The sequence below is a fragment of the Passer montanus genome, unplaced genomic scaffold (assembly GCF_014805655.1).
Source record: "Passer montanus isolate IOZ18808 unplaced genomic scaffold, ASM1480565v1 scaffold51, whole genome shotgun sequence".
Taxonomy (NCBI): domain Eukaryota; kingdom Metazoa; phylum Chordata; class Aves; order Passeriformes; family Passeridae; genus Passer; species Passer montanus.
The window spans coordinates 4,602,425-4,890,782 of record NW_024370041.1 but is presented as its reverse complement, the minus strand read 5'-3'; the positions used below and the strand labels follow the sequence as shown (position 1 = coordinate 4,890,782).

General features: G+C 42.1%; 4 protein-coding genes across 9 annotated transcripts; 3 read left to right on the top strand and 1 right to left on the bottom strand.

Moving 5' to 3' along the window:
• The first annotated feature begins 30,861 nt into the window (after positions 1-30,861).
• MXD4 (MAX dimerization protein 4) lies at positions 30,862-69,558 on the top strand. 3 transcript variants are annotated; one of them, XM_039723825.1, is made up of 6 exons: positions 30,862-31,092; positions 31,612-31,780; positions 40,957-40,986; positions 62,562-62,676; positions 65,697-65,856; positions 66,742-69,558. In XM_039723825.1, the coding sequence occupies exons 1-6, from the start codon at positions 31,029-31,031 to the stop codon at positions 66,888-66,890; spliced, it is 687 nt and encodes a 228-aa protein (XP_039579759.1). In that variant the 5' UTR covers positions 30,862-31,028; the 3' UTR covers positions 66,891-69,558. The 3 variants fall into 3 exon arrangements, with proteins under 3 accessions (XP_039579759.1, XP_039579761.1, XP_039579760.1); XM_039723827.1 differs by having other exon boundaries at positions 30,872-31,092; positions 31,684-31,780; XM_039723826.1 differs by having other exon boundaries at positions 30,905-31,092; positions 31,681-31,780.
• A 7,748-nt stretch (positions 69,559-77,306) lies between these two features.
• Positions 77,307-86,199, top strand: HAUS3 (HAUS augmin like complex subunit 3). 4 transcript variants are annotated; one of them, XM_039723997.1, is made up of 7 exons: positions 77,307-77,419; positions 78,330-78,377; positions 78,508-78,558; positions 78,993-80,026; positions 81,056-81,492; positions 83,315-83,543; positions 84,854-86,199. In XM_039723997.1, exons 4-7 carry the CDS (start codon positions 79,112-79,114, stop codon positions 85,118-85,120), a joined length of 1,848 nt encoding a protein of 615 aa, XP_039579931.1. In that variant the 5' UTR covers positions 77,307-77,419; positions 78,330-78,377; positions 78,508-78,558; positions 78,993-79,111; the 3' UTR covers positions 85,121-86,199. The 4 variants fall into 4 exon arrangements, with proteins under 4 accessions (XP_039579931.1, XP_039579932.1, XP_039579930.1 ...); XM_039723998.1 differs by lacking the exon at positions 78,508-78,558; XM_039723996.1 differs by having other exon boundaries at positions 78,508-80,026.
• A 1,607-nt stretch (positions 86,200-87,806) lies between these two features.
• On the top strand, positions 87,807-175,317 carry POLN (DNA polymerase nu). Its single transcript, XM_039723955.1, has 24 exons — positions 87,807-87,879; positions 90,820-90,881; positions 94,037-94,525; positions 94,869-95,062; positions 97,032-97,144; positions 99,002-99,159; positions 101,704-101,772; positions 103,101-103,161; positions 103,372-103,436; positions 104,203-104,286; positions 104,695-104,784; positions 106,083-106,139; positions 107,035-107,088; positions 107,308-107,373; positions 122,253-122,310; positions 123,726-123,803; positions 124,226-124,340; positions 141,849-141,931; positions 146,093-146,224; positions 149,082-149,192; positions 152,916-152,994; positions 163,705-163,772; positions 172,274-172,335; positions 175,249-175,317. The coding sequence occupies exons 1-24, from the start codon at positions 87,822-87,824 to the stop codon at positions 175,315-175,317; spliced, it is 2,475 nt and encodes an 824-aa protein (XP_039579889.1). The 5' UTR covers positions 87,807-87,821.
• Positions 175,318-199,293: 23,976 nt separating this feature from the next.
• NAT8L (N-acetyltransferase 8 like) lies at positions 199,294-225,600 on the bottom strand. Its single transcript, XM_039723960.1, has 3 exons — positions 224,684-225,600; positions 223,339-223,503; positions 199,294-199,745 (listed from the first exon to the last, which is right to left on the bottom strand). Exons 1-3 carry the CDS (start codon positions 225,015-225,017, stop codon positions 199,378-199,380), a joined length of 867 nt encoding a protein of 288 aa, XP_039579894.1. The 5' UTR covers positions 225,018-225,600; the 3' UTR covers positions 199,294-199,377.
• Positions 225,601-288,358: the final 62,758 nt, after the last annotated feature.

Below are 288,358 nucleotides of genomic sequence, written 5' to 3'. Positions count from 1 at the left end.
GCCTCCTGCCCACCCTCCACCTCCAACACACATCTCTGTTTTCACCCCACCAGTTTTTGCCTCCTCCTGGTTTCTACCCCTTGACTAAGTGCCTTGACCCCAGGTGTGTGAAGTAAATGGATCAAGCTGGCTCTGCCTGGGGGCTTCACCAATTCTTATTCTGGCTTTAAAGCCTCCTAAAACTTCTATCACCCTTTAGTGTTCAGCACCCCACCCACAACAATTGTGGTTCACCTGACCACCTTGACCTCCTCCTCTAAGGGAATCACCACAGTCCCATGAGGCTTGGATGCAGTCTGACACCACCTTGCAGCTACACACACAGCAGGAGAACAGTCAGTATTTATTGGCAATACTGAGTTCAGGTCTGTTATGCATGGCACTGCCCCAAAGGGAAAAAATCAGATTTTGCACCTGCAGAGCTAAGAAAAGGGCTCATAGATTAGGTTCTTGTCCTCCTAAAGCACAGTCTGTGCAAGGGGGCTGCTCACACTGGCAACACTGTAGAATCAAAGCTGAACCTGGAAAACTATTCAGAAAGTTGATGGGTCTGTAACATAACCAATGGCAAAATGAAGGAGAGGAGCCTGAAAGGATTAAAGTATTTTTACATGGCTCAATCTCCAGAATCCCAGCTCTGGCAGTGGTGCCACTGCTGTTCTCCCGTCTCTCCTGCAGCCCAACCAAACTGTGATTCATTTTGCACTGAGCAAAAAAATCAAAAGCTGAGGCCCTTTGTTTTGCACATTTGCCACACAAACAATTTGCAAAGACCAGTGTGCACTTGCACACCCCCCATGGGCTCTGTTAGCACCTGAAACTGTCTCCTGACAGGATGCTCCAGGAGTAAGGAGGCATAATCCCCAAATGAAGTCATGCAAGGAAATGGTTATGTTTTTTTCCTTTTACATAAGGAGCTGCCACAGAGCTGCTGAGAAATAGATATCCAACAGCCAGCCGCAGGCAGTGTGAGATGACAGATACATGTTTAAATAATGTCTTTATTCCAGTTCAGCTGAAAAAATAATTATTGAATTTGGGTCTTAAGCCAAGAAGTACCTTTGTATCTGAGAGCTCATTGATTAAAACAACTTGTGCTTTCAGCTGGGTTCTAAGAGAGACATTACATTTCTCCTCACACAGAGTATTAAAATAATATCGGTATTTGGGAGGACAGAAGAATTTTGATAGTGACCTCAGTGTTTCTTTAGATTTGAAGAATTTCACCCAGCCTAGAGAAGCTTCTACTTTTAAACTCAGGGATTTCTGCTAGAACAGGAAGTCTCCCTTGCATTGTTACCCAGCAAAACGAGCTCTGGATTATATTTAGCTCCATTCATTCAGCACAATGAAAAGTCAGACTCCAGCCAATTTCCTTAAGCAAGTTTATTAATAAGCACTAGTTGTTTGGTGGCTGGTCATTTCTAGGTGGCTGGGGGACATGACATGCAGCAAAACCTGCAAACCCTCCCTCCCTGCTCTGAGCAAGGTTCCTAGTGGAGTAGACAACTTGAAGCACTTTATAACCTGTGGTACCTGTGCAAGCCTGGCAGCCTGAACATTGTCCAAGGTACACTAGGTACACCTTCCAGTCCTGCCCTGGTCACTCTGGCTTGGCTCATGCTTCACTGCTCCTTCATCAAGGGCAGTGGAGCAGCTTTGAAGCTTGAGCTAAATAACCTTTCAGGGGCTCCTGACTGCAGGCTTGAGGCAGCTGTGTGTGAGACCACCAACCACCAGGGCTGCAGCTGCTGAGCTGGAGGAAGCCAGGCTCACTGCAGGTACAGCAATCACAGCAAAGCTCCCAGACAGGGGAGCACATGCTGCAGCCACACACAAGTCAGGAGCTTGGGCCAGCCCATAAATCCAGGCTTCATCCACTGCTTTCTCTATATCTAAACACATATTGCTAAGGGTGTGTCCCTGCTGAGGGCTAGAAAACAAATTGAGGTGTTTTTAAACTTGACAAACTTCATGACCCTAAACTTTTAATCTGTATTGTTTGCTCTCACTTGGTCTCAAAGTATCTGTCCTGTGTTTGGGGTGGGCTGAGCTCAAATAATCTCCTGCCTGTGCTCAGTTTAGATGATGTGACTTGAAGTTCAGGCTTGCCCTAGAGGAGTGAGGTCCTTACCATCACCTCCATTTGCAGTCATCAAGGGAGAGGTTTGGAGCTGAGGGTCCCTGTAACACTTCCACTTGTGGGATATACTTCCCTTGAGGTCTCAAGCAAAATTCAGGCTATATGGTGCCTTGGCTTTGCTTGGTCAGGAAAAACTAGTTGATTTCTTCCTGCTGTGGCTGCTGGTGGAGGAATGGATGGAGGTGATCTCTGTGCTTCTGCAAAAGCAAAATACAGCAATCTGTGTCCATCTTCTCTAGGTCTAGAGCCATGGTAGGGTGCAAGGGATGAGAGGACCCAGGAAGCAGCATGTGTTAACCACAAACCATCGCTGTTGGGGGTCAAATATAGAGGTAGGAGCATTGCTGGTCTAACTTTTCCCTACAGACTGCAGATATCCATGTACAAGAAAACAATTTTCTGCTACTCTGGAGCTCAAATACCAGTCCTGGGAGGGTGGTGGCCAGCATGGTCATGGGTCCCTTTACTGAAACAGCTGAGCCAGTTGTTCCCTCAGTGCTCACCTTGCCTCTCTCAGTGCCCATCATGTCAGCAGTCATGGCACTGAGAATTCCCAAAGCTCAGCAGTTTGCACTTTTCTGCCTGCAAACTCTGGCATCACTGCAAAGCATGTGTTTCAAGCCAATCTGGAAGATTTCAGCCAAAAGGACTTAATTTTTCCTAAGGACAGTTGAGACTTTGTGCCATCAAAGCATAGCACCTTCAAAACAGGTACAAAGGAGGTAGGTAAGGCCACCTAAGCCAACTAAACCTATATTAGCAAGTTATAAAAGTAATAAAATGTTAAACCACAGAATTTCTTCAAATTCTAGCCATTTTTATGTGTATGGTTGGCAGTGCTCTGCTATTCCTGCCAAGCACTCAATTAGCACTTGAGTTAATAAGATGTTTTAATGGCTGTTAAATTAATCTCTGACATTAAACAGAAATCTCTGAAATTAAACTCTGACACTGCTTTCCAGTGTTTTCCAAAGGAAAGATATTCTTTCAAACCAGTTCCTATGTTATCGTTGCCACTAATTATTTGTGTTTATTCTCTTTACTGCGCTTATTTGATTTCATTTGAAATTAGATGCAGTGATAGGGGATGTGATTTGGTATTTTTCTCCAATGGGCTGAATAGATGAGGATTAGAGCTCCAGAGCTCTGAGAAAATGAGTCTTCATAAGCATTTGTTCAAATAGAAATCACAGAGCCTTTTTTAGGACAGGCACAGCCCCTTTGAATTGCTGTTCATCAGTGCTCTTGCAAGTTTGTTCACAGAAAGCTTTGCCAAAAAATTCAATTATTGCTAAGAGAGATGAAAACATGTACTAGCCCAGGAACACCTATAAAAATGTTTGGGTTGACCTGTGCCATGACTGCGTTTTTTTGGTGGTCTGACAGTCATTCAGGCACAAAAACACCCAATATTTTGGGGGTTAGCTTATCAGCCACTTAAAACAGCTAATGTACTATAAATAGAAGGGCAACATCAAGTAAAAGCAATAGGCAATATATCCCAAAAACCCAGAGGCTTAGAATTGTTTCATCCTGAAAAATTAAAAGAACAAAAGAAAACAATCTGTAGGCAGTTGACAGCTCTGCCCTGGCTGGAGCACTGAGAATGATGTTCTTCCAACCCAGCTGGGAGTGGGATTGGTGCATGGTTGGGTTTTGTGGGTCTCAGTTTGTGATATCTCCCTGGCTTCATTCAAACTGATGCTTCTGCTGTGAGTGGAATAGCCTAGGGCTGGAGCTGTGCTGAGAGAAATGAAAAGCTTTCATAAAATTATGTCATGTGCTGAATGTGCCAGCCTGTCGTGTAATAATAGCTAAAACTTTCTGTAATTAAAACAAGTAGCTAGTTATGGTGTCTGACTGTGATCAAAGCTCTTTTGTCTGCTTTGGCAGTTGGCACATGTGAAAGATTTTGGCTTACATGGAAAATACTGTTGTGGTTTTTCTCTCAGTTTTAAATGGCAAGACACAAACATCTTGGATTATCCCTGCACTGAAAGAAAACAGTAACGGGAAACACCAGAATGTGCATGACGTAAAATGTCTACGATTTCTGGCAGAAGCAGCTCCTGCACCCAGCCACGGTGCCTTCAGAATGCTTGACCCATTGCTGTGAATCAAATGGTCAAAAAATGTAATTTTATGTTTCTGCAGAGATGGGAGCAGAACTCTTGAGAACATTCCCAAATATCCTGCACTGCCTTTTAAAATAGGAGTTACTTTTGCATAACAAATATTTGTCTGAATTGTGACAAACCAGTTGCATCCCTTTCAAGGATTTTTTTTCATTATTTGATTGTAGTTGTTCTGAGATATTTTATGGATAAAAGGTATCTTTCAGTTCATGAGAGAAACCATCATTATTTTTCCATATTCATGTCTGCTATATGTATTATAAAAAAAATGATCTTGATGAGTAAATCAAGTAAACTGGTTTTGCTCTCAAATTCCTCTTCATCTTGGAAAAAAACCCCAACCAAACAACCAAAGTAATCCAGAATTCCTTGTGCATTTCTGAAAATATCTACTACTGCTTAGGAAGTCTCTGGGAGGATAAATATAAAGTAGTTTTACAAAAATCCAGATGTGAACTGATTGGTTGAAGAACATCAGCCAATAATAGACTGTTTTAGACATTATATTAAGGAACAAAACATCATTTGAGGGATGTGTCCAGCAGAGTATTTCTGAGCATCTGGATTTTTTCATCTCTTCTGAAGTGCTGAGGTAGGTTTGGTGAAGATTTCTTTCTCCCACATCATGTGTGTGATTGTGTCTTTTTTGTGTTTCCTGTAGTTTCAAATTATGTCCTGTGAACACAGTGGACCAAAGATTAATATTTCCTTAAATTCAGCTGTGTTTGATTGACAATTTGTGGATTGTCTTCTTATCTTGGTCATGGCTGAAAGAATTGGTTCTACCTTCAGGTGTCACTCTGCAAGCAAGTGTGCCTAAACCCTGCTGCTTCTGACCTGAGATTTTTCCACCTTTGGATAAATTAATGCTTTTCAGAGGTGACAGGAAATCGTCATTACTTCTTATTTGGGTATTTGGCCAATAAACTGATTTGCAGTAATCTTGTGCCACCTCTGCTTCAGCGGGCAGGACTTCACTGTGAAGGGCTCAGAGTCCACCTCTTGAGGCTGTGTGGTCCTTGGAGCAGCTCACACTCCATGGCTGGTGCTTTTGGACCAGACTGCAGAGCATGCAGGACCCACTACTGCCAAATCCTGCTGGCCTCTGTGAGGATCTCCAGCAGTTTGTATCTGCTGGAGGTGATGTCCTGTGTCAGACTGCACCTTCTCTGCTTGTAATCTTGGTTCCATGCAGTGCTGTCTACAGAATGACCCATTTTCATCTCCTCTTGGGCGTGTGACAATTGTTTTTCTGGTATATGAGAAGGAGATGCTTCACAAGCACAGAGAGCCACCCAGGATGCTCATGGGGGCATTTCAGCAGCACAAGAGCTGTGGTCAGTACAGAAACAAACCTTCAGCTCAAACATGCTGAACCACAGCACCATGCAGGCTGCAGGCAAAGGTGTCATTAACATATCCGGGGATGTTGCCTCCAGGTGACTGCAGACAGTATTACCATCATGTGCAATCACAGGCAATGTGCTGTGACATTCCCTCATCCCTGACTGGAAACTGTTGACCTGTGGAGCTTTCCTATTAGATTAATTTATCCACAGCTCACCTTCAGTGAATGCTTTTAATTGACAACCTGACTGATATACCTCTCATGGAAGATGAACACTGACATCTTGCAGACTGGTTTTGTTTTTCAACTGCAGACATTTAGAAAGAAAAACATTTACTGCAGATGTCAGTGCAGAAGATTGGAGCCTGCTGTCCTCAAAAAGTTCATGTCAAAGGCTATGGCTGGACCTGTTTCTGCTCCTGTCCTTGGTCTGATTGCCTGAATGTGGCCACCTTGGTCCTATTACCAGGATTTCTGTGCCTGTTTCTAAGAGCTCTGTGGAATGCCACCTCCCTTTGCTGCCTTTCCTGTGCAGAGCTCTGGATCCAGGCTTGTCCCCAGCTCTCATGCCAGCCAGCTCTCACTGTTAGGACATGCTTATTCCTTTCTGCAAAGGAACTTTTCACCAGGAGCAGGGTTGAACAAAAAAACATCTACCTGGCCCTGTGCACTTGACTTCTAGTTGGTGATCTCACATGCTAAGGGTAAAAGACTTTGGTCTCTGCTGTAGCTCAAGGTCCATGTGCAGCCTCAAATGGATAGAGCATTGGTATTTTTACATTCCTCCACCTGAGGTCTCATAAATGGTGATGGATATTATCCCTCTGTCTCTATTACAGGCAAGAAGGAAGGCTCCCTCACAAAAATTCCCATCATACTGGATTGTTTGTCTACTCGTTGTGTGAATGTGCATGTTGAATATTCACATATCTCTAACCTTGTTTACCATAACCAGCCTCTTTTTGCATACATCAGGCTTCTGTGGAGTTCTCTTGAGTCCTCAGGGATTCATTCCACTTAATGATAAAACAAAAGATCTGCATTGCTGCTATTGTAGCTTCAAGTGTTTCTCAATATTGTATTGTCTCACACCAGGACATGGTTAAGTAGGATGGGAACTGTATTTCAAAATGGGCATGAGAAAACTAGATGTAATTTGCATGGCTGCACAAGGTACAGGAATCCACTGTGTAGTCTGTCACTTTCTCAAGCTGAGAAACTCTAGAAGAGAAAAGTTCCCAGAAAACCAAAAGCTAAAACTATGCTGCTATTTTACACAATTTAAATTCTTATATAGAGTCAGGGTTATTCAGTTCTAGTGGGCAGGACTAGGGAGATGTCTCTTTTGTGATGGTAACTGGATTTTTTCAGATACTACTCTCTATATTCTTACTTTTCTTACTGGAGTGCGGCATGTATACTTTTTTCTGTTGGAGTTTGCCTGTGTATAAATGTAGAAATACATGACTACATACATATGTGTTTGTGTGTACGTACACACACAAGGTCTGGGGGACCTGTCTGTGTCTGCACAAATTCTATTTGAATTCCAATGACTTCTTATATTAACTTTAACTTTCAGGGCTGATTAATGACTGTTTCACAGCAGAGGAATTATATCAGCTTTAACTCAAGGCATCAAGGACCATCAACACTGTCCTTAGAGCTCTTGGGGTTTCACACAACATTTCTACTTCAAAAGAAAAGAACAGAAAGCTCCAAAACTGAAAGACATAAAGAGACAAGATCCTACTGCAGAAGACACAGACAGCACTCCAAAATTGAAAAAAAAACCTCTTTCCAGAGCCAGAAGATTGTCTGGAGATGGGTGGGCCAGAGCTATGTGCTGTTTCTTGAAGGACACTGACCCAAACATCAAAGGACTCAAGAAGCACTAAGGGCTCCCAGAAAGGGTAAGACATTCAGGTATTTATTGTCTTTCAGAGGTGTTTTTATTATTTTCTGGACTTTCAGAGTATAAAACAAAGGTGGTTTTAGGACACTGCTCTGCAAAACCTTTGTGTATATTGATCCACCCCATGAGTTCCCAGGAGAGTGAAAGTGGAGGAATCCTGATCTTGGAAAGGACATTGGCTCAGCTAGAGCTGCTGGTAACATCCACAGCCTGAGTTTAGATGGACCAACAGTAAAGGACCCAGAAAGCAAAGGATTGCTGAAACAAGTTTAAACAAAACCAGATATACAACATTAGAGGAATATATATTTAAATAAAAGCTTAATCTTTAAGCCTCTAGAGCATACTCCTCTGGCAGTCAGTGAACTGAATGCAATATAAAACCCCCAGGTAATACAAGAAACATGAACAATTCCTGCAGGGAGGGATCCTGAGGTGTTTTGCAAGTAAATGGATACAGAGAAGACTAATAATTATCAGTTTGCTGTGAACTGGGGTCTCATCCTCTGGAAATCCCTGTAGAGAAGAATGGAGTAGGATTCCCAGATGAACATGAAGTACTGCTGGTTTGATATTCCCTTCCTTCTGGGCATTAATAGTTTGGGAGTCTTCTACCAGCTTTTTCAGTAAATCCTTCCTCCACTACTCATGTAATTCAATCTCTCCTGCTCCTTAGCTGAGCATGGTCCTACTTGCCTGCAAAATCACCGAGTCCTCAGGGTGGCTCAGCAGGCATTAGTTATACTTCAGGGATTTCTCTTTTAAAAGTTTGGATCAAAATACATGTACTTTGCCCAGGTAATGGACAAATGATGGGTCAGTGGCACAAGTAGCTGTAATGAACGTGGCAGGTGCTGTGGTCTGTGCTAGCTCCTTTCAGAAAAAGCAGAGTAAGGAGGACTGGCCGTGTCCTTCCACCTCTGCCTTGCACAGCAGCTGCACTGTGGCATCTCTCCAGCTTCTGGCAAAACAACTCCCACCCGGACAATTGTGAATGTTTCATGTGGTTGGGGAGCACTGGAGAGACAGGCCAGAAATTCAGCCTGTTAAGCTAAACCCAACAAATAGGAAATTATCTGCATATAAATATAGTTTATGCTTTTCCACTTGAAAGGAAATCCCCTTATCAGCTCAGTCTCAGTTGAAAACAACTATGGATACTGTGGGCTGAGCCAAGAGCCCTTGCTGAGGGCCTTGGGTGGCCTGCCCTGGCAACTGAATCCATGGCTTTACAGCCCTTTGGGGAAGGAGTTTTCCCATACTTTGTAAAATCAGTTGCCAGAGAGAGCTGTTGAAGGGCAAAGTGGAGCATGGAAATAGCACATGGCTGTTCTGCTCAGCCTGATACTGGGAACTGATGCAAAAGGAGGGAAGGAGATGTGAAGTTCGAACAGATTTTTTTGGTTAAATGCCATTTTTTCCCCCTTTTAAGTAGACTGCTATCCTGCTGCCACTGAAATCAATGAAAATGTTGCTATTAAATTTCAAGAAAGTAAGAATCATTACAAACTTCCTTGTTGTCTGAATCTTCAAATCTTAGTCCTTCCTCTGTTCTTCCTTTCAATGTATTTTTTTTTGTTAAAATGCTCTTCAAGCTTATGAAATCCTGTACATTTGAATATATGTACAGGTGGGATAAAGCATTTTATTTATTTAAAAAACCCAAACTGAACAAATCCAAACTGAAGTTCTCTGCTGCAATAGTACAAAGCTGTCTTAAAAATGAAAACAAGCTAGCAACAAAACCTCTGAAACCATCCCAAGAAGTACAGGATGGCACGAAGCCCTGGTTCAGTGCTCAGAAATTCAGCAGAGCCACATACAGAAGTAATTCTCCATGTATTCATCAGGAACACAGCAACCCCTGAAAATTATCCTAAGTTACTGCCAGGGAATAAACATTTCTCCATGTTATCTGGTGGCCAGAAAAGTGGGGTTTTTACCCCAGAAGCGCAATGATGTGGCTGATAACAGATAATTTGGCAACACACACTAGTGGTCTCCATGTGTGTCTCATACATGGTGTGAAATGTAAATTTTCTCTGCAGCCAGCCTGATCCAAGGCATGGGAACAGCAAGTGGCACCTTTCACTGCTGGAGCTGTTCTGCCCTGCTGAACCACCTCCTCCCTGCAGGCTGCCCAGCAAAGGGCAGGACTCGCTCACAGAGTGCCCTGCAGCCCTGTCAGGGTGGTTTTTGTGAGCAGCTGTGGTGAGTCCCTCTCTTTTTCTGGCATGACTCCCACTCTTCATAGTGATCCCAAAGACCCTGCACTGGAGCAGTGCAGGAGAGAAGGAGCAGTGACCAAATGGGACTGGAAGGAAAAATGAGCTGACAGCACGTTCAGAATTCCTTTCAGCCTCTGGAGGAGTTATGAGCAGCAGCAATGGAGCCTTTCACAGAACAGGAGCTGGTTCCCAGCTTCCCAGGGAACTGCTTTGGGAGCCACGGCCCAGCAGCACCACCCACCTCAGGGAAGGATCTGCCTCCTGGTAAGAACAAGATTTGCACGGCATTCTCAGCATCCCTGGTCCTTTCAAATCCTCTGGTCTGGGAAAAGCGTTGCTCTCCCATCCTTATCCTGGCCCAACAATCAGAATTTGTTTTTCCCAGATGAAGCGGGGAGCATCCCACCGCATGAGCCCAAAGAAACAATTTTTATATATCTGTTTTCCACTGAAACAGCATCGTCTTCCTGATGGCGTGGGGTCAGTTAAAGTTCTCAAGCTGTGCTGTGGAGGCTTTCTCCACAAAAGCGGGGGTGTTAACCATGGTGGCATGGCACAGCTCCAGCTCCGCTCTCCCGCTGCTCTGGCAGCCGGGGCAGCGCACCCCGCGCTGTTTAAACAGCTGCCTCGGTTCATCTGGGACGTGGCTGCCCTTCAGTCCTGGGAGAAGAGCTCATCTTCTGGATAGTTTGCATAACAATTAACATTTGTCAGCTGAGATCTGCCTGGTGAAAGATCACTATTTACAAGTGGGCGGGTGAGTCTTTGGAGGCTGCAATACTTCTTGAACCACAAAAAACGAAGCTGAGAGTGGGGAGCCTGAAGGTGGGCTGATTTCACACGGCAGGTTTAAGGAAGAGTTCCTTTTGCATTCAGCTCAGAGGTAGAAAAGCAGAGGCTGCCATGAAAGGGGGGATTCTTCAGCTCTTACAGATTTCATTCAGTTGTTCCAATGAAATAAATACATCCGCCTTAAACAATTGAAAGAGGTATTTACTGCCTGTGGTTTAACAACTGTACTAAGTCAAAGGGACCAGTCAACTAGAGCCTTATAATTCTTTTCTAAAGAGAGGATGAGAGAAAAGAATGAGACGACAATGCAGTATTTATAATAAAGATGAAATGAGTGGAACTCAATGGCGCCAGCAACCCTGGAGCTCCTGCTGCTTGGGCTAATGCATTTTGCATTAGCACGTCTGGATATCTGGCACTGGAAGGTCCTGCACATGCTTTTACAAAATAGCAGCGTTCTTACAGCAGCAGCATTTCTTCCAAGCACCACCACTGACGGGTGCAGCTGGGATGGGCAGCCCCTGCAGCTGGGTGAATCAGCAGGAAGTTTTCAGGTGACTGAGACCTGTTTTCCACTTGCCTTCCTGCAGCCAGGTTGCTTTTTTACCTGCTCACTTTGCACGTTGCCAAGTGATTGCACCATGACTCCCTGATGGAGCACACACTTGAGTGGATGTAAGGGCAGCTGTCCCTGCCCGGGAGCTGGGGGCTCACAAAGGCAGAATTCCTGACTTCTCAGGTTATACTGGGGGCTACTGGGCACACAGACATCATGTTGAACATACAAAATTACATCTGTAAGTAGGTTTGCTCTGCATAGGCTAAATAAATAACATCTGTGTTACAAGAACCCCCATGTGATCTCTATCCCATACTACTCCATTACTCCATCAGCTAATCTTGTATTTGCCTTGGAAGCAATACAAAATCCTCAAAGGAATTAATAGCCAGCAACTGCAGATCACCAGAGCAATTTATTTTTCATTCTTTCCCCCAACAGACTTGGAGCGATACGTGTCTCTGTTCTTCCTGAAACCTGGATTTGAAAAGCTCTGTGTTGCCTCATCTTCTCATAACCTTGCAGAACAACAGCATTAACAGTAATGAGCAAAGCACAGCAGCACCTCAGGACAAACTCTGGGACAAATAGAAAGACCACCTGGGTGTAATGTTGTAAGAAGCAGATAGCAAATGGTACCTTCTTCTTATAACTAATACATTAGAAAGGATAAATTCAACACTTCAGGGTTTTCTTTAGGTTTTTGGCATATACAAATAATTTCTTGTTCTAAGAAATAAGTGTTACCAGAGTGTATTCAATAATACTTAAAATATGGACCTTGGCTGCTTGTTTTTCTTTCTGTCTAAGCCTCTCTTACATGAACTTACCTTTGCACAGAAGCAGCACAGAAATCTGTGGGGAAAAGAAAAATAGTGCTAGAGGCTGCCAAAAAGTGTGGGAACAAGTCAGTGATGAGTGAGAAAGGCAGAAGGAAATGCATTTATGAAGCTGTTGTCCTGATTTCTCTATGCTTGAATCCATCTAAGAACAGGACTTCTTCCAAAAATACAGCTACTCTCAGCCTTTGACCCCCAAGTACTGGAGCAGCAGGTCTGGGGTAGCAGCTATGAGCCCTGGAACCTTGATCCCAGCATGTGGTCATGGACAAATTACTTCTGCCTTAAATTTCCAGCAACACCTTTTGCTTTCAGTAGCACTTATTGGTGTTAAACTCTACAAAATCTGTTCTTACTATCTTGACCTCCTATATGGAAAATACACTTCAGAGAGCTATGGGATGCTGTTCAGTTGCCATATGACAATGCCCAGAACTTTTCTGGCAGTGGTAAGTCCAAGCCAGGCTGCTTTTCACTGCCAACCTGCTCACACACCATGGTGACTTCACCCAAACTGGAGGGTGAGAAGAAACCAACACTTACCTTTGTTTTAAGACAGCCCTGGTTAGAGTGTCTTGCAATGAGTTACTTAAACCAAGGCAGGCAGAGACTTTTGGAGAGGAGGATGGAAGCCCAACAGAAGCTGGAGCTGTGGAAGGTAATTAGGAAAAAGGCCTTTAAATACCACAGGTGGGCAATAGCTCAGCACCAGGAACAGAGATCCTGCTCTTGGTCTCCAGGGCAGGCAGAGGTCCCAGGCTGTGACTCCTCACAGTTAGGCTGGTCAGGATATGGCTTGGATCTGGAGGTGAGGTCTGGACTGAGGTTTTGACTTGTTGCTATTCAGACGAGTTCCAGGAGGCAAATGTCTTATGCTGAGTAACCTCCTCAGGTTTGGAGTCTGAATTGGTGTCCATGAGGAATGTGAAGTATTTAGCAGCTTGGTCATTAGCTGCTTCCAGGAGGATGTGCTGCTGGCCTCGCTCCACAAGGTCCCTGGGGATGGGCTGAGCTTTAACTTTGCAAAGTGTTTTAGAGAAACACTGGACACTCTGGGGCTGCAGAAAGCTCAGCTGGGGCAGAGTCCTGCACTTCCTCATACAGAAAAGCCAAAATGGAAATTGAAGCTAAAGGAAGAAGCTCCTGGAGCCACTTCTGGGTTCTCAGGAAGCAGGAAAGCCCCTCATGTTCCTGCCCTCACACATCCTCAGCACTACTTTCTAAAGGGATGCATTTCAACATTTTTGTCAGGCATCAGTGCTTTTTTTACCATATCCTGCATTGCTACATTTTTTCCTTCTTTCCAGTGTAACCACTGTCTCAGAGAGTTTGAGCTGCTGCTCAGCCAGGACTGGAGAAATGGCCACAGAGACATACAGTTTGTGACAGGTAATTCTGATTTATGCCACTTGGTGCTGTCACACAGGGCTTTGAAAACAACGTGTCCCAGTGCAGCCACATGTATTTTCCTGTCTGCTGCTCTGTGAAGCCTGGAACAGCTTAAGGCTTTGTATGTATCCTACTCTGCCTGGAGCAGAGTATCCTGCTAATGCTAAAAGGCATTTTGACAACCTGTATTCAGTATTCTCCTTCCTGCAGGGGATCTCAGCAGCAAAATTGTCAGAGTCACTGGTCCAGGCTGAGTTGATATGTCTACAGACTGTGCTGAGGGAGTTGCATTTTCCCACCTCTGGTTTACTGGGGGAGCTGGGGCAGCTGGTTTTCCTTTCAGGTGGTGCCTGGAGCAGAGGCAACTGAGCTGGGAGTGAAATGCCTAAGATGTCACTTGCTGTTCCCTCAGCTTGAAGAACAGTAACTTATTGCTTTAGTAAAGAACCAGTCCAAAATAATGCCCTGGCCTTGTGATGGGAGAGCAGGAATCCCAGTGGTATGATGGATCTGCACTGTCCCCAGAAATGGCCCATGTGGATCCAACCAGGGAATGGACATTGTGCAGGAAGAGAAGTCTCAGAAATGCAGCTCCCTGGGAGATTACAGAATCACCCAAGACAGCATGTTGAAGATAGCCTGGAAGAGCAAGAATGGTGGGAACTCCTCATGGCCAAGATCCTGGGAATGGGACAAAAAGAGGGGAAAGGATGGGTGCAAGATGACTCCTGCAAGGAGACCCAGAGCGAGGCTTCTGCATCCCCCTGCTTGCTGCACAACATGGCTGTGAGCAGCTGTACCCCAGGGGCAGGGGAGGGCCACGCTGACTGCAGGCACTGCTGTGCTCTTGGGGTGTTGCCCACTCCATGAAGTGGCTTTGGCAAGGCAGCAGATGCCATGTCCTCAGTCCTGAGTGCAGAGGCAGGGACTCTGCCCTCCCGAGCACGCTGCACATGATGGCATCCAACCAGCAGGGCACACATCCAGCTGTGGATGGGTGCCAGCTGTGAGGGCAGCCCCAGGAGGGGGACTCCCTGCTTTGGGGTAGGTCACCATGCTACCTGATTTGTCTGTTTCTGTGGTTTTGATAGTTTTGCACATATTTCCATTGTGCTGTGCTTTGCTTTTGCAGTCACGTGTCAAGAACAGTCAGGATACATAAAAACAGGAAAGATATTTAATCTTAGGGTCATGAGAATGACACTTGACTTAGCAGAGCTACTCATCCAGTTGCTTTTCTTCTAATATACTTGTTTTCTTTTTTTCAGTACTGACAGTGTTTCAAGCATCTGGATTTCAGCCACAGCTCCTGATATGAAGTTTTGGACAAGTGATGGGTCAAGGTACGTCTTGATGGGACTATGGTAAACTAACAAATTGTACCATCTCAGAAAAACTCAGGACTTGCTCTTGACATCTTTCCATCAATTTCTTCTTTTGTCTAGAAATACATCCTAGAGTCTCTTAGGCAAACTGGTGTGTTTTTGTTCATTGCACAATTTTCTTCAGCTAGTGAATAATAATTCCCCTATCGGATCAAATAATTAGAATAATGCAAATAGACCAAAATAACAGTTGCAAATTAAATTATGCCTAAGTACTTTACAATAAACAGATCAAGAAAAATACATTCATTTTAACACCTGAATTCTTTGTATAAGCAGAATCAAGAGGCAGAAGACCGCGAGGAATGTTAGAAGTTGCAATAACCCTAAATCCTGGGTCATGCAATTTGAGCTTTGCCATTGGAAAACTGTTGCATGTCGCACACACTGTGCTTTAAAAGTGGAAGTCCCCAAACCTGGGCTGAACTTTGGTGCCTCTCCTTTAGAAATGCTTTCACTATCATTTACAGGGGGGATCACCCTTGCACAGCTCTCCCCACTTTGGCAGCAGAACAAGCCAGCTTGCATTTGTCATGGACAGTGAGTGGCCCTGTCCCACCAAAATCCAAAAATGCCACTTGGCACCACATGGAGTTTTCCCAAAGTGGCATTGCAGGCAAGGAGCAGAACCCCCTTGTTTCAAACTCCTGCATTATCAGAAAACTTCTAGAGTTTCTCAGGCATTCACCACACCCCCACAATGTGTCCGGCTGAGTGAGAGCGCCTTGCGGCGGGATCGGGTTTTATCCGGCACCAGGTACGCTGATAACCCTCCCTAATCAGTCTCTGATCTCTGCTCGGTGAAAGCTCTGCCCGTGGTATTTCTGCTGAAGCTATTTTTAAATGACAGTGTGATATTTTGTTTTCTTTCTCTCATTTGTCAATGAAGAACTGGCTGTGCTGTGTGTTTGGTCTGACAAGAAACTTCCAGTTATTTTTCAGCCCGTTCCAGCTGGGATGGAGGCAGGGCTGGAGAAAGTTCTGTCTGCAGGCAGGGTGAGCCCTCCAGGGAGCAGTGACCCTGCAGCCCTCTGCCTGTCAGGGTCCTCTGGGTCCAGCTGTGGGAAAAAAGCCTTCTAGGTTTCTTCTGACTCTGGTCCTGATGCTGCTTTAGGCTGGTTTTCACAATTAGGGCTATTTTATGTTTAGCTGAGTTGCTACTTCCATTAATGTTGGGGTTTTGTTTGATTTGGTTTTGTTTTTTTCTGTCATGTTAATTGGACTAGGTTTTCAAAGAATTAAGTTTTAGCTGTAGGTTCTGAATGGCCTTAGAGCATGAGCACCTAAAAATTGAAAATCAAAACCTGTCATGTCCAAATGGTGTCAGTGCATGGACAATTCACATTTCATCTCATCAAATGGCCTTCCCAAATGGAGATGTAACAAGTTCCACCTCTTCATCCAAGCACGTGGACATCACTGCATGTTTCACAAAGGGCTGCATGTTTCACACATAATTTCTCTCAAAAATGTATTATAGATTGGCAATAGCAACTTTCCATCCCTGTTGGTTTCTTCTGGATGAAGGAAATATAAAATACCTGCTGGAATTTTGCTGATTCCCAAGCATCCTTCAGCACTGCTGGATGGCAGTTGTTCCACAGCTGTATACCAAGGTTTTCTAACCCATAAAATTCAGACACAAATAGCTCACAGAAGATGAAACCCTACTAAGAAATACTGGTTGTCTATGAGTGTGTGACTATCAGATAAAAACATGCCTAATTAAGTCCTAGAAAATTACATTCACTGGTTTTGAGTCCTCTGTTTATACCTGGGCCCAAGATTTCTGTTTAATCCCAGGGATTCATAAGGATTCATTCCATCATAACATGTTCAACACTGGTTCTCTACAGAGCTAATCCTACAGACTTCATCAAGATTACTGCTCAGGTAATTCATTCCAATCTAAGAAAAAGTGTTTTGACCCAGTTTAGACCAAGTTTTCGGAGGAGAGCCCGTCCCTGGGATCAGTCCTTGGAGCAGAACTACATCTTTACTAAAGGTTGCTGCCCTGATCCAGCAGATTCAGCAGTTGGGGCATGAGGGAGAATTCCATCCCTTCTTAATCTGAGCTATGCCAATTCCCACCAGTTACCAAAACTGGTTTTTACACTGCAGAGTCCAGTAGAACTGGACTGAAACCAGTATGCTTTTTTTTTTTCCCCCACTGAGAATCTAGCTGATACTCTGAAATCCTGAATTTTCTAGTTTGTAATACAAAAGCCATTGGGAAGACCAGATACAGCCTGACTGGTTAGATTTTAAAGATATGTTGGAACCTAATAATTTCTGCTGCTTTTAGTTAAGATCCCTGAGGCAATAATAACGGAAGCTGTAAAAATATGTCCCTTATTCATCGTGGCTTTACGTCAGAGGTTTACTGCTCTAATCATTAACTAGCCTGCTGCATTATCCATGAAAATTGCTTGGTAATATTTATGAAATGTGACCTTTGTTAATTCAATGTTACAAAGTGTTGGATTCATTCTGTTTGCAAGTGGAACAGATTTCCAAATCACTCTGCAATTAGTACAGTTTGATCTAACCAGCCTATCTCTGCATGGGGTAGGCTTCTACTGAAACAGCAGGATCACTGTCAGAAATGAAATGTGCTTTCCGTACGGCTGTGACACCTGCTTGCACTACATCATCTTTGGCAAAGGTAAGTGCTGAATGAATATTCACAATAAGGGAAAACAGTAACCAGACTTAGAAAGATTTTTGTTGTGAAAAATACCTCAGTTAACAAAAATAAAAATGTTCGTGGCCAAAAATGATTGCTATGTGTAATAGTGTAAGGGGAAATAAAAGGAAAATGGGACAATGTTAGGCTGAAATGGGCATGATTACCCATTCCATGATGGATACAGATAAAGGAATTGCAAGAAACAACAGGAAGATTCAGGACCTCATGGAGTCAAGAAGCTTTGCTGCATGATTCTCTAATCCATTCCCAAGGCCACCATTAGGCATGGACAGTAAGTCCTTCTCTACCTAAAAAGTCCACATTTCTGATCCTCCAATGCTACCATGAATTTCTGATTCTCACAGTCATACAGGACACCCTGCAATGCCTCAGCCTATGGGGTGTTTTGAAGGAACCAAATTTCACTGGAGCAACAAATGTGCCGGACAAGCACCACGCAGTGAAGCCATGTGGCACCACTCAGCAGCAGATCACCAGGAATGTGTAATATCTGCAGCATTAATGTCATATTCTTCCATTTCCCGAGCTCCACATGGTCAGTGTCCATTTTCAATACTTTCAATGCTTACTCCAACTGGGACTGTCTCATGTGACAACCACACTGGGAACAAACTGAGCATGTCCCTGTCTGCATTAGTCCCCCGAGCTTGTCCACTAGTGATGTGCAAAATTAGGGCTTGGTTTGATAAGCCAAGTTAAGCTCTGATGAAATCTCTATGCAGATGTGTAAAATATACCAGTCTGGCAGTGTGTTTTATTTTCCTCTAGCATGACAGCTGACTGTGCTTTCCTTTGCAGGAAATAAACATCCTTTTAGTTAAAGCAGGAGCTGGAGAGCCACAGAGACACCACCCTCATGTTCTCCTCTCAGTGTTGTGGAAACAGAAAGAGAGGTTGGGACAGGTTTGGGACAGGACAGGCAGCAGCTCCTCATCCAGGACAAGGTAGTACAGCTGCCCTGCAGACAGGCCAAAGCTTCTTAGGAGGAAGGTGCTCAGGTCCTCACAACAGTCCTGCCCTTCAAACTGGTGTTTTAACACATCTTTCCCTATATATGAACTGGTAACCATATTAACCTACAGGACCTGAGTAATTTGATGTCAAAGCAGCAGCACAGGCTGCAGAAAACGCCGCCCATGCCCTGCTGCAGTCAGTCCTCCAAGCCTGCACGCTGCCTGCAAGCCTGGCCAGCAGTGCTTGATGAACCTGCCCTCTTCCTTTGCCCTTGACAATGTGCCAGACAACAGAAGAGCTGCTAAGGAAACAAATGTTGCCTGTGAATGACATGGGTTTCTTGGCATCTGGCTGACAATTGTGGCACTCATGGCCAGAACTCACCAGAATCAGGGATTCCTGCTTCCTGTCACTCTGCTGTTTCCCAAGGAAAAAGAATACAGACATTGGAACAAGGAAATAGCAAGCGAGAAGCTAGAGACCTGTACAGGCTGTTATGATGTGGGAACTGGGGGAAAAGGGCTCTGTAAGTACTGGTACCACGGGCTGCAGCATTCCCTGCTAGCAGCAGTGGGCTCCAACAGGCTGCTCTCACCACCAGCCCACCTACCCTGCAGGTTCAGTTCTTTGGATGTCCTTCCCATTGCCCAAAATTGTTCCTGAATGTGGGAAAATTTGCAAAGGGTTAAATCATGTGGTCTGAAGCAACTGGCAAGAAGGAGAAGATTTGAGAGTGAACATGTGAAACCAGGGAAAAGCGGAACAAGCAGCTGCACTGATGGGATGAACTCAGCCTCTCCAGGTGTCCCAGGAACACAAACATGTGACAGCCAATGGACAGGCAGTGACTGTGGCACTCAGAAGTGAGGGGGCAACAGCACAGGCATAGCTGCTCTCTGGCTTCTTGCTGGGGCTCCATTGCATGCACTTAGTGCATTTGCATGTCCCCATGTTGGTGCAGAATGGATGAAGTCCTGGTTATCCCACAGCTCTGAGGCAGGCACAGATCCAAGGAAAGAGGGAGGCTGGGAGAGAAGAAGTGGTCTGGCCAAAAACACATCTAGAAATCCCCAGGGTCCTGCTGGAGAGCAGTGCTAGAGCCAGGTTCCTCCCCACTGAGCTGAGCAAGTTCCTCTCTGCAACAATCAACGCAATGTTTTCTCTTCTCAGAATCATGGATTGCTCCATCAGACAAAAGATTTTCCTCCTGCTGGGTCCTTCCTCAAAGATGGGGCTCTCTTTACCATCCACCGCTGTTCTGTTTCAGCAAAAACATGTGAGTGTTCTGTGAGCACACCCCTCATCTTCGTAATGTTTATGACATCCCAGTGTGAAATCCCCATTTGGTTTCAGGTCTCCACTTTGCCTGTTTTTTTCCAACCATGTCAGCATTTTTTGAGCTTCTGAAAGTTTAGGAGTTTCTACGTTTTTGCATAATTAGGAAATTGAAAGATGTGGTTTATCTACTTGTTTCCTGTGAAACACAAAGGGCCGAGAGATTGGGGGAGTGTGTGGGTTGGGGTGGGGTGTGTAGATAAGACTCCTAGAGAGTACAAAAGTGAGTGTGCAGTATGAGGAGAGATTTTCTGCTGAGCCCACTGGCATAAAGTGAGGACTGCAACCACATTTGTCTGTGGAAATTGACTTGTCTGTGCAAATGACTTCTGGGAAGTACCCCTCACTTCCAAGGTGGTGTGCTGCAGTTTGTTGTCACTGCAGCTCTCAGGCTGCAGAGCAGTGGCCATGGCAGTCCTCCTTTCTTGCCAAGGGACACTGCAGTGCTGGCCAAGCACCCTCTCCTCCAACGTGTCACCAACATCAGTGACATTTTCTGCCATGCAAATTCTTTCCCACTTTGCAGTGTTTGCCCCAGAGGGGTTTGTTGACTAGGAGGTGCTTTGAACAGCTTGCCAAGGAAGGAGCACGGCGTGTGAGGGATGGTCTGTCCATGAAGGCGTGGGCAGCACTGATGCAGAGTTTGGTGCTCCCCATCCAAGCTGCTCTTTCCCATCCTGTGTCAGCCCTGATGTGGGCTGGGACTGCTGGGCAGGGAGAGCAGGAGGAAGGCATGTTGTGATTCAGCAGTGCTCATTTTTACAACCAGCTTTCCATCTTCCAGAACAAGGCGAATTTCCTGTATGAAAATGTTTTCAGTTGAATATATCACAAAAAGTAATAATAGATATTTCAAGATGTAAACAGTAGCTCTTTTCCTCTAGGAAAAAAAAAAAAAGGCAATTACAGCCTTTGCATGTTGTGTAGCTGTTTACTAACATGTAACATAACTCTAGGGATCAAAAGTGGGGGAAATAAACTGGATTAAAGGCTTTTTTTTAACTGAAAGTATTCTCCATAAAACTCTTATGCTGAGAGGATGACTAATGTAACCAGTGTGTGTTTTGAAGCGTGTCATTAACACTTTTTATGCTTTCTGAACACACAAAGAGAAACCCCAGGAGAGAATTAATTTACAAATCTGATTAAGCATAGTGCCTAAGTGGCAAAAAGCATCATACAATAAATAGTAGACTCCACAGGTAAGCAAAGCTTTAAAAAATGAAACAAACATTCTCTACAAAGAGCCCAGATGTGTGCATTTTGGATAGTTTAATGTGTGTTCGATTAGATGTCAAAGGTACAGACAATGAAAACAGAGGTCACACTGAGGTAATAGCACTGACCTCTTTTTCCTTAAGCCATCATACTGCCTGCCTAGTGAAAAACATGTGTCTGAATTTGGGAAGCAAAGGCAAGGATGCAAACAGAAGAATGAGACCAAAGATTGTCTACCTGATGTCTAAAAAACATTTATGGATATCTTTTGTGTGGTTGTGTCAGCCTTTGCTCATGCACAGCTATAGTGTGGTTTGTGTCAGTGTTTCAGAACTGAGCAGTACTATTCCTCAGCAATCAGAGGTTACCTCTCTTCAGGGACTTTCTGAGTTCACAGGATTGGGATGCTAATTCAAATACCTTGTAGCTGTAGATCAGGGGTGTCTGCAAACTCCAGACAGATGGTTATTAGAAGTTAAAGCTTTAAGTCTCATCAGAGCACCTCTGATTATTGCACCTATCTTTTTAAATAGAAGAAAATACTACTAGTGATCTTCTCATCCCCTGGGTGACTGCCAATATATTTAGCACTGTTAAACAACCCTCAACCTTTCATTCAAAAACAGAGAGGTGACAGAGTGACTTGGTGTAAGTTAGACTTTCCCACATGAGGGAGTGAGTGGTGAAATGCACTGTCCCAATACTGCTGTATTGTTGGGTACAGGTCCTACCTTCCACCATCCTTAGCACACCTGAAAGAGTGAAAAAAGTAAAAATCCATCCCTGTGTACCCTGGTCTCAGTGGACAGGAGGACTATTTTGTGGTGAAAGCCCTGAACTGGATGTGAGATATACAAGTTATTACAGGTATCTCATTCCTCTAGTCATGAGATCAAGGGATTTTTTTTGTGTTTCTACTTCCCTCTGCATAGGGAATATTTATTCATAACAACTTTCTCATACCTTTATGTGTTTTCTCTGTGTTGACTGTAGGGTCTCCACATGAAGCAAAGCTCTCTTGGTGTGTGTAGATCATCTAGAGCAGTCTCCTGCAGATACCAAGAGACCAGCGACAATGAAGAAGAGGTGAAGAGCTGCCAGTGTCCTGAGAAGGCAGAAAAAGGAGAATCCATTAAGTAATACAGTGAAACTTCTTTTCTGTGGGCTGATAAACCACACATTCACTTACACAATGCAGACGCTGTCAGAGAAGCAGGAAGTCATGTCCCTGGTGTTGAGACTGTGCTGTAACTGCAGGGAGTCCAACACCTTGGATGGGGCTCAGGCAGAGAATCTGTGTCACACCAAAGGAGAGGAATGGAAACAGCGTGAAACCATCAGCAACAAAGGAAAGTGAACAAGAACAGGACAGAAGGGATCAGAGACATAGAGCCAAGAACAAGGTAAAAAAATAGACCTGTGGAAAGCTGGAAGGAAAATAAATAAACCAAACAAGTTAAATTCTCCATCCTGCCCCCCATTTTCTTCCATCTCACTAGCACCTTGTTACTGAAATTTTCTCTCAATGCTAGAATCAACACAAAGAACATGGCACTCTACATGACACTTGAAGGATAAACATCTGCCTGAGATTAAATCATAGAATCACAGAATATCCTGAGTTGAGAGGGGCCCACAAGGATCATCAAAGTCCAACTCCTGGGCCTGCACAGAACACTCCAAGAATCACACCATGGGCCTGAGAGAGTTGTCCAAATGCTTGTTGAGCTCTGTCAGGCTTGGTGCTGTGACCACTTTCTTAGGGAGCCTGTTCCAGTGCCCAACCACCCTCTGGATAAAGAACTTTTCCCTAATATCCAACCTAAACTTCCCCTGACAAAACTTCAGGCCGTTCTCTCAGGTCCTGTCACTATCACCACCAAAAAGAGATCAATGTCTGCCCCTCCTCTGCCCCTCATAAGGAATTTGTATCTGCACTGAGGTCTCCCCTCAGTTTCCTCCAGGCTGGACAGACCAAGTGCCCTCAGCCTCTCCTCATACAGTTTCCCCTTGAGGCCCTTCACCATCTTCGTTGCCCTCCTTTGGATGCTCTGTAGTAGCTTTATATCCTGCTTATATTGTGGCACCCAAAACTGCCCCCAGCCCTCGAGGTGAGGCTGCCCTAGAGCAGAGCAGAGCAGGACAATCCCCTCCCTGTCCCCAGTGGCAATGCTGGACCTGATTCCCCCAGGACACAGCTGGTCCTCCTGGCTGCCAGGGCACTGCTGGCTCATATGAATGTTTGCATTTTGCATATATCACATTTTACATTCACAGTGCTGTATGGGTCCTGTAAGGCTGGGCGTAACCACTCCATGCTACAGCACCTTAGATTCTGCTCCACAAACACACAGTGCAGTTTAAGTGGTGCTTTTTTTGGCATGCAATGTTGCTTTCAGCAAGTTGTGCCTTTTGTGCAGGCCATTTCTTTCCCCCTCCATGATGTCAAAGAAGTTTTTTGGGATTGTTGAACAAAGATCTTCCCTTTGCTGAGATTCAGTGCCCCATGCAATGCCTCAAATCCAACACTCAGCTTGAAGGTTTAGCTGGGAAATATTACAGGGAAGATGCACATAGGATCAGTAGCTCAGACCTATGCAGCCTTCCACCTATGATTGCTAAAGAAAGTGATCACTAGATCAGTCCTATCCACAAAGCTATAATTGAAGTCTGACAACATTTAGATACTTATTAGCATGACTGATTTCCCATTATCTAATTAATTGCAGATTTCACATTTTCATATTTCCTGCTTTGTCATGTGTCAAATAGAGCAAATGGCAAAGTGATGGCACTGAATTTGTCTTTGTCCTGCACCTGGCATTTTCCCCCAAATTGTGGCAGAACTCCAACCAGACACTGTCAACAGTGGCCCAGGAAGTCTCTGGGTGCTCCATCCCCTGCCTGGGGCTGGAGCCAAGCTGGAGGTGCCAAAGGCTCCCCAAGTATCCCAGCCCCATGCTCACTGTCCTCACCAACAGAACATTTTGCTGATACCCAACCTCCTTGTTGCAATTTAAATGCATTGCTTCTTCCTCTCTTGGTGCTGAAAGCCAATGATTTCCTGCTTGCAGTAGCTTTTTTTTTTGGTTGCATAAGGAAGGGAGCTTGTTACAGTCATTCCACTTAAATCTTCGCTCATATTCATACCAAGAAAAGAGTGGGAAATTGTCCTTGTTTTAGGTGGAATAAGAGACTTCAAGACAGTGTGAAATCAAGCCCATAATTTTTTATTCTAAGCCATACGGTATAGATACCGTTCCTACAGAGTGCTCATCTAACATTGTTTCATTTCTCCATAGGAGTAATTAGCTGGCAATGAGAAAAATCATTTGATTAGGCCCACAAATGATTAGAGGCTAGTGCATAGCCTATTGAAATAAAGGAGAAGATACAAATTGATTTCAACATGTTTTGGGTCATCCCCAATCTTCCAAAGCAAATAGAGAGATAAGACAGCATCTGCTGAGTATTCACCTGCCAAGTCTTTGTGCTGATCTCTAATTTTAGGTCCTGCAGGCAAGTGTCCAGGTTATTTACCACCTGGGTTGTTTTGATCTTCTCTCAAATGTGTGTATTGATGGACGAGCTCTCTTATCTCCACCACGACAATACTGGCCCAACTATACCAGCAGCATGAGGCCCAGGATCAATACTGATTCCTCCCTCAATCAGCTGAACAGCATTTTATTTGCCTAATTATTAATATCTGTTAAATGCCTGAACTGGAAAATCTTGACTAAGCAGTCTAAAATGATTGAGTTGGACATGCTATAGAAATGCAGGGTATTACCATTACTGTGCAATATGGGATGTGCCTGCAATCTTCCCATCACAGATTCACTTGGTTCCATCACAGCTGATACAAATGATAGGATCCTATGGCAGCAGATTTGCATCAGCCACATTAGGTATGATTTTTTCCCTACTGGGAACAGAACTCAACAATTTCCATATATAATTGCTGCAGCCCTATTAATATGTTACAGATATCTGTCCTCTGATAAAACCTGTTCTCCCATATAGGTATGCACGCACTTGGTTCCTGGAGAATGGGTTTATGGAAAGACATCTCAGAGCTCTAATTGCCTTCTCATTTCATTAACTGATTCACCCAGATTAAAACTCAGTAGATTTTGCATGTCCAAGCACCCAGGTGAGAAATCTCCATGCTTAAATTTGTAAATATAACTTTTTCTTTCTTGGTTCCTCCTCTGTAATGAATATACTATAAATTAATGACTGCTCACTATTTTTTTGGTCTCCATAGGATGCATGAACTCATTCTTCCATATCCGGATGGATTTTCACACCAAAAACCAATACAAATTCCTTGGGGCTTCTTCCTGTAACTCAGAAGTCACAACTGACAGATACACAGGATGCAGGTATCTTGGGTAAGAAAATGTTATTTTTTTACATTCAGAGGATAGATGTAATTGAGACTGTGTTACCACTGCCTGATTTTATTTATAAAGCTCACAGCTTCCTCCCTCCTTTAGTGAACATTCTAACATGTTTGCTAAAGGCAGGCTGGTTTCAGCTCCATTTGGTAGCACAAATGCACACCCCTGCTCTGTTTCTCTGTCTGTCCTGGACTGCAGCAGGGTGCTAAGCATCAAGGCAGCTTAGAAGATGATCACAGTGAGGTAGAACATTCTTTTACTTCTATATGATGTGCTTGTGTCAAAGTCACCCAACAAGAAAGCCTGATTTTATCAGCTAAAGGAGAAATGTTTAATTTGCCAGCCCATTCAAGCAGTGACCTCAGGCAGATGCCCATATCCCCCAAAAGCACTTGAACAAAGTGGGTCTGAGCCATGATTTCTTCAAAGCTTTTCTGTACTGCACTAGTCTCTATATTTTGTGGAAGCTTAATGCAATACAAGTGTACACAAGGCCCCTTGTGGAAGATTAATGCAATACAAAGCCTTTTTCCTACACCAAGGGAATGTAATAAGGCCATGACATCTCTGAGATTCAGATCTGAAATAACATAACAAATCCTTACTCTGCAGTATATCAATGCCATACAAGCCAGACTGGGCACTGGGACACCCAGCCACCCTCCCAACCCTTGTCCTGCCCTTGCTGAGTGGTACTGGCCAGGTTTTTTTCCCCATCTCATTTCTTTTTTGTCTTTTAAAATGAAAGCAGCAATACCACTGCCTCCTGAAAAGCACTTCCAGCGTGGCAGTGTCAGAGGGAATTTTTGGGATGACGCTATTTAAAATTGCCAGGCACGGTTTAGACAGAGCAGGACGATGGAGTAAAGCAGTGTCTCTCAAGCTTTTCAATCTATGCTTCACTTCAATCAGTTCAGAATAATTTCATGCCTGCTGGCAGGAATGGCTGCAGGGCCTGGCGTCAGGGCACTGCTCGGGGAGCGCTGGCTCCCCGAGAGAGGGGCTCTCCCTGCAGCCAAACTCTCAAGGACACCAACATACAAATGTTGTCTTTCATAATAACAGCAATTAACATGAAAAGAATGTTACAAGGGACTGGCATTCAGTTTGAAGTACTTTTTCTTTTTAGATTTGGCTTTCAAGCATGTGGGTACCACAGCAGTACATAAGCCTGTGCTAAATCCCAAGCAAAATCAGGAAAAATTCAATTGCTTTGGGAAAGCTGGTGGTTCAAACACTGCAGCAAACAACTGGTCAAGGCCAGGCAGCAAGGTGGACGAGTGAGCTTCACATAGAGAGCCCATCAAATGCATGGAAGCCACTCAGGTGCCCAGGAATCCACAGTATCCATACTATTTGTTGTTGTGATCCTTGGACCAAGCTCTTCTCCAAGCCAACGCCTGGGTGCAGCTGAAGGGGTATGACAGTAGAGGACCAACCCAGAAAGCTCATGGGGTGAGGTTGCACAGACATGACTCCTCACAGGACACAGTTCCTCAACACTGCAGCAGCAACTCATCAACCCTGACAGCCCACATATCTTCATGTCATGTAACCTCAGCTTCAGGGTGTGAAAGGAGCTCTCTGATGGGCTGCTCCCATCTTCAGGCACTTTGAACTTAGAGAAACCACCCCAAACTTAAAGTAAAGCACACATAAAATAAGGTGATGACTAAAAGCCACATGTGCACCAGTAGCAGTCTAGATACAGGGCCAAGCAGATGCTGTGGCACCTGCCATTTGAGATCTGCTTTACTTGGCAGAGTAAACAGAATCAGTGTCTCAAACTGGGCTGGGGCACTGACAAAGTTGTTACTTTTGAAACTTCCTCCAAAAGTTCCACCTTCAACTTTCAGGTGTTTTGGTTTCTGTGTCCAGGAAACAGTTCATTATCTGAATCACAGGTAAGATGAGGAATAAATGGAATTTGAGATACTGAGTCAGGGAGATGAAACTTGTCAGTGCCAGCCCTGAGGGCAGATCCCCTCCTATGTGGGCAGATGAGTTAGTCTTTGCTAATTACTTAAACCTTGCAACACCCAAGAAAACAGAGGGATGGAGTCCAAGGCACAGTGAAGGGCTTATCTCTGGACAGCGGGATATAATGTAGTATGGAATTTTAAAAGATTAAAGAAAGAAACATGCAGTAGAGACAATGAGCCAAATCTGAAAAGCAGGGTAGGTCTAATTATGTCTTTAAGGCCATATGTGGGAAATAGTGAATGAAGTTTCTTGAGTCATTGATCATCAGCTTCAGATCTCTGCCCTCACCACAGCTAGGGGCAGTCAACAGCTCTGATGTCACTGATCTTACATGCCAAGTCATGCCACAAGACAGATTTTGGAAAAGAAAGACATTGTGACACTTAAAATAGTAAATATTATCATTCCAATCACCAAGTGCAGGTGGCAAAGAAACTGCAAAACAGCTCAGCTTTTAGGGTGTGGCTGCTGATAGCTCTCCCTTCTGCTTCTAAATACAAACTTTTTCAAACTTCACCATGAAGTGACAGCTACCCCTTATCACTGAAGGCCAGCTGTTCCTTTCGCACTCAGCTGTTCCTGCTGCTTGCTCATAGAAATGGAAGAAAGCTATTTAGAGACCCAAATCTGCAAAGCCTCCCAGCACATGTCTATCTTAGAGCCTGTCCTTCAGTTCTTAAAGCAATTTGGTCGATCTTCTTTCACACCCATTTTACACCTCTGAACCCACGATGACACCACCAAAACTAGTCCTGGTTCCCTGCCACAAATAAAATCAGATCCAGAATGATTCCTTCTAGGTATTTTAAAAGCTTTTGTGGTGCCTCCTGAGAAGGGCTCAGTAGAGTTCACCCCCAGGATAAATATTTTTGATAAAACTTCTCAGCACTAACATGTTGTTGCTTTGTTGCTTCTTCAATGCAGCTCTGGGTAAATGCGTGTCAGTGATTGTCAGGCATGAGCCAGCCCTGTCCTTCCCAAATGTGTGTGCATTTACCCTGGATTTCATCAGCAGGGGCTCTGAGAGTGTGTGGGGTTACATACACACTTACAGCTCCAGCAGACTAATGCAGCTCATGACTCCTGAGGCTGAGAGCCACCGTGATCAGAGACCAGGTGCCTTTTGTGATGGCACTGGCCCCTTTTTGCACAACACTTTCTCCTGCACCTAGTCCAGCTGGCTTCTTCACTTACCAAAGCAGCAGGGAAGCGTGGAGGCACAAGGCCCTGGCAAGTGCCAATATCAATGTGAAATTGTGCTCCATCTCCTTAAAACAACTGTCTTCCATACTTGTGTCCACATTTGAAAGCAGAGAGAGCAGTGGTTTTCACCTCAGGAGTGGTCAGGGGTGCTGAGTTGGGTATGGGGACTGCAGGGTGAGGGTGGATTCAGCTCAGCACTCGGATCAGCCCGGGCTCCAAGGAGTGTCTGGTGAGGGCAGGGTGCTCAGCTCGGGCTGTGTACCCTCCTGAAGCACAGTCTTGTGCAGTGGTTGCTATACCCCTGTGTTTCCAGAGCTTTTTTCCAGGTAAAATGGTGTACTCACAGTGTGGAGGGGCAGAGCTTTTGGCATTCAGAGCCTCAGTAAATCCATACCTGAATCCTGGGCTTTCACACAAGCACCTCATACCTGGCACATTCATCTGCCTTTCTGATGTATGACTGATTGCACAGCACGTGTACAAAGCAGTTTAAGATAATTTACACTAACATACAAATATAGGTGTTCTGAAGGCCTGAGGTACTGCTGTGGATGCAGTGCAGGGCAATGATGCCTTAGCTGTGCATCTTTGCATCTTCCTCACTGAGTGCCCTACGCACGTGTCAGGCCAAGGGAGCTTTCTTTCCTGTGTGGACAAAGCAGACCTGTGCATGTGTGGTTTCATGCTGTTTCGTAACAGAAGGCAATGTCAAATTGTGTCTAAACCTACTTCCAGTTAACAGCAAAACTGCCACGAGGTTCAATGGCTTTACAGTAAAAACTGTACTGTCTCACCCACATGCAGCAGGATTTCAACAGTTCAAGCAGCAAGTGGAAAATGTTACAGCAATTTTTTTTTTACCTGTGCAATCTATGCACTAAATTCCCTTTTGCCTTGTAATTTACAGTCCTTCAGACTTTTCCTAAACATATACAAAATTCTCTTAAACTACAATCACAATGCTGCTTTCTTCACTGCCTTGTATTTTCTCTTATCCCTGGTGCCTGGACCAAATGGCAGTAAAATGTGATCTGTGTTTCAGCAATGTTCAAGAGCCACATTACACTTGTGCATCTGGGCCAACAAGACACAGAATAATACAAGCTCAGGTGTAATGTATATGTGGCTTTACCACAACGCTGTAGAAACAGTAAACCATAATCCTTGTTTTAATCTGAACTGCTATTATCCTCTTAAAAGGAAACTCTGGATGACATCTTTTGCCAAGGAATGAGCACACAGGGACAACACTGCATCCATCCTATATGCTGGGCAGCTCTTACCTAAACAGTTCAATTAAAACCAATGGGTATTTGTGTGCCCAAGTGCCGTCCCGCAGGATGACTGATTACAGCCTTCAGCACTTTTGGCCTGAAGATGTACCAACGTGTGATCACAGCACAGCTTAAAACATGCCTATTTTAAAACTACACTCGCTCGTGCTAAAACCAACCGGTTTTCGGCACCAGCTGTGCAGCAGCCACCCGAGATAAGGCGGCAGAGCCGGCAGAGCGGGCAGGGAAGGCGCAGAGGCGCTGCCGCCGGGAGCTGCTCCCCGCACGGCTCCCGCGTCCCCGCGGCCAGCGGCGCTCAGCGCCCGGCAAGGGCGGCGGCAGCTCCGGCCGCGCTCCTGACAGCTCCCCACCGTTTCTCTTTCGCAGCAGGTTAGGCCATTGTGCAGGGTTCAGTGATTCTCCCATTTTTACAGCGCTGCCGTCTCCCTCGCTCGCCTCAGCACCGCAAGGGGCCACGGATGCGCGTGCCGGGCACATTTGCACAGCCCCGCCGGCGTCCCGTTAGTATCGTCCTTTTCGTGCCCGTCCGTTTCCTGCCACACTGTCGCTGGCGGGCTCCGCCACCCCGCTGTCCCTGTTCCCCGTTCCCTTTTCCCGTTTTCCCTCACGCTTGCCCCGCGCGCGCCCGCCCGGCGCGTCCCACCCGCGCGTGCGAGGGGGCGGAGCCTCCTGCGGACCCGCCCTCCGCCTACCGCTTCCTCACGGCAACGCCACGCCCCCTCCCGCCCATTGGCTGCCCGCGCCTCTCTCCCCGCCTCCCGCCGCGCGGCACGCGCCTCCCGCCCCATTGGCCCCCTTCTCCGCCCTCATTTGCATGATGCCCCGCGCACCAATGGGAGGCTTCGGCCTTCTTAACATGCAAGGAAGCAGCCAATGAGCGGGCGAGGGGGCCGGGCCACCACGTGCTGTTGCTAAGCTTCGGCTTCTAAATTGTTACTACAGGGGCAGCCAATGAGCGCGGGCGGCGGGGATCTGTCAACATCCCCTGCCCGGCCGGGGGGGGGCCTCTGGCCGCCGATTGGCCCAGCCGCCTCCTTACGTCCCGCCCCACGGCCGTGCGCCGCTCGCCATTGGCTGCGCGGGCTGCCCGTCCGCTGTGTGTCAAATGTAGGTTGAGCGAGGTGCCTTAAAACCGGGGGCTCGGGAGTCCCCGCGCGTGAACTCGGCGCGGGGGGCTCGGGACGGGCAGCCATGGAATTGAACTCCCTGTTAATCCTCCTGGAAGCGGCCGAGTACTTGGAGCGAAGAGACCGAGGTACAGGGCGCAGGCGGGCAGTCGGTCAGGCACCCGCAGGCGCTCCCAGCCGCTCTCGGCCTTTGTTGTGCGGCGGCCGGGCCGGGGCAGCGGCCCCGAGCCCGCACCTGCCCGGGGGGGACCCGGGCTGCGCCAGCGGCACCGCGCTGGGGGAGCATCGCTGCTCGGATCTTGGCCTTTTTTTTAATATCTACCCCCCCAAGCAAAGCAGAAGGGGGTTGTTTGTGCCGCCCAGGATGGGGACGGTGCGTGTGGCAGGATCCCTCTCGCCGCTCCGTGTGTGGCAGTCGGTGATTGTATGGCAGCTCCCCTCCCCCAGCGCAGCGTGACAAGGGTTTGCATGATCCGCCTCGTTTTTAATGTGCACTCCAATAATCCTCCTAATTTCGACACTTCGGGGTTGTTTTTTCCCCCCCCTTTGGTTTACCGAGTTATGTTTTTTTTTGTCTCTCTTCTTTAAGAGATGCCAGAATAAAATCCCAACAAATCAACCGGAAAAAATTCTGTTCTTTACCCTAGCGTTCCTGCAAAGGAGGAAAAAATTGCATGGAAAAAATATATTGCCACTAATGCTGACTTTGTCCCTAGAAGCAGAACATGGCTATGCATCAGTGTTACCCTTCGATAGTGACTATTCCAGAAAGAAAACAAAGGCAGGCACCATGGCCAGAAAATCCCAGAATAACAGGTAATAGACGCACCGCTTTTTCAGAATGAATCGTCAGCTTTTCCAATGTGTCTAGCTTTTGTGCAGTGCATACATTTATGAAAAATAATAACTAATCCAGTGTCTCAGTTTTCCCCATCCCGGTAGTCGCCATTTTTCCCCTGGATGGGCTTGGCTCTGTTTTGATCTCTCATATAAACACTGCCACGCGTACACCATCTCCTTAGTACTCACTGCACTTCAGACCCATCCGCCCTCATCGCTCCTTCTGCTCCGCGCTCGCCGACAGCGCCTTTCGCTGCAGACCTAAACAGCATAATCGCCACCCAGATTTCTCTTTGCATGGCACCTAATTTCCCCCCCGGCGTTCATTTATTACCCGCGGGCGGCGAGCCGGCCGCCTCCCCCGTGGCAGCCCGAGCCGATGCCGGCTCCGCTGGCGGCGGCGCGGGGCTCCGGGCCGGGAGCGTGTGCGGGGCGGCGGGGGGGACACTCCGCCCGCGCTCGGCCTCTCCGCGGGGTCAGAAGGTGCCGGGGCGAGCTCGCCCTGCCCGCGGGCTGTGCTGCAGCGCCGGCCCGCCAGCCCTTCCGCCCGCGGCCGCTCGGGCCGGCCGGGCAGCTGCGGGCTCGGGGTTGTTTGTCCCGCCTGTCGCCCGTCGGCCGCCGCGGGTCCGTGGCTGCCCCGCAGCCGCTACCTGCGCTGCGATGGCACGGGCCGAGCGCGGCTGTGCGCAGGCTCCGCAGCTTTGTTTGCCGCTCGGGCAGCGGCTGTGTACGTGCGGGAGGCTGCCTGTCTTACGGGGAAGCTGCCCGCCCCGGCCCTGGGCTCTGCCTGCTCTGCTCTGCTCTTCCAGGGCTGCTCCGGACAGCACCGAGGACCGTGCCCTGCTGGGCCTGCAGCGATGCTCTGCACGGTCACGCTGGATGGTGGCTCCTGTAGAATAGCCTAAAATGAACTTGCTTTGCACGTGACTTGTTTTCCGAAGGAGCAGGGAGTCTCGGCGGGCCCGCTCCCGCTGCTCCAGCGGGCATCCTGCGGCCGGCTCGGCTGGTGCTGGGGAGGTGCCCGGCAGGCGGCCGGGAGCTGCTCGTGGGGCACCGGAGGTGCAAACCGAAATCAAAAGCTGATGAACTCCCTCCTTGAGCAAAGCCACGGGCTGCTGAGCGCCCTGGTGGTGCCTGCTGCGGCCGAGCAGTGTCTCCAAGATTACTGAGGGGAAGCAAATTGTGTCCCCATGCCCCTGCTCCGAGCAAGGCAACCATTTTGGGGGCTGTTAATTGCAGTACTCCTACTTTGGTTTTAGTTTTAGTTGAATTCTTTGTCTCATCGTGGAGCATGAGAAGACAGTCAGCTCATTTTAAAAGAGAAAGTCGTAAGGAGTGGGAGGAGTGTCTTGTGTCCTGAGACACTTTGCTCCTTGAGATTTTTAATTATTTTCATATAAAGTATGCTCACTGCCTTTAAAAAAATTCAAAACACATTTCATAAGTTTTCCAGCTGTAAATTGCCCCTTGAGTTGCACAGATTTCTTGTGTGTCTCCTGCATTCAAGAAATCTGTGTTACTTACAGAGCTATTATTCCATCGTTTCCGTTCTTAGGGCTCTTGTCATCCGCTGCAAAATAGTTATTTGTCTGAATTGTAAGCTGCTTTCAGGAGTTTTTAGGAGAGGATTTGTAATCTATCAAATACAGCAGAATTAAAAGATTTCTGGTTATAGATTTGCTAGTATTATTGAAGTTGAGGCACACACATCCACTTGCAGTTACCTTCCTGCAGATTTGTATTTATTTACCTGTTTAGCGCGTTGTTCTGATTCTCACTCCGTAGCAGTGGCAACCTTGAATAATGCCACCCTGCAATGTGTACATTTACCCACACTTTCTTTTCTTCTAGCTGCAGTGATGAGATGAGGGATGGGTCATCTGTGTGACAGGACAGGACAGTGCTTGTCAGGGAGTGGTTTCCAGCGCGGACACTGCGGGACAGTGGCTGGTGTGGTTCAGCACAGGTACCAGGCTTGCTGGCCTGTGTGGGAAGCAGAGGGACAGTGCTTTAATGCATCTCCCTGTTCCTTCAGGGACAGAGGGGCAGCAGCAGGGCCCTGTGGGTACCTCTGCATTGTCCTTACGGGCTTTATACCCATACCCAGCAATCGCTGCTCGTGTTTGCCTGCACGCTTAGGTTTGCGGGGGAGAAATTGCCCCCACATTTAATTATGCAGGGCAGAATATATGATGTACACCAGCATCACTGTTTTATTATTATTTGGAGCTTAGAGGCTATAGGGGCCAAGCCCCAGACTGGAGTGGATTTTTGGAAACACAGTTAATTCTTCCTAAGCGACTCAAAGATTAACAGAGGGAGACGACTGGCCAAAGTTCAGAGGATCTGGAGTGGTCGTGGGTGATGTGAACCACCGAGCAAAGTGTTAGCCCATATTGTTCCACTTTAACCATTTTCCAGACTCGTTGGGTTTGGAGCATTAGATGCAGGGAGGCATCTGATTGCGTACAGGGGATTGCATACATGTCTGAAATTCATGCCTTATTATTTCATTGTTTTTCTGGATTAAAAATACATACTTAAGGTTGGAGGAGTAGGAAAGGAGCAGCTAACTGCACATTTCAGATCTGCAGGGGCATTGTTGTTTCCATTATCTATTTTTGTATCCTGCTGCTTGCAGCATCTGATCAGATTAAAAAGTGAGACATGTATATATGTACATACATTGTGCTTTTTTCATGCCTTATGAGGTATACATATAGAAAACCATGAAAAAAAACCATCTCCTTATTCTTGGAAAATCAGAAAAGAGGGGAGGAGGAGAAAAACTGTCAGATGTGAGGAAGCCTGGCATGCTGTACTCCTCTTTGTTCTGTGTTTCCCCCCCGTGTGCCTGCCTGTGGGGGGAAGAGCATACCCAGTGTGGCACAGGTGTGCTGGCCCAGGGCAGGGATGGGTTCCAGCTGCCCTGGGCTTCACCAAGGGCACTGATGGACCCTCCTTGCTCTGCTGAGGTGCTGGTGGTGTTCATATAAGAAATGTAGGATGAGACCTCCATCCCTTGTGGATGGCTGGCGAGGCCCAGACCTGCAGGAGCAGGGGCAGGAGGCTGCCAGCCCTTCGGACAGGATGCTCGGGTCTGGGCTGAAAGCTTGCTGGCCTCTCACTGCAATTGAGTGAGAAGTAATTTTGGCAGGTTTCGATTCGTGCAGGGAAAAATACCAGCAGAATTGCATTTAATTAACCAAAATCTGTAAGCCTTCTGTCCACTGTAGGAATTTAGCAGTTTTGCTTTGTCCACTTCTAGCTTTGAATCAAAATTGAAAGTGGTTGTTAGCAGTTTGTTGATAAACAATATTCTCGGTGTTATTGGTAGGAATCAGGCACAGATTTTAGCCATTTCTGTTTCACTTGCACATTAAAATGTCTTGCTCTTACATGTTTTCTTCTCAGTTTCCTGTGATGTGCCCTTTCCCATGTCACACAAACCAGACTGCTTTGTTTTCTTTCTGGTTTTCTGTTCGTACCATATCCTCAGCTGAGATTCAGACTTGTTTCCCCCCGGTAATTTTGACCAAAATCCTCTGGCAAATGAAACTGGATTCTTGTTTTGCAAAGAGGACAGGAGATTAGAGAAAGCCACAATATTATCTTTTGGAGGGAGGTAAACCTAGGTCACATCTTGTTACAATAATACTTATCAGGTACTTGACTATAGTATAATAAATGTCTCCGCAGAGCAGTGGCTGTATGTAATTCCTAAAGCAGTGCCATGCAGTCTAATAATTCTTGTTAAGGTGTACTTAGAATTAAAAAGGCATAAAACAAAGAGCTGGATTTATTGCTGTTGTACCTTGGAAATGTTAATAGCAAATATTCAAAAGTCAGGCTTGGTTTTTGCTCCAAAGAAACAGATAGGTGACACGTGTGCCATGTGCCGAGGAGGAATGCGACACAAATCTGAAATTTGGTGACGTTTGCTCACAAGGCAAAGCACTCTTACAGAGGAACATGCAATCCTGCAGATAACTGGGCTTTCTTCTGCCCTGGCTGCAGTGACACTCACCAGGTGTTGGGTACCCTGAGCTGTGTGTGGGTTTGAGGTGTGAGTCTGCCCATGCACCAGGGAGCTCGGGCAGCTGCTTCGCCATGAAAGGGTCAGAAATAAGGTAAAATGAAAAGCCAAATCTTAGTGTTAGATGCCAGTCTACTGAGGTCACAGTTAAATTTACTTTCAGAGAAAGGAATTGAATGTCGGTGATGCAGTGTGTTTGGCCTGTTAATTTAGGAGCTGGTTTATTGAAGGAGAGGGAGCAAAATAAATGCCGGGTTATAAATATATCTTCTGTGTCTATTAATTAATTAATATTTTTGCTCATATGTTATATAAATAGTCATGTACTTCGTGCTGTGTTCTGGCAAAGGGTTATATGCAGAAAAAGATGAAAGCTGCATTTGGATTTTCAAATAAAAACAGAGCCTAATGTCCAAATTCCTCTGTTGATGTTGGCTCATGGTGAGGGTGAACCTGTGGCCCGCAGAGCGAGCCCCTTGCTCTCTGCAGATGTTTTTCTGTGCCCACACTAAGCAGCTTAGGGATTGGGGCCTGATTTTTGTTTTATTTTTCCTTAAATTTTTTTTTTTTTTTGTGAGAGGCCAAGAATAAAACACTGCAAAGCACACTGTGCAGACACAGCTCCTCTGAATTTTCACCTGGATTTCTGAATTCGATAGATCTTTCTCAGTTTGCCTTCCTGAAGCTAGGACAGCAATTGATACTGCCATATTTGCTTTCAAAATAATGCATTTTAGTCCCAATATAACAGACTTCACCAATGGACCTGTCCCTCTGAGGAACTGCAGTAGGTCTGCAATGTTTGGGAGCTGCACTGCTTGTGCAGTTGAGGAAAACAAATTGCCACCGTATTAGAAGCACGTTCAGACCTGGCCACTGCAAACATGTGGCAGCACCAACTTGAATGTGATCCCAGAGCCAGAACTCTGCATCAAGGCTGTGCCAGCGTGCCTGGTTCCCAGATCCCAGCTGAATCTGCAAAACCGGTTAAATTTTGCTATGAGGAGAATGCAAAATTAATTTTTAGTGGATTAATTTGGTACAGGCTGTTTCTTTGACAGGCTGTAAGCAATGTGTCCAGTTTGAAACAAATGGGAAAAAACCAACAACCAGAAGCAATGAATAATAGGCAGAATGTGTGCTTATGTTCAGGTTTATATGTGTTTCGTGGAGTGAACTGTAATATTTTCAAGTGCATTCCACAGCAGGTTTGGGAATTTCCTGGAAGTGAATTTGGATCCTTTCAATGAAAAGCTGCACAGCAGTCGTATTCACACAAGACTGCAGGTGTAAGCTTTGTGCTTTTACACACCTGCACTTCTGGGAGTGGGAACAGGGTGCAGACACTTAAGGTGTAGTACCTTGTAAAGCTTCCTGTTCTGTTTGTTCTTACTTTTTTGGCCTGGACAAAAGGTGAAGTGCTTGCAGTGTAGTTCCCATGGCTGCATGACCTGAGGTGGAGTTGTATGCTGCACGTGGGCTGTATCACAGCCTGGCAGTCCTGCCTGCACCAGAAAGCCCTGGCACTGGTAAGGTGCTGCCACTGTTTCAAGCACTCTGTAAACTGCCCTGCTTTGCTCCCTGTAGTGCTCTAAAGTGCATTGGCAACTGGAAATGTAGTGGTGAGTCACGGTCTAGACCTGCTCCCATTAGCACAGGGCAGCATTGCCATACATCCCTGCTTTTGCCAGGAGCTGCTGGCTTCCTGCTGAGCAGATGCCCCTCTGGTGGGATGGATGGATGGATGGATGGATGGGTGGATGGATGGATGGATGGATGGATGGATGGATGGATGGATGGAGGAGTAGGGAAGCTGTCTGAATACTGAAACAGGCTGTGCATCCCGCACACAGTGAAGTCTCAATCTAGCCTGCGTGTGACCAGATCCTGCTGGCTCACCCATAAACTGGCAGCAGTGGCAGTGGAGGGGCCCTTGCCTTTCTGTGTTAGTCTTGCCATCTCCGTTAGCACCTGTCCAAATTTCTTAGGTGTGTCTGCTGAATGTTGAACCAACCAAAAGCTGAAACCCAATACCTAGAATTCTCGTTTGAGGAAAGGAAGGTGATGGATGGGGATGGCTCTGGGGGTGTGCTGTGAGAAGTAGCACAGCGTCTTGCAGACCAGTGGCTGCATTTGCTTGGTTCCTCCTTGTTCTTTCAAATCTTCTTTTGACAATTTCTTCACATATAAAATTTATAGTCAGTGAACTGCTTGGCATTTGCTAAAGGGATATTAGAGCTGTCTCAGATCAACAGTGTAGTCTAAGCACCAGTGTCATTATCCCTTTCTTGTGAATCTCTGATTTTGCAGATTTTTTTGTTGTTAGCTTTTTCCCTTCATTTTTATCTGAACCTTTTTATCTTTTTTCCCCCTTCACTGCTACCCCCAACTTCCCCAAGCTTTTTCTGTAGATACAAACTCAGTGGAGTGAACCTTAGTTAAACACCAGAAGTCTTCCTTCTCTTGAAGCCATTTTTGAAAGCTCCACAAACCATTTGCCTGCAAACCACAGTCATATATCTGTCTCTCTCTTATGAATACATATATACATATATCTTATTAGTTGTGACCTACATCTTATCTTTACTAAAATAGTAAAAGACTCCATTTTGAAACATGGTACTGGGTTGTGTGGAGTCCAGTTCTTAGGGTTTTTCCCCTCACTTTAGGTTGCATAAACAGCAGGAGATGGATATTCTTGCAATATACTGTGCTGTAGACATTGAAGGAAATAAAAACCAGTATTTCAAGAGAGGTTCATCTCTTCTGAAAACAAGCCCAACCAAAGAAATCCCTGTCATGCTTTGTAATAGGGTATTTAACCTGCTCTGTAGATGCAGCAATTCTCAGGTAAATGGACTCTTGGGTTTGGTTCCTGCCTGGAGTCTGACAGCTGGGGCATTAGTTGGCCCCTGACAGCTCCAGAAGTGTGTGGCTGGTGCCCACGTTTGCACACTGCAGGCGTCGCTGAGGCTTTTGTGTCCCCAAGAGCTCTGCCAAGAGGCACATGGTCGCTGCTGCTGGCTTTGGCAGCTGGCACACCCACGGCTGTGTGCTCCAGAGCTGCCCTGGCAGGACATACCCCAGGAGGATGCCAGGGTCACCTTCCATGTGCCACAGGTGCCCTGTAGCTGTGCTGTGTGCAGGAACCCCAGCTGCTCACAGCATCCTCTCAGCCCAGCAGAATACGCTGAATTTCTTGGCCAAAGGTTCCCATTCTGTCCCTGTGTGTGCTCACCAGAGCTGTTGGGAGCTGGCAGCTCAGAATGGGCCAGTTGGAGTGATTGTGTTCATCTTTGTGTCTAATTGCCAGAAATGTCAAGGAGTTCTTGTCATAGAGGTGAATCCAGGCTGGCCTGTATTTCCTCTCTGGTTCCAAAGTTCCCTTTGACAGGCCTGTTGAGGGTGTTCGGGGGCAATGGTTCCCCACTGAACTTTTTTCCATGTGTTTTCTTTATAAACATGGGTGGATTTAGCATGGTCTTTGTCAATTTTTGTGAACATTGGTGTGGAGAAATGGCTGTAGAGAAAGTCTGATCTCTGTGTAGAGAGTAGGAGTAGAATACAAAAACAAAACCATCTTAAGATAGCCAAATGACCAAGCCCACCTTGCCCCATTAATGTAACACAGAAAATGTGTTTAACTCATGTAGTGTTGCTGCATTGGTCAGGAGCACTTAAATGGCATTGTAGAAATACACACATTACTTGATCATGGCTCACTTGATGCAACAAAAATACATAAAGAATTAATTGGCTTTTGAGAAAAAGATGGCAGGTAATGGTTGACATAGTTGATGTCTTGGTACCAACACTGAGATGCTTTCTGGTGAGAGTGGGTTAGCATCACAGTGCTGAACCTTGTATGCATTTCAGTTTTACCTGCAGAGGGGCAGTTCACTTGGTTCCTTGCAGGATCAGGAGCTGCCCTGGCCTGAGATCAGTTGGGTTTGTTCACTGGATGTTTCTTGTGTGAGCTTTGCTTTCTTTTTCCCTCCCTATGGCCGGAGTGACGTTCTGCCGTCGGTCCCACCCAGGAGCAGCTTCCAGCAGCTCGGTGTGTGCAGGGCGAGCAGGACAGCTCAGCACCAGGCAGCATTCGTGCAGGAGGGCTCCCTAATCCCCTGGGATGGCTCTGCTCCCTGGAGGGACTTGCCCTGCACCAAGACACCTTGCTCTGCACCCCGTGCCCAGCTGCAGGCTGGGGTTGCAGCAGGCTCCAGCAGAGCTGCTCTGACATAATCTGCCAGCCCTAAAAGCTGCCACCGCCTCTGCGTCTTTTGATCCCGACGTGCTGGGCATGTTTTCAGTGGGACAAAACTGAAAGTACGGAAAATTGCTGGTTCTGAAGAGGCAACAGTAACTTCATTTTAGGAATGTTTTTAATCTGAGCTGTGTAAATAAATAAAGTGAATATTTTTAGCTGAATCTCAGTTTAAAAAAAAAATCCTCCAAGAATTTAGGGCTGCCTTCTAATGGCAAAGAATCCGAGGCATCAGTTGGAGAAGAAAAAAAATCTTTAATCCAAGTAGATTGGAAAAGGATAAAATGCTGCTGTGGTCAGTACAGGGGCTATGATTTTTTTGAGTTTTATTTTCTCTTTGTAGACTGAGAAGAATTAAGAGGATTCCTCTTTTGTTGCGATTAAGATGTCAACAACAACAGCAGTGATTAGCTGCTGATTTTTCTTTCTGCTTTTCCATGGGCTTTGAAAACTGGCTTTTTGGGTGCTTTTTGCTCTTACCTGTTACAATTTAGATCTTCAAACATTTTCTGCCCCCTCATAATTTTTCTTCACCAATAAAAATCTTGTGGGCTGTTTTTATTACTAACCTGCTCAGTTTTTAATGTTCATTTCTGTCTCCAAATGTATAGAACACTAATAAATGCAAATATATTATAATTCCCCCCAAACCTACAGTTTACTCATGGAAATTAAGTTGATACCCTGAAGAATCTAAAAGTGAACCAATTTAAAAGAAAAGCTGTTTCATAATCCATGTTAAATACATATTTTAGAGAACTCTTTTGCAATTTATGCAGGTATTGGCTTTTAAATATTCTAAATCTTGGTTTATTTATCCTTTCTCTAATATTTCTTTTCTCTTTTTAATAGGTCATCACACAACGAACTAGAAAAACATAGGTAAGTCTTGGAAAAAAGCTAATTAAAAGATGTATGGCTGACCTTTGAATTACTGTGTTTATTGAAGAACATTTTGTTGAAATTGTTTTGATTCTCACTGAATAATTTATTAAGATGGTTTTGGTTTTTTTTTATCAACTAAAATCTAATAGTTATAGTATTATGTGGCTTTTTTTCCTCCGTTGTTTGGTATGCTCTTTTGGAAGCATCCCTAATAGTTAGCTTTGGACTGATTAATGCTTTAACTGGTTAACCGAATTGTTACTGACAAAGAATCTGTTTACAGCTAGAGGTGTTAAATGCTGTAAGTACAAAGTATTTTTGTGATTAAGGTGAATGATTTTCTGGAACAATGTGTCACACATGGTTATTTTACCTTTCTTTTAAAGTATGCCTAAAGTGCAGTTAATTTTCATATTGCATGTACGTACCTAGAGATCCGTTTTTCCCCTCCGTCTCTTTCCTTGTGGGCTCGTGTCCTGTCCGGGGAGCCGAGTGTGAGCTGGGAACGGGAGCGGGCAGCTCCTGAGCCCAGCCTGCCCGCCGGTGCAGCGCCGGGAAAAGCCGGGCTTGGCCAGGACAAGCTTAGAGCCTGCAGCCGCGCCTGGTGCGGAGCTGTGCTGTGCCCCGTGCTGGGGCAGTGTTCAGTGTGTGTGTGTGTGTATGTGTGTGTGTGTGTGTGTGTGTGTGTGCCCCGTTCTGAGGGCAGTGTTCGGTGTGTGTCTATGTGCCCCGTTCTCAGAGCAGTGTTCAGTGTGTGTGTGTGTATGTGCCCCGTTCTGAGGGCAGTGTTCAGTGGGTGTGTGTGTGTATGTGCCCCGTTCTGAGGGCAGTGTTCAGTGTGTGTGTGTATGTGCCCCGTTCTGAGGGCAGTGTTCAGTGTGTGTGTGTGTGTGTGCCCCGCTCTGAGGGCAGTGTTCGGTGTGTGTCTATGTGCCCCGTTCTCAGAGCAGTGTTCAGTGTGTGTGTGTATGTGTGCCCCGTTCTGGGGGCAGTGTTCAGTGTGTGTCTATGTGCCCCGTTCTGAGGGCAGTGTTCAGCGGGTGTGTATTTATTTTCCCCGTTCTGGGGGCAGTGTTCAGCGGGTGTGTATTTATTTTCCCCGTTCTGGGGGCAGTGTTCCGGGGGTGCAGTACCGTGTCGCAGTGTGCGGCGGTCCCCGGGCTGCAGGAGGGCTCCGGGAGCTGCCCTGAGGGAGCGCAGGCCGTGCGGGCTCTGCCTCTCGCTGCCCGCTGTGGCACCCTCGCTGCGGGGCCGCTGCCTCTCACTCACCCTGCAGGCAGCAGGATAAACGCCTGCTCCGGTGGTTTTTGTTCTTTTTTTTGTGTAGCTTGCGGTCTTTCGGTTTTCCCGCATCCAGAGAAAGTGAGGGGGGTGCGTGTGGATCTGATGTAAAGCTGTTTGCGTGCTCCTGAATTACGTGAAAGGTGGTTGATGGCACAGCAGGATACTCGTGGGGGGTTTTTGTGTGTTGTTCTGTGGCTGCAGTTATGTAGCAGCTAGACCATCACTTCCCTTGCATGCTTACATGCTTTCCTGTAGTTTAATTGTAATATGAGTAAACTACAGCTCTGCCTAATAGCCACGTGGTCATCCTAGAGATGAGAGGAACTGGGGAAGGCTCAAGCTCACAAACACAGGCCTGGCCAGTGGAATGCAGTGCACTGGCTAAGGCAGGGACATTGGCAGGGCAGAAGTTCTGCTGACAGAGTCTTCAGGAAAATAACTGCATCTAAAATTCTGTCCTTCGGTCACACTTTCTTAAAAGAAAAGAAAAAAAAAAATTGGTCCCAACTATGATTCTTTCTCATTCTCTTAATTCTGTCCTTCGGTCACACTTTCTTAAAAGAAAAGAAAAAAAAATTGGTCCCAATTATGATTCTTTCTCATTCTGTTCAATTTCTTCCTCTCCTCCTGCTTCATCATTAAGAATTTTCTTTTATCTGCATATTCCTTTTCTTTTTCCTTCAGTTATTTTCTTCTTTTTCCTTTTGCTCTGCCTTAACATGTTTAAGCAGCACAGTAAATGAGGCACAGCAGCATTTGCAGCAGATGCAGGGCCAGAAGGAGAATCTATTAATTGTTCAATCACTGATCTCACTTTCAGTTCTGTGTTGTATCTTTGTAGTAGATGGACCATATAGTACTTGCCTTGCTACCTTTTCTTCTTTGCCATCTCAAGGTCAAAATAGGTAAACTGCACAGTATGTCTTGTGATTACACAACTAATGTTTCTAACTGCTGCTGCTTGCTGTGCCTCCTGCAGTTAAACTACACTTGAAGCCAGATTTTTATTATTCCTGGTGAGAACCTGCAAATTAGTGCAAGATCCTTGTATGTGCAAATGGGTGTTCACAAAAGCAGATGAGGTGTGTACAGTTCTAGCTGCCTGATGTATTGGTGTGAAGGACTCCTGCAATTTCTATTTTCTTCTTTTTAACAACCCCCTCCTCCAGCACTGTGGGTGTATGAGCAGATAATACCAATCACAGTGTTTCTCCCTGTGTTTAACTAAAATTACATTAAGATCTATGAAGTGTCTTGCACGGTTTAATGGAAGATTCACACAGTGCTGTGTCCCTGTAGCAGCTGGTCCCTGCAGCAGAGCCTGCCTTCCCCCTCCGGTGCAGCCCTGCCCTGCCAGCTGGGAAGCACTGGGTGTTGATTTTGGAGGTGTCCCCTTTCCAGGGCCAGTGCTTTGACTCAGCACTGCCATGATGCTGCTCTGGCAGGGCTCACCCGCTTATCTCACAGGAGCCTGGCGAGGAGGAGGAGAGGAATGGCCGCGTGTCCTGATCCGTGCCCAGTCCCTCACGTGGTGTCTGAGGGCAGGGAAATGGCTTCCTCATTTACACAGCCCCGCAGGGTGGCCAGAGATGCTGGTAACTGGAAAGCCACAGGAGCCATTCATGTGCAGGGTGCTGTTTTGGGTTCTGCACATCAGAGGTTTTATCTCCAGTTTTGATGTCGGTGGGAACAGCAGTGGTTGACCTCTGTGTGTGCTGGCTTGGCCATTTGGCACTACCACTTTGTTTTGTGTTTTGTACTGCTGGGTCTCTTTTCTGTGTGCTCTTGAGGGGGTGCTCAGAGGAAGGCAAAAGCAGAAATGTAATTCCAAGAAAAAAAATTCATTATATGATAGAATTCAGATTACATTTATGGTAAAGTGTTTCTCAGCAATTCATACATGAAATTCCTTCTCTGCTTTAAGTCTCCCTAGAATATCCTGCTCAGAACTTTAGTGTGGGTTTGTTACAGGGAAACTGTAAGGACTCATCCCTCTAATGGCAGTCTTGTTTTGGTCCTGTGCATTTAAGGTGTGCATCTTGGAGCCATGAAACAGGAAATCCCTAAATAAAAAGCAGGAAGGCAAGAAATCTTCTATTCTAGGGACAGCTGAGGTCCTAGAAGATATTTTAATAATTACAGACAGGTTAGTCAGAGTGGCACTTGCATGTAACTAGTTCCTAGTGACAAATGTGTATATTCGTGTAGGTATTTTTTGTTGTTTTCAGCCAGACCATTAGGCTGTAGGCTTTCACAGAGCAATATAAATAGTAAGTAAATTAGTAATCATTACTTTTTGCAAGGAAATTTTTAAATCGACCTGACAGCTGTGTAGAGGAATTCAGCTTTCATAGTCTAAAAAAACACCCAAGAATTCATGAGAGACATAAGCTTCTTTCGAAGACACAGCATAATCTCATTTATTTGCATCAGTTTATACTAGTTCTACATTAGAAGGTAAAAGCCAAGGTGTATCCTCCTGAAGATTGTGCTGAGATCTCCACACTGCTCTGTGAAGGCAGAAGAACCTGCCCTGGGCTGTCACCTGTGGTCTTCTCCACAGCTTGTGCAAGGAAGAGACACCTCCTGTGAAAGCACATGGAGCCCTGACAGAGGATACTGGGATCAACCCATCAGACCTTCTTTGGTGCCATTCAGTCCTGCCTGGCCATGAGGAGCTCTGCTGCAGGAGGGGTTCAAGGTCTTGCCCTTTCCCTGGGAAAGTCTTTGGAAACAGCTCGTGGAACCTGATGATTTTAAAGAACAGCTTTTAAGAATTAGTGAGGAAATGAATAGATGTACCTCAAAATCAGCAAGCCATGTGCTGCTGTCCCCAGACTGGCACCATATGAGCTGAAGAAGTGCTGTGTGACCCTGGTGTGGCTTGATCTAGGTCCCAGGTCCACAAAAGCTGGTGAGCTGAGCCAGGTGGAGGTAAAAACCAGGCATTGCTGTTCCAGCTGAGACTGCTGCAGAGTTGGCCTGGATCAACTGAGTGAGACAGCCCTGGACTTTGAGAAGTACAAGAAGAGAGAATGGGGAATACATGAGACACAGTGATCTGCAAAACCTTAAAGATGGAAAAAACCCCAAACCTTTCTTTCTTCCCAAAGGAGCTTAATGTATGTGTTGTGTAGAGTGCTGACTGGGGGAGGCTGAAAGTGTTCCCTTGTGCACAGAAGTTAACACTCATGCAAGTTTTGTGCAGTCCTTAAAGCTAAAATCTTGCCAGAACAAAGTTTCTGTATTGCATCATCATGTGCATGAATGGGTATCTCTACAGAAATACAGTCTTTGATATATTATTAGATTATATTTGATGTATATATATATATTGCTTTGAGCAATATATATTTTGATGGGAGCATTATTATGTACAATGTTAGCTGATACAGAAAACAGAGCAGGTGCCTGTAAAGTTAAGTCCTGATAGGTGGTTTTCTCATAGAGGAATTGCACATTCAAGAGCACACTTACATTCATTGGTACAGCAGTTTCACCCACCAGAGCTGCTTGGTGTTTGAAGTTTATATAAGCTGAGAGAATGCCTAGATGGATGTCCTGAAATCTTCTCTGTGGCCCTTCATGTTAGTAAACTGTAGGGTTAATGAAAAGCATGTAATTGCCAGTTTGTGATACACTTGGAAGTTTTGAAACAGAACTGAAAGGTCATTGAAATAATAGCATACCAAAACAATGCTTAATGTTTGTTTTTATTATGGGCTGCCTTTTCAGAATCACAAATTGCCATTGTGGTTAGCAGTGCTGTGCAGCATAAAGCTGTAACTGCATTGATCCATCATGCCAGTGGTGCCACCACTAACTGAGGAAACCCCTGAACTGGTGCTGGAGGTAAAGCCCTTCCAGGGAAGGGTCACCCAGTGTCTCACTGCTCTGCTTCCATCAGGAATTTAACCCAGCCCTGGTTGCACATGGGTGCTCCTGGGTCCCGCTTCCTGCCAGCACAGCAGGAGGGGAGAAGCTTCCTCCTTTGGCCAGGTCACCTTCCTGAGCCAGCTCACTGTCACAGGCACACCCTGATGTGTCATGGGGAGAGGGTGGGATGGCTTCTTTGAGTGACAGTGTGAATTTACAGTGTTAATTTACAGTACAGAGCAGTTACAGTTCACTTCTCTGTCAGTTTAATGTTTTTCATAAGCATCCAGTTTTGGCTGCTGTTTCCTGGAAAGTGCTGTGCTGGATGGGTCTTGCTGACCTGGGAAAGATCTCATTGTTATAATGGGTCTATAAAAATTGCTGCCATTTCTAGGATCTGTCCAGACTGTACATAAACCATTCAGATAATGTGGCTGCTGTGTTAGTGGTGGGAACCACGTTGTCTTGCTAGTGGCATCTAACTTCTGTACTAGGTCTTTCTTCTGGTTTTCTTGTCAAGAAAATAACTTTCTTTTCACCATCTGGTTGGTTTGAAATGGTTTATTGCAATCCCAGTGAATTGCAATAAACATACATTTGCACTCCTTAAGCAAGGTGATGTCTTAGGAGTGTGAATTTGACTTGTGAGCTGAAAGCCCCCCTGGTTTGGGATCTGCTCCCCCTCCCCAGCTTCTCTGAGGGTTCCAGCTGTAGTGAGCAGGTGACTGGTGTTGCCTCAGCCAGTGCAAGGCTGAAACTCAGCTTACAGTCCCTCCAGGCATTGCCTCTTCCAGGCATTAAAAATCTCTGTAATAATTTTTTTTTTTTTTGCAGAGCTTGTTTAGCAAAGTCTATAAAGAACTGGACTTGCAGAACTGAGATTTAATCCTGTGCTTCTGCTGAAGTGATCCATGCCTTTGAGTCTGAGATCTGTGGAATTAAAAAAATTGGGAGGTTTAAAACTTTGTACTTAAATGCTGTTCTTTCCTCACTGTTGCCCCATCTCTGGGCAGTCAGCAACTGTCTGGAACTTTGGCTTGTCCTGCAGTACCTGCTGCCATTGCTGCAGTGGATACTTATGCACTGAACTGCTGTCTTTTCAGTGCACAGAGCAGCTCACCTGATGATGCACTCCCAACAAATGTGTCTTCCTACCTACACTGCTGATTTGGAAAGGAGGAGTGTATTGAGTAGACAAAGCTTGAAAATTAATCTGCTCAGGAACTTATATTACAGGTATCAGAGATGTCCATATACTCATGCTTTGGACAAAGCTGCTATTTTGCAAAGAAAGATGGGACTAAAATACAGTTTGGACTCAATTATTATGTCCTTTTTCCTGCTGAAGTCAGCTTTGGACTGTGGAGCATGAGTGGAGTCCTGGGTCTGGGCTCCAGAAAGCTCTGTGCTTCCTGGCCAGCCAAGCAGCCAGCAGGGAGCAGATGGGTGAGAAACCAAGTGCATGCATTTTTTTTCCACTTGAATTTGTTCATCCCTCTCTTCAAACATAAGTCCATTGTGTGTCAGCCTCTAATGGGCTTTGTAGAAGGTGGTTTATGTTTTCAGCATCTGCTAATTGACCTGGCTAGTTCTCATCCAGCATGGCAGAGAGAGTGGGCAGGACTTGTATAAAGTAGAGATGGATGGGCCAGATTTTCTGGTACTTTCAGGACAGGTAGGTGCTCACTCCCTGCATACAGGGGAAGAGAGGCCTGATGGTGATTGCTTCTCGATTGGAGGACAAAAAAATTAAGTTGAATTAGGTATTTTGAAAAAGAGGGTTTTTAAGCTTGCTTAGCTACATCTGGGCAAGTGAGCTGGAATTTGATTTTTGTTCTTTTAAAGGTATTTAGGCAGCTAATGGACTTCAAGAAGCTGGCCTCTGAAATGGGTCTTACATAATGCAATGGGAATCCTTGGCTGACTCCCAGCCAGTCAGGTCTGTGGAAGCCCACAGACCAATGTACAGAAGTGGTACCTGCTGTGGTTTGAAGAAGCAGCAGTGTGCCTGAAAGTCAGCAGTGCAGCTCCAGCTCTTTAAGGCAAGGTTGGCTCTGCACTCAGGCTTCACACCAGATCTGCAGGAGGCTGGCTTATTTTCTCCCAAGTATGTCACGAGCACTCCTGTCCCTGTGTCCCTGCTTGGAGCAGACAAAAAGGAATCAACCTCAGCTGGAGGAGGTGGGTGTGTTCTGTGAGTTGCTCCCTGCCTCCGTGCTGTATTGGCATCTGTAGCTCTATTTTTAGCACTCCTTTCCCTGGAGTGACTACCCCACTTGGGTGTTGGATGTACCATGGCCTGGTCCCAAATTGAAAATGTCTCTTTCTGAATGGAACGGTGTGTACTTCCCTGGTGTAGCTCGTGCTCCTTTTCCCTCGTGGTCTCTGTCAGCAGACACTTGTGCTTAGATTTACTGCACAGAATTCCTTTGCAGGTCAAGTAATTTTTAATCTGTGTTTTTTCCCCTTGGTACACTGGCAGACTGTGGGCCCAGCTCTGCCTCATGCCCAGGGAATTTCAGTAGGAGCTGTGTCTGCCTGCAGGCTGAAACCTGCATCACATCTGGGCAGCTGCAGAGGATGCAGAAAAGGTTCCAGAAACTGTGCTAAGCATGAGCATTTAGACAGCAGATCATAAATGTGAAAAAGCATAATGCTGTTCCTTCACAGAAGTTAAACTTGGGCCTTTTTGGGAAAAACTAAACCAAAACCAACTTCCCCCCATCCCCTTCCTTGTGCATGGGATCCAGTTGAAAACAGACTCCTCTTGTCCTAAAGAACTGTGCATTCCACAAGAATGGCAAGATAGTCCTTCTACCCACCCTTCCCTGGGTTTGGAAGGAGAGAGTTGTTTTGGGACTTTGATAGAGTGTTGTCTTTTGAGATGGAAATATGTATTCTGAGCTATGTACACATCCTTCTAGGTCAGAGCAGAGTGACAGGACTTGTCAAAGGATGTCAATTGGCTAATATTATTGTTTAATGGTAGTTTATGTTGCACAAGCCTTTTTCTACACAAATTAGTGTGACTAATTTAGTAGCGCGTGGAGATTGGCACAGGCAGCACAGCAGAGGTGTGGGCTTGGATGTATGTACATGAGGTCATGTTGCAATCTGACTTGAAAAACTAATAACTCTGGTTGCAGGCTACATGCCCTACATGAAGAAAGCCTTTATTCGGTTCTACCTTATTGCAACAAAGCAGATTTGTGTAACAGTCAAAGACTACATCTGAAGGTGGTAAAACGCCTGTAAAAGGCTGGAGTAGTGGTGGTGAGTCCTCTCCTCCCAGCTGCCTCCCTGGGATTGATGCCTAACAGATTTATCTGCTTTTCTTTCCTTGATGGTTCAATTTGGGTAACTAAATGAAGATACAAGGTGCTAAATAAGGGGCCTGCCTGGCATGTAATTGCTGCCAGGACTCAGCAGCTCCTATTGAAGTTAGGAATACCATCAGTGTTTGCAAATACCAGCTGCACAGACACTCTGTGTCTTACATAGCACATTAGCTGGTATTTACAAAACATAAAGGTAGCAAACCCTGTAATTCCCCAAGAAAGCTGACTTAATCCCGATTGGTAAGTGCTGTTGTGTTGACTGCTGCAGTGAACAACATGGGTGGAGCAAATAATTTCTGCTAGGGAAATTTGGGAGCTTGTTGTGTATGTTTGCTAGAAGCAGTTATTGGGTGTAGGTGCTAAGAGGTGTTTTAAATAGACTGTTGGGTGTCTTGGTTCCCACTGCCTGACTTTACATACTCACATGGCAAGTGAGTCCAAACTTCTGGCGCTTCCTTCCATTGCCATGTAACCTCAGGACACTGCACTTAAGAAATCTGAGCTGAGTTTTGCAGGGAAAAAAGAAGGAGGGACGGGGGGCACAGTTTTGAAAGATGTTCCGTACCTTATCATCCCCAGGTAGATCATTTTCAGATTCTGCTCAACTGCACCTTATCTGGCTCAGACACAACTAGTTTTGTACTGCAGTGGAAAGGGAAGTAGGTGGGAAATTAAATTATAAACAAGGCACTACTGGTGGTATGGCAAGTTATATCTGAACTTGGAGGCTGGACTGTCAGATATCTGCAAGTCTCCACTGTCCCTTGATGCCAGATTTTTTCTTTTTTTGTTTTTTGGGCAGAGGGGGTGGCAGCAGAAATAGGTGTTATTCAGCTTTTAATTCACCTGAAAGTAAAAGTACCCATTGCAGCCTTGGAAGTGACCATCTTTAATTACAGTCAGTGCATTTAATCCTGCCCCTAAATTTGTTTATACATACACCTCACTGTCTTCCATTCACCTCTAATTACAAGGTTTAAATGAGGGAGTTGGAGACATACAGCAAGACATTTGGGGACATGTATTCTTAATTACTTCAGTGTGATTTCTTTTCTTCTCTTCCTTTGTTGTTCTCACTTGGGGTCTGAACCAGCCTTCAGCTGGCTGGAACAGGCACCCTGCTGTTGTCCCAGGGCACCTCAGCTGTCTCACTGGAACACACCTCAAGTATCTGCACTTGTTGGTAAAAGCAACACCCACCACTTCCTTCCCCAATAAAGTCAATTCATTTGTGCATGCTCAAGCTGCCATCATTAGCTGCTCCCTCTAAGATGGCTACGAGGCTTTGGTAGGTGCATGTGCAGAGGAAGTAATAGCAGAAGCAAAAATGAAAGTAACACATAACACTAAATATCTCTTTCTGATAGTTTCCTGATCAGAGCTTAAAACTTCCTACCACTGTGAAGGAGCAAGTAATTGTTTAGGTGCTGAAGTGGAGACAGAGTTGCCTTAACTCTGATGGGTTTTAAAATTGCTGTCTTTCTTCCAATGCCTTGTGCACTGGGAGCGTGGAGTCCCTACAGCATTTGTCAGGCTGCTTAAACTGAATACTTGGTATTTGGATATCAAGGTACAATAGACAATAAAGCCTCAGTCACAGGTATCAGGTATTGCAAATATTAATGCTTCACACTCATTTAAGTTGATGCAGGAAAAGGCTGCTTAATCCTGGCTGTCTGCTATCCCTAGGCCTTGTGCTCAGTGTGTGACAGCAATGCATGTTTTTAATTTAGCTAAAATAATTCAACTTGACTTGTCTCTCCTTTAATTTGGCATCACACGGTGGTATTAAAAAAAAATAAATCTTGAACACATTTCTCCCCTCATTTGACATATGTACAAAATAACTAGGTCTATAGGGAGGTTTAAAATTAGGCAGAAAAAGCTCACTAGGCCCAGTAGTGTGCTCTCTTGGCTTAGTGCTGTGCTGCAGCTCAACTTCTCTAGGCTTATTTAAGCATTGTAGTCTCCCCCACACTTTTTTTTAAGATCCTTCCTGTTGGCAGCTGTCCTGAGACACGATGTTCTTGCTTAGCATTTTGATGTGGGGAAACAGTCTGATAATTAAAGCCGGTTTCAAGCCATGAGCTGATTTGTAAGCAGTGACTTGCTCTGGGGTGTCAGTCGATAAACGTGTAGCTCATGTGCACAGAGCTGAGCTGCACCTTGCTCCTGAAGCCCCACGTGAGAGGCACATGGAGTTCCCAGGAGCCACTTCTGGGGGAGACAGACTGCATCCTCTCCAGCCACCTGGTGGTGGATGGTTAATTTGTGAGAAATTATCACTATCATCCTGTTCCCCTCTGTGTGTAAACCCAGTGCAAACCTGTTGTTGTTACACAGCTTTTCCTTGTTTAGATGAATGTCATTTTCTTTAACCCACTCTGCAGTCCTTGACAAACTCCTTACAAGAGTACTGTGACAGGTGGTGAAAGCCAACACACCTGCAGGTCTGCAGACTCACACCATGGCTTTGGATGTGCTGCGCAAATTTGCTTTGTGGTGCTCCACTGCCAGCAAAAGCCAAAGTTTTACTGCTGCACATCTTAACCCACTGCTGGTTCCATGGGCAGTGTGTGAGTCCGTGTGAGCCTCCATGTCACATCAAGTGGGAATTACAACTGCTTGATCCTGTAATGGCATGATCTTGTGGCAGCACTTTCCTTATCTAATTGGGTCTGACACTATTCTGAAGTAGCAGACAAACTTGAGTCTCCCTGCAGTGTAATCTAAGAAACTTGAGTGCCAGTAAGACAGATGGGTTTGAGAGGTCTAATTTAGGAGGACTACTAAATTGCAGTGTGCACATTTTAATGTGCAAAACAAATGGGTGGCTGGCTGAACAAAGTATTAAATAAGTTTATTAAAAGCATGGCTGACTAGATTTTTTGACTCTGTTTTCAGTATGTACAATGGTATTTCCATCATTCATGTATTTCTCTACCAGGCACTGGATTAGGTAGGTACTGTGTGATGCTGAGCTCGTGGTACCAGGTGACACCTCCCTCACTATTGCTTAAAAGTGTTAGAGAGGTAAATGCTAAAGACAATCAGTAGATAACAGGGCTAAAAATAGAAGACACCTGAAAAAGAAGTTCCTTTTCTGTAGCTCTAAGAATTGCTCCTATTTGTCTGACATTGACTTTGAAGGTTTAAAATACAGAAAACTGTTCTTTATAGATGAGCACAACCTGAAGGCTGAAATGCTAAAATATAGGTTGGAATCTCCTTTTTTTCCCCTTTTTGCAGAAGAAAAGAAGTCCATACAAGGGCAAAAACATACTGCAATGAGTTTCAGCTGTTTGCATAATGTTTGATTTCTGTTGCCTCAGGTTCTTGCAAGGTCAGAGATTTATTGCCTATGGTCAAAGGATGTAGAATCTCATACATGTAAATTTATGATGGATACCATCCAGGAAAGACAAATGATATCCAGCTGCCATTACTTTTGCTTGTGATGCTTTTGAGAATCCCTGTATAGCTTGTAAATTCCTGTTGACATTTCCCATGAAGTACATCTCAGATTTCTGGGTGTTGCTGTTAGTTATTGCCGAGATCCAAGAACAATGAAGGGCTTTTAAACCTTTCATGGCTGCTCTTCAAATAAGAGCAGCTTAAGACAGTGGGATGGCTGAAGCTGTGAGGAAAAGCCTGCCTGCAGGGAGGAGTCTAGAAAAAACCAAGGAGAGGAGATGAGAGTGGTCAGATGATGGTCCCGCAGCTCTTAGTGCCGCAGAGGCTCAGGCTCTGGTTCCCCAGTGGGTCAGACAGGTACCAGTCAGAGCTGCTGGTGCTCCCTCTGCCCTGGAGTCCTTGCTGAGGTGGCCCTGCCTTGCCAAGTGCTGCTCTGAGCCCCTCCTGCGCCGCTCTGTGGGGACGTGGGCGCGCGTGCCCCGTCGTGTGACACGGCTCTGTCACACCTCGCGCACTCCTGACAGCTCATGCTCACTTTGCAGGCAGCAGAGCTCCAGTGGGAGAAGGCTGGGCAGCAGTACAGCACAGGCACTGTGCCACAGGGCTTTTGTTTCTTCTGGTGGCCCAAGTCAGGTGTGACTCTGGGGTGCTCATCAGTCTGTGTGCTGCTGCTGCTGGTGGGTTCCTGAAGGGACAGCACTGGGCAGTCTGGAGGCACCAGCTGCTGAGGCTCTGCTCAGGGCTCTGGTGCTGCTGTTGTCCACATTGCTTTGCAGGGTCATTCCAGCCCGAAGCAAGCCTTGGAAGCTGCTGTCGTAGCTGATGTCCCCAGCTTATAGCAGCACATGGGTAACCACAGCTCACCTTCTGGTGGGAACCAGAGCATAAAGTGCATCAAAGTCTCCTTGTGGAAATTTGGAGAGATGAGGAGATGTTGATGTAGCCCCATGCTTGTAACTTAGGACAGGCAACTGTCACTGCATTCAGCAAGGAGCTACTGAGGGATGGGTAATGGTGGGAGAGAAAAAGGAGGTGACATGGGCAGCAAAGTCTGCCAGGTAATTCCCTCTTTTAGGAGTCAGCAGGTTCCCTCTCACAGACCAGCTACTACCTGTTCCCAGTTTGCATCCCAGCTGGCTTTCTGTGCACTGCTGCCAAGAGGCTTAACTGGCCAAAAATGCATGCATTTGTGGCACTGCAGATGCTTCCATTAACTAATGTGTACTGAAAGATGCAGGAGTAAGTTCTGGTTCCATGTATGTGTTCTAAAACAAGTGGCATCTTTTGGAAGGTGAAAAAGTAAAGGTCAAGTGGAGCCTGGACTCAGCTAGTGGGCTGAAGTGGCACTAAGGGAAAGTAAATAAAATGCACTGTAACTGCTGGAGTGTGCATTTAGATATAGTGTAAAAGAACCAAAATATTTTTCAGAGTGATAAAATGTGCAAAACATGGAAATCACAGGCTGTGTTAACAGGCAGAACAGGTTTTCTTCTATTGCCTTAGCATTAGGAACTGACATTGCTGAGCAGTATTCGTGTGAAAACTTGCAGGTAAGTCCAGAGCAGCACTGACTCTCTGAAAGCTTGTGATGGTAAGGGGCACTTGCAGCAGTTGTTATCCCATGTTTGGACACTTCCAAGGTGGCTGCTTTCAATTCAACAGAGCAGATGCACACAAGTATTCAGCATGCTGGAAATGCATATTGAGGGTGAAACTCCCAGTTAATACCACAGTAAATAAAGAGGGTGGTTGCAGGGCTGTTGCATTTAATTCACTAACAATCACTGCAATTAGGCACTTGCTGCTCTTTCTCCCTTTCAGTTTCCATGTGGACTTTACTGCTGAATTTAGTTGCAGAGGCCCTATGAGGTGTTAGACACAGACTGAAAATGCCATGGATGAATCTCCACCAGTGGGCAAACTTCAGCACCTGTTTTTACCATGAAAAAGACCCTCAGCTTCCTGGTGTTTGGTTTATCTTTCCTTGGATAATAAAAAGCCAAGAGGTTTGCTGTAAGAGCAAGACTGCATTTTCTGGGTTTGACTCCAAGGCACTCAGCTGTGAGCAAGCTTTTCACACATCTTGGAGCAATCTGCACACTGGGTGCCTTGCTATGGTACAGTGCTTTAATACTAAGAGGTTTTCTTTCCTTTTCACTAAAGCATATTTGTTGTGTAGTCAAAATAGATTGTGCAGCTCGAGTGTGAGTTAGAGCATCCTGTAGAAAAATAGAAGTATTTGAGGTATCCTTTGAAGAGGAGAAAGTATTAAAAGTGTTTCTGAGTGAAATAAATCTGAAAGAAACAGGATTTTTTATTGCAGTGGAGGGTCGGGTCATTGTCTTCCATTATGTTTAATATTTTGCTGGAGATATGCTAAATACTGTCTGAATCATTAATAAATAGGTTTCTTTAGAACCATTTATCTGATTGAATTTCTGTGATTTCGTAAGCTGGAAGCTTATAAATAATCTCTTTAAATGCCTTTGTAAACAAATGTGTTTTAATTAGTACAGTCATCTTTGGTAGGTTACAAAAAGTCTTGTAGAGATGTAAATATGTAATTCCTGACACTTTAATAAAAGTGTTAGCTTAAAGAGGAGCAAGGCAAGTCTGCTTGAGTACCAGCTTCTAGTAAGCAGAGTTGGGTATATAATTACATGATTACCAACATTGCATATGTGGCCATGATATCCAGGACTACACAAAATAATATGAATATATTAAATTTTCATTAAAACAATTTGCAGCAAAATTCTGTTACCACTTTAGGGTGTGACTGTGCACAGAATAAAAAGAGCTGCAGCCCTTCAAAGATGTTGCCTTGTTGTGTCAAGCTCCAGTAAGAAGGGATTGAAGCTGGTATCAGGAGGCAGGCAGAGTTTCTCACCCTCGTTTTACCTTGGTGGCAGGTGAGCCCTGAAGTCACACTGGGGAAGTTTTTACTGCAACATTTCTGCATTTTTAAAAAACTTTGAAATAATGGTGTTTATGAGTAATGATGCTGTCAGTGTTCATCCTGACCCAGTGCATGTCACAAAGTATCCTGAGCTTCTCTTTGCTGATTCTGTCTAAAACTCGAGTGTTCCCTGTACGCAGGTATTTGCATTTCATAAATAAATCTGTGAAGAGTCTTCCTGTAAAAACACGACTGTCTTACAATTGCAGTTAGCTCACTTCTGTATTTTATGCTGAATTTCATGTGTCGCAGGGAGATAAAATCACCTTGCTTTAAGGAGGGAGCACAACCGTTAGTTCACTGCTGGAGTCTGTGACCCAGAGTTGTGGTCTTGGGCCAGACTGTTCTGGTTCATAGTGTGTCTGGATAACATTTGACTCCAGAAGTGAATTTTTGGTGCAGAGATTCTTCTCTGACGTTACCCTATGCACATTATTAAGCCAGATTACACAGTCCTTATGCAACAATGAAAAATTAGTAACTGCTCTATATTTAAACCTTTGTGTATTAACTTCATTGCACAGGATAGGTTTGAATGTGGAAAAAGAAGTGAAACATTAGAGAAAGAATCTGAAATGCTTAGGTAACTCTGTCCAGTTTGTAATAATGTATCTTCTAGTTTAATTTCAAATATCTTTCCATTCTTTGAAGTGGAGGTTTAGTTTTGTTATGTTTGTACTGAATTTGTCTTGTGATAGGGTCTAATGCTGTCTGATTTTTGGACCAAAATGATTACTGTACAGAAGTGACACATTTTTAATTTTTATATCTATTTCAAATCTATTGGTTATTCTCACTGGTGTGGCTTGTATGAGTTTGATCTATAGTGTCCTTTTATTTTCAGAAGAGCACCAAACAAATATATCCAGCAGTTGATTCGAGGGTATGCCAACTTCCTGTATAGAGAGCTGGTTTATTGGAGTAAATTGGAACATCTGAAACACAGACACAGGTTCAGTCACACAAGTGTTTTTAGCACTGAGGTGCCCTACAGGAAGCACAGTTAGGGCCTGCTTGTGAGGCCAGCATTGTTTCATGCCTGCTTCAGTGGTGCACTGTGGTGTGTGAGAGGTACGATGGGCTGTGCATGTGGAAGCAGCATCGTGTATAACCCTGCCAACTGCTGCAGCCAGCATGAAGGGAAAATCAGGGCATGCAGCGTGGGAATACAGACATTTAGTGGCTTTTTGGCCATTTCCTAACCTTCCAGATCCTTCCTCCATCAGCTGGAGATGCTGTGTATCTAAGATGCCAGTATGGCCAGGACAGGTCTTTTGCCAGACTGGGCAATCTGCTAGGAGCAGGTGTGGAGCAGACAGAACTGTTCTGGGATTCCCACAGGATGACAGACTGCTGATAGAGTTGCTCCTTCCTTTCCACAGCCAGCTGTGGGTGAGCAGAGAATGGGTACATGTGAGAGTCATTCTTGTGCCCCGCGGGGGCAGTGGAGTGAGACCTGGAGGATGTGCAAGGTGAACACTTGTCATCAATTTGACTTCTCTGGAGTGAGCTTTATGCTCTTGCTCACAATTGTTCAGAAATAGATGAGCATGGCCCTTCTGACACTTTCAGCAAGTGACCTCTGGCAGTCAGGAACACGATGCCAGCAGTGGGAACTGTTTATCTTTGGATGCAGCTTCCAGGAAATGCCCACCCTGTGCTACCTACCATGAGCACGTGGAGGGCTGTTGGAAGTTTGTGTGCAGGGAGTGCCCAGCTGGGGTGGCAGGATGGACAGGCACACATTTCACAGGAACTCAGTAATGTCACCCTGCATCATGAGTGTCTGTGGCCATTTAATGTCACCAGGGCCTGGCTGAGGCATGCCATGGCAAGGACTGAGCAGCTCCTTTGGGATATGCACCTTGCCTTTGCAGCTGGCTTTGTGCAGCTCAGTGGCCTCTAAATAAAGCCTGTAGATTTATACTTGAATGGTTTAGGAAACACACCTTTGCTGCTGTCAGAAAACTGTGCAACTGCTGCTTGAGCAGCTCTCTGCTGTCTGGCTGGCTGCAGGCCATTTCTCTCTGCTGTGCTGGACCTGACAAAGCCCTGGAGAGCCCCTGTGGAAAGGCTGCAGTGGATCAGGCCACTCCACAAACCTACCAGCAGTCTGCCAACCAGAGTGGCACAAGTTTAAGCCACACAGCTGGGCATGTGTTGCTGGTACATGAATGGGAACAATCTTGTGAGTCAAATGCTAAGGGGTTAGCAAACCCAAGGCAATCTTGGGTTTACATGTTCATGGACATGGATGTGTGTCTGTGAATGTTTATGGCTCTGTCTGGGTAAATCTTTAAGAACCTCCAAGGATTGCCTTTCTGGGCAACCTATTCTGGTTGCTCACCACTGTCCCAATAAAAAATTTGTTTCCCAATGTCCACCCTGAACCTCTGAATCCACTGCCATTGCCTTTGGTTGTATTATTTAGCCCTACAGAGAAGTATTTTGTTCCCATTGCAACCGCCTGTCAAGTAGTTGTAGGAATTTCTTGGAGTTGTTGCAGTTTCCTTGGAATGAAGATTATCCAGGGTGAACAATGGACTTTCTTGTTTCTTTATTTTTTTTCTGCATCTTAGTATTCCATTTCTTGGTGTGCTGCTTGGATTTCCCTCTGGGATTTCGTATATGCAGCAAAGCTTATTGGCTATTATTTAATAGACTCATTTAACACAATTATGAAATTGATTAGGGTCAAAGATCTTAATATACCTTTGTATGGCAACCCTTTCTTTGAGAAGTGATGAACCTGCCTTTTCACAGCCAAACACTTGAGCAAACTGGAGTGTCCAAGGACTAGAGTCAGTGAGTGGTCTTCCTGTGATGGTCTTCTGGTGGATGTCCTTGTTCTATAGGAAAAGCATTAATATCACCTTTTTGCTGCTTTTCCCTCCATGCTGTGGGCTCCAGGGTTCATTGTGCCATGGGCTCTGGAAGCCCTGCCTCTACTGCCCATCATGGCTTACGTGGATTCAAAACCAGTTTAAGGCAGTTCCTGCTGGTAGCCTTTGGGTCAGATGGCAGCAGGTGGCTTTGTCCTCTGTGTGAATGTGAGGAACCACCAGACAGCTGCTAGACATGGCCCCTGCCCTGGAATGCTGACCAGCCTGGGCTTATCAAGCATTAGAAAGCTGTAAAGCAGACTGAGAGGACCCTGCTGTGAACCTGCTTAGGGAGAAACACTGGGGTCTTGAACATCTGAAAGCCCTTTATCATCTGGCACAAAGGACAGGGTGATAAATCAGACACCCATGCACCTCTCCATATGTGGGGCTGCACCCAAAACAGAGAGCTGCAGGCTTGATTTGGATTTTGGGTGGCATTTTTTAGATCCCTGCCTTCCCAGATGAAATCAGTATCAGTGATGAGGGGGATATTTCTGTGCATCCCCCTGAGATGAGGAAATTGCCCTTTTCTGTCAGCTCTGGTGTCCAGGCCTGATACCACACTGGGGTTGGAAGCTGGAGCAGAGCATAATTAGCCAACTTCAACCATGTTTCATGCACAGAGACTGTTACCCTGTTGCTCTGACAGGCTGCTTTTTTTTTTCCCCTTTTTGTTATTTTTTTAGGTGGAATTTAAGGCGTGAGCTGCAAAACACAAAGCAGCTCTGGCTGTGATTACCTCTGTGAGTGCCTTTCCCTCCTCCTGTGGTCACAGGCAGCCGAGGAAAAGCAAAAGCTGTCAGGTCCCTGCAGAAAAAGAGAGAAATTAGTGCTGGCAGAGTCTGTACAAGACAACTTATCTGCTGTGAAGTTTGAGTCCCTTGTTCCTGCTGGTGTGATCTGTTAACGTAACATGCCTGAAATGTTTTCTTACATTCTTACAGTTTTTTCTAAGACATGCAAGATGAAAAATGTGGGGATATTTACTCCAGTACTAGAGGAGTTGTGGTGGGCTGGTCTTCTTTTTGTGCATTCACAATCTATGATATTGATTATAATATACAAATTAGTCACATAAATATGTCTGCATTTATGTAAAGATCTATGTAAAGCTTATGCTTTAAAATCTGTAATGGATTCATAGGTGTTGAGTAATTAGATGAAACAAAAACTCCTTTTAAGAAAAAAAAAAAAAGTGAAGTTAGAGGAGGTCTTTCAGCAAGTTTATTACATTTACTGCTGAGGTGTTGAGTAATTAGATGAAACAAAAACTCCTTTTAAGAAAAAAAAAAGTGAAGTTAGAGGAGGTTTTTCAGCAAGTTTATTACATTTACTGCTATCAATATCAGCTGGTAGTACTGAAAAAGCCTTAAAGCAGTTTTGTTCATATTCAGCCCTTTTAATTCTTCTCACTGGTCACTTGAAAATACTCTTCTTAGATGCAGTCCCATGTTCTTTATGGCACTTCTGTAAAGTCCTGCCCTACTGGGCTGGCAGGTAACATAAAAGAGTTTGTGCTTTAAAAAGGCACACAGCCATGCCCCTGATATTTCTGTGAACTCCCCAGTTGATGGCAAGGAAGTGCACTAAAGCCTTGCTTTCTTCTCCCTGTGGTAAGCAGACTTTCCTTAAATAGCAAGAGGTGGATAAGTTTAGTATGTAGTCTGGTTTCATTAGTGTTTTCCAGAATTAATACTAAATAAATCTCAATCAACAGTTCTGTATATTCCTTATCAGACTTCTAATGGCTCCAAGTATATTGCTCATTGCATTTCTAGGTGTTTACCTCTCTATTTACTGTTTAATACCATCTTTCTCCTCTCCCTTCCTATATGCTCCTTCATCTTCACTCCCCACTTTCTTGTCATCAGTCCAAGTACAGTTGCATCCAGGTTGGGCTGAGTGAAACAGACTCATGTAGGTATGTTAGAGGCCGTCTAGAAAACAAGAAGATTATTTGAATTTAGTCCCTGACACAAGGTTTTGTATTTAAAATGCAACTCCCCCAGGTAGTTGTTAGAGATTGCAGATGCAGAAATAAAAATTTGCTTTGTTAAGATTTTCTGTATAAATATCAGTAGTCCCTAATTTGGGTATTTCACTATTTTAAAGATTAATATCCCAGTTTAAGGTAGCAGCCTGGTGATCTGACTGGGCTATTTTTGTGAATACTTTGGTCAGCTTTGTTGGTACTGTTTAAATAAAAGCATTTAGATGCTTAAGTTTAGAACCTTGTACTTAAAATCAAACCCCAGACCTAAACAAGAAGTCTGTCATCAATCACATTTTTTACCAAAAATCCTTTTTCCCTAAGTGTCTTGAAGAAAAAAATTAAAAGTTTATGGAAATGCTTTGTGGTTTCTTAGCTAGTACACTGCTGATTTATAGGCAGACAGAACTAAATGTGTGAGTATGTAGTCATTACTGTTCTGTATTAGTTCTGTTTTGCTTTGGGTTTTTTCACCATTAATTCTCAGGTTGTTTCCACATTGCACTAGTCATTCCAATTACAAATGCTTAATTTGTCATTTGGTGCATATTAAAGCCTGCTGAAGAGTGTTTGTGCCCCAGAGTGTTTGTCCATTTCACACACTGATGCAGGACTGTGGTTCTGAGCTCATTGTTCAAAAGAAAGTTCCTTCTTGACCAGAAGTGTTGAGTTCCCTGCAGTGTTTGTTTCCTTCATGCAGCATCGAGCAAATTTGAAAAAGATGATTATTCACCTCACACTTGGGATCTGCTTCAGTTCCTCTCATGGCTGTGAGGGCAGTGTCAGCTCCAGGTCATGGCTTTGCTCAGCCTGTCACAGGCTGGCAGAAAGGAGGATAGCAGTTACTCATGGAAGCACTTCCACATCCATTTCTCATTGCAGAACCGTGTGGATTCCTCTTCAAGGGCTGTGAATTAAAACCAGGAGAGATTTTCTTCAGGATGTAACTGCAGAAACACACTCCCATGCAGTTCTTTGGTTGGCCACTGCCTTGTTTTGGATAGGTCAAGCAACTCTTTCATGGACTGTTGTATTGCCAGCTGCTTTCTAGTTGGAAAACATTTGCAGAAATAGTTCTTTCTTCCTCATCGTTTTACTGATAGATATGGCAGTAGTACAGGAGAGGTTGTTGAAAGCAGCAATAGTGATACTTGCAAAGGAATAACAGAGAAAGCAGGAGCCTGTTGTTGAGGAATATGGCTGGAAATGTTTCTTCTTGTGTTTATAATAAACACAGTGCAGTGTGAGGAAGAATGTCTCCTTCTGGGAGGACTGTGGGTCAGTAGAAGGGAGGAGAAGGGCATCAGGACCTCCCTGTGGAGGAAACCATGGCTGGAAACAGCTCTGAGCTGTGAAGAGCTGCCTGGATGCCCTTGGCTTGCATAGCTGGAGTGTCTCCTATTGCAGCAGGCAGGGATAGGAATGGGGAGAGGGGGATCAGGGTCTGCAGCTCTGTCTGTGCCTGCAGAAATCACTGCTTTGGAGCAAAATCCCAGGTTTTTGGCCTTACCCTGCCACAGGTTGAGTGTGCAGCCTTGCCTGGATGTCTCAGATGTCTGAGCATACTCCCTTTTGGCTAAGATGGGACTGAGCAGGCTGAGCAAACTGCTCTGACATACAGGTATGAGCCTCCTGTCTGCGTGTGCCAAGCAGCGGTACTGCATTTCAAGTGACCTTTCGGTCTGAAACTTTGCCAAAGGGAGGGGAAAGGAAGCCACGGTTGACTCGAGTTCTGCACAGAGATCCTGCAAACAGATGGTGTTTGCATATAGGAGATTCTGTTCGGGTGCAACTCCACTACAACTCTTGGTTTTTAATGATTGCAGGCGGGCTAAACTCCGGCTATATTTGGAACAGCTAAAACAGCTTGTGCCTCTCGGGCCGGACAGCACCAGACACACCACTCTAAGTCTGTTGAAAAGAGCTAAGATGCATATCAAGGTAAAAACACTCATCCATGTTTTTATTTCTTTCAAGGGAGAATCTTCCAGAATGTGTATCCATAGAGAGAAAACAAATTTTCGCACAAAATCCATATCCATATGTCCAGTCTTCTGGATTTGTTGGCCTTTATTACTTGCAGGGATTTCAGTCACAGTGTCAAAGTTTAGTGTTTTGCAGTTTAGCATCTCAGATATATAAAACAGTGGTTTTGTGATTTCTTAGTTGCTAACTAGTGTATTTAATGATTTACGCTATAATTTTAAAAATCTGTAAAAGCTGTTCTTTGATTAATATATTTCTTTTTAAGAAACTAGCAAAGTAGCATTGTACTGCATTTGCTAAAATGTAAGAAGCCAGATCCATTAATGATGAAAAAAAGGAATAAAAAATATCATATCAGCCTTACCCCATCAACATTTTGTTGACCAGGTTTTCGTTTAAATGAAACAAAAAATTAATTTCAATCTCCTGTTAGTTGCTGCTCCCCTTGTTACAAGTTTAAAATGAAAAACAGCCTTAAATCTTACCTATGATCCAGCAGCAGTGCAGGTTCTACATTTGCACAGGTAATTCAAAGGAAATTATTCCTCAGGCCTTCTCTCTCCAAAGACACCTTCACTCCCATTTTCACTGTCATTGTTTTCAGGGAACAGGGTTATATGCAGAAATAAGACAAAGAGGTATTCAAATGTAGAAGTTAAAGAACAGGTTTCTGCTGCTGTGTCCAGGACTGTAATTACTCATCTGGCATTTTTTCAGTGTTACAGAGAAACAGGTCAAGAAAAGTGTCAGGCAAAATTGAACACTGCCAGTAATCTTGGAATATTTTGGAGAACATCCTGCTGATGCACAGCTTTAAGATTCACTGCTGTTACAGAAGTGGGTGTAATTCATATGAAAAAATAAAGATTAATTTAAGCAAAACCATTCTTATTAACAAGTTTACAGAGCTACTTTTTCAGCACTTCTAAGCACATTTACTCCAGCTGGGCAACCCCTGTTTTTACCATTGGAGATTTTGGCCTCTTGTTTATAATTCAGGCTAACATGCATGAAAGGCACTGCATGTGGTTTTTGTCTTGGGCTGCCCCCCTATGATGGGCTTATGCATACAAATTGAAAAAGTGTTTTTACAAGTGGCGAGTGTGAGAGATTAGCCCTGTAGTTACCATTTCAGCTGCTGATAAAAAAAGCTGGGAACAGATTCTTTCCAAATCTGCCTTGCACAGCACCAAGTACTCATCTTCTGAAAACCGAAGTTTAACTTTCTTTTTAAGATTTTAACTGAACCTGCCCAAACTGGGTTAGCATTTAATTGCTGCCCTTTGCCAGGTCAGCTCCCTCCCCTGCCCTGCCAGAGCTTGCCCGTGCCTGGCTGGCATTTGGAACACAACCATTAGTTCTCAACTTTTCACACACACACACACCCCCCCCCCCCCCCCCCCCCCCCATATATTGAGATCTGCTCTGAAAGACTGGATGGTTTTGAGTCTCCTGGATATGAATCACTGAGTTCTTTCCTAAAATAGTTGTTAGAGTTCGGGATTGCAGCCAGGAAAATACAGGAAAAGGAAGTCTGATCAATTGGGCACATTTGGTTTGTTGTGTACATGGATGTACCAGCCCCTTTTCCTATTCTAACATTGTGTATCCACCTATGATGATTATCTGCAGAGTGTATTGCCTGGGAGGGGGCTTAAAATGTGGCGGAAGAAGGTGGATTTCATTGAGTCAGGAAACTGCCCCATTCAGGGGTGTCAATTATTTTTTCAAACACTTTTATTTCAGGCTTGCATGGGAACAGCAAGATCTCTGAAAGGTTTTTGCTTATTTTGCTGTGCACTGTCCCAGCCTGCTCTCCTCAGAAAACCAAGCCTAGGTTCATTCAGACAGCAGGGAGGAGACTTCAGCAGCTGCATTCACTCCCTGCACATCTCCTAAATCTCAGTGATCATGTAAACACAGCTCACAGAGAAATCTGCTCACTCTTACGAGTGCTTTTACTGCTACAACCTGTAATTTACTGCATCAGATAGATAATTTTTTATAATAAAAGGTGTTTAGATTTGTGTATCCTTCATGCTTTTAATCCCATCATACTCTTACAAATTTTTCCCTAACTATGCAGTCAGTTTTTTTAAATGGCTAGCAGTGATTTGGAGAAGGGCTCAGTTCAAATACAAAAAGGCACTTTATTCCTGTTACTGTATTTGGACCAACAGTGCAGCACATTTCACTGGGTGTGAAGCATTCTTTTTATTTGCAAAATTAATACCTGCTTTTATTCTGTCAGAGGGGAGATTTTAGGTAGATAGGTGAAGGATCCTTTCACAGGCTCTTTGCTGAGAAATTCTGAATTAATACCATTGACTTTGTAGATGATATCACAGAATTATTATACTTGCTCTGGAGAAGTACAAGGAAAAAAAAGAGAATAAAGAGGGTTGTTAGTAAATTGCTCCTTCTATATATAATTAATGCTGCTTATTGTTAATGAAGCTTTTTAAATGCTAAAATTTTCCATGGCCTGCAGTAGGAGGGATAACATTCAGAGGCTGATGATGGTTCCTTTATGGTGATAGGTGAAGTAAGAGGCTCATGTAAAGATGCATTATGTTCTCACTGAAACCTGAGCTGTGCTCGAGTTACCAAAGATGATGCTGGTTTCGCCTGAGAAAATGATTTAAATATTCTCCACAACCAAGGCAACAATAATTTGTTCTTAGCCAATGAACGTCTGCTAGTGGCAAGAGAGTCTCAGAGGGTTTTTTTAAATTATAATTTTTTTTCCCCTGTAACCATATATCTTACATTGAAACAAATTCAACCTGCTAAAATTGTACTGACCTCTACAGAATGCTAACTAAAAAAATTGAAATTTTAAATTTAATTTGAACTTTATATTAATTAATTAAAATTCTTAAATTGCTTTCAAATTGCTGTTTACAACAAAACCTTAAGTTACTTATGCTTTATGGGTACAAACTGTCAGCTGACCGTGTTTCTCTCCCTTTAAGAAATTGGAAGAACAGGACCGAAAAGCTCTAAATATTAAAGAACAATTACAGCGGGAGCACCGCTACCTCAAGCGCAGATTGGAGCAGCTATCCGTGCAGGGCATGGAGAGAATCCGCACTGACAGCATGGGATCAACAATATCCACTGACTCTGAACAAGGTAACCGAGCCACAGGGGAGTGGGGAAACCAGGAAATGCCATTTGGAACTGAAACCAAGCTTTCAACAAAACCCAGACAAAATTATAACATAATGCCATTTGAATATTAAAAAAATAAGGCATCTTTTTCACATTCTTTGAAAAATGTTTTTTTTTTCCTAATCAGTTTTGAAGCTGTTAATATTATGTGTGGTTTTAAAGCTGTTTATCCTGCATTTGTTTTTGCCAGTTTTTTTAACAATTACCATTTGATGTTTTGAATTTTTAGTTAAATTATTGGTAAGGCTGGCATAACGTTTTCTCATGGAAAAGCAAATCTTATTTGGCTTAATTCATTTGCATGAGTAAATTATTTCCACATTATTTATTGTGAAATTTTAAAACATTTTCTGTGCAACGATCACCAAGGGTTCTCTGCATTTGGTTCTCATTTAAGACAGCTTGTCAAGCTGGCTGTTGCCATTTCTTATTTTCCCATTTGGAGGATTTTCTGGGCAGAACAGTCGGGGCCCTGGGGGGTTGAGTGGTCGGTCTTGGGGCACTTACCTGGGGACAGGTGGTCCCACCATGGGCAGCCAACACCTGCATGGTTGGAATTGCCATGGACAGTGCTGCAGTACAACAACCTCTGAGGGGCAGCTTGTTTCTAAATCAGTGTCTCTGGGCAGGTTGGAGCAGTTCTGAGAAAGCATTTGTTATTATTGTCATGCAGTATATTTATGTGGCTGAGGAACGAAGGGATTTTAATTCTCAGGTGGACAAGACAATCCTTTCCTCAGGAATTACTGTGCCAGTTCTTATTTTTTTTTAATTATTGCAACTGAAGTGTGACACTGGCCCAGTTGCTAGAACTTTCTGAAAATGTGCCTTTTGTGTTTTCTTTAGAAGTAGACATTGAAGGAATGGAGTTTACTCCAGGTGAAATGGACAGTGTTGGAAGTGCCAGTGATGCTGAAGACCACTACAGTTTGCAGAGCGGTTCCAGTGACGGAGGGTACACACATTCCCGCAGACTGAATGCCAGGCTCTCATAGTGCCTGAGCGACCCGCTCGACTCAGGACCATCTGACTGAAGCACTTATATATGAATATTCCAGAGGTGTCAACTGCCACTCTTCCGGGAAACCCCAGCCACAATGCTCTGACATGGAGGTTTCTTACCCACGGTTCCCTGCACTCTAACCACAATATTAGATATTGTAAATCATGGGTTTGCTGCAGAGAACTGTGGTTAGGTACAGTTGTGACTTAAAGCTAGCTTGATGTAGCCATCCTGCAAATTAAAGGAAATAAATTATGTCGTTCCATTCAAGAAGTATTAAATTCAAACTGTTGGAAGCATGGTGTAAGGGAGTTTGACAGTTTATTTTGATTTTGCAGAAACCATTTTCAAACATGGAAGAATAAATGAAATCTACAATGTGTTAGTGATTCAGAGATACAAAAACCTAAAACTACTTTTTGTGGTATTTTTTCCTGAAAAAAACCCCAAACCCAAAACATTTTGAATGCTGTATAGTGGGCTCCATAGAGTAAATTCTTTCAGCAGTTGTTTTTTGGGTGAAGCAGGCAGATAAATCTTCAAATCTCAAATGGTCTTTAGAAAAGGTCATATTTACAAGTCACTACTGTACTTCAAAATGGGGGAAAAGCCAGCTCTAATAATGACTTCATGTGGGATGATTTCAACTTTCTTTTGCTTTTTGTATTCAATATCCAACCAGCAGCAAATCATTCTATCCATGTTAACGGGAGCAGTAGAAAGCATCATGGCAGTTTTAACCTGTTACCGTGGAATGGATGACATTTGAAGCATTTCAGTGGTTTTATGGGTTGTTGTTTCCATTTCTTTCTCTGAAGAATACAGAACTCAAGTGATCCAGTTTGTGATAGTTAATCTTTCCTTGCAAGGAAATGAAATCTCTGTTTGCTTGTATTTTTTTTTCTTCTCTTCTATTTACACATGTCAATACATTTTTATGGAAGGCATGGCTTAAAATTACAGTATTCAGCTAGAAGATAATTAATTTTTTTTCTTTTGCACACTATAATTGCATTTTCTATTCTTAAAAAAGTGCAAAAAAATTAAAATGTATGCTGTAAAACAGCAAAGTTTATTTAGTACTCATCAAGCTGTTCAGAACATATTTACCCAAATTGTAGCAATACTATGAAGATGTATTTTAATACAACTTCTGCTTAGTGAAGTCATTAGAGCTTGGCTTGCCGGGTAAGAAAAAAATGGACCAGTCTTTGCATTATCTGTTTAAAGAAGGTCTTTTAAAAAAATAAAAAAAGAAGAAAAAAAAAGAAAAAAAATTGAAAAAAAAAAAAAGAAAAAAGCTATAAACACTTTTAGGGAAGTGATTTTAGCAAGTGTAGTCTATATTTCCTGTAAGAGATTTTGTATTATATTTTCCTAAATGTTCTCATTTACTTGTATAAGGAGGGGAATGGTACAGACCCAGACCAGAGTCTCAGGGACTCTTCACCTTTGTCATATTGTGCCTTGGTGACCATTTATGTATGCCTCTCCTTCTCATTGTTTAAAGGACAACTAAGCTTTGTTTCAAGACCCTCTGTTCAAATGGTCAGTTGTCCACCTTCTTACGGATGAAGCAGAGAGGTGTATTTATATCTTCACCCTCTCACAACTGATTCAGTGTGGCTTTAAGTAAAATCATGAAATTAGGTTTCGGTGCGAGGGTTAATTGTCTTTGTATGAGCCCTCCCTTGGATTCTTCAGCACCCAAATCTATTTTTTGTTAGCTTATAAAGTCAGGGTCTCTGTGAGACCAGCGCTCAGTGGCTTGGGAAACACAAATGTACTGTGTAAGGCTATGGGATGTCCAAGTGTGGTGCCATTTTTAGCATTCAGATACAAGACCTCATGACAGACTGACCATAATGATCAAAAGCAAAGGTTCAGTTGTTCTTTCAACATCTGACATACGTGTCCTCCCTTTGGCTCTTACAACACGGAGTAGAAATATGAATACATTTTGTGGCAGCTTACAGATCCTTGTTTGCACTCTCGCTTACTGCTTGGAACTTGCCAACAAGGAAACGTATACATTTAATTTACATAACCTAATGGATGGCCACCCCTACTTTGGCTCTGGGGAGGGGCCTAAGGTTATCAACTCTGGCAGCTGAATAAGAAAACAATTAACCTTTTCTGTGATGCAGGTTTTGGTATTACATTCTGTACACCTTGCATATTACTAAAATCCTCATTGTTGGGGAAAGCACACAGCAATATACTCATTGTGTGTAGCTGACAAGCAGCAGAAATTACTAGCTCCTTTGGTGCATATGTAACTAATTTCCAAATCATGGAAAAAAAAATAAGAGTTTACTTTAACACACGACTGTTAACAGGAAAAAAAAACAAAAAAAAGAGGCTAGTATATTGTTGCTGTTCATTTATTATATAATGAACACATTCATGGATTGTAAAGTGTTTCCTTTCATGACAAGCAGCTCTTGCACAGAACCTCCTAATGAAAAGAGATTTGAAACTTACAGAAGGAAAAACAAGACTTTAAATTGAACATTATTGTACCTTAGGTCAACCTGAAATTTTCCTTTTAAAGATGAATGTGCTAACTTAATGAGTTCTTCCACGCTGGGTATCCATGGCTTTGTAGATCTTATATTTTCAATAAAAATTACTCGAATAATCTTGAGTGGAAATAAAAAGGGTTTATTTGTTTTTACTTTTTCAGTTGTTACAGCTGGGAGCTATTAACGCTGGTAAAGGAAAATGACACCATACTGCCTGTGTCATTCTCCCTGGAGCACAGCCCAATTTAAGGTGGAATTTTCAGGCACAGCCCCTGGACAGCAGCAGCCCCGTTAGAGGCGATGGCACAGCAGTTCCTAGGGTCAGGTTTGGGTGCTGGCCTGTCCCCCAGCAGAGCTGCAGTCACTGGGGACAGTCAGGGCTCTGATGTTCTTTCAGGTTCTGCTGCTGAGCAGCCAGCGCAGCACTGCCTGTGGCCACAGCATCTTGGGATGCAAACAGTGTTATTTTTATTCTTTTTTCTCACCTGGACACTTGTGTGTGTGCACGAGTGTACCTGTGCCCACATGGGACTGCAAAAAGCAAACTGTTTGCTGCAAGATTAAATCCTGCCACCACCTTGGCAGCTCTGCCGTGTTGTGACCACACTTCAAGCAGGCGAGGAGGTGCTGCTGCTCAGTTCATCCATTTCCTCTGCAGTTAGCACACTGCAAAAGCAGTAGGGACAAGATTACAGGGCTGCTAGGTCTTTTTCTCTGTGGAAGGGGCTCTGGAGAGATGAAGTCATCGCAGAGTTCTTTTTCTGGAGACGCAGAGGTTTGGCCTGTTTCCTGGGGGAGAAGAAAGGAAGGGCTTTCCCTTGCAGCACGCAGGTGTCGGAGGATGCACGCCTCTGCATTGCTCCTGGATTGGTGCTTCCTCCAGCTCCTGCCTGCACTCTGGCATCACCAGAGGGAGGCACAAAAAAACCCAAAAAACCCAGCCTAAAATTGTTTCTTCTTTCTGCGTGTTCTCCGCTGCAATTCAGAGGATGAATCCTTCGCATCCTTCCTCTCTCTGCCCAGCTTGTGCCCTGCCAGGCCCATTGCAGCTGATTTATTTATCTGCTGCAAAGAGCAGGTTTGGCAGTAGAAGCTCTGCAACACGTTATTAACCAGAGACTGGATCCTGTATTGTCTTCTGCTAAGAACAAACTTGGTTCAGAGTGAGTTTTAGCAGGTTAAAACAGAAATAAAAAAGCCTCCCAGAAATCCATGAGAAGGACAGTTTTCCATGTGCTGTTTATAGATGAGTTTCAATCCTAATTTATTAGTATAAGATTTAGAGTTGAAAAAAACAACGTAAAATATAACACATCTAACTTGATCTAATTTACAGACTTCAGTGGTGTTATATTTTTGACATGGATGAGTATGGGTTCAACTATACCACGTGCTTATAGAAGTAGAAAAATAGTTACCTGTTGATCTACAAATAAGTTACAGTGACAAATACCAGTGTTCTGAGCATCTGACTACACTTTGCATGACCCATTTCAGTGGGTGAATTTAAAATGCCAAAAGAGGTGAACGGGGCAACAGAAAGAGGTGAAGTCACAAGTGTGGGCTCTGCCTGCAAACCTGCTCTGGGTGGGTACTTCTGCTTTTCCTGGAGGTACTTAGAGCAGTCTCTCCTCCTGGACAAGTGATTATTTCACCATTTTGCTAACTTTTTGGCAGACTGGTAATTAGTGGTGAAATTTTTCATCCTTGCAGATCAGCCATGTGGAAAGAAACACATTTTTGAAAAGAACCACATCATCACAGCTCTTAATTAAGTAAGATTAATTTTATATATTTAATTTTATGATGCTGCTGATACAGGAATGTCTTCAAATTACTCTTTCATAAATCTGTTAAATTTGTTTTTAAATGGTAGAGGGCATCGGTTGTGTGTGGTATGAGCCAGTAACAGTGCTGATATTTAATCCATTAACTTACACTTTCTAAAATTGATGGAAGAATAATTGAGACCCTTTAGGAACCTGTTAAGGAAGAGTTGTACTCCCTACAAATACTAATGGGGCAAACACATCAGAAATTAATTTTGCCAGCAATGAAATGAGCCAATTTGCTTAAGTGACTGTCTAAATGCACTGTTGTTAATTGGTAGCTGTAAAGAAAACATCCAGGTGTGTTCCGTAGCTACCCAGAATTCAAATGCAGGGGGTATATGAAACAGAAAAGACCATTTGGTCACCTTGGCTGTTCTCTCTGCTTGAAGTATTGTAAATAAGCCCAGGAAAGGATTCCTGGGGAGCATGGCCAGCCAGAGGCTTGCCTCTTGGCAAAGCAGAGTGAAGGTGCCAAGTTCAGAATTCCTTTCTTTCATTTTGCACGAGAGGCATAAACTGTGGTTACACAGGATTTGTGGCATTGGAAGGGTCTGTGCAGGATGGGTGTTTCAGATGAAATTTTGGTGCAGGTGAAGCACTGACTGAGAGCCTTCTGCTGCTTACTGGTAAAATTGTTACCTAAAGGTGTTAGTGAGTGGGTTCTGTGCCAGAGCCTCTGGGTCCCAGAGCCAAAGGAATGGTTCATAGTCTGTGAGATGCATTTTACTGTATTATACAGATCCATTTGTACACACGTACATGGCGCTTGCTACGTTCTGTAGCATTGTGTTGTATCATTATCTCGTCATAATATAAATACAAATTTTTATACCTTTTTGTTGTGTTACTCAGGTTTTTCTTAAACTTTCATCGCTTGTTTTTTGTGCATAGTGTTTCTTCTCTTCACAGTTCTTTACATATTGCAAATCTTTACATGTCAGCTTATTTCATGTCAGCTATTTCATAAGGACCTCACTGTGTTTTAGCAATTCAAATTAATAGCATGGTATGAAGGTTGGGGTGCTGCTTAGAGTTCTTTTACACACACTGGCCCATTGAAACCCCAACAGTCATTAATCTTATTTGTCTCTAACCATGGGTGCTGTATAAATTTCCACTATTACATTTCTGAAGACAAACTAACCTGTTTGCAAAGTGCAAATTGAAATGCATTAGTGTCTGTTCTAAGTAATTATACTTGAAATAATTTCAGCTCAGTACAAGACAGGGAAAAAAAAGCATTAAAAGACAGCCTACAAGTTCTGCATGTTTATTTTGTCAAATATGAAAGTCACATCACAAGTGATGTGCAGCCAGACAAAAACAATCATTTTAGCTGATGAGAGATGAGAGGAAGGAGGGAGCTTAAATCCTTCTGTAAATTACATTGTTTTCTCTCAGCTGCAGTGTGTGACATCCCCTAGTTTGTGTTTCAGTTTGTCATGCATGTTGGTTCTAAATACAGTGGTACCTTAAAAACACAGAAATAGTAGTTTCACATTGAAATCATGACCAGTAGCTAGTTGACACATTCATATTTTACTTGAATAAGCTGAACTGCTGTATCAGTAAGATATTCAGGTGCATAGCATAGTAAACTAATTTTTCTATCACAGTTTTCCTTGAAATTAACTTTATCACAAAATAAACATAAAATACAATATAGCACTTAATCACTTTTTAAAATTAATCTCCAACAGAAAAAAAAAATAACTATAATAAGATTTTAGCAGTGCTGTACTTCATGACAGCACCAGTTTTCTCAGCACAAGAATTGCACTGGGTAAAAAAATTGTTATAGATGTGGTAGCACCATTTTTGTAAATCCTGTACAGTTTATGATCTGTACAGCTCTGTTTATGACATTTGTCATATCATACCATTTGTTTAAAAGAAAAATAAATTTCCTCATTTTGCTAATGATGGATGTTTCAAATTCAATACTAAACATCCAGAAGCCTGCCTTGCCTATCAGGATGAAAATTGGGGTTTTCAATCAAAACAGGGTCAGGAGAGCAAATGAACAATTTTCTAGGAAAAAGAACATATCCCTTTGTGCATTATATGTTTAAAGACATTAGGAGTAGCCCGAATGTGTAGGAGCTTCTTGTATATTTACAGTACTGAATCCAACAAAGCTGAAGGAAACTAATCACTCTGACCTGCTTTTCTGGGAATACAAGGTCTCAGAATGAAATCTACCATTCCTCTGGAGAGAAGATCCATGCACTTGGCAAAGAAAGCAAGCTTGTGCCAAATTCTTGTCTTCTGACTTTGTTATAATAAAAGTTCACATGGCACTTTAAAAGTTGTGCTTAATCCAGAATACAATTTTGCTTAAAGCAATTAATTACATTTTAGGACAGGGTGTTTCCAAAGAATAATTGTTGTTCCAACAATCTGCAGCAGGGACCTTTGCAATCCTGCTGCTGAGAGCAGATGTGCAGCATGATTCAAAAGCAAAAAGCTGTACAGTTACAGTTCACCAGCTAAAAGCCTATTTCCTTGCCTCCTCTGCGCTGATTTTTTTTTCCCCCAAAACCAAACCATAACCTAAACAAAACCCTAAAGCAATAACAAGCAAAGGGCGTAGAGTTTTTCATCTGACAGATGTATCCCAGTGGGAGGATTCAGAGGGGGCAGCTGCAGTGCCTGTGTGGTGGCACTGCACTCCCTGGCTGTTTGTCACAGCCTCAGACAACAGCTAACCCAGAGCTCCTCTCTGAGGTGTCAGCCACAATGATGTCATATTTTGCAGTGGAACAAACAGAACACGGTATGGATGGAATACTGCAGAGCTTGCAGACATCCTTCCAGAAATGTTTATGCTTTAATCTGCTGGAATTCACCATAAAATGGCTTGTAAAGGCAATATGCTATCTAAGCAGCCTCTCCAGTTCTAGGAAACAGATGCAAAACAACTGCTCCTAGAATGGAAAAAAAGGGTAAGGTAAGCCTTAATTATGTTTTGACTGAACACAACCAAAAAAAAAAAAATGAATCAGAGGAAAACAATCTTGACCCAAAAGGAGCTGCAAAAGCAAATGCTGAAGCACATGGGTCTGAGGTTGGGTGGGGAAAGGGGCTGTTAGAAATTTTGATGATATGTTTGTAGAAGGCTGTTGTTTAATCTCTGCCCTAAGAGCTGATCAATGGTCTAACAGATGAAAATTTGTTTCTCTTCAGAGGCTTGTTCTTTGAAAATGAAAATTTTAAGTTCACAGTGTTCTGACCTAAAATATTTCAATTCTAGCCTGAATTCCTGTGCCAGCGGGGATTATGAGATCATGCTGTCTGTCAACTCCTCTTTCATCCATCTGTTCCTCTCCTCCTTTTCTTGATAACTTCTGAACTTTCTGGCTAATTTTCACCAAATTTGACAAAGCAGAGATAGAATGGAGCCTGCAATTAATAATTCATGATGAAAACTTCCACAGAAATTCCATGTCTGGGTAGAATAAAAATAAATTATTTCCTGCACTGAACATGGCCAAATTGAGTTCTTCCCAGTTTTCAAGAGGTGGCCACTGGCCAGCACGGACGTAGCTCCAAACCTGCTACAGAAAGAGGTGAACAGATGGGACATGGGCTTTGGGAAAGGCCACAAAGGAGCTGGGACATCATAGCTCTGTGAGTCTGGAAAGAGGGAGAGGAAGCAGTCACACAGGGAACTGAAGGCACGAGTCACAGCAACCCAGGCAGACAATTTGATAGACAAAAGACAGGCAAACTTTTATCAGATGTATTTGTGGACTTCATTGCCAGAGCTGCCTTTGGACAGCAGAATTTTAGGAATTTTTCTAGGTGTTTAAAATTTGCTTTTATGCAGGCATTTTTTTACATGGGTTACACAGATATTTATTTAAAAAAAACCCCAAACCACAACACTGTGAAGCACAAGTCTGCACAATACCGCTGTAGGAGAAGTTCATTTTGGTGCAAGTAACTGAACTGAAACAGCAGGGCATTATGAAATAAGCTGGTGAATGCTTTTGTTCCTTCCTTGTTGGACAGACACAATGCACTCTATCTGCAAGATGATTTGAAAACTTCAGCCAGCCCAAATTGCAGCTGCAGATCAGACTGTAATCTGATGGGGAGGAATTCAACACTTCAGTTCTTTTTGCCCATGAGAACTCACTGCCAGGTCAGGGTTTAGCCTAAAAATGTCTTGCACAGGCCACATTACACCAGAAACCAATATTCTGCACTTTGCAAGTGATACAGGTGCTGATTTTGATTAAAAAAAAAGCCTAATGTGAGCTTGCCTTAGCTGTGCTAAGGTGCAAGGTTGCTCATTTCCCTGTGTTGGTTCACTTCAACAATTGCATTAAGTGAGATTAGAGAAGCTGCACATTTAGGACAAGTAGTGGGAGGGCTCAACCACCCACATACGGACTGGGTCAGTGCTTCATCAGGGTGAAATGTAGAGATAACATTTCTGGATACAATAAATTATTTATTTTTAGAATAACTGGCCCTGTGAACCACAACAAAAAGAAATACCATTCTGAATTTAGTCTTCAGCAGAGCAGAGGATCTAATTCAAGATCCTCTATTAGTGGGTGAGCTGCTCAATAGTAGCAACCACAGTATAATTAAACTTAACACTAAGATGAATGCAAGACAAATAAAGCAAACAGATACTCAATTTTAAGAAAATGACTTATGCAAAAATGGGGGAAAATGCCAAAAAAAACCCCTAAATGAGCAGTTCCAAACCAAGAAGCCTGCAAACATCCATAAGGCTTAAAAATACAGTTCTAGAAGCCAAGGTAAAATGTCTAACATAAACAGAAAAACATGGCATAAACCTCCCCCCACCTTGTATGACTCACTGGGAAATTTAAGGAGGCTATTGCAAGGCACATGGGGAAGCCCAGGAAAATGTGGCATGCGAAATGTAAGGAGGAAGTGGAGATGGCTAAACTCGAGGAGTGGCTGATAAAGGATGCTCAGAGTGTCAGTGCCAAGTTTGCAAGGTGCTCGTTTGAGAACCAGCCTTTGCAATGCAGAGGTGCCGCAGTCTGTGGCGAGAGCTTTCTGGTACCTTCAGGGGCAGCAGCAAGAAAACAGGGAGCATTTTAAGGGAAGGCACTGGAAATGAGGATTCCATGGGAAACCTTGGCACACCCATGTCCTGAGGGCTCTGTGCAGCCTGGTCTCTGCACCCTGAGCAAGGCACAGCGATGCTGTGAAAGGCTCAGAGGAAGATGTTGGGAGCAATGAGGGAATGGAGCACTGGAACAATGCACGGAATGGAGCACTGGCTCTACAGAGGCCAAATTTTGGGACTCCAAAATTCTCCAAACTGGAGAGGACAAAGCTGAAGGAAAATGCTCTGGGGGGTTTGTAAATTGCCATGAATACCACGGGTAAGGTACATGCAGAGGTGGCAGTGACCAAATCCTGGAACGCTAGTACCAGGAATCATTTGAGGGGTTTTAGAGAGAACTACAAAACAATTAGGAAAGTGACTTTTCAAGCAGCACTTAATAAACTTCTGGGATGTTGCCTTGTGAAGTTATGTGTCAGCATGCTCAAAAAGGCACCAAGCAGATCCAGGGCCATAAAGCCCATGAATTACCGAAAGGACTAAGCGGGGTGAAAACCAGCGACACTGGGCACGGACGGTGAAGTGCCCGCCGCCAGCCATGTCTGGGCTTCAAGGAAGCTGAAGGGCACAGCGGTCAAAGCTGGACGGCATCAATTGCGCTCAGGTCTGCCCCATCCTCCCCTTCTGGTGTGCGGGGCACAGGAAAGGGCGAGCAGTCAGCGGGGAGCTGAAGGGACAGAGCGGAGCGGGGCTGAGGGACCGGACCAAGCGATCCCGCCCGGCCGGGAGCCCTGAGGGGAAGGGCGGCCCGGCCGCGGGAGCCCCGCCCACGTGACGTCACCGGCCGCGCGCGAGGCGGACCGCTGCGCGCGTGCGCGGGAGGCCCCCGAGGGCGGAGCGGGCGCGCGCGCAAGCGCGGTGGGGGGAGCGGGGCGGGAAAGGCGCGCGCGCGGCGGGCGGTTCGAGCTGCGCGCGCTCCCCTCAGCCCTCCCCGAGCCTTCCCGCTCCTTCCCCTCAGCCCTCCCTGGGGCTCCCTTCAGCCTTCCCGCCGTTTCCCGCCTCGCTCCCCTCCCCTCGAGCCGCCGCTGCGGCGGAGCAGAGCTCTGGGGTGAGTATGGGGCGGTGCTGCGGGCTCGGGGCTCGCTCCCGGCGGGACGGGATCAGCCACCGCGGCCCCGCTCCCCTCAGACCTCTCGTCCCGGCCGGGGTCCCTCTGTGGCTGGCGGCCGCGGCTGCCCCAGGGCGGGACGTGGCCCCTGAGGGTCCCGCTTGCGCGGCGGGGCCGGGCATGGCGGGGGCTCCCTCAGGGCTCCAGAGCTGTTCTTGGTGGTGTTTGATGGCAGTGGCAGTGCCGTGGTGGCCCGGCGTGTGTACATACACAGGGCTGTGTATGGGCCCATTATATCAGCAAGGTTCGAAGAGACCTTTAGAGAGCATCCAGTCCAGCCCTGCTGCAGGGTCACATGGAGCAGGGTACCCGGGAATGCGTCCACGTTGTTTTGGAAGGTCTCCAGAGATGGAGATTTCACGACTTCGCCGGGCAGCATGTTCCAGTGCCCTGCCACCCTCAACGTAAAGGTGGAACTCATGTTAAAGTCAAACTTCTTGTGTTCTACTTTATGGCCATTACTCCTTGTCAGTGGGAACCACTGAAAAGAGTGTGGCCCCATCCTCTTGGCGCTTATATTTATGTATTTTGAGGACAGCCCTTTTAAGCACGGAGGGCAGAGGAAGCTCGGAGCGGTGACACGAAGCTCGTGCAATATTCTGTGTCACCTGCAGTCTCTGAGCTAAGTCAGGACACACGGGGAGCTTTAGGGAAATGGCTTTACTTGGTTCAGTGCTCCAGGCAGGCAGAGTGGGGCTCTCAGGCGAAATGTATGTTTTCGAAACAAAATATTAAGTAATATTAAACAAAAAAAAAAAGTCCCTTAGTGTTACCAGAGTATTGCAGACAAGGCTTCCTGACTGTTGATAACTTATCCTATATCCTTTGCTGTCTGTTACGCACACTTCAGGATCCCAAGGCTGCTAGGAAACAGAAAAGCAGCAAACTCCATTTTCATGTAAGTTGTGACCGTTTTCACAAGAGTATTTTTACACTGCTTTTAATTTTAATTTTTTATAATTGATCAAAAATCTGCAGTTTTATGCTGAGGTATTTATATGTTAAAGTATTTCTCGTTCCATTTTCAGAGGAAACTTTAAAACAAAAGTTTAGAAGACAAGATTCTGCTTGCTGTTGAGGTAAAAAAACCCTTATGGCCAAGATCTTGAAATGCAGTGTAACATCACTGTAGTTTTGTTTTTAGAACAAACTGAAAACCCTGATCATTTTGGAAGATTTAAAATAATTGTGGGTGGTTTTTTAATGAATATGCAGAAAATCATGTAAATAAAATTACTTTTGCAGGCCAATGAATTGCACAATATTAACACCTGTTGCTTTTAAATTAATGGTACTATCCTGTTTCCATAATAAGTTTATATGACTTAAGGAAAAACATAGGTGCTTACAATGATCTGGGACGTAATTGATACAAAAATATGTCCTGATTTGATCAACAAAATATACTGAGATATCTGAAATTGGTTTCAAGTCTTTGAATAGCCACATTAATCCATAACAGGGTTTTGGTTGTTTTTGTTTTGTGATCTGACACTTCCTTTTTCCTGCACAGACTCTTTTTATTAAAATACTGGATATTAATTTTTAAATGGCCAAAAAATTAAAGCTGGAATAATACCCCAGACTTTTTCATGTGTTTGGATCTTTTCTGCTTACAAATATATTTTCATCATGAGCTATGGAAAGGATTTTGTGGAAACTCTTAAAAGAATTGGATATCCAGAGGCTGATGAGCTTAATGGAGAAGATTTTGACTGGATGTTTGAGTCTTCAGCAGACAAATCATTTTTGGAGTGGTTTTGTGGAAACATAAATGGGCAGTGCATGGTATCTGAAGAAGAACTGCAAGATTTTGATAATCTTCCCCACCGTGGTAAGGCTGTTTTGGAAGGAAATGCACTGGATGAAGTCCTTAAAACCTTGGAGCCTGTGGCTTCAACAAACAGCAGCCAAGAGGAGGACAGGGAAGAAGTGAAGAAATTAGAGGATGAACTTCAAACTCTTCAGAACTTCAAAAACCTTCAAATTCATCGGCATAACAAACTTCAGCTCTTGGTGACTACAAACAGCCACTTGTTACAGGCATTCCAAAGCAGAGAGGAAGAAGCACGGAAGGATTGGAAAGAAGGACTGGAAGTGTTTACTGCAGCAAATAATAAGCTTGACAATGAACTGCAGTCTCTTATAGCTGCAGTGAAGGAATTTGCCTCTTTTTTCACTGATTCAGATTCAGAACAAGGGTCAGATGCACATTCATTGTTTTTTTCCCGAATTCCTTTGGACAGATATTTGTCTGTGGAAGAACACAACACTGCAGCACTTACATCACACTTAAAAAAGCTTTTGTATGAAGGTATTTCTAAATGTGCTGAAAATTCACATGAAGGCAGCTTTCAGCTTGAAGATTTAATCAAGCAAGTCCCTTTTGATGAGGCTAAGGAAGTCTGTGAAGAGAAGCAAGAGATAGCCAGGCTGCAGGCAGCGTACATTTGTGGTCAGAACCAGCTAATTCAGCTGCAGGCTGAAGAGGAGGGCATAAATTCAGCTATCAAGTGTGCAGAGAGCCTGCTGCAGGCCTTGGACAAGGTAAGGTAAAAGGGTGATGCAAGGTACTGGAGTTTTAGACAGACAAGTTCCACAGGATCTAGTGAAAGGAATTGCTGAGTTACTGTTATTTCAGTCGTTTTTATGTAGTGGAGTTTCACTTTTATGAAGTTTTAGTCTTGCTTGCAAAACTGCTCTTGTGAAATATTTTCAGTTTCCACAGTTAGAAGTTCTTCAGTATGGTAGAGTACCTTTAATTCTACTTTCCAGCATTACTGCCTTTAAAATCTTAGATTTTATAGTACCTTTCTAGTTCAGTTTAACTTTGAATTTTCAAATTAGAACTGGCTCTTTGTACAGTAAACGGAATCTTAGCTTTGGTTGCAATTCTGTGGTATCAGAGAGCCAATATGATAAATGTTTATATTGCATAGCATAAGCTTAAAAAGTTTTAGTTCACTCACTCTGGCAAGTCAAGTATTTGTACCAAATAAATGAATCTGGTGGTTGAAGCCCCAGAAGTCTTTCAACAAGTGAGTGTCAGGTAGATGTGGTTAGTGGAATTTGTGAAGGAATCATGATGAAAGGAAAGGTATTTGCTTATGCCAGACGTGGAATAACTTGAGGCATCATGTCAGTCTGTATGTTTTCATTTATGGATGACTAGTATATAGGACTTGATTGATTAGGGTAATTTGAAAAAGATTGATTCTGCCAGCAGTGTTGATATCTGACTAAACACAAAAAATTATGTTTTCTTGTGAGATTTCAGTTAGGCATGCTTGAAATTGGTGCTAGGTAAGATGCAGCTCTTTTATTTTTAACCCAATAAACTGTTTTGTGACCCTGTGATACAAATAAATTACCTTTTACTGGAATGTATTTATTATCTACTTTTCACCTGTATTTGCATTAATTTGTAAAATTCTGTAAAACTACTTGCGGAGTTTTCATTTAATTTTGTAGCTAAATGTAACATAAATACATGAATCTTATATGAACTGAAGAAATGTTTGGGATGTGGCTTGGCAGGAACTATGAAAAAATTCACAAATATTTTGTTTTATGCAGGGTATTGGACAACAGGAAAACATTGATGCTCAAATATCTAGTTTAAGTGCTGAAATTTCAGCAATTAAACAAGACATAGCTCAGATAAATAATGAAGAGCTGCTTCCCCTTCTTAAGAAGAAAGCACAACTTCTGACTGCACCAGTGGTGAAAGAATACTTAGGTCACCAAATTGCTCGGCAGCACTGGTATGCTGCAATTCAAGATAAAATAGGCAGGCATTTGATAAGACAGAAAACATCATTTGAATTTATTCAGCTGGGCTGTGAAATGGAGATGAAGAAACACCAGGAGTTCGGCTGCCAGCTTGAGAATTTGGTGGAGTCTCTGAAACAAAGCACTGATGAGCTGCAGCAGAGACTACAGGTGATGGCTGAACAAACTGAGCAGGCAAAGCCAAGGAGCACTATTGGTCCAGAGGATGGTTTAGCTTGCAGGTAAGTATTGTAGTCACTCTTGGACTTTCTTTGAAGTAATACTGGGGAGATGAAGGCTCAGGCAAGGTAAGCCTTGCCTGCTGCCAAGTTCTTACTTACTTGCTGTAGTTAATTAGAATTTTGAATTTTCAAGAGCTGAAGCTTTCAGGATGTGAAACTTGTTTCTTCCGTGTCCTTTGAAATTCTTTTCAGGTTTGCCTGAGGAAAAACTGTTCAATTATCAATCTTTTTAATATTGCTGAAGCATTCCTAATTAATATCCATAACCTGAAGAATATTTAAACCCAAGCCTGTCTTATCTAGCACCTCCTGATACTCTAGAGGTATAGATGTTGGCAGCAGCGATTTCCCAGGCTGTGTGCACGGCCTCAGCTGAGCCCCCAAAACCCCCCGTGTGGTGGGAGAGAGGAATGACTCCTTCGGACTCTGTCATGGGTTCAGCTCATTTTTACTGCTTGATTTGCCGTCTGGTTTGAGTGTCCTGGCACCCATGTAGGAGGCTGGTTTTTCACCATCGAAATAATTAGGTCTCCTTAAAGTTCAGGTGATACAGTTAAGGATGTGTGCTGTGCTGCTCTTCAAAACTCAACCTTCTGATGAGATAAATTGTATAATTATAGGTGTGTTACTGTCAGACTTTTCCTGCTTCTTTAGAATGGTGCTTTAAATGAGTTTGATTTTTTAATAATTGGTAAGTGATAGCTGAGTATGGTTAGGCACGGTGAATAACTGGAAGAATTAGGAAGCATTAATTTTACTCCTATTGTGTGTTTGTATCAGCTTGTCACATTTTTGTTCAGGTTTATTATAAAGTCTCCAAATCACTGAATGTTTCTGGCTACTTTTTTTTTTTTAGGCAATTTGAAAGAATTAAAACCTTGTAGGGTTTGTAAACAGAAGACACTTGAAAGGCATTCAGTTACTTCTGAAATATAGCTCCTTCTCCTAATAAAGCCAGTCTGATTTTTTATTAGGGATCAGCTCCTGGAGATTTTGTTATGCAGAGGAGGTAGAACACTTGGACTATGTAACCTTGTCTGTATCTTACTGGGCCATTCCTGATGCAGTGTAAGGGCACAGTTTGCTGTAGTGTGTATTGCTGTCTTTTGCATGACTTGGAACTAATTGGAGAATTTCTTAGTGGTCTCTTCGTAGAGAGATAGAAAACAGGAAATACTTGAGTAAGCTTGAAAATGTTACAAAGATTGTTCTTATTTCTCATTGGCTGTTGAAGTCTGCTTTCATTCAGCACTAAAAAATCCATCTGTATCTTACTGGGCCATTCCTGATGCAGTGTAAGGGCACAGTTTGCTGTAGTGTGTATTGCTGTCTTTTGCATGACTTGGAACTAATTGGAGAATTTCTTAGTGGTCTCTTCGTAGAGAGATAGAAAACAGGAAATACTTGAGTAAGCTTGAAAATGTTACAAAGATTGTTCTTATTTCTCATTGGCTGTTGAAGTCTGCTTTCATTCAGCACTTTTAAAAAATCCATTTTATTTTGCAGCTCTTGAAGTGTCAGGGAATAGTTGGCAAAAGCACACTGTCAACTTCTATTTGCATTCATTGTGTACTTACTGTTACTTTAATATTTCATTGCTGCTAATTTGATATTGAAATATTTTGGATTCCTATTAACCACTACTGTATATAGATGGAATCCTGAAATCAGTGGGACATATAGCAGTGTTGTAAAAGTGCCCTCAGCAGAACTTACCTTACTCATCCTCTGACTTCTCAACACAGACATGTTCTCTTAACTAATGATGATAGAGTGCTTAGGAAAGTTAAAACATCTGTGTGTCTAACTTTGCTTGTCACAGGCTGTATCAGCTCCTGGAAGGAGGAAGTAAAAAACAACAATTGTTTAAAACATACAAAAACCTGGAGCAGATGGCTCAGAAGTTGAAGCAGGACTGTGCTGCAGTGGAAGATCAGCTGGCAGCATCTGCCCAGGAGCAGTCTCTCCTGGTGTCCAGGCTGGAAGGGGATGTGGACGCCCTTCGTGCTGCTCTCTATTGTGGAACAAATCGGATCCAGCTCCGCAGTCCAGTGAGCCCTTCATGATTTTTTTTCAAATTCCTGCATTGTGTGCCATGTTCTTTTACTGATAAAAGTATAGTGTGAAGGCTCTAGACATGCAAACCGTCCCCACTAATTAGCAACAAATTTATTAACGTGATGATGACGGATGCTGAACATTTACATTGTTCTTGGCTAATGCTGGATTTTGTAAATGTTGGCAGCTGATAATTTTTTTGGTTTTGAGCAAACTTGAATTTAACTGAATTTCTTTCAAAGGCATGTGCAGTCCTGTATTCCTGTAAGCTTGTGGTGTGGGAGATCCTTTGTCTGGGTAGGGTGTCACTGGAAAACTCATTTAAGTTGCTCTTCTTTAAATATGGGCTTTCTCCCCTGTTACCTCTAAGACCCCAGTAGTACAGTTTGGCCCCTTAAAAGCCTGGCCATGGGTGGATCATTTGTACAAAATAAAAATACCAGAATTTTGAAGGACAGTTGTAGTAGGACAATCCTGCTACATAGCTCTCAGGTATTTCTTTTAAATGGGAACAGGGTTTGTTAAATGCATCTTGTTATGGTTTTTAAATCATTGTAGATACCTCAAAAATGCATCAAGGGAAATTTTGTGTTACGTAATACTTCCTTGGTTAATTACATAAAAATATATTTAACATTCATCTGTCAGATGAATTTACAGCATATAGAACAGTTTTTAAAAATGAGACTGTAATTGGAACAGTAGGTATTTAGGGATTGCATTTTTTAAATCAAGTACCTTCCTATTGATTTAAGTTACTTCTTAAAATATGACATCTTTTCTACTGCTACTGTTTCTCAAGAAAAGTAATTCCTTTAATAAGGGAATAATGTGCAAGTAAATGATTAGTCTGCTTATACTGAACTATCACAAGAATGCCAGCTGGGAAAACTGTAGCTGGTATTTAATTATTTAATTGTAAAATTGACTTGGCTTTTTGTTGTGCTTTTTTTCTGCTTGTTTGTTCCCTTTTAAGGTTTGACTAGCAATGAAGACTTGTAATTGATGGAATATGTAATTCATTCATATCTCTAGGTCAGGTTCAGATTCTTATGGTCTTAACTCATCTGGTCAATGAGTATATGAAATTACATTGGCATAATACAGGATGAGTTCTGTTACATGGAGCTCAAAAATTACATACATTGAATGGAATCCCTTATTGTCTTTGTTTGGTTTTTTGTGATTACTTTTTGATTACAAACAAATGGCTTCCCAAAGCAAAAAACCTTTCATATTTCTAGTTCAGCTAATATATTAACAATAGAAAAATAATAATTTTTTGTCTTTTATTTTTTGTTAGGAACTTACTGAGCAGTTTCACCAACTGGAAGTGGATTTAGGTGTACTAAATAATCTCCTTAAGGATCTGGTTGCTGATCTGAAGTCGAAGAGAAGCTTTTTAGAGTCCAATAGGCTGCTTCAGATGGAAAGACAATTGTATGTGTATTTTTTCAAAGATGAAGAGCAGTTGAAAGAGATGGTGGAGAAGCTTGAACAGCAGTCTCAGGCTAAAGCCAGTGGTCTGGAAGACAAGAATTGCACAACCAGTGGAGTTCTTAATGTCTAAACAGCAATGCACTCTTAAGAAAATGTTAATGTAAACTGTCTATGAGTTTATGGAGTAATAAGCATTAGCTTGTCAAGGCTGACACTTAGCTGTCACTGCAGTGAATCTTATCTGCCACTGTTACCAGCTGAGATTGTGTGCTGCTTTATGGCTTCTTCTGCCTGCTGAATTCAATCTCAGTTTTGTCAGAACTCTTGGATATGAAGTAATTGTTGGTTATTTGAGAGATGATGTTCAGGCTGCTCTTCTGCTGGCCCGTGTGTTCATTGCTGCTGCACACAGCATGGCTTCAATAGGAACGTGTCACACCCTTCAGTTAAGTCTTTTTGCATGCTAAGAACTTTTTGAACTGCAAAATAAATGTGGAGAAGGTATTCCAGATTTTGGAACAAGGATGTAATGTACTCATAGTGAAGAGGAGAGATCTCAAAGGCAGCAGATACTCCATGATTGTTTCCCTTAAAGTTCTTCCAAGAAGACTTGATTTTGTTAGAAATGTGTTGGAATATGTACCAGAATCTGTTTTAACTACCAAGACCATCTGTTTTAAGACCATTCCTCTATCTCTTAATTTAACTTAGGGCCTATCTTCTCCACTGAAACCAGTCTATACTTATTGTGGCTTGTCAATGAACAAGAATTTTAAATATCTTTTGTACTTCTGAATTTTCCTTATAATTTGTAATGATAGGCATTTCAATTCAGAGTGCTGATGCTTTCATACTTGTGCTTTCATGTGCATTGTTAGCCCATTTATCAAATTTTTATATAGCTTCCTAATACACCAATGGAACCAAATGGGCTTTTATAGTATGATAACTTCCAGTCTTTTCTATTTTGATGGAATCAGCTGTGCTTGCTTTCAAGCACTGTACATATTGATGAAGGTTAGTATATTCTTTTAAATTCAGTAACAGTAGTCTTAAAACTATTTTGATGGCACACTTTTAACTTCTATGTGATTTTTTTAACTTATTTCAAAATGTGTAATTTTTTTTTTAGCATACTGGTTGGGTGTCTTTATGTCTGGATTTCATGCTGCTTAACTCTGTATTTTGTGTATCTTATTAAATACCAAACTCTTATCAATCCAGTTCAGTGTGGTTAATATTTGTGGCGAATCTGTTCTTTTTTCCAGGCCTGTTCTCAGGCACGGTGTCTTCTTTGTATTTAGTCTGATGGGTTCTCATTTTGATCTGCCCCTGGGGCTGTGGCTGCTGCTTCCCAGCCTGAGAAGTCAGGGAGCACTTTTTTACCCTGAGTAGGAAAGAAGTGTTGCGCTTAGGCATAGAAGTTAGGAGTTGAGTGCAGGGAAGGATTGTGCTTCTGACTCCTGGAATGTCAGGGAAAAGAAAGCCATTCCACCTCTCACCCTTTCCTTCACATGCTTGCTAATTGGAACTAGATGGATATAGCCAGTGCTAATGCAGAGTGATGGGTGTTCCTCTGAATTAGATGCAAATATTTGCACTTTTAGGTATTAAAAGTTGCAATGTACCTGTGGTCTTGAGCCAAGAAAAATATTTCTGTGTAGGCAGAGGAACTTTTTTTTTTGCTGATGGTTAAATTTGACAGTCTGCTCATGCACTGGATCTGGTGGGAGATGACCAGAGTAACAGCACTCCAGCTACCCACTTGTATGGGAATAATTGAGCCAACAGCAGGTTTTGGTAGAGTGATTGGTTTGCACAGCTTGGATCCTTGAAGTATTTTTTAAAATGTTGGATATTTCTCTCGTGTTTGTGTCAAGTTTTACATGTTCTGGTCTAACTGTTAAACAACAACAAGTTATCAGTGTGGACCCTGTTCCTTGTGATTCTCCAGAGTGTGTGATACCTAGGGATTCTCCCAAGCATTTTGTAGGTATTACAGAAGATGGACAGGTCAGCTGGAAAACCAGCTCCTTTTCAGAGAAAGAACATTTACAACAACAGTAGCTGGGGTCAAAGCTTGTAGAGTCTATAAATATTGCTGCCCAGTTTCTTAAATTGACAAGCTATAGTAGCTATTTTAAAGTTACCAATATATAGCTATATATATTTGATATATATTTAATATATATTTGAATGCATCAATTATACAAAATTTAAGAAAGTAGAGGTCTTTTATGATAATTATTTTCTGAAACAGCATCTAACTAATGGCTGTATATTGTGATAGTATTGCTTGTTTCTTTAATCCTGTGTTGCCTTAATTTTGGCAATTACTTGAAAGTTTATTATGTCTTCCCTGATAAAATCCAAGCACTAGTAACAGTAACTGTATGTACATGTTAGATGCAGACTAGTTTAAAGATGCTGGGAGGGGGAAAATAATCTGAGCCATACATACTTCTTGTTTTATTTGTCAAATTTTGTTTTCTTTTAGTACAAGTTATCTGCACTTAGGACTGCTGGTTTTTTAATTGGTGTATTAAAACTCTATTTCAAAGAAGTTTGTTTTTATAAATTATTACATCTTTATTTCCAATACAGTACTGATAGGCATGTCTGGGAGCAAATGTAATTTTCCATTGAGAATGAATGGCTAAACACGTTCACTATATGTTGTCTTTAATTTCAACAGCATATAAGTGAGGATTACTCATGGCCCTGATTAATTCATAATTTGTGTTCTGTGTTTAGGTTTAACCTTAGAAATGGAGTGGTACATAGGAAGAGAGATTTCTAAAGTGCCTTTATCTAATATTGCTCAGAGGATTATGACAGCTTTGCAGTCTATTCCTGTAGAAGCTCAGACTAACAGAGAAAATAACCAGAGTGAGTAAAACGTAGCCTGTTTGTGTTTTTCTCTTGAAAAATTGAAACACAATATCAAACTTCTAGTCTCTGTTTTTAAGTAGAGGAAAAAGAAAAGGTGAGACTTCAGGTTTCCAGGTTTAGAAAAGGAATTAAACTGTTACTGTGACATTTACTGGGACTTTTCCAATTCAATAATGTTATGTGAGTGCAAGGAATGGTACCAACAATTTAATTTTTTCTCTTTCTGTTCCTGCTGTGTGATACAGAATTATATGGGAATTTCAAACTGTTCCTTAAGTACTACAGTGTTGTAAATTAGATGCATACATTAACTTGACTCTGGATCAGATATTTAAAGATCACTGGAGGTACTAGCAACTTAACAGGAAACCTGTGAGCTCTCCAGACTCATGTCTGTTCTTAAAACACATACTCATTAGCAGTGTGCTCCTTGTGAAATTCTAGGAGGAAGAGTGAACAGAAGTCCCAGTGAAAGACCAAATTAGGTGATCTTACAAGTGCCTCAGCAGATCTAGAACATTGTGGACACTGGGGAGGTGCAGGTTTTATTCTCAGTTCTGTGCAAGTCACAGTCAGTCAAACTGTGGCTCTGGAAAGAAGGAGGAAGTTAAGAGTTTTGCTTAATTTCAGTTGTCTGTTTTCTCCTGAAAACTAGATGCTGGAATATTATCTGATCAATGGGTTTTAAATCTAACATTTATTCCTGTGTACAGCGTGGTTTTTGCAGCCACTGTTGTATATTAATAATGGTTCAGGCTCCTCTTTCAGTAGAGTATTCAGTAGGATCAGTGGAGCCTGGTGGTGTAGCAGTGACAAAGGTTCATCTGTATCAGTATCACTGTGTAAATCAGTGATACACGTTTAAAGAAATGTGGGATGAGTTAATTTTAAAATGTTACATTGTATATGGTACATCTGGGACCAAAACCCAGATGATTTTAAAGAGAATTCTGTTTCTTTTTAGCCTCACTTTGATATTTTACTTCTCTTGCTACTTTGTCATTGCCTGTACATATATATACACATATAGCTTTAGTGTGTGAAAAGAAGGAGAACTTTACCTCTCTTAAAAAACCAAAACCAACTGCAAACCTCTGATGTTAGTTGGTCTGTTTCAGACTGCATTGAACTGTATTTTATAGATAGATTTTTAAATTTTTAATTCTACTTAATGGAAAAATGTTTTGTCTTTAGAAGGTAAATATTGGGCTCAAATAGAACAAATATCTGCAGTGTTGACCTAGTTGGTGAAATTCTGTGGTTATCCTGGCAGTGGAGCTCCAATCTTTCCATCAAGTCTTGAGGAGCTGGAAGGCAGGGATGGGTTTCTGCTGCCATCTGGTGATACTTTGTCATAATTCAGAAACTGGAAGTTTCAGATCTCTTCAATTCCTGTCATACTGATTGTTGTGTGCTGGAGGAGAGAATAATTCTCATCACCTTCTCTTGGGATTGGATTTGTCAAGGAAAAGTGTCCAGCTGTAAAACAATTAAAACCACTGAATGTAAACTCAGATACTCTCATTATTAATTTATTTTCTCATTGTTGCAGAAAGTGTTGAGAAAACAAAGTAAAATGTTTAACACTACAAACTGGCTGTTCTAACGGCTTAGGTTAGAAGTTTGAGCTGGATCAGTGTCTGATTCTACACTTAGACCAGCATGCATAAATAAGCTTATCTTATGTAGACAAAGGTCTTGATTTGCCCAGACAAGTGTTTTTAAGAGCAGTTCTAGTAAATTGAAATAGGTTACCTTATGCTTTGTTTGATGTTGGTCAACACCATTATTGTTTCAGAAAGTATCTTGCTGCTGGTAATGCAAATTCATAGCTGACAGCAGCAGTTTAGTGTTGTACTCAGTGTGGGGGGAGAAAACACAGACTCTGCCTGTGAGGTGCCTTTTGGCTGGGCAATAAGGTAATTGAGACATAAAGGAATCCTAATTGCAAGCTCTGGAGAGACCTGCACTTGAGGGGAGTTCTCTTTTTCCCTGTTCCTCTTTGCCCACTGAGATAATTACTGCTAACCTGTTACCCCTGGCTCCTTCATTCCAGCCTTCACTTGCTTCTCTTCTTCTTGGGACTTGTGGATAGTGTTAAGACAGAAAAGAAACGTGTCCTGATGGTTTCACTTGCCATGGTGTGAATCTGAGGTGAATTTGCAAAGCCTCTTGGAGCTGCAGCATCTGTGCTTTCAGAGCCTGGGCTAAAGGTCTCTGCAGTTCAGTGGGGGCCCAGCTGTGCTGTGCTCTGTCAGACCCAGCACTGGTGGCTGGGCTGCTTCTCGTGGGACTGTCACCTTATCTTCCTGTCAGTTTGTCAGGTCTGAAATCTCCTTGGTCTCTCTTACCTGGTTCTTACCTGCCTATTCTGTTGCAAGATGAACAATATAAAAAAATTATCCCCTGCAGGTGAAACACGGTCATGCTAAACTCAAATACAAATAATGCTTTATAGAACAAAGGTTTTATGGAATAGTGCTGCCAAATTCCAAGAAAACAGTTAAGCTCTGTAAAGTTTCTAGAGTTTGTATTTTTCTTTTTTTTTTCCTTCATGCTCATACCCCCAGCTTTACTATGAACAAAATGAGTTGTGTTTCCTTGAAAGAGGGAAATTGACATAATTAGAGAATTATAGTAATGCTTCCTCTGAATACCATGGAAAAGGTTTTTCTGCTTTGTAGTGAATTTTAGGTAGTTTTTTTCTTAGTGGTGACAGAACAGTCTTTTGCACATGCATATTTTGGAACCTGCAGGGCCCTTTTAAGCATGAATACTAACTTGGTACTAACTTGATAAATGGTTTTCAAGGGAAATTTTTTTACAATTCTTTCAGGTTTGGTAAAAGTCTCAGTGATATAACCCTGTATGAAACCTAAGTTTTATGGGCTGCTTGCAGATTAATTTGTATTGTAAATTGTTTATTCTTTTTTAAAGGTACAGAGAAGACAAAGGAAAATAAACTACATGATAAGGATGCACATCTGAGAAATGAAAAGGCAAGCATTTTGTAAGATTGAAAACCACTAAAAGCAGTCTTTTTGTAGCAGGTTTGAAGTTACAGATTGGTTCTTTCATGGCAAGCTTTATCATGATACATTTTATGCAGGTAACTTCCTCTGCCTTATTTTACACTTGGCCTATATTTACTTGTAAGAGCTGGGCCCAACTTCAGTTCCCTTTCTAGGAAGTTGATCTTCTATGACAGATTGATCAGAAATGAGGTTGCCACCATCAGTCACCAGAGTTTAGAAGTGTTCTCAGGCTCCTGTTACTGAACAATCATAAAGTGAACTGATTTGTATGAAAAATTACTTTGTACTAGGGAGCCTAATTTTGAGTTTAATAATTTCTCTGAATTTGGTGTGGTGTGCATGTGAGTGAGAGCCAGTGCAAGGGTGGGAACAGGTAATTGTGGCAGCCCCAGCTCAGGCTTTGCTTGTAAAATCCATTGAGTTGATTGGTGAGTTGCAGATGCTGCAACTAATCCCAGCTGTAAATTTCACAGCCTTCCTTACTCTGACTCTGGTGCATGTTGCACCCTTCAATTCCATTCAGGTTGCTCAGGATGCAGAGAACTGATGCCTTGTGTGGCATGAGAGAGTTCCCTACAAATTACCCTGGCTCACAGGCACTCATGTAGCTGTGGGTGCACATGGATAGGAGTGGAACCCCTTTTTGTAGTCATGACACTCTAATTTTGACTCACTGCATCTAATGAGATCTTCCTACATTGACATAAATTCTGAAATTACATCCTGGGAGTCATTTTTTCTACTTGCAGCCATGTCATTATTTCTAATAGAAGGTCAGTTCTTCACGGAAGCTGCTGTTTCTCTCTGTGGTTAATTGTAATTCCAGCTGTATTATTCTGATTTAATAATTAAATTCCTTTGTTCGTATTTTTTGAACCTTTAAAGGTTCAAAAGAATTGCTTATTCCTGGTTCTATAATTACTCGAGTGTACTAATTTAAATTCTGCTGTGTTAAATGATAAAACTATTTGCATTTTGTCTGGAGAATGCACTTGAGTGAATTAGTTGTCTTTCTATGGCTCTTAAACATTTGGCCCTTCTGTGTTAGGATTTTTCCCCTTCTGGTAACTTTATAGTGCTCACCTTTGATTAGCATTGCAAAAGCCCAATTCATTTGTCTTCATGTAGAACAGCCACTATTCATTTTGGTAGTAGCAGAAGCTGAATTAGCTTCCTTTGCCTGTTTACTTAGAACCTTGTAATTGTGCTTTTGTGTAGAGTTGATCCTGTGAAGTATGATCTAAAACTGTTTCAAGCCTTTTTCATCACTTGACTCTATAGTTCTAAAGTTTGGGAATATGGGAAGTGGTTTGAGGAATATTGTAAAACCATAAAAAAGCCCCAAACTTACTGGCTTTGTCATTGTGGTTTGCTCAGTCAATACACATGGGATGGAGGTGGACAGTAGCCTTTGATCAGTGAAAAATGTCATCCTGGGGACTGGAGGGGGCCCTGCAGGACCTGGTGGTTCTGTTGAAGGGAGGAGGTCTCAGTTTTTGCAGTGGTAATGACAGCAGATGATCTGAATGAGACTGGGCTAGAAGAGACCAAAATACAGTAATTGTGAGAGACTTCAGCCACTTTCCAGTGGAGTTGATGAATATTAAGCTTATGCATGATGCTCCAACTGAAAATTAGGACACAGCTGCTTTGTGGAACAGTTAGAGAACTCATGAGAAAAATTTTTTGATTCTGTGTGAGATCAGGTCCAAAGTCTTCCCTGCTGACAGGTGCTCTTACAGAGACTATAATCTTTTGGAAGCATTGAAAAATAGGTAAGACAGTAATGCTTAATTTTCAAAAAGAAAACTATATAAAATTTAAGAAGCTTTTAAAAGAAGTTATATGGAATTGCTCTCCAAACCCAGAAAATTTGTAGGTAGTATAGGGATTTATTCAAAGCAGAATATTGATGATTTGAAATGAATACTAAATTGTGTCTGGGAAAAGTAGTATGGCTAAGAGACAATACAAAGCAGACTACTAAAAAATTTCATCATGCAAAAATGTGAACTTAGCAGAATTTGTATTATTCTATACTTACCTCATTTGACTAAGTTAAATGAACTATACAATGGTGTAGTTTAAAATAACTTTGAGGGAAAGCTTGTAATGCATCACTAATAGATATTTGTTTCAAATGCCTCAGGAGCAGAAAGCTTGCCAGCTTCTCTAAGGCCTAATGGTGACTGAGGCACAAAAAGTATTGAGGGAAGATGCAAATCTGTCTATCTGTAAATAGTTAAACACACATTTACCTTGGGGAATCTTGGAAGGGTCACTGGTTGCTTATAGTCATTGTTCATGAAATCAAGGCAGAGAATCTATTTCAGCTGAGCAGTTTGTAGAAGAAACTAGTAAAATAAATAGTAATAAAGCACTAGGGCCAGTAGCATAGCAAGGAAATCTCTGAAGAACGTGAGGGTGGAGGAATTCAAGCACTCCGATGCAGCATCTTGCTTAATGCTGTTCAGTAGCATGCTGCTGTAGAGGGACCCAGGGACTGTCTGGAGTAGGAAAAACTGTTCTGGGTGTAGTGGATTAAACAGAATAGAATGTAACATTTATTCATACAGCTCATAATACTTCAATGCAACTTTTTAATATATTTTTTATGTCTTGCAATCCTGTAAGTTGCTTGAAGGGATCCAGTTGATTCACATACTCGAGATTCCAAAGCAGTCATTAAAGTCTCTTGCCAAAAGTCTATAACAAATGAAGCTGTCATGAAAAGAGCTCTGAATGTTGAAGCTAAAGATGAAGGGTCTCTTCCCTCAGACAATATTATTCAGACAATAACACCCTTGTCACTGTGGAAGAGAGGTTACTGGACTAGATGCCTCTTACAGTTGTTAATTTGCCATTTTGGACTAATATTAAGTTAAAAAAGAAGTGGTTGTGGATGCAAATGCTATATGTCAACAAAATCTCTACTGATACATATTTGAATTTTGGTTTATGTAATGTGGTTTCCCTAAACTGGCTCTGTTTTGTTAATATCAACAGTTTTTAATAGAATTTTGCTTTCTTGAAAGCTTATCTAAACTAACTTAGTGGAATTTTTAGTTTCTCCTTATAAGTCAAATAGTTGGTTTGCTAAAAATTTCTGATTTTCTCAGGAGGATTGTGATTTCAGAATTGCCACATTAAAAACAACTGTCAGCCCTGAAAAAAAAACTGCTGGTCAGATAGTCAGGACAGTGCATATGGATAAAATACTTGGCTGTCAAGATACCAAAATACTGAGCTGTTACCAGGATTCAGGCTTCCCAGAATGGCAATATCAAGAAAGGAGTCTTTCAGTAGAAGAAAAAGCCCTGAAGGATGGGGAAAACAAAATAGTTATTCCTCTTAAAAGAAGGCAAAATGTGTCTACATCTTGTTCAGAGAAAACAAGAAGATTGCATTTAAATACCTGCATGTTCCTACCTGAAGGAAGACACAGCTGTACTCCTGGACAAATAAAGTCTTCTGGAAAGTTTCCTTGTGATATCAGCAGTTTAGGATGTGAAGAAAAAAGGAAACTCCTTGCAACTATAGAACAGGCAGCAGCTTTTATCACTACTATGATATTTCAAGATGGTTCTTCACAGCTCAACTCGGAGCAGGTTAGTGAAGGATGGGTTTTGTTTAGAGTTACTTCTGTAGAGTCATTTGAATGTGAATGTGACTGATAATCACAAACCTATGTTCATTGGCAACACTTTTGTGTATGACATACCAAAATGTACAGTTAGATTATATTTCATTTTCAACAACCAAGTAAAACTTAGAGAAAATGAAACCACTAGGATTTTTGTTTCAAGGCTGAAACACTTGCTCCTTTACTGTGTCAATGCAGTAACTGTAGTGTGCATAACAGGTTTCATATTGTAAAATACTTGGGAATTTTTCTTTATAGGATTGCAAAAAATCTGTCAGAGGAAACATTATTGTAATTATGCTTAACAGGACTCTACCTCCTCAGTAAAAGGAGTTGTTGTGCTGGTGAAGAATCAGACTGATCAGCCTTGTCCTCCAGGTCACACTTCAACTGGCTATACTTGGAATGCTGCAAATGAAAATGATAAATTAATTTATTTAAAAACTGAACAGTCATCTCTCTGGGATCAGGAACAAGAACAAGCTCGCAAGAAATTTTCTTGGTGAGAGCATGTAGGAAAAAACACTCTTTTGCTTTACATATGCTTTCAGCAATAATGATGTTGGTTACTTAGCACTAATCTCCTTACATGTCAGGCTTGTTGAAAATCATTTTGGCTGTGTTAGTTCTGTATCAAGTCTGGGCTAATAAAAACCAAATAAGAACAGACTTTTCCTTTGGGCTCAGCATATCACTGGCTGCAGCCCTTTCAGAATTAGGTTGGGATTCTGGTAGGAGCTGTTTAATTCACCTGCAAATCCTTTATGAGCTGTTAAAGCTGGACAGAACCAAAGAATATGTTTTGTCCAGGTTTATCTTTCTTGTATTTATCTTCCATTTCCTGAACTGCATTTCTTAACGAGTACATTTTGGATGGACCTTACTGCATGGGCATTGCTATATGGACATTATTATAAACACCCTTTCTGAGCTTTGTTAATACTTTAAATCTTTTTAGCACAGGTTTCTTTAAATGGCTTTTAACATTCCAGATGAAGTTTTACTAATATTCAGTAATGATACAATATAATTTTGGAAGTAAAGGCTTTATGTATCTGCTTAATACTTAGTCCAATTTTTATTAAAATTTAGTATATGTTTTAAACTTCCAGTTATTATAACCAAAGTCCATTTTTATTCCTATTAACTTGAAAACCATATCCCAAAAAGGGAGAAATGAGAACTGAATCTGATCCCTAGATGTAATATTATAGCATGTTAAAACTCCATCAGAATATTTTATGACTTTCAGTAATTGCTGTCTTATTGTAAACTACTGAATTTGGATTATTAAATTACAAAACATTAATTTCAAGATGTGGGACTTGGTTCTTAGTTGCATCTCTTCCACTGTTTGAAATTGTGGCTTGAAACAAGTCATTGCTTGTCCAGCTGTAATATTGGGGTTACATGACAAGTACTTTAATAACATGTTGTTAGCTTGAATGTAGGTTGTTGTGAACTGAGAATAACATATCAGTAAAGCATATACATATGAACAGTAAAAATTTGGTAAGTTGATTAAGAGTATTAGCATTGAGATGAAACATATGGGTAATTACTTAATGTAAGAATAGTGCAATTGTTTAAGAATGGATCTATAATGCATACAGCAATACCTTGTGACCTATGTGATTTCTAATGTGTCCAAATCCTTGGAGTTGTGGTCTCATACCATTAAAAATGCTTTTTAAAAACTATTACTTTTCTATATTGCCCAAAATATAACTTACTAAAAAAATGATACATGTAGTTGGTAAATCTATATACTAATATATATGTAGTTGTTTCAATACCTTGTGACCTATGTGATTTCTAATGTGTCCAAATCCTTGGAGTTGTGGTCTCATACCATTAAAAATGCTTTTTAAAAACTATTACTTTTCTATATTGCCCAAAATATAACTTACTAAAAAAAATGACACATAGTTGGTAAATCTATATACTAATCTGTATGTTATTGTTCATATCTATTTAAAATATCCTGAATGAGGGAATTATAGACATTTTCAAGAGGTGTGGAAATACATGACAAATATGAAGCATTTTGGATTTAAACAGCATAGGGCAGTTATGGCAATTTAGATTGTCTAGTGACTTTAAAATCAGTGTTTTATACTGCTACATCAGTTTAGCCTCTATGATCTTATTTGGGTATATTGGAGTATTACAGGGGTACCAGTTACTGTTTTGGATTAAGGTTGCATTTCAGGAGTTAAACAAGAATTTGTTTTCTTTATGTATATGTGATAAACCATATCTGCCAGGATGTTTTAATTTCTTCTAGAACATAGCTTTGAGGATTACTGAATTGAGAATTTAATATTCAAATGCAGTATTCTGTTCTTATAGGAATAAGGAAATGTCTTGGGTTAACTGTTTAGTATTAGGTGCTAATTAAAAGAACAAAGTAAATAGATTGACTAAATCTCAGAGCAGTATATGTGTGTTAATGAGCTGCTTCTGTGCAGGCAAGTGTTGTTTCAAATGCTGCAGTGCAAAGTTCCAATAATTTGCTTCAATGCAAAAGATTTCCTGAGGACTCTACTTCAAATTTATGGTAATGAAATCAGCTGGAAACAAGGCAAGTATTGAACCTATGATCTCATCCTGTAATCTCTGTGCTGTTGGTGTTTCTGTTCAAATCACTGAGTGTAGAAATAACTAAAGTAGTGGCTAAGTAATATAGTGAAAAACAGAGTTTAGTATCATACAAAAGAACATCTTTCTTGGAGGAGGTTGTGACCAGAGTCTTGGCATGTCAAGATAATGTATTCTTCTCAGAGTAGGAATTAAATCATTGACTTAAGGATAGCTTCCAGTGGAAACAAAAGCTCTCAACACAATCCTGACTGTAGCTGAAAAGGTCAAACTATTTCATGTTTCACATTTCCTATGAAAAAAATTCCTCTGCTAAAAGGAAGGGCTAAAATAAATCCCAGAGATGCTCATAGTTGTCAGAATTAGGAATCACTTGAATGGGCCCATGTTGTTTTGATAGAAACAAGTAAGATTCTTCTCTCTGGATTTAAAAGCAATTGCTAGCAACAAGCATAAGATGTAAATATAATGTCTTTTTTGTTTTGGGTTTTTTGGGTTTTTGGTTTGTTTTTTTTTTTTATTTCGTTCCATATATCAAATTGTTGAGGTGTTAGGGCATGGGTTGGACTAGATGATCTTTAAGGTCTCTTCCAACCTAGTCATTCTGTGAAATGGCTGCTGAGTGAGTTACAAAAGTACACGTGACCTTTCAGGAAGGGCTGTCTCTATGGAGAATCATCAGCTTGTGTTCAGCATCTGAAAAGTTTCAGTAAATCACAGTGAGGATCTGTACAAACACCAGCACTGGGAATGGGAAAAGTGGGAAAAGAAATGCCATAATGGGACTGGCAATAGTGACAGTTTAGAACTTGTACACACAGGAAGTACTTGATAGTACCTGATCCATGGGATTTGAATCTGAAGCTTCTAGTAACCAAAACATTTCTTGTTTACGCTTTTAAACTTGGAAATGTGATGCTTCCTCACACATTATTTCTGCTAGGAAAAAAAACAAACAAACAAAGCTCCAACAGAGCAAACAAAATCTCTAAAATTCTCTTTAGAGTAGTCCTGTAGCTGTAGCTTGCATTATGGACATTAAAATTTGCTTCCAGGTAACTGAGTCTACAAGGTTGTGTAGCAGGGAGTTCTCTATAAATGTAGGTCATGGTTTGAATTTACTTAGGGGTTACTGAAGAGGATACTTAGGTTTATCTTTGAATATATCACAAAGCAGTCTAGTTATTAGTTCCTCCTGTTCTTTGTAGAACTGCAGGACACAGGTTGAGATTTTAGTTCAAAGGAAAGTGAAACAGCACTGGGCTTGGCCCATCCTATCCATCTATGTAACATGAGGCTGCAGTGTAAGCACATATGATGCTAAAGGACATAAGGTTCTGAGTTTTGGCAACAATACATTGTGCACCCATATGTGAATTCATATATACATTCACAATCTTGGTCTGATTGCCAGGAAGTAAATCTCTCCCTGGTCCCCAATAGCAATATTGTGGATATCAGTCAAATGAACAACAACAATAAGAAAGCTGTACCAGAAGGAGTCTCTCATAAAAAATACTTGAAGTTTTTCAGTTCTAAGAAAGGAAGGTTTTTGCAATAAATCTAAGGAGCCAAAAGTTTACCTATATTTGGAAACTTGAAAAAATTCCACCCCAACCTCACAAAACAACACTCTTCAAAAATGTGCAATACTACACTTCCTCCTGTGTAGTCATGGTACTGACCATGTGTTACAGCTGTGACTTCAATGTTTAATATTTTTGTAAAGTAAATACTTGCCCTTTTATGATGTCCATGTGCAGGAAAGATGGGCAAAACTTTAGAGCTGTTTTTCAGTATAGGAGGTAATTTAAGTATTTTGAATAACTTGTTTTTGTAGTTGCCAATAGTGTCGTGCTAGATCCAAGGATTGCAGCATGGCTGATAAACCCCAGTGACACAGTTCCTTCCTTTGAGTGTTTAATACAGAAGTATTTTGAAAAGCCTTTTTCAAAGGGAGCAGAAAATACAGATACAGGCACTTTGAGAAACATATCTGTAAGTAGTTTGTTTTCAATTGTTTGGGTTAAAAAGGGAAGGAAATGATAATAGAATTGCTTGCGCTTAGAAAATATTGCAAAAGAAGATAGTGGATAGATTTTATGATGGAAAAAATTATTCTCTTAATGTGACATGTTGGAAATGGAAAGCAAGGGGAGAAGGGGAGGTTTTACTGCATCTACCAGGATGAGAGCTCATTCTCGAGGAACAGCTGTAAAATTTTCCTTTAAAACTGTAAAGTTCAGTAACAACAGGAATTAATATAGAGTCTTATATTTTTTCTCTTCACCTTCCTGAAAAATTATTTCCAACTCTCCCTTCCAAAATATCTAATGCTGTGTTTGTTCTCCAGTTCCTGTGCACTTGTAGCCTGTATTTAGTTGATTGTTATTAACAATTTTGCTAAATTTCACAGCTGGTACACACCACATCATAGGCTGAGAAACAGTAGGAATCAAATGTGAACCTCAAACATTTGTATGAAAAACCTGTGAATTTTAATTCTCAGTGTGAGAGAATGCATGATGAACGTTTTTTCCCTGTGCTATGGAAAGTTCTTCCTGTATTGTGTCAAATGCCCTCTGTATTTCTATTGAAATGTATTTCCTGACTGTTATAAAATATTTGCATCTGTTTTGGGCTGTGGGGATCTACTGTGGACACATTAGCTTTCAGAGATTTTTTGAAGGATAAGATGATGTAGAACAACCTAAATAATGTGTTTTTTTCTGCCATTCACTTTTCAGAGGCCTTGCTCATTCAGACCAAATATTGTACCATGATTGTAGGACTTGTAGGATCCAAATCCACAGATGTCAAGTGGGCTTGGAGCATAGACAGGGGTTGGTTGTACTGGCACTTACCCATCAATGTAGACATTTCTGGCCAAACCAGAAGCAGTTTACTTGAAAGCATTGGCTGTAAACTGCAGTTGTTCAGAAGCTACTTCATTAATTATTAGTGTAGCAATAGACAAGCAAACAGACAGAAGTTAAGTATGGTTCTTTTATGTGTGATGGCCTTGCTGTGAGTCAGCATCCTTAATCTTGTCTCTTCCCTTAGCCTGACTCAGTCTTTTGTTCCTCAGATATCACATCTGTTGTTAGTTATTTTTCAATTTTGTTATCCTGATTCCCAGCTCTGAGTTAAATATTGACATTTTATTTCCTTCCTGTCCTGCTTCAGGTCTAGTTTGTTTCCTTACCACAGCCATCTCCAGTATCTTTATGCCTAATTGAGTGACTTGTTCACTCAATTCCTGGTTAATGTCTCCTTCTAACATCCTGTGACTATTCTCCCCCATTCCTTATTCCTGAATTTGTCACCTGCCCTCTCACACTTCCTTTTTGGCTTTTCTCTTTGCTTAGTGAGTCCCAGTTCTTCCTGTGTCTCCTGGTTCTTTGCCAGCTTTATCTCTTCAATCTTCTTGCTGTTTTTACTGGTAGATTCCTAACAGTTGTCTATACTGCCAGAGGGATCTGTGGTAAGTGATAAATCATCTTGTGCCTCACTACTTCGGTGAAGCTCCCTGTCTTGTGCTAGTCTTGTCCACCCACCACAGTACTTGGAATGACTGCTGGTTTATTCTGTAGCCCACAGCTCACCCACACACCTCTAGCACAAGGATGTGCTGCTTGTCTGTATGTTTGGTGCTGTGCCAGAGTGGTCATGGTCCACACTCCCTGGAACATTTGCTGGAACAGGTGCTGAACATTATGCTGGTCTTGTCATCACTGCATTTACTGATGAGGCATTTTGGTGTCAGTTGAAGCCTGTCACTGGGCTCTCTCCCACCTCCAGGAAGGGATCAAGCAAGCTGTCTGTATTTCACAGACAGCTCGTTTGTTCCAGAACAAGCTGGTATGGACAAGGTTTCTTGGAGACAGGTTGGTGACTTTTCATTGCAGTATGGACTAGACTGTTTTAGAACAAGGATCATCACCAGTGGATCTGCATATTTCAGCTTTGAAGAGAGCCCTCTGCATCTTACCTTCCAGGCCTGCTGTTTCTCAGACTTCATTAAGTTTATTTTTAATGGTCATGTTAGTGGAGCTAACAGTCTTTCTCACTATTTGCATACATTTCAAATGGTATTCCAGCCAATTGAAGGAGGTGACCTGGTGTTGTGTGGAACACCTCAGGAACAGAAGGGAAAGAAATGAACAGTTCTGTCACAAAAGTGGCAGTACTTATATGAGAAAAAGAATGCAAGGAATTTTTCCTCATTTTACAAGTAGTAAGGGAACTCTGACTTCAGTGTCAAAGGCAGTCTATTGATACTATATTTCTCTGTACTTGATACAAAATGTAAATACAGGAACAGGCAAAATCTGGAATGTTCTTAATTAGTGCAATGTTCATGGTCTAGTGCTACGATTGTGGTTTGACAGAGATCTAACAGTGTTTCTAAAATGTTAACAGAAGGTATACAGAAAAGCACATTTTTACACTTTATACCTTTTAAAAAGATTTATTGCTAAAAAGATTTAGAGTATTGTTAGCAATAAAGTTATTGATTTATTTTTGATTTATTTTTATCAGTATCAAAACTTAGGTGTGAACTTGGAGAAGCTTTATAACGTAATGATGGACCTTGCTAATGGCTTAAAGGTAAGACAAAAAGAATTTGCTCAGGAATAACTATGTAAGTATTGAATTAAAGAGAGTTAATGATGTATTTCTCATTCAAATTAGAATAATAGAATGCTTCAGTCCTCAGTGGTTTACATTGGCAGTCAACATTTAAAATGAATTGCCCATCAAATTTGCCATTTTTTCTATAAGGAGATGGTGTCAAGGTTAATCTTTAGGAGAAACTTTTCCTCTGCTACATTTAACTAAATGAAGATTCTGAGAGCAGGAAAAGTTCAGAATATTGACTTTTCTTTTAGTATTTTAAATCTATATATTACTGTTTAAAAAGTGTTAAAATAGGTAGAACATGTAGCTATTTTTTCTAGGTATTCCTTGCTTATGAAAACTCTCAGCATATCTTTTGTTCTAGGTTGTGTTAACCAAGCACTGGCCACATGCTGGGACAGGCAGCCCAGAGAGGTGGTGGCTGGCCCAGGCTTGTCAGTGTTTGACACAATTGGACTGTGCCCTTATCATATACTTTAAATTTTAGTCAGCCCTGAATTGACCAGGCAATGTGACTAGACAGTCATTGCAGGTCCCTTCCAAGTGAACTATTTTATTATATTTTACCCCTCATTGCAGTTCAGAATGCATCTCAACAAATCTGTTGGGGTGTTTGTGTTTTCTGCCTGTGGTCATATACCTGGGAAAGGGCCAGAATTTAGGGATACACCCAGGTTCTGGTAGAGGTTTCCCAGGGAATATCTTTGAAGTTGCTGGTAGCAGGTTAGGGCTTAGACCATGAGGTGATGGAGCCGTGCTAATGTGGATATCAGCAGTGTGGTGAACAATCTGTGAAGGGAGGAAGCAGGGAAACACCAAAATCACAGAAATACTGAGATTGAACCCACAGGAATTTTTACATAAGTCAGGTTGCTTCAGTGGTTAGAAAAACACAAGACTTTCTGTTCTCTATAAGTAATTTGGGGACATGACCCTTTCAATTCTTATTTTCTCCCTAATGAAAAAAAGTTATGAATTATGAATGGTTGCTTAATTGTTCAAGTGAACAAAGGTAAAAGGATAACTGTGTCCTATTATAATGAAGCTTGCTTTAAAAACAAACTGTTTAGAAAAAAGATGTATGTATATTTCTCTATTAGCATTCTTGTACAAAATAGTTACTATTGCAAAATTCCTATTCCCCACAAAGAGAAGTGACAGCATTTAGAAACTATAATTTACACTAAGTAGTATTTCATGCCACAAACACGTGTTGTCTTGTAAAAAGGGAATATAAAGAAAGTGAAATACTGCTCACTAGGAAATACTGAAGAATGTATTTATAACTTACTTTACAGGCTCAAGGTTTGTGGAACTTATTTTGCACATTAGAGCTTCCACTTATCAAAATTCTGGCAGGTATGAAAAGTTCAGTTCAAAATATGAATCGTCACTATTTTCACACAGCTGCTGACTGTGCTCGAGTGGAATGTAGTTCCTCTGAATGTGAAATGCTATCTTAGCCTCATAACAGCTGTGTGAGTTTGAGTTTCCATTTTACACTCTAAGAAAAATGTAAGATTGAAATAGTGAATTATAAATGTTCTTAACCTAAAATTGTATTTACAGTGATGGAAACACACAAAATATATGTGAACAAACAAGAACTGAAAAAAACATCAGAGATTCTAGGGGTAAATTTTGTATATTTTTCCTTAAAAATTATATAGCATAATCTTTGCTTTTACTGAGGATAACTGATTAAAAAGAGAAGGAACTTTTGTCACATTTTATGTAATAGTGTGGTGGTTTTAGTATATTGTTATAAATAATTATATTTACATTTTAGGATACTTCCCTATTAATTTACACAAGTAAAAGACACATTTGAGTCATCAGCCTTGCCCCAGAACTGAAATTGCATTGCAAAAGGCACAAGTCCTTTTGGGTGATGTGTTGTAGAGTAAAAATGGTAATGACTCTTTCTGAACCTTCAGTTTTCAGTACCCATCTTCCTGAGGAGTGACAGACTTCTCACCCTCTGTTAACAATACACTCTTTAAATGAGTGTTCTTTGATAAAAATAGCTACAAGAGAATCCCATTTTGTAACAAAATTTGACTAGATAATCATACTGGTCTGACAGATTACTAATTTATCAGAATAATTTGCATAGCTGTGTTTCTCGCAGATCTCTATAGGCTTCAGTAACCTGAATTCTTTAACCACAAATGTTGGTACCTCTTCCTACAATAAATCCCCTTCCCAGCTCATAAAGCAATATAAATTAAGGAGTATATAAGCAATCTACTCAACCAAATGTTGATAGCTAGAAATGATTACACAATATCAAGTACTCCATTTTAAATAAAGGTCCAATATTCTCATTAACCTTGGAAGCAGCAGATATTGAAGAAAATAATAGTGCAAGCAGGATAATTTTGATGTTCTAATTTATAGCTGCGGCTCAAAGAGCTTGAACAGGAGGCTCATGAGGCTGCTGGAGAACGATTCCTTTTGACCAGCAGTTGTCAGCTCCGAGAGGTATCACTTGTTCTACTATTTCTGCTCAGGGTGTATGTTCTATAGATTTATGGATACAGGAGAACTGTAAAGCACACATATCCTTATCACTTCTCACTTATTCTTTATTAATTATTTTCTGGTTTTAATGAAGGACATCTCAATTTTTAAAAAATATGATGTTGAATAATCTGTATTTATGTGTATGTACATAAATTATGCTCTTTTTTTAGTAATTATGTCACTGCTTCAATAGCTCAAAAATAAAGATTTTCTTTGTTAGTTCTCTTTGCTACAGCATGCTCTATTTACCTTGTAACCTGTTTTCTGTTTAAGTTTAAGCACCCAATAATGTTCCTTTCTATTTCAACACTTGAAACACTGAAATATTTATTGTATTTATATAAAATTGTATTTTTCTTGCTTTAGGTACTATTTGATAAGTTAAAGCTCCATACGCTGTGTGAGAAACTTCACAGGACTGAAATACAACAGCTCGTATCCACCTCAGAAGTTGTGGTGAGACAGGGAAAAGTTTTAAAAATAGCTGCATGATTTAGCAAAACTTCTAAGTTATATTCCAGTAAATCATGATTTTTCTAGATTTTTTTCTAATGTTCATGCTTTGTTTTTGTATTGTACTATTTGTGCTACAGGTACTTGTGCCAGAAAAGAAACTTGCACTCCATGGTGGGGAAAAACAAACCAGCTACTTTGGGGAAGGTAGGAAGGTAATATTTATTTCTTAAGAAGGAAATTCCACTTTTCAGTTGAGTTTGAACTACCAAATATGATCTCCAGTAACCTCAACAGTATAACCATAAAACCCACTCGGTACTCAGGGAGAAGGAGGTTTTATAGATCAGACATGTAACCTTGGAGAGTGACAGAGAGCCTTGGGAAATGGGAGGCATCAGTGAAATAGAATTCATGTCACCTTTTTGTAGGAACATAGGATTTGTAGCTATAATCAAAGCAATGCTTTTATATAGTCCAGTATTCTCTTTCCAACAACTGCTGAGACTGGGTTATTTGGAGAAAAGGAGGATGAAACCTTCCAGGAGATAAATAAACAATTAATCTGAAGATGTTAGTTTCTCCGTGGTAGCAAGAAAAACCCTTGTATTTTAAATACAAATTTTAGCACAGTTGCATCTGTTTTTCATCCTGGACTATTGTAGTTTCAGGTATTTTTTGTTGTACTTTTAAATATCCAATCTCTATTTTAATAATTTAATTCTTTTTCTCAACAAAAGTTTTGGCAGCTTCTAATCAAAGTAATCAGAAATATGCTTTATTTTATTGACTTAATTTGACAATCTGAATTTCTCTTGAAGTGTTCCTGGAACTTTTATTAAGGCATGAACAGGAGACATTCTCCTCTTGGATTGTGTGTATATAAATATGTATATGTACATATATGTATTATTTTATCTACTTCATCATGTTCTCTCTTGCATTGATGCTGTATAACACAAAAAGCAAACAAAGGGCCACAAATAACACACAGACATCATACCCCAGTGTTTTCAAAGCTGATGTGGAAAAGTTCTTATCCCTGTCAAAAAAAGACAAAAACTCTTTTTGTCCCTGTCTGGGACAGGGATGAAATGGGAAGGAGCAATCTCCAGCATTCCTAATGAAAGCTTCCTTGGGCCTGGGCTGGGATCACTTGAAGGACATCATCCTTCACCCAGTATTTTGTCCATTCAGCTTGTCAAGAAAATTTCTTCCTCCAAAATGTATTCTGTTAAAGTGTGTTTAATAGTAAAACTTCAAGAAAAGTATGTCAGTAACTCACATTCTTGATTTTCCAGCTAAATAAATTGCAAGACCTTCATCCTTTGCCTAAGATAATTTTAGAGTACCGCCAGGTGAGCTGGTATTTTTTCATGGAATCTAGTTGCATTGAAGCAAAATTTAGCAAGATAGAAAAATATTTATAGTTAAATAAATTACATTGCTCTAGTGAAAGTTCATTCAAATACCAATTTGAAGTCAGTATTCTTAAGACATTTTAAATGTTAATGCTTCTAGTTGTTTTGCTCTATGTTAGATTTTAGCTAACAAGCAACTTGTGCAAGGTCGCAAAGACAACTGGAAAACTTCACTGTTAAATGTGTGTAGTGCTATAAAGCATACCTAGGGCAAAATGTCTATTTTTGAGTTCTGAAAAAATGCTTTGCATAAAGTGAAGGAGATAATTGTTTATGGGCAGTTTTGGGATGACAAGCCTCCTGAAAATCCTAAATGATCTAGTTAGTCTGCTCCCACGTTTAATCATTAGGTTTTCAGTGAATGAGCTTCCAAGAATTTTAGAAAATAAAAAAAAAGTTTAAAAGTGTGGGTTTATGTTTGGTTTTGATGTTGTTGTTGTTTTGGTTTTTTTTTTAATTTGTTTGTGGGTTTTTTGTGTATGTGTGTGATTTTTTTTTTTTTTTTTTTTTAATTTGTTTGTGGCTTTTTTGTGTATGTGTGTGATTTTCATGTGATTTATTGACCTGGGGACATAAGATGTAAAATAATAAATTCCAATAATTCATGTAATAGTATCTGCAAAGCTCTGTCTTTAGGTTATAACCAAGCACTTACTTAACTTACAGGAGTGGGTTAAGCTGTCAGTGAGTATAAATCCATTATTTACTTGGATAAAACTGTCTTTAAAAAAGAAAAGTCTACAAAGATGGTCCATTTGGAAATTAGCATCTTTAATTTGAAAATCCCTTATTTTTATAAGTAAACATTTATCTTAAATTTTATGTGTTTTAGGTTCATAAGATGAAATCAACTTATGTGGATGGACTACGAACGTGCATGAAAAAGGTACAAATATATAAAGTCGCTTGTAAAATCCTAAAAAGATGTGAAATGATTGCAATGTTTACAGTTTAAAAACTTTTATACATGGAAAATTAAAAGTGTTTCTTTTATATTTTCTTGTATTTATTGCAGTGAATTTTTATTACTGATACTTATATTAAATAAAACATAGCTGTGCGTCTTCATTCTTTTTTTTTTGTTTTTTACTTTACTTGATTACAGGGATTCATTTCCTCCACTTGGAATCAGACAGGAACTGTGACTGGCAGACTTTCAGCCAAACATCCTGTAAGTGAGCTTATTGGAAGATTTGCATTTTAATTGAAATGAAAAATGAATATTAGTTGTACAAAATACGTAATATTTTTAAGACAGGAAATGTTTGTTTTCATGCAAGTCTAGCAGTTGCTGTATAGTATCTAAATGGTGGACAGAAAAAGCTTATTAAATGAGTATTTTACTGTAGGACATCTGTTCTTAGACATATTTTGTGTTATCTGTGATCAGAATTAACGTAGTTACCCGAAGTAGAGGAGTAGAAGTGTGAGCTATGCATGTACCTTGGATACTTGCTTGTTATGAATTCTGGTGATCATGAAGCAGTCCTTGTAAAGCATCAGGAAAGTGGGTATTACAGAAAAAAAAAGAAGCACTCTTCTTCTGGAATTTAGCTTCAGGCCTCATGGCAGTAAAGGGCTCAGCTGGCAGTGCTGGTGCTATGGAAGTATTGCTTATATGGCTGTGACACTTGGGCTCTTTGTGCTTCCTCTCTTGTCTATAATGGTCACCATGTACATGTCTGAAATGTGTTTTATTTGACTTTCTGGACTGCTACAGGTTTGGGTTAGCTTCTTTTTTTCCTTTCCACAAAGTGGCCTTTCAAGGGCTTGCTTGAATATATTCTATGATCCCATTTCCCTTGGTGCTTATGACACCCACAAACCTTTGGCTGTAGGTCAAAGGCCTTTGTGTTCCCCTCTTGTCCCAGCCCATGGCTCCATGAATGAGATTTGGTGTGGGACAAGATGGGGCTGCAGAGCTCCAGGGGCTCGAGGCATAGGTGAGAGAACAGCAGAAGAAAAGTGATGACTGTCTGTCTGGGGAAAGTTTCTGTTTGGTTGAACCATGGCCTTTTCTACCAAAGACCTGGCCTCTGGCCCTGTGGGTAACTGGGGACAGATGCAGAGCTGGGACTTGTCTCATAAAGGCTAGAGGAAATCTGTGAGGCTGTTGTCCTTTGTTCTGTGCCCCAAAGTGTTGTCAGTTCCTATCCATGCAGATTTGGGTACTGCCTATTTCTGTGCAGGACCCAACCTTAACCTTCACGAGCACAAATGGCATTAGGAGCTTTCTGCAGTCTTGGAGAAAGGCCATGGTCTTCCACAGCTCTTTGTGGGAGCAGAGATTTACCCTTAACAGTTGTGAGCACTTTGCATGGATGGGCTCATGTGGTTCCTGACAAATCCTGCCTGGAATGGTGACTTTAGAGTTCTGACAGAAACCTGTCCTGGGGGGTTCTCACCCTCACCACACTTGGTTACTTCCTTAGCTTTTCTTTCACCTGTCTTCACAGTTCATGTTTTATTTGCATCTTTCTACCCTCATGGTACATATTTCCATACAATTTGTCATCAAACAATTTATAGGAAGTGCTTATACTTTTTGCTGAGTAAAAATCAGTGTTTAGGATTCTGAATTAACAACAGAATGGGGAAGTGTTACTGCTGCTCTCATTTCTCATGCACCCAGATGGGAAAAAGTGAGAGGAAAAGATGATCATGAAGGTCACAGTTTGCTGAATTCTCTGATGGGAGAAACAGGCATTTCCAAGTCAGAGCTGAACAGACAGCTGTCTTGAAAAAATCACATAAAACACAGAGTGACATTTGGCCCATCATAGTAAAAAGGACATGAAATCTATTTTTCTTAAAAGTTGTTTTTCTTCAAAATAATGCTGCTAAAGTAAGCATCCAGGGTTGCCTAAGGCTGGCTTCTCCTTCTAAGGAAAAACATTGGCATGGCTTTTTTCTTGTTTTAAATGTTTATAGAACTTATACCATCTGTTCCCGAATCATTTATTGATATAGAAAATATACTGCAGTGCCCAGTCACGTTGCTAAGTGTTAAAGGATTGGGAAGATTCTTGCTAGAAATCATAAATATTGGAGATATTTCTGTGGTTACTATGATATTATGTCAAATTTTAGCTGAATTTTTTGCTGAGGCAGTTTATTTTTAACTGTTTTAAAATGCTTTAGCAAGTCATTAAAGCAAAAGATAAGTGTGAATCAGATTCTGTGAGAATTCAAATGGAAAAACATCCCATATTCTGCAGTGCTTCTGAGACATGGGATTCCAAAGAAAGATTTCTTTGTGTTTTGTTTTGTAAAGGTAATGGATCTATCTGTCCTCTTTCCTTTAAGGCATTTAATGGAGTCCAGCAGGGATTTACTTCTAGGTTTGAGGGGAAATGACTAGACATTGGATACAGAGCAGAATTTCTTTTTCAGATAAACTCTGTCATTTTCTTTCAGACAGTTCCACATTTGATATATGGATGATGTATATTTTTGGCTTTATGTGGGTTTTTGTCAATAGATAAGTTTATTCACATGAGTTTTTATGACTTTTGTGTTGTAACAACTTAGAGGGGGTTTCTTAGCAGCACTTTACTTCAGTGCCTCTCCATGTGTTCATCTATTTTAGTTTAACTGTACACTTCATTTCTTCTCATTTGGTTTCTTCCTCTACAAAATGTGTGCTGTATAAGTAATGTGTTTTTCACAAATAACTGTTAATGTATTACTGCTAAACAGGGACACATTTGATCTTGCAGTCTCCTGTTATTGCATCATAGATGTCTATTTGCTACTTTTGGAAAACTTGGGTATCTGAAACCTAAGAGTAAATGTAAACCCTACAAATTATTTGATAATGTATCCATGTGCTAGCTTGTTTTTTTATTCCTCTATGATGGATTGCTTGTGACTATTAGGGGAATTTAATTAGGTTTATTATTTGAATGTGTTATTTTCAAATAGTTTTTGTATAAATGTATTAGTCTTGTCTACATTAGGATGCTTTTTGATTATATTACTCATAGATAACTTTTATCTTATATATATTTATAATGTTCATAAAAGCTTGTTTATGTTCTCCAAACCCACCTGGAAATATCTCTTTTCAGTCTCTCATGTTTTAAAGCAGAAATAAGTCAGGACAAAAGTGGAACAGCATAAACCCAATTAAGATTAAACCCCTTTCCGAATGAAAAGAGAGAAATCCTAACTTGAGCTATAAAGATTGCATAAAATTAGATGTTATAATTTGGTTTAAGATGTAAATTTCAGTGCTAGAATCAGATATTCTGTATTAAGGTTTCTTTCCTCCAGGCTTCTGCAGCAGAGAGAACTGAAATGCTGCTAATGAGTTTATGCTTCTCTACTTCAGAAGATGTTTTTATCATTAAATTGAAAAGCATAAAATGGTGGGCTTCAGGGAGCATTTCCTTCCTTTTAGTAACAAAAAGTTATGCTGAAGATAAATAAAAAAAATTCACCTTCTTGGAGCAAGTGGAAAAAACAAGCATTCCTGTTTCTCCTCAGGAAAAATGCTTTGACGGCTTGTCCAGAAAGGCAAAGAAATAAAATAATATAACCTATCAGTCAAAGAAACATGTTAGCCTATAATTTGGAAATCAGGAATGTAATTTGAAAGAGAAACTAATTAGGACATATGAATGTTAACCTGCTTAAGGAAGGATCATAAATAACCTGAAATATTGCATGTATCTCAATCTCTTCAACAGATATAAGATTTTCTGGTGATGAATGCACAATAGAGAATTGCATGCTTGTTTATTAGAAAATGAGTGTTGCAAGTAGTGTTTGGAATATGAATAATGAATTTACCCATCTGGTTTTCATTCTAAGAGGAGAGACAATCCCTTGAAGTAGAGGCCCCTCTGAGCAATTGCCATCCGAAATTAGTCTGTTCTCTCAATTAACTTAGCAAACCAATATTTCTGATTAGCCATAATGTATCCATGTTATTTCCCCTCTGGGCTGGTTTTTTAGAGTGAAAGATTTTCTAATTTTCTCTGAGATAAAATGGAAATGTCGTTTTGGTGTGGTTTTGGGATTCTGAACAGTATGGATGGGATGCTGCTTGTTTGTCTCCCTTTTGTAGCAGAATCCCAATAGGTTTTCCATTTTGGCATCCCCACATGTGCACTCCTAGCAGGGTGGTCTGACAGAATCGTGCTACCAAAGCTGTTGTGACAGCTCCAGGTTTCAGGCATTTTGTCCAAGGCCTTATTAAAGCTGCAGGCTGATGTGTGCTACTATAAATATTCTTTCTGGAAGTTTGATGTCTGTGGTCACAATTGGATTCTAGCAGAAACAGGGTGTTCTGCAAGGTGTTCCAATAGGGATGAGATTCTGCACTGTCTTGTTTTATCCCTGCCCCTTTCTTTCACAGCTTTTAGAAGGTTTGGCAAAGGCTGGTGCAATGTGAGGAATCAGACGCCAAGTCTGGGAGCAGAGATATGCTTGCATTTTGATTTTTTTTTTAACCCCCTCCCCAGAAATGAGCCAAGGCCTTGGCTGCTTTTGAAACTGCACTGCTAGGAACAAGATTTTTGTGAACTTGTTTTCATACACTGTCCAACGGAGAAGATTATTCACTTAAAATGAACAAATAGTAGGGCCTTGCCTTTTCATTAATCTTGGAGTGTGTTTTCTCTTTTTTTTTTTGAAGTATGTTTATTGGAAAGCACTGGGGACAGAGACATGTCAGACACATTACAGGTTCATATAAAACATCTTGTCTAAAGCTTCTATAATGTCATCTAGGCTAACAAAATCAGTTTTTGGTAAGTATTCCCTAATGTGCGTTTTGCTTGTAACAAGGGTGGGTTGTCTTAACAGATATGAGAATGTGTCTGTGCTTTCTTGGGCCTTTGAATTAAAGCAATTTAAAGTTGTGTTTTCTAGTCAGTACAAACTCCTGTCACTCAGATGAGCTGATATGCTGTTAGAGAAAGCCAGAGTGTGCCTGCTGATTGTTGTGGTTGATTGGTGTTCTCTGAGCATCTTTTGCATTCAGAACATATTTTCGTGCCATATTTCTTTTCAGTATGTTTATTCCAATACTCTTGAGTCATATGGTGGTTATTACTGCACTAATAGCACTAAAATAGTATCTCGTTTTGTGAGTAGAGTTATGATGTTTCTATAGTGTCTTTATAGTGTCTTATTGCTTAGGTTTGTTTTTTTAAAATAGATCTTAATGAAGGCTTCAAGAAACTATATTTACAGTATTGGAAACAGAAATTCTCTATTTCCTCTTACTCATCACAGCTGAAGTTCTATGACATGAAAATTGTACTTAAAAATGAGTGAATGGGCATGTTGACTTTGGTCCAATTACATTTTCAGGATGAAATTTTACACTACCTTAACATTGCAGTAGAAAGTTCTTAGGTATTTGTGTGACAAGTGTGGGTCACGTTGTAACACTCATAGCTGATGCTCCAGAGCATCATCAGGTTGGTTTATTACCCAAATGCAGAAACAAGGTTTGTTGTTTACTCTCTCAGCATCTGCACTACAGTGTCCTTTTCTATGATATATGCACATCTTTGGCATTCTCTGTTGTAATGCTCCTGATTTGTATAGATTCATTTATCTCATGGTGAGTGGGTGTATCCAACACATGGACAACATTTTATAGCGTAATTTGGCTCAGTAAAGCTTGTAGCATCATCTGGGCTGTAATTCTTTAAAACAAGCACTTCAGTCCTGTCCTCATCTCTTCTGTTTGGGATTATCTTTGCATGTATAATTGTTCTGTGTGTTATTTAAAGAAAGGTAATGTGCAACTGGTATAAATCTGCTTCTTTGCAGTAACAGCATAAAAGATACTTGCATTTTGTTTATGCAGGATAAGGTAGTCTGTCATTATTTCTTCTACAAGCTAAACATGAGCACAGAAATAAGCAGAGCAATTAAAACTGGCTGCTCAAAAAGGAAAGATTCTATACAACTTGGGAAAATAGCAGCCAGAGTATTTTTAGCACATTATGAAATATTGACTATGGAGGCTGAAATTTCCTTCACTGTCTTTTAGTTTCTGGCAAAAGAAATTCTCAGAGAAGCTTAGATTTGTAGAAATGGGGAAAAGAATGTTCCTCTAAAATCTTCCTGTGCTTGAGAGTTGACAGTACTGCATCCTTCCACTTGTTTCTTTAAAATCAGAAGATAATATATTTCAATCCAGTATGTATGAATTAAATTGTCAGCACTTGAGCATTTACTGCTTTTGAGTGGCATTGTTAAGGTTGTTGATTATATGCTGATTCATTTTATCCTTTAAATGGCCTTTGCCAGTGATCTTTTGGGAATGCTCCAGGTAAAAGCCAAAGCTATGATCATATTTTAGAAATTCATCTTGGAATACATCTACTGCTACTGCCAGATTATTTTTTCTCTATAATATGATTGCAGCACAGAGCTAACAAGAATCAAAATTAGAATCATCCTTTCTAAAAACCATGTTTTGATTAATGTAGCTTTCCCTAGCTTACAAATTCAAAGGTGTTTTAATGTAAAGTAATTATAGTAATGTCTATTACTGGAAGTATTCTGTTACATGAGTTAATCTACGCGCTTTGGGGTGTTTCTTGGAATCTTATTAAGTCTGATTCCATGTAATCTGAGAATAGTTAAGAGCAATATTAGCATGGAATTTAGCTTGTAAGAAACAATTAGTGTCATTCACTGATAGTCTGTCATAGTCATTGTTCTGCTGCTATTTATCTGTTCACATTTCAGCTCCTGTCTGGGCACTTCTCTTATGCCTGAGGTTGGCATGTGCAGCATCCCTTGATGTCCCCACTGGTCACAGTCACTGGACCTCTGTAAGCTCTCAAGAGTTTCATGGAGCCCATGTCCTGCTGGGGCAATTTTTACTGTCCTCATCCATAAGACATAAGGCTGGTGAATCTTGAGCGATGTGCACAAATACATATGTGATCCTTATATTAAATACCTCTGTGTCTATTTGTTTTTAAGTATTCTGTTAGAACCTCTTGTCAATTGATTAAGATTTTAGAAATTCTGCCTGATGTTTTTTGTTTTGTTTTGTTTTCATATGAAGCATTCCATTAGAGGGAGTTGTAGATATACACTTTAGGAACTACTCAGATCTTGGAGACTTATGTTCTGACAGGACATTTAAAATAAAAATCTCAGACACACATATTATGTCTTGTCTTACAAGCTCTCAAAAGGGGGAAGTGTTACTATATTTCTCTGATGGCTGAATTCCCATTTGCAAGGACGAAATACAGTCTTAACTCAATCTCAGCACTCATTATGTTTTAACATAGCAAAAGTATTCAAATAGTTTATTTTGCTATGTACTCTTCTTATACTGTACAATTGTCTTCCAGTTTTTATCTAAGAAAAAATTAAAATATCTGAGAGGGCTGACAAGAACAGAAATGAAGAATGATAAAAATGGTTTATAGGAAAAGATCAAAAATGAAGTAGATTGAAAGAGACTTGTCCTGGGTTGGACCAGTTTTCACACAGTAGTGACTTCCCAAAGCTTTGTCACTGACATTCCAAGGAAATTCAGGAAAATTATCTCAATAGCTCTACATTCCTATTATATTCATCTTTCTCTGCAGACAATTATTTTTATTTCTGTGTCAAAAAGAGGAAAATTTGCCAATTCTTTATTTCCTCAGCAACCTTTCATAAAGCCTCGGGAAACTTTGTGCAGAGTTTGGATATGGATGTGCTCTCCCAGGTTGGGAACAACAATGGGAAAAAACCAGTGGTTTGTATAAGGGTTGCTGAAGAGGGACAGAATAGGACAGGGTCACCTTGCTGTCACCCCCGTGGCCTTGCTGTCCATAGTTCTCCTGTCCCAGCATGATCATCCACTGGCTCTGGCTCCTGGGAACTTACAGTTAAGGACCACTTCTGCAAAGTCAGGAACAGTCCTTTCCTTGTTGGCAGCAAAGAGACATTACTTAGGTTTTCTTTAACTCCTTCAACCAGCCTCCTGTTCACAGCCTTTTGAGAGGAATTCCCTGCTAACATATGCTCAGTAACTTCCTCAGTATGTGGAACAATCTTGTTTGAGATGCTAAATTTTATCCTTTTCATAAAACAACTGTTACATCTTTTCTTTGAACAGTAAATTCTCCAGCCTGGAAATCTTGTAAATTTTTGTGCAGTTAAGGCCTGGTATTTGTACCTTTGGACAATATTCCCTTGACACTGTTTCCTTTAAAGCTATAGTATGCAGCTAATCTAAAACTGTACAATATTTACTATCTCCAGCTGCCACTCAAGGAGTTATCTCTATGCCTTAGCATTGGTTTTTTTCACTAAAACCAAGTTGTATCCCCTTGGGGTTCATTCCAGAGTTTGAGCTTTCCATATTAATGAATATTAGTGTAATAGAGCTGGTATTCTGTGTATAATTTTCTTTCAGGAAAATGAAATTAAATGAGTAATAAAATGCAGTCAGTTTGTATATGGGAAACAAGAGCAGTCTTTTTCTCTTGAAAGATACAAAGAGCTGTGTATATACAAACTTCCTTACTTGCTGTGCAAAGGTGAAAATTTTTTACAGAAAACAGATTTTAATCAAATCAGTGAGTGAATTTTTTTTCATTTTAAAAATAACTCATCAAAACCTATTTCATGTGCTGCTAAATCTTTATTTCCTGAGATCATTGCCAGGTCTAAATTTCAAGGAATATGGCAAAAAGATAATTAGTTGTAGGAAATCAAACACACTGTTCTTAGAGCCTACTCCCTGAAGTAAGAAGTCATGAATTTTGGTTGCCCATTTTTCCTTCCTCGTGTTCATCTTTCAAAGCTTGTGGGAATTGAATGAATAACTTCTACGTTTCCCACTTATCTGATGTCTAAAAAACCTTGATAATTCTTTGCTGCTGGTAAGGCAAGAGGGGAGTGCTTTACCTTGGATTGATTGTTCTCTGCTGAAAAGTGCAAACTAGTACCAAAAATTAAGGAATCCTTTTCCAGAAGTCTGTATGGTTCCGTGGCTTTTGACAAGGAAAATAGATGTCCTTAATTTTCCACAAGCCACTAGATGGCGATTGCAGACAAGTCAGGATTTGCTAAGGAATGCATGTGTCCATCCATACCAGGCTGGCATTGCTATGGTGACTTTGTTAATTTTCCTGTTTTCTGTGTTTATTGAGATGCATGCCATATTTTACAATTAGATCTTCAGACTGTCTTGAAATTGTGTTTCATACAGAAGTCACAGAAAATAGCTGTTTATTCCTTTAGAGCTATAAATAAATGCTGCTGTGGGCAATAATTAAAAGTGGCGATTTTCCAAAAGTTTTTTTCAAATTACTTTTGCTGTGTATTTTTCAAATTACTAATGCTGTGTAATGAGTGAGTTGCCTGCAATTTTGGAGGTGCCAGATAAATTGAGTGAGTTTGATGTGAGTGGCCTCAGGACTCAACATTTTCATTCTGTATTGCAAAGATGCTCTTCTAGGAAGGATGCAGTTTTCCTTGCTAGTTCTCCAGTAGCTTTGGCCTTTAACAACAGAGCAAGTGAAGTATTGATGGTTAAGGAAGCAGTTCACTGAACCTGTGTTTAAATTTCTTCTCAAACTGATTAAATGAGATGTGAGAGCACCATTTATAACCAGCTGTAGTCCCATGTAGAACAACAAAAGACAAAGAAGAAAAAGGAGTGAGAAAATTTTCAAGAAGCAAATAAAGTGGAGGGAACAGTAAAGAATAAAATTTTTTTTTTTTTAAATAGCAATTAGAAATTATAAAAAGAAAGCAGTTAGTAATTTGGAGTGTAAAGCTCAAAGGAGTTGTTATCCACCTATCTATTAGCATTGTAAAGAAGTCTGGTCTTACACACCAAAGTCTTACTTCTGCTTTAAAAGTATTCCAGTGCTAGTCATCAAACAGATGCTGTGGATTTAAAAGCTTACTTTGTGTTTCATTGTGTAGAGCTGAGTTGGTGTTCAAAGAGAATAGTTGTGGCCTAATTATTCTAATAAACTTTCTGGAGAAGAAGTTGCTAAGAGAAACCGCAGGAACTTTTGACTTGTAATGCTTCAGTTTTAGCTGGAGTGCTATATTTCATGACAGAAACTAGAATTTTGCTGCTCTGAACTTTTTTTCAAATGGAAAAGAAAATCTGTGTATTTCTCAAGTATGAGGAAATAATTGGTTTCCTGCAGCAACATCTATTAGAGCTGTTAAATCTTACAAGATCACAGTCCCAGTAAATTTTATTGTTTACAAGAAACACAATTGGCTTTTGCTATTTGTTGGCACTGGTAGCCACTGTAAAACAATAATTAATTCCTTTATTTTGCTCTGGTGTTTGGCACTGTGCCTCACTAACAGCAGGTGGATTGGTGACCACATCGAAGGATATGTTCCTGATAACTTTACCTGGTCCAACTCCTTCCTTCTAGCTGTTTGGTCTAACTCCTTGGCTATTTTTTAACTTCCCTTGTGACACATCCATCCTGTATACATTTATGAATGGATATTCTTATCTTAGCAGTAAGTTTTGTCTCTGTTCTTATTTTTAAGTAAGGTCTTAGAACAGTGAGGGAATTAGTCAGAATCAAATGCCCACAGAATAGTCAGCAGCCACCTCTGTGCATTTGCATTTGTTTCAGTAACTACCTGTTACATTTCTTTGTTCCCCTCCCTGCAGTTTGTAGGGCTTCAGAATGACATATTCCATAAAGCTTTAGAAATGCAGATCTGGGTAATTTTAGAATAATAAGCCATTTTCCAGTTTAAAAAAATAACTCTATCTTACAACTATTGAAGCCTTTGTGTACAGACATGGATGTGTATTCTGAGAGTCACTGGGGTTGACTGAGGTTACATGTTCAAAATAACAATTTATGCCAGTAATCATGTAAATGGGGAGGAAGAGAGATGTAGGGGTTAGCTGAATCCATGTAAAAAACTGAAAGGGGAATCAGAATATAGGAAATAGGAACAACAACCCTACTTGATGTAGAGTAAGAGATAATTAAAATGCACCACCAGCCTCTGTGATTATCCAATATATGTCTGTATACTGTAGTCCTTGGAAAGAACTGAAATAGTATGCTGGTTTTAATCTAGGAAGGAATGAAAAGATCAGCAGCAAATGAAGATGTAGAATTTTGGATACAAAAAATAGAAAGCTCAGCGGAGTTTAACTGACTGAGAAGAACTCATAGAGCTGAGAAACTGTTTGTTTGATTTTGATTAGGTATTGTTTCATTGATAATTCTACTCTCCTTACATATAGTGATTTTCCTTATAGATTAGATCATCATTTTTTGAGGCTTGAAGCTGTGTTTCTGAGGCTTTAAGAGAGACACCCAAAATCCATCAGTTCTGAGCCTCCTTGCCAAGACTGCTGGAGATTGTCTATTGAGGATTTGAGTATCCCCAAGGGTAGTGCTTTCAGAACTTCTCTGGGCAGCCTGTTCCAGTGTTTGACCACTGACACAGCAGAAAAGTTCTTCTCCATTCAAGTGGAATTTTCTGTAGTGGTTTCAGACTGTCACCTCTTGTCCTGTCATTGGACATCACTGAGAAGAACCTGGCTTCATCTTTACATGCTCCCATCAGGCATCCTGAGTAGAGGACAAGGATCAGTCTCCTGGCCTGCTGGTGATGCTCTTCCTGATGCAGCCCAGGATGCTGTTGGCCTTCCTGAGCACAAGGGCTCATTGCTGGCTCATGTTTAGCTTGTTCTTCACCATGACCCACAGGTCATGTTCTGCAGAGCAGCTTTTCAGACTGTGAACCCTATGGGACCCTCACTGCCCATTTCTCCACGTGCCTGAGGTCGCTCTGAATCACTTATCTGCCATGTCAAGCACTGCTCAGGGTTTTGGATTGCCTGTCAAGCACTGCTCAGGGTTTTGGATCACCTGCCATCTTGCTGAGGTTGCATCAGTCCTGTTATCCAGGTCATAGATGGGGGTTTTGGGCCTTATCTGCTCCAGCAGTGACTGACCATGAGCTGGTCTTTGTGCCACTCACCAAAGCCCTTTGGACCTGCAGTTCAGCTGGGTTTCAGTCCACCTCACTGTCCACTTATCTACCTTGTACTTCAGCAGCTTCTCTGAGGCTTTTATGAGTGAGTGTTTTGAAAGCCTTGCTGGAGTCAAGGTAAACAACATCTGCTGCTCTCCCTGCATCCACAGAGCTGGTTACTGCATTGCACAAGGCTGCCCTTGGTTAAACATGATTTCCCCATTCTAAATCCATGGTGACTACCCCACATCATCTACTTGACTTTAATATGTTTGCAGATGTTTTCTAGGTTTATTTGTGCCATCATCTTCCTGGGAACTGAGGAGAAGCTCATTGGCCTGTAGTTTTCTGCATGTTTCTTCTTGTCCTTGTGGAAGATAAGAGTGACAGCTGCTTTCTTCAGAAAGCTCCCCTGATCATCACAGCCTTTCAGACATACTGAATCTGGGATTTTGGCTTCATCTATCCTTCTATCAGCTGGAAGATAATTTTGGTTTACAGTGTTGTTTTTATATGTTTTTAATTTTTTTAAAAAATAATGCTAGAATTTTTGTGTTAAATATCTACTGGAATAGCTTAATCTTTTTTTTTTTACCCTCACTCAGAAACAGTGAAGTATTATAATAGTTAACTTCCACACCAGCTTTTCCACCACACCTTTTCAAGCATTCCTTCTTGTCTGTTGGAACATGATTTTTCAGAGAGGGCAATTTTGTTTTTCCGTAACTTCTAACAAGATGTGGATACCCTTTTCTAACAATAAGGGTAACATTCACATCTCAGATTGGATCTCTGAAGGTGTTTTCAGAAAGACTTGAAATGCACACCTAAGAGCAAAACTACAGGCTGTATTATGTAGTAGTCCAAAGTTGTGGCGATCATGTGCCTGAGCCACATTAATTTTCCACTTTTGAGACAGTAAAACAGTCACCTGACTCAAGCAGAGAAAAACTTGATATTTGGAAGACTGTTGATGAGATTGTGTCCTTATTTCTCTATTCCTTTAAATATTTGGAGCAAATTAATCTCATAAAATTTGATCTAAATCTCAGGATACATCACTGGATAATCCACTGTAGATTCCTGTTTTTACTGGCTGTAGAGATTCTATACAGCTTGTTTAAACCAGCAAGTTGCCTAAAATTAATTAATCTAAAATTAGATGAGAGGGATGTGCTAAACTATTTCAATACCTTAAAGATGAACATTAAAACTCTCATGTTTCTTGAGTTACCTCTTTTCTGAAGATCTAGTCAAATGATGAGGTGTTAACTGATTTACAAGTGAAAAGACATTTTGCACTTGCAATTACTTACTGGTGCTTTCCAGAATTATTAATAACACTTTTAAAATTGAGTTGAAAGTAGACTTTGTTCATATGCTCTCAATGTAAACAAGATAGCAACGTACTGATTGATATTTACATTGTTGATAGATTTTAAAATACTTTTTAAAATTCACTTTGTTCAGTATTTTGAAGTTAATGAAACAAGGAAAAATGTCAGTGAGAGTAACTATAAACAATTTTAACCTGTGCTGGAAATTACCTGACTCAGTGCATGCCACAATACCAGTGTAGAGCCAAATGAAAAGCCCCTCTCCATCCTTTGTTAGAATGTTTCTATAAGTCAGAATTAAAATGTATTTTTAATGTTTAAAATTAAGTTCCCGCGTTCATTCATGTCCAGGTACATAATAAAGGAGTAAATGTTCTGAATTTCTGAGCATCTACTAGATTCCATGGCCACTTGGACTGCATATTATCCATATGAATGAGCACTAGTTCTCCCCAGCTTGTTGTTAGTGGAAATCAGTAGTTGCTAACGGGAGTGCTAGTTTTGTGTACAGATTAAACAACCACTTGCTTCAAAAAATCATTTTAAAATATGCATTACCATCAGCATTGCCACAACTGTGGTTTTAACTGTTTCAAAAGCTAAAGAATAAGATACTGCAGTTGGCAAGTGTTTCTTCTGGGTATTGATGGACCAAGAGCAGTGTTGCTAGTTTTTACCCATTCTGTGAAAATATTCTGTATTTTGTGTGGTAGTTTCCTATCTCTCTCTGTAGGGTGCTGGGGCAGGTGTTCAACTTGAAGACATTTAATTGTAGATCTTTAAGGGTGGTACTAATACTAGGAATGGTACTGTTGTGGTTTGGAGGTTTTGTTTTTTTGCTTCTGCTTTAGATTTCAATAGCTTTTGCTGTCTGATTACATCCCTCTTAAGTTTAAAATAACAATTTTGAGTTGAAAATTGCATAGAACGTGATCATTCTGATTTGGAAATTATATAGCACTATTCCCACTCTCTGAACTTTCAGTATTGCATAATATTAGTATGTTCATCTAATTCCTGATCCACTTGCAAATTAAATACATGGAATGACAAAATCAGAGCTTGATACATATTCTCTTGTTATATGTTGCTTTTCTAGACAAAGAGGCATAATGACTCAAAATAACAGGAAGGAGTTCTCGTGTGTATCTTTGATGCTTTACTGGAGGTGTATGAACCCAGATCTTGAAAAAAAAAAAAAGATCTGCTGCTGATCCTAGACCTGTGTGTTGGTTAATAAAATTATCTCTAGTTTTTAATCTGGACTGATGTGCTGTAGACAGTTAATGGTTCCTTATTTATTTTATCATGCATTTCAAAAAAGTGGGAATAGATACTAGAAAAAAATCCAAGAGGCTGAAGAACATTCAGTTCCTTTAGCCTGCAGGCAAGATTCACATGTGTTCTTTTCTCAGGCAATATAACTAAAAGATACAGGTTAAAGCAAGAAGAAAATTATTTTTTATTGGATTACTAATTACCTTCTATGGTGCATCCAGAGATTAGGCTTTAAAATGGCCACAAGTGAGTAATTGTTCTTAGAATCTTCCAATTTTCATGGAAGAGTAAATATTCAAAAGTGTATACAGATGCAGAGTGTGAAGCTTCCTTTGGAAGGCAAAGTGATTAATCTCTCTTATTATATGGGAAAAACTTGTTGGCACTAGTATCACTAATGCTGGTAATAAACTGTTCCTGAACATATTTTCATAAATTTGCACTTACTAAGCATTTTTATTCTTCCTGTTTGTAGAACATTCAAGGTATCTCTAAACATCCAGTTACAATTACAAAGAAACAGTACATAAAAGGTAAACTGTGTTTTTATTAAGATGAAAAGGCAGTTTTATCTAATTATTTTACTGTGTGGTATTATATCTTGAAGCAAGCTGATAGGTCCAGCTTTAAATATCAGATGATCAATGCTTTGTTATACATAGCATTTAAACCAATTACTTTTTCTGGTTGTTCCTGAAAAAAATATTTGGTGTTTCAGCACTGATTTAAATAGTTATAAGCTTTTAGATTTTTTTGTTTCCCTCACTTTTTCCAAATGAAATTATGCATCTTAAATACCTTAAATATCCTAGGGATGATTTTGTGTGTGTTCAGCTCATAAGGCTTTGCCTGAGTCAATGTTTAAGCTGGGCCATTTTAATCATACTCACAACTAAACACCAATAGTTAGAAGTGTTGTTTTTCATAACAGATGTGTTAAGGCAGATGATTTAAGGCAGATAATTCAGAGAGAATCAAAGTGAAGTCTAGAAAAGCATGAACCAAAGCTGGGCAGTGCTGCTCAATGTTTCTCTGCTAAGGGCAAGCTTTGCCTTTTCACAGCTTTTCACTCCCTGTGTTGGAAATAATACAGGTCATTAAGCAGGAGGTTAGGGAAGATAATGTAAAATTTTGACAGCAGTTTTATTTTATCTACATGAGTCATTTTTATAAGTATTTTTCAAAAGTTGTTATTAAGAACTGTGTCAGCAGGGGCAGCATAAACCTGAGGTGCTGGGCATAACTGTAGCACATGAAACTTTCTGGAGATTTTGTTAATCATCTTATATGCTTCTCAAAAATGTATTTCTTAATTTTTTCCCATATCAAGAAACATTTTTTTCCTATTTTCTTCACTTTTATGCTGACCAGATTCTGTTGCATTTCAAACCACCATCCCTCCCTACACTATGTCAAGTGATATTCCCTGGATGCATTCAGTTTCCAGTACCTTGTGTTAGTGTTTCATCATATTATTGGGGATTTCTGTCATTACAATTTGGATGCCTGTGACTGCTGTATATTTTCAATATTATATTCCTCTACCATCTGTAACTCAGAATTTGGTTATTAACACATTGCTGCAGCATGTTCAAAGATACAAAAATACACATTTTTACTTTGTAGACTAGATATTTCGTTATGAATGTATCCTTTATTAAGTGAGCTGTGACTAATGTTAGTTATTATATATATTTGGTAGCTTGTGTTTAGGAAAGGGTTTGGATTTGAGAAAGGAAGTGAGCAGTACTGCAAGGATGGTGGAGATAAAGTCATACATGGCTGATATAGTGAAATAATTGTGATGCTGGCAGTTGGTGCTCTGCTAGTTTGCTTACACTGCCATTTCTGTGGTGTTAGCTGTGTATTTGGTATAAAACCTTCTATGGTTTGCAGCACAGTATTTTTGAACTGGTGTTTGGGATTAAAATGTATATCTCCTCTCTAGGAAAAGAAGAGGACATAATAACTATTTCCCCAAGAACACTGTTTGTTTCAAAAAAAGGATGTACATTTTTAGCAGCAGGTAAGAGAGAGTGAATTACTATTCTCATACATATTAATATTCACAGTTTTGTCATGTCTTTTTCCCCTCTCCTCTGGATGACATATTTTACAAGGCTGTCAAATCCCTTAGTAACAATTAATATTGTTATATGATGTGTGTTCCTTATTATGCTTTGGAAGTGGATGATGTTTTAGCCTTGTGAGTAGAAACAGTTAATAAGATTCATTGACACACGAAGATAATGAGGGATTGAGACACTTTGTGATCCATAGCTAGAATATAGCATCATCAGGATGAGTTTCTTATAGGCATCTGCCTTTTTTGAGAATGAAGAAATGATTGAATACTCCAGGCTTACATTTTAATTTGTGATAGTCTGGTTAAAATGCAGGTATGCCTTTATTTTAGAGCAATAGATGCATTTTAACACTGTTTTCTAGACTTTTCTCATATTGAGTTAAGGATCCTTGCTGACTTATCATCTGAGCCAGAACTTCTGAAACTGTTCCAAGAACCTGAAATCACTGATATCTTTTCTACACTGGCTTCTCAGTGGTAAGATTAAATGTTGAATATTTCAATAGTAATTAGACAAAATAGTAAGAATAACCTAAGCTATTGTATTACTGCATAATGATAACAAAAGACAGTATTTTGTTACAATATCTATTGTTCATGCTATTTTAACACTCTGAATTCCCTTCTGTCTTTCTGAGCCTTCTCTTCTCCACATATCAAAATGCTGCAATCCAACTGGCCAGTAAAAGCCTTGTGGCTAAAGCTGATGCAATGATATGTTGTGAACAGTGGCTGCTAATCATGTCCTCTTTCTATTATTTTTACCAATTCTTTTAAAAAATCCAGAGCAGCACTTAGAGAGGTTGTCCATCTGAAAAAACAGAACAGCTTTTCTCAGTAAAAGTAAAAGCATTTTTGAAATTTACTTAGATGTCCAATAGAAGTATTGGAATCAAATTACATCTATTTAAGAAACAGAGACAAGAGCTTATGGGATTTCTTTTCAACTAATAGGGTTTAGTGCTTCCATATTCTGGAATAATTTGGAAAAATTGCTACCCCAATAATTTTTTTAAAAGCAAATTTAAAAATCTCCATATCTATATAATTATTTACTGATCTCTTCAGTATGCCAATTAAAATATGAACTATCAAAAAAAGAATATTAGTAATTTAGCTGTTGAAGGTATTTTATATTGTTGTTTATAGCATGGTGATGCCTAAAAACCTCATTAGAGACTGGGACTCTGTTGTACTCAAAAGTGCATGAGCATTCAATAAGTGCCAGGATAGATGTCAAGAAACCTGTTTCAACAGATAGGTCGGAAAAACATTGAATAAAATGCTGTGGCATAAATCTGTTTGAATAGACTGAAATTCATGTAAATATTATGTAATTTGCTTATTTTCTTTTTCTCCCCCTCTCTTTTATCTTTTCATCTCCATTTTAGTTGGAATATTGTTAGCTGAAAATGACAGCAAAAATACCTATGATTGATTGAGCTCAATTCTCATCCTACAGTTTCTAAATTTTTGCAGGCATAGTCTTCCAAACATGGTATTTCCTACACACTTCCGTAGTTCACAGAGTCTTAGAATCCTGGAATGGTTTGGGTTGGAAGGGACCTTAAAGATCATCAGGTTCCAGTTCCCCTTCCATGGGCAGGGACACCTTCCTGTATCCCAGGTTCATCCAAGCCTCATCCAGCGTGGCCTTGAACACATCCAGGGTTGGGATATATTTGTTAATATGCTCTGAATTTGTACAAAGAAACAAAATGGAACTCACATTATATTTATTCTGCTACCAACAACTGAATCAGTGCTTGAGACATGTGCATTCTGGGAGAACAAAACTCCAGACCACAAACATTCCACTGAATATATCTATGGAAAGATCACCATTCTTTTAGAGTTTCTTAGAAGCTTCTCTTGATACTGTAATCAATTCTTAGCTCTAACACGATATCGCTGGAACCTCATGATGGAGTTAAATCCTTATTTTAGTTTGATGATTTATTGGAAATGTATGCATGAAGATGAGTCAAATTTTGTCTCAGCTCTGGGCACTGCTCCAGAAATACCATTCTATTCAGCAATCTCATGGCTCTTGGCAGCCGTCAAGCTCTTGCAGTTGCTTCACGGTAACTTTAAATTTAATGAAATATTACAGGCAAATATTTTTATCAGACAGAATTGTCATGGTGTGTCTACAAAATCATTACATAATGATTCTGCTGACTCTACTCTCAAGCTTCAGTAAAGCTAATGCTTGGAAGAAACTTTCTATTGAATCTATTAGATGACTTATGAATCACAGAAACACAAAGGGCGTGTTTAATCTCATCTAACCTTGGACATCTGTCACATACTTGGAGAGATTCATTTGGCTGACTGCTGATATGCCCTGTGTAATAAGATCAGTTGCACAATAAAAGTGTTGAGTTCTCACCATTGAGAACAAAGTATGTCTGGGGTGGCCAGCTTAAATGTAGACATCTGTATTTGTTCTGACAAATTGAATTCCTCCTGTTGGGTCAGTTCCTACTGAACTCATCTTGGATTTTTGAATGCTGTCCTTTATTTCTTTGGCACTAAAGAGAAGATATAAAATTATAGGCTTCACAAATGCTTTCTCATTCTGGATATTTATTCATCTTTCATAGTCTGCTATTGATAAATAAAATCTTTAGAGCCAAAAATTAGTCAATTGTCTTTATTGTAGTTGATTCTACTCACATTAGAATCAATTATGAGAAGAGCAAAATAAACAACAAATATTTTATCTCTTCTTGGTCGTCTGGTTTTCTCTGAGTCTTAATCCTTTAAAATCTGTGCAACTGATACACCAATGGGCATAGCAAATGTTTTGTTCTGTTTGAAGGAATTGTATGTTGTTACTATTTGTAAATCTTTCCTTACGTATTTTGTACAATTGGAAGAACCTTTACAAAAAAAAAGTTTTTTCTCTAGAAGACCTATAAAGAATGGATTAGTTTCTGAAGCTCCCTCTCCAAGGACAAAAAATTAGGTGAGTGTTAGTATCTAGTAACATATCAGCTTCTGAATGCATGTCAGGTGGTATCTTTTAGCAGGTTTTCTGTATCTAAAAATCCTTAGACTGATAAATATTAAATCATAAATAGAGAAGAATACATTACTGGATAGAAATCTGAGCCACACTCCAGAGTCCAGCCAACTTTTGTATCAGTTTATTCACTTATTTTTTCTAAACTTCATGACTTCTTCACTGAAACATAACTCCATTCCTTAGCTGCCCTTCAGACTAAAGCCTTCAATCTGAAATCCAACCTTTTTTAAAACTTTCACAGGCTTTTTATAGCATTTGGCAGGAAATACACATGGGTGGGCAGTTTCTGCAAAGCGGTGAACTCTCTGAGTTCCTGATTAAATTAAGATCTCTCATGTATAAAAGCTTTCCTTTCATGATTTGGTTAGGTATTCTGTGCTGTGACTCAGCCTATCTCTGGTGCCTTAGAGATGCATCTCTCTTGGAACCCTGTTGGATCCATGTTTCTGCTAAACATCATTCATATGGAATCTTTACCCTGGTCAGCAGAGCAGGTAGAGGTGTGTAAGTGTGTGTCAGCCCACACTGTGTCTGTGCATGGCAGTAAAGGGCTGAGTGGAGATATTAACTTCCAAGCTAAAATTCAGTCATGTGTAACACACTACCCAAACCACCAACCCCAGTGAGAGGCAAGGCTCCTGCCAGGCTGGGCTGGGGTCTTGTGCTGCTCTGGTGAGCTTGCAGAGACAGCTCCTTTCAGGAGTAACTCAGCTCCAGCACTCTGTGCTTCCCTGCTCTGTGCTCAGCTGTTTGCTGGAGACACTGCTTGCTGTAGAGTGTTTTTGGAGTATTGTGTATTCCTTTTGGCAGAACTGTCTTGAACTGGCTATTCACCTAAAACTATCAGAAGCTGCAGTTAACTTCCACAGAACCACAGAATGGTTTGTGTTGGATGAGGCCTTTAAAGATTATCTAGTCCATCCCCTTGCTATGGGCAGGGACATCTTCCACTAGACCAGCTTGCTCATGTCTGCCTTGCACAGCCAATATATTTTGGTCATCTAACATAGTTACCCCAGCTAAAACTATGATAGAGATTTTGATGCTCACTTGTGTATGCTTAGTGCTCTTCCTCTTGTGCTGTGGTCATAGGGTATTATCAAAATTATCTTACAGGGAGTCCTCTGTTATGTCCTACAAAGAAAAAGCCTTAAAGGCAGGTCAACACCTGCTATTACAACACCAAGAGTGCATTAGTGACGCACTGAACACATGGCAAAGTTTCAAGGCTTGCCTAAACTTTTAAAAATTCATGATATAATGGATTCTAGCTACCTGCAAGTTCACCTTGTGTTATGTTGCCTTGATGGCCTGTGACAGTCATAATCCTTTTATATCCAAATCATCATCCCAGTGCTGAAGGTGACGAGAGCTGTCCTGGCAGCTGTCTGACCAGCCAAGAGACCCAACTGCTGTTAGGCATCCCAATGACAACAGACCTCAGTGTGAACTTTCTCTCACTGCTTTGACTTTTACAAAATAAATGAAAAATTAGTAATTGTGTTTAAAATGCCGTTGATGTGGTATCTTAAAATCACTTTCAAAAATAGATGCTGAAAAATGAGTTTAGTCTTTTAGGTAGTCTGCACTTTGCAAAATTAAGTGATTCGGGGTGTAATGATTACCTGTCTCTTTCAAACTGTTCTATTTTACCCTTCTCAGGAGGGTTGTTCTTCCATCATAGTATATACTCATATTGACAACATTGAGTCAAAAACCAGAAAAAGTATCATGATTTAGCTAAGCATTTAAACACATCATAGGATAATGAGTTTCATATATGGGTTTCATCATGTCTGACTTCTGCCCACTTTCCTGCCTGAGTGCTTTTTTGAATTGGTATAGCACTGCTTCAGAGTATCTATGATTGGAGCATTCATCCATACTTAAAATATTTGGGTTAGTCCTTTCCTTTGTTTCTTTAGAATCTGTCTCAGACAACTGGAGATCCCCAGTAGTGATGAGGTTCCAGTAGAGCACCCTCTATTAAGGGTCCTGAGAGCAGCCTGGCCATACAAATGCAGCTCTGTTATTTATGGCTCTGAACAAGCTTAGTCAATTTAAGCTTGAAGATGTTGTCACAGTGATCAACTATTGCTACAGATATTCCTAATAGCTGCAAAGTATATTTATGTTCCATGTTTTATGTTCTCAAGCCTGAAATAGAACACTGATGTGTCTGTCATAATTGGCCTAGCAGATTTATGAGAATATTGTGCCCTTTCTAAATTATAACTTTGGACTAAGATGGTGAAACATGTAGACTATATCCTCACAAACCAAGAGACTCAGAGGAAAAGACCCTGTAAATAGATTTGTTACAAATGGATTTAAGTGAAAGTACAATACTCCTATATCCAGAAATTTAGGAAAGGGAATACCCAGGTGATTTATAGTCTCTAGGGATAATACTAACATATGAAATAAAGAACATTCTCTTGACCACATTATTTCTCTGAGATTTAATAATATTTCTAGATTGTTTGTATTGATTTACTGTTATCTTCTGATGGTAAATATACCTTTTCTTTAGATTATATTTGCTATTTGGGAAGGGGAGAAATTAACAAAGATATTTAGTAAGTTGTTACAGTATGATCTATTTGCAAGCATGAATTTATTACTGCTATAAACAGTGAATTTTTAATTGTGTGAGAGCAGAAAGATAATTATCCCTGTGCACAAATTTTCCCATGCAGTGATAAATTACCTGGGTATTTTCTGTCATATATTCTGTGCTATAGATTGTCTGTAGATCCAGTGTAATGATACCCAAGTTGCTCTATGCCTCAGAAAAATGCCTTTTATAGATAACATGGTTAAACAGCTGTACTCTAATTCTTTTTCAGTACAGAAATCAGAGAACACACGAGTTTGCCTGTATGTAGTGAGTTTTCCTTAAATTCTAAAAACTAAAAGAATAGGAGAGTAGAGAAATTTAAATAATCTCTATTGAAAATACTTATGTATAGTAGAGAAATAGCTCTGATACTGTTCAGTATACAGATTTGCTATAATAATCTGATAACTGCTGCCATTCCAGTATGAAAATGGGTATCCTCTTTTAAGTATCAATTTCTTGCTCTGAACTGTAATTTAACCTGTACATATAAGTCCTGATGGTGAATTGAAGTAACAAGGTAGGTAGTGCATACTCTTTAAGGGTGATATTTGCTGTGATTATACCAATGAAAGGATGATTTGTGGCAGTTCTGTGCAATGCTTACACTCATGGCAGTGTTTGAAAGAAGGCTGGAGAATTTGATAGTGGTCTAGTTGCTCCTGTTTCACACTGAGATCTGAGTTTTGTAAGATCCAAACCACAAAATACTCCCTTCTCTCTCATCTGTCATCTGTTCCCTCATATTCATGCTATTAGTGCTTTCTTTTGTGTGGAGATGGAGAGCAGCATGAATACCTGTGCTCCTTCCAGGTATTGAATTTACCTTCTCGTAAGTACTGGACATAATAATTGTTCACCTGACTCTGTGGCTTTCAGAGAGTTTAAAAAAATGGCTCCAGAGAAGAGGACATATCTCATTATGTCTTTGTAGCCATGGCAGTTTATATCTAAAATAAAGAAGTGTGTAATTATCCTGGAATTCCAAGGGATTTATAAATTCTTTACCACCAATCATTTTGAAAAACATTTCTTTCCATTTTTATAGCATAGGCTTGGTTGGTTGATGCTTTTAAGACATGGAAGGATCTTTAGCTTATACTATCCATGCCACAATCAAAGAACCTGAACACTTAATTTCAAATAACCTTGGGAACTGCAGACTTTATAAAATGTTCTGAACATGAAAGTCCATCTCTCCTCAGCTGAAATTTCTGTGGTATCATGGTGATATCTGTTCTGAACTATTTTGTTAGAGACTGACATGCTGGTTTTGGAAATTACTGAAGAAAAAGCCTAGAGAGAAGCAAAGCACAGAATTACTTGAAATTAGCATGTTGAAAGGAGAAAAGGCTTTTTGGTATGTTATTGGTCTGTCTTTTTTTTTTTTTTTTACTAAGTTCAACCATCCTTGAATAAAAAGACGACAGTGCAGGAAGGTTTGGTTTGTTCTTTGCAGAATGTCTTCCTGCAGGAAGACATTTTTATTTCTTTACCACCTGCAAAGCAGGGGGCTCACAGAGCTGATTATATCCAATGATGGCCAGGTGAACCAAATTGTTGCATACTGGCAGTTGCTTTTTTTTTTTTTTAATAAGTTCAACCATCCTTGAATAAAAAGATGACAGTGCAGGAAGGTTTGGTTTGTTCTTTGCAGAATGTCTTCCTGCAGGAAGTGTGGAACTGTATTTCTTTACCACCTGCAAAGCAGGGGGCTCACAGAGCTGATTATATCCAATGATGGCCAGGTGAACCAAATTGTTGCATACTGGCAGTTGGTCTGGTAGGAACTGTGACAAAATAGGGACTCTTGTTTTTCCAGCCTCTTGGCAATTCAGGATACTTCCTGACAATAGCTCTATCTGCTGATGCCCAGCTGAGTTCTGAAGAACACAGGAAATAAGCAGGGATATTTTGGATATTCCTGAAATTAATCAAAATAAGTTCTCATGGGCTGAATCATACAAAAAGGTAACTGGGTCTGTTTGAAAAAGATAAGGTCAAGTATGCACAAATGCTTGGTGGTAGGCTGACTAAATATATATACACCTGCCCATATCCATTTCATATGACTTTGTCTCAAATACATTCTTTGTATTAAATAGATTAAAGATTAATCCTCCACAAAATAGTATTTTTTCAGGTTAATTCATATAACTGTGTGGTATAGCAGATATGGAATTCAGTTAGGCTGCCTACTCAAATAGTAAGAGGAAAGGCCAGTTAATCAGGGATAAGTTAAATAGATTTCTGGGAAGTGAGCACCACATCTGCAGATGAATGGTTTTTAAACAGATATGAATATTTGTCCTTCTATATTAATTTTATGAAAATATTATCAACAAGCTTGAACAGAGTCATTATTAATCAAGAGACGTCACCTGTGTGTTTGTTAGGTGATTAAGGAATAATTAAATAATCATGCTTATCCAGGTGGATTTTTACTAAGGAAATGGGAGGAGCTTTAGCTCTCCTGTCCCTATTAGCAGACATAGAGTTACAAGAGGCAGCCACAGGGTTATACAGCTCCCTTCACCCCAAGCAGAGCTCTTTTAGTTTTTTCTTTGCCTAAATAGTGAGCTATTTAAGGTTTAAGGTTCTTAGAGCCCCATATTTGTCTCAAGATTTTTTAGATAATCCAGGCTATTTCATACACTTTCAATCTTCTAGGACGTGGGGTTTCTTGGGTTCATTTGTTTCTCCACTTTTTATGAACTTAATGTCAAGTCTGAAATGGATTCGCTTTAATTCATTTCACTTCATCCATTGTAAAATGGCAAAATCTTTGGTTTTGGAGTTGAAATAAAGAGACATTCCATGCCACTGAGCACATATAAAATTTTGCAGCATTAAGACAAGTTACAGTCATGTCTGCTCTTTACTGGGAGTATTTAGGGTTACTTCTAGAAACCTTTGAAGACAGTGGAGAAAAGTTTCCTGTGTGTGCATGGCAGCCCCCTTAAATAAATCAGTAAGTGTAACTGAGCATCTCTGCTGAAGTCTCTCTTGAGAAGTGTGTGGCTGTTGTGATCCTTCAGCTCTGAAGTCTGCTTCTGTAACTCAGCCTCTATTGATTCACTGTAAATCAGGAGCTCCTAAACTCAGTGCTGCCTGCTAGGACACTCACCAAGGTTTAATATAACATTTCTTTTATTATCATTTACGTGGCTGGTTTTATAATCCTGTTACAATTTTTAGTTAGTTTTAAGGCTTCTACTTACTTTCCTTTGGTGAAACAGATTCTGAAGAAGCATTTTTTGCAGTATATGTATAATGCCTATTCTGATCAATAGCTAAAATATCTTATCTTGTACCTTTATTTAGACTGATACTGGTAAAAAATGTGGAATCAGTAATTTGTTTCTTATATGCTTTTAAGAGAGACACAATTTCAGTTTGAAAATCAAGTCACATATTCCAGATTCATAAAGAGAAGTACCTGTACATAGAACACAGGTTCTATGTACAGGTACTTCTCGTTATGTATCTGGTATTTAATAACTTGTTTGGTAAAAAAGTTGTGAGTGAGGCTGTACCACCTGCAGCTCCTGCAGCTGCTGTATGTGTTAAAAGGGGAAGATGTTCAGTTTGCCTTCTCAGTATCAGAATTTTGAAATATTTTAAGCTCCAAGTTCAACACTTCATGGGTGTTGGTGTGGAATATTTTAACAGTGTTGCTTTTGCAGCAAACAGATTTCTACGTGTTTTGAAAGCTCCTTTGCAATAGTTGATATTAATGAAATGTAACACTTGTCTTGCTTTGCACTCTGACAGTCTATATGACAACCTGTGGAAATTTCACCTTGTACTTTACACTGCCTTGTAGAAGTGCAGCTGTGGCTTTAGTTTAGACTGGCAGATAAAGCAGAGGGAATAAAGTCTTCAGAAAGCATAATGGATTTTGGTTTTAGAAGCTTTAAATAAAACAGGCAGCTAACTAGAAGTTTAAGCAGACAGCTTAATTTTAGGTCACATTGGGAGCTTATTGTTATTGCACATTAAATGCTTTCTTAACCTTCTAGAGTAAATGAAAAATAAAGTTTTACAATTGCCACCACCACAACTAACACAGAAAGTAGAGAGAAAGCAAGCTCTAAGGAGGCTGGATAGTCCTCAGTTGTTTTGTGGTGTCTGATAACTTTGGCTTTGCTAATTTCATAGAAAGGTTTTGTTCTGTATGAAACTCTTATCTCCAAACAGTCATGTCCTTCTAGAGTGACTTTGATAAAATGCTGTTTTATGAGCACACTCCAGAGCTCAGTAAAATATTTCCATTTATTTCATTTAACTCAACTTCAACTCTAGTGTCAAGCTAAATTTTGATGAAATCAGGAATGTCACGGCAATTCATTCTTCACTTTTAGTTTTGCCTTTAGTTCAGTGTTGACCCAAGGCATAGTAGAAATTTAAGCTGAAAGAGGTGTTTATAGAGAAGATTGAAAAAGATGGGATAGGAAGTTTCTTGTCCCTCTCTGCAGAATTTGTTCAAGACCCTTACATATAGCATGACTGATTTCTTCCTATTTTGATTGCCCGGCCAAGATATTTCAAAGTCTGTCTCTTTTTTTTTTTTCTGTACTGTGTGGATGCAATTTGATGTAATGTGACATCTCCTCTCTTCCTCTGACTATATTTCTTGAGCAAATTATACGTTGTTGGAACAATATGATAGCTCTAAGTTTTGTTCTGTGTAATATCTGAGATGGCATTATATCATTTTTTGATTATATGTTAAGAGCTCTGTTCTTTCACTATTCTGGTATTTATCTAAAGGCTGTTCTGAAGGTCCCTCTGTTTCTTTATGGGACTTTTAACAGGTCCAAGGTGTGTAATTATTTGGTGCTCTGCTGCAGCTGCCTGTGGCATCTCCCAGAATGGCTGCTGTTCTCTGTTAGCTATTTGAAGCTGCTTGAAGAAAAGCTTGAAAAGTGATTTGTGATAAATAACGAACTCCAGGGGCATGAATATGCATTTGTTCCCTGTTGTTTTATACAAATGGCCTCTGAGAAATTTTATGCCATCCCAGTTTGCATAGACCTCTTAACCCGTTAACATTTATTTGTTCTTTCAATGATGGTGCCCATCACTGTTGATGCTCACACCGGCACCTGAGGTGGGGAGTTAGTTACCCTGACTTCCTTCTCTACTGTACTCAGAGACCTAGAGACCCTAAAACAAGACTGCCCTTGTGCTCAGAAATAAAAAAAGGACTATGGATATGTGAGGTGAAAGCCCTTTTTCATTTTTTCCTATAGGAGTGAAGGAGAGGAAAGGTGAAGGTTGCAGGGTACCTATGTCAGTGTCGGGGACATTCTGCTCCAGCTGACATGTGTCCAGAATTGTGCATTTTTACAGAAAAACTGTCTAAGTAGCCTTTTTCTAATGAAGAGCACTGAAAATAAGTGCTATCTAATTTATCTCTTCAGTATCTGATACCTGAAACAGCAACATGCCAGTAAATATCTTAATAAAGATAATGGATCACTTCAGTCCCAAATTAATCTCTCAGCAAGTTGTTACTGATGGTAGCTATAATTTATGACATAACCTTGTTGCAATTGCTTTATCTGGTTCCCTGCTACTCTAAAATATAACAACAGAATACTTCTGACCCTCATAGCAAACTGCAAAGTCATGTCTTTATCTTCTTTAAAATACATGAAAGTTGAATACCATGCTCTTTAAAAGGAGGTTGAGGACTAATGAAATAAATCTTCATGCACTGGATTATAGAGGCTGCTGAGACAAAATAAATTATTTTATGATTAGCTATTGGAAGAAGTTTTAAAATATGAAAGTGCTTCTGGATTCTTACAAAAGTGTTTTATAGGGGTTATAAAGATTTTCCTGGTGCTAAATACATATAAAATAAATTAAATCATGGTTTGGTAGGGTGGCATACCCAAAGGGAAAAGAGACAAAATGACAAAAATGTTTTAGAGTTGGATGACATCAAGCTGACAGCTGTAGTCTTTAATTCAAAGAACCTGAACACATATAAAAACTTTAAAAAAACTTCTTAATGAAATGAAACACAATGTTAAACTCCTGAAATGTGTGTTGTGACTCTCTCCCCTCTGACCCATGACTATCTGACCCCTATATTTATGTGGAAGACCCATGCCAGAGGTCCTCCAGCATGTGCAGTGACTACTGCAAGACAGCTCTGCCTCTCCTGATGTCAGGATGGGGTTAAATATACATGTATATAAATGTAATATCATGTATTGCCCTTCAGGTAAGGAGGAAGAGATGTCAGGGACCTGGTGTCCTGTGCTGTGAGGAGTTTCTTGGTGTTATTCTGTGAGCTTTTATCTCACTTACGCAAACCAGGTAGTGATAAAATTGCAAATACAGGCATTTGACATAACCCTTGAATCAGACATGAGAAGTGTTTAGAAGTGACACAGATAAAAAAATACAACAAAAAGCTAGTATATACTTAGGTTACATCAGAAATGTTTGTCTTTCTGTCACTCTTGGCCTGCTGTTTCACTTCTGACAAGATGTTAGTCTGCATTTTCGTTGTTGTAGATGCTTTTTTTCATAGAATCCTAGAATCCTACAATGGTCTGTTTTGGGAGGGACCTTGAAGACAACATAGTTCCACTCCCCTACCATGGACAGGGGACACCTTCACTAGGCCAGGATACTCAGAGCCCATCCAGCCTAGCTCTGAACACCTGCAGAAATAGGGAGTCCACAGCTTCTCTGTGGAGAGGTTTCTTTCCTATTTTTAGAAAAGTATCTTAACTGTATTTCCACTCTTCTGGGCAGTCTAGAAAAATTTAATTTTTCATCCTGCTGTCTCCATGCTCTTATGTGAAAGATAATCTCATTACTTTTTGTTTTGAACATAGTTGTGTAAATGCCCTATAGTTATGGAAAGCATAGAAACCATAAATTTTATATTTCTGTATGAAAGAAGATGGGCTAATTTTACATATCTTATGTCTAGCTCTTGATTGATACAACACAAAAGTAGTGATATATTTTGATATGACAATGTCTTCAGGGAAACTGTTTCCCAACCTCTTCCTTTTCTGTATTTTGCAGCAGAGATTAGCCAGGCAAAAGTAATTCCAAGTTTGCTTCTGCATATTACCTTACAAATGTCTGAGACAAAGTATGCCTCAGCCTTGTCAGCATTTTCCATGACTCATGGAATAGCAGCTTTCAAAAAAATTGTTTATTCTTGCTCATTGCATTAGTGGTGGGTGAACTGGGTTACAGGTAACCAGTTTTTTTCTGTATGTCTTCAATACTCACATACATTGTTATATATATTCTGATTGGGTCAGATATAAGGTCTGCTAAATTGAAAAAAAATGAACTTTCAGAATTTACATGATCTACCCAGTGGTGATGCTGCTGTAAAACTGGGCTTTTCTAATTTTACTGATTACATAAATTGTCTGTACCTGTTTCATATCCCAACACAAAGTTCCAGGAGCAAACTTAGAGAATATAAAACTCTCATCTGCTCTTAAACAGCAACAGGTGATGGAAAATGAGATTTCTATAGTTCACCGATGAAAATATAAAAAACTGTAAGAGCCATCAGATGAACAAATGTACTCACTCATACATTGACTCATTTATTGGACATTAATGACCGCATATAAAATGAATTTAATGCCACTCCATCTCATTTCCCACATCAACAATTCACAGCTTGGGCTTGGATTAATTGGCAGATGCAAGAGAGCAGCCAAGGGTTTGTGGCTATTATGAGTGAGCATAGCTTGGCTGCAGTGTAATGCAGATCAAGGCAACACATGCCTGCCAGATATTGTGTTTGGGGAGTTTGTTCTGCCTTTTCCTGTGCAAAAACAGTTGGCTTCCGTCGCCACACAGTGTTTCCCAGAAATTCTGGAATGTCTTATCGCATTCTTTTAAGACTGATTTCCTCCCATTTCTACCTGTTCTCAAGGTTTTATTTTGCCACTGCTCATACATTATGCCCTGTGGCCTCTTTAATCTTAATGGTTTTTTTATGTGTTTATGTTGTGTGAGCTCATTTCTGTATACTAAAAGTCATGTTAGTTTTTTTTAGTATTCTGTACAGGTAAAAATCAATCTATTGAGATGTCTACTCTGTATTAAATGTGTTATTCCAGTTTACAGTTAAACTTTGTTAAAATTACAGAAATGATTGCTGTATTTTTTGGGGGGGGGGAGGGTGTAAAGAAAAGTGGTGTTCATATGTATTAAAGACTTAAGACTTAATTTAGTACAAAGTCTTTGAGAAGTCCATTAACAAATGAAAATATATAGTGAATTTTGGAGAAATTACAATAATATTCAAAGTATTTTCTTTGAAAAAGAAATTATATATTCCTCCTTTTGTTTCATATCTTCACTGTATTTCATAATTGTAAATTCGTGTTAACCTTCTTCACTGTTTGCTAGAAATTTTTTTCTCCATGTTTTTTACTCTTAGAATTAGGCAGCTATTCCCTTTTAGAGACACAGCCCAGTTCTTACTAGAGCTACCTTTTTAAAGACTTCGTGTATGTTTGTTAAATATTCTACAGTTTTTGGCTGCAAGTTGTTGCTGCCCTCAAGACCTTCCCAGGTTGTTTAGCTCTGCTAACTCCTTCCCAGGATACTGAGATTTGCCAACCTGAACATGTCTTCCAGCACTGAGAGCTGTTCTTTATTCTGCCTAAGAGATGTCTATCAAATAAAGCACTATAAGGCAAAGTACTTGCGAATCAGTGCTAAAAAAAGTAAAGGACAAACAAATCAGAGATGTGGAAATAGCCTGAGACAAGTATGCAGGCAAGGACAGGAACGTGGAAGATGAAATACTGCACATCTGGAGATTTGAAGATGGTGAAAATACTGATTATGAACTTGAACTGTTCCCAAAATATTTGAGAGAGAGTAATGAGAAGGATGCAATAAAATAGAAAATACATGTTTCATGCTAGAACTAGTAACTGCATATTCATTTCCTGCAGGCCTTCAGGAATTTTTCTGTTTCTACAACAAAATCACAACAAATTATTTTCCCTCCTAAGCTTTTTTCTGTATCAATTTCTATAACATTGCATTAACAGTCTTCTTCTTAGTCCAGCTATACAGAGTGCTGGGTGAGCTGGAGTCACAGCCTCAGTGTCACTGCCCAGCAGCTAAGACTACTTTATAACCATTCACCTTCCTTTTTCAGACTCAAATCTATTTTAAAAAAACTGCATTTCCACTAAAGATCTATCTTACATATATCACACTTCAGCACTGAGTATGGCCCTGGATGGCTTACTAAAAACTTCTTATGCAAGTAAGCAGCTCACAATGTCTTTTTATCAATATCATGGCTGTTCCATGATGTGTCCAAAGGCAAAATAAAGGTTTTATCATGAAATAGGTTCTCACAGTACCCATTAAAACAAATCAATTATCACAAACCTAAATTAGTTTGTAAAGGAAACAGGATAAAGCAGAAAGCCCACTGGGGATTTCTAACATGGCTGCTGCAGTTCTGAGAAACTGCACACCTCCCCTTTAATTTTATTGTTCAAAGGAATAAACAGCCTTTGCCTCAAACTGCAGGAATGCCTCTCTGAATTACAGAAGGAATCAAACACTCTAGTAGAAGCCAATAATTGTCAATACAAACAGAACAAAAGCATTTATTAGGAAAAAAAATAATAGTTATGATTAATGACTTCTGTTTGCTCAAGCAGTTTTGATTTATATGGCAATTTCATACCTTATAATTATGTATTCTTTTATGTGGTACATAAATTTGCAAATACTCTTGAGTGGTAGATGTAATGCCTCTCTGTCCAGTGCTCACATTTCTCACTGGCATGCTTGGAGGTGTTGAGTGACCAGTTTGGTGGTAACATTATATTGAAGGAAATATTTGAGATAAAGCCCTGAATTTTTTAATTTTTTCCATGTGTTTCATGACTAACCAGATCAGGAAATGCTAAGTGACTGTTGGATTGCCATGATTACATGATGCATGTACATCTGCACCAATAACTGTGTTAGGCAAGGTTTTATTGTGAATGCTGACACTGCCAGTCATCATTACAGCAATGAGACTATTTCTGTTTTTTCCAGTCAGTCCTTCAAGCTGAAGTTTGGATAATGCAAAATCATAATCAAAGTTCTAGAAGCAGTTTTAATTGTGTACACAATCCAGTTCTGGTGACTTCTTTCACTGCTAAAACTTGTCTAGAACCACCAGTCCCTCCCAGCTAGTCTCACCTTGTGTCTCCCTCAGTACCATGGTCTGGTGAATATCTATGTTCCCCTACAGGTCTCCACAATTCTTACCCACTGTGTCCTTTCTGTTGTAGTCCTTCTTTTCCAGAGAACTGAGCAGCTGATGTACCCACTGCCCCTCAGTTGTCTCCAGTCTCTGACTTCAGTAGATCTGCAAGTAAATTCTGCTGCTGTTCTCCCATTTCTTGCCTTGTCCAACCCTCTAGTTCAAATTATACAGTATTAGGAAAACAGTGTTACATTTTCTAGGGTTTCTCCAGTTTCAGCATTCCCCAGTCTTAGTGTTGTGTGTCAGAAAGGTCCTCAGGTGATATTTGCTCTTTCCAGATTCTATTTTCTCTTGGGATCTACGCTTTCTCAAGTGTCTGTGTAGTTCTCTGCCAGGTTCTTCAGGAAATTCCTGCAGTCTTTCTACTGGAGATTGTTTCAGGAAATCCTTAATGATGTCTAGTTTCCTAATTCTGCACTTATTAGCTCCTATTGCCACTTTGTCCTTGTATTCAGGTACAACTGGGAATCTCAACCTATTGTATTCAAAAGATTCATGAACTTTTGACCTGCCACAGCTAAGAAAGTAAATTGTAAGAGTCTCAAACTAGCAGAATGATTAAGTGGGAACAGTCTTCATTACAGGTGGAAACTTTATTAAATTACTCTTGTTTCTCAACTAAACTGAGCAGTGAAAAGTTTTGTTTCATCTTTGAGCAGCTAGTAGCATTCAAAGGAACAATGTCACCTTCTGCAAGACCAAAGACTTTTTGTCCAATGAAGGCTGGAAATTATATTCAGTTTTATTTTTCCTCTTCAAAAGTCTATAGTGCTGTAGACTTGCTTAAATCTGATTTCATCCACTGTCTGCCTGTTTGTCATTCGGAATGCCTAATTATACCAGCACTGAGCATAGGCTTGGCTAAAATCAGTGTATGAGGTATGCAAGCAAAATCTGTGGCTCTGCTGATTTTCTAGAAGTTTCTATCTTAATAGTGGTGAAAGACTTTACTTGAAGAAGATTCAGAGAAATAGACCATTTTCTAAAAGTTCCTCAGCTGAAACTTTCACAACAAATCATCTTTCATGACAAAAAAATTTTTTTGTAGCAAACCGTAGAAAACTTTGGTTTTAAAAATGCAACCAGACTCATGAAAAAAATTGACAGTCTCATGGGGAGACTTTTTCCCAAATGATACAGATATCATCAAGTATCTCTGATAGCAATTAATCTCCGTGTTTCAAATACAATTTTTGTAGGTACTTGTTTTCAGAGAGTGAGTGTATGATTTTCCCGAACACCCTTCCATTTTAACCAAATTATCAATATTCTTCAGTGCTTTCAGTTGTTAATAATTTCAGTATTCTTTCTGGAGCTGCATTTTGATAAGGAAAACTATAGGTGGCACATACTTGATGATTGCAGAGTCATAGCTTTTCATTTTTCACATTGCTAAATCCATTAGAACATTTGTAGGACTGTCTTATGTCAGTTGTGAGAGAATGGGAACTGGGAAGGAGGACACTTGTCTGGGAATAATCTGGATACACTCTTGAGTTCAGAATCAGCCACTGCTGCTGTTTTATGGAACCTTGCTATTGTGGAGCTCTGTATGGAGCAAGCAGTGCCTGCTTCTATCAGTCATTTCTTCAAAAAAGGTTGGATATTTCTGTTAGTAAAGCCCTGATAATAGTTTTATTTAAACAAGCTTTAGGTCAGACTTCTGCTTTGAGTCTCTAGACCCTCACATCTTAAAGAAATGCTGCTGCTGGAAATAATTCATTTTTCTAATGAGCCACTATTAAATCCTCCTCAATCTGAAAAACTAGTAATATAGTAGTAGAATTTTTCCTAACCAAGAATTTAATTGAAAAGGAAAGGGGAAGATTAAAATTAAAATAAATAATTTAATTTACTATGGACTATCAGTATGAAGATTTGTAAATACATTGTGCATTACTGGCTGACAACAAAGCCCTTAAGTACATCTATTCATATCTTACAATTTAATGTTATTAAATTATTATTGACTTTAAATAAGTTTTCTGTGGGGATAACAGCTTAGTTTAACTGAAAATGTGTGATTTTTGTTTGTTTGTTTAGGAAAGGGATTCCAATTGAGCAAGTGAAACATGCTGATAGAGAGCAAGCAAAGCGTATTGTTTACTCTGTGGTTTATGGAGCAGGTAGGCCTTTTTGGAAAAAACCCAGCCACTGTAAGTTTATACTTTATTTATAATTTATATAAGTAGACTGAATTTCTAAAGGTGAGTAAAAGCTTGTTAGAGTATTTTTATCCAGTATTATTAAATTAATTATCTACTCAGTATAAAAATTATGAAATTAATGTAATTTCATTGCCATATACAAAGATTGTCTGATTTTGTATTTATTTACTGCTGATATAACTGAACCATATATCTAATTTTGAGTGGACTTTGTATTCTTTCAGTATATAGACAGAGATGAGAATAACTGCAATGAAATTTTAAAAACTCCAATATTGTTTTAAATCACATTTATAAAATCAGAGAATGGCAGAGATTGGAAGGGACTTCCGGAGGTCATCAGATCCAGCCTTCTGTTCAAGCAGGGCTGTTTGTCCAGGCCTGTGTCCAGATTTTCAGTGTTTTCAGGGCAGGAGAAGGGGCTCTTCAAGGCTCCACAGCCTCCCTGGGCAACCTGTGCCAGTGCTCGCACACCCTCACAGCATAAAAGTGTTCCATTTCTTTGAATCTTAATGTTTGCTGCCATTTCTTCACAACTGCTGAAAATTTGCAAAAATCCACTGTTACCGTTCTGCCTAAGTCCTGACCAGGTCCTTGATAAGTCAAGATGTTCTTCATCCTTTCCAAAACTGCCTGCTATTTCTAAATGATGCCCCACACTCCTTAAGCTTCATACATGCCTAGAGTTACCTTTCTAGGGAGATAGATGCATGTATATCATCAGCTTAGAAGCTCTTGTGAATTGGTTTCAGTGAGCAGCTGACTAACTTTCCCTACAGAGGATGAGTTCTTGAAAAAGCCATTTAGAAAATGAGAGCCCTGGGCTGCAAGTTTTATGTAACTTGGAAACACTTAAAGCTACATCTTGTGTTTCTGGTTGTGAATGTGAAGTCATCTTTTGCACTAAGTCCTTGAACCAAAGGCAGAATCAGCCAGGGTATCCCATTTATCATTTATGGTATTCAGTTGGGAAGAAATGCATCAAATTTAGTTCTCCTGAATATCTATTTTATGTTTAGGGATGTGTGTGTGTGTGTGTGTATGCATGCATATGTGTGTGCATATATATATATATACACACCCCTAAACATAAATGCATTTTTACATTAAGCTGTATTGCAATTTAAACCTCTGTGTTTAAAATTGATATTAAAAAAGCCCAGCACTAGTACCCTACACTGTGAATTTAGACCTGTCTGTGCTGTGACTGGAATCAAATCTTCCATTTCCCACCTGAATGGTTTCATCACTGGGTTATTTTACAGAATGCCAGCATTATGACCCCTGCCCCTTGGTCCATGCAAATGGACACGTTTCCTATCTCTTCCCTTTGCTGTGGGTGGAACAGGCAGATATCAGATGTAGTCAGAAGAATCACCACCAGCTTAATGCCCTGTAGTTCTGTATAGAGACAGAAATGCCTCAGTTCCTGGGGCTCAGTGGAGCCTGTGTCTGTCTAAAATCTATGGAGAACTTTAATGTTTACATTTAAGCACAGTATTGGCACTCCCTCACTTGCTCTGAACCAGGCATTAAAGATTTCAGTGCAGCAGTGCTTGCTGTAAATGTCTCCACTTACTTGTTTGCTTTGTGTCCCTCTCTCAAACAAGGGCAGTTGAAGCACCTCAAAGATAATAGAAGTTTCCAGTTCATTAGAAGTGTGATCAGATCCTAATTAAGACATGAAATGATATCATTAAACCACTTAGATGGAAACTGGGTTGACAAAAAGTAATTGTTAGATACCTGAAATTGATGGACTGAATTCCACCCACAGTTTGTCTCCCTTCAAAAGACAGCTCGCTTTTCATAAATGAGACATTTTTATACAACTGAAGAGTGTGAATAATACCTCTTTTGCAGTATTGATTTGGATTGAAAACTACAAAAACACTCCCTGGGGAGCTTGCCTGTATTATGCTTACAGGAGCTAATAAAAACCTTTCATGTAGTAAATAGTAATCTTTTTATTTTCTTTTTCTTTTGTAGTTTGTATGTTCTGTTTTCTTAGGTTACACTTGGTTCATGCTTTCAAGGTCTTTCTTTAATTCTGAAGGATAAGAGAGGAAAAAGAAGATTGGTTATTAGGAAAAAGTTTCCACCCAGAGGGGTGGTTGGGCCCTGGAACAGGCTCTCCAGGGCAGTGGTCACAGCCCTAAGCATGAGTTCAAGAAGCAGTTGGACAACACTCTCAGGTGCATGGTGTGACTTTTGGGGTGTCCTGTGCAGGGCCAGGAATTGATCCTTGTGGGTCCCTTCCAGCTCAGGACATTCTGTAATGTCCTATCATTTTTGGTTGTTTGGAACAATTCAATTCACCTGCTTCTCCCTTATTAATCTTGTAGATCTAAAACACAGGCAACTTAAACATCTGTAAAATAAGGAATTCCTTCTATTCAATGACAGTATGTCCAAGCCCTGCACTGACACAGAGGGCTATCAGTGTTTGTTAATGTTACTTTCATTTTTGAAAGATGATAGTGAAGAATGGAGAACACTGAAACTCATAGGCTGCTGCTGATAATTACCCTGGCACACAACAATTAAGAGTGCTCAGAGAAGGTTTAGTCCACTCCTGGGCTTTGCCTGGCATGGCCTGTGCTCCTGCACTGTGGAGCATAATCTGACACAATTACATGGCTGTTCATTCCCCTCTTTTTGATTCCAGGGAGCTGCATTTCCCTGGGAACTTTCAGACGTCCTTGCTAATATTGTGCTTTAATTTTCCTAGTATTTTATGCAATTGTTCTGTATATTAATAGTTCTTTAAATGGATGACATGGACAAACTTAGATGTTACATTTCTCTAAGGAAGCTGCAGTAGTCTCCTAGCTGTTAGCAACGTGTGCTTTATCAAATAGATTTGTCATTTGCTGACCCAGGAAGAAAACCCAAATTAATTAGATGTCAAAAAAAAAAGAGTACAGATCTATAATAGCTCAGCAAATGTCATCCTGGATGTCTGTGTGAATTTCTCCCTCTAGCACCTTGTCCAGACTGGTGTTCTTGCAGCTCAGTGCAGATCCTGGCGTGACTGAGAACAAAATGCTACAAGAATTGTTCTGAAGTGCACATCAGCCTGACAGTGATGGCATTTAGATGGCTGAAATCCTCTCTCTTTTTAAAGTGCTAGACAATTTCTCTTGACAATCTTACTGTGACAGTGACTATTCTGTGCCTTTGGTGCCTTGAGATGTCTCCTCTCAGCTTATGTTCTTTGCAGACAGTGCTGGTTCTGTGTTGCTGTGCAGCTGACATAAATATATCTGTCTTTCAAACTTCATATGACTACTGTTGATGTACGTTTTATTTTTATTGGAACTGTTTGATTTATAAGTGGGTTTAAACTGTAGCTCTTAGTTTATATTTGAACACTCTAGAATATCCTCAAGTTTTTTTAGACGTTTTCTTATAAATGCTCTTAGATCCAGCATAACTGATATTGTGCACCTATATCCTGTCCAAAAGCTATTATTCCTTTTTCCCTCTATTGGAACGCTTTTTCTGTTTTTTCTTTTTCCTTTTTTTTTTCTTTTTCCAACCTTTTTATCTTAAAACATGGACCCCAATTTCTACTGACATTGAGGAGCCTAAAACTGTCTGAAATATGTGAGACCCAGACTCCAAACATCCTTTCTAAATTCAGGCTGAACTCTAAAGCTTCTAGCTAAACTCAAACACCTTCATTCTTTTTTTAGATCTTCCTTATATTTGTGTTTGTTAAAAGTTAATTTTAAATCTTTATCTGCTCTTCAAAGTTTGGAGATTGCAACACTGAACTGGTAAAATGATACTTAAAGCAACAGCATTTTTCTGTGAACAAAAGAGATTTCAACCATATTATAGGTATAAATTATAACTAGGAGTTTCTTAATTGCATACTTCTTATATACTTCTTACTAATTATATACTTAATCCAGTAACTTCAGTAAAACCTTCAAGCTCAGGGTTAAACATTTATTTTGCTGCAGTATGATTTTAGTGTATCAGATCCATCCTCTTTCATAGAGGTAAGTAAAGTAACTAATTCCACTAATTGTGCATGAAAACAGTGCTATTGTATGCAGTGGTTTTCTGTTCTGCTTTATTGCATAATAGAGATAATTTCTGTACCACCAGGTAAAGAACGTCTCGCTGACTGCTTGGGAATTACTCCTGTTCAAGCCAGTCAATTTATAGAGAGTTTTATGCAAAAATACAAGAAAGTACATGAATTTACAAAGAAAACCATTGAGCAGTGCAGGTATAAAGGTAATCCAAATCTGTGACCATATTTTGTTTACTGATCTGCACTGTGTGACAGTGGTGAAGACAAAGATTTGATACCCAAATTCAGATAGTTACAGAACAACAAAAAAAAGAAAGGAATATCCTTTCTTGGTGAATCAGGTTTGGGGTTTTTTTTCTTTTTTAGCCCTAAAAGGAGCTGGTTAAGTCTGCCTTTTCTCAGAAAGATACTAACAGAATAAGACATCTGTTCTCAGAATGAACCCCACTTAATGTCAAGTTACACTGCATCATTTTGACATATAATGTACTCCAACAGAAAAAAAAGCCCAAGGAATTTTCTCCCTAATAAATTGGGTACATGGCTGCTGGACCGTGGAAGTTCAGTCAATTTACACAGCCAGTTTTTTTTTAAACTTATTTTTTCTTTGCATCAATCAGAATTTATGTTCTTGAAGTTCAGGTGGTAGCTGTAGTGACAGATGTGTGCAGAGTGCTTCTGGAGCCAGCAGCTGCAAACTCTTCTTGCACCAAATTTGTTTTTAGTCTACATATTCATTTATATTTAGTGAATCCTAGGAGTGCAGTAATTTGAGAAGAGAAAACATAGCTGCTTGAAATATTGTCTTTTAAAAGCTAATTAGCAGAACTGTCAAAATTGAGTTCCTTTGTTTCTTAATAGGGCATGCAGTACTAAGACATTTTTTAGAAATAAATAGTAAATTTGCAATATAATATTACCCATCACTGTATGGGTGAGTGTCATGACAGAAACATGTAATTCACTTCTAGTCATGAAAATTGGTAGTATTCATTTTTTGTAGTTTATAGCTCTAAAAATCTACTGGAAGTATGAGCTGTCATTGTGTCATACATTTGCATTCCTTTGTTTATTTATATTGCTCAAGAAAAGTGAAGCTACTAAACATCCATTTTTAGCTGCAATTAAGCCAAACATACCTAGTAAAATATTTTGCATTTATTATATATTAATTATATATTTTAAATAACTCAGCATTCTTTTCTTTGAAGTGAATGAATTTCAATGGACAGACTTCTGTGCAAGAGAATCTGCTTTATGGGTTCACTAGACAGGAATGTGATGACAAATGCTCTAAAGTCATCAAAGCACCCTTGTCTAATTACTTCTTACTCCTTCTTACACTTCTGCCTATCAACCATTTTTAACCATTAGTGGTAGAAGAGCAATCTGATCAGGTTGTACAAGCTTTAGAAATCTGCAGCAGATCAATATTATTTAATATTTTTCTTGTTAATCCACCTTGGATTCTAACTTTTCAACAAATACATTCCAACCTATTGAGCTCCTTAGAAGGTAATTTTTTTTAACTTATCTGAAGTTCAAAGGTGAGCAGCACCCCCCTGAAAAATATTTTTTAAGTGTTATGAATGTCTGATACTCCATGTGGATATGAAAAGCATATAAATAATTATATTATGAGGAAGATATTTGTTAGTGTATATATCACTATACTGCTGTTGTTTTTATGAAATTATTGACACATTGAAAAGACCACATTAAGGCCTCATTCAGGCATGCATTTGCAGGTTAATCATTGACACCAGGCACCTTCTCTGCCACTGTTACACAAAGGATGGTGTTCCTTTGGGGATGCCGCTCAGTTATGAGGAGTCACACCTCACAGCAATCAGGATATTGCAGAAACTCTGATTTTAGCTAAGGATAGAATGTTACAAGAATTCCATCTTTAAATGCTGTTCATCATGGAAAATGTTAGTTAAACTGGGGAGACTGATTTGCCAGAGAATACCCTAACTTCCAGATAGTTCAGTTTCTTGTTTCAAAATGGGTCCTTTTGGTATCAGTGCTCCTGGAAATGCACTACTTCACAGAAAACTGAATTAGTTAATCCTTTGCACACAAGCTTGGGTATGTGTTGTCCATAATAAGGTGATAACTTTTTGTTTCAAGAGGTCTCCTCACCACTTGTGCTTGCACAGCAGAGGAGATGAAACTATGTCAGTCTGAATTTCCATGGTATCTAATGACAACTCCCGGGTAGCCAAGGTGATCAGAAATATAAAGAAAAATTTTTTCATGATGTATTTTTAACATGGATGATTTTTCTTTTTTCTTAAAATAAGAATAGAAGTTTATTTTTGAAGATAAGCTAGGTTTTGTGTGCGTTATTTTGACAAGAGGAACCTCACATTTCTTTTCCTATCTCAACTCCTCTCACTTGCCCTCCAAATAGGGTTTTTTTAGGAAAACACGTCATTGGGCCTAACATAAAGCTTTAGCAGTGTTTTTATGTTTCTTTTAAACTAAAAATTCCCACCACACTAGAGTTAAGGCAGTTTGGCTGTGAAGGGAACACAGAAACACTACATAAAGAAAATGGGAAAAAAAAACCAAACTTTTTTTTTTCCCAAAAAACCTTATTTTATATTTTTGGGAAATATTCATTACTGATTTAATTACTCTACAAATTGATTTTTCTTTACTATTCCCAATAAACTATTAATTGTGTGCAAAGCTCTAATTATGGTTGCTAATAGATAGCTAATTCTGCTAGGTATTTATAGTTTCATCTCCCACAGAGAGAGTTTGCCAGGTTTATCAGTAGACATGCCTAATAAAAATTTAACAGCCTTAAAGAACTAAAGTTTTCCTTGTATAACATGTACTAATTCTCTGAATTAAATAATACTTAAACCAAAAATACAATAAATGTTGAAGTTTTAAATAAGCCCTGACTATATTCAGTGAACAAAATATTAAATTGACCTAGGCAGCACATAATTACAAATATCTGTATTGTCCTCAAAAAGAATTTTTGAAATTTAATTTTAATGACTCTGTATCACATAACAGAAATTTTTGTTTAAATCCTGCAAGGTTACGTGGTTTCCATCATGGGACGCAAAAGGCCACTGGCCAATATCAACGCACAGGATTACAAGCTGCGCACTCAAGCAGAGAGGCAGGCTGTAAATTTTGTTGTTCAAGGTAAAGATCTGGCTCCCTACCTTCCTGTCCACCCACCTGTCTCTATCCCTGCTTGGCTTTAGTGGGCAACAACTGATAATCTCAGATGAATGAATATTACAGTAGTGTACTAGAGTAGGGATGAGTTTTCCTTTGAAAAAGAAGTTAAAATTATATATTCCATCTACCTTGAAATTGCTAGTAAACAGAATAATATAATAATAATAATGATTATATTAATAATAGCAACAGTATAAATGTTCTAATACTCTACAGTGCTCTGTGATAGTTAAATGTAGGTATTGATGCAAACTGTGTATAGAGAGAATATTTAGAATGCTGTTCTTCAGATGCATTGAACACTTTCCTTTCTGGCTCTTATAATCTTTTACTCCAGAAGGGTTTTTGTGATTCTGTCTTTGATTTCTTACAGATTCCAGCTTTTATTTTGCCAGGTAGCTTTAGTTTCAGAAATACAGAATGTTACAATAATTGAGCATTGTTATTATTTGTTTTGAAATCCATCTCATTCTTTGCAGAAACTTCAAACTTAATTCTGTGGAGGGTATGAAAAATGGTGGTTTTTTTCCATAGAAAAAATATTTAACATATAGATTTGAAATATAAAAGTCAGCATTTCTGTGCTCATGTGTTAGTTAATCTGATGCCATAACATGTTCTGTTTAATCATTTGGGGCTCAGGTGTGTACAGAATTTAGCTACCCAAAGGAAAAAAAAAAATCCAAACCTGAGCTGTCAGCCCAAGACTGAGATCCCTCCTACCTTGATGTCCCTTAGAAAAACTATTTGTTAAATTGGATGATGCTGACAGGGTTTTATTTAAGTTACCCTGGAAGTGTACAATTTACAGGCAAGGAAAAGTGCTTTCTAGACATGGTGATGGCATGCTCCTTCTAAAGTTATTTGAATTTTCCTTTTGAAAGTATCACTTTCCTCTCCAAACATTATTCATTTTAATGTTTCATTTTTAAAATGACTTAAGTATTTATGTAATGTTTGACAGTCTTTAAATACTGTCTCTGCAAAGATACCTACAGGCCTAGAATTCTAATTTTAATTCTCACTCTGTGAGTCCTGCAGAGCACACAGTGTAGCACTGATAAAGGGACACAGCCCTCTGAGCAGCATTTGCTGTGTCCGTCTGTCCCAAGAGCTGGAGCAGGGCTGTCACAGGACTGTCTATGGAACACTCACTTCTCTGTACCTACAATAAGATTGTCAGATTGCACTGTCAGTTCAAGTGATACTGGAGGACAAATCTGATGAAAAATAATGTAATTGTTACTCAAAATGTAATATTAGGAGGTGTGGTGAAGCAAGAATTAAAAACTAGAGTATTCACTATTCCCAAATTTTATTTAAAAAATTCATTCTAGACTACCATAATGTTTAATTTTAAGATTTCAGTTATAAGATAATATTTGAAGTCTATAAAAACTTTCAAAATGAAAAACTTTTTATCACATTTAGGATACCAAACTGCATTTAATATGTGTTTTATAGTTATGCCTAATAGTCTAATTAATTTAAGTAATTTGCATTTTGATTATGGTAGCAGCAACTGATAGCAGAACGTTTCAGATGCATGACATTATTGAGAGGAATGTAGAATTGCAGCTTTGAATTATTACAGTTGGGTTTCTCACACTTCTTTCATAGTGGTTTTTTTCTTTCTTTAATGTTTCCCAGTGCACTAGTTTTCACCAATGTACAGCATATTATTCTTCAGTTATTTTTCAGTTGTACCTATTACCATAGAGCAAACAGTGTGTTTTATCTTTATTTATTTATAATTATTTTCTTTTTTTAAAGGAAAATTATATTCTTTTATAAATAGGATACCTCTAAAAACCATATTTCAATAAAAATATTTTGAGAAGCCTTTCAAATTTTATTCCTCTACAATGTTTCATAAATAATGTATCTAGAACATATCTTTTGTGATGGCCTAAATGCTCAATATAGTTTTATTCTCACAATCACTAAGAAGATACTTACCTTACCTTTGCTGCAGCAGCCTTTCTTACTTTTTATATCAGTTGTCCCTTTTTGTAATGTGTTGAGTAATTTGCCACATCATTTGAAGAGGAAAACAAGACAGGTGTTGGAAGCTAAAGCCACAGTCAGACATCGGCATCTTGGTCATCAGCTGAGGGTCTGCACTGGGTACAGTTAATGAGCAAAGCAGAGTCCCTGCAGGGGATCCAGAGGGGCAGTTTGTCACAGATGACTGTGGAGAAAGAAGAGACGTTAAGCCTTTGTCCTTGTTCTCTTAGATATTCTTCCTTAGCCAAAAGGCCCACTGTATCCTGGGGGACATCAGGCACAGCCTCGCTGGGCTGTCACTGTCCCACTCTGCTCTGCCCTGGTGTGGCTCCACCTCACATCCTGTGTGCAGTTTGGGGTGCCTCAACAGAGGAAGGACATCAAACTGTCAGAGTGTGTCCAGAGGAGAGTCACCAAGGGAGTGAAAGGTGTTGAGGACAAGACTGACAAGGAGCAGCTGAGATCCCTTCTGTTGTTCAGCCTGGAGAAGAGGAGGCTGTGGGGTGATCTCATCACGATCTGCAGGTTCCTCAAGGGAGGCAGTGGAGGGGAAGGTGCTGAGCTCCTTTCTCCAGTGACAGCTGTAGGGCCTGTCACTACAGGGAATGGCATGAAGCTGTGTCTGGGAGGTTTAGGTTGGATATTGAGAAAAGGCTCTTCACCCAGAGGGTGGCTGGGCACTGGAACAGGCTCTCCAGGGCAGTGGTCACAGCCCCAGGCCTGGCAGAGTTCAAGGAGTGTTTGGACAATGCTCTCAGTCATATGGTTCAGATTTAGAGTCCTGAAGGGAGCAGGGAGTTGGGGGGTTGAACTTGGTGATCTCTATGGGTTTCTTCAAATTGGAGATTTCTGCAATTCTCTGATTACCTCTCTGCAGAGTACCCTTGTCACTTGGCTGTTCTCTGCCCCTATTCTGAAAGTTGAATCATTTGGAAGAAAAAATGCAGAATTCATTGAGTTAAAGGGTTGTAAAAATGACCATGATCTGGGACATTTAGGATGTTTAATGGGACAAGGACAATTATGGCTTCCACTCTTTACTCAAAGAATTGTTTCTATATTTTATCAGATAAATCTTTTGTGTAAAATGTTTGGATCAGAACAAAGCCCTTCACCAAACTGCAGGCCTGGAGAATTATTCTGCCTCTTGATGACCAGAAATGTGTCATTTATTCTGTGCCATGACACTGTTTTATGCACCACTGCTCTTAACACTGTAATGTAATGAATATGCTTTACATATACATGGAAATATGAAAAAGTGTAAAATTAAGGCTTCAAATTGAAATGCAGCACTGAAACAATGTTCTGACCTTTTGTGACATTAAACTTTAATTGATTAATAGATAAATTTTAATTAAAGCTTAGAGATAGATAATTTCATACCATTTTATAGAAAGCAAATTTTCAACATATAATAACAATCGTGAATGACAAATTCACCTTTAATTAACACATGATTTCATATTGTTATTTTCTAGTTTTAATTAACATGTAATTACTTCCTCTGTTGTTTATTAATCTTATAATGATTCACATATTACATTCATTGGATCTGCTAGTTTTAAAAATTCTTATAATTCAGAATCTTCTGATATTTTTTGTCCCTATGCCATAGTTCCAAGAAGAACATTTTCTTTTTGCTTTAAATTAAAACCAGATCACTTTCTTTCATAGGCTCTGCAGCTGATCTTTGTAAAATGGCTATGGTGAAGATTTTTGCCTCTGTTGTCATTTCTCCAACTTTAACAGCCAGGTTAGTAATGAATGACTGCAAAACTGCTTGGTTTCAAAACAAAATTAGTTGAAATTAATGTGTTTCTGTAATTTTAAGCAGCTCTAGAACTACCATGTGTACCTCTGAGTCTATTAACAAGCAAGGGCATGTGGAATGGTTTCATACATTTAAAGTTATATCTTTGTGCTTAAATGGTTGGATCTGTAAATGCATCCCAAGGTGTTGAAGTGCCCCAGGGTCATTTCAGCTCAGTCAGATCTAATTCAGTGGTAGTTCTGCACCTTTGAAATCAAGCCCACTGATCATATCCTTCCTGTATTTGAGTGTATTGTACAGTGGGAATTGAACATTCAATGGCCTGGGAAAAAAAACAGGAATCAGGAAACCAGTGCTCAAGCAAAATAAATGAACATTTTTTCATTCTTGTATAGATGGCTTTTCTTTAAAGAAAAGCTTGGTCATCATGATTCTCTTCTGTTGTGACTGCTCAGAGTTGGGTGGGAGATCACAGAATGTCCTCAAAGAATTTTATGCCAGTAGCAGAAATAATGAAGTGTACTTTTCCTGTGGAGAAGCTGGTCCATACAGCCACTGAACATTATTATTTGCTGCAATAGAAAGAGACTTTGAAGTCAAACATGTAGAAAAAAACCCGAAAATAAGTGGTTTCTCATCTTTGGTAATGCAAAGATTGTCTAGCAAACAATCCAGTAGAGCATGAATTGGTGCAGTAGAAGTTCAGACAAAAGCAGAGTGGTGCAAGTAGGACAGAACATCAGTGTTTTTGTTGTCATCTAGAAAGGATGATAACAATTTAGCTGTAGCAATCATGCATTGAGGACTTCTGTGGGTGTATAGCTCAGTACAAAAATATAGGGTTTGTCCTTCTGAATGTACTTGGCAATTATGGGCATTATCTAATCCTACAAGTAATGTGTTAGTGTGTGTATCATTTACACACAGCAGTGTTGTCTTATCTGATCAAGGTTTGAAAATACAATTTCTAATTACAAATAAAAGTTCAATTTGTTGAATTCAAAGTAGTCGGACTCATTCCTATACTAAAAATAAAACAACTTCTGAGTGGCTCTTAAATGTTCTTGCAACTTTTAAAGCAAAATACCATTGAACTATTAAAAAAAATAAAGTGACCCACTAGTACAAATCTGAAAAGGGAAATTGTTCTTTGGTGGAGATCCTGCCTGCACTCAGGCAATGATACATTTATGTATTAAATGTTGGATGATGCACTATCACATACTGCATTGTACACTTTCAGGCAGATTGTCTGCACTGATTATAATTCATTTTGCTACCTGAGTTGAATGAAGAGCCCAGAATCTGTCAGCTGTGGCATAGATGAAAATTTCTGTAGCAGTAGCAGGCATAATTGAGTTAGATGAGTGATAGAGCAGCAGCCAACAGCTTTTAGTGGAGGAGGCAAGTGGAGGTGGTGCAAGGGCAAAGAACATACTACAATTCTGTAGTTCCTGCCTGGCACATGGATCTTTAGGTTCAGCAACTGCCTGTGTGTTGTAATTCTGAGAAAGCCAAAGTTTTTTGCTACTAATGTCATGTCTGATTAAGCTTGTGAACGTTTTTTGATCTCAACAGAAAATTTTATTTGGGTTTTTCTTTCTTAAAATTATTTATTTTAAAGAAGTAACGTCACCAAATGGCTAAGGAGGAAACAGACATGGGGGAGTATTGCAGCTGTACATGTTGAAATTCCTGGTGTTGTGAAAGCATAGGGGAATGGCTACACCAGATAACAGAAAAATATCACTGCCTATCCTGCTTGTTCCTATCATAAATGTCACAACTGGGAAAGACCAACACTGCCGGGGCATTTAAAAAGGATAGACTGTATTAAACAGGGGTTTTGAACTTCTGCCAGCCATTAACAACTGGATGGCTTTGCTAGAGGAAAGTGTTTTAGTAGTCAATAATGGCTCCTTGCTGTAATATTTAGTAGGTACTTACAGACCAGGCTTGTCAGCAAAGCACAATCAATGCCTTTGTAAATTCTGTGAACACTTCCCTGCTTGGACAGTGGCATTTGAAAACATGGGAAGGATCTTGCCAAAAGAATATTGGACTGAAACTTGAAATATTGTGTTTCTCCTTGTCTGCCAGGTGACATTCAGTTAGTTATTTTTTCAGTGGTCTGTTTCTTGATTTTCTTATCAGTCAGGTCAGGATCTAACATTCTTTATAAATCCATTTGAAAAATATTGTTGAAAGGAAGTGTGGACATAATTGGTGCTGTTGTAACAGTGGGAATGTACAGTAGCTCTTCCAAAATGAGAAATATAATCAATCTCCTATTATCACTCCATCAGACCATATTCATTCCAAAGATAGCACACTACTATCTTTTCTTCTATCTTCATACCCCTGTAAGTATCTTTATTTCCCTTTTAGAATTTCTAATTTTGGAAACAGGGTTTTCACTTTGAACAGCATATCAAAGAGAAATATCATTTTTACATGCTTTAGAAGTGATTATGAACATTTACCCTGAGAGACAGTATCCTCTTAAGCACAGCTAAGTTTTGGCTAACGCTCAATATTTTGTCTGCTTTACCTTAGAAATAAGGAAAAAAAAATTCTAAATAAGGTCTTACAGTTTTTAGTGTTAGTTTGCAGGTATGTTTGTAGTCTTCACTCTCAACACTGCATTCATTGTTCCTTTGTGGAGGCTCTTCAGCAGTGAGCAAGCTCTGACCCAATAGTGTGAAGCTTCATTTTTGTGTGACTAGCAGTCAGTAGATGTTTTGTTCTTGTTTGCACATATGATGCTGTATTTGGAAGTCAGGAAAAGGTGATCAAGTTACATTTTCATGATGCTTCATCAGAGAGGTGTTCTTGATGAAACAGTATATTCCACTGTGACTGATCAATTCTGTCAACTAACAATCTCATTTTTCGCTTTATGTTTCTTTATCTTCTAATTCAAATACTAGCCTAGCAGCTTATGCAGTTGACAATACAAGTCAATCAATTACCTGGAAGCAATTTTACAGAAATCAGGAGAAATAGTATTATATGTAATATATATGATACAGATCTAATATTAGTATGGGTTGACTACTGGCATCAGTGTTAATATCTCTGCATTTTGTGTGGTGCTGACAAATAATCAACATTTTTCAGACTTCTCCTATATTACCTAGATCTTTCTTAAGATGTTCTGCTGCTCCTGGCCAAGTTGCTCACTGAAAATGTGCTGCTAGCATAAATTATTGAAGTCCCAGCTTTTACCCATCTGATGCAATCCACAGAACCTCCTCATGATATTTCCTGCAGGCAGATGATAGCAGGAAAACTTTTGAAATGAGATCAAGGCATAGAGTAGCAGCTGAAAGAAAGATTTATGGAACTGATGAGAGTGCAAAGGTGAACTTGGTGAACTCAGATGGACAGTTGTAGTTCTTTTCTGTGTTTGAAACATCACTGCAGTGAGAGTCACATGGAAACTTGGTGAGAAAGAAGGGTGCTGGCAAATTGTGGGTGGATTGCTGCCTATAGCATTGCTTGTACATATTATCATTTTGTAAGCTGAAGAAGCACTGATGTTGCCCAAAGTCTACCTGGTATTACATGGACTTCTCAGTAGCTCAACAATATGCACATGAATTTTAACAATTCTACAGAAATACTGAGTGAATTGGTGTGACTCCACCAATTCTGCTTTTGCACAAAATTATTGTTCCTTCAGCACTGGACCTGTGCCACAAACACAGCTTTACTTCTCAGCATGTCTGGAGCCCAGTTAAAGAGACAGGTTCAACCGCAGGCCAAATATAAATGAGTAATCTGAAAAGGAGAAACGACCAGCAAATAAAAGCAAAGGGTTTATTTTCTTGGTTGGTCCCAGCTGCTTTTCAATAGCAGTGGATGTTGGAATTCTGTATGTCTTCCTCAAGGAACACCTTAATCAAGCTAATGATTTTCTGTGCTGGTGAGCTGTACATACAACTCACTTCTACAGATATCTAAATTAGTTAGAAACAGCTCTTATTGTCCCAGTAACAAGTATTGTTTTATGTGACCTGGATTTTTTTCAGATACGAGTCATGGTAAATCACAAATTATTCCTTTCTTGAAAGTGGCTTTTAGTTTTAGTACAACACAAGAATCTAGCAGCATTTTATAAGGTGTGTAGGGATTCAATAATTATTACTTTATAAACTGCTTATAATTTTTCAGATTCATACAAAAGGGCATATTAATAAACTCAACTTCCTGATTGCATCATAGTTTCAAACAAATAAATTAAGTAAAATTCTTAGTGTTGCTGCTGTGTGAGTTGATCTTCTTTAATTCTGGACATAAATCTTACATCCATTTATCTGTTTCTTCAGGAGTTAAAGAACTGTTTTCACTCATGTTTCTTCTCTAGCAGCTAACCAGGATTTTCAAATAAATGCTTTTTGCTCTGGTATTCTGCCCACAATTCCCACTCAGTATGTACCCAAACTTCCTTAATGTATTAATTCTAGCAAGATGATTAACTTTTAACCTTAGCCTAATACTGGAGAAATTGAACCACAAGGAAAAGATAAGTTTTGAATTCTGCTTGAGAGGAGAATAAGATTTTTTGTTTCACAGACAAATGCTTTTGTTTCTGTAGCAGAAGGAAACTTCTGAGGTCACATTGCACTCTCCATAGCTGTTGTCTATATGTAGCTCTTTGCCTCCCAAAGCAGCCAAATAACATTAAATTTCTATGCAAGCTGTAACTTAGAAAAATCATCACTTTCCTCAAGCAACCAAAGCAGTATTTTGCATGTATCCACAAGATGGTGAGCTGTTACCTGAACACTTCATGCTCAGTGAGCCAGAGCAAATCAGACTAATTTATTCTTTATAGAAAGAGCCAAGTACATTTAAAATGCTGAAATATCACAGCCAAAAGGGACATGCATGATTTAGCAGGTTTTTCACTATTTCTTTATGTAAGACATTCAACACAAATAAATATATTTAATTTATAAACCCTTTTGTAGGTCACCTTTTAGATTTGTATGTTTCCAAATATTTTGGATACATGCAAAAATTCTATTATCTTTAATTAGCCATCTGTTCAGTTTCCCACTCTTCATGATGTAGCTGCTGAGAAAACCCATTTCACAGGCTGGCTGAATTTTTATGGTTAAAATGTTAAAATAATTTGGTCTTTATCATGAAAACACTGAAAGAGATAGCTTAAAGTTAATGCAAGTAACATCCATTCAGACATGATGTATCCTAAGCTATAACTTTAATATTACAACATTAGGAATCCACATAAGTGCAGCCTCAAAAAATTTTTTAAAAAGGGAAAATTCTACAAAATATTACAATATGCTAATAATCTTCTTCATTACTTACATGACAACAGGCATTCTGTGCCTTGCAATCTGTGGGCTTCTGTGGGGAAACTGTGGCACAACTGCACAGCAGGTAGTGTTAGCAGTATCAGAAAATAAATAAATAGTGTTTCAGTAGAGGGAACATGGATATTTCTAAGAGGAATTGGATCCAGCTTCCATCTGGTCCATCATCACTGAGTGTGGCCAGTAGCAGATGCTCCAGGAGGGAAGTGTAAGATTTGTAGAGAGTAGTCTGTCTGTCTGCAGATTTTCATCTTCCTCTACTTGTGGGGATGAGTTTAAGTTCTGAAACGTAAGATTTAAGTCTTCCCACAAAATCATTGTATGTCATCATTTCTAAATGTTCTTGAAATCCATGTGTTTGTTACATGAGCAGCCATTCTAGCTTTTTCTAGCAAAGTATTTCATTGTGCGCCTTTTAAGTAATAAAATAATTTTTATTTTATTAAATATTATTTTATTATTTTATTAATATTTCTTTTATTATTTTCATGCAAATGAATTAAATATTATTTTATTAAGTGTCAATTTTTCAAGTGATTAAATTCTTTTCATTTAAAAAACATGAAACATATTTCCATTTGTTATTTGGTTTTGATGGATCGGGTTTTGTCTTTTTTCCATATTCCCCCATTTGTCTGATTTAAAAATACCTTACTGTTTTTATCTTTTTTTTTTTTTCCTAAACACTTAACAGTTTTTATGCTTTTTGGGTTTATTTTTAAACTTTTTACACATAGCTTTTAACTGTGTACTCCCATATCTGCCATTTTGAAGTCTCCCATTAGGCATTTATAGGTTTCAAATTCAAAACAAAAAATGTGGTGTTACTAGTTGGATTATTATTTTATTGATTGATTTGCTTATATCAAAAAAGGGGAAGAACATAGGATGAGAGACAAGGATATTAATATTTAGGATATAAAATCTGATACTTTGTATGACCTTCATTTCACTGGTCAGAAACGTAGTGCTTTTTTAAATAAGATGAAAACCTTGTGAGAATAGCAAATGAGAAATATTTAAAAATATTTTAGAAAGTATTTTAGAGAATATTTTAAACAAGTATTTTAAAGTTTTTATGCTACTAAGTGATCATTAATGCCCTATTTAAAGTGGTGTACTTTTAGTAACTCTTCAATGTTTATATTTTTATTGTTCTTATATAAATCCTTAACTACTAACATTGTTTTAAATTCTCAAGATGTATTATAGGTTTTTCTTCACTAGAATTTTTTACTCCAACCATTAAGTTATGATGAATATCGAATAATTAATCTTCTTCTCTCCTTCTCCAAAGACAATCTTTTTGTTTTAGGAAATCACTTGTTCAAATGTGATTTAATTTTCAGAATATCTTCAAGTTAGAAATAAAATATGTCATTTCTTGTGGAAATTTTACACTGGAGTGCTCTAGTTCAGAATCAGACCTGTGACCTTGTCTTGCACCACTTTTTTTCTGAAGATGTAGGAGTGTCCAGCAGGAGCCATCTTAAACTTTAGTCCAGGCTCTCAGCTTGGCTCTTGGTCAGAATGAGGTGCCCTCGATTCCTTACAGAATTATAACCTCTGTTTTGTTGGAAAAGACCTTTAAGATCATTGAGTCCTGCTATGTTATGCATGATGATCAAACCCTCTTTTTTAAAGCTTTTCCTGTTGTCCAGTTTTGAACCTTATTTTAATTTATTTTCTGTTCAAATTCGTAAATCGGACAGCTCAATGTAATAGAAAATCACCGAATCAGTTAGGCTGGAAAACACCTCTAAGGTCATTGAGTCCAGCTGTTAACCTGGCACTGCCAAGTCCACCACTAAAGTGTTGGTGGTTTATATTTTATGTTATCTTTCTACGGACCAATCTGGAAAAAAAGCTAAACCATGTTATGCTTTGGATGTGTTGTTAACAGCAGCAATAATTTCCCTGGTGATGCAAAAAATACATCACAAAAATGTACAGAGGGTTAATCTGTGTCTAACTTCAGATAGCTGTTTTGGGAGGTGGCACTGCCACAAAGCCACCACACAGGGCTGGGGTTTGCCAAGTGTGAGTTCAGAACATCTAGGTCAGAACCAGCCTCAGTCCCTTGTCTGTAGAAGAAGCATGAATTTAATTAGTTTGAGCATCTCTTGGCACATTAACAAGAGATTAACATCCGGAAGCTCTGCATGTCACTGTTAAAAACCTCCTTCTGATGAAGACTGCTATGACAATCTTGTCTTTCTTTTTTCCCCTCTCCTACCCTGGAGCCTGAAGCATGTCATGCCACAGTGCTCTTCTTTTGAGTTTAGACAGAAAGCTGTTTCCTTTAATGATAAAGAAAAATACAATTGCTCACTAATAAGCTGTTTTGTTGAGGTCACTTCAATAGTGTAATTATTTCTAGGTGTTTGAAGTAGTCATGGGAAACCTTGCAATTCTGTACTTTAGAACAGAGGAGTCCAGACCTGGAATATATTGATTTCCATCAACAAACAAAATCCTCATTAGTTCTTTTATTAGACAACTGGCCTGGTACTATGGAATGATATACTCTAACAATATGACTTCATAAATAGAATATTATGAAAAGATCTATTGAGAACAGTTTAATTAGTTTTGGCATATGTAACTCATTAATATGATTATGATACAGTAGTAATAGCTGGGTGGATCCATTGGAGGCCTGAGAATTTAGTCTCTGTGTTGCTTTATAGGAAACTGGAGGAATGATCAATGTAATGTTAAGAAAATTAAAAATACTTTATTTTTAAAATTCTATAGTGCAGCATAATAGTTTAAGATGTCTGGGCATACAAAAGTGGTGTCAAAAGCCATGTTCAGACTGGCAGTCACAGAAATATTTCTGCATTTGAAGGGTCAGGCTGTAGCACTATTTCTAGTTCCACACCATTGGCATGCTCAGATGCAAGTCATGTTTCTCAGTAAAGGAAATCATATGTGCACTCATCAAAAGTGATGCCTAATTTCTAGTCAGGCAAGAACATAGTTAATAAAATACTAGTTTCTAAATCAAAGGCATTCTTAACATCTGTAGAAATAAAAATATACTAGTGTCTGCCTGGTTTGCACTTTCTGATCCAGTTGCCCATACCTTTTAGCACAGGATAATGAGAGGAGCTTGCTATTGCAATATTCCTTCAAAGTGAAGAGGATTCAATTAAGCTATTAAGCAAAGGTAGAGGGGCTTTTTCAAACTTCTTTCACTCAGGCTATGTAATGACTAGGTGGGTGCATGCAGGGGAATGGTGAAAACTGTAAATTTTGAATGTACAAATTGCTTTGATTTTCTTTTCTTTCATCTTTATTGATGTCAAATTGAATCCTTCCTTCTGTGGAACAGCACATTGCATGCAAGTGTTATTACTTAAGCAAGCTTGAAAAAATGCAGGTGGCCTTGTACTGTAAGACCAGAACTCATTATTTTCTGTGAAACATGTAAGAAAAAGAGATAAAACATCATCAAAAAATATCTGTCTTGTTTGATGAAGATTAAGGAGGAAATAGGGTATACTGTTTCATTATTGGCATCAGTCTAGGAAATCACATTTAGTGTTAATTAAATTTTCTGTAATATCTTTCATTTGCAAATAGAAGTGTATTAGAAATACTCATTTCTGAGATCTCAGAAATATTATTCCCATTTTCTAATTGAAGGCATTGGTTAGGAGAGCAGCAGAGCTAGACAGAGAGCCAGCAATGCCAACTTTTAGTTCTGTATTTGGCAAACAGAACATGGTCCTGAACTTCAAATTAATCACTAGATGTGTGAGATGGGGCAGATGCAACTCTGCAGCTCCGTGCAGCTCCTGAGTTCACTGGCAGTGCAGCTGGGCTGATGGGCTGTGGTGTTCAGGATGATGTGGATGAGAAACAGAAATGTCCTTTAGCCATAATGGAGAGCCAAAGGAGCTGGGCTGCACTCAGTGGGTGAACTGGAGCATCTAGAGTTGTATCAAATCCATTTTGCTGTCCAGCAAGAAAATTTCAGTTAATTTACATTGCTTCCACAGGTTTTTGGACATACATCAGGTAGAACTTAATTCTAGTCCAAACCTGCTCCTCCTGTTTTATTTCAGCATAGAGGTGAGGTGATCAGTTGTTACAATGCTGAGAGGTTTTGAAAATCCTATTCTTTCATTCCTAAATCCTGATAAATTTAGGATGAAGTTTTTATATATATTGCAAGTTCTTCTAAGAAAGGACTTTTCCTTACCAAATATTCAGAATATATGGTGCTTTAATCCTGACTGAAGGCATGAGACACTATTCTGAAACAAGCAATAATCTATTGTGTTTTTATTGCACTGGTTTAATAAATGCAATTATTTTCACTTATTCCATTGATTGACTGTTTATTCATCTTTAATATTCACTGTTCTGATTTGTACCTTTTGCCTGTCATTTCAATGGTTATCAGGATACTCTTGCTTTAATTAATTTACTTGAATTAGAAATTACAACTTTTCATGTAACTGTGTTCTCTTGCTATAGATGATCCTGATCTTTTCATCTATTTTTTCTTTGTGTCCTGTGTCCTAATTTCCTGTTAAAAATATGTTAATCTGTTTCATTCTGCTTCTGACTGTGTTGTAAGTGACTAATAATTTAAGATCTATTATTAGAGCTCACCACACTGTTAGTCAATGTCACACTGTAATTTAAGGCAGTGTGAAACTATCTTAAGAAGCTGTGAAAAGTTATAAGTCATAACCATATTGATGTTTCAGCCATTTGTAAAGAATTATTTACTTGAATAACTGCTATTATTAAGAAAAGGTATTAAGAAAAGTCTACAAGTGACATTTAATTTAAATAATGGAATCACAGCATGGTTTGGATTGGAAGGGACCATAAAGACCACCTTGTTCAACCCCCTGCCATGGGCAGGGACACCTTCCCCAGGCCAGGCTGCTCCAAGCCCCATCCAGCCTGGCCTTGAGCACTGCCAGGGACGGGGCAGCCACAACTTCTCTGAGCAAGCAACTCTAGAGCCTCACCACTGTCATGAGGAAGAACTTCTTCTTTATATCCAATTCAAAAAAAGAAGCTGTATTAACAAAACATAGTCTGTCTCCATAATTTCTTGCATTTTTCTGCAAATTATGTTGCTTTTAAGTAATATCTTGTCGTGGCATCAAATCCCTGAATGACATTTTTAAGCTGGCAAGCACAATTTGGGTTTACAACCATGGCCTTCATGTTTCCAGAATATAGGGAGAGGCAGTTCTTAAGTCCATTAATGATTTTTAAATTTTCTTTGGATGTTTATTTTCACTTTAACTTATCCATGAATGGAAAGCACTGTTAAAGTATTTTTACATATATTATCTATGTCTCTGAAATTTTTCAGGTTAATTGCCCAGATCCATGATGAATTGTTGTTCGAAGTAGAAGATTCTCAAATCCAGGAATTCTCAGGTAAATACAATCTCTCTTGCTCTTTTCCTCCCACCCGTTTTTACTCTCTATATCCTGTGATTTCTCAGAGAATAAAGAACTAAAGTAGTGAGAAGAAGCACATTGATTCTCACAATTAAGAAAATGTGTACTAAGCAGATTTTTCTGAATGTTTTCCACCACTGGCTCTTATGTAGATAAAATGTTATATGCTCATTTGGAATTCATTAGCATGGTTATTTGTATTTAGTTTTCTAATCAATATTTCATCATCCAGTGTGTGAATCCTATAAAAGTAAATAATATTTCCTCCAAGATTTTAGAAGGAAATAAACCACTTTGAAGTACTTTAGATTAAGGGCTGTTACATAAAGTATTCCATTCTTCATGTAAGATTATACCATTTCTAAGTAATTTCTAAGTTAGTTTACTGCTTTTTTATATTAAGAAACCTTTATGATGGCACTAAAGATTAAGGTTAGTAAAAGTTCATGCCTATGTTTCTATCCTCTCATCTGGCTTACTTCCAGACATTATTCCCTAAGCCAGAGCTTGTCTCAGCATCTGGTACAAATTTAGCAAGCAAGCAAGGGCACATAGCAGACTGTTGGGTCTCTAAATTGTAAATTTATTAGTAAATTGTGGATTTATTCCTGTATGAACCAAGTGTTTATTCACAAACGTTGGTCTAGTTTGAAGCTCAACAATATGTTTGGCTAAACCCATTAGCAAAATGTCACAAATGTTTTAAATGAACCAATACAAGAAATAGAACAAGCATTTAATAAAAAATTAATTTTACCTTCTCATGCTGCATTCATTTGAACGATGCAATTTGCTATATTAGTCTCATTTCATCACTGATCCCTCTTGTGAATATTAGTTCAAAATGAGAGCATTAAAACTCTATCTAATCTAAACAAAGTACCTGGGAAATACTTCAGCTCAGTATATTCAGGGCATTGTAATATATTAGCATTTCACCTCTAAATACAGGAGTTAAAATCTAATTTAAAGTTAAAAAAACCATTAGACAATTTATAGAAGATTGCAATATCTGTTCAGAAAAGGTAATGTCTAAAAGTGACATAATCAGAGTTTCAGAGTTAGGAAGTATAGTGTATTGAAAGACATCTGTAGGACAGCATAGTAGGATTTTTATTATCTTATTTTGCATCAATTTCCATAAAGTATAGAGCTAATATTATACCCAAAAGATAAAAATGATTCATGGTTGATTATACATATAGAAAATCTTAGATTCTGCCCCCACTGGGTCAAATTTAGATCTCCATTACCAGTCTGAATTTGTAACAAATTCAGAAAAATCAATACTTTTCGAGTATAACAGAAAAAACCTCTAGCTATCATATGAATAATAGTAATACATTATCCCACTATGGAAACATGATGACTGGAGGCTTTTTTCTGAAAATGCAAAAAGAGTGCAGTTGAAATACTCAAGTTTAGAGTGTGCACTGTGCAGTAATTAGTTTGCTGATCTCCAGGTCTAGCTGCAGGGTGCAGAACAAACATACCTGTAAATTCCTTCTTGTGCCTCAAAATTATAATCCTATAATTGAAGTTGCTAAGATGACCTTTAGAAAATGGACCTGGGTATTCTAGAGGTGTGAGATACCTTGGAAATTGTCATTGCACTTAGCATAGGCTGCCAAACTTGAGTGTTCAAGATGGAAGTTTTGAAGATGGAGTTTTCAATTTGTTTCTACTTTGCCCTAAGAGTCAAAGAAAAAAAGAAAATTCTGCATTACAGCTGAAGCAAGTGCAACAAAGGGTGACAAAGGTGATGAAGGGACTGTAGCATCTGTTCTATGAAGGCAGGCTGAGAGACCTGGGACTGTTCAGCCTGGAGAAGAGAAGGCTCAGGGAATCCTACTAAACTATATTCTAAGGGAGTGGGCACAGAGCAAGTGCTGGTGCTCAGTGACAGGACCAGAAAACTGAAACACAAATGGTTCCCTCTGAAGATCAGGGAACACTGTTTACTCTCAGGCACAAGTTGCCCTGAAAGGTTGTGGAGTCTCCATCCTTGGAGATGTAAAAAATCCGTCTGCACAAGGTCCTGAGCAACCAGCTCGAGGTGGCCCCTCTGAGCAGCAGGGCTGGACCAGGTAACCTCCAAAGCTTCCTTTCAACCTCCCTGACTGTGTTCTGCAAGTAGTTCTGCTCCTGGTAGAAGAACTAATCCAAGGTGTCTTAAAAGGCTCCAAAGTTGGCGATGCTTCAGTCATTAATGAGGATTTTGTTTGATCTGAATAGGCAGAGAAAGTGTGTATCAGCACAGGCATCTCACTTCAGTCAGCAGGAGTGCTGAAGCACATCTCCCCATTGTCCCTGTCCATGGTGTGAATGGTTTCAGTTCACATCACACAGCAGCCTGAGAACAGTTGACCTAGATTCCTTTCAGATGAACCTAAATAGGAACACTCTTTTCTCCTAATATTTTCCAATTATTTCAGGAGCTGCTAAGTAAGGTAACATTAGATATCTGAGCGTTAAACCAAAGAGGAGTCAGTAGGATGTGTGCTCCTAATTCACTTAAGGACTTTGAAGGTCCAAATACAGTTTTCATCTCTTTACCTAAAGTTCTCTCACCCTTTTTTAAAATCCTTACTCTTTTTGCTCTTATTTGCCAATATTCTTTAGCTGTCAGCTTTGCCTTTACATATCTAATGAGCTTTTGTCCATTCAGAAACTTTAAATTACAGAATCTGCTGACTTGCAGTTTCCAGCCTGCAGTTTAATGATCCAGAGAGATATCTCAGTTGTACAGTCACAAAGCTCAGTAAAGGGAAAGACGTGGACTTGAAGCTAAAGAGCAGTGTTTGAGGGTTTTAATGGATTACACTTCAGTGCCGTGTTATTCTCCTGCATTTAATGTGATCCAAGAAGTACTGGCCTACTATTCAGCATGTTTGCATTCTGATTCCAGTCATGCTTCTGATCTACTTTTTCAGGAAAGCAACAACAAATATATGTCCCCTTTTTCTTGTTTGTAGAATGAACATTAATTTAAAAAGATTTTTAAGATTTATAAATTAAGAACATAAAGATAAATAGTAGTATTTCATTAGATCATAATGCAGAATATAATTCTTCTCAGCAGCATTTCCCTGATGGAAGAGTCTCTTTTGAATTGCTTCACAATATTAAAATGTCCTTTTGCTTCTTAGACTCTCTTGAATGGCAGCTGAAAATTGCCACAAGGAATTGTAGTATTGGCACTTTCTTTAGTCTTGTGTAGGACTTCATATGCTCCACTAAGAATTTTAAGGACTTTACAATATACAGAAATACCATTTATAATGCATCTAATAGTGCATAGATGATTTGGAACCTTTTGAATCTGATAAACAAGAGGACAAGCAAACAAGCAAAGAAGTGTTCTTTTTTTTCTGATCTCCTTCTGCACAAAGTATTGCCTGAGGTGGGTCATCTCAAGGTCTCATCTGTATTTTGGAAGAATATCTTCTTCAAAAAGAATCCATTGCCCACAGTTTTATAGTACACATATGGCTCCCTCTGAATGGACAAGGCAGAATATAATTTATTTATAATAAGGTTTTGAGTGCCCATGCTTTGACATACTTTGAAATACAATGAAGCACATACTGCTCTGAATGGTACAATTTTCATCAAAGATATGGCATATCAATTCCTTCAATTCTCTGTTTAGGGCAAAAACATGACAGCAAAAGAGCTTTTTAAAATCCTAATTTCCTATTAGAGGGTGCTTGGGAAGTTCAAACCAAAACATTTGGCAGGAATTCGTTTTGCTTGGGCAGAAGTCTCTCAGCTTTACCATCAATAATCTGCCTGGTTTCTGGCCAGCTTGCCTGTCTGGCTTCCTCACATCTTGAGCTCTCCAGCAGCCCAGGAAGCAGAGAGGCAGATGATGATATTATGGGAATGCCAAAAACTGGGTTCTTGGATCTGAGAAGGCTCAGTGCCTCTGAGTCCTGAAATCTGTGTAATCAGGTAGGCAGCCTGTCCCCAGATCAGACTGTGAGTCTGTGTAGAGACTCTGGAAGAGTATTTAGGAATGGCAGAACTCCATTTTTCATTTTGTGGGGGCTGTTTGTGACACTGTGCTCTATACTGTGTTTGAACTGCCCCTTTGGCCTTGGACTATGCTGAATGCATTACAGCTAAAAGGGGGAACACACTCTGTGGGGAAGAAAAACAAATTTTTTTTATTTTTTTTTTTTACTGTACGGGGATACCTGTAGTTACAACTGTAGAATCTGGCTTCTAATGTGTGTTCCATAAATAGCTGGTGAGTTTGAAAGGTGAACTTTGCCAGTGGCAATTACTGTGGCTTCTCCTATGCCTTTCTCTCTGCTTGATTGCATCCATTAGTGATAATTAAATGAAAGATACTTGGTACTTGAAATAACATCTTTTTGTAGAAATAGATGTATTCCAGTGCTTTGTGTTCAATATCACAGTGCATTAGAGTAATTTTTAAAGGTGCTTTTTTTAAGAATTCATTTATAATTATACACTATTGATAGAATTAAAGAATTTCTGCATCTGTTTGTATTTTTGATACATGTACAATGTAGAGTTTGAAACAATTTTTTCTAATACTTTACCAGGTATAAAATAGTTCAGCTGAAGTACTTACCTTAAATTTAAGAACACTGAAATGACCAGTTAAAACAAACAAACCCCAAAAACCAAAACCAAATAACAAAAACACAACCAAAAAAAACCCCCAAAACAACAAACAATATAAATTAAACCTATTTATGTTGGTATTAAGATCACTTACCCAAAGAATAGTATCTTAGATTTTGTTTTAACATCTGCCAGTATGCATTTTTGGCTCACACACAGATTACATGAAATTTCATTTTATTCTGCTACAATTTTATGCTTGTTACTGAGGTAGCTGCATTAAAATATGCACATGTTCAAAAGGGGACTGCAGTGACAGAAGAACAAAAGAATAAACTGGTCATCACAAGTTAGTGACATTTTCTGTCCTCTGAGCTGCCTTTTTCTAACTTGAAAAACACTGGTGCGTAAACTAAAGGTGCCTCTAGATAGCTTTCAATTTGCAAAAATCCCTGTTCCATAGATCATATGTCTGGCCAGCTTTGACATGTTTCTGGAGTCATAATTTCATAGGTGAGTGCACTTGAAAAATGTCTTCAGTTTGATAGGGACAAATAAGCTTTTGTTCCACAGCAGGCATGCGTGTCTTATCTTTGTTCCTATTCACAGCACTTTCAAGAAGCATATTTATTCTGGTCAGTATCAAGAAAATCTAATATATGTTTAAACATATGTTAAAATTTCAGTTCCTCTATAATCTTTTAACTTTGCTGTCACCATTTTTTTTATACATAGTATTTTAGCATGCATACTTAGCACTTGCAAAGCATTTCAAGATGAGCATAATCAACAGTTCTCCTAATTGCTGACTATGGGTTTTGAGAGATAACTTGCAAAGATGGGGAGAACAGCATTTTACAGATGCCATTGCAGTACATGGCTGGCTGTAAAGGAACATTTTAAAATTAATAATTTATATGCCCCAGATATACTAGATTCTTGACAGAACAGAAATAATCATTATCCCCAAAGTCTCTAGTCTAAATCTTAGAAAAGAAGCAAAAAATTAAGAGTGGTAGAGACAGATTTATTTAGACACTGTGATTCTGTTTTTAAGTGACTACATTCTAAACTGTACAGGAGATAATGAAGATATAGTTGTGTATGTCTGATTATTTATTGTGAGCCTTGAGAAAGAGGGAAATTTTCAAGGAGATTTGATAAAATAGTGGGAGAATCAGATATTATGTACACGGGACTAAAGGGAACTTCTCCTGTGATTACATACCCCCATGCCATATGGTCTCTTTTATAAATTATCATCTTCATATGAAAAATTACTCCCACTAAGGACTATTCCAGAATTCTGTCTCTCCAAAATCTGGAACTTTAAATTTCCAGCCTAAATGTATTCAGCCACTATACCTATTTATTTTTGTGCAAAGACTGTAATGTATTTAAATTTGTCCTTCACTGTTTACAGTCTTAGCAGACCACTGAACAGGAATGGCAATCCAGCTGCTTTTTCCTGATATTTGCAAAGGAGTGGTTTCAAAAGGCTGAAATGCAGGCACAACAACTTCAGATTGCTTGAAATGAATGGCTTTACTAAACTCTGGGTAGAGAAAAGTCAGTGTGACATGAGAAAGAGAACAGGGAGCTGAACTGACAGAAAAAAAGGAAGGAAGAAAATGAAGCAATACCATGGAGAGGTTTTTAATGGTTGTCAAAGTGAATGAGGAACCATTGGGTTTGTTCACTGATGTGGCCACTTTAATCTGTGCATTTTAAAATTAAGAGTATTTAAGAATGCAGCAGAATTCTGATTGTGCCAGATGCCTTAGAGCGAAAATGTGTGAACCAACAGAGAAAGCTGCTGCAGTCATTGCTGCCATCGTGAATCCCCTTTTGGGGATAACAGCTAAATGGGACAGAACTAGTCAATTCAGAGGTCTAGAGAACTTGGGGAAAACAGGTCTAACTCAGTGCACAGGCAGGAAGCAGCCTTTGTCATATCACTCACTTATTTCAGCCCAGGAAGGGATGCTGCTGACTCATGCTCCATCATTTACTGTCTGTTGGAACTCATTTTGTCAAGAAGACCTATTCCTCTCCTTGCCCAAATGCTCTACTGCTGTTTATTTATCTAACAACACAAGAAATGTTAAGCTGAACAGAGTTGAGTGTGCCCTTCATAAGTGTCTGGTGGGACACACAGGGCTGAGTGATTCTGCATAAAAGTGCAGAATTCAGGTGTTATCCTCTCAAAAGTTTTGTGTAGTCATAACTTGGAAAAAATGTTTACCCAGGACTGACTGGTAACACACTGAGCCTTCTGAAGGCATCCCACCTGGCTGGGGTGCCCCAGCATCTGCTGCATTGCTGACCTCCTGGAGCTGACAGCTTGTTGAAATTCAGAGTGGGCTTCTCAAGACAGAGGCAGTCCAACACTCCTCTATTAATAGCCATGTTGACTTGGACAGAATTACAAATGAGTAATTATTTAGGCCAGCACTTCTCCTTTCACAATCTGTGGATTGCAATGTTTCTTTCTGCGCTCAAAAAATGTTGCTCTGTCCCAAGGTGGACCATGAACTACCTCAAATCTAACATGAAGAAAGTTTGCAGGTGTAGCTGTACAGAGATGTGTCAAATGTCTTGGTTTCCTCAGCTCTGGCACTTGATCTGCTGATACTTTGAGTTACTGCATAGTTTGGACTTCATGGAAAAGCATATGACAGCTCATTAGCACACAAATTGAGTGAGGCAGCACGGTCTGAGCACTGCTCAGGCAGAGGCTGGTTATCCTCATCATTATTATCAATCCAGCCTCGGTGTCAGTGACACGACATGAAACATTACAGACTCTTCTTCATTGCTGGCATCATTAGAAAAGGTTTTGGCAGCAGCCAGAGCAACAACATCCACAGCTTCTTAGAGTTCCTGTCACTCCCTTGCCTCCAACCTCAGCTGCCAAAGAGCTGTGATGTGCAGCGAGGGGTGACTTCAAAGGAAGCTGCTCAGGAATCCTGTGGGTTTGCTGTGGCATTTCCAGCTCGTATCACAGACCCTGCTCCTTCTCAGGCCTGTGAGGCACATGGCCACATCCACTAGTTAGTCACCCATCCTGTCAGAGCAGTGCAGGTTCTGGGGCCACCTGGTACTCCTGCTTCACTTCCACTAGCCAAAAATATCTTCCATTTAAAAAGATGTTGATCCTCTCCTTGATTTTTATTGAACAGTATGTGTTGAAGCAGCAATCCTTGTCAAGCAAAACACTAATTAGCAAGACCAGTGATGGCAAGTCTGATCCCAGATAATTGTTTTGGAATAATTATAGATGCATTTGCACAGTAATAGTGAGCGTAGTGTTATGGCATGATGAGTTGTTAAGTTACATGAATTATACTGAAGTTTAATTGTTTCAAGTCCTGATAGCTCTACTATGCCACAGGGATGATTTAAAAAAAAAAAAAAAATTGGTTCTGATCTTTTTACTTTGAAGAGTAAAATATTTTTTAAAATACAGATTCTTGTGGGCTTTTTTTCTAGCTTCTTTTTTAAAGTGAGTTTTATAGTTGCACAAGAAAATTAAAATATATAAAATGTCATCAAACAGGCAGTTATGAGTAGTGAAGTTGAAAACTGAGAACTCACACATGCTCTAACATACCTTTATATGAAATGTAGTGGTGCTATACTTCTTTATATATGGGATATATAAATTAAATAATTCTCTAAATTTTATCCTGAAATTCAATAAAAAAAGAAATTAAACTGTTCACAAGATATAAAATATAACTTTAAAATAATCGGAAAAAGTTGTAAGTGGTAATTTTATACAGAAGTTCAGATATGATGTAACACAATATTATATATATATATTAAAAAAAATTCTAACGTGGAAAATAAAGCTGTAGGTTTTCAAATTTACCTTATAGCACTGGTAAAAAGAATAATGGAGTCCCTGCAGCAAACCACAGCCTTGGAAGTGCCACTGAAGGTAGGGACAATTTTGAATTTCCATTTCTTTCTCAGGCATGCTTAGCTTTGTACGTCATCATCATTATTATATTAAGACTCTAGAAACAACTATTTTGCTTTTTACTTCAATCATTTCATTTTCGTATTTGCAGTAATTGCTTTTTCAAATTACTATAAAAGTTCCAAAGGAAAATAACTGAAAGTATACTCCCTTTTGGAAAGTGAGATTGTTGTAGCAATGCATGTGGTAATTTAAAAATCTATTTTGTTCTTTGCCATGAAACTTCTGTTAGGTGTGGTAGAGTGAGAAATATGTCCCTTTAATATGTGCCTGGCTTTCTACATGTGCCAGGCATTTGTTACTGCAGAAAAAAATATTGCAAAAGATCTTTCTTCAGTAATTTTCACTTAGAAAATGGGTCTATTTAACATTTTTGTGGGGATGCCTAACACACAAAGCAAACAAAATCACTGGTCATTGCTAAAGATAGAGAACATCATCTACCACAGCAACATCTGTACAAAGTGAGGAGGTAACTACACAGATATCTATGTGTTGGACCTAATTGTAATTACATTAGAAAATAATTATGTTTTTCTCTCTTCAAAACTGGTACCTGTCACTGTAGCCTACTGCTCAGCTTTTGTTGCCTGGTAAAAGACTGAAGCTCCTGGGAATCCCTAAACTTCAGTGAGCAACAGCCCAAGGGTTTCCAGTGTCCTGACAAATGGAGTACTTGGTGCTGCCAGGTCACTCACTCAGCAGCAATACTCATCAAGATTCAGGGACAGAAACAGCTTTATTCTAATTAGTTCAGAAATGGTTGCAACATACAGACTTGCACTAATGGAAACAGTTGAAAAAGAAAACTACTTGATAATTTGTCTTGTATTTCTTCCTGCAGATCTTCTGTATCTATTGCAGAATTCCAGCCACTTTGTGAGACTTTCTTTGGAGGTCTTACAGTTATAAAACCCTTTATGTGTCCTTAGGGAACCCATCCTTACCACAAAAATTGAGAAAGGATAATGAAGGGTATCCAAGATCTAAATTACTCTTACTGATTTCCCCCCTCACTGTTCACTTAACCTTTGTAAGATTTTACATTCCTGTTTGCTAAATATGGTCCAGTGAGACTTTTTGGCCACACTGGGATGATAAATCTCTTGCACTGATACTCCCAATCTTTGCAAACTGCATTTCTGTAGGTTGCTTACATTGTACACCTGTGTTTGCCTTTCTTCTTTTGTTACAAACTCCTTGGGGGCAAAAAAAAAAAAGAAGCCAGAGTGTTTTCCAAGGTATATTACATTTAAATATTTTTAATTACTGTATTACTTGCCTGGCATTCATGCTCCTATAAGGTTCTTAAAAATAATCAAATATGGTATTATTGGTGGCATATAAAGTGAATAGCAACACTAGAGTCCTTTCTGCATAGGAGAAGTTTAAGGAGACTTTTTGGTGTTTTTTCATAGGTAACAGCATTCATACTTTCTCTGAGGAAGTCATGGTCATGAAATAAATATAAGCACTGTAACAGGTTTCTAAGAAAGACAAATGTTGACATGGTTACTGAGGGTGTTCCTAGTTGCAGGGGTAGAATATCATTTTAGTGTTACATTTTTCAGACTAACCATTAAGTGGCAGAAGGTTTCAATGTCCTGTGAACAAATGGGACATCCCTTGTTATTCACCTCTGTCTGAGGTGTTTTACTGTCACACACTGACAAATCCTTCTCAATGCATTAAGCAGGTGGCTTCAAGGTGTCATTCCCATGAGAACAGTAATTTTCCTTTAAACACCAGCTCTGCCTTAGTAGGTGAAAAGAAACACATTCTTAGACTACTTATCTGGGGCTTTCAAAGATTAGGATTTTTTAGTAGGCAGTAGAAGTATTTGGAGATACATATTTCATTACCTTTGTTTGGTCTCCTTTTCCTAAGCAAATGACTGTGGCAGTCCTGACATACTTCTGCTCGTGCAGCACGTTAGGCTGCATCCATCATGGAGATACTTCACCTTCCTCTGAAGCCTCAAAAAGAGATCAATGACAGAGGCCAGATAGAAAACATAAAGTTTGATCTCAGAGAAGAAATTGAGAGTGATCTTTAAAAAAAAAGGCTGGTTTTTTTGTTCATGTTGTTTACCTTTCTATACGGTAGAAAAATGTCTTTTAGGATTAGAGATGTTGAAGATGAAAAGATTTTTGTGAAATGCTCCTGCTCTCCTTCAGCAGACTTCAACTAAATATGTATTATGTGCTCCCTTAATATAAATATTATTTCTTAATATGGAGACAAAATGTCACTAAAGTAGAGCACACGTATAGTCTTAATGGGGAGAGATCTCTTTTTCTTCTTTGAGGTGAAGGATGCTTTATCTTTGAAGTAGCTTTTTTTTCCCAAAATATAGTCCATGCTAATGAGGCAGCCTTCATGTCAACAAATCTACTGTGTACAAGAGCACCAGGAACTGCAAAACAAACTGAAATTAAACCAAAGCAACAATAAAAATACCCCAGCACTTGAAAAGTGGCGGGGGGGGGGGAAAAAAGAAAGAGGGGGGGGGGGGGGGGGGTAAAAAACCCTCATGTCTTTATGCATTGCTGACGGAGTTGCTGATGATAAACATCAAAACCATCATTTGTAGCTCTTTTAAAAGCATGAGATGAATTTTGCTTTAGTGTATTCATTGCAATTCAGTAACATGTATTTGTAATTTGAAAACTAAATGTTAGTTTAAATTGTTAAGGTATTTTTATCAGAATTGTAGCAATAATTGAGTATTAATACAAATGAAGAACATTCCACACTAGATAGGCATGTAATCTGGAGCTGTATCACATCCAAAGGGAAAAGCAAAAAATAGTAATCTTGCTGTATGTGATGTGTTTATTTGTTTAAATTTTTATTTTTTTTCCCTGACAGGTTCCCTTGAAAGTGATTCTCACCACTGGGAAATCATGGGGGTGTATGACAGAATTGCAGGAGATGTAAAGCAGTCATTGGGGATGTTATTCAGTACCCAAACACCTCATTGGCCTGTGCTGATTCCTCACTGAATCACTAGGCAACAGCGCTGCTGGATCTTTCATAAGCACCTAATACTCTGCATGTGAATTTTTTTACTTCATTTTGTCTGTAGCCCTAGGCAACAGCAGTGAGATAAAACTGGTTTTTACCAGTTCATTGTGTTTCCTTTAGCCAAGGTATCCAGCAGGGAGCTGCTTTTGTTCACAGCTAAATTACTACATGTAAGAAATGAAACAAGACACTATTAACCCTTTGGGAGCATCACAAATATATTTGAGTTACACAGATGTTTAGACTTTAATGTTAAATATTTTCTGAAGTGTAGAAATACTTATAAGCTGACAGTATTTGAACTGTGTCAGATGCTTAACTGTTGTGTTCAGCTTATTTTGTATTTTATGAGTAGAATGTACTGCTTGGTGTTCATCACATATTAACTGTCCCGTTCCTCAGACTTAGAAAAGGAGTTAATGAAATTAACTTTTGTCTAGAATTTTGGAGCAAAACAGGTAAACAAAACTAGAAGCTTAAGTGTATTAAAAATAAGGAGATTGTTGTCCATCCAATTAATTTCAAACTGAGTTTGCACCATAGCCTTAGCATACTTTAGACAAAGTATTACAGTTTTGCCTAATTTTTAATTTTTATTACTGATACAATGATAAATATTGTTTAGATAAATTTTAAGATTCAGCCTGATCCTTTTTAGGATTCAGGCTTTTACTTCAATGTTTGGATTTTTTAGTAATAATTTGTTTTTCTGTAGAGTTTATTCTTCAAATGAGATTTGTTTCATAACATTACTGTTTTACAAATTCTGTCTCTGTGCTTGTGGAATATGAAATTGTCCTTGAAGTCTACTAATTATTCAGAAGTAAAAGTCAAGCACAAAACTTTTAAGAGTTGTTCAGTATGTTTCAGCATTAGACATCAAATTATCACAGTAATACAATTTAAATTCTAGAACTGTATGATTGTAAAGACTTTGCAGCATTTTTAATTTGCATAATTAATTAATTTTACTTTGCACTTAAAGCCATTAAACTATTAAACATTGTTTTCTTATGTTGCTTATTAATCATACATAACCTGTCAGCTGACGTGAGTCAGTAGTTTCTAAAAATTGATTCTTACCAAACTGGCATTGATCATGTAAGCAAAGTCAGAGCCTGCTGCACATTAACTGGGGTCAGCTTTTTGGCAGGGGGATCCAGCCTGCATGGCTGTGACACCGTGCCAGGTGCTGTGAGCAGGGTCCTGATCCCACCTCTCCAGCAGAGAGCAGCTTGCACAGCTTTCCTTCTGGTTTTTGCTATTTTCAAGCCCTCTGTGTTTGCAGTGGCATTGAATAAGTGTGAAATGTTCTGTCTCATCTCTTTCACTCCTCTTGAAGATCTACTGGTTTTGGGAGGCCTCTACTAACTAAGCCCTGTTTCTGTAACACTTCATTGCTAACCTTCCTACCATATGGAGGAAATAATAATTTTTGGTACATTCCCAGCGGATTTTCACCTTGTGCATTTTTCTTAGGATGCATACATTACAATTAGATGGATGGTGTATTTTTTCAAGCCCCTTCAGCCTGACAACACCCAAAAACATGCTTAAGAACAAAAAGAACCTCAATCCACTTGTGTGAATTGACATCTGTTCAAATCTGAAGCTCCAGACCTGCAGAGGTCACCGTACAAATTTTCAAACACAGCCCTTCACAAATGACTGTCAGTCACAGTTCCCCAGACACATGCACTTTGTGTAGGTTGTCATGCAAGAGGCAAAGTTAATATTTTATTCTCCTTGTGTCACAGTTTCTTCAGGGTTTTAAATTCCCAAAGAATCAGCTAACAGAAGTAAAAAGGCCAAGCAATAAAGCACCACTTTATCACACATGTCCAAGGGCTCATTCTGTGTGCACTGCTGGGAGGGCAAAAGGCAAGCTGGCAAAATTTTGGAGGATTGTTGCTGACCAAGTCTTGGTGAAGTTTGTGTCCTCCCAACTTGCAGGATACATACCAAGAACTTGGGATATCAGTGCTCCAAATTCTCAAAGTAAAGAAACTGAGAAACTTTCTCCACTTGAGAAAGAGTGGTGTTTGCAATTCATTTCCCAGCGAGGTCCTCTGGACAAGGCATCAGTTTTAGCTCACTTGTGTGCTGATCTATGTATAATTACAAAATCTGTGCAGTACAGTTTTTCCAAACCTTAGCTGAGGTCTGAATCTAAAGAGCCATTATAGGAAGCAAGGCCAGTCCTGACCACAGATTTCCTCCCAAATAAATATAGGTGAAAATATTCAGTATTTGATGACTGCCTTGAATTCCTTTGGGTGGCACAATAATTTCACACCACAGAACTCAAGACCCTTATTATAATAAATAACCACCTTGTCAGGTTATTTTGGTTCTGTATGAAAGGGACTTTAAAACATGGTTAGGCTTGAGCAAGAACAATCATAAGAGCACTTTTACATCCTTGAAGGTCTCAATTTGGTCTCTAAAATGATTCTGTTTTCCTCCCAGCCTGCAAGGAGGGACTGAGAGAGAAAGAAAGAAAAACTTCTATTTGAATTGCAGAACCCTACAAAAGTACTGATCAATAAGCATGGGAAATCACAAAATAAATGGGCAGGGGGAAATAGCTGGTTGTACTTCGTTCCAGATATCCTTTGTGAGAGGGAATTTTATGAATTGATTCTCTGAACACAGTAATAATATCCTTTTGAACTGATTTGTGTCTGGTTTAATTTCAGTCTTTGATGGCCTGAATCTTCCTTTAGTTTATCTGTAAATCTCTTTGTTTGCCATGTAAAGTAGTGAGGAAAGAGCACTATTGGAAATACTTTAGCTCAGTGTCTGTGGGAAATGGAACAGCTCAGCTCTTTGCTGGTGTTTGCATGGGATGGCATGACCAGTAGTGCCCTGCTTGCAATCTTGTCATGTCCACATACAACTGTGGGACAGCAGGACTCTGATCTCCAGTGCTGGTCCAACTTGATAATGACCATAGCTCAAACACTGACCTCAGATTTTATGTGAGCAAAACGTCTTAAACGTGGGGAGGGAAAAAAATTGTGAGTTTTTGAAAAGTAAGAGTAGATTAAGGGATTGAATCTACTAGATCACCCAGGACATAGCTTTGTTCATGTTAATGATTAAGAAAAAACCCTTACAAATAAACTAATTTCACTTTTTGAGAGTCAACAAAACCTATTCCTCTCATTTCTTGTTTAATCTGATTTGAAAAGGAGGCCAAAGAACAGGTTCAAGGTTGCATTATAGTTTATTGATATATTTCCTCAGTGGCCTGAAACATCTTTTCTTGCTTCACCATTAGAAGACCAGACTGGACAAATCCCTGAGTAACCTCTTTTTGACCTCATAGCTCACCCTGCTTTGAGCAGGAGGTTGGACTGGAGACCTCCTGAGGTCCCATCCAACCTGAGTTTTGGTCCTGTGTCATTCCTCAGTTAGACAACAGCAATCACCTGGCTGGAAGACAAGCCAGAAAATCCCTTTAAACATTCTGCTGCACCACATTAAGGATATAGTGCCGTTCCAGAAGAAGCCCCAGAAGTGTTTTGGGATTTGCCTTCCCACCTGTGTTGCCTCATTCTGTGCCAGCATTTACTATATTCCCTGGCTCAGAGGCTCACTTTTGGCTGGCATGCTTCCTTTTGGTATTAGCACATTGTCAGAAACATTCAGGGAGTGGAATGGAATAGTTTTTTCTGCCATTCTGCAATGGTTTTAGTAGAGAGTGGGTCTCTGGGTTTAAAATAAGTTTCAATTGTGCCCTGTCTTTGCCTTGCTGGGAACCACCCCCAGCCTAATAATCAGCTCATCCCTTCTGGAGACAGCAGCCAGACTGCTGCCACTGGTCAGCTGGTTCTCTTGAGACATATTTGAAGTGCACTTCTTCCACCTGTTCCTGGAAGTCCCTTTTTTGTTATCAAGCATGTTGTTATTATCTGCTCTAAGTCCAGGCAATTTTTTATGCTGTCTTTTTATGTTTTGAATTGTGGTGGTCCGGCTTCCAGCCAATGTTTGCTCATTTTTTGTGCACTTTTCCATGTCACCTTCTCCATTCAAGGTTAATTAGTTGGGCAATATTTAGCTCCTTTCTTCCTCAACTTTTGCTTCTTACACTGACAATTTTCCACCCCTAACCTTTCCTCCCACTCCTCATAGATACTATTTCTAGTAAAAATCTCACTATCAGTTGTCCACACGTTTAAAAAAAAATAGCTTATAGTTTTACCTCTAATCTTTGTGCTCTCAGTTCATTCCTCTTCAATTTGGCAAGACATTTATGCATTTATGGCATATTGGAGACTGTTCTCTGGCTAACTATATTTTTACTGTAGTGGTTAATTTCATGATCAATTTTTCCAGGCTATCAGAATTTGACTGTAGAAATCCTCTCTGGTTCTCCCATTCCCTACATTTTTGGCAGCTTCATCTGCTGTGCACACTGAATTTCTCACATCTAATTATTCCAAAGTGCCATGCATCAGATTACAATCCCATTTTCCAATTTGTGTGTTAAACAGAGTACTGTAGTTACAGGCTCCTGAGAATCAACCTCCATCCTCTCCACGAGTGGCTGCTGCCTGCTACACTGCCTTTCTCTACAGAATTGGCTGAGACAAAATTAAATATCTCCCTGGGTTACTTGGCCTCTTTGCACTGATCCATTAGTCCACATCCAGCTGAGTCCAGAAATTAGTTAATTGCTGATTTATCCTGAATGTTTTATTGGTGTCTGGTTAGGTGAAGAAGACAAGTGTCCTCAGGACTTCTGCCAGATATTTTTTTCCCTCTCTTTTTAACTCTAAGCTATGCCCCAGAGCCTGTTCAGGCTGATGATTGACTCCAAACTGCATGTGAAAGACACCTATAAGAACTCCATTTCTTCACAATGAATAAATTCTGTAGCAGTTTGAAAGCTGAGCCACCCTACTTGCCTGCCAGCAATCCCCATCTCTGTTTATCTTCCCATTCATTCACTTGAACCATGATGTTAAATTAAATAAGCTTCCCAGGGAGGTTTTCCTTTAAATATAATGAGCTTTTGTAACATATGAGCTGGGAGAAGTCAACATCTTCCCTTGGGGCCTCTGTGGGTCTCAGATGAGGTTAAAAAAGTGTTGTAAATGTTGGGCTGTAGTCAAACTCTCTGGCTGCCTCTGATGCTATGGCTTGTGATATATTTGATTTTTCTTCTGGAGCTGATTTGTTTTTAGTCCTTTCACTTCTTCTCATACTTGACCTAAAATTTAACCTTCTCCTGGCATTATCCATATCCTTTAACACCTTCCATTCCCTGGAAACCAGGTTAATAAAAACCTCTTTAATTCATCCTACACCTCCAGTCTGGGTAGACATTTACTATTGCACAACAAACCAAATATTTTTCTGCAAAGAATCGTATATTTCTTTGGGAACCTCTTGAATCCTGTTTATATTGCTTTTGTACAATTGAAATCTTGTTTTAAATCCTTCTGACCAACAGGGATTCTGGATTTTATAATTCAAAAGGATTTTAACACAATGGAATAGTAGTATAAGATGAATATAAAGGAGGGAGGATAAATGCAAAGCTTCACACAAAAGAAAAACCAGTTAGCTACTCAAATGTAGGCAACATATTTCCTAAAGTGTAGGGAACAGCAGTTAGGTATCAATTTCAGGAGAGGACCTGGGGATGTGAAGGTGTTTGTAGAATGATCAGGAGTGGTATAAGCAATCCCTCCACTCACTTCAGCCCCAGCAAGGTCTCACTTGAATGCCCTGCCCAGTTTTCAGAAGGGTGTTTCAGAAAATAGATGGAACAACAGGAATCCATAGGAGACCAACAGGAGTGATCAGAGCTATAGACAATATCACCTGTGAGGAAAGGCTGCAAGAATTTAAGCCAATTAACCTTGAGAAGACTGAGGAGAAATCTAAAAGGATTCATTCAGTAAGAGATGGGCTGACATAAAGGTGGCAGTGAACTGCTCCATAGGTCCCCTGGAGATTGAGAAGAGGGGCTTAAATTTCAGCAAGGTATAACAAGGGAAGATGTTAAGAAACTTTAAAAAGAATGCTAGCTATAATTGAACATTGAATAGAGCTTTCAGGAATTTATTACCATGCATTTCTAGAGCAGGATTGACAAATACACATCACAATATACTTATGCTTCTTTGATCCTTCTTCAGTCCAGGGCAGAGGCTGAGCAGCACACTGGGATCCTTTCCAACCCTCCAACCTTCAGAGAATGCACATACAGAACAGAAAGGTGCCACTGGCTCTGCAATGACACCAGCAAATCAGACCCTGAGTTTGCATCCCAATGCAAAATGAGGGGGCTTCCAGTGCAATGTGTGTTATTGGTTCTGGGCAGTCTCTGTACTGTGCAAGAGAAAACAAAGCTCCCTGCCATTCCTCTCTGTGAAGCTGGCCCTTGGGGACAGGAGTAGAGGGAACCAGCACAGATCCTGACCAGCCTGTTATTCAGTGAGTGTATTCCAACAGCAGAGGTGAAGCACTTTGCTTTTCTGCTGGTCATTCCCAACCAGAATCCCACCTGGGCCAGCTCTGCAGTCTGCCTGGATGGCAGTGCCAGGTTCTTACTTGCCTCAGAGAAAGAGTCCATAATGGTGTTTTTTAATCACTGGAGTTTTACTGGTGTGGAGAAAACTGGGATTTTCTGATGTAGTCTCTCTCAACTAGTGCACATGGATTTTTCTTCATACTGAAACAAAATAGTTAAATTCTGACCTGCCCTGGGTCTTTAAAGGATCTTGATCTTTTGATCAAGCAAAAAATAGTAGTGTTCAAACTTTCCAGACTTTGTTGTTTTGCTATTTCCCCACACATCTTCCTACTTGCCAGTGTTCACACCAATTCCTTATGGATAACATGTTACAGGAGTGACTGCATCAACGTTGCTGAGGAAGCTTTACTGGACCTGGCTCAGGACTGGAGACAGGACTCTCTCCATCGTTCTTAAGGAGGCACCTTCAGCTGTGTGAATTGAAACTTGATACAGCTTTTATCTGTATCTTTGTAGGGCACTTGCTGCTCAGCTGGTTGAGGTTTTGATACATTTCCTTTACCCAGGGTCATGCCTTTTATATGTGACATGTATATAACATTTACATAACTGTATGGTTGTTAAACACAGCAATTAGGGTACAAATTAGGGTCTTTTCTCTGAAACAATATAAAAGATCAGTAAGTCATAAGACAGAAAACACTGTTCCCAAGTTGATTTGCAGACAGCTCCTTAAGACTGACCAAAGTTTGTATTCATCAGTCTTCCATGAGAAATTACTGGATTTTTTCAATGTTGGGCAACACCTGAATTTTTTAAAATATTATTTCCATGTATCCTCATATGTTTAAGGTACACAGTTCTGACTTCAGAGGTGATTTTCCTTCTGCTTCAATTTTGAGGAAGACATGCCTCTGCAAGCTCAAATCACAAAGTGGGCATGAAGGTTCATAGTCCCAAATGCTCCTTCTGATGCTTTTAGTGCAGCTCATCACTGTGAGGCATCTACAGGTTGATTTTCTCTGACTGAACACTCTCTTCAGAACTATTGCTGTCCGTTCATTTGGGAGCTTGGAAATAGCAAAACCACACATCTGTGACTTACTCAAAGATAAGCATGAGCATGTATCCTTTGAGAGCCTCAGCACTAGACAGACATGATCAGGAATGTGTTGGCTTTTGTGTAGTAAGTGTGTAATAACCTTACCCTCGAGGTTGGCCAAAAGTGTGTTTGTCTATCCCAGCCCACCCCAGCACCACCCTCCATTTCCTGCTCACGTTCTTGGTGTGTCCATCCTTGCCATGCAGGGAGGTGACCTGCTGAGCTGGGCACTTCATCTTTGCTTATCTGCAAGTCCAGCTTGGGTCAAATGAACTTCTGACCCTTCTTTTCATCAGCTGCTAGCGTGAGGATTACTCAGCCTGACAGGAGTAGCAGGAGCTGGCAGACTGTTGGTGTCACGCAGCATTTTTAGCACCAGGTATACACTCAGCACTCCACAAAATGCCTGAGAGCTGTCCCTTGTTTGCCAGTCCTCTGAATAACCAAGTAGCCCAGAAGTGATTGATTCTGCCCCTCTGGATTTTAAGTTCCACCTTCTGGGGTCCACTTCCTCGTGGCTGATATCCATGGCTTTTCATTCTAGCACTGAGGAGGCTGTTCCTTCCTTCAAAAGGCAGCCAGAGCAATGCCTGGCTGAGTCTGCTGCTCCTGTCCTTTTATCTACAAAGTGTAGGAAACCTTTCTCCCTGAAAGGCTTTCAACATCCACCACCCACAGGAATGCACAAATCACTAGATTACAGGATGTTCTGCCGAGGAGCTTTCTGTGCTCCCTCTTGGGGCTGGTCACTGCATTTGAACTCGTCAATATTTGCCAAAAAAAAAAAAAAAAAAAAAAAAGAAAAAAGAAAAAAAGGCATGACTGCCCAGCCTCCAAGGTACTGCATCCCCCAGAAAAGCCTGACCTCTGTCTCCAGTCTTCAATCCAGGTAATGCTTTCTGTTTCTAAATATGGCTTTGCCCATAGGTACATCCCAGTGAAATCCCTTCCTTTTGCCCTTGGGCTGGAAGGCTTTCCACATTTTTCATCACTCCTGCATTATGGATCCTCCAAGTCCTTCTTCGTGCTCCACACTGGTGGTACAGAGCCAGGAATGTGCTTCCTTGTCCCTGCTTCCCCTCCATCATCTTCTGACTTGAGAGTGGGCATTTCAGCTATTTTTATGTGATGTCTTAGCCTTAAAACTCATTTCTAGATTCCTCATATTTCAGTTATTTCAATAGATTATCTTAGCAGCAGGTGTTATTCACTCCCCATCCCACTCTGCCTCCTGCTTTTTTTTGCTCATTGATACTTCTGTACCTAACAGTTGCCAATAACTTTTTTTTTTTTTTTTTTTTTTTACTCCTTACTCCAAGGACATTCATTCTCAGCAACAGCAAAGTCTCTTTTTTTCACTTGTGGGTTTGGTTTTTTTTTTATTTCCAAATCTGCCAGCTTAAAACATTGTCCTGTTTGTAGTTCATTTAAACACATTAGTCATAGGGAGGAAACTGTGGAACTGAAATTCTTTTACTGCCTACATGAACCTCACATTGTAGGCTAAGTGTTTAATCTTCAGATACTTCCTTTTCCTGACTTGGAGAAATGGGGAAGTAAGGCATCAAATTGCTTGGTTCATAAAACCATTGGACTAACAGTCAATTTTGAAAAAAACTTCTTGATATGCAGTTGAAAAAATGTAGGTTCTATTCCCCAAAAAACTAGTGAAATGACAGAATTTAGCAGATAAAACTGAGCCTAAAGGAAACCTGCATGGAAAAGCCTCAATTCAGAAAGTATGGAGATGCTCTGAAGAAGCCTCTGTCTTTCTGCTTCCCACAATTAAGGATCAGGAAAGTTTTGAACCTTTTGGTACTGATAACTGAACTTGGACACCACTGCAGGGATCCAAGATCTCAAGCCTGCTTTGTAATTTTAGCATCTGTGAGAGGTTTAGAGAAGGACCACAACTTGGAGCAGCCCTCCCAGTGTGCATCTTTAAATGCATCATGATTTCTTGCCTCAGGTTCTTTGAAATTTCATCTGAGCCATCTGTCCACCATCTTCCAGACAACTTAGTGCTTACAGGCCAAGGCATTCCTCCTCACAGTGTGTGCTGGGATAGATCTCAAATTTTCCTCACAGAGAAATAAGGTTTTTAGATTAGTTCCTTTTGGAATGGTCAGTGGTGCTCTTATTCCCTCAGGCTGTGGCACAGGGCTGTGAAAACAGCCTCTGGCAGTGCTACCAGCCAGGACACAAGCATGGAACCATTACCAAGGCAGGCTGTATCAAACATTCTATGGGAAGTGTTTTATATGTCTATTTATTTCTGTTTTCCTTAGACTGACATGCTTTGTCTGTAAAGACTGATCTTGAGTCACCTCACAGAACGTGGCCTTTGACAACCCCCCACAAAAGACTCCAGTGCCAGAGCCACACAGATTTTTCATCTCTTTGTAAACTAAATCAAACCAGCCCCTTTGAAGACCTGGCATTGTAATAATTGGGATGGTTTGTATGTAGAAGTCATAAATAGGTTTTATTAGGTTGAGCAGGATAGACAAAATGCTTGGCCTTTACAATTTAAATGTCTAACTTTGGTAGCACTCCCAGAAACAATAATTAAGCAGGAACTAAATGGCTTTCTTTAATTAAAACATTTTGCCAGGAAAATAACACTGCTAGGTACCTCACTTCCAAGAACTTTATGTCCCAATAAACTGACCAAGGGTTACTATATTGAATTTCTCCATACACCCATGGCAGGAACTCTCTGTCAGTGCAGTTTGGGAGGCTCAGTGGTGCTGGAACAGCAGAGAGCACAGCGTGGGCTGCAGGAGCCCCTGGGGAAGGTGAGTGCTGTAGGGAAGGACCTGTGGGAAGCTCTGCTCCAACATGTCCCACAGAGTTACAGGGCCAGAGGAATTCCTTTGAAGTCCCACTCTGTGGGTATTCCTGAAGTCAAGAGGTGAAGAGGGGCAAAGGTACTGTGGCCATCTCTTAAAATGCTGCAATGGGCAGAGGTGACCCCACCAGAAGTTGGGTGCTGCCTGCTGAGGATGCTCTGCACTGCAGCCACGCTGGTTCAGAGCATCTTGCTCAGAACAAGAGCCACCAGTGAAAGTGGCTGGGACTTGTCAGCTCTGCAGCACAAAATCACACAGCCTTTATCACACTCATTAGCTATAGAATGGTCACCATGATATTTTTATAAAAAATCTTTTCAATAGGATTTTCTCCTGAGAAGCTGAGAAGCCCCAGAAAATAAATGCAAACAGTAACTGCATGATTGCCTTGGAATATGGTTTGGAGATGGTTTGCCAACAGGTACATCTTTGATTGGTCTCACGTGGATTGTTTTTACTTGAGGAAATCACAGCCAGCTGTGTCAGACTCTCTGTCACAAGTTTTTATTATTCATTCCTTTCCTAACCTTCTGGGGAAATCCTTTCTTCTATTATTTTTAGTATAGCTTTAGTATAGCATTTTTAATATAATATCACAATATAATAGATCAGCCTTCTAAGAAATATGAAGTCAGATTCATCTCTTCCCTCGTCCTGGGTGCCACGAACACAACGACAATAGAATGAATGTAAAGATATTTGTGTGACACTCTTTAATTTAGTGGACAGGGAACAAAGAAACAAGCTTAAACATTGCTGCTTACCTCGATCTGGTGTTTCAGCTAGCACAGATTTTCCACAACCCCAGACATGACAGCAGGCAAAGCTCCCTGGGCTCACCTGAGTGCTTGGGGAATGAGCTCTGCAGCCTCCAGTTCGTTCACATCCAGGGAATAGGAGGCTCTTGCACACCCATGGTAAAATAATTCTTCACTTTAAACACAAAACTCTTAAAAATGTTTTTCTGAGAGTGAGTTTTTGAGTACAGGACAAACTTAGATAAATCATTCTATACCTGCATGCTCGCAGTGTATTAAGTTCACAGCTCTTACCCATCTGACACAGCCTTTTGTAGGGCCTGAGCTTCTGTGCTGTTTTCCCTTAAGACTTCTTTACATATGCAAAAAATACTGAAAATCTGTGTGGAAGCTCTGGTGACAAATCCTTTGAGACTCTGACATGACGAAGGAACAAGCCATCTCAATGAATAATTTTGCAGTTTATTAGCATAGTGAAGTGTTTTGATTACTTTTGCTTAAGTGAATGACAAAGGAACCCTTTTATCACATACCCTGCTCATTTCACTATTATTTATCCTATTGAAAGCTATCTTTTTTTTTTTTTTTCAATTAGGCACAGGCATAGCAAATTCTTAGGACCAGAGGTGTTATGACACTGATATTAATTAAAAGGATACTATAGAAATAATAGATAATCATGTGATTGAGCTGTGTGTTTCAGATGTTCTTAATCTAGGAAAACAAACAATCCCAGAGGGAGAAAGAATATTTATGTTTTAGCCTTTATAACTTGCAAGTTTTGAAGGTATCTGTGTGACTTGTTCACGTTTGCCATGCAAGCAGAGCATACAATAAATCTTAATGACTCAGCATGAGAGTAAGGGAGAAAACAACAATATTTCTTACCTCTCCAGCTGGGTAACTCTCCCAGAGCACTGCTCACGGCCTGGCTGGGCTCACCTCAAACCATCTAAACACAGCCTGTCTCAAATGATAGCAGATCCTCATGTTTAGCCAGCTGAATCATGTCCTTTGTGTTTCTAGAGGGCATTGCTGTCCATATCAAAATCTATTGTGTTTCTGTTAGAAGGAGTGTGAAAAAAGCCCAGCATCTGCCTTCACTAAATGCACAATTTCTGCAAGTCACAGGGAGGGAATCTTGCCAGGCTGCCCAAAATCTCAAATACAGGTTTTAAACACTGCAACAGAGCTGAAGCATGAAGGGGAATTGCAGTTGTCCTCACCATGGCCACACTGAAGGAGATGGTGTGTGATAATCCCAGCTGCATTAATTGACATTTAGGAGACTAATACTGCAATGATAAAAAGTTCAGATCTAGCATCAGTGAAAAACACCTCAGCCTTGTGAAAATTTAATAAGCTTTCATGGATATTTTCTGCAGTTTAGTGTACCCAAGTGCCAGCCATACAAGTTTTTCCTGTCTGGGAACCAAACTGAAAAGTTTTCACACTATTGTATTTGTAGAAACTGGCTACCAGGTTGATTTTTTTTCTAATTTCCATTCTTTTTTCCTTTTTTTTTTAATTTGCCCACCCTTTTTTCAGCTTCCTACTTTTCCCCAGACACTGCTGTCCCATGTAACATTATCTGAAACCCAATCTGATGAGCAGAGCCACCTTTTTTCTTCTGTGCATTAACCCCTAAAAACTGAATGGGAATGAAGAGAGGGACAGGTCAGCATAATTTTCCCTGTCATTTCATTAATTCCATTCACCACATTTAGCAATGCAAAAGGAGGATCTCCAGTTGGGTTCTTTCTTACAGTGGACTCAGTGGGAGAGCTGGGTCTATAATATTCATTCTTAAGGGGAAAAAAGGTATCTTCATTATAGAAGTATATATATATATATATATATATATATATATATATATAAGTATATATATATATATTTGAGTTTCTAATGATAATGATGTTTTAGACACCATTCTTGCATTAGAGAGCATTTTGAACAGAATGCCAATCTCTGCAATGTGAGGCAGAATCACAGTGTGTTTTTGCCCCTGTGGTCAACCCTGAAGTTATTTTAGGTGGTGTTTTTCTGGGTTTTCTGCCCTGAAATGGAAGGAATGACTGTTCCTCTGCCATGCCCTTGTGTCTGTGTATATCCACGAGGGGATGTGCCCACAGTGGCAGCTGCAGAGAGCCCTGCTGCCCCTGCACACCCGTGAAGGCTCCTGGGTTTGGAGCCTCTCACCCACCTGCTGGGCTGGAGGAAAAATTCAGCTCTTTGTGCAGGTTTGACATTCAGTGTGAGGTCATTATTCAAGGTATGGTGTGGTTGTCAGAGAAAAGCAATGCAAACCCTGCAAACACCTCCTGGATTGCTCAGCTCCTCTATCCATGGGGGGAGGAAAAAAAAAAAGGTAAATCAGTATGTGAAGAGAGCATCCAATCCTAAATTCACTTCCTGGGGTGATCTTTTTGGGTTTCAAGGCTGGACCTCCCCCTTGTAATGACTCTCTAGCAGGTTTGAGACTCCTCGTGCTTTAAGAGCAGGAGAAGTTTGTCACTGTGGGACTGGAGGGTTCTCCACCTTCCATGCTTGGCAAAGGCCAAGAACAGCCTTTGTAACCATCTAGCCATCCCTCCCTCAAACACTCTTTGATGTTTTCACAACTCCCAGGGCGGGGAAAGATCCATCCTTCCCACTTGGTGGGTCCTGCTCCAGTACTGAATCCTCTTTCCCTGGATGCTTTGCCCAAATATCTTCCTAGTGCACATTACTTGGAGGTATTTTTAGTGATCCACTGACATCTAGCATTTCTTTCTCTTCCTTAATATGCTCCTAAAGAAGTCACAACCTGTAAGACATAAGCATTTACTGTTTTGTCTTTTTTTTCTTTACATTTCCACAAAGGAAAAAGCACAAAAAAATTAATCTTGGAAACCAATCTCGTCATACAGATCAGTCTTTCTTTTTTTCTTTACATTTCCACAAAGGAAAAAGCACAAAAAATTAGTCTTGGAAACCAATCTTGTCGTACAGATCAGTCTTTGCTGTTGAGAAACAAGGTCTCTTCAGCTGAGAAGGATGTAGGAGCTTCTGTTCTTACAAGTAAGTCCAGCAGCTCTAAACCAAAATGGCCTCTAAACAACAGAATTGAAAAACTGATGTTGATTTTTAATGGCTATTGTTCAGGGTTGCTGCAAGGTAAAATATGAGCCACAACATAAAACAAATAAAGAGGAGTGAAAGGTAATTCAGTTTGCTGTAGTGTTCCTTTCTTCCATTGCACTTCTCTCTCTGCAGAGAAACACAAAGCAGCCCTTTATTCTTTTCCTATTCCATCAGTTTTTTCCTGTATAGGTTAAAAAAATGAAGTAATTAGACTATAATATAAATACTGGTGGTGAGCAATTGATTTTCCCACTTCTGTCTGGTAGATGGAACCACAGTGCAGATAACCAGTGCAGCTGGACCACACTAATGACCACCTGAGTTTTTACAAGTAATTTGTCTTTACCACAGCATCAAACCTTTAAATTTTTAACAACCAGGAATATATTTCCCTGTTAAGTCTTTAGTCTTTGGTTGCTGGATGCAACCATTTACATTTAAAGCCCCAATGAATATCTGTTGAAAAATGATAATTTGTCCTTCAGCTTCCCTGAGTTCTCAGGTGCAATTAAGCTTCTCTACAGAGGCATCATGTTAGGATTTATCTCACCTTAGGTGTTTCTGGGATAGACATTTACTGCTGGGTAGTCTAGACATGTCTTGGACTGGTTATTAACAGAGAGAAATGAGTGCTTTTTGGAGCATGATTCACCTGACCCTGCCTTTGATGTCCAGATGAGAAGATTCGTCTTTCTACAATGCTCATTCCTCTTCTGTTGTAACAGATATCAGGTGCTGAATTTACTTTATTGACTTTGCAAATGCAATCAAGCACAGAAAATAATGAAAACCTACCATGGAGAAATTAATAGGCTGATTTCCTGACAAATTTGGCCAGTAGTGTTGTAAATAATTGCAATAAAAATAATCTTTGTGACAGGACACCCTCACCTTCACCCCCCTGAGGATTTCCTATCTATTAAAATGGAAGAGGGGGTAACTGTGGTACTTAATTTGTGTAACAGAGGCTGGTGGGGTGCTGTGAACCAGGGAGATGCTTGAGGGAGCCACGAGAGAAATGTCACAGAAAGCTCCGTGAAAGGCTTGGGAGATGAAGGAAACTTCAATCTGACTCCAGCACACCCTCAGGAGCAATCCCAGCAGGCTCGGGCAACAGCTGAGCAGAGGGGTCACCTGGAAAAAGGTGGGGATGGATGGATGGATGGATGGATGGATGGATTCATGGATGGATTCATGGATGGAGGGAGAGATGTAGATAGCTGGATAGGTAAGTAGACAGATGGAATATTTTGCAGCTGTTTGGCCAAGATAAAAACAATTTTGTGGGCTGGATGTTCTCAGCTGGTAGACCTGGGGTCCTCCTTGCTGGATTCCAGCCTCAGCCTTCTTCCTTTCCTTGGGAGAATGCCAAACCCTTGCTGGGAGGCCATGCTTATGGCAGAGGGGACAGCCTGGAGTGGGCCTGTGCTGCTGCTTTGCTTTGGCTTTTTAGGAGGCATCAAGGTGTACATAGATGGTGGCTGTGCTGGAGCAACAGGAAAAGGGATCATGAGGTCCTGTCTCCTCCAGAGCGTGAGATTTGTGCCTGGAAACACAGGGCACGGAGGCAAAGTCCTTGTCTCCATGAATTCTAATTTTTTAATCGGAAGAAATTCACCACGAAGGATGAAAGAGGACAGGACAGGGACATGTGGCCATGTGTGGAGAGTTTGAACCCAATTAGCAGTTAATTGAGGTGCTTTAAGGCACACAGCACACCCACACTGCAGCAGCTCCTAAAACCAACTCAGCTCTTGTTGCCACTTCTCTGTTATTTCACTAAAGCAGTTTTAAGGGTGGGTTTTTTGTTAGCTCTGATATAAAATAAAGCTTGTGCACATGCATGATTTTACAGCTGTTCTGCCCCCAGGCCGAATCCCTGGGGATCAGAACACATTGCTATCAGTCCCAGGAGGTGTTTTGTGTTCACCTCCTCTGAGTGAGATATTGCTATCAGGGTCTGCACCTCTGGATGGGGCAGGGAAGTGACAGGGGCCAGAGGCACAGGGCAAAGGCATTAACTTTGTGCTCTCCCATCGCTGCCTGGCTGCTCAGCTAGATAACCCTCACATCCCAAAGCCCAGCTGTGCTGCTGGAGGGGTGATGGCCCTGGGGGTGCTGCTGCAGGATCCAGGGCCAGGCTGCCAGGGCTGTGTTTCTGGGTAGGTGTCCCTCAGCTGCTGGCTGCCAGGGCACCCCTGCAGCATTCATAACTGCCAGCAAAAACGGGTTTTCAGGAACAGACATCTCCAGAGGCTGTTTCAGCAGCGATCAGTTTATTTCAAGTGCCTCTCATTGTGCCTGGAGGCTGGAGCCCTGTTTGCCCCCCAAACGGGAGGTCAGTGATTCTTGGCCTCACAGAGGTGCTCCAGAGATGGTCAGAAATAGCCTTGTGCAGGTTTCACAGGCAAACAGTGAGGAACAGCCCTCTGATGCTGGTTTTGCCTAAGGTAATGCACTGGTGTAGGGAAGAAAAAGGGACCTGTGTGGCTTGGGGATGCACCCCCACCATGAAAGTATCCTCCTCAATAATGCTCACCCCATCACCTTATGGCCTTGGTGGCAGAGAGTAGACACTGACTGTGTGGTTTTGTTGTGCCCTCTGCTCCAGTGGCACATTCCTCAGGGCCACCTCTGATCTCAGGGGGGATTTGGGGTGAGTGCTCAGCCAGGCAGGGGGCTGGCAGCAGTCCTAGGCCTGGTGGCCAGGGCCAGGCAGGTCCCATGGCAGGGCTGATCCACAGTTACTGTGTGCAGCTTCTGGACATGGCAGAATGAGCTGGAACTGCATGGAAATACAATCTAAGGACAAACATGAGGCTCCAAAAGATATCCCTGTTATCAACGGAAGCAGCAATGAGTGGTGCCTGCCCATCTGGAGCTGGGGAGCTGGAAAAGATGCAGGCACCATCTGCACATCAGTAACTTGACAGCAATACAGTTTAGGAAAAAACTGACATAAGTTTTAGATTTTATTCATTCGTACATTATTTACAGCAGTTGCTTTCATATTACAATTCTCTTTCATCTTTTCAGTTTTCACTTATAAAAAATTAACCAAATAAACCTTATATAACCAAATTTATCACAGCAGGTCTGGTTAATTTTCACAGTTACAGCGGCCATCAGGAACAGAACTTAAGTACCTACAAGTCGTTTGTCCAGAGCACCTGGCCTGCCCCTGCCTGAGGACACCCTGCTGTCCCTGCAGAGCTGGCTGGCTCCCGGGGCTGCGGAGGCTGCGGCTCAGGAGCCTCAAGCACACCAAGGGATGACTGGTACCCATCCTGGCACCTGCCACGCCTGGGGAACGGTTTGTGCTGCTGCCTCCATGGTCTGCAAGCAGCTTTCCAACAGAGCTGACTCCTGCTTCCCTCCACAGAAAATGGGAGCAATCGATTCTGCTTTCTGCCATTGCTGAGCCCCAGAAGTGCAGTAGCAGCGTGCTGGGGTACAAAACTGTGGCAATAAGTGTTTACCTTCCTCTGTGTGGCTCTGACAGCTCTTCCTTATGTCTGTCTCTCCCACCAGGAATGGTATTTGCAATAACTCGCCCTTAACTGTGGTGAAAAGCCTGCACTGCATAAGGGCTCACAAAGACTCAGCTCTAGGACCCCACACGGGCAGGTTCTCTGCCAAGGTGACACCCAGTTCCAGAGACTGATGGCCTTCCCTAGCACTTCATCCTGCTCCCCAGGTGCAACAGCACCCCTCAGGAACACGCTGCTGCCAGCGTGCTCCTAACAGCATCACCTTCATTAACCACCTCCCTGGGCTCTCCCCCACGTGCTCTTTTGCTTTACAGTGGTAATTATTGCTGTTTTAGAATGTGTTCGTTTTTCTTTGAGGACTTGTAGCCACTTCCCGTTACAGAGTACAGTACATACTATGCTGAACATAGAAAACACAAGACTCATTTCACACTGGTCTTGTACAACGGTGAGGAGATGCAGAGTAAGAGGCTGTTTGGGGGAATCCAAGTTTCTTATTTAGGTGTGAGTGAGTAAGCCACTGCCTTAAACACGAGCAGTTCTGGGAAGCAATTTAGCCTGTTTGTTGGTTTGGTTTTTTTTAACTGACATTGGACATTTTCCAAATGCATACCACATCTGCTTAACACTACCAAAAATATTTTTTTTTCCTTTACTGTATTTGTCTCAAGAAGACTTTTGCTTTAATAAAATAACACAAGCACACAAACTGCTTAAAGCTAACTGCCCAGCACAATCATAAGTACAACTCACAAAGCAACTGATGCTTTGTTAAACCTAATTACATTTAAAAAAAAATCAAATATACATATTACAAGGCAAAAGGATTAAGCTTTGGAGGAAAAGAAATTGAAAACAATATTAGCTGTAAGTTCATTACACTTACATAGGAGTAGCTGCTTCTGCATTCAAATGTGTTACTTGTAAATAAATTTACAGTTGCATTATATCTTTGTTATGCTCTTGGTCTTGCTAGGTCTGTCTTCTAATATTTAGATGTTAAAAGCATGTTCTCTCCCACAGGTGATCATTGTGCAATACACAGATAGCACTGAACAGTGATTTTAACTGTGATCAAACTATTTTGAGGGAGAAAAAAAAGAAAATTTTCCTTTTGCATTTTAAAGCTTATTTAACACTTAGCATTACTTAATTTTCTTTATGTGGTACAGTATATTCCACTGCAAGACTCCAGTTAGTGTCCAATTAAAATGCCTTTATTAAGCTTTAAGTAGAGTGCATACCAAGAGCATCACACCAGCACTAATGAAACACAGGCCCCAGCACACCCAAAGTGAGATTGTTAATTCAGAATAACCAGAGCTGGTTCCTGCCTTTGTGTGTTTGGCAATTTGGAAGTCCCTGCAGTTTCTATCCATTTGCACCTCAGCCAGCAAATCTGGCAAATTAAAAGGCAGCAGACCTGCATCACATACGGGTGTGGATCAGTGAGCAGCAGCAAGGATTGGGACAGGGTGCTGCAAAGCCACAGTTCCCTTGGGGATTCTGACCACAGGACTTTCTGTTCTTCCAGCTGGCCACAGCAAGGACAGGGCCCAGGACACCCCTGGCACCAAAACTTTCTGCTCCTGCTGCAGCACCAGGAGCCCACCAGGCACATCCCAACCCCAAGAGCCACTGCTGACCCTTGGTCCTGCCTCCCCTACCCAGGGACTCAAATTCTGGCATCATGACCTGAAGAATCATCCTCATTTCCCATGGGGAGGAACACAGGGATAAAACAACCCCAGGTCCCAGCCCCAGGGACAGATGTCCCAGGGTCATTTGTCCCCAGCATTTGCTGAAAGGCAATTCTGAAATGAGTCCTGCAGGCTGCACCCATGCACAGCACCAGGAAGCAGGATCACTTCTGGAGAAAGGTAAAGGCTTTCTCAGAGAGAGCATCTCAGGGAGGGGTGGAGGGGAGGGAAAAGAACAGCTTCCCACTGATGGCAATGCCCTGGACTTCTCTGCATCTCCCAGCAGAGACACAGTTGTCATTCCCAAGCATCTTGCAGGTGCTGTCTGCTTCACTGAGGGAAAACACAGCATGAATTCACAACAAATACAAATTTAAGGGTTTCAAGTCAGACTAGAAACCACTTTCTTCATTGGTTTGATTGCTTAGCATTATCAGCCTGGATCTGTTTAGGGGCCAAGCTTCCCAGAGAGCTTATTGCCAAATGTGACATGTGCTTGAGATGCCAGTTTGCTCAGGATGTGCAGGGAGTTCCCATTCGCTCCACAGGGAATGGCCCAGGCTGTGCTGGAGGGCTGGGGCAACCCCAAGGCTGTGGACCTCAGCCACAGTAATGCAAAATTTCCCTTCTTTCCTGTTTTTTTTTTTTTTTAATTTTTGGATATGACACCTAGTGCTTTCCTCAGGGAGCAAGGGCTCTGTCCCAAGCCCCTCCAAGCAAAGGACACTTGAGCAGGGTCTCGTGCACAGGGATTAGCAAAAAAAAAAACCCCAGTCTAAGGAGAGAGCAACCAGGTGAGGAAAGGGCATCTCTGCAGGAAGCAGCCCACCTGCAGTGCACAGTAAGAGCAGCTGTGGGAATACTTTCACATGTCTAATACAGCTCCACCTAAATCAGAACTGGTCTTATTAACCACCACATTTACCAGCCTTGGGCTCAAACCCAAGACAGACTCCACTCTTCCTCACACTCCTGCCAATGTTGTCCTTGGAAAGAGAAACCCCCAAAATCAAACAGGAAAGTCCCCTCCCATCTCACACTGATGTGGGTCTCTATTGGAATCAAGACTCAAGGCCTGGCAGCAGTTCCAGACCACCACCTCTTCTGCTCAGGACCAATCCCACAACCACCTTGTGCTGCTCCTCACCCACCCAGCCACTGAGCTGGGATGGGGAGAGTCAGGAGAGGATGCTCAGGCCCAGAGAAAGGGCTGTGCTGATCTTTTCCAAGCACTTTGTTTAAACCAGGGCACCCTGAAAGGCTCAGAGCAGAGGGATGGATCTGCCAAAGGCAGCTCAAGCTCAGCATGTCACCCTGCACTGTGGTCTGCCCACACTGCCCTGGCAGCAGGCAAGCCTGGCATGGTCAGAACTCAGCACCCCTGACCCCAGAGCCCTGCCTGAGCTGTGGCATTTAGGGAAACTTCCCATGAATGCAGACAGAACAACAGTATCATGTGGTGCTTTTAAGCCCAACCTTGGCAGCTCTGGGTGGGAGGGCAGCAACAACACAGGAGGTTGTGCACCCCTGTCCCACTGCTTCCACCAGGGATGCAGCTCTGGCAGCCTGTGCCATCTTCCAAGGAGAGCAAATCCCAGCCTGTTTGGCAGCCAGCCCTTTCCTTCAGAAACAAGCTGTCCTGGCTGGAGAGCTGGGAGCAACCAGATGGATTTCTTCCAAAAAGCCTGGTCACAAAGCAACTGGCAGAAGCATTAAGGGAATAAATTTTCTTGGCAGCCACCAGCCAAGTGGCAACAACTCAATCCTTATCAGTGCATTTCCATGTGCTGGGGAGGAATGCAGACAGCACCCCCAAAGCCACACCTTCCCAAAGCACCTCTTCCCCAGCAAACTCAACAGGAATTACAATCAGATACTGTGATATCATCAGTTAAAGTTTACATGTTTTAGAAGAAAATACTGGTAAACCTGATGGTACTTCTGTGTCTGTGGGATCTGGTGGGATTTTTTCCAGGTTTGGATTTTCTGACAGGATGTGGAGTTTTATTTCAAAGGCACAGGTATCAAATAAAACCAGCAACATTAGTTTAATTAAACAGCCTAATAAAAAAAGTTAATGTTCAATTTAGACTTTACATATTCCTCCCTATTAAGAGACTAGTTTTTGCTTTTTGTTTTTTTTTTTTTTTACCCTTCTTGAAAGGTTTTAGTGCAGTAATTATATAGCAACAGAAAAATAAACTAAAAAAGGCACAAACTTTTGTGTTATTTCTTTCAACTTTTGCTAACGCTTCATATTTGTCTGTTTTACTTCGGTTAATAAATCACTGAATGCAGCAAGAAAATATTCTGCCGATTTCTGTACACTATACAAGAACCCCTACCAACAGTACATTATTTCAGCTTCAGGAGAAATGTACAGCATAGAAAGACTTTTAAAAATATAGTGCCCCATAGAGAAATTTTGTTAATTAAACTCAAGGTCTCTTGCTACAGTGTCCTTCACCATCCTCGTTGCCCCCTTATTGCTGGAACACACGCTGGGACTCTGCCCCTCCGACTCCTCACAGGCTGGACCGAGCCCAAGCCAGGCAATGAAAGGGCAGCTGGGGCTGTGCCAAATGGCTCCTCCATCCCCAGTGCCTGGCCCATGGCCCTCGCAGGGATGGGCTGAGCCCTCTGCTCTCCATCAGCTTTGCCAGCCACATCTCGGTGCTGGGAAAGCTTCTGGCTGGAGAGCAAAGGCAGCTCCTGGCAGGAGTGGGACAGACAGCACCTCATGTCCCAGGTCTGTGCTGTCTGTCCCCCCCTCTGCCCAGGGCTCCTGTCCTCTCCCCATACCCTAAAGCTCCTTCTGCAGCTCTCCTGCTGACTCTTCATTGTATTTGCAAGCGTGGTTAACACATACTCTACCCCTTCACCAACTTCATCCAGATGAGGTGGGGGGTGTCCCCCCTCACCACACGCATAATACTTCATAAAATAATAATCGTTTTTCCCAGTAAATAAAGGGGTTTTCCCTTTAAATGTATTAGCAGAGCCAAACCCCTCTACCCACCTGAAATTAAGTGCAGCCAGAAATGGTTTTCTGTAATACCTGTGACACCACGCTTTAAAAATTAAAACCTACCAGTCTTCTTTTTCCCCAAGATGTAATTCATGCAAAGTTGCTATTTGTTTAAATAAGTTATAAAAGTTGATATCTCAGGCTAGAAGAAGCTGTAGTCTTGGTTATTCTTTAGTTGGCAGGCACTGTACATACATACCGGGTACAGACACATGCCGAATCTGCTTTGCATTGCTTTTTGCATTGTACAATTCACAAATCTGACATCATTAAAGCAGTTAATTACCTTTGATGGAAGGCTGCAGTGAGGCCATCTACATTTATCAAACAAGCAGCTGGTTAAGATAATAAGTACGCTCCCCCCACCCTGGTGCTCCCCAAAATGCTATTATCTGTCACACGTTGCTTCTCTGAAGTGGTGAGATTTGGTGCACACATTAATGTGCAAATGTGTTGCCATAGGAACTGCAGCCTCCATTACGCCTCAACGACACCATTCAGCAAAATCCAAAACTAAAAATAACAACAACAACAACAACAAAAATAACCCTTAAAAATCAGATGAAAACAAACAAAAAAAACCCCCGAAAGGCAGCAAAGAGAAAGTCCAACGCACATGCGGAGTCTGGCCCAGGACTGCAGGTTACGCGTGGCTACGGAACAGCGCAGGAGATACTTAGGTTTGATCTTAACTTCACACTATGGTACAATGGGGCTCAGTTCAGCCGGTCCGAGTCTGTGCTGGCTTAGGAAGGAGGGGGAGGTGGAGCGGAGTCGTGGTTACCGGATGCACCCGGGGTCTCTCAGACATTTGGCAGAATGAGGCACATCCAAAAAAAGTGCAACACCAGTGCCGTGGCGGCAGTGCGATGTGTTTGAGTGCGTGCACGCGCTTTCCTCTTCATGCATTGTAGCAAGCGGGTTGGGGCGGAGGGGCAGGGTGCACCCCCCACCTTTTCTCTGAAAACTATTAACCAGTAGGTTACGGTAAGAGGAATGCATATTCTACTTACTGGTGCGTGAAATACTGAAAACTGCATTCAAGTAATATTTCTGCACTATTATGAATGCATCACTATGTTATCTTACACCTGGAAAAGGAGAGGACTATGTACACCGGAGCAGTTGTACTATTTTGCAGTAAGTTTCTGTGCTTTACAGAGGTACCTGGGAAGGAGAGGCCGCTGCTCCGCTCCGCCCCGCTGGGTTGCAGGACTCCCAGCACCACCACCTACAGCATGCGAGGAAGGGGCGCTGCTCGGCCGGCCCATCGAGCTGAACGGAGCAAACCAAAACGTGGCGTGAGGGTACAAAAACTCTAACCCAAAATTGGCAAATCAATGGTGATGAGAACTAGAAGGATAATTTATTATTTTTGAAGGGGGGAAAAAATACTTTTTTTTTTGTTTTGGTTGGTGGGGGGTTTTTTTTATTCTTCCCGCAGCTGCAGGCGGTAGCGGTGGTAGCGGACCTGGAAAAACATTCTCTCCAGTAAGGAGCGTGTCATCCCTGGCAGGGCATAATGTTCGACAACACCCACGTGCTTGAAGCCCAAGGACTCATAGAGCTTGTGGGCTGCCATCTTCACGGCCGTGGTTCCCAGCACGACAGAGGAGTAGTTGTTGAGCATGGCGAACTCCAGCACTTTGCGGCCCAGGGCCTTGGCGATCCCTTTGCCGCGGTAGTTGGAATCGACGGACATGCGGCGAAGCTCCACGGTGTTGTCCTCCTCGTTGCCCCGCGCTGCCACGATCCCCACCACGTTGCCGTCCAGGACGGCAACCCAGAAGCAGGAGCCTGTGGGAGATAAAGCAGCACATGTAGTCACCCCCGATGGACCAGTGCCCATTGCCAAACACATCTGGGAGCAGGGCCTGGGGTCCAAAACCACGTCATGTGGGGACTAATGACCTCCATAAATAAGGACCAAACACTCTTTTTCCCTGACAGCGTGAAGGAAATGTTGTTTTCCCAAGGAAAATGCACAGGGGCTACATCCTCCTGTCAGGGAGTCGTAGAAAATGACAAGGTCTCCCATGAGCCTCCTTTTCTCCAGCTTGAATAGCCCCAGCTCCCTCAGATGCTCCTCAAAGAACTTGTGCTCCAAACCCTTGACCAGCCTTGTTGCCCTTCTCTGGACATGCTCCAACATCTCAGCATCCTTCCTACGTTGAGGGGCCCAGGACTGGACACAGTACTCAAGGCATGTTGAGTTGCTTAATTATCACTCAAGAAAGCCACTATTCAATACAGCAGCCAACCACGGGCACTGAGAGGTCTCTTGCCCAGATGAAAAGCACTGACTTTCAGTGCTCTGGAGCAACATGTCTTCATCCAGAGGAAGAAGACCCCATGACAGGAGAAACCCCTGTTGCAGGCAATGGCCTTCTTCCCAGCTGCTAAGCAGAAGAGAACCTGACTTGGGCAGCAGCTCCATCTTCTGCACCAACCCTGCCAACTGCCCTAACCCAAATGCATGGCACATCTCTGTAAGACCAGAGTTAGGCAGCCCAGGGGGGAAAGGACCATCCCTCCTGAAAAACCAGGGGAAACATGAATAAGACAACTCAGTATACTTTGTCACTGGAGCAGAGCAAAGCATGGGGTGGTGGTGGGAGGTGCCTTTGCAACTGCTGTAGGAAAAATGCACCTTGTGACTCCATGAAGCCATCTGAAAGAGATGCCCCAGGTCTTCCTCACTTCCCTGGGCACAGCTCAGCTTCCAAGGAAAAGCTGGCTACAATTAAGAAGCAAGGAACCAGCCCAGGTTCACCTCAGTGCACTGGGCCCATCCTCACATTCAGAGGAATGTGCAGCTAGCTCCAGCAATGCTCACTCTTGTTTCCACTGTGAGCACTGCTGCTATCTAGGTCAACACTAATTTTTAAAACACCAGGGCCCATCTTGACCCATTTATCATGAGCAGTGAAGATGTCTCTGCTCTGCTGCTGCACTGACAGCGCGACTTGTTCCCCAGCGCTCACTTGGATCTCAGAACATGATTTATTCAGACACGACCCCAGACAAACACCTACAAGCACTGAAATCAGGCAGCCACCCTCCCTCGCATACAAATTGCAGGGTAGAGAGCTCACTGCTGGTTTTGAAGTGCTCATCACGTGGTGGCCGAGCCCAGCTCACTCCCCAGCCCATCCATCACACCTCTGGCCACAAGGCGAGCACACCAAACATGAGGTGATCCTCACACAGTGATCCTCACCCTACATGTACAGCTACCACTCCTATAGTGTAGTTACAAAAAGGAGGATCAGGAATTTCCCCACACTTGGGGAGCAGGGGTGAGATGCTTCCCTGGGGCAGCCCCCAGCAGTGCCATGAAGCAGCCATCAGCTGGTGTCCACTGGGCTGCAGACGGTGGCACAGTTGTCACATTCCCCTCATCCAGCGCCATCCACAGCAACTCCTCCTAGAGCTGCTTCTTCAGCAAGTCTGCCTCATTTCCCCTCAAAGCAGAGAAACAACCTAGGTTCCTCTCAACCTGAAGTTACACAATTGCTTCCACGACTGCTTCCCACTTTTATTCCTTATTTTCTCTTCTTAGCAAGCACCTCTTCTCTGTGCCCACCAAACCTGAGAGGCTGCTAAAGCTCACTCAGCAACACTTCCCACATTTGTAAAATGGCACGTTTCTGGTACTTTGAGGTATTCTGAATATTTAAAACCCAAATTTGGACATACCCGCTACTGCAGAGCCACCAAACCCTTCACATTCCCAGCCCCTCTGACCACCCTCTCCATACTCCCACACCTGTCCATCCCAGCAGGGACTGGACCTGGTTGCAAGCAGCATGACAGCAAACCTGCATTCCTTGTCAGCTTTTACTTACAATTTAAAGCTTAATTATAATGATTTTGAGTTCAACATGAAAAGAAATAGTATCTGGCACATGTCCCAGTGTGTTTTGTGCACACAACACTTACAATTAGCCACAGACAGGACGCATCTGCTCAAACAATGAGAGTTGTATTCACTCTCCTTTACACCAGTGCCATCAGTCCCCAAGACTTCTACCCTGCTGTCCTCCTCATGTCTGTGTCTGCTCCAAGGATCACCAGCAGCCAGTTCCTTCAGGTTACTAAAGACGCCTCAAGTTCCCAAAGGGGGCTCCAAGCCCAGGAACAGCTTTCCTCCATGGGGATGTCAAATCCCTCCTCCAAGCAGCTGCATTCCATTCAGATGGGGACTCGGCCCTGAAAGCTGTCTTGGGATCACAGCACGTGCTGCTGACCCTGGGCTGGGACTTCCTCTCCTCTGGGAAAACCCTCCAGTTTCACAGCAAGAACGCTGAAGGTCCTCAGATTGCTTTTTACCCAGACTCAACTAGATGACCTCTAAAGGTCCTTTCCAGCCCAAACCATCCTATCCTATGATTCTACATTTTCCACACTGCCAGCCAGCTGCAGCTCCTCACCATATCCCCTCTTCCAGCAGCACTTAACTCTCGAGCAGTGTGGAAGCAGCCTGGAAAAACCACCTTGCACTGCCACACTCCAGGGCTGGGAGAGGGTCTCCTCCTGGCCTTTTCTGGGCTGAGGATATTGACTCAGAGCACAGCTTGGTTTTGCACTTTTTCATACCTAGGATGAAACAAAACTAACTTCATCTCAGCTGTCAGTAACGAGCAACAGCCCTGTTTGCAGTGCTATTATTAGCAGGAGCTGACGTTTTACTCTCTCACATGCTATCTGAAAATAATCACTGCTGCAAAGATAAACACAGACCCTGACAGCTACAACTCTCCTGCCCTTCCAGATACTCATCTCATGGCAGCATCTCTGTCTTTGCCTTCACCCTCACCTGCCTCCACCTTCTGCCAACCCATCACTGTGGTCTTCCAAAGCCCTTCCTGCTCACTCCAGGATCTGTTCTTCATGGATGTCTTGCTTTAACCACAGCTGCCCTGGAACACCACTCTAAAGCACTGGAGGCACTTTCCAGAGGTCCTAGCTGTTCCCAGCCAAACACCAAACACTCCCTCTTGACTCCTTCTGGGCTGCCAAAAGTAAAAGTGAGGAGAAGCAGCCATGGAAAAGGCACTACTACCTTCCTTAGCTCTCTCCACTTCCTCAGCTTGCTGCCTCACCACACAATCTTGACATCAGGAACTCACAGACAAAAGATACAATAAAGAAATAATTTTTTTTACCATGAAGGTGGTGAGACACTGGGACAGGCTGCCCAGAGAGGCTGTGGCTGCCCCATCCCTGGAAGTGTTCAAGGCCACGTTAGATGGGGCTCTGAGCAACCTGGTCTGGTGGAAGATGTCCCTGCCCATGAAAGGTCTCTTCCAACTCAAACCATATAATAAAATAAAAAAAAACACCTTGTGATGCACACACGTATGAAAAAAGGCACAAAATGGCTGTGATGTGCATGCCAAGGAATATGATTTCAGCTTGCTCACGCTTCACAGCAAGGTCAGATGTGGTTCCTCAGCGGATGGCACTCAGGGCCTGAAAGCACACAAGATGGCACTGTCTTTCTGCTCTAAAATTAAGAATAGTTCCCAGCTTTTGAAGACCAAAGAGGGTATTCTTCTAATCCATCCATCCATCTCCCACAGCACAGGGCTGCCCTCAAGAGTCCACACACCGCTGCTGACACCACATCCCAAGGATGTCCCCGCAGTGGTGGCACCACACTGGGCACATAGCCTCCACTCCTGCCCAGGATGCCATGCAGCCCTCTGGCTGTGCCTGCAAGCCTCCTCTCCCACCCTCCTCCACTGTCATGAGCTGCACAGCTCTCCCCCACGCAGCCGACGAGGATGGATGGTGGGTGAAAATAAATTCATTTATTTTTGCTGCAAATTCTTCTACACCTTTTGATGAATAAAAGGACAGTGGGTGGATGGGTGGAAAGACTGGAGCCAAAAGCAATAGCAGAGTAGTGCTAGAAGGGAGGGGGGACAGGGACATCAGCCTTCCTCACCAGCATGAGTCCCACATGACTGACTATTGCAGGATCCAACAGCTTTCTTAAGCCCTCAGCATGCAGGGGCCACTACCCCAAGCCCCACAATTGTGTTGCTCTGAAAAGGCAATGCTCTGTCTTACACATATTTTTCAAATACATTGTTTTCTAGAAAATTCTAGTATTCCCACAAGAGCAAGCAAAGCTTTGCTGCTCCAAAACTTGGGTGCTCCCTAGTGCCAGCACCTGCACACTGAGGAGTGAGGGCTGGGGCAGGTAAAACCTATCCCTGTTTTCCTTAGAGAGGGGGAGAGGACAGAGCAGCTCCAGGCCACCACTGGCTGCTGGCGCTAATTTTTCATGGATGCATCCCATGGGAAGGAGTTTTCCTTGGAAGCTCAGCACAGGGTAAGTATGGAAATCTTGCCCAGAGGCATGCCAGTCTTCTCTCTTTTTCTTCAGGGGTGGCACTGCTATCTATGTAGCCGAGCTCTCATTAATTCTTAGAGCCTTATGCATGGAACATAATTTCCAGACAGACATTCAACTTCTTAAGAAAATATCCCTTCAAGCAGAGACTGTGACTTTCAATTCTGCTTTGGCATGTCACAGCAACACAAATGTGAGCAATTCCCCTGCTGGCTCAAAGCTGTCACAGGTGACATTCAGAAGAGGGGACTGGCAGTTTCCATCACCACTGCTGGGAACCCACCAGGACAGCAGCAGCTCCTCTGCATTCTACAGCAGAGGCAGGAAAGCATCCTGCACAGGGCAAACCCCTCTCCTACATTTTTCCCCAGGCTGTTATGAAGGGGCAAAGGGAAGGAAAAAAAATCCAAATATCAAAAAGCTCAAAATAATTACTGTGCTTCCCATAGGACAGGGTCTGCAGTTACCTGTGTTCCATGCTCTTAATATACCCTACATAAAGGCTTGCCAAAAGTGACAGGCTTGCTCATCCTGAGATCCAAATGCTCCCTGACTCCTCCCTGTGACCCCTGACTGCAGCACAGCCTGGTGTGACACCACCACACAGCAACACCTGCACAGAGGAGGCACAACCTGCTGTCACTTCATGGAGCTTCGAGGACTTGCCCTTGCAGTCACTTGCTCAGCCTGCTGTGCCATCCTTTGGTGTGATTTTGGCCAGAGCAGCAGTTCTTTGTGCTAAGCAGGGGTGGTCCAAGCAGGGCAGTACAGAGGGAATCAGGACCCAGTGCAGAGCTGTTTTTACCTATTCATCTGTTAAAAAGCCCCAAAGTTCAGTGTCTGGGCTCTCCTCCTGCCAGCACTATTTACATACATCACTCTAAGAGACAAGCTGGACATGGCAGCAAGTGGACAGAGTCCCTAGCCCAAAGCTGGCTGTGTATTGCTGATGTCACTTAAATTCCTGCTCTTTTATCCTGTCTGGGTCTTGAAGAAGGAGAAGAGGAACCATCCAGCACTCGAGGCAACACTCCCTCCTCCTTCCCCTTCATCCTTGGTGAAACACAGGGCAGAGCAGCCGAGTTACATCAGCATCAAGGGAGAAAGGAGGCTCTTCTGGGGACAGCTTGGCTGCTGGGATGTGAGTGCTGCCAGCAGGAGGGCACAGACATGGCACATCAGCTGCCACCCAGCCAGACACAGGCAGCCTGGGTGCAGGGACCAACCAAGGACAGCCAGCAGCTGTCCCTGTCACTGACTACAACTGCTCAGCTAGCCAGGATGGGGAGGGATTTATCTCTGTGTTCATGAGGCATGCCATTATCCTATCATCCCTCCTTACCTCCATCTTTCCCACGTGTTGAGTTTCTCTCCTTCCCACCTTTCTAGTTTCCCTTGGCTTCAAGCAGGGCTGCATGACAGCTCCCACAAGCTCTGCTAGTAACTCTACACTTGACTTCAGTTAAAAGGCATTCCTGGAGGGGTCCTACAAAATAATGGCATTTTGGTGTAGTTTATGGCTATGAAAACTGGTTGAGATGCAAGAGATCCTGACTCCAGACACCCATGAGCATCCCTCTGCACCAGACAAGGCCCAGGTTTGGGGGAATAAAATATGTCAGGGACACAGGATTATTCATGCATGAAATGAGAAATGCTGTGGGACACCTTCCTCCCCATAAATAACCCCACATAATCTACCACTGCAGGACACATTGCCCTGTTATAAATAATTCCTGCCTGGAAGAGCACAGGGCAGTGCATCTATATGCCGAGGGTGAGTGACATCCCTTGATTCATGGAGCATCTGGGCAGCAAGAATGAGATCACCTACAAAGCATGAAAAAAGATGGATGGTTTGGTTCTGAGCAACCAGTTCATCTACTTCTCCATCTATCTTCTTTTCCATCCTTGCTAGCTTTCCCCTGTGCAGTTACAAAGGGCTGAAGGTACCTGCAACAACCCCAAAGCTCAGCCAAAGCCTCTGGAGTTGCAAGCAGCAGGGAATCAGTGGGATGACAGTGACATCCAGCATTCAGTCTGCAACACAGCCACAGGGCAGATCCATGGACATTTGCTACCACAAACACTGTGACCCCAATCCAGCACAGCAGTGGGTCTCAAACTGCCCCAGGAGACAGGAGTTCGGAGTTGGCCTCTGAGCTGATAAACCTGAGCATGAAACGAGACAGGGTGATGGGGTTTTGGACTGCAGGCAACTGCTGCCCTAAGCACCAGTGCAAACCCCAAACCATACTTGTATTCAGAATGGTGTATGCTGTACCATGCCAGTGCTGACAAACCTGGAGCAGTAGCACATGCTGCAAAGGTGATGGCCCCACTGCAGCTTTACCTGCACCTGGGGGTGGAAAGGGTGGTGGGGATGAAATTTAGAGTAATAGTGCAAAAACGTTCATCAGTGCCAGCTCCATGCTTTCTGATGGAGCTGGTGCAGCCTCATAAGCACCTAGCTACTTCAACACAGGCATTCCATTTCAGGGTGCCAAAGCCCCCAGAAAACCCCTAAGAAGCTGATGGCTAGCTATAGCTTACTTTCACTCTAACATTTTCACAAGAAAAAAAGAAAAACACATTCTGCAGCAAAAGTACTTCAGGAAATGGCCAGGTTTGGTCCTAAACAGCATCTCCTGCTGTCACTGCTGGGGACATAACCCAGCAGGCATTTCTAATCTTCTTAAACCTTTGCTTTAAACCTCACCCTGTTCCTCTGAAGCACCTTTACAACAGCTCCTGCCCACGCACCTTACTGCCGGCAAAGCTTTGCGAGCACCCAGCCCGGATCAATGCAAGCTGTTAGTGGCCGTGCCCCATGTCAGCACTTCACTGGCTGATTTTACAAACAGGCTTATGTCCCCTGGGGCCCAGAGTGTCACCACGTGTGACAGCACCCGAGGGGGTGCTCAGCAAAGCCCCTGGAAGTGCTCAGCACAGTGCAGGAGCAGGCTTTTGATGAGACAGCTAGAAATCCATGCCGCAGATGGGATAAAGACAGCCCTTCCAGCACATTTCAGAGGCTGCTATATTAAGAAGTGTAACAGCAGGACTTTAAAATCTTCTATCAGGCTCTTTTTGCTGGCCATGCTGCACCTTGAAAAGCAAAGACTGTAACAAAGCCAGTGTATAACAACTGTTCAAGCAAAAGCTGCAGAAGCAGTTGTGGGGGATTAGAAGCAGCCCGGTTATCTGGACAGATGTAGCCTGGCCCATCGCTCTGCTCTCTGCTGCTGAAAAGGACAACACGACACAGAGAGAGCAGAGACAAAACCACAGAGGCAGCAACCAGGGTCTACCTGCTGCTGGGTCACCAGGGGGAAAGCACAGATTGAGAAACAAGGCAGCATCTGTGGTTTTGGCATGTGAGCAATTGTTATCGATAAGCAAGGAATTAAACAGCTTAAAGGAGCAGATAAAGACTAGGAGATGTGATTTTGGCTGGGCATTGTCCTTTGGGCTCACTGGGTGATGAGTCCCAGTGCAATGGAGCTGGCTCAGCAGAACAGTCTGGTCTGCACAAATGGACAAAATCAGAAAAAAGTATTTAAACTTTTCAGGCAGATGCTCCTTAGACATGCAAAATACACACCAAGCCGATCAACTGCAGAGTCAGGCCTTAAGTAAGCCTATGTTCTAGAATTTAGACAGATTTTTACTCAGAAGTTTTAGGCACAAAAGAAATCCAGCTCTCCTGCCTGCTTTTCTAACCTGGGTAGTGCCAGCTCTAAAAGACTGATGTGACAATTAGCTCCTTGTTCGTGAAATTAGTTTACAAGATCAAATGTGCTGCTGGTTGTGTTTTGAGCCAGCTCCTTAAGAGGACATTGTTAAGGCTTGGTCTCCATCTTCTACATCAATCTTTCACTACATGGCTTTATTGCTTTCAAAAGGTACTGAATTCGCCTTGCAGCAATTTTCACTTCCAAACATTGAACAAACTGGGAAATCAACAATTATTGGATGTTCTAGAATTCATTACTTGGTGGCTGACTTTTACTTTATATGCTTTACCGTAAAAAGGGACTGAGCAATAACCACTGAATGGCTTTCTTTAGCTTAGCAGTTGGCCAAGCCATAAATCAAACAGGGAAAATGGACAGAATCAATGTGATTTGTACCATCCATCACTACTTTTCTGGTCTAAATTTAGCCAAGACTCCCTTTATTCAACTGAAGTGCCCGTATCTACATAGGTATTGCACCAAATGCTTCACAGCAAAGGGAGAAACTAAGGTTCATTTACTTAAGGTTAAATAATAAACATAATTCTGAGCTGTACAAATACTTCCAGGGGGTTTTATGCTGCTGTGAGGTCAACAACCCCTGAGATGAGTCACTCTTCAGAAGAGCCCCTCTTCTGCAAAAGACCACAGCCAAAGCCTACAGAGCTCACTGCAAACAACTGCTTTCAGTCAGGAGAAACTTAGGTAAGATGAATTGCAGCCAAGATGGAAGTTCAAACTTCATACATGGCATAATGATGCATCAGGACAGAATAACTCAACTGTACATGCAAACTCTTTAAATCAGAGTCAAAAACAAGGCTGAGAGGTGCCTCCCCTAAAAGGTAAAAAAGGAAGCAGCTAAGAATATTTGCATACTTAAAAAGTGACAGACAAAAACCAAACAAAAAAACCCACCCAGGAAAAGAAACCACAACAGACCAAGTCAAGTAAAGGGTATATATTCATATATATATTGGCATATATTCAACCAAGACATGCTGCACAGCATGTTTCAATGCTTCTGAGTATGATGTTAGCTCCCTTGCCACAATCTTGCTGCCCTCAGGAGTCTCTAAATGAGGACTTTCCTACTCCAGTAGCCAAGGAGTGACAATGACAAGGCAATATTTGTGGTGCAGAAACACTGACCAGGAAAGTCTCAGATGCCAGGATAGCCCCTCTGCTTTACTTCCCAGGACAAATTGGGGACTCACAGACAGGGATTTGCACTTCACCAAACCCTGCACAGCAAAGAGAAGCAAGCAGGACACTCTCCTAACACCCACAATAAATATGGCTCTGCTGCACTCAAAGCCTTTCCTTCTGCACATGACAGTGGCTTCACAAGAATCCTACCTTGTTGTTAACATAATGAATCAAACCTCCCTGACCTCTAGCTTTTCATAATCTATAGGAGTGAAACAGCAACCATAAGGGGTTATATCCTCTCTGAAACCACAGTGCAGAATTCACTACTCAATATTGAGGAAGACACTAGGAAAAAATGAGAGGTTTAGGGTGGAGATTTGGTAAAAAACTACAGGCTGAAGTCAGGTGGTAGATGGCTTGATCTCCCTAAGCCTATGGCAAGCAATAAATATTTCCTAGTTCCAGCACAACACCTTGAAATGGTGCTGCACACACAACCTTTCCAGAGCACAGGCATCCAATAAGGACACCAGTTATCATCAGCTGGGACAAACCCACCCTGTCACCAGCTGCCACACCCAGACAAGCCCCTAAAGTCCATTACAATGGATTGGGAAGAGATCAAGAGGTAAGGAGTGAGCATGGCTTATTACCTCTGTCCTGCCCAGCTGCTCACCAAGGGTACTCGTTTGGGCATTTCTCACTGGACCAACCCTGTCTGACCTGCATGAGCCCCCCAAACATCTGGGCAAACCTATTCCTCTAACCTCTGGGGAAGGAGCATGTGACTAAACAGGGAAACTGGGAAAGATAATCAAACTGGTAAAGAGAATGAGACTTGGGACAACCCATCAAGGCAGCATGTTGTCTCTGCAGAGGTGCTCATCCTATCATGGAGGGATGGGAAAGAAGCAATTTCTATCTGCAGCATGCCTAGAAACAAGGCCTTTCCCTTGGAATGGGGTCTGATGTACTTCTGACATCCAAGGCTAGAGGAAGTAACAGGACTAATGCTACAGTTTGTAGCAAATCCAACTCCTGACCCATATAAATAAATGAATAAATAACTAGCAAACCTCTCTGGAAGCAAACATTCTGAGTATTCTCAATGTGCTTTTAGCAGCTTCACGCTTCTGACACAGGAGAACTTCCTAGAGCAATGGCCCTCTTCCTGCAACACACCAGTCATCCTATTTGGGAAGAGCAGGGAAAGGGGCCCTTTCCCCACCACACCCTGAGGTGCTCTCTAGTCCTGCTGGGACTGGATCTGACCTACTGATAGCTGCAGGCACCTCCAGGTATCTGCACCTTCCCACATCTTCAACCCAACCCTCAGCCAGGTGGGTGGTGACTTCCATGACCAGGCAGAACCAGCAGACAGGGGTACCACTGCTTTCTCATCCCACTGTGTTTGTAAAGCCTGGTTTTGGGAGATGCTGAGCACTCCTGAGATGGTATCTGAGGGTACTCAGCCCTTCTGAAGCAACTGGGAAAGCCAGGACTGCCAGGGGCACTACTGCAATGAGAGCTCTCCTTGAAAATAAACACAGGCTGGTTTCCAGCAGGAGAAGGCAACCTACCATCCTTCAGGTACCACCTCCCATGGCCATGCCACCACAGCTCCCACTGTCAGTGAACACCTTTCTGGCCTGCAGCCCTCTTCCTTCTCCAGCCTCCCTGTGAATATGTAACCCCTGGGGGCTGCCATATTCATCCCTCAGCCAAACAAACCCTGGGGTGAGGCTGCTCCAGCGGGCCCCACGCCATATTCATCCCTCAGCCAAACAAACCCTGGGGTGAGGCTGCTCCAGTGCCCCACCTGTGCATGCCAAGGCAAAGTGCTCCCCACTCTCTCTGCTGCTGGAGCCTCACACAGCAAGGAGGGCAAGCACTGCCTCAGGACTTCACCTCCTTCAGCCACGAGTCACAGAATCCTACAATGAGTGGGGTTGGAAGGGACCTTAAAAATCATCTGGCTCCAATCCCCTGCCAAAGGAAGGAATATCTTTCAATGGAGCAAGGTGCAGACCCCAGAAAGACCTCCCAAGCAGCTGGGGCCTTCATCACCACACGCTGCTCCAACCCTTAACTCTCAGCAAACCAGTAGCAATGCCCTATGTGAGGCCAGAGCCCTGCTGTGGTGCAGAAAAAGCACACACCTGGATGGCCACTCTTGTGAAAGTCAACATTTTTCTACATCCCTCTCCCAGCACATCAAAGCCAATGTGCCTTGGGTATAACTCCACTGAGCTCCACTGGTCCAGACCCAAACTAGCACATTTATTTAACGTGGCAGCACAAGAAAATTCCACATCCATAAATACATGAACATCTGTCAGGCTGGGCACAGACAATGGATGTGTTGTGGATCATGCATTAACAGAAAATGAAAATTACATGTGTAACTCTCTATATATCTAAAACTAAAAAGAAATTAAAAAAACTTTGCCACGCATTCAGACTACCATGCCACAACAATCAGGCCAAAAAAGTCCCTACAAAAGCCTAATCCATATCTCCTGTGAGAACCACTTATCTTGTCACACCCCACACGCATGCGAACCCCAGCCTCAATACCAGTCACAGGAGCTGGGGATTTGAAAGACATCTGTGAAGTAAATTACTGGAGTGAGTAGGTAAGGGGCCATGTCTCACTCCATCAGGAGGACACGTGGCAAATGAAGGGCAGGCTGCTCAGGGCTAGTGAAAGCAGACACCCTCATGCCTGCCCCTCAGACTGAGGCTCATTCACAAAGGACCTGTGGAAAGGGGATCAGCTTACAAATACAAACTGCACTACAGCAACCAGAGCCAGAAGAGATGCAAACACACACGAGACTGGATAGAAGTGCAGTGTTTTGTGGATCTGTTGGATTGTCCCATCTACAAAGACAACACTAAACCTCCACAGGCAATGCCAGGACAGGGCAGAATGAATATATCCAAGGGCAGGTTCACAACTATAACCCTTTTTTCCAGTGCACCTGTATTCCCTAAAGCATCATAAATTCATCTTGCAGGCAGCTGATAGCACATACAGCAAACCCAAGGTTTACCACCATTTATGTCACAGGTCCCCTGTAACTATCCAAAGAGCACTTGGACCCACACTGCCCCTAAGCATATGCTAAACTCCCAGCAAGAGACAAGGGATTTAAGCCCATGATTAAGTTAAAGCAAATGTTCCACTGAATCTTTAAGCCAAACTGTCCCAAGAGTTCAGTCTCAGTCAATGTGAGGGGTTATATGAAGATTTTTTTTTAGAATTTCACTGAAATCCTCTTTAGCTATTTGAGTTATCCATGAAAAATGTTCCCACTTCTTGAAAATCCTTGCAGATGCTTTGATGTTCTTCAGGCTACTGATGGCTCAAAAAAAGTCCCGTTAAACCCGATGATGGCTTATTCCCAGACAAAAATCACTGTCCAAGAGGCACAGCTTGATGTTATCCTCTGAACACTGACAGCTTCTGAAACCCCACCAGACGTAAATTTTCAGAGACATTAAGTGAATCTAATTGACTTTACAAGCAGCAAAAGCTTGAAAAGGTGTTTTACAAATACCCATTTTAAACAGTTTGGATTAAAAAAAAAATCTCTCATTAGCATCCCTACTGTACAGTAACTTCTTCACTGCTTGCTTTCTCTCCTTTTTAACAAATCCCACATTAACGATGTAATTCCACCAAGGAGGACTTTATCAGGATGCTCACTGCTGCTCAGCAGCCAGGTATCTGCTGTGCTTTCACTGCTCTGCCTCTCACTAACCATCATCTGAATTAACACTTGGAAATGGCAGGTGCTCCAAACCAGGCTGTTTTCAAAAGCTTCTCTTTGCAGTTCTACTATTTAACATTATTTTAAATTGGAAGACTACAGATTTAGGTCTTCCCTGGATTCCCACTAGAAGTGTTACACAGTGTTTCTGATGCTGTTATCTAGATCCAGGGAGGATGAACAGATTTGGCACCTCCAAAAAAAGAACAAAAAACTCCGGTCTCAGAAAATGAAGTGGTTTGGTTTGGGTTTTTTTTTCTTGCACACTCTGAATGCAATAAGGATTTTATATTTCTTGTTAAAATGGGAAGAATTAGGTTTTTAAGAAAAGTTACAGGGGAAAAGATGAATGGATACATCTGGAAGTGATGTGGGTCAGATGTTCTGAAGAAGGTGTAAGAAATGTTGTTGCTGGCAGTTCATTTGCCTTTAGGTAAAATGTTCTCCCCCACCAGTGACATGTGGGTTTGTGCACTGACACACTGTTTGCAGCTTAGCAGACACAATATCCTCGTGCTGCTGACTTCTATTTATTTTCTCATCTTTGTTATTCTCAGTCTTCTACTAAAAGAAAGATACTTGCAAGTATTTACTTGCACTCACCATGCTAAATATCTGGACAAAGTAAGAAGAGAAGTACATATACAACAAAATTAGGTAAATTGAAAAGTTTGATGGAAGGAAGGGGAAAATCAGAGATACAGAGGGATCCTGGCTAGGGGACCACCACCCATGGGAAATGCTAGAAGTGGTGAGTAAAACAACAAATAAATTAGACCAAAAATCACTGGAGAATTCAACACAGGGATGGACAAGAGAGCTGAGCAGAACTCAAAGGAATGAAAGTATTGCAGTTTGACCCAAGACTGGAAGTGTGGGATACAGAACTACTGTGCTAGGGGATGGAAGAGAGGTAAAAAAAAAAGGGAAAAAACCTCAAGGAATCACTAATTATTTTCTGATAGCTGTTAAAGTGAGTATTGAATGCAAGGTGCACTGAGGAGCTACTCATGACCAGACAGCTGGTCCAGCACCCCCATTTCAATTAGCAGCACTAGCACAGAGCCCAGGAGTTGCAGCTGTAAAAAGCAAACAAACTTGCACTGCTGATGCTGGTGTCCAAGTCAGGATTTGAGCACACTGGCAAGGGAGAGTGGGAGCAGTTGGTATAGCAATCACTGGTGATTGAGGGTAAATCTAGGCAAGCAGCTCACTCAAAAATGCAGTTTTTGTCAATGCCAAACAATTCACACATTTGTCCTGAAGCACCAAAGGTGGAAAATGAAAGGCAGAGGAAAGCCAGCCTGGCACAAGTCCTGCACAGAGCTCAGCCCCCAGCATTGCTGGCCAGGACACAGGCACTCAGCTCAGTCCTCCAAGGATCACAGGGCATGGATGCCCCAGCAGCCAGGACTTCAGAGATGGACCCCTCAACACCACTTCTTCAGCTACTGCACCGGTATAAAATACCTAATATGTATTCATATTCATATCTTCAAACAGGGCCTGGGATGCCTGAAATCCCAGCACTGACTCAGTATAGATTTAATGGTGCCATGCAAAGCAGGACCTGCCTGAGGGGTAACAACTTTACCATGTCATGGCTCTGTCATGGTCACTATTTCCTAGGTATACATTTGGGTCTGATCTCTGGTTCTTAAGGAAAGCTCTAACAGCCACCCATTCTGGTTTGGGCTGAAATAAAGCATTACACCCCCCATTAAACACAGATCCTTGCTTCATCATAGTGAAAAAACAGAGGGAGTAGTAAATCAGCTTACTTTGGACCAAAACTATCCTTCATTTTACTTTCCAGTTCCTGAACTGAAAAATAATTTTCTCACAAAACCTCTGTTTTTTAGTTTTGCCACTTGGATAAGCTCTAGAAACAACACATGAATTTTAAGTGACAAATATTACTTGCTAGTTACAATTTCAAGCAGGACACGCTGTGGTGGGACTAATACCTTGTGTTATTCCCTTAGCATTTACACTGTTGCAAATCCCATTTTAAATAACAAGATCTCATGTAGCCACTTAAAAATACAACTGTAATACATGCTTCCCATTACCAATTTTGAAACGTCTCCTTTCACTCCCAGACTCCAATTTTAAAGCAGAAGCCCAGCTTGGCACTAAGCCCTGGGAATCACAGGTCTGTGTTTTAGAACTATCCTGTAAGAAACAGAATTTTTTCTTTTTGAAAGAAACACTCTTTAAACAGTTATAGAAGACAATGAATGATACTGCACTGTGCTGTCATAAATTGTTAATTGATTGCTGGGGTCCAATGGGTCAATAGATGACTTAAAAGAGTGGCTCAAAGCCATCTGTAACAGATACCACAGCTTGTACCTGGCTCTGACCAGACCACCTTAATCCTTAATAAAGGATATGAGGCTGCTTAGCAATTGCATGTCCCCCCCTTACCAAAACACAAAAAAAAAAAAAAAAAAAAAAAAAAACCAACAAAAAAAAAAAAAACCCTCAAAACCCCCCTAAACCCTATTATTTGGTTACAAGGAATAAATTTGTCAAGAGAAACTAGGTAAGACATGCTGCTATTTTTGGATATTCTTTAAGACTCCTTTCATTAGCCACCTGTCAGGAAAACAAAAACGATGCCTCAGCTTTCTACAGAATCGAAAAAAATAAAAGAGAGAAAGAAAATCTAAAAATACACTTTGAAGCTCCCTGTTTTGCTGATGCAGAAAGTAACAACAAAGGCTCATACATCCCTCAGCTCATCACAGAACCAGGTACCAGCAAAACACTCCAGGTCCCTCTTTTTGCTGTAGCCTGGAAGGGAGTAGCATCAAGTATGTGATTATTGTAACAGATCCCCAGCAGTGCATTACCAAAATAAAGCCATGTGCTCTGCAATACACCAGCAAACAATGCTGCGAGCTCCTGGAGCCCCTGAGGGGCTCATGGCCACCCCAAAAGTCATTCCTATCCTGAGAAATTAAATATAATCTGCCTGAATCAAGATCTAAGCCTACAGAAAGAATTTCAGAAATCCACTCTGAAATTTGGGGAGATTTTGAATACTTTGTCTTCTTGAATAATCAAGCCACGCATTTAAGACTTTTACATAAAACCAGTTTTTTTCAATATATTTAGAGGTCTTCAAGTAGAGAACAATCCCCCATGGCAGTTTCTGAAGTATTAAGACCATTGGTGGTGCACACTGAGAGGCAGCAACATGACCACACTCTTGGGTAATCCCAGGAGGCTGAATATAATAAATAAACACAACAATGTGAGGATAAGATTTTTCAGTTCATGTTCCTACATCCAAAATTCAGTGTGAAGGGGGGCTCAAAGCTTTGTACCTTTAAAGCTCCTGCCACTAGTCAGATATCCAACACAGAGCATAAATTTAGGCTATTATGAAATCTTAACCTGAAACACTTTTGGGCAATTGTTTTAAATCTTGGCCATTCCTAAGAAAGCGAGAGAAAGAGCTGCCAAAACCCTTTATAAGAGTAATAAATTTTCATTTAAACTTGTGAACAAAATTCTGGAGTCAGAACCCGTTTGGTTTATTCACTGAGACAGTCCTGAGAAATTGCATACAACCATGCCAGAAAACATTTAACACTGGAGAAAACATTAAAAAAAATTACTCAAAGCTAGGAAAAAAACCCAGAACACCTGATGTCCTTGCCTCCTTCATGCTCCTAAGTCCTAATGTGGCTTGTTTGCTGGTCTTGAGAAGTTAACTGTGCCTAAAAAACTACTGATGTTCAATTTACACAACTGGTTACCTCTTGCACTGAAGATTAATGACCAGCACTGGCATGTACTGAGGATCTTCAACACCTGCAGGTAGAGCTCAGGTTCAGCAGCATCACGTCCACCCAGTCATGGCTGCAACTCAAACCCTGCTCCACTGAGTGAGGGTCGTGTCCATGAGGGACTGGCTACTTTTAGAGAGAATTCTTTAAAACATGGGGGGAGGGGGGAAGGTCATATTACTCTGCAAAATTTACTATAAAATCTATTTTAATGTAATTTTGACATGGGACTGTGCCAAACGTGTGGATCTAAAGGGAGAGCTATTTTTATGTTACCCACACTGAGTAACGGGTTTGTTGCATGTGTTCCTGCTCCTGTGGTAAATAAATAGGAAGGGGGGAAGGCTGCAGAGCAGCCTGCCCATAATCATGTTTATTCCACTGGCTGTGGATGACACAGCCCTGAATCCACAGATTCCCCTCATCAGGCAACTCCAATTTTCCTATGTGGGCCCTTTGCCGAGAGCATTGCACTTCTCTGTACTACCTGAGCTCCCCAGAAGTGGGGAAAGAAAACAAAAAAGATTTTGTGAGGTAGAAAGACCCTGCAGGCCCTTCAGTGGGTTGAGCAGAGCTGGCCCAGGTGGCTCAGCACTGCAAGGGACCCAAGTTGTGTCACATCTCAATCTACCCCAGCTGTTATCAGCAGGGCAGCAGCACTGGGCTGGGGTTCTGCCTGGTGCTGGCTGCTGGGACCAGGACAGCCCCTGGCCAGCTCTGGGAATTCAGGTGGGGGGCAGAGCTGGTGCCAGCAGTGCTTTGCCTTGCTCACTGTGCCCATGCCCCACCCTGCAAGCTGGGGCTGCCTCCAGATGGAAAAGCCAAGGCTCCAGCACAGCAAAATGAGGCAACCACGAGTGATGGAGTGTCAGAGGAGGTGGGTTTGGGAGGCAATCCCACTCTAAACACAGCTTACATTACTCAAATAAAACCAAAATATTTCAGCCCATTACAAATGCTGGACAAAGCATATCCCTAACACTTGGAAACATGAGTTGTTTTTCATCTTGCTTCCCAAAAAACTCTGCACCGAAGATGAGAGATGCCAAACCAGGCAGTTTCATGCTGCTAAGTTGTAGAAACCCAAAATCAACAGTAGAAACTGCTGAGCTGAAGAATGCCTGACTGTCCCACTTGCAGGAGGTCAGCTTTGGAAATACTTTGACAAAATACTTCCCACTATGAAGCATATGAAAAGCCTGTAATCCTAATCTTGTAGGATCTCTCTGCTACCTGGAAGCACTCTCATGGAGCTGCAGAGAGATGCCAGCAGTGATATGCTCACAGGACAGACTTTCCTCTGCTGAGGAGACCTAACCTCAGTTCCCAGCAGTGATAGGAAGCAGGACTGGGAAACACCCAGGAGGAGATAAGGACACAGCCTCTCCCATGGGTTTCCCAGCCCCACACAGAACTCCTCACCACCCTACCCCACTGTGGGAAAGGCAAGCATGAAAACCCCAATACAGGACAGGCAGCTCAGGGGTTTGGCAGATACACGAGGTCAGAGCACTGCATCAGCCAGCAAGAAATGCTGCAGATAGGGATGCTTCAGATTCCAGCTGCCTCTTGGGCACCAGAAGTGGGGCAGGGCTGTCCAAAAACACATTCCTGCACTGGGAAGCAGCAGCCCTGAGCCCTCTCTGGCCTCAGGTAACTGAGCCGCTTCTTTGCAAAGCAAGAGCTGCTCTATTCTTCCCAAACAATGTTATCATTCGGCAGCTTCACTCCTGCTTATCTAGCAGCTTGAGCATTATCCAGAATGTGGAAGAACTGGGCTCTGTGTCTGCCCCTCTGCCCGGGGGCTCAGTGGGGAGAAATACCCTCCCCACCCCCTCTGCCTGTGTCTTTGCAAGGGTTTAGGCATGGCAGAGCAACCACAGCTCCAGGGCTGAGGATCTCCTCCCAGGGTAGACCCTGTATTTTCCCTGCACCCCAAAAATCACTGGTGCTCACCTCTGAGCCTCCCCAATGCTCAGCACTTACGGAGCAGAGCTAGCAGGAGCCACACGGATCACAAGCAGCTGTTCACCTTGCAAACACTGTGCCAGAGGGGAAAAACCCACTGCCAAATGGCCTGATGCAGGACACAAATACTTGTTACCCACACAGACATCTCACTGCAGGTGTGGGAAACCTCAAAAGGTGGAGGCAGCAAACAGCACCTCACAACCCAGCTCACCCTGCTCACAACCCAGCTCTGGACCTGCCTCAACTGGTGTCCTTCTAGCAGAAGGACACGATCCCAGACGCTCTGCCAAGAAGGGCAGGACATGCCCCCTTTGGGCTCAGCTGAGCAAGGTGCCGCCCAAGGGCAGCAGAAACTGCACCCTAATGAGCCATCCCCCTGCAGCCCCTCTTCCCCAGGGCCCTGCCCCACAGGGAGGCCGGGATATCCGTGCAGGCTCCTCCCATGCCCTGTCACACTCAGGGGACAAAGGGCAGCAGGACAGGAGGGCTCTGCTCACCCTGGATGGAGGCAGGAGAGCAAAGCACCCGTTCCCTCCCTGTGTGAGGCAACCAGGGGTGCCTGGCTGCCCACGGACCGGAGCCGTGCAGCTGCCGCAGGCCTCAGAGCGGGAGCCGGAGCTGCGCGGCTGCCACAGGCCCCAGCGCGGGTGGCTGCTGTGACACCGCCTGCAGCAGCACTGCAGCTCCAGCTGCTGCATCCCTGGGCCCCCAACACCCTCCGGGTGCTGCAGCCTCAGCCCCCCAGGCTGTGCTGCCTGTCCACCCTGCCCTGCAGCACCGGGCACTGCGATGCCGCAGCCACCAAGCTTGTCACCAGCTCCCAAAACTGACACAGGCCAGCTGCCACCACCACCACCAGGTCAGGTAGGCACACACCTCAGCAAACCCTGCCAGGACAGACAGCAGCAACTCTTTGGACAACCACAGAGACATGGAAATTCATAAATTCGTCAGCCAAAGCCCCAGCCGCCGTCCCTTTGGGGAGCAGCAGTTTTGCATGGGACACAAGGAGTCTTGGTTTCCATAAGCTCTCCAGCTGAGAACTCAGCCTCACAAGAATCTCTCTAACACACCAACCACTGCAAAAAAACATACAACACAACCAACTGGGACAGAAGCTTGAAGAGAGACTGTAAAATTGATTAGTCATCAAAATCATCAGACCATAAAAGACGCTCCAGCTGTGCTCATCTTTTTTGTGTGGATAAATGCAAGAGGCAGGGATCTATTTAAAATTAATTCCTTTTTTTGGTTGGTTTTGGTTGGGGTTTTTTTCTGTTTACTAGAGCTTGTTACTCTGGTTGACAATTAAGCCCATTATCCAATTCCTTTCTTTTTCACCATTCCACCAGTTTTTTTCATAGCCTTTGAAGAAGGAAACAAAAAGAAAGGTAAATTCCAATAAACGCTATTTTAAAATGAAAAATGCGAGTTTACAAAGAGCTCAAGAAGGTGTTTGAATCATGCAACCTTCTGTTTTAAGATCCCAGCACGCACTCAACACAAACAATTCCTTTCACATTGAAAGCAATTTCAAGTCACACCGCTCCAAGTTAAGCACTGGCCCAAATGTTCTGCCAGACCCTTGGCATAAGTGTAGAAGGGCAATAGAAAACAAAGATTTGAATTTTGGCTAGTGTACTTCTGCAAAATCACTGTCAGCACATATTTTTCAGTTCATACAAAACCCAGCAGAGGAAAATTCAAACAATAACTAACATGGAGGTGAGAGGTTCAAAAAAACTGCAAAGAAAACCCTAATCTGGTGCAACTCATGGAATTGTTCAACACTAATCATTAACCTGGGTGCTCATGGTATCCCATGGCAGACTGGGTCCTTTTGGCTTGGTTAGAGAACTGACCCACACGTCCTGTGGATGCTTTCACAACACCACCAAGAATGATCCATTTTAGTAGTTAAAATATCCCCTCACTGTAGATGCCTGCCTTACCAGAAGCTATTTGCAGTAGATATCCACTACAACAGTATCCCAGCTCTAGGCAGCACACAGAGCTGGCTGCAAACAGCAGGTTTTTGTGCCTGGGTAGCTCGGAGTCCAGGGGCAAAAACCTCAGCAAAGCTGCAACCAACATCTTTATCCAAGACCTTAAGACCATGTCCCAGTTCTACCTTTGCATTCATCACCCTGAGAAACAGGAATTTATAACCTCACCACAAAAATGTTCCCTTCCTCTTTTTTCCGTGCTGAGCAAAAAAGAATATTGAAGGAAGAAAACATGGATTCTCTAAAGCAGGAGCAGCAAGTTGCCTGGCCATGCTCCCAGGCCAAGCTGCAGTTATATCAGGTTGGGTTTAACTTCTCTAGTCAAGCTCTGGCCATCTCCAGCTTCTCTGGGACCCTGTACCCACAACCGCATCACTCTTCTCTTAACACCTCACTGAGAAAGCTCTCACAAAGATCTCAGCTGCCACAATACAACGAGCCCTTCTCATTCCCTCTGCAGTAACTTCTGCCGGGGTGCTAATTTGTAAACTAGGCAAATAAAAGACAAACTTGGGGCTTGAATTTGTTTTACCATTGTTCTGTCCTTGGGGTGGGAGAGGCAATGCCAGTGTGGCACATTGCTGCCTTCCTCTGGGTGTTCAGCCAGCCAGCCTTCAAAGTGCACAAAACTCTGGCATTTTCTAGGATGGCTGTGTTTATACTGCTGTCCTATAGGAAAAAAACCCACCAACTGCATTTTTGGAGGAAACAGGAGCAAACCACTGGATTCATGCCTTGTGGCCAGCTACACCAAATAGCACCACATGGATTCATGGCACATGGATGGTGCTGGTTCCAACACACACACACCTTACTCCAGACCCCAAAACCTCCCTGGTCCCTTTATCCAACACCACTATCATCAAGAACCTTCAACAAGCACCAACAACACCATAAATCTGCTTTTTATGGCATGGCAGAAGCCTAATTACATGATTAAATTCTGTCAAAAATTAAAGCCCACACATTTGCTCTAAAATTGCAATTAGCTCTTTCAGGTAGCAAATAAAAGCAATGCTAACATTTCAAAGACATGTTGGCAACACAGCTGAACTAAATTACATTACTGACCCTAAACAAATTGAGGGCTTTATTTGGAGTCCCTTTCTTTTATTTTCTGTGTCTGCTAGTGTTATAAATACAGGCACTGTGATCCCTCTCAACTGTGACCTGAGCATTAACAAGCTACGCAGCTCACCTATTAACTCCACATCACACATTCTTATTCTACTGGAATCTTCTGCTGTTTTCTCCAGCATAATACTTTGCTGGGCCTCACTACAGAGGTGCAGAAATTATTTGCTATGAACTCTTATTTCTGTGATACACCACCTTTAATGAAGATTGAGCTTTTTAATTACAAGTCACACATCACTTAATTTTTACAAAAAAAAGCTCTGTAAAAGAAACACACTGTGTGTAATATGGGACAAGATCTGTATAGGATATGCACTATGATGGGAAGGGAAAGCTAAATTAAGCTTCTTCACGATTTTCATAAGAGAAGCAAAATGTAACATTGCATATTAGAAGTGAGGGAAGGCTTGTGGCTGTCACACTTCCTAGCAGTTCTCTAGAAGTGCCCAGGGAGAGGTTTGTCACACCTGGGGAACAGGAATGATACAGCAAAAACACGGTCACATGGAAAAACAACACAGTAGGTATCCAAGAACAGAGCAGGTACGCCAAGAAGATGGAACTCGGGTGGGATACCATCCTTGCCTTGCTTTTCCAGCTCACCACTAGCACCCTGTGACCACCAAAAGCAAACCTCAAACCCCAAATGACTGCCCAGGCATCCCCCTGCTCTTGTCCTCAATATGGATGCGTGCCTACAAAAAGGGAAATAGGACCTGACAGGTTCTAAAGACGCTTTTTTTTAGGACTTAAGTTATCTTTTACAGCTTAATAAGGTAATATTATTAGATCTTGTCTTTTTAATTATATGCATATATGGAACAAAGGGATGAACCCATATTAGGGCAAGTTTTTGTGGCAGCAACCCTTTACATACCTGTTCCACACCTCTTCCAAAACACCTGCATTAAGGAATGTTCTTGAATGACATGGGAAAATGGGCACAATAGCTAAAATCTGAGCATTTGGGCTAAAAGACCTTTCATCTCCCTCTTCTCCTGCAGTCAGAGCTAACACCAAATGCATGGAGAAAAAAAACCCACCGAGCTGAGGATGTAAGGGCTGGGGTGGGCCCAGGCTGCAGGGAATAACCCACATCCTCCAGCCTCAGTGTCCCCAGGCACCCTCGGCCCAGTCCTGGGCTGGCTGTGGGACCCAGCAGTGTGGCACTCCAGGGGTGGACAGAGGCTGCCTGGGATGACTAGGCACTTGGGGGAGGGGGAGTAATGAAAAAAGAAATTAAAGAAACCAAAATCAGCAAAAAAAACCCCAAACCAAACCAAAACCAGAGATGGCTTTGTGCCTGGTGTGGCTAAAGAGCTGCATTCTGGCGACTTTTGAGCTTGCTCAGTGCTGCTGACAGGAGGAAAAGGCGCCAGCAGCAGGGAGCAGCCATGTTCCCCAGCAGGCTGGGGGAGGAAGGCTCCCTCAGGGAATTCGTACTCACCTGGCGGTTTCATGTAATATTGCTCAATATCGGACATGTCCGTGTGCAGCGCACAATCGAGATAGTGCAGGATAACTTTTCTACTGAAGTAGTACCTCATGCCCATCAGAAAGATGGGCAAACAGCAGGTCAGCAGGAAGGACTTGGTCACAACAAAGCACATTACTATGGAGATAAGGAAGAGAAATAAACGACACCTGTCAGAAAAGAGAATTTAGTGTTGATTTCGGAATACAAACTCATTATAAAAATAAATCAATAAAACAAGCACAGTCAAAATATACATTTGCAGTACACACACGGTTCACGCTTTCGAGATTATCGTGTTAAGGGACGGCGTATCGCGACGAGATAACCCGGAGAAGTTTATGAGGTCCTGAAGGAGCCGGTGGGGAGGATGCCGCCGTGCCAGGGCCCACCGAGCCCCTCGGGAGCGGGGCCGTGGGGACCCCCAGAGCCACGCGCCCCCGGCCCCTCCGCTGCCCCCGGCGAGGCCGGAACGCGGCCGGGTGGAGGAGCCGCGCTGCGGGCAGCGCTCCGCAGCCATGTGTTCGCCACTGCGGCAGCGCTATTTCCACCAGCACCGACTCCCCGGGCAGCCCCCCTGCCCCTTCCCATCCCGGGGGGCTTCTGCGGGTGTCTCTGAGCCGGCGGCTCTCTCCGGCACGGCCCAGAGCCACCGGCTGGCTCCCCCAGCTCCCCCAGCGCCAGCCGGGGTCCCCCCCTCCAGCGTGGGATCCCGTCCTCCCCGGTGCCTGGGGTGCGACCAGCCTGCAGCCACCGGGGGCAGGAGACCACCCAAAGCCCTCTCGGGGCGGGGAACGCGCATTATTAATTATTGGCACATGGCGGGGACACCTTGCAAGCGCTATTTTTAACTCGGGGAGGCGAGGTGACCCCGCGGCTCGGTGCGGCTGCAGGGGGACCCCCTCCCCACGCCGGGGGGGACATGGGGGCCGCTCGCTGGCGGGCCCGGCTGTCTCCAGGCAACGCCGGCACGCCGTGCCCCCCCTCGCCGGGCTGCGCGGGGGCGGCCGGGGCGCCCCGCTCCCCTCCGCGCACCGCCGAGCCCCGCAAGAACCAGAATGACTGATGTGCCCTCACCCCCGCCGCGACCTCCCCTTCACGGCTCCCCGCCCTCCGCACCCGCGCAGGGTCGCGCATCCCCGGCGGCGCAAGGCTCCCCGCCGGCCCCGCCGCAGCGCTGCGGCTCCGCGGCCGCTCCGCACGCTGCTGCGGCGCTCCCGCGGTCCCCGGCGCCTCCCGCCTCTCCGACCATTTTGTGAGCACCCACAGCGGCGAATGAACCCGGCGCCCCCCTCCCCAAAAGGGAGCGGATACTCACCCGCCAGCAGCCCGTAGAGCAGCTGAGTGAGGGGCTGCTGCTTCAGCCCCCTGAACGCCGTGTTGGGGATTCGCTCCATGATCCCCTCGTAAAAGATGCGGCGCACCACCTCCTGCTCAGAGGGGTGGAATTCGCGGATATAGACATTGTCGCGCCTGGGGTCTTCTTTTGGTGGGGTGAGGGGAGGTGGGGGTGAGGGAGGGGAGCCCGCCAAAGAGGGCCACATCTGGGAGGAGGAAACAATGATCGTGTCTTTTTTAGATCCCGGGATTGATTCATGATCTTCCGCCACAATCTTGGTCTCACAAACCATCTTGGGAGACAGACAATGCATGCAAAAACCGGCCGCGGGGAGGGGGCGAGGAGAAAAACGGGAGGGGAGGTGTCAGAAAATTAACAAAAAAATAAGATTAAAAAAAAAAAAAAAAAGGAAAAAGGGGAGGGGGAAGGAGCGGGGCGCGGAGCCGGCACGGAGACCCGCGGGCAGCGGGGCGCAGAGCAGCGCGGCCGGGCTGGACGAGAGGAAGGAGCCCCGCTGCATTTTGGAGAGGCATTTATAGGGCGGGGGGGCCGCGGGTCCCCGGGGTCCTAGAGCCCCCCGCATTGGCTGCGCGGGGTCGCCATGTGATCGGGGGGGCGGGACACCTCCCCCTTGCCCCCCCATCCCTGCACCGCCCCTTGCAAATTACTACGGCGCGGGGTTGCGCGGGGAGCCTGGGGCCGCGCATCCCTGCCCGCATACATCGGTGCACGCGGAAGAGGGTTGTTAATTTATTTTTTTATGCGTCTGTTCATCTACTGCGAACGCACTGTGCGCTCAGCAGTTTTCTGGAGTAGTCCCTGCGGGGGCGCGGAGCTGCGCAGGGCGCTGCGGGAGCGCGGAGCCGCGGGGAGGGAGGGCCGGACGGAGAGCTCCGCACCGCGTCCCGGCGGGCTCCGCACCGCGTCCCGGCGGGCTCCGCACCGCGTCCCGGCGGGCTCCGCACCGCGTCCCGGCGGGCTGCGGCGCGGCTGCTCCGCCGCGAGTCCTTCCCCGCGGAGCGCTCTGCGCGGGCGGAACGGCCCGGGGGGTGCAGCCGCGCGGCCCCGGCTGGTCCCAAACCCAAGTAAATGCCCCTCTCCCTCCCTCAGCGCGCCCCCGGTCAGTAACTTTTCCGGCCGTGCCCACGCCACTGCGCGGTGCAGAGAGCGCTGCCGGCCCAGCCGCCGCCGCGCCCCTCCGCGGGGCGGTGAGAAGAGATGGAGGGGGAGGGGGGATGCGCAGGGAGGACGACGGGCTCCTCCTCTTCGAAGGACCCGAAAAGCTTCGGCCTCTCCCGGTTGGAACCGGCCGGCATCTGCCCGAGGCATGCGCCGTGCGCGGCCGGTGCAGGGACGGGGTGGGCGGGGGATGCTGGGCGGGGAGACGGGAGGTCCGGAACCCCCCAGTCCCGTGAGGTGCATCCCCCTGCCCGGTGACAGCCCCCAGCCGTAGCAGCTGTGCCTGTCCTCAAACTTCACCTGCGCATCCCCCCGGGACTTGCAACTCCTGCGAGCCTCAGCCGTGCTTTCACCTGCAGGGTGCACCCATACGCCCCATGAAAGTTTCATCTGTGCCTCTTGCTCCGGTAAGGTGCTCCTGTGCACCCCCCGTGCAGCCATCTCTCGTTAACATCCCTGTATCCCCCTGCCAGGTGCTCATGTCCCTGTGAGATGCACCCGTGCGCCCCCCTACAAGTTTTGTCCCTGGGAGATGCACTCTGCCGTCAGGGAGTGCGGCTGTGTCACTGGAACTCTGCGGGATTTGCCTTCCTGGAGCTCACAGGCTATGCTTTGGTCCTCAGGAAGATGCAGTGACTGGATCTTGGCTTCAAGCTAAAGCTTTATTTCACTGTGATGATTTCATAGTGGTTTCATTGCTTCACTTTTCTATTAAAAATAGTTCAGGAGTATGAGAGAAGGGAGGGGGGAAGGTTTAGATAAGGACTTGGAAGACTTCCCACCCAGAGGAGCAGTGCCAGCACCCCACAGGCTTGCGCAGCACTGGGCATCCCTGGTGAGAAGCTGCTCCTGGGGTGGCTGTGGGACCTGCTCATGGCCAGGCACTGCAGAGCTGCCAGGCTGCTTGGGCACCCACAGAGCTCCCCTTTCCAACGAGCATCGCCTGCAACTGCAGCCAGAGCGACCCCCAGCTCCCAGAGCCTCTGACTGTCTGCACTGGAGAGCAAAGTACAGGATTATAAAGGCATCGTGGCACAGGTACAGTAGTGGATGAGTTGGCCAAAAGTGCATCTCCTGCTCAAAAGTGGAGCCTCCTGTGGGAGGGAGGTCACCCCAGTGAGGAGAGGCAAGGCACATGGCACCCCTGCATCCCCCCTGACATCTCTCAGCAAGGAAGGAGCAGTTGGACTCCTGCACTTAGGAGATACCTGGCAGCCCCAAATTCACCAACACAAAGAGTCAGTGGATGGGGGAAAAAAGCTGAAAAATCAGGGCAGTGTTTGCCTTTGAATTCTGAAATCTTTGGGCCAAAGATAGGAGGTTGCTGTTTCAGAAATATAATTAAGATAATGCTTAGTTCCCATATGCCTGGGTTAAGCAGGCATTTATTTTTGTTTCATCCTTTCTAGTCAGATGTATTCCTTATTTATGAAATTACTACAGTAATAAAAACAACTCATTCCTTAAAAAAAATAAAAACAACCTACTGCAGTTATGTAACAGCCAAGGGAGCTCCCAGTTCTGAGCTATGGACCTGAGTGTTTGCAGATGAGTTATCTTTGGAAAAGCACTAAATACTTGTTTACTATTTATGCTGCCACATTTGAGCATCTTATGAGCAGTAATGAATATCTCCTGTTCCCCCAAGATAAGGGGGTATCATCCTTGGCCACAGCAAGGGAACTGAGGCACAGAGGGATGCAGTGATTTGTGCACCATCATGTAGTGACTCAAGGCACAAAGCACTGGACCAAATTTCCTGAATCTTCCCTCACTGCCAAACTTTACCTTTATTATTACAAAGCCAGGATTCAGCTTTCTCTGTAAATGGGGGTGAAGGGGAGGTTCTGGGGGTGCTGCACAATGGGGAGGAGGGAAGGAGGAGCTGAAAGCTGTGACTGACTGAAGCAAATGTCAGTGAGAATGAAGGGCCTCTCTGAAACCCATTGCAAAAGCCAGTCAGGTTCACAGACGGCAGATTTGGGTCCCTGGAATGAAAAGGATATTGTTAACAGCAGCTTGCTGGCAAGGCAACTGCTCTGCCAGGAGCTTTTGGTCTTTAAGAACACAGTTGTCATCCCAAGTCACTGAGGATTTTACTCTTGAGTTTACTTCTGCTCCTTCAGGACCTGAGGGTAATCTCCCACATGCCATGACCGACTGCTGAACCTCATGGATAGAACTAATTTAATTAAGATGGACAGTTTAAAGTTTGAATGTCATGCCAGTGCTCTCAGCAGCTCTCACTGCTCAGTGTAAACCAGGAGATTGTACAGATGTTTGATCCATTGGTACACTGGGGAAAAGAGACTGGAATAATGAGGGCAGGCTGTGTTACTCTGGGGGCTGAGGAGGTTTGAGTATTTCAGTAAGAAACATGCTTTGCCTTCAGCAGGTCTGCTTTAGGCTGACTTTGCTTTGGATTAGCACATCAAACCAGTAAGCCTTGGAAATGCCATTATTTATCCTTCCCAAATCAGCAGCTCTCATCTTGGGTCAAAGGGAGTCACTCTCTCCCATGAGCCCTAGGAAACACCCAGCAAATGTAGAACAGAATTACCAATTCCCCTGCTGACAAGATCATGCCCTGCTCTTTGTCTGAAATTTTGGGTTTTCTGTGCAACCCTGGGCTTTGCATGACTTGAAACATCTTTCAGCCAGATTTTACTGTAGCTCATGAAGCAGTGAGATCTGTGATTGCAGATTAGGGAAACATCTCAGGAAGAGCAGTTGCTCTCCCAAAGCACCTGTACCTAAGGGGTGGGGAACACCAAGGCAAACCTCTGTGATCTGCTGGACAAGGAGAGGCCCTGCTGCCTCTTCTGCAAAAGCTGCAAGCAGCCACAATCCTTTGCTCATTAGGGGCTGTATCTATCAACCTCAGCAATTAACTGGTTGACAGCAAAAGCTGCCCCAGGTTATATTAATGCAGTAATTCTGGAACAGCTCATCCAAGCAGGATGAGGCTGTCTGTCAGGGATGGCTCCCACCCTGTCCTTTGCAATGTCTCCATCAGTGAGCAGGGGAGAAGATATTCAGGTTTAAAGAACTTTTCAACTGTCTCCAGGTTCTCCTGCCTGGACCTTGGTAATTTCAGTTGTTTTTCCACGCTTGACCAAAGATGCCTGGAGCAGGCTGAGCACCCCCAGCACCTCTGGTTGTTTGGTAGCAGCAACCTCCAACCCTCCTGCTTTGCTGGACTGGGGAAAAAGTAAAAGCCTCTTTGTTGACTGCAGATGTGCATATGAATGTGAGGCATTTGCCTAATAAATATCTTCCCAAAGGGGGATTAATTAGCATCCCAAGGTTTTCTCATTGCACTCCCTCTGAGTGCAGCAGCTCTGCAGCACCTTCTCTTAGGGACGCTGGTTCCTGCTGGTGCTGCTGGCCCCTTTCCCACTGCACAGACCCCAGGGCTGAGGATTCACAAATCTCCTGCTCAGGAGCCAACACTGGCAGCAGCTCCCATGCTGTGTGAGTGTCTGGCAGTCCTGGTTTCCCCAGTCCTGCCATTCACTGTGACCCATCCCAGCAGTGATGAAGGCTCCCTCCTTCCCTGCGTGGCTGGGTGCTGTGAATAAGTCACTATAAAACCTGACATGCTGAATTATTTCCAACTGGTAAAAATCCATGAATTGGTAACCAGGGCCAGAGGTGGGATCTGCTGACACACACAGATCTCTGCTGGTGTTGGTGCTGGCTGGCTTTTGCTTTGGGCACAGCAAAGTGGGAAAACAGGCTCCTTTGGAGTCATGGAGCCTCACAACCCAAAGCAGATCTCAAATAGATCGAATGAATCATGTGCTAAAAGCAGTAGAGTTTATATATAAAAGAGAGTTAAGGGTGACTAGCTTAGCTGTGTAAGTCTCCCCGGGGGATCTCTGAAGATTAATCTCTTCCTACAACTTTTTTGGGCTGAAAGAATTTTGTGGGTTGTGAATTAAATACGAATGTTTCCCAAACAGTGTGCACGCCCACGGCTGGCTTTATCCTCTGTCAAATGGGGATTTTGGAACTTGCATGTACATTTAATGTACAATAACATCTATGGTGAAGAAACCCTGTTCTAGATCAAAGCAACATTAAAATCTGAGCTATGTAGCAATTACTTGGAGATTTATTGAAAGCATCTCAGTGCAGCCATCAAGAATCCTTTCAAACAAAGAATTGTTCAAGGCCAGAGAGAATGGAGCTCTGAGCAACCTGGTCTAGTGGAAGGTGTCCTTGCCCATGGCAGGGGATTGGAACTGAATGATCTTTAGAGTCCTTTCCAATCCAAACCATTCCATGATTCTATAGAGATTTTAAGCATCTTCATTTAAGGAGTAGTATTTTCTGACACTGGCTATGAAGTCCCAGGGAGACAACATATCTTTCTTCCTTATGATATTTTTGCTGCAAGCTTAGATTTATTTTTTTTTTTAAATGAAGGTTCAGTTTTCCCCCCAAATGTTACCAGAAAATTTCACTTCAATTAGCTGTAGGAGACAGAGCTGTGCAAGCAGACCAAGCTCTGTGATGAATGGGGGAGGCTGTCCAGGGGCTGTGCTGGGAACATGAGGCCATGAAGGATGGGACATGTGTCCTGAGCAAAGGTGAGAGCACGAGAGCTCTTATGCACATGGGAATAGCACAGGTGGTGTGAGCCAGGAAATGCTCATTTCTTGGGGTTTTCAGTGCAGGACTTTGCACCTTCTTTGTAAATTAGCAGCACCACTTTGGAAAATCACCTTCCTCCACAGTCAGTTCCTTCTCTTGCTGTAAATAACCTCCAGCCACCTGAATTTTGGCTACCTGCTTGGGTCAGCAGGGTAGCACTATTACAAAATCTGCTGTATCATGAACTACTCTGTCAATGTGTATCCATCTTTGCTAAGGAAGAAGGGGAGAACATGAGGTTATTGACTGTACTTTTGACCAACAGCTATTTTGCTGGTGTTTTAAACAATGACTGTTTTAACTAATGATCACCAAAGTACAACTGTAGCTTTATGATTGGGCTTGGATGAGGAGCATCCTATTTACTCTCCTCATGGCAGACACTGCAGCCTGACAGCAGGCAGGGGGGAAGGAGTTTGCAAAGGACCAAGGGGAGGTTAAAAGGAAAACAGGAAGAAAATTGGAGCAGAGAAGGTATGAGGATATTCTGTAGCAAGGACAGGAAAATTAGATTTGAAACTAACCACGGGTAGAAAAACCTCAAAATACTGCTACTAAATGTCCTGGTTCAAGATGAGCTCTGCAATGATAAAGCAGGAAAAGATGTGGCAAGGTTACTTGAAGTTTTCTGGCAACATTTGAGAGTCAGTTCTGCTGCTCAGCAAAGTCACATTTTCAGCTTGGCCTGCAAGGCTGCCCTGCAACTGCTTGCAAGGTCCAGCAAATGCCCCAACTCCTCCAAAGCAGTGTGTGCATAGCCTCAGGGGAGGCAATAGAGATCATCCCCTATATGGGTTGGGCTCATGTCAGAGCTGACTTTACACTGGTTTTTCCAGCACTTGATCCAGGCTGGGATTTTCCTTTCCTTTCATAATGCCTTTCAGCAAGGAGCTGAGGCAAATTTTCAGGTATTTCCAGTTTTCCTGCTCAGTGATGCCCCCAGGCTACACTGCTACAAGACACAGCCCACAGATCCCCTTCCCTCTGTACGTGGGGCAGGGGGACACTCACTCCAGATGACACAGGGACTTTGGTTACTTCTGGAGAAGCAACACCTATCACAGAGAGAGGCATCTGACTGACCCTCCCTTCTCTGTCTGGGGGACTTCAAGTTCTTAAAAATCACACTTCCCACAGCTGCCCACAGATGCTTCTCTTCTCTACAGAGATCCAGGAGTCCAGCATCCTCCTCAGGGACAGTTTGAGCATGGGGACAGGTGTTGGGCATCATCAATTTGGGTCCACAAAGAGGTTTTGGGGGAGGCCTGGGCAAACTCTGAGCTGGCCACAGAGCCGTGCTCACATGTGCCCCCTGCAAAGGGCATTCTGGACATCTGCCCAAGGAAGGTTCCACCCCAAAATTTACTGGTGGGGCAGGAGGATAGACCTGCTGCAGCAGGGCACAGCCACACATCTGTTTCACACACTGGTTTCCAGTGTTAGATGCAGCCCTGCCTGGAGAATCAGGAGTCCCCATTTTCCTTGTATAGATGAAGCTAGAGCAGCATCAGCCTGGGCTCTCCTGAGAAGTCCAGTTTGGTTTTCTGTGTGTTCTGCTCTGATTTTGCTGCAGTGGGAAGGTGTGTCCTATTTCCTTTAAAAGTGAAGTCCTAAAAGCTTGTGAAGTTTGAAAAATCTGGTGGCATTTTCATAGTGGTGAGGTTGCTTTGTTGAATGCACTGGGCAAATTCAAAAAGCACAGTGCCTTCCCATGGCATCACAGTCCAGAGCCATGAGCATGGCCTGGCACCCTGCAGAGGCCAGGGCAGGGAAGATGCCATCCTGCCGTTGTGGGTGAATAAAATTGGGCTGAAACACAGCCAAAGTGAGCCAGTTTGAGTCACCTGTGATCCTGCACCCTCAGTGTTGGCACTGAGCTGCTCCCTCTGTGTCAGACAGCTGCTGCTCCTGTCTGTTTGTCCAGCTGGGAAAGTGGGTGAGCACCTTCCTAGAATGAAACCACTGTGCAAACACACACTCATGCCATTATCCCGCAGCTCACAAATGAATTTGAACTTGGCTAAAAACAAAATCAGGGCAACTGATGCAGCAGGGGCCAGGGAAGCAATGATGGATTGCTGGAGCAATGATGGAGGGCTGGAGCTGCAGGGGCTGGATGACAGCAGCTGTCTCCAGAAAATAGCAACCTGTGACCCTGGAAAAAAAAAGGAGTGTTACTGTGAGAATACCAACATCACCCAGTCAATGGTGCCGGCCAGCCAGGGAAAGGAAGGAGGCTTTCATGTCCCGAAGGTGGACAGCTTCATGCTGGTCTGGCCCGAGGATGAATTCACTCCAAACTTGGGAAAGGTGCAGGAAGTTCCTTGGGAAACAGAGCCGGTGCAGCTCCAGCTGCCCAAAGTGCCTCCTGCGTGGGGAGCAGCCAGACGAGCTAATCTCTCCACGTTCGAGTTTTGCTCTTGGATTTTTGCCCCACCGTGGAGCCAGAGGGAGCCCAAGGCTCTCCTCCTGCTTGGAGGGGAGCGGGGCAGCCCCAGGGGACAGGGATGGCTGCCGTTCTGCTGGAGCTGCGCTGTCCCGGCCGGGCTAAGGGAGGGCGAGCGGGGCTCATCCCGCGCTGTGCGGGGAGCGGGGAAAGCGAACGCACGCAGACCTCCAGTGGCCCTCCCGAGTACTACACGGCACTGCCGCTGTCGCTGTCGCTGTCACCGCCACCCCAGGGACGGGCACCTCGCCTGAGGCGCCTCTTCTTCCCCCGGCCCTGCAAGTGAGTGAACAAGAGCTGATGTGCACAGTGAGGGGTCCTGTAGGAAAGCAAAGGGATATGGAAGAGTCACTCCTCTCCTCCCTGCTTCAGTGGATGCAACAACCTTACAGGCTCACCCTTCCATTAGACTGGTTTTGCAATAAACCATCTTTAATCATCCATCAGTCGACCCCATCTACTCTGTATCCCCAGCAAGTGACCAGTGCCTTAAGGTTATATAAATATGGTTGGCTGAGGCTGTAGGCTGTGCCTCAGGTCTCAGGGAGAAGACAGGACAGTGCCTGTGCAGCAAAGCACTGTGTGACACTGCCCCGTGGCTGCTCTGGCTCCATCCCACTTTTGAGGCCCAGAGCCTGCAGCTTTTCTGGGAAGGCGCTCTCAGGAACAGGCCCCTGGAAATGCAGATAAACCTGCCCAGTCCTAATGTGGCTCTGGGACCTGGCATGGGTTCAGCTGCTTACAGCCCTGCTGCACCTTGGAAACACAGAACCTGAGAGCAGGTGAGACAGCCGGGGATTTCCTTTCCCATACTTGACCATATACTTTCATACAATGAGGGACCAGGGCTCGGGAATGCTTGGTGGGAAACACTGAAGGTTCAAAAAAGGTCTGCCCTACAGTGCATCACTGGGACAAGCAGCACACATAACCTCCCACCCACAGGAACGGGTGCAGTACAGAAACCCACCCTTCTCCCTCCCTCCCTCTTTTACTCCTTCCTTCTTTGAGATGCAAGGAGCTTTCCCATGGATATCCTTCCTCGTGGTGTTCTCATCCAGACAGGCACAAGGCTTGAACTCATCAGCTTCGTGTGATTTCATCAAAACCTTCTAACAACCACCAGTTCTTCATGTGCCTCCACTGTAAACACCTCCATAAGGAGTGGTTACTCATTTACAAGGTAGTGCTCTACGTGCCAGTCTGCTGCTCCTGTGAGAAAAAAAAAATGTAGCAGTACAAACCCCGAGGGTTTGGTGATGGTTTCCTGGGTTTAACAATGACCAAGGAATTAGCTTTGAGGCTTTTTTCTTCTGTGATCCCTTTGTACCACATGACTGGTTTTACTTAGCCTAATTTCTTAGCCCCAGTGTCCTCCATGGCTTTTTCTGATTTTCCTGATGTCCATCACCTTCCTATCATGCCCTTTGCAAGAGGCACAATCATCTCAAAATTCAGGGCAAATGATTTAGATACCAATGAGGTATCTTGAGTGGCTACAACAAACAGGTTTTATACGGGGAAAATCAAGAGCTGTCCTGAACACAAAAGGGAAGATCAGAGGATTTGAGTTCCAGGCTTAGTGTCTAATTTCAGCATGTGTAAGTGAGGATTGAAGCTTGATAAGAAAAACCTCCTTCCTTGCTGTCCCCCATCCACCTGCTGGCGCTCCCTGGGGAGTGCTGCTGACTGCTTCAAAATTCAATTTCTGCACTGGCAGTGGCATGTTGGGCCTGGCAGTAATTGCTTTGTCAGACAACTCTCTGCTCATCACTGGCTGCCTGCTGGGGGGCCAGAGCAGCTGGGATGTGGTGCTGGGATAGTGCCATAAGTCACAGGGCTGCAAAAAGCCCCATGCTTTTGGGTCAGCATGCCCTGCACTCCGCCATGCACTCACTCCATGAGTGGCACACCAAGGCTTGGGGCTCAGTGCCTTGTGGTTGCTGAGAATTGGAGCCTTGAATCAACAGCACTGAGCCAACAGCCCATCCCATCCCATCCCATCCCATCCCATCCCATCCCATCCCATCCCATCCCATCCCATCCCATCCCATCCCATCCCATCCCATCCCACCTCATCCCTGCTGTATCCTCCCACTGTAATCTGGGGTGGCCCTACCTAGTGGGAAAAACTTTTGAGGGTCCACAAGTTCCCTTGCTGCTGCTCACCCTCTGCTGTTCCCTGACTACCCTGTGCTATTTCCAGTACATCTCCAGAAAATAGCTCGCTCCCCCCGACACCACTGGCTCTCTACAGCAGGGAGCGAACTCAGCAATTTACCAGAGGGATTCTGATTCTTATTTTAGACTCCTATTCTAGCCTTCTTTTTCTTTCTAAATTTGTTAAGTTAATCCTTTTTTTACAGCTCTGGGAGCGAGGTGCAGCATCGCAGGGCCCCCAGAAAGATTTACTGGCTTCTCAGCCTCACTCCCTGCAACCTGCTTTCCTCACCTTGCCCCCATGAGCCCCCTGTAATTTGGACAATAAAAGATGCTCTGAGCTAAGCAGCTGCTTTTTATGACTATTATTATTTTTAAATCTGCAAACATCACCATCTCTTCAACTATATCAGAGAAGGTGAAATGGAAAATGTGGGGTTTGGGCATGCCTGATCCAGGATGGCAGCAATGTTGCTTGGGACTGAAAACTTCAGAGTCCTAATGTAAGTCAAAACTGCGGGTGATATCTGTTACCTTGCAATCTGCTCCATCTCTGTATCCCTCATTGCACACAGCCCTTCTCCAGACCATGCTTTGCCATGGGATCTGCCTTGTATCTGCCATGTGCCGAAACCTGGTCTCCAGAAAATCTGTGTGCAACATCTGTGGGTCAGCTCAGTTTCAGTGGCTGGGAAGAGGGTGATTTGCTGTGGTCATGTGAGTCTGTTCTCAGTTGTTTTAGCACATCAACACACTGGTACAACTGACCCAGATGACATCTGTTATTTCTGCAATGCCAGCTATGTATCATCTTGACTCATTTTCTATTAGATCCAGCTGTTCTGGCTGATATGCTATTGACCTTTTCATCTGGTTCAGCACTTGGCTACCAGGAGGTCACTGGATGCCACTTTGAAACAGGTTCAGTGCTTGCAGCTATTCTGCTGGGGTGAGGATGGATTTCATCCACCTGTTTCCAGTGTGAGCACCTTGAAAAGATCAGCTGGCCTTTGTTACCAGCACGAGGTCACTGCCTTACCTGCAGGCTTCAGGAAGCATCCATAAATCAGTCTAGCCCTGAAGTTTCAGTAAATTGTGTCATTTGGAATGTGCAGCCCAGCAGCTCATGCCCTCACTCTTGGGAGCTACAGGTTCACATCACAGCATGACCAGGTACTGACTTCAGCTTCGTTAGGTGGGAGGAGATGCCATAATGATGCATGTACTAAAATTACCTATTAAATATGTAGCAGCCCTGGGGGAAAGCATGGCCAGGGCTTGGGAAAGGGGGGAGGACAGAAAGACGGGGTGAGTGGCTGACCAATACAAATAACTGCAATACAGTAGATGGGAAATAAGCAAAAAAAAAGTTGGGATGTCATATTTCATAGAGTGACTTGCTCTTGTGGGCAGTGATTTCTCCAAGTAACTTTGTTTTTTTATTTTTGTTAATCTGTTTGCCCATGTTCAGCCTCTAAAACAGCATTTCTGGTTGAGATGAAGCCAGAGTTTATGAAGATTTCTTTCATCAAGTACAGCATGTTTCCATACTATTCTAGGGCAAAGTTAGTCTGATCTGTCATTAGAAACCTTTATAGATGAGGAGTCTGAAGCTTTCTTCAGTAACTTCATCTCTGTTTTTATTGTCTGGTGTTTAAATCTCCTTTTAGTTACTTGTCTAACTTGTGACACTTTTGCTGGATATTACACCAATTATCTGTTGTTCTCCTGGCAGGAGCTGAGGGACAGTGTCTGACCATCTCCAGCTCTACAGCAACCTTTTCCGTGTTGGATGATTATCCTCTTTTGGCATTTTAACTTCCTTTTCTAGACTAAACAAGCCAAGACCCATCTGAAACCTAGAGATTCATCTCCTTGTTGCCACCATTGTGATTTGCAGTGTGTGTCTGCCTTGGTTCCCAGTGGCATTGCCACAGCCCCATTTCTTCAGGAGGCTTCTCAGGAAAGGACACAGCCTGTGTCTTTGGTTTTGAGCTTCCTGGTGGTTTTGGCTGCTTTGGTGCTGTGGACAGGGAAGGAATGGAGCAGAATCTGTCCTTCAAGGCTTTTGCTTTGTCTTTGCTCAGTGCAAAAGCCTGTGCAACATTCCTGGAGCAAGGCAGCCAGGGCTGGTAGTACCCTCTTTCTGAGGAAACATGCCTGGATACACTCTTCCTCCCCTTCCTGTAGGGAGAAGGTAGAAATCTGCTCCCCTTGGGCTTTTCCCACAGATTTCCTTTCCTCTCTATAGGTGGGAGTTTATGTAACTGGAGTGTTGTCACAGAAGGCCACCTGGGCCAGATGTCCCACACCTTCTGGGAAAAGGAGGACAGGAGAAGGACAAAAGGGAGGTCAGCCCCCAGATACCATATCCATACCATGGTGAGGTTTGGGCTCCTTATAGTTGGGTCTACACTGAAGCCTCCCTGGGTGTCCAGTGCTGAGGACAAGTTTTGAGAAGTTTCACTTCATTTCTGCTTTCAATAATTCCCTGCATGTCTCAGAGGCCCCGAGGGGAATGCACATCCTGCTCAGGGACTTCCCTCCATCACTTGTGGCAGGCATGAGGCTGTTTGGAGGCTGGAGGGACACACTGGGAACAGCACGTTTTGCTATCTCAGAGGGCTGATTGTAGGGAACAGCTGGTCCAGCCAGGAGAGAAGTGTGATAGCGAGATGCCAGATGAGTAAGGCTGAGCAGAGCTTGTCCCAACTTGCCTGTCCCTTCCAGCAGATCAAACCAAAACTGAGCTACCCCAGCAAGTCACTCAGATGAGAGCAAATGCAAGTCAGTGCCTTAATTTTAAAAACCAATTTTCCTCACAGAAAAGGACCTGTTTGATGGACCCAGCACCCTGCTTCCCTTGCGCCCTGCTCTGATCCTCAGAGACTCACAGGATATTTTACTGTACTGCTAATAATGCTCAGTTTTTTCTACCAGAAACAATTTCTGTTGTAATTTCTCATTGTAAATCCTTGTAAATATCATGCTGGGTACTACTTCCTCTGGGGACATCCATGTCCTCAGCCCAGAGGCAGGTGGCCAATGCAGGGCATGTTCCAAGACTGCTGGTGCTTCTTACCCCAAGGCACTTTGCAAATTTTTTTTCTCTCCTCCTGAGCCAGCCTTGGCTCATTGTGTGGGGGAGATCAAGTTGTCAGCCACTGAATTCTGCTGTTAGAATGTTGAGGTGCTGGGGTCCTGCAAGAGCTTTGGTCTGAGTTTAGAGGTCTTACATTAAATGTCCAGTTTAATCATGGTGCTTAATGTCAGGAAAGGGCTGAGATCCACCCACCACACCTGACTGCCTCAGCAGTGGGGAGAAGCTCTACAAGCAGGAGTATGAACACAGCCATGATCTCATTCTCCCAGTAATGTTTGGGTGGAGAATATTTTCTCCTTAAGCAGGTGAGGACAGTATAGAGTTCTTGCCTAAACAGAGGAAGGTGATGCCATTTCACAGCCTACCTGGTTTCCAGCTGCTCTGTATGGCGAGGAACCTGCCCCAGGCCCCCTGTCACAGCCACCACTGCCCTGCAGATGCTCCAGTGCCTGCAGAACACCCTCAATGGTGCTCTGTGCCTCTGCATGGGCAGCTGAATGGGGCCCATGTGTGCTCTGCTTTGCAACACCAGACCCTGATGCAGGTAGGCAGTGCCTGGTGGGGCCACTTGTACCCAGACTCCAAGATGTCATTGTTTGAGACTGGAGCAGCTCCAGTTGATCTGATTATTGACTGTTATTGTGACTGTTTGGGTTAAACAGGCAGCTGCACAACTGGGCTTTGGGTAGCCCTTGTTTTAGCTGCACACACTACAGCCTTCCCTGCAGAACAATGCCTGGCCCCCAAGCGTGTGCAGCCAGAGCTCGGCAGAGTGTGGTTTTCTCTCCCTGTGAAGTTTGTTAGGGTGTCAAAGAAAAGAATAATAAATCTGTTATGAGTTGCCATGAAAAGCCACAATCACCAAAGTGTTTTCCAGCTGTAAACCTGAAGAAAGATTCCAGTGTGTGCAACTGAAATGTTTCACTTCCATTTAAAGAATGCAGCAATTGCCTGTCACCCCACTCCAGCTGCAAAACAATATGTGTTCAGCAGTGTCAAGTGTGGTTCAAAAAATACTTTTCCAACTTGCAAAATTACTCAAAGCCAACTTTTTTTCCAGCAGAACACAATGTTTTTAGCTCATCTGATCAATTTTTAATTTTCCCATGAATCTTGTTAGCCCAGCAGCAATCCAATAAACTCCAAAGGGTAGCTAGGCTCTGCCATTTCTGTGAGCACTAGAGGAATAAATGTGGCGTGTGGAGTGATTTATGCAAGTTCACTCGTGTTTCCCAGTTGTGGTTGCAGTTCCCCTGCAGTTTCAACACTCTTCAGGAATCTTCTTGCTTCTTGCCCTACTGCTGTGCTCGTGAATGGGCTGTCTGGGTCTCCCATCTGTGCTGCTGTCTCCCAGCCCACCCACACCAGATCAACCTGTCACTGTGATGAGTGTGGAAAAGGGAGCTGGGAGTGGGGTAAGAAGTGTCTGTGTCAGCCCACCTGCCTGCCCAGCAGAGTCAGGCCAACGCCTCCACCAGCCTGCTCTGACTGTGGCAGCAAAAGGAGGAGACATCAGAGGAGGACAACAAGGCTGGGGGAACCAGAAGCACAGAGGAATTAGGAGCTAGTGGCATTTGGAAATTTATTTCATAAAGATGTATTTCAGAGGGAGCATTTAACTTTGGTGCATGAGGAAAATGTCTGGTCAGGGAAAAAGACAGAGGCAGTAATTTTTGTTATTAGGCATCTGAAAGGATCATGGATTTCTGATGAGCTCTGAGACCTGCAGAGTTTCTCCTGGGTCTGGGATGTGAATTCAAGCATGGAATAAAATCAGTTCCTGGGATGAGTTAATATTTAGCATTATTGAATGGTGAACGGGAGACGAAGCAGGGAGGAAGTCTGTGCATGGCAGTCAGGCCCTGTGTCCTGCCAGGCACAAGAGTCATGGTCCCAGATGGGGACAGGAACAGTGACTGAGCCAAGGCAGCTGGAGAGAAGGGATCCCAACCCTATCCCTGAAAGGGGAGAAATAAAGGTATTCCCACTGCTCCTTCAATCTCTAGTTGCTGTTGAGGATGTACTCAATGACTCAAGTTATCCTGCTTGCAGAGAATCCTCCTTAAAAAGAGGATTTCAGAGAATCCTTAAAAAAAAGAATCAAGTGAAGCTGAGATCCCAGCAGTACTTATAAGTTCCTCCTGAATGCTAAAGTCTTTGGGATGACAAATTCCCTGGAGTGCATCTCTAAAGCACGTAATGCATCACAGACTGCTTCTTCTCTGGGGTCTCTCTGACTGCAGCAGGAATGTGTAGTTCTGGCGTGGCCTCTTGGGACCTGGCAGGTCTGTGGGCTCCTCTCTCACACAGCTGTTGGCTGTTCCACAGGGCTCCTTGGGCAGGTTTGGCTTTGACTGAGGACACAGAATCATAGAATGTTAAGTGGTTTCTTCCTAATGTCTAACCTAAATTTCCCCTCTTTCAATTTTAATCCATTACTCCTTGTCCTATCACTACAATTTCTGATGGAAAGTCCCACTCTGGCTTCCCTGCAGGCCTTGTTCAGGTACTGGAAGGTTCCTGTGAGATCTCCATGCAACCTCCTCTTCTCCAAGCTGAGCAGCCCCCAACTTTCTCAGCCTGTCTTTGCAGGGGAGCTGCTCCAGTCCTCTTATCAGCTTTGAATTGCCATGACCCAGATGCAAGACCTTGCACTTTGCTTTGTTGAACTTGAGGAGGTTTATACTGGCCCACCTCTCAAGCCAAGGTACCCCATCACATCCCGTGCTGGTGGGGGGATTGGGGATGGCCTCAAGGGTTAACAGCCACTGCCAGCTGTGGCTCTCCAGCAGGGACAGAGAGGGCCCAGGCACCCTGCCAGGAGGTAATGCTGCTTGAGCACTGCTGGCAAAGACTTCAAACCCCTCAGCTAATTTCGGATCTTCTGCTTGTGACACTGAAAGCTGCTTTCCCATCTAGGAAAGTGCTCTTCCTTGGGACTAGGAAGAGAAGGGACTATTTATTAATATGACATCAACAGTGACACATCTGTCTTTCTGAAAGCCCTGTCTGAGGTGGTTTCCTTCATGTGATAGGTTTCCTCCAAGGAGGCCCAAATATGCTACAGAAGATGCGTCACAAAACGCTGGAGACACGATGCAGGACAACCACTCCTCTTCTTCCAAGAGTCTGAGAGAATAAAAATGCTGAATATTAAAAGCAGAGAGAAAAAAATGGGCAAAGTCATGTTTACTTTTCCACATCGGCAAAGTTACATATAACTTTTTATCTACAATAAAAATAGCTATATCTATATCTATATTAACTACAACCTTTTCTTTAAGCCAGTTAAAAGAGAGTTTCAGCTGGATCAGACTTGGACCCTACATGTCAGTAGCAGAGCATCCTGCCTGCCTGTGAGGCCAAGTGCTTGTCTCCAACTGGAGATGACATTTTTTTTTAGTTCTCCCTGGTTTAGGAGTTGCTGAGGAGCTCCTCAACCTAAGGAGAGCCACCCAGGCTCCCTTCAGTGCTCCCTTGTGGGGGCAAAGCCTCTTCTACTGCAGTAGGGGACTAAACAAGGAGACCAGTCTGGGGAGGCTGGATTCCCCACCTCTGGCCTGGGAAGGGTGATGGGAGTGGAGACCTTTAATCAGTGAGGGACTTCCCAGAGTATGGTGTTGACAGATGCCGGTAATGAGATCACAGAAGAGGCATCAGCATCAGATGACCTGATCAGTCTCTCTTTGTCCTGGACTTGTGTCTAACCCAGAGCCTTGTAATGCACTGGATTTGTGTTGACAGCACGAGATACACATGGCCTGTGACAACACTTGGCAAGGCTGAAACATGGTCTGTCTCCCACCTTCTCCAGTGACAACCATTGTGATGATCAAAGCTGTTGGATTTAGGAAGTTTGGGCTCGGGATTGCTCCCTGTGTGTTGTCAGCTATATGGTGAAGTTTTACTCCTAGCTGCCTGGTTCCCCAAGGAAACAGATATGCGTGGTTGTAAGGATGTCACCATTATTACCATGACTCTTCTCAGGAAGCTCCAGGGTAATGCATTAATTCCCCTGCTTTGCTGTCCCTATATGTCACAGTGCCTTGCAGACTGGCCCTGCCTTAGATCCTGTAAATGTGGTGTCAGTGTCAGTACTGGGATTTCTGTATCCTAATCCCCACGTCTGAAACTTTCAGTCAAAACTGAGAACAGGAGAGGGATGAGGACTCCTTTCTGACCTTCTGGTTTTAGAGATGGGAGATTGCTTTGTGCAGGGACTGAGAGGGCAGTGAGGATCCTGCTGCACAGGAGGTGCCAGGACACCAGAGCAGGAAGAGTGAGTGCCACTGACTCCGAGAGCAATCCTGAGGATTTGGTATCACGTTGTCTCCATTCAGTGTCAATTACTTGGGACTTGGTGAAATTTAGACTCAGGACACGTTTCTTCCTCCACAATGGTTAAAAACCCCTCAGATCTATATGAATAAACCTGCTTATTTTCAGTCCAGAAAAAATAAGGAATGCAATGTACTTCCATACTGTGCTGCAGGTTTCCCTCATCACTCTGGGGACGTGCAATTGAAGATTGTGTCTCTGCTGGGCTAAAAGACACCAAGATATTCTCAGTATCACTGTTGATCATCTGAAAAGAGAAGCAGAAAGGGAGGACTTGTGTCTAACCCAGAGCCTTGTAATGCACTGGATTTGTGTTGACAGCACGAGATACACATGGCCTGTGACAACACTTGGCAAGGCTGAAACATGGTCTGTCTCCCACCTTCTCCAGTGACAACCATTGTGATGATCAAAGCTGTTGGATTTAGGAAGTTTGGGCTCGGGATTGCTCCCTGTGTGTTGTCAGCTATATGGTGAAGTTTTACTCCTAGCTGCCTGGTTCCCCAAGGAAACAGATATGTGTGGTTGTAAGGATGTCACCATTATTACCATGACTCTTCTCAGGAAGCTCCAGGGTAGGAGCTGTGCTGCAGGTTTCCCTCATCACTCTGGGGACGTGCAATTGAAGATTGTGTCTCTGCTGGGCTAAAAGACACCAAGATATTCTCAGTATCACTGTTGATCATCTGAAAAGAGAAGCAGAAAGGGAACACAATGTCCATGCTGAAAGTACCCAATCCAGGCAAGAAAAATGCAGTGACATCCACAGCAACAAGCCAAGCCTCTGGCACAGACAAAAATCTCCTCAGTTTCCTATTTTGCCCTGGCACTGTCTGCTTGTTATAGCTGCAAAAGGCTGTAGGAGCACTGGGATGTGCCCTCCAGACCCTCCATGCCGGGGTCACACAGTAGCTGATGTTACTGCCACAGCCCAGGGTCCCACGTGGCTTCCTGGAGTCTCCATCTGAGTGCTCTGACCCTACAGCACAGATGTTCCCATACTCCATGAGTATGTCAGGATTTCTGGACATCTGCTTGCCTGGTAAGATTGGCTGCCCAGTCAGGCTGCCTGACATGTGTAAATTATGGACAAATGTGCTGCAATCTGCAAGTCCCACCATGGCTGAGACAGAGAGCACGTCCCCAGGAACAAGGAGAGCTGGCTGCCCTCCCCTTGCTGTGACGTTTTGTGCACATGCAGCAAGTGCTGTCATTAGCTCTCATAGACCTTCCTTATAAATCCACTTCAGGCTTGCTGCAGAGTGGGAATTTTTCCTGTGGTTCACAAGTGCAGTTGGGATGTGAAGCTGCACGGGTTGGCACGCTGGCTCAAATGTTGGCACCAAGACTTAATGCACAGCTGTGGAGGAAGGGAGCAGAGAGGATGGGGAAAGGAACCAAGAATGGAAAAAGAGGTGCTTGTTTGTAAAAGAGGAGCATAGAGCCAGGAAAAAAAAAATTCAGAAAAATTAGTGAGGAAAGAGGAAAGAGCAGGGAATGAAAGAAGGAGTTTTAGAAAATCAGGGGATGCATTTATTGTGCTGCAGGTGCCTGCCTACACCAGACTCATGTTCAGCTGGTTCTCTTAGTCCTCTCAGAGAAAGAGAGCTGCCATCCCTCTAACTACAAACCACGTATGTGCAAATAAAACCCACAGCAGCTGAAACACCCTGAGATGAAACACAGGAGATTAAATTACAAGCTTATTGGGCTGAGATGCTTTCAGAGAAATGAAAGTTTTGGCAGGAGGCAATTTCTCCTGAGGAGATGGTCTTGTCAAACCCTCTTCTTCCCCTTCTCTATTAAGCAACCTCATTCCTGCTCTGCAGAAAAGGCTGTGCAATTTTTTTGGTCTGTTGGAGGTTTTCATCCTGGGCAGATCTCCAAAGGACTATAGGACCTTCTTCTGCCCATGCATTAAAACAGCATTGCCTGCTGCATTCCAAATGGGAATTTCTTTAGGTCTCCAATGCCAAAACACATTTCTAGTAACATGGTCAGGGACCTCCTGCCCTTCATTTAGTCTGGAAAAAGAGAGTGAAAGGAGAAATTCAGCAGTTCTCCACATTCACAACTCCTTGATAGACAATGATAAAACTGATGGGAACAAAACCTTCTCAGGAGCACAGGTCAGTAAGAGAGGGGAATGGGCAGCTTGGGAAGGGACAGCAGGAAAAACATAATTTCATGAGAAACGTAGTGCAGCACTGAAACAGGTTGCAGAGAGAGAACTCAGCCTCTGTCTTCATAGGTTTTCAAAATCTGGGTAGCAAAGCCACATCTGACCAAATCTAGAGCTGTCAGTAGTCTGTCTTTGAGCAGGAGACTGGGCAAGAAGCCTCCAGAGCTCCCTTCCAACCACTGTGTCCACAACTCTAGGGGTATTTCTACTCAGGTTCAGCATTTAGTTATTTTAGCTTCTGAAACTCTCTTGCTATGATTATTTTCCTTTTAAAAAGACATCCTTAGATTGTAGCAGGTGATTGAATCTGATCCATCTTTGGTATGTTACTAGAAAACCTTTTTAGTTGTTAAAACTACCCAATTTGTGTATTCTGAAGCCAGCTAGGAGCACAAATTGGATTTGAAGTTGAGTATTATGCAGTTGGGCTTTTGGGTAGAGTATTTTATTTTAATGTAAGGGTGCTTTTCCTTTTGTTAATAAAATATTCAGCCTTTAATGCCACATAGTCAAACAACAGCTGGAGAACCGATGGATTGGTGGTTCCAATTCTGCAAGTTCATTAGAAAACCCATAATATTTATCAGGTGCTGAAAGCTAACACATGATGTGTTAAATCTGTGATTTAAAATGAGGTTGATATATAATCCCTGAGACACCAGAGCATCAAGGTTAGATAAGGTTTCTCTGTGCTACACTTAAGAAAGCCAAATGAAAACAGTTGAGGTGAGTGAGATCAACAAAAATTATTTCATATGCTAGCAATTTACTTCTGACTCATACAATCTTCCTCTTTTGTTAGTCCCAAAATTAAATAGAAGGAAAGCTGTGTTTTTACGGAAAATAAAGCAGCACATTTTTTCTTTGGATGCTCTGAAGCTGAGCTGAGCAAAATCTGATTTACTCAGATTTAACCCTAAGTCATATGGTTCCTGCAGGAATCCCACAGCAGTATTCTATTTTTTCAGGTGCAGAAGAGCTTGGGGTTTTTTTAGTTTTATTTTATGTGATTATTCACTCTGCTGACATTTAAGGAAATGATTGTTGGTTTCCCCATTGTGTATAAAACCTTTCCCCTTCCAGGAAATGTTACCTACTTTTTTCCTAATCCTTCACTGGCCAGGGTAAGTACACCATTATAGGTTTCATACCTTGTTTAATTCTTTCTTGGCTTCAAGAAGCTGTGGTATGCAAGTGAATTTCCAGTCTTTTAAATCTTCTCCTTCAGATTAACCCTTTTGATTCTGTTAGAAAAATTTAAACAGAACATAATCAGAACAGTTTGTTTTTACAACTGTCAGAAAACTTCCTGTAAAAAATCCTACCAAAAATACAGGTATTTTGCAAAATCGATGACCTGCTGTACCCCTGGTCAGCAGCAGTGTTTCAGAAAGGCAAGGCAGCTGTACATGAATGTAGCTAAGTGCCAAAATTTAATAAAAAGCTGTCAAACTCTGACAAAAGGTGAAGGAACAAGGAGGTCACGTTGTAGAGGGCACTTCCCTGTGCTCTGGTGATAATAGATTTGCTCTTCTTCAGGGAATCAACCTGGAATGAGCAGTGACATTGCTGATTTGAACATCTTGCTTCCTTTCAATTAAGAGGGCATTACAATGCATTTATACTATATTATACTATATTATACTATGTTGTCTCTTGTTGTTAGGTTTCTTGTTGTGGCAACTTTAAATGGTGTTTACACAACATCAGTGTTTCTTTGAGTCCTGAACAAGAGCTTTGGGATAAAATCATTGTCCTCAGCAAGCCCTTGGCTCTCTCCCAAGAAAAAGGTTTATGGTGTTTGTTTCCTAAGCAACCAAAATGGTTAACAAAAAGATGTCCAAAGACGGGGCTGGGGTTTCTGATCACTGCCTGAGGGGTTAAAGCTTTCTTCATGCAGCTGCCTCAGGAGAGGTAGCTGTCTTTGTAGGACTGTCATATATCCCTGTTGAAAGTGTTCCTTTGTGAACTTTTATCTGCTTGTTTATGAGCAGGGAATTGATTTCTTGATGACAGTATTTCTTCAGAGTCTTCAGTATATATAGCAAATCCCTCCAGAGTCTTTTGATGCCCCTAAGGATTACAGGTAGTGACTGAAAAATGTTATTGTTTTTCTCCTTTTTTAAAAACTTTTTTACTTCTGGGAATTGTGGGATGCCTCACAAAAGCCAGAGATTCCAGTATATGGTCTGCAACTCCTACTATATTCATTGCAAGGTGACAGTACTACAGAAAGCATAACTGTATATTTATTTGTAGTCAAAGTCCTTTTTAAAATTATTATAATATGTATATATTACAGGCAAGAGTAGATATAAAAAATAAATCAAGTAAAAAACCAAGGAAGCAAATGGTGAAATTTCCATTGTCTGCCCCAAGGACCCAGCAAGCCGCTATTATAAATCAAGTAAAAAACCAAGGAAGCAAATGGTGAAATTTCCATTGTCTTCCCCAAGGACCCAGCAAGCTGCTGTCTAGATGCACTTACAATCTTGATATTTTTTTTTACAAAAGGAATACATCTGTGCATGTATGACTGAACTCCCAGGAGGATGGATACAGGAAGCAAGTGCAGAAGAATCACAGCTGCAGGGGGAAAAGGAAATGGTCATGGCTCTCACAAGCAAAGAGAGACCTACCAAGAGTCTCTTATTGCCTATATTCTCTTCTATCTGCCGGTTTCGTGGTGATAACAATATCAAGTGGAAACAGAAGTCCAGCCCTGATGATAATCCAGACAAAATGGCAGGTAAAAAGTAGAGCAAAAGCCAGAGTCATAAGTCAGTCATGCCCTGAGAGTTACTGAATGCACCCAGCTTGCTTTGAAGTGGTGGCGCTGTAGATTTGAGGGTTTTCAGCTTTTTTTAATAAACAACTTGCCAGGTGAAGCTTCCAAAGGTCCAGACAGAGACAGTACAAACATGCAGGAAGGGCAGCCTGTTCTGGGCTGGCTGAGGACTGGACACTGATGTGACCAGGATTATTTCATGTGGGGTTGGGGACATTTCACCAGGGGCCTGCTTCAGTGGAAGCAGAGAAATGACAACAACAGTAAACAGGACATTATCAGTGGAATGTCTACAGGGTGGCAGTAAAGGGCACACACTGCAGTGGTGAAATAGGGTACAGGATGGGCTCAGTAAGATCATGCAAAATGGCAAGTCACTGCAAACAGAAGCTTCTGAACAGAGAAAAGGGCCTGGTTTCTGCCAGCCCCACCAGTCACCCGCTGAGGCTGCACAATGGGAAGTGCCCTGCAGGCCTGGGAGCTGCTGCCCCACTCTGCAGAAGGGTTTGGAGGGAAGGCAAGGAGCCAGGGAGTGCCAAGTGTTGCTAAGACTGTATCAGAGCATATGCAAGAAAATGGTGTAGTAAGGGACCTCTGGAGGTCTCCTGCCCAGCCTCAAGCTGCAAGTTGTGCACTCTGGCTCTGCAGAAATGCACACTTCCAGCTTTCTGTCCAGCACTGCCCAGATCTCCCATTTGGTACCTGCCTACATAGCTGTTCCATGGGGCACACAACCACTGACTCATGGCTATCTTAAATGGTGCTGGGCCACATTCAAGCAGCTTTAGACTGGATACACAGCTGGCATGACAGGATACATACAAATCTGTTTCCAAGACTGGGGATCTGGAATAATCAATTTAGAGTTTGACATGAACCCCTAGAGACCAAAATAAGTCCATGATTTAAAATAAACTCTTGAGTGGCCTTTCCCTCCCAAAATGTGGTGAAGGAGCAAACAGCCAGACTGCCTCCAAGAAAAGCAGGTTCATATAAAAGCAGGTTCACATCCCTCCTGCAACTGGAATCCATTTGGCCAAGAAAACACAAAAATGATGATAGATGTGCCAACCAGCAAACCTGTGAGGCATAATTGTCCTTCTCTCATGTTCTTGTTTTACAACTTGAATCATTTGAAAGGGTTAAGAAAGCTGCAGAGCAGGGAGGACTCAGAGGGCTTTCAAAAGGCTTTTGATAAAGTCCAGCACAAGAGCCTATTGAGAAACTTGGCCAGGGGTGAAAGGTAAAGTCTTGTTGTGGATTAAAAACTGGAGAAGAGATAAGGAGCAAAGAGTAGGAACAAATGGGCAATTCTTAGCGTGGAAAGATTAATCATGGATAGCTGCAAGGACAGTATTGCAGACTGGTGCTGTGTTTACTTAGCACTGCCCAGCCAGGAGCTAAAATGTTGGCTCAATATGTTCAGGATAGCCAAGACTGGGAGATTTAATACAAACCCATGAGAAAATTAACTTAAGAGTCCAGTTCTGCCAGGAATTATTATCAACCAGCTTGTCTTAAGAGGTATGACGAGAGTAAAAAGGCAATATTGGTGTGATGCAAAGAGGTGACAGAGACAGGAAAATACAGGCTAACACTGAGAAGGCAGAACAAACACTTATTAAACCATTGTCATGGAAAGCAAAATTAGTGCACCAGAATTAAAATGCTGAAAAAGTGAAAATAGGAAAAGGGAAGTTGTGAGAGTGTGACACGGCATTGCATTTGGATTAACTACACTGCCACCCACATCACCTGATGCTCACCAGTGGATGGGAGCAAGGCAATACTGAGACCTTTAAGTGAATATGAACAGCCTATACAGCTGTGCATAAGTTACAAAAGCTCTCCATCCTCCTGCTCCCTGCTTAAATGAATAATCATTGTCTGGACTCAGAAGAGGTACTTGCAGTTTTCCTCTGGAAATCTCTCTCATTGGAGAAAAGTTTTGCACCGGTTGTTGCTTTTTCTTTCATTGGGTAAAAATGGCAAGAAATTCAATTCAGCTTCTTGAACAGGGTTTTTAAAATATATGTCATAAATTAGCAGCTAAAATTTCATGGTTGCTCTCATATCATACCTAATAAACCTTATTGTCTTCATTCCACATAGAATCACTGCAGTACAGAGGCACTGCTACAGTCAGTATTTACCTTGAAGGTGAGTTACTTTACTTAAATTAAACATGTTTATTTGGTGTGGAATGATACATCTGTAAGAGTATGTATCTTCCTTCTCTCAGCAGAGGGAGGTCTACATGAAAACTTGAGTTTAACTTTCTATTTTAAAATGTCAGAGCCTTTTGTTGAGTCCCTCCTCTAGTGTTTAGTGCCAGAGACAGAAATAGTTCCCAAAACTCCTGACTCCTGATGTTACACTCAAGTACAAGAGTCCATAAGTGTCCTGGAAGATGTCAAGTGGAGTTTGTTCTTGAAATGTTTTGGCCAGGCCAGAAAACATCATCTCAAGACCACCCTTGGAAGGATGGAAAAAGGATGTGAAAATTCATATGACCTGGTCAAACCCATCAGATGTAAAGGGAAGCTAAATAATCAAAAGCTGTTTGCTGCAATGACAGCCGAAGGGAATTTAACCTACATTTCCTGTACATATGATCTCTTTAGGATTCAGTGTTACACAATGCTGTCTCAGAAGTACATGGCATTTCTTCTGCCCTTCATTTAATTTTGTTTCTCCTCACTTCTGATTATTTTGAAAGAGAATACAGAAAAATGGACACAACAATTAAAAAGTAGATTGTGTCTGTGACTGCCACAAAATTGTTTGGAAATATCATGGATTCCCTTGATGACAGCATTGCAAGTTAATTAGGTGCACAAAGTCAGGTAATTAGGTGAGTGCAAAGAGGCAAAAGTTGAGAGCTTCCCTGCTATTAGAAATCTCAGACAAATTGCTTGCCCATAGGATCAGATGGGTTTCCTCACATATTAAAGTCTTCCAGCAAATTGTGTTATGCAGGCTGCAGAAATTTGATAAATAGCAATGTCACTTATTCAGGTAGCATCAATATGGTGTTCTGAAGATTGATCAAGTATTGACAAAGGAGCTTGGTTTGATTTCTGACACACACAACAGGAGTTTTCCTGTCATTTCTGTGTCCTAAGGAAATGGTGAAAATGGCCTCTGCAAACAGCTGAGATTTGCTTTGAAGTGGAGAGATGAGTTACTTAGGTTGGGTACAACCAACCACCAGAGGTTCCACTTTGTCAGAAACATCAGCAAGAGGACTTTTTCTTAAAAATGATCTCTGTCTGCTCTCTCCAAGATCAATTAGAAAACTATTGAATTAGCAGAGAATGAAATTAAAACAGAACCTAAGGCTGATGATCATGTCCTCTTCCTCCCCTGCCTTCACCTATTCTCCAATATATTCATATAGTACAGCTGAAAGTTACAGCCTGGGGTCCACATAGGCATCCCAGTGAGCAGGATTGACATCCATGAAACAGGCTGGTGAACTGGATCATCCAGAGGGGCAGCTAGAAAAGTTCAAACATAAGCTGAATATGAATGGCCACCACCATACACCGTCTCTCTTGTTCCTACCAGAAATTATTCAAGTGGCAAATTTAGTAACTCACTAACTAATGAGCTCAGGATGAGTAGCTGAAATCTGAGCTCACACCAACCAGCCCCAGGCACTGAACTGTGGTCCCAAGTTTGGAGTCTCACTCCTTGTCTCTGTTTATAGTCAAATAAGAGGTAGACACTGCCTCATAGTGACTGAATAACCAAAAGGAAATGTACCAGAAGGGTCCACCCCTCATCCAAAGCCAGGATAAAAGCAACTTAATGCATTCCTGACAGCTGGCTGTCAAACCTACACCTAAAACCCTTTAGTGATGGAGATTTCATCCTCAGATCTAAATTTTTTAGAAAACAAAGTGTTTTTCAAATACCAGTCTTTCTCTTTGAGTGCAATCTAAGATTTCTTGCCCAACAGCTAGAAACAAAATCTTCAAGCCATGTAATTTGCTTAGCATGGGACCAGTCAGGTTGGGTTCACTAGACACAAACAGCTGATTTTTAAAAAAATATTATGCGTGCATATGAAAATCAGACTTTTTTATTTCCGATTGTTTTAGGCAGCAGCAAGAGTGGGGCTTCTGCAAGGGGCAGAGAGGAACCACTCACCAAGACAAGGTTGGTGAGAGAGAGAGAGAGGGAGGTCCTGTTAGCAGCTCAGTGACCATCAGACATGGCACAAGGCAATGAGCTGGGTCTGAGGTGCTCTCAGGAATAATTGTTGTTGTAGTTACTACACGTTATTCAAGTATGAAAAAAATTGTATGCTTAGGAAGAGTACTTATATATTTCAAACTCTAGCAGTCATATTTTGCTTCCAAACTACAACCAATTAGTTCTAGAATGTCAGTTATGACTTTTGCGTATTTCTGTATTTGACAAATAGGTTCAGATTTTTGAAAATGCTGGTTTTGTTCAGTGTTTGCACCTCAGCCTGAGTGCATGAGTCTCTGACAGAGAGCACCTTATCGTTCCTTAGCCAACAAAACAATTAATAGTAATGCACAAACAGAGAAAGAAATACAGAATATCTGAATGTCTTCCTTATGCATTGCATTTACTTGTTCTCCTTATGCTCTATGTACATTTCAAAGCCAGCTTTTGGCTAAACTACATGCATGCTTTTTGCCATGCCTGTAAGGAGGATGAGATGCAGCAGGTACAAGTTGATATGAGAGAGGTTCAGACCAGGAAAAAGGAGAAATTCTTTTGTCATGAGGACAGCAGAGGAACAGGTTGACCACGTAGCCGGCCCTGCTTTGAGCAGAAGGTTGGACTAGAGACCTCCTGGGGTCCCTTTCAGACTGAATTATCTTCACTCTTGAGTGCATTCAACTCATCTAACAGAGACAACCCCTCTTCCACCATCTCTGTGTGATGGGCTCACCCTGTGAAGACCAGCAGGGTTTTTGGCCTTCTCCAGACTCCCAAAGACCTCCTTGGGAAATGAGAGCCAGAAGATATGACACTAGAAACTCACAACAGCACTTTGCTGGGAATCTGCAGCTCCAATCCACCTTGGTACATCCACAGGGAAACACTTTCAAAGCTACTGACTTTCATGACACATCTGGGAAGATGTGTATGTCTAATATATGTGGACTGAATTATGTTCTGGAGCTGCCTAGTTTCCTATTGAATAAATACAAAAAGGTAAACGACTATTTTAGGGAAAAGCAGCCTCTCCTTCACAGGTTAGTTGAAGCACCAAACTCAACTGACTGCAAAGGGAAATTCAGTATTAGGTGTGTTGGATGTGAGCTCCTAGGCTGTGTCTACAGCCTCACTGAGGCAGTGCCTACATCAAGCTGAGATCGACTGCTGCCATTCCAGGCAGGAGGATAATGTGAGAAGCAGTGAAGTACACAAACACAGGGTTGATGACCCTAGCAGGGTGCTGCACAGACTCACTTTGGTGCAGGAAACATCCAGGGAAATGGTTCCAACAAGAATGATGCAGAAACCTTTCTGAATCTCTCTACTAACACAAGTAGTGTTTGTAGAAATCTGTTGCTGCAGAAACAGGGACAAAATGAGCCTCCTGCTCTTTCTCAATAAACCCAGATCTCAGTAGGGCCATTTTGCATAGTGAACCAATTAATCAGCACAGGCACTAGATCAGACAAATAATTTCACTCCTGTGAGGAGCTGTCAGCACACTAGAATGATGAAACCAGCTAAGTATGTGTGGAACTAACTGGGAAAGAAAGTGATACATGACCAGAATATACTTTCCACTCAATGCCTGCCTGAATTTAGCCTCTCCATGCATGCTAAACTTCATGTCTGGAAAATACTTTGAGAGGAAGAGTAGACTGTCCAGGGCAAATTGAAATAGTCAGCACTCCTCTATGTGTGGCACCAGAACACCAAAACATCCAGTCATCCTTATGCCAGTCCCTCAGCTTTCAGGAATGATTGCTGAAAACCTCACCAGTTATTGTGCCATCTCAATTTTTCATTCTTGGGCAGAATAACAGTCACCAGGCTTGCAAAAAGAACCACCAGCAATTCTGGTGCAATTGTCAGAAAGGTGTAGACCACGACACAGCAGAGAGACTCCTGTGCCTTTACTGTAGGACAGCCTCAGTACAAATGGATGGATGATGATTATCCATAATTTAATCACCCAAATGGCTTGAAAAGTCTGTCACTGGTCACCTGAACTGACTCTTTCCAAGGGGGAATTGCTCCATTAGAATATTTTCAGAGGAGGATATTTTGAGGTACTCATTTAATATCTTTAACAACTATTGCAACATAGTGACATTTGAACAATTTGTGTGGATGAAAGCATCCATAATTGTCATTTTGCAAGATGAAGTTGTTTCTTTGATTTTCTAATATCACTCAATTCACTCTCACAGGACCTATAGTATGACCCTATGATTACATTTTTTATTCTTTGATTTAGTGAATTCAATTCTTAGGAGCTTATCAGAAGCTTCATCGAATTCAGCATTTATCTTAAAGATCTTGCTTCCAGGGCAACTGATTACATAAGAAAGTCACATTTTATTCAAAAGAATAAGTTTCTAGTCCTCTGGATTACAAGGAAATTTAAAACTCACATCTGAAGTATCCCAATGGCTTGTGAATGGTAAGATAAATTGGAAGAATGCTTCTTTCTGTATCTCATTATTTTGAAGTCAGTCTTAAAATGAAAGACTCTTGTAAATCTTGTAAAATGGCAATTATAGGTGATTTCCTCCACAGAAACTGCTCAGTGTCACACTGAGACAAGCTTTAGAGAAGTCTGATTCATGATTTTGGAATATTTTAATTTGGTGCACCATAATTTGAAATCTGTAACCATGAACATTTTGGTTCTTGTGTCTCCCATATCAGATACCAAACATTTTATTTGAGAGTATGAAACCTTTAACCTGTGCTTATGTTTATATTTCCCCCAGCCAGCTTCCTAAAGAGTAGACACAGATATTGCATAGATAGTGTAATTCCACCACATTAAAAAAAAAACAAAAACAAAAACCCCAAAAAAAAACCAAACAAACCAAACCCATCATATTGATTACCTCTTTCAGTCAAAGGCATTACATGGCATCCTGCTTTGCATTGGATTTTGGTATTCTGCATTGGATCACAAGAATTTCTAGTATTTTATGTTTTGCATCTTAGTTTTCTCTCTGTGGAGTCCCTCTCCACAAAATCTCATATCTGTATCCACAATGACTATCCTGTAAATTTGTGGGTTTGGTTGAGGGTACACTTAACATTCAGACTGCAATATATTTTTATCCAACAGCTACAGAACAGATATTAATAGAAGACAGAGATAACTTCTGTGAAGTGCATAGACCTCAGTTCCTGCTTTCTTTTGCAGACCAAAACCACAGTCTCTCAAACAGCATTTGCCTAAATGTGCTCTTTGTTGCCCGTGTGGATCTATGCTGCAAGTCCCAGAGCTTTCCCAGGGCAGTGCCACTGCTGGAAAACAGAGCACTCAGGCAGAATGAAGACTTTTTTCAGGTCTGCACTGGTGTTGATTCATGCAGCAGCTCCTGGGGTGTGCTCAGAGCCAGGTGAAGAGCCAGTGCAAGGGAAGGCCAGGATGGGGACTGTGTTTCAGCCAGTCTCATGCCTTGCAGGAGAGGTGTGGAGACCAACAGTGGCTCAGCATCAGAAAAAGGTGAACAACAGGACAAAAATGTTAGGCAGGATATGTATGTATGAAAAGGTAATACTAAAATACAAGAGCTGCATGCTTAGCACCTTCATAAGGTGGTGTTCAGCTCTCTTTGAAGGGCACAGAATGAGAGGCTGGCAGGCAAGAGCCACTGTCCTGCCAGAGCCTTGGGTTATCCTGTCCAGTGGCACAGGGTATGGGTATTCACCTCCTAAGGAAGCAGAGCAATGTTGGTGAAGACTGCCCAGTTAATTCCACCTTTGTCCCCCAAATATGATCCCAAAAACTACACTTAGATGTAGAAGGTGTAAAAGATGCCTAGTCCCACACTGGGTGTCTCTCTGACCCTAACAGAGACCTTGGGCTGCTCCTGAAATAACAGACTCTATGTGAAAGCAGAATTTCTAGCATATGATAAATGGCCTTGATGTTCTCACTGGAAATTCATTTGTGGTTTGAAGTGTGCTGAACCTATAGCTGTCTGAAGCTTCTCACAAGGTGAAAATCCTTGGAAAATGGCAGTTCTGAAACCATGTGATGTGATGCTTGAAACTGAAATATCCTCCTTCGACTGCGAGCCTGCCTAGCAGATCTGATAGGCTTATGTTTCCAGATGCTGTTGAATAATAATTTTTAACATGCATATCTAGTTGTTTTTCCCAAAAACCTGCATGCAATCACAATTCCCTTTTCTTCTAAAGGTTATACAGAGTAGACGCAATAGAGAGCAGTATTTTTAATGTATATGCTAATTTAAATTGAGACTTAAATAATGCTATGACAAGCACCATAGAGTGAAAAATTGGTAAGTATTTTAAAATGAAAGTCCCAATTCATCAGGAACACTCATCAGTGGGATTATTTCCATACATGAAGTTTGGTATTCACTTAAGTACCTTTTTGGATCTGAGCCAGGGAATAATATTGATTTTGATGAGCTTTCCATTAATGACTCTAAAAGATTAAACACTTGGTTTTGGGGGTAATCACACAAGTAAACAAATTGTTTTGATTTTCTCTAAAATATCCCATTGGTCCCAAAGGCCAGCTGGTTCAAATTTACTCTTGGAGTAAATGCTTAGTTGCCATTAGATGTCTGTGAGGCAGGAGATGGCATTCTATAAATACTGTATGACCATGACCACAGCGGGGTGATGCTCATTCCTAAATTGGATCAAGTGAATGCTGATATGTGAAATATGTTCCCTGCTCTCTTTCCTGGCCTCTTCTCCCACTACCCTGGTTCTGCTCCCTCTGATTGCATCTTACCATGCCTTATACCCCTTAATGCCTGGCTAATTTTAGAATCAACATCATGCCAAAGGCATGGTGATAATCATATATGCATAGACAAAATATGTGAAGCCCTGTAGGTTGATAGTGTGCCATCTTCTATGGACATTTATAAGCCCCTTGGAAAGGCTCACTAAGGAAATGACATATGTTACTAATTAGTTGTGTTGCTAATAATAGTAATCTTTGGTTTACAGTGTTGGTTTCTTTAATCTGGAGCAGGTGAGAATCACCCGGGGTCCATGACCTCCACAGGGTTCATGAAGCAGTTTGAAATGTGTAGTAAAAACATAAGTTGGAACGTGAGTCACCTACAGACCCAAACAAACGCAGACTTTGGGTTACTTTTCTGTGAGAGCAGTATGCACACATTCAGTCATTGCTGCACCTTACCCTGACACTTGGGAGCAGAGAATGCCCGGGAAGAGTTGGGGCAGCATTGTCTGGAAAGCTTCCAACACTCTTCCAACACCTATGGGAATTATTCACCATGATGCTGGAGTAATCTGGAATGAAAAACAGCAACTGTTTAACCACAACTGAAACTATGTAGGATTAGAGGGAAAAAATAATTATCCAGACAAAATTATGTGTAATATTTTAAAATATGTTCTTCTTTGAATATGACTCTATTGATGCAAGAGGATACCTTAAAAATGGGATCCTAAGTCCCATTCTCCATGGGGTAACATAGACATTCTTTGGGATAATCTTGTTAATGAACACACAAAATACCCTGGATATACACCAGCTGCCAGTATTCCAAGCTATGATTTTAAGTCTGCCACTAACATCTCTTAGATTTCCTTCTAAAGCTTCTCTGACTGTTTTTTTTTAAATAACTGCTTTTCCTGCCTTTTCCAGCAGCTTTTGTGACTTACACCTCTAGTTATCTTCCTCATCCACTCAAATATCTGAAAAATGCCAAACTCTCTGCATTTAGATTCAATCTGGAGTCAAAGGCTTGCAACCATACAACACAACGCTATTTGATGACAGATGACTTTAGCTGTAGGAGCTGACTGCCCAAAGGCAGTATTAATTTGCTCTTTTTAAACAGAGCTTGGCCACTTCTTCCACCTGGCTTGAACAAATACTATATTCCTCATCTACAATGAACCTTCATTCAACCATCACCAAAATAATAGGTTATTGTAGCCTTAACCAACGTAGTCATCTCACCTTGCTAATTGTAAAGTTCTTCTACTAGTTTCTATATTAAGTGTGCAGAAGAAGAAAAAAAGAAATAGGACAAATATACTTTTATAATGAGATAGATAAAAATCAGAATGTCCTTGGCAGTGATTGCTCTGAGTTATATCCCTATGAAATAACAAGAGGACTGAAAAAGGAAAAGTGAGGTAGTAATAGATACTAAAGACATGGCAGCCAGCAAAGACTCAGATAGGTGAAGTAGGCATGGATCATGGCTGTGGGGAAGCAGCTTGGAAAATTCAGAGAAATCAGAATTATATCTTCAGAACTATACCTGGTGTGGCTACTCTGGTGAAGGCATTTGAACTCTCTCATTTGATGCCTGTAAATCATGCAAAATCTGCCTCATGGGACTTTTCATAGTGACAAAACTGTAATTTTAGCTCTGTGAATGAAAAGGCTTTAGAGACAAGGAACAAAGCCCTTGGTGGTTTGGTGCTAGGCTAATACCAACAAATGGGAGTGCTGCTGAGGGAATGCCATGGATGTGAGGGCACTCGTGATTGCAAGAAAATGTAAAACTGAACTTGTTTCTCTATGATTTGGTTAAAAGGACAGGCCTCTTTTGATAGATCACACTCATTTCCCATCTGTGTTTTGGACTCCCTCTAGCCTGCAGAAAGGAGGCAGCAGTGGGATTTCAAAACTCCCCCAAATTGCCAGATCCTCAGAATGGAACAGGGAGAAAATTTTCTCAATATTCAGGGAACTTGAAAGGGTCTTAATAGACAGGAACACCTGGAGATGCCATAAAGCCTCTCTCTCCTGCAAACAATGCAAGATGGAGAAGAACTGGCAGAGAATCAGTGGCCAAGCCGGTGTTAGAAATCCAAGGGCTGTGACTGTAGTCACAAATCCTTCATCCAAAGAACAGACTGAAGGAAGAACACAAGCAGTTTTCCAAGAACTGGTCTGACTGCAGTAACTGTAAAACTTATACCCAAAAGCAGAGGGTGAAGTGAGGAAACAGCCAGCAATCATTTAATAGAAAATCAAAATATGGAGAATTGAATTAGTCAAATTATCAGAGATACAAAGGGAAGAATTATACTGAGAAAGGATTAAGTGGCCAAAAGAAGGAGAGGCAATGACATGATCAGAACTGCTGGGATCTTTCTGACAGCTCAGAAACAAGTCCTTGGCAGTCAGTGATTTGTGTCCTGACCAGTCAAGAGGATAACAGCTGGTGTCTTCTACACACCAGCCATTCACACTTCAGTTATCTGCTTGTAGATACACAATTCACAAGTATCAAACGTAGCTGGAGGGAAAGGGAGGGGATCCTTATTCTAATACATGCTGGAGGCATTTTTCTGCCACAACTAAACAGCCTTAGAATTTCTTAAAATTGCAGAAATTAATCTCCTTACTCAAAGTGTTACATCTAATCCAGGAAATTGAGCATTAAACCTCATCTTGACAGTCTAAGAAGAACTGACCACAGAATTAATTTTAATGATGGCTTTGATAAAAATGGTTATACTTAATTGGATTTCTTGTATACAGGCAAAATGAAACCCAGATGATTATTGTAGAGAACTGATACATATATTCAATCCCTTAGAGAAATGTTTTACAAATGGAAACAGTGATAATCCAAATAACTTGGACAGAAGCATGTGAAAATATGATTGTTAGCTCAAGCTTTTAAAGATTTGTCTTGAAAAGGTCAAAAAATATTCATAACCCTGCAGTAAAGAATCAGAACTTCTGAAAACCTTACTCAGAAGCAAAATCAAGTAATTTGTTCATTTTTGAATAAACACAATTTCAATTGACAATAGAAACAAAAGATAATTTTAAAAGTTTTGAGGAAAAGATTAAAAAAATCTACTCAGCATACACTAAAAGGGAGACAAACCGGCTAAACTAGACAATCTCAGAATTACAAGAATCACAATTAATGAAATAAATGTCTACCAAGGCTGCACAGGCTTGTTCCCATGCTATTATGTGTTTCTATTGCTCATTGGGTGGTGAGGTGCTGGCACAGGTTGCCCAGAGAAGCACCTCCACAGAGTGGAGGTATTGAGCAAACATCAAATTGGGTGGACAAGATGACTTTTACCATGACTGAATGCAAATACTGTATTTAGAGTGAGAGATTCTAAGAAATTTTCACAGCCCAATACACAGTTTTCTGGAAAACTGACTTGGGAAAGCATTAAAAAGCAGCAGTAGCTGTTTAGCCAGCCATGGCCTACGGGTTGATGCAGTGATTAGAAAGGCAAATGGGACTGAATGTCCATGCCAGATGTCTCTTGCTTTGGTGTCCTCCCTTTTGGGGTGCAGAATCCAAAAAAGTGTCAATAATTTTGGGCAGGAATAGTTGACTCAGCATGTGGCTTTGAAAAACAATCATAAGAAAAACCATCTCTGTGACTTATGAAAAAAAATGGAAGGTGACTGAGTTTTTTGATCACTGTCTAGCAGAAAGAAGTTTGACAGCAAATGACTTCATTTTTATGGACAAAGGTGCAGGAGTCCAACTATGAGGAGCTGAGGGCAGTTAACTTCAGAGTAGAGGTTTCTACCAGTGATAGAAACTGGCAACTAGAATAGTTTATTAAAAAATATGCTCCCTATTTCATTGTTTCTTGTCTTTAAAGTCTTTGGATCAAGAGAGAGGGTTTTTTTTTTTTCCCCAAGAAGGTAGTCTTGCTGGAACAGAACTCTGAGAAGGCTCACATCTCACCTTTGGGAAGGTGTTGGACTAGAAGACTAGGGTCACAAAGTTCTGGCCTTATGAGAAACAAATTTGGAGTCTGGACTTTAATCAAACACATTTTTGTATGCCCCTGTCTTGGAATCATCTTCATATTATTCCCTCAAATGTTCCCTGTAAAGAAATGTCTAAGAAGGAAAATTAATTTTGCGTGTAAGCAGATATTGGTTTTGCTATGCTTAATCTAAATCCCAAATACATTCTTATTGGCTTTCCTGGGGTTTGGGAGATGTCAAGTGACCTTGTTTCATTGAGTCAGTTGCTCAGATTTAAACCAGGATTGCAAAATTAGTGATCAGCCTGTGCTGCCGAGTGTCTGGTTGCAGTTTGTGCCATATGTGCATTCCATTTCAAGGGGGCCTGTGAGAATTTTGAGGACATCTGTTAGCAGCACTGTCCCACAGGAATGCTCACAAGTCACTTGTGAAACAGCCCATTTTAATTCCAAAAATCCTCTGCTTTCTCTATGAAATAGGGGATTTTCTTTACAATTTTTCAGGGTTGAGTCTGCTGAATCCAACTGCACCAGCTTTGGCAGTCAATTCACAACCCAGTGTTTGGAGGAAAATAGTCCATCTTTTCTAGTCAAGATGTCCAATTTGCATTTCATTCATTTTTCATTTGTGCTGCCAGGTGTTCTAAGGCCTCGTGATATCTCTAGTCTCCCAAGCAGAATATTTTTAAAACAGGAAGTATTTGAAATTCATCATTAAAAGAGCTTGTCCACTTTTCACAAATCTCCTCTCATCTTGACAGACTAGATATTTCATAGGCTCAGGCTTGAGAACAGGATCTTGACAGGCTCAGGGAACTTATGCTTCCCTGTATTTTGAAATCACACAATTTCAGATCTCAGTGGAAATACTTGATGATTCCATACTTGACAATTACCTCTCACCACAACCCTTGTCTCAAAGTGTGTTGCTATTGACAGCTCTTTAGTGCCCTCTCATGATGATTTGTGTTTGACAGCATAAGAGAGAATGTGCTCTTTTGGCTAACTCAAGAGTCATGGTTGACGTGCAAACCTTTGCACTCCTGCACCACAAGTGACCCTTTGTAATGAGATAAATACATTTTAAAACTACAGTCCTACCACTCATCTCCACCCCTGCCATGGGACCAGAGCACAAGGCTCCTGTGCAATCCTGCTATTGCAAAAGAGAACTGACAACCCAGCTGGGCAGGGTTCTGTGCCTGTAAAGAGTATCATCTCCATTGCCCAAAACTGTCTAGGCTTTTGCAGGACGCACAGAAACACAGGAGTGGTGCCCTAAGCCTGTGAATGCTGATAACAATACTTCCCTTGAGTTCATCAAGTTTAGTATTTTATCAATGACTCAGTCTTAAAAAAAAAAGAAAGTACCTTGTAAACTGACAGAGAGTGGGGAATTAATGGGGGAGGGCTACAACAGAAATTGATGTGGCCTTACACAATTTTACTATATGAGCCTAAGACTTGTTGAGACATGTGTGTGTGAGATTGAGCATCAGGTAAAATAAACCCAAACCTCTTCTTTAATCCACTTAATTTAAATATTTGTGAGAAGTCAGCTGGTGAGTGGTGTGTTTCAGAGCTCACTGATCTTCAGGGAAAATGAAAGTATCTTAAAAATATTAAGGTCCTTTTCTGGCTTGTCACTGTGCTGGTGCTGATGAGGTGCTGAGAATGCATCCATGGGTCTATTTAAAAACATTCATCAGAGGCATTTTATATTGAAAAATCAGACAGAGCTCTCAGCAAGCTCATCTAGTAGAAGATGTCCCTGCTTATTGAAGGGGAGTAGGATTACATGATCTTTAAAGGTCACTTCCAACCCAAAATATTTTATGATTCTATGATCTCTCTTTATATACTGTTGGTCAGTAAAATTGTATTTTAGACATGAAATGAGTTGTTTGGCCTAAAGAACTTGGGTAGTTACAGGGTTGGGATTTCTTTTTTTATCAGCAAGAATACAAATTGACCTGTCAAAGCTCACAAATAAAAAACTTGGTGGAATCTGGCTACTCTTTCACAAAGATACAGTTTTCTCCTCTGCTTAATGGCTCAGGAAGCTTAGATTTCCTTCACAGGAAAAGTTTCCAAAGCAGTATAGCTACTAAAATAATGTATTTATAACCAGGATAAAAGTAGTCATCTGTTTAATTACTGGCACTTCTCTGCCATTTTTTAATTTGCCAGTATCTATGCATGAGAAGGAGATACTGTGAAAGGAATAAGAAAGTATGTCTGAAGAGCAGAAGACTGTAAGAACTAGCAAGGTTAGCTGATAACAGAATCAGTACCTGAAAAACCCTTATTGTTTATCTACTATAAGCAAGACACTTTCTGAAAAAAGGCCTTTAGACACAAAACATGGTGTAGAGAAAAGTGTCTGGGAACAGGAGATGTGACACCTGCAGAATCCTTATCAAGAAATTGAACCTGATACACAACTCAAAGATGACTTAATGGGAAAATAAGCAATCTTGAATAAGGAGATACACATCTTGGAGGTTTTCCTGTCCTTTTAAATTATGGCTCCTCTTCCTAAACAACAGCTCTCTTAATGCTTGGTTCTCAAGATCTTTCAGATGGAAGAAATACAAAAAACCTCAGATGAAGGACCACTTTGCTGCTGATGGGGAATCATGCAATGTCCAGCACCACACAGAGAGCTCGAGGAATTGTAATGTTGACTATGCTGCACAGCAGCTCAGAAGGGTAAGAGCTGAATCAGCCTGATCCTGCTATCCCACTGGGCTGCAACCCTTTATGGAATAATTGCACGTATGTCAATGGGATTGCAAGGAAGGTGAATTCTGCGTGGAGATTTTGACAGGGCAGTGGTTTCGAGAAAGGGCTGCAAGATGTATTTATTCCTAGAAGTGACAAAAACTAATTTAAACCAGGTTCAGTTACAAAGCAACTGAAAAGAAGGATTCAAAAACTGCTGTGCTGGCATTTTGTCTCTGCAGCACAGGTGTCACATAAACATGCAAGTAGCTGCTTAGTGGCACTGTTCTGTGTGGAGCATTTCCAAACCCCACTAAGCAGGAGACAGAGCACGCCCCAATGGTGGGACCCTTCTGACAGCCTTCAGCACATCCAGCATCTCTCAGTTCTGTCAGTTCTTTAATTCCTTATTAAAAATACTAAGCATCAGTCCTATTAAGAATATTGTAGGGGAAGGTTCATGTACATTCTTTGGCCTGTTGTAACTGATCCTTTTTTTCTCTTAGGCAATTTCTAGTCCGTGACAATATTTGGTCTCGTATACCAGGGTATTTTTTTCCCAGATTGCCTCCTGTGGAGGACTTTGTCCTGTCTCTTGGAAGTCTAAGAAAGTCACATCCACTCTTCTGGCAATGTATTAAAAAAACTAGTAGATTAGAGACAATTTCTCTTCAGTGAATCCACACTGAGTCGTCCCCATTCTGTCATGTTCATCCAACTAGCTTCTGGTTTTGATTAGTTTCAGCCAATGCAGCTGGCACTGGAGAAGGGCTCGCTGGTCCCCCATCCTAGGATCAGCTCTTTCTAAAACACAGATATGACATAAATGAGAGGCAGCATATTTTTGTTAGCAACTCAGCTCCTCTTTCCTTAAATTCCTCTAGTTCTCCTGGGGTATATACCTTTCACTCCTAGCAGCTTGTGGCTCTTTAGCTTGTTCAACACCTCATGTTTTAACATCTCACTGTCTACAATTTGAGCCTGAAAAAATACATCTGGGGCCAATATTTCCCAGCATTCTCTGTGGTGCAGACTGATATTAATAAATCCTTTAACTCTGCTGTAAAGGTCTTTATGCTCCTAAATATTTCGTTGTTACCTTGCCGCTCTGGGGAGTCTCTCAGAGGCTTCTTGTTTCTGCTGTGGTGAAGCTTGACATTGTGGGCTGTCTGCTGCTCTGAGAGCACTGTTCCACAAGGCTTCCACATGCCTTTGGATACGTGCCTCCATAAGACTGCATCTCCATTTGCTGATCTTTGGCACTGAGGCACACTGCTGTCCTCACAGCATGCTGCTGAAATAGATACTCCTAAAATGCACAGTGCACGTGCAGAGCTGGAGCTCCTTAGAAGCCTGAACATGGCCAGGTCCTGCTCTAAAATGAATAAAGAAATCATTCAGATCCCCAGTCATGGCTTCTTTTGAGTGTTCAGTTACCACAAAAAGAAGTGCCAGTCTCACAGTGCTCATGTGCCAAGATGCCTGGTTTGAGGAAGTGCATTCTCTGGAGAAGATATTTCCTTTGAGTCGATAACACTGAGCCAAAAATTCCTTTCAAAATTGATCTTGAAATAAATGGTGCATTATTTCACAGGCTTCTGTCAGTTACAGCTGACAGTGAAGCATACCCAAAGGAAACAGCACCACCAGACTGAGCAAACTTGATGGTACCACTAAGCTCAGGAGCAGAGCTGGAGGGGTTCTTGCCCACCTTTTCTAAAGGAAAGTGGATGCAAACCATTCTTGCCATCCTGCAAATAATTTCTGTTCTAGCTCCCTTCTTTATAGGTGCATATTTTCCCATCTGAAGCAGCAAACACTGATTTCAGCAGATGTTATGCAAAATAGAGAGGATGCAAAGTGTGGGTGTTTGTTCAGAAGAGGCAGTGTTTTTCCCCCTCGGATGCTGAAGGTTTTATGCAGAGCAGCTGGCCTGGCCTCCCTGGGTGAGTGAGACAATAGATGTCTTATTCTTGTTACTCTGTCTCTCAGATAGGAATTTATTTGCCCTATGAATATCTTCAGAGTAGCTCCCCATGGCATGGCTCTCCCTGAGCCATCACAAGGTCAGGGAGCTTCAGAAGAAGCTCAGGCCATGAACCATGCACTCAGGAGAGATTAGATAACAATTAACAATGGTATTTATGAGGCCAAAACTGTATAGAATTGGAAGCAGAAGACCATAACAGAAGTGGAGAAAATGTCTTTGGCTGCAGTCCAGACCATAGGTATTTTCCTGACCCGGCTTTCCCTTTCTAATTATTATAATTTTTTGTGTTTATATTGTTGCACCCACATACCATTAAGCTAAACCCTTCTTTCAGCATGTTGTTAGCCACTGGACAGGAATTGCTAACGAAGAGCTGCATCCTTGCTTAGACAGAGCAGGAAGCCATCATGGGGACAATAATTTCATGCTGATGTTAGAAGTTGTTTGTGTTCACACACTGTGCTGGGCTGATGGGCCAATGCTCGGTGTCGTCTCAGACATTCAGCTGCCCCAATACCAAGGCTGTGGTTGCCATATCCTTGCTTCAAAAACTCTTCTCAGAGGGATAAATTGGCAGATTATGGCATTTTCTCACCAAAGTTTTTCCTACCATCTAGTCACTGGTTACTAGTTTTTCCCACAATCTAGTTACACAGTACTGAGATCCCTCAGCCCGGACCTTAGCACCCAGAGCCCTGCACTTCTCCATAGCCTCTGGATTTTTTTCTAAGAAAAAACCTGCTCTTGTCTTACTCTTTTCAGTGAATTTCTGTCCCTATTCAATCTGCAGAAGATGGGGCATGTGAGTCTGCTGTAATTGCAATACTAGCCACAGAGAGGTCACGCTTCTATTGCTCTATAATTGCAATACTAGCCACAGAGAGGTCACAGACTCACTGTGTCAGCCCATGTCACACTTCTATTGCTCTGCTTCATTTTCTGTGCCTTCAAATCCCTCATCTTCACACTTGTCACTTGAGACAGCAGGTAGGAGCATGCACAAATGTTTTTGTAAGCAAACACAGATCAGACTGAAATGTAATTGTGCAACCATTGTGACTTGTCTCTCTATTTTTCAGTGTCTGCACTTAAATGTGATTTGTGACACTTGGTTTAGGTATACTCTTTTACATTGATTTAGCATGTCAGCCTTGTATTGATCCCACACTCAGGTCTTGTCATTTGTAGACAGTGCAGACTGTAAGCTTCTCTGACTATTTGAGGGCTGACATCCAAATCCTCTGTACATGTCACCATCCTCCACCTGTCATGCTCTTGTAATAATTTTCCTGGCTTATATCCTGTCCCAAAATGTGATTGACTGAAAATCAGCTTCAGTTGATTTTCTGTGTTTCCAGGTTTTCTCTTCTTGTGTCTTAAACATGTTTACCAATGTCATCCCTCCGGCTTGTATTGGCATATGAGGAAATCTGGAGGACTGGAAAATCAGCTGAACTACATCTTCCATTAATTTCCCTGGGCTTGTCCAGGCAATGCTGCATCATGGCAAAATTCTTATTTGTGTTTCAGTATCTTGTTTCAGATGATGACAAACATAGCAGCTAGTAGGTAACCTTTGTTGCAATCATGAAACATGATGCTGCCACCATGCCACATCCTTGAAAATAACCTGGGCACACCAGCACTCCTCAGTCAGTGTGGATGGGTTTTGAGCCCAGTGTGTCAGACTGGAGCATTGTAGGGATACATGCTGGGAAGAGGGCCCCTTCCTGTGTAGGATCACAGAGTCAGAGAATGGCTGGTCTTGGGATGGACCACTGGATATCCTCTAGTCCAACCTGCCTGCTCAAGCAGGGCTCCTGAGGACATATCACCCACAATTGTGTCCAGGCAGCTTTAGAAGATCTCCAGGGATGGAAACTCCACAGCGCCTCTGGGCAACCTGTTCCAGTACTTAGTCACCCTCACAGTAAAGAGGTTCTTCCTCATGTTCTGGAGGAACTTCCTGTGTTCCAGTTTCTGCCCATTGCCTTTTGTCCTATTGTTTGGAACCACCAAGAAGTACCTGGCTCCATCTTCTTGACACCCTCCCTTCAGATGCTTATGGACATGGATAGGATCCTCTCTCAGTCATCTCTTCTCAAGGCTGAACAGGATTCCAGGATGAGCCATTCCATCACATCTTCAGTGACTGAAGTGAGGTATTTAGGACATCAGAATGAAATGGAATTAAATAAAATGAAATCAAATTAAACAGCATGTTGCCAATGCCATTTGGCATTATACTGGATTTAAATAATCTTTCTGGGGGAAAACCACATTTTGACTTTAAGTGAACTAAGAAGCAAACTAATTCTTTACATTTCAAGGCACCTTTCTGATTTATTCTATTCTGATCCATTGTTCTATTCAAATTTAGCTTTCAAATCTCATTACTTCTCTAGCTTCTCTGACTGTTAAACTTTCCCTTTGCTTGTCATGCTTTTGTGCAATACAGGAGAACTCAAAAGACCTGATTTAATTACATTTTAGAAGATCCACGTTGCAACCACAGAGCTTTCACCCTCACGTAGCCCCTAGTCAACTCCCTGGTTGAAAATATTACCTTTCATGTCTACAATGTAGCTCTGTGAAGGAAAAAATGAAGCAAAAAACCCCTCTCTGCTAAGTGTAACAGTGTATATTGGTTGCTGCAATAATGATGAAGTTGTATTTTTATCTAATTAGCAGATTGATCCTCAGAACTGACCTTCAAATATATACAAAGTTCAAACCCCCTTGCCCAGATACTGAGTTGAAGAAAAATAACACAAACCAAAGATTTATAAATCACTTATTCCCAAACTCCTTTACCTAATCTGTGGGGTGAGAGGGCACAAGCACCTTCCACCTGACAAATGCAAGTGGGTTTACAGCAGGGATGGTGAATTTGCTACAACAGAGTGACCATCAGAGATAAGCTGAGATATGATCACTACCAGGGAGTTACGAGAGAGCTAGAAAAGAACTTTTCAAAAGGGCAGGTAGAGATAGGACAAGGGGGAATGGCTTTAAACTGAAAGGAAGGTTTAGATTGGGTATTAGGAAGAAATACTTTACTGTGAGGGTGGTCAGAACAGTTTCCCCAGAGAAGTTGCAGATACCCCATCCCTGGAAATGTTCAAGGCCAGCTTGGGCTCTGAGAACCTGGTCTAGTGGAAGGGGTCCCTACCCACAGCAGGAGGGTAGGAACAAGGTGATCTTTAAGATGCCTTCCAACCCAAACCATTCTGAGATTCTATGATTCTCTGTGGGAAATGGTACAGGACCTTACATACACTTTTTTCATCCTTGGATCTAGCTCAGTTTTGTTCCACTGCAGAGACAATGTACAAAAGTACTTAAAATGCAATGGTGATGCAGATTCGGGCATTTGACTGAATTTTCTGTGTTCTTTGCTTCTGTACCAGAAAATTCACATCCCTTCCTAAATAAACATTCTTCTTCCAGTGTCTCCTTTGCTTTGCCATTCAGTATACAATGGTATTTATCCACATGCCTCTGCTCACCTTCTCCTGGCAGTGACACTTGCCTAGCAGTGTGACTTAGCAGGTGACTTATTCCTGCAGCTTCCAGTCTCAGCCTCCCACAGTCCTGCCCAGGTGGAACTGACCAGCATTCAGGGAATTTAATTATTTTTCTTGGGAAAACAAAAGAGTAATAAAAAAAAAATGAAGAGCTACTATTTTTTTTTCCTTTTTGTTTTTCTGAAAGATATGTTTATTTAGCCACAAATTTTTCTATTAACACAGTAACCATTTAGTAAATCAGACTGTGCAATAATGTTTTTGATAAAAGCACTCACAAAAGTAGTTCAAGGTTCTTACAAACCTTGGTATGCTTTGTATCTTCCCAAAAGGAAGAAAAATATGAAAATTGTCTCCTCTCTGAAATATTAATTTTTTCCAGCACGTCTATTCTGCTGACAGCACAACTCCTTTGTTCCTGTTCAGTCCTACTTTCTCTGTGGCCAATGCAAAGATCTTCCCTTCCTCTCCTGTTGAGAGAGATCACAGTTGATTTGTTTTTAATCCAACAACTAATTACCTCAAAAATGAGGCTGTGTAAGCACAGTCAATGGCACCATGAGGCATTTATATATCTAAATAATGAGCTAAACAGCAATGCCCATGCTGTTTCCACTCCTCATCATCTCCTTAGCAGGGATTGTATCAAGAGCTTGCAGACATTATATGTCAAGACATTCACAATATGCCAGGATTTTGCCCCCCAGTTTATTCTTTGTAATTTCAGCCTGACTGAAACATTTGCAGCTTGTCTGAAAGTCTAGCCAGGCACTCACTGCCAGGATGTGACTGGCCTTCAGCCACTGTCTTTCCTGAACTCCTGGATGCACAAAGCCTCTTCACCTCTGTGCCACTGGCACTGTGGCCCTACAGCCAAAGCTGGCTGCAAAAACACAGGTTCACACAATATTTAGTGAGAATAATAAGAGCTGGTGAGACCTTGTTTGTTCCTGTCCCTGCCTGTCAAGGGGAGGATTGTGATACCTCTGCCAGCCCCAGTGTGCTGCCAGTGGTGCCATGAGCAGATGCTGTGGAACCCTTCCCACTTCCAGCAGCCTTGGGTCAAGCTCAGACCTGGCTGCTTGCTGCATAAGCCTCAGTCTGTTTGCAGGATCTGTGCCCTCTTCATGTCCAACTGTTCTTGTGGAGGGCCTTCTGCACTGCCAATCCTCCCTCAGTGCCCACAGGGCCAGCTCTGAGCAAGACTCCCCTTGTTCTGTGATTAACCTTCAGTGCTGGCTGTCTGCAGATGCGTTTAAGGTTTTCTGATGTGTAAACTGCAGACACATTTAGAACCTTTGCCTGACCCTCAGCTGCCCTGGATGAGAAGGGTGGGGATAGCACCACATCCCCAGGCACAAGGTCAAGGGAGAAGCTCTGCAGATTCCTGATAAAGCTTCTTTGCTCCAACTACACGGTTCTGCCTTGGCATAATTGCTCTGCCCACAGACCATATTACAATTTCTAACACTAAGAAACTCTGCCCCTGAGAGTACAGGAGGGTTGAAAAACAGTGGCTGTGAAATTAGGCAGCTTCTGCTTCTGTAGGGCCTCTGCGGGGCCCAAAAGTTCCTCAGGAGCTGCAGCATCCCGTGAACATCCTCACCTGGGAGCTGGTACCACAGGCTGAGCAGTTTCCTAGGGCTGAAATTAGTAAATATACATTTTCCCCACAGTTATGACATCTCTTAGGTATTTTCAAGCTAAGAAATGTTCATGCAATTTCAAGGTAAGAAATGTTCGTGCAACTGTGCAGGACTTCACCTTAGCACAGACATGAAAACCATGGGACTTCAGTTGCAAGGTCTGACTGCAGTTAAGAGGGGAGCAGAAAGGTGCTGCTGACATCCAGGGAGAGATTTAGGTCCTGGGGTTTTGTGCACATTGCAAAACCTCAGACACCGAGTGACAGTCTCACTGCTTAATAGGGGAAAGAGGACAATCCCTCTTAATAAATGACACACAAGTGTGATGATTCAGAAAGGCTAATTCCTCCAGACTAATAAAATTAAAAGCAAATTATAAGCAAACAGGAGGAAAGGCAAAGACAGAAGGCTAATGGAAAGCAATAATTTTCCACATCAAAATAATCACATTCCCACAACCAATAAAGAAGACAACATTGGCTAAAATCCCTTCCAGTTTCTGTGGCAAAGTGAAGGCTCCAATCAGAAAGAGAAAAGCACCATATGACAGAGAAAGAGAGGGGAAGCAGATCAGAGCTGATAAAAATGCAAAGTTCTGAAGCCTAAAAAATTGGTATTGTGTGATAAAAATATCCAGGAAAAGAAGGACTTTTAAATAATATACCAAGAACAAAGACCTTCTTTCATTTGACCAGAGGATACAGATCCCATAATGCAGAAGGATACAATGTCAGGAAAATGATTCCTCCAGTCCCTTTTCCCAGCCAATCTCCAGGGGAGCTGGAAGGGAAGATGTGCTAGACTACTTCCACTTCTGTCATGCTGCAACACCACGTAGAAGAGCTTCCATCCTCTGGCTTTGCTGTACACATGAACCATGGAGGCTTCCTTTGCTCTGGGCCCTGCTGAACCTTTGCTGCTTTCACTTAGGCCAGCAGTGAACAAGAGATTTCACACAGAGGGGCACACATGGTTCCCTTGAGGGATGGGAGCTTGCCATTTACATCCTCTACAAGAAACCTGTTCTCCTTTGGGCACAGACAAGCTGAGGTCTTGCCTGTGTTTTTACAACATGGCATTTCTCTTGTTAGTCTGTCAAGGCCTTTTTCTGCCAGCCACATTCTGACAGGCAGTGGGCAGTAGCTGTAAGACATGAGCAGCATCGAGACTTTCATCTGCACTGCTCTCTTTACATTATGTCCCACTCAGCCTCTCATTCACTTCCTGAAGGAGGCACTGCCCACTAACAAGTTCTCCACAGCTCTTCCCTCAAGGCTCTGCAGACAGTCAGTGACATGCCTGCAAAATTCCCCTCCCTAGGTGAAGGATACAGCAGCCACAGGGAATTTTTTATTTACAGGTTAGATGCATGAATTACCATGATAGTGCCATCCTCTGGTGGCCTTCAGCTGAGGGCCAAAGTCACCAGCCAGGTTTCCAGTGCTCATTTGTGGCCATTGCATCTCTCTCTTCCCTGGAGGCTGAGTCCAGTGCTGGTCAGGGTGGCCTCACACCTCCTCCTGCCCAGCAGGCCCCTGGGGCCCAAAGTCAGGCAGGTGGCCTGGCAGGTCCCTGCAGGGTGTGGCACAGACATCCCAACAGCACCCAGCTCTGCCAGCACCCACACTAACCCTTCCAATTCCCACAGAAAGTCTGTTGCTGGTTTTGCTGGAAGTTTGGTTCAACTTTGTGTCTTGTTCCTCCCTGCAACACACCAAATATCTCCTCTGTGAACAGTCAAGCTTGGCTCTATCTTTTTTTTTTTTTCTCTCTCTTTGGAAGAGAGAAATGGCATCAGAAGCACAGCTTTTCTCACCAGATCCATTGCTTATCTGCTCTGTGTAACAGACTGCTGGATATGGGATCAGCTTCTGATAATACATTAATAGATTTCCCACCCCACATCTGAAAGGTTCTTGGGATGACTCATCTGATTCCTTCTCTGATGCTGTGAGAGCAACTATAATATAAACCAGCTGTGTCCTAGTTTGGAAAAATATCCATCCATGTTGTTGAGGAATAACTGCGACTGGAAATACCTTAAAATAACTGAAGTAATCCATTTTATTTGTAGGCTGCAGCAAACTGCTGTTCCAGAATGGTCTGCACTTAGCAGGCACCACATTATCCTGTGAACAGGATTTATTGCTACAGATATAAAATACAGGGAAGCTGTTCTTAAAACATCTTCCTCCAAGGCATGTCTCTGCCTAAAACTATAGAAAATTCAAGATGTGTTGGGCACCACATTGGAAAGGTCTGAGGAAGGGAAACCAAGGAAGGCTGAATCCAAAGTGCCATTAATGGTTGTTGGAAGTAAATTCCAGAAAGGGAAACTTTCAGTCTCTTTTCAGATGCATCAAAGAAAGCTGGAGATATGAACAAGGCTTTGTGTGCTCTTCCCTGCATTTTGGAAAGCAGGAACTCCTCCACCTGTCAACAGACTGAACTGTAATGGGGGTGCATCCATCCTGTGCCTCCTCCTGTCTGGCAACACACCACAGAACTGAAACAAAGCTGTTGGCCAAAGCTTCTCAGGGACGTAGAGACACTCAAATATCTGCAAGGTCAGAAAGCTGCTTGTTCACCTGCTGGCTGCTCCTGGAGACTTTAGAATCACTTAAATAGGAGCTAAGACTGTGATGCTTGATGGAAGAGCTGTCCCACACACAGGATCACAGGTGACCCGCCAGCCTTCCTCTTAAGCAAAAAAAAGACTTCCAGTGATTTCAATATTTAACAATTTCCAAGTACTTTGATGAATAAAATGTTTCTCACATGGTCTTAAAAATCTGAAAAGGATACTTGAAGTGAAAGGTCAAGCAATATTATGGAACCTGACAAGATGTCGTGAGTGCTGCTTTTTTTTTTCCTGGTAGCAGAAGTCAAGTAAAAAGGGATATTTGCACTCTGCGTTCACAGGGCTGCTTCCACGTTTGCTGAAGAGAAACTGATGTAAGCTTATTCCATCCCCACTCCTGAGACAGGAAACATCCAGAGGCAGAGATTGTAACTTAAACAACCTTTGCTGCACATGTCTATGGTGACATCCTCTGGGGTTACTTGTAGGAGAAATTTCAGCAAAGCCTGGTCCAAAGAGTCTGCCCATGGCCAAGTTACTGATGACTTTGTATAGCTCCCTGCAGTGTTTGAGCAGACAGGTGAAAAACTGCTGGGAATTCTGAGCCCAGAGACTCTCTTTTCCCTCTCCCCCAGTTTGAAAAGTCAGTATTTTCTGCTAAATAATTGTTTCTGTATAAATTAATGGAGGCAGTATGGTAAGTAAAGTATTTTGCAAAAGAGATAAGTGAGTCAAGAGCAAAGAAGTGTTTTCAATGTAATCTCTTTCATTGGCAGATGCTGCATCCATCCTACCGAGAGAGGCTGGAAGCTCATGGATGTGGAAACCTTTAGCACTGCTGCTCACCACTGACTGCTGGCAAAATTCACCACAGCACTTTCCTGTCAAGGACAGATGCCTGACCCCACTGTCAAGCCTGGGTCCAAAGAAAGACCAAAGCTGAAAAGAGACCTTGCTTTTGCCCTTTGTGTACCTTAGCACAGGTATAAAAGAAATTCAGGTATTCAAGCTCCATCCAGGACTCCCCACATCATTCAGCCCCACCCACACTGCAGCAGACCAGCAGGCCTTGCAGGGCACAAGAGATACAGCTGGCATCACAGTGTCTCTTTCTAACCAGTATCACTGGAAACAAGATTTACTGTTGCTTTCTGTTGTCCTACCATAAATTAAAAAAAAAAAAACAAAAAAACAAAAAAACAAATTTTATTTGCCAGAGGAGTCTAGAAGACAAAGATTTTTCATTTACATGAACATTTGGAGAGCTTTCAGAGCAAACACAAAATCCAATTTACTTCCAGTTTTTCAGCTACTAAAAAAAGCCCCCAAAACAAAATGAGATCTACCAAGGGCTGGCATCTGATGAAAGGAATTATAGCAGTCCTCAGTATAAGCAGAACAAGAGGCACTGCTCACCTTTGGATACAGAAATAACAGGCCAGACCAAGGCTTGCACTCAGACTTGCATTGTACCCATTGTGTAGGGATAAGGACTTGTTCTCTGCTGTATTTTGAGAGGTTAGAAATGCTCCTGGGCCTCCTGCATCAGGCTGGGCAGTGGCTGCTGCACAAATCTTGTCCTCCTGGTAAGTAATTTGCATGAACCAAACAAAAGCCTTTTCAGAGGGATTTGATCTCATCAGTTTTCCTACCTGGTTCCATTTCAGATGATCTTGTGACTTTGTCTACTCCTTTCTCTGTTCCATTTTTGGGTACACATGGGTGGTTTTTTTAATGATCTATTGTCTGGTGCATTATTCTGAACTGTAGCCATCTAGATATCACGTTTCCTTTTCTTAAACCTCTGGATACTGCTGACTGTTGCAGTTTTACAGAATTTTTTACATAATTTACAGTTTTTACAGAATTACTGTCTGTAATTACATCAGAAATATGTTGGTTCTTTGAACACATGTGAAAACCATGCCCTTCTGTGTGTGCCATTCACATAGCAATTAAAAGTTTGCATTTTCCCCCAACTAGAATATGGCTGTCATTTCTTTATGCACAAAGCATCTTTTTTATTGCTATTGTTTCTGTAGGTGCCCCTTGCATATTAGGATAATGTTTTAATAACTGGATGAGAAAATTGCCAACCACCACAAAGATAGGAAAAGGTAGACAGAAAACTTGCAGAGATTAGGGGAGTTTTGGAAGGTTTCCAGAGCAAAGCTGGGAATGTGATCACTGGCAGAAGAGGTGACAAAGGTGAATGGTGAAGAGGAAGGTTGTTTTTCCCTTCGGGCTGCCTTCCTGTGTTGACTTTGACATGCACACATGGATGACTGAGGCCTGGCTGCTCCCTGTGCCTCTCTGAAATGCAGCAGTGTGGCAGCAGCTGCCCTGCTGCTCTGCCTGACTGCCTGCAGGGCAGACCCCAGGGCTGTGACTCCAGTTCTGAGTACACTGAGTACATGTATTTGTGGCCATAATATGAGCAAAGGCACCTCAGAGATGTGAGTGCTAGGAGGTGACTGGCCCTGGCCCTACAGTGTCCCCTGTTGCATTCTAGACACCTGTAGCACTGCAAAGGGACCTGGTTTCCCCAGGTAGCCCCCAAGAGTGTGACTTGTAGTGGGAGTGTCTGGGGAACCCCACTGCAGGTGGGTACAAGATCTCAGCTTGCAAACAATCCATGTACCCTTTGCAGGGAGTAAACCATGACGCCAAAATGCTGCCCAGCACAAGCACTGAGCAGTAGGAAAGGGAAACTAAAGCATCCTCAGAGAGAACCCAGCCAGATGACAGCCATGGATATGCACTGTATCAAAAAATAACTCATTGTCATCCTGACTCTCCTCCTTGACTAAAATTGTCTTTAATACACTGTTTGCAGAGTAACAATTAAAAAAATAATTTAAGAGGCATTAGCTGACTGATGGCTGCTGCTTATCCTACAGTATCCTGAGGACCAGACCCACAGGACTCGGGGCCAGTACCTGGGAGTCCAGCAGCCAAGAGATGCATTGGAAGTCACACACGTTTGCACCGTCTCCTAGTGACATGCCAGAGTGCAAATGCCAGAAACCCAGCACAGCTCCTGAGAGGGAAATAACCACTGCTCTCCTCAGGGAAGGGAGAAACAGCAACTGTAATTCATGTAGAACAAATTCACCTTATCATCAGTTGTCACAGGAGAATCCCTAGGCACTGCTGAAGAAAATGGAGCTGGAGAGAGGCAAAAAGTCCAGCAAGAGCAGTCCAATGAGCTGAGAAGGGCATGCTTGTGATGTGGTGGGCAGAGGATTGAAGGCTTTGCTTATTTGAGCTGACGAGTTCAGCTGGTGGCTCACAGGGCCACTTCAAAAGGCACCTCTGCCTCTGCTGGGATGAGTGTTTGACAGGTTTGTAGCACAAGGACTCAATTAACAAGCTAGATGTTAATTGAAATTATTCACTGGTGATAGGTGCATGGGTTTCCCGTGCTTTTACTTGGGTTTGCATGCAGTCATAAGATTTACAAGCTGTGAACATCTGCAGTTTGGCATTACATTTACAGCTACAGGAGGCTTTTCAGATTAACTTGTAAGATTAAGAGTTTTCTGCTCACATATCTTCCTGGGGTTTAGGAAGGGAAGTGGGCAGCAGGGTGGAAGAAGTGCTCCTTTCCTGGACTGTTCACATTCCCACACATACAGCTCTCCACCCTGAGCAATCCCACCAACTTTGGAGAACCATTTTTGTCACCCCAGAAGCTGAGGGATCTCCAAAGCTTACTGAAGCCCAGATGTCTCAAAAAACTTTGTGACTTATGTTCTCTTTGTGATCTGACAGCCTCACCTCAAACTAAGTCCATCCACCTGCTCCTGGAGTGGATGAAGTTGATTTTCCCTGGCTTCCATAACCACATGGACAAATACCCACAGTCCTACTGTTCATGGGAGATGGTGGCTAACTTTGCCTCAGAATAAAGTGGTAAATTTGGCCTGTTTCTGAGCATCTCTCCAGGAGCAGAGAGGCAGCCCCTCAGGCTGTGATATTTTTCTTTCTTTGTAATGGCTTTTGGTCTGATAACATGAGCTAGCTCTGAAACATTGTGCTGGGAAAATTGATAACAATATCCTCTCTTCTTCTGAGCTGCTGCTGGAATTGTTCAGTGGTTGAAATAAGTCCTTTGATTATTGTTTCCTATTGCTTGACTGGTGTGATAAGGTATTTTGAAGTCAGTGGAGTAAACCAACTCATACCAACTAATGGCGAGGCTTGCTATTGTTCTGGGATGATTTGCACCACGATAATTTCTGATGCATTTGGATGCAATATTTAATTAATTCTGGTGAATTATTTAAACACCAGTCAATTGCTGCTAACCTGAGATAAGGCTATTTGTATAATTTCAGTATAATCATCTTCTCCCCTGCATTAATTAACACATGACAGCATTACACTGACAGCTTCTTAACACTTCTCTAACATTTCTTCCAAAGCTCTCTCTCCCACTTCCCTGTGGACAATATGTCAATAAAACCCCCAAGTATTCTTTTTGAAAGCCCTTCATGTATCAGTGTTGTGTTTTGCTGAGTGCAACGACACAGGCTCATACCAAGGCCAGTTGGTCCCTGTCAGGCTGAAAGACTGATGAAGAAACCATGGGGTCTCACTAGCCTTCAAATTAATCCTGAGATCCAGAAGCCACACATCCTGCTAATAATGACAGGACTTGGGAGATGTGAAGAACCCAGGGCAAGGCCCCCACTGGGATGAGGAATTGCACAGGACAATTAGGCAATTGACTTTTTTGGGTACCATTGAAGTGGTCCATGCTCTGCTGCTGAAAGGACACCATGTGTTTCATAGTGCTGGAAAACATTTTTCAGCCTGTGGGTTTGTTTCTCATCATCTTTGTCTCTACCTTTATATTTCAGCAATAGCCTTTTCATGAATTATCAAAAGTATTACTGCACTTCCCAAATATCTCTGCAGTTGTTCATCTGAATTCCTGAATATTTTCTCTGATATTTTCTGCAAAGGCTTCTGTGTTCTGTACGACACAGAGACCCACCTTCACATCATCAGGGAATGACACCTGGGTCCTCTTGACTTCATATTCTCCATCTCATAGCATCATACCAAACTTCAGATGTCCAAGTTAGATATCCTGGCTATGTTCCCTCTGTGGTCCTGGAGACTCCCCATGTGAAGTTATTTCACCACACTTGTCTCCTGCTACTTTAGGTGCTTGTAACCAGCGTTAATCCAGGAAGAATCTGGGGTCCAAAATATATCCACAGGCTTAACTATTGGGTTTTTTAGCTTGCTCTCCCCCATTTAATCATTAATTCACTGCTGCAGCTTACACAAACAACTCCCCAGAAATGACCCTTCTTATCTGCTGCCACAAAAACAGAACCTGTCCTTAAATCATAACTCTGGCACCACAAAAATCTCCGCAATGTGATTTCAAAGAGGTGGATGCAGGCTTTGGAAGAAAAAAGTTGTTCACAAGTCACTGCTCAGAAATATCTCACAATTGGCTGATGTAGCTTTGAACTGAGTCACCAAAGCACGCTTGTGCCTGAAAGGAACAGCAGCTTCCTGAGCCTGGGCTGTGCAGAGGTTGTTCCTCCACCACCCCTTCACCCTGCAGTCCTCCCTCTGGCTGGCACACAATTTTCTGAGTCACTGGCGCTTGTGCATCTTGCCCTTGCACAGTGATTATCATTTCTCAAATCATCAGTAGTCCTTCCTCTCCTGCTGCCTCTGTGTCTTAAAATAGCCAATAGAGCTCTGCACCCTGTGGAGAGGATGACTTTGCTCTTAAACTGTCTCCGTGGCATGCACGTAAAGAAACACAGTAACGAGTGTCTAAACAGGGCTTCCCACAATAACCTTTTCAGCTAACTGCATTTCTTTTTTTGGTTATTGAAGTGTGGTCTTTGATATATATCAATCTTTGACTAAGTTGGTTAAGAACAACCACAATCCTTATGATCTCCTGGACAATGGCTTGGACAGATCCTTTCCCTGACCCCACCCCCTGAGTCACCAGGTATCCAGAGTTTCTGCAAAAATTAAGCACCAGTTGAAATTAGCTGCTTAAGTCTTGTCTAACTTGCACAGAAGAACACTAACAAGAAGATTTAAAAGACTAAAAAGTTTCAAAGGGATCAGCTTTGTGCCTGGAAGTATTAATTCCACAAAGCAGAAAGGTTTGACTAGCTATTCCCTAAGCATCACTCCACAGAACAGCATTTCTGTTTACCCCAACTCGCTCATATTTTTGAACACAACACACCATAGCATTTTTTCCCTAGGATGGTAGTTCCTAAAATGCTAATACCTTTTAGCTGCAGGTCCCCCTACATTGCATCTCACTGGTGAATTAAATTATCTTGCAGGCTAGCAAATGTATTTGGAGTGCTTGAATATTAATTGTCAAAAATATTTTCACAGGGTTCTACAAACTAAATTCATTAGAATACCCTCAGTATTCAGTGCGAAAAAAATAGTCTGTAACAGAGATCCACCCAACAAAGCTGTTGTGGGAAAAAAATAGACATGTATAAAGAATGTTTCTGATAGAGGAAAAAATAACAAAGTAGGTGAGTATCTGGGAAGTACAGCTTTGTTATTAAAACACTGGGCTGGGAGATGGATGTCTGCATCATATTTCCAGCCTGCCACAGATTTCCCATATGACGTGGACAAATTGCTTGCAGATTATTTCTGAAACTGGCCTGCAGTTTTTGGGTGACACTTTCTGAAGACTGACGCTTCCTCTTGGCTCCAGCAGCACCAATACTGCCTTTAATCCTGAACACCTGAGGCCAAGGCTGTATGAGCTTTGCCTGCACTGCTCTGAAGATCAGCCCCCGGAGCGGGCTCTGTACCATGTGTCTGGTCTCCTGCCCAGCACAGCCCTCGTGTCCGAGCCCAGGCTGCTGGCTCACAGCCTGCTGGGCAGCTCTGCCAGCACGGTTCAGACATTCTCCTGCTCTGTCTGGACCTGCCAGAGCAGATCTGTTGGGTTTACTCCATGTTTAACTAGCCTGGTCTACCTGTCACTGCTGCGTGCCAAGGCTCAGAGCTCCAGCACGGCATCTCCCCAGCTCATACACAGGAAACAGCAGGGAGGCCTGCATGGCTGTTTTGTAGGGAAAGACCTGAATTAGTGATTAGTGGTAATCCTAAACTGAAGTCATTCTGCCGTAAGCTTGGATCAAGCAGTTAGAAACAAAGGAAACAGTCATTGGTATCACAGAATAATTAAGGTTGGAAAAGGCCCCTAATATGATCAAATCCAACCACTAACCCAGCATTGCCAAGCCCACCATTAAACCATGTCCCTGAACACCACATCTACATTTATTTTGAACACTTGTAGGGATGGTGATTATACTACCTCCCTGAGAAGCCTCTTCCAATGTTTGACCACTGTTTGAGCAAAGAATTTTTTAGAATATCCCATTTTAACCACTACTGGTGCAAATTAAGGCCTTTTCCTCTTGTCCTATTACTTGTTGCCTGGGAGAATAGGCTGACCCCTACCTGGCTACAGCCTCCTTTCAGGTAGTTGTAGAGAGTCATAAGGCCTTCCCTTAGCCTCCTTTTCTACAGATAAAAGACCTCCAAGATCCCTCAGGTGCTCCTCATCAGACTTGTGCTCCAGACCCTCCCCCAGCTCTGTTCTCTTGTTATACTCCAACACCTCGGTGTCTTTCCACTGAACATTCCAATTTAAAAATGGTTTCCAACCTCAGTCTGTGCCTTGGTTCCCTCCCTGGTACAGGGGTTTGCTCTCACTAATTAACTTGCAGGCTGTGACAACAAGTACTTGTGTTTCTGAAGTACCCAAACACCAAAGAGCTCCAGAGATGTGCCCAGGAGAAAGTGAGTAATGCTGTATTCAGAGCAGGGTTTAAAGATGGGCATTAAATAAGACACCAGACCCTTCTACAACAGTAAGGATAGAAGAGATTGTTGATTAACTGCTCACTAATTAAGCATCATCCTTTCTGGCTACTAAATGAGCTGGAGGACTAGAGGAAACAATGTGTGCAACTATAATCTGTCTTCAAATGCATGTGCATGTGGGGGCCTGAATTAAGACTGCACAAACACTATTAGTGCCGACATTTCCTTAGCTGAATGCTAAGTTTTGACTGCTTTTATAACATACTTTTCCCTCTTCCAGTCTTGTACTTCACAGCATTATTTGGGCCAAAGGAAATGGAACTAGAACAGAGATAGTAAATGCTTCCTTCTATTCTCAAACAGCAATTCTCTTCCACTCTACATTGGTGGGAAACACAGATCTCACAACACAAGAGAATGGGGCCCTTGGCATCAACAGTGGGAAGTCAAGAACTGGGGTGACCCAGAATCACAGTTCATAATTTGTGTTGGAACTTGACTGTGCCTTTGTTTTCCTATTTACACAATAACAATGCAGATTCAGTTTTCCTGAGGAATTTTCAAGGCTTCACCAATATTTGGTGGCACCATTCATAAAGAACCTGGGGAGAGCAGGATTGCAGATTGCAGCAGAGCACCTGATGTCTTAGTCCTCAGGCAGTAGTAATTACCACTGATTGCCTGGTCACATTGCCTGCCAGAATATGAAAGAGCAGAACAAACTGTAGTGAGAGGATCCGGTTTTGCTACAAGTAGCAAAATCCCCCTTAGACAACACTCTTACATGCTGCCATTGACCACAGCCAAGGAAGAAAAATAATGCACTGGTGTCAAATATTTATATATTACAGCTCAAAAATACCCTCCAGGAAGAGCAGGAGAGAAAAGAAGTGAGAAGGCAACAACCTAAGACAGGAGGAGATCATTTATAAGAGATGGGCAGTTCATATATCTGTAGGAATGAATAGAGCCAGTGGAATGGTCCCTGTGACACAGCACAATAGTCTATTGTCTCGGTGTCGATAAATCAGCTTCTCAGCCTGTGCTTTGAGAGCCATATGTTCATTATTAAACACTGTTCTGTTCAGAAGCTTCTCCCATGTCTGACAGAACCAATGCCAGCCAGCTCCAAGGTGGATGGAGGAGATAGGGAAAATCAGGAGTGTGGTTAAACCCAGCAAGAAGGATGGGAGGAAGGTGTCTTAAGATTTAGTTTTTATTTCTTATGCTACTCTTTGATAATATAATAATTCTTCCCAAGCTGAGTCTGTTAGTCCCATGACACCAATGGGTGAGTGATATTTCCTGTCCATATTGCAACCCATAAACCTTTTGTTAGGATTTCTCTCCCCCATCCAGTTGAGGAGGGGGAGTGATAAAGTGGCTTTGATGGGAACTTGGCATCCAATGAGAGTCAACCAACAATGCCTTATTAGACAAGTCTGCACAACGAGGAGATCTCAGTTCTTGATTCAGTCAATAGGATCTCCTTCTTCTAGACAGCAGCAAGATCATCCTCATTTGCAGGTTCCTCTTTAGGGGAACCTTCTGTTGAGAGCCATACTCTGATGAACAAAGGAAGGTTATAAATTTCTTTACAAGAAGTTTTGTAATTTTAAGCACTTTCCTGCTTGAGTGCTGTGCAGCATCATAAAGATATAAACAGCTTTATGTACTACCAAACATGCAAAATGACTTAGACCCATCAAGAGCTGTTCCCCAAATGCAGGCTTTGCTCTCCACTACCTGCCTGTGAAACAGCTGCAGCATACAAGGTGGTAAAAGGAGCTTTATCTGCATCTGGCCCAGCAGGCAGAGATTGGATCTGAACTTCCCAGAGGCCACTGGTGGCTGAAGATGTAGTGCTGTTTGAGAAGCTGGGCTGCTGATCATGGACAGCTTTTAAGATTTTCTTTCCCCTGGGAAGGGTTTTAGGCACCATGATCCTTCTCCCTTTAAGGTTACCAAGGTTAAAAATGCCCCTAAGAATCCTTCACTGAACCAAGCTAACCTGGGATATAAAACCAGTAAATCCAAGCAGTTTTAGGCACACATTTGTTTATCTTCAGTGCTTTACTCAGCTTAGGCAATGAGCAGAGAACATTTCATTTGTCTGAGCTCCAAGTCAGCTTTTTCCTCAACTGGCAGAGGGAAGGTGGTGTGTGCATTACAAGACACGATGTAAAACTCTGGTTAGAAGAGCCATGGCAGATAACCAAAAGGACAGTAATCACTTTTTGAGTAAGTACCAGTAAATACTGGCCACTTGCCCTTATAAAGGGCAAATATTTTGTCAGTGCCCTCTGTGGGAAAGAGCTGGAGGGTGATGAGACAATAAAAGAAAGCCCTCAAAAGATCTTGCAGTTATACCTGAGCACAGGTACTGTATGGCAGTACCTTAAACTGCTCCTAATTGATGTCTCAAAATATCCTGTGCTGGGGAGGAGGCAGCCTCCCCAGGCAATCTGCTGCAGTGTTCCTGTAGCCTTGTGTTGAAAAGTCAGGTGAGGATGTCAGATGTGCATTATCCCATCCCCAGAGACTGGCTTTCCCTCCTCCCTTTTGCAGCTCACTCTCTGGCATAGCTCAAGTTTGCTCAGTGGCTTGCTGGACTTGAAAGTTTCTTGTTCAGTGATCTATCTATCTCTTGCTAATAAAGAAATTACTCTTTTCCTCTGACCCCTTGATTCTTCCTTCCTTCTGTCTTGGGCAGCAGGGCTGGATTCTGGTGGGATCACTGGTCTGGGAAAAATTCTGTCTGTGCTCCCAAGTATTCAAGGTATATTGCAGACCTGCCAGGCTCTTACTAAATGATGAGTTAAAAAAAAAAAAAAAGTGTGCACAGAGGAAATATTAAAGCTTCAAAAGGAGGGGCATGAACCAGTGGCAGGCATATGCCTCTCCTTGCTAAGTCCTCATACCAAATAAGAGCCAAAATTCTCAAGCAAGCAGTACTTGGCTGAAGGTAAAAATTAAGAGAATGAAGTCTGGCCATGCAGAGTATCTGTGGCAGTCTATGAAAAAATGTGATTTACCAAGCAGAGGAATAGAAGACAAATTTCATGCTGCAGATAAGGACAGACTGAAACAAAATACTGTCTGGGTGCAGAGATTAGAAGCTCTGAAAATCCGATATTATTAAAGGAAGATGTTGCATTTGGGAGTAACAGTCTCACTTAAACATTAAAAATGAAAAAAAAATTGGTTATAATATATGGCAGGGAATACATCCATCCTCCTAATGATAACAAGACAGATGATTTTCCCAAAACTCATGCCACTTTTGGCTGTAACTGAGGAGGAACTGGGGATTGCTCCAGAGCATATGGACCAAGGATTTGCTCCAATGCACATCCTCTTGTGAACATGCCACAGGCTATGATTAAGTGTCTAAAAGCATTTGTGAACAGAAAAATGATATGTGTCTGATGTGGCTGTGTCCTACTGCTTCTGCTTTGAAAAAGGATTTGCAAATAATCCCAGTGTTTCTAATGCTTCCCACTGTCTGCATGCAGCACATCACTTACATTTCCATCTCTTTGGAGTCCTCGTTTGTTCAAAGGCAAATGTGTGGGTCTGTGGGGATTTCCTTCCTTGTGTTGAATGGCATTTTTCATGGTACAGCATAACACCTGGATTAATTTGAAAGCAGTCACAGAGAGACATTCTAGGGATCCCAAGAAGAAAGGTCTCTATACCCAGAACAAACTGGAAGGTGCTGCCCCTGCTCTGGGCTCACATCCTACCTGACAGGTCTCCTGTCCAGCATACAGTTCTAGATGTGAGAGCAATGCCCAGCCATGACTACAAGGCTGGGAAGGAAAAGAGAGGAAAAACAACAAATCAGCCAAATGAAACAGGAAAGCATTTTTAATGCTTTTAGGAGCAGAACCACAGAGCAAATATCAGTTGTGAACTAAACCTCTCTCCTTCTGAAACTCAGAGCAGAACAGTGTGGCTGCCAAGCTACCAGGCCTCTCTCCAAGGCACTGCCAGGCTTTGGAGACCTCAAGCCCCCTCAGCAGCTCAATTTTCCCTGGACAGGCTGTTCCTCCAGCTGCCCTAGTGCTGTGCTCCAAGCTGACTTCCATATTGTAAAGACTAAGCTTACCTCTAATTCCTCTTTGGAAGCTGCTCTGCATATTTCCATTGTCCTCTCTGAGTGTGAAACCTCTCCAAATCCTACACCTGGCAAGGTATTGCTGCCCCTCCGCACCAAAGTTCATGAACTGTGCTTCATACACTCCAGTCTTTTGGCATTTCCTATAGAAATTGGTCCCTCTGGGGCTGTTTTTGTCAGCATTTGCCTCTCTGCTTCTAACCTGCTACTGAGCAGACACACACTGCAGGTTTAACAAGCCCTGAGAAAGCAAGAACTGACCCTGAACCCAGCTGAGCTGCTGAATGCCCTGGGCTTGAGGGGGTAGTCAGGGAATCATAGAATGGTTTGGGTTGAAAAGAACCTTACAGTTCACCTAGTTACAACTCTTCTGCCATGGACAGGGACAAAACCCACTAGATCAGGTTGTTCAGGGCTCCATCCAACCTGGCCTTGAAGATTTTCAGAGATGGTGAATGCTAGAAAGAAGAAGGAAGGTGGCTTCTCAGCTTGCTGAGGTTTGCCATGGCAAGGGAAATCCCTTGCTGCTGCCATATCCAGCCCTGTGCTCTTCCTTAGGGTTTGCCACAAGTACAGGGCTGGGACAGCTGGTGGGTTTCAGCCCTGGATGTATGAGGTTTTGCAGGTGGAAGGACTGGGAGAGGAGAGGCCACCCCTGGCTGGCCCAGGTTGGGGTAGTAATTGGCAAAGGCCATAGCAGGTGAAGTGTGGAACCTGGGAAATGTGCCTGAGTATGAGGACCTGGTTTTCCTGAGCCATGTGCCAACTGTGTGCCTCATGGCAAAGCCTTCAGGCTCTGCTTTGCAGCACAGCAGGGAAAAACAGCAGAAGCTTGTGGTGAATCCCTTAAGAGCTGGGAAACACTGGTCTGTTTGCATTCAGTTAGCAAATGGTCAAGAAAAATTCTCTGAGGGAAGAAATTTTTCCCTGCTTTCTTCATTCACTCTCCTGCCTTTGCCTGTGTCCTGAGGACTGAGAAGCCCACCGGATGTCGTTCAGGGGTATAAGCTACACTTATCCTCAAAAAGTGACTTTTCACAACTATCATTAGGCTTGTACCTGCCAGAGACATCTTTCAGCACTGTTAAAAGATTCCCTTTCACATCTCTAAGGCAGTGTGGATCCAGAAAATACTGCTTCATTAATGTAGAAAAATTGGATCTCTAGAGACTGGCATATGCTCAAATGAGCTATGTATGTGCAAATAATCACAGACACAACCCACAGACATAAAGATGGAAGGGAAACATCTCTAAATATCTAAGCACAGGTTTCTGGGATTTCCCTCTCAGGCAATGAAAAGATAGTGACAATTTTCCATCAGGCAGCCCAGAGGTTTTTTCTCTTTGAAACTCCTTGCAGGGTGACACTTTACTGGAACAAGGTAGGACAGAGATTTTCCACATGAAAAGGTCCACTGCAAAATTAGCATCCCCCATTTGGAATTGGTAAGGAACTTTTTGAGAGTCCTCACAAATGTGCTTCTGCCTTCCAGCTATCTTAAAAATACTGGTGTTGCACTAGAGGCAGACTAAGGCAAATTCAGACTACGGCAAACCTAAAAGCTCAGGCAAGAAATTTGGATGCAAATGGGTTTTGTAATGACACCTCTTTATTGAACTGCACTGGTAATGGTATGGACAATCTATACCACAGCCCACACCCATGGCTGGCTTCTGAAGCACTGACATGAGCTGTTCTTGTAGTCTGAGACATTTTGAGAAGATGACTATGCAAAGGAAGCACAGGTCCAAGGGCAGAGCCCTGAGGGCCCAGAGCCTCCAGGCACAGTTCCAGGTGCTGGCACAGAGCAGTTACCTGGGCCAAATCAGGCTCTGCCATCTGCCACAGAGAGCTGCAGAGCTGAGCTGGAGGGCAAGGGAGGAGGAGACCAGAAGGACTTTCTTCTGCAGGCCCCAGGGACATCACATGAGCTGCAGAAACCATTAGAAGCCTTTTTTTTCAGGTATTTGAAAAGCAAAGTATTTTTGAGGGTCCCAGGAAAACCAGGAAAAAGCATTGGAAGAAGCCCCTTGAAGTTACACTCCTCAGAAACAGCTCATCAAGGGGATGATACATTCATCAGGGTCCTTGCCCTCTAGAAAGAGGATGACAGCACCCACTTGTCTCAGAACAAGCATTTCAGGGCAGCTGCAGATTTAGGCTTGTGCTCCGTTGCAAAGATGTACTTGCTACCCTCACAGCCGTCCTTTCTAGGGGAAACTCAGCTTCTACAGATATAATGATCCTTCTTTTGCTGGAAGGTCAGAACAGTTCCCAAGCACAGTGAGCTCTGCCAGCCAGATGACTTGTCTGCTACCCGAGGTATGCCTGTGTGCAGGCTTCTGTTATTAGAAAGGAAAAGCAAAGCCCTACAAAGCTGTGATATGGTCAGACATTTCTGGAACTGATCCCTTCTGATATGAGCACAGCAGCCTTGCTCAGAGCAAGGTTACAGCTGGGTTTTGGGTTGGGGTAATTGCTGTGCAGGAGGAGGCTCTGTCTGAACCAAGGGCTGAGTGGCTGTGGCATTCCTGCATCAGGTACAGGAGATGCATCACTTGTGGTAAATTAGGTTGTTCCTGATTGCCAACATGGGACAAAATGCCTCCTCTAGTATGCTTGGTCCTCTGTTAGGATAGAAGTGTCTGGGAGCTGTGCCCATATGTTTCCCTGCCATATGGGATTTAGCTACACTGGTACAAAATAACTGTATACCAGGCTAATGTCTTCCATTCTGCCTTTTACAGTGGTTAAAGCAAGCAACTTCCATGCACAGGCAAGACTTGACTTTCTTTCCATGCTTGGAAGGTTTTATTCACAGTTATGAAGGCCAGACATTTTATGCTTCTTTTTTTCCTTTGTTAAGTAAAAGTCTGAATCTCAGAGAAGAACCTCAGTTGCTATAGAACTGCTCTGTGCATGGGGACCTGAGAAAGAGAAACATTTCATGTTATGGATCAGCTAGGAATTATATGAGAGAATCTTTTCCTCATTAAAACTGGTTTGTCTTGTCCCCACAGCTCCCAGTGGATGGCAGTTGACTGTGCATGGCATTTTTTTATTCATGAGCTAATACCAGAAACTGCCTCTGAGCAAGATCTAACATTGGGCACAGCCTCAAGGCACATGACAGTGTTCTTCCACCCACCCTGATTTTCTCAGTATAGCCATAACTCATGCATCCAGATCTGCAGCCAGAACTAAGACAGACCCAAATCTGGTTAGAATAAATCCAGCTTAGTGCTAGACCTAGTGGAAGGCATGAGGCTGGCCAGCTGCAGCTGGTGAGGTTCTGGTATTTCTTGTCACTAACAATTGTTATGCCCATCAGTTTGGACCAAATCCCTCCCCTTCCCTTTTGATTTTTGAGAATCTGCAGTGTCCACATTGGCTGCCACATCTTTGCTCTGAAACCTCAACAGGCTGAAAGAAT

Excerpts from the sequence above, each read along its gene's own strand:
- NAT8L (XM_039723960.1), bottom strand. The coding sequence starts at position 225,017 with ATGCATTGTCTGTCTCCCAAGATGGTTTGTGAGACCAAGATTGTGGCG. Across the intron at positions 223,504-224,683 it reads GCTCTACGGGCTGCTGGCGG|TAATGTGCTTTGTTGTGACC; the intron begins GTGAGTATCCGC and ends TTATCTCCATAG. Across the intron at positions 199,746-223,338 it reads ATATTACATGAAACCGCCAG|GCTCCTGCTTCTGGGTTGCC; the intron begins GTGAGTACGAAT and ends TATCTCCCACAG.
- HAUS3 (XM_039723998.1), top strand. The coding sequence starts at position 79,112 with ATGAGCTATGGAAAGGATTTTGTGGAAACTCTTAAAAGAATTGGATAT. Across the intron at positions 80,027-81,055 it reads TGCTGCAGGCCTTGGACAAG|GGTATTGGACAACAGGAAAA; the intron begins GTAAGGTAAAAG and ends TGTTTTATGCAG. Across the intron at positions 81,493-83,314 it reads GAGGATGGTTTAGCTTGCAG|GCTGTATCAGCTCCTGGAAG; the intron begins GTAAGTATTGTA and ends TGCTTGTCACAG.
- POLN (XM_039723955.1), top strand. The coding sequence starts at position 87,822 with ATGACAGCTTTGCAGTCTATTCCTGTAGAAGCTCAGACTAACAGAGAA. Across the intron at positions 94,526-94,868 it reads CACAGCTCAACTCGGAGCAG|GACTCTACCTCCTCAGTAAA; the intron begins GTTAGTGAAGGA and ends TATGCTTAACAG. Across the intron at positions 172,336-175,248 it reads CCTTGGAAGTGCCACTGAAG|GTTCCCTTGAAAGTGATTCT; the intron begins GTAGGGACAATT and ends TTTCCCTGACAG.
- MXD4 (XM_039723825.1), top strand. The coding sequence starts at position 31,029 with ATGGAATTGAACTCCCTGTTAATCCTCCTGGAAGCGGCCGAGTACTTG. Across the intron at positions 31,093-31,611 it reads CTTGGAGCGAAGAGACCGAG|CGTTCCTGCAAAGGAGGAAA; the intron begins GTACAGGGCGCA and ends TCTTTACCCTAG. Across the intron at positions 40,987-62,561 it reads AACGAACTAGAAAAACATAG|GCGGGCTAAACTCCGGCTAT; the intron begins GTAAGTCTTGGA and ends TAATGATTGCAG.